This window comes from Lacerta agilis, chromosome 10 (assembly GCF_009819535.1).
Source record: "Lacerta agilis isolate rLacAgi1 chromosome 10, rLacAgi1.pri, whole genome shotgun sequence".
NCBI lineage: Eukaryota > Metazoa > Chordata > Lepidosauria > Squamata > Lacertidae > Lacerta > Lacerta agilis.
Genome location: NC_046321.1, coordinates 56,962,808 through 57,241,405, shown reverse-complemented (window position 1 = coordinate 57,241,405; position 278,598 = coordinate 56,962,808). Strand labels below are relative to the sequence as shown.

At 42.4% G+C, this 278,598-nt stretch overlaps 1 protein-coding gene across 2 annotated transcripts; it reads right to left on the bottom strand.

The window, feature by feature from the left end:
• Nucleotides 1–58,559: 58,559 nt before the first annotated feature.
• On the bottom strand, nucleotides 58,560–223,314 carry PLXNB2 (plexin B2). 2 transcript variants are annotated; one of them, XM_033161665.1, is made up of 36 exons: nucleotides 223,244–223,314; nucleotides 158,168–159,284; nucleotides 155,701–155,883; nucleotides 152,410–152,532; nucleotides 145,525–145,625; nucleotides 140,779–140,905; nucleotides 135,382–135,532; nucleotides 133,294–133,405; nucleotides 131,212–131,314; nucleotides 130,172–130,273; nucleotides 123,849–123,941; nucleotides 121,839–121,917; nucleotides 114,562–114,716; nucleotides 111,740–111,888; nucleotides 110,146–110,254; nucleotides 99,370–99,506; nucleotides 96,761–96,931; nucleotides 96,214–96,349; nucleotides 95,241–95,453; nucleotides 94,191–94,367; nucleotides 92,657–92,793; nucleotides 91,190–91,290; nucleotides 86,357–86,586; nucleotides 84,576–84,757; nucleotides 83,582–83,648; nucleotides 82,260–82,406; nucleotides 78,728–78,884; nucleotides 77,856–77,956; nucleotides 76,944–77,028; nucleotides 72,814–72,968; nucleotides 70,770–70,930; nucleotides 69,413–69,560; nucleotides 67,997–68,061; nucleotides 66,105–66,180; nucleotides 64,624–64,698; nucleotides 58,560–61,074 (listed from the first exon to the last, which is right to left on the bottom strand). In XM_033161665.1, the coding sequence occupies exons 2-36, from the start codon at nucleotides 159,269–159,271 to the stop codon at nucleotides 60,970–60,972; spliced, it is 5,517 nt and encodes a 1,838-aa protein (XP_033017556.1). In that variant the 5' UTR covers nucleotides 159,272–159,284; nucleotides 223,244–223,314; the 3' UTR covers nucleotides 58,560–60,969. The 2 variants fall into 2 exon arrangements, with proteins under 2 accessions (XP_033017556.1, XP_033017557.1); XM_033161666.1 differs by lacking the exon at nucleotides 223,244–223,314 and adding an exon at nucleotides 176,873–176,943.
• Nucleotides 223,315–278,598: the final 55,284 nt, after the last annotated feature.

Sequence of the window (278,598 nt, the reverse complement as noted above, 5' to 3'; positions counted from 1 at the left end):
CCTGTTTCTCCTAAAATAAGACATAGCCATAAAATAAGCCATAGGATTTCTATGCATTTGCGAAATATAAGCCGTTCCCCAAAAATAAGCCATACCCCGAAAATAAGCCATAGTGACGTGGTACCTCCCATTAAAACAGCCTGGAGAGGCGTGGCTATGCAGCGTACCGATGCGGCACGGTTAAAATAAGACATCCCCTGAAAATAAGCCATACTGTGTTTTGTTGAGCGAAAACAAATATAAGACGGTGTCTTATTTTAGGAGAAACACGGTAGCAGTTTGAAAGCATGTCAAAGTGCACGTAGATAAACAGGTAAACGGTGTTTCCGTGTGCTGCTCTGGTTCGCCAGAAGCGGCTTAGTCATGCTGGCCACATGACCCGGAAGCTGTCTGCAGACAAACGCTGGCTCCCTTGGCCTATAGAGCGAGATGAGCGTCGCAACACGAGAGTCGTCCGCGATTGGACCTAACGGTCAGGGGTACCTTTTACCTTTACATATAGCAACAGTGTTTTGTGTTGTGTAGGCTCCTATGATGTAAGTAATGGGCCCCGCCTGCTAGCCTTCTCCCTAAAATATCACTGGTTTGCTCATTTCTATATATAGGGTGCCTACATTCTGCATGTGCAAATGGCTTTAGATACCTATTAGGTCCATAAGTTACCATATAGCATATATTCAACACAAAAAACAGCAACAATTTGTTGTTGACAAAGGGCAGCTGGACATATAAAGGGCCCCATTACCTTCAGTAGCTCAGGGCCTCATCAAACCTAAATCCGGCCCTGCAGCAGGGCCATATAGTTAATTCTTCTTCTTTGGCAATCACTCGTAGCCGAGTAAGAGTGTCTTCCATAAACACGGTTTTAATAGTGAGTCCGTAAGTGATGGAGGCCAGTTCTGGATCCATACGTTCTTCCACAGTGGGGACACAGGTTTCCGGGCGGGAGTTGATCATGTTGAGGGTTTGCCAAGCGTGCCTTCCTCTTTGCACATTTCTCCCTTTCGTCTTCAAAGCCCATGGCACCTTTGGAAAAGGCTGTTCTCCAACTGGAGCACTCGCAGGCCAGTGTTTCCCAGTTATACTACTTTTTTTTAAAGATTTGCCTTGAGAGTGTCTTTCAGCCTCTTTTGTTGACCACCAGCATTACGCTTTCCATTTTTAAGTTCGGGATAGAGTAGTTGCTTTGGAAGACGGTAATCAGGCATCCGCACAACATGACCAGTCCAACAAAGTTGATGTTGAAGAATCATTGCTTCTACACTGGTGATCTTTGCTTCTTCCAGTACCTTGGCATTAGTTGGCCTCTCTTCACAAGTGATGTTTAAAAATTTTTTTGGAGACACCGTTAATGGAATCTTTCAAGGAGTTGGAGATGGTGTTTAAAAGTGGTTCACGTTTCACAGGCATACGGTAAGGTGGGTAGTACAGTAGCTTTGTAAACAAGCATTTTGGTTTCGCTGCTGTGCAGGAATCCTTGCCCAACATGTGGCTCGAACCCATGACTCTGAGATGAAGAGTTTCATGCTATTCCGCAGCGCCCATCATCTGTTAACATCGGCCCCAATGTCTGGGGCTGATGGGAGCTGGAGTCTTTGGCAACACCTGGAAGTCCCCCAGCCCTGTTCTGCAAATCGAATTGTCCTTCAGGGGTGGGGACAACGACACACATAGCAGCAGCCCCCTAAGTATGCCAGGGCACCCCTGTTCTTAATTCCATAATCATGAAGGCATATAGTCTATGAACTAGCACCTATCATTGCCTTTGGCTAATTAAACAATCTATGGCCTTTAACTGGCAGGGGGTATTGTTTTTCTTTCTTACTATGTTATGCATTTTTATGTTTTTTATTGTAAACCGCCCTGTGATGCTTGGATGAAGGGAGGTATAGAAATTTAAATAATAATACTAGAATGAAATAATATACCAGAAAAAACAAGCACCCCCTAGCTGTTCAGATTGTCAATGCCACATAAAAGCAGAGTTGAGGTCCGTCAATTCTGGTTTCCTAGTGACTTCCCTAAAAGTCATACCCTTCTTCGCAGGCCCCTTGGTTTTCAGCAGCAACTATTGCTGTTTTACATATTTTCCTCTAGAGGGGATTAAAATGGCTTGGAATACTAATGAACACAACACCCCAGAGAACATTTCCAAATTAATTACGCCAACATTTTCCACTGTCTTGTTTTATGGTGCCTTGCCCATAATTGTGGATAACAAAGCCAGTGCTGTCAATGCGATGTTCATAGGTAGAATTGTTTTTTGTTTGTTTGTTTGTTTTTGTCCTGTATTTTGGTAAGAATAAGGTATTATATATAAGTTGTTAGATAAGGTTTAAGATAAGTTGTAAAGAAGATTCAAAGTAGTTACAAAGTTACTAAACTATATTTGAAATGAATGCAGAAGAGAGGGCGTGAGGAAGTCCCCCCAATTAAGATTCAAAATAAGATTAAGATAGTTAATTAGGTGTTTTATGTAATTTTTGATGTTTTGTATGAGTTTTTTTGTAGTTTGTATATTTTTTGTAATTTGTATGTCTGTATTGTTTTTATTTGTTTGTTAATTTTCTTGAAAAACCAATAAATTCTTATTAAAAAAAAAGAATTGTTTTTTTTTTGTCTACAATAGCTTCAAGCAAAACCTGAACAGCCACCTTTAATTTATGCGTGTCTGAGGTCAAATTGTAGTCTGGAGAAACAAATGAATTATAAATATGGGAGACCAAAGGCCACCAGTGTTTTCTCCTTGGTGGTGACTGAGTGGAGAAGGACACATCATATTTCTATGACCCTCTTCTGAACATTCTGAATTTACCCAGCTGGGTGGTTTTCGTCTCCATGTTCTGTGCATCAAATAGCCAAATATTTTGAATCTGATAATTCCCAGAAACCCTTAACAAACTAGTGCCCATAATTCTATTCCGTATGTTTAGTCGGAATCTCCTTGCAACTTGAATCCATTAGTTCTGGTCCTAGCCTCTGGAGCTGGAGAAGACAAGGCTCCTCCATCTTCCATGAGATATCCTTTCAGATGTTGGAAGATGGCCATCATATTTTCTTTCAGTCTCCTCTTTACCAGGCTAAACTTACCCAGCTCCTTCAACCATTCCTCATAAGGCTTGATTTGCAGACCCTCCTCTGCACATGTTTCAACTTGTCAGTATCCTCCTTATTGTGGTGCCCAGGACTGACACAGTACTCTAGGTGTGGTCATACCAAGGCAGAATAGAAGAGGATTATTACTTCTCTTGATCCAGAAACTATACTTACCACTTTTTCCCCAGGATGATGAGGAACCATTAGTGAACAGACAGTTGATATACATGCTGAAGGCAGCTGAGGTGAAGATGTACCTAGGGTTTGTATCCCTTGCTTAACAGCCAAAGGTTAGCTGCTTCTAACTTGTCTCCTACAAAAGAAGATGCATATAAATCTAAGAAGCTAGTTGTGTTCTCTCCCCAGCCCTTGTAGGTAGCAATTTTCAGTGTTGCTTGGTGCATGGTGAAGACAAATGCTTTTGGAATTAAAGGAAGCAAGCAAATCTTACCCAGGTTCTTGAAAGATTGTTTGCAAGCACATGTCTTGCAAAGTAGCTGTTGGTGGTTTCCTTTTTGAGGAGGGGACCCATTTCGCTTTTGTGAAGAGAGTTGTGCATTGTTATTCAGCACAAGATAACAGCCTTTTCCTGGGAAACAACTTCGTAGTACTGCAGCTCATGTGTTTATTGCATCAACATATTACTGTATATCCGTTCCAGATAAAGAGTTTTTCAGCCTTGCTTCTATACGTGTACGGTTTCCATTGGATAATTTTTCAGGTGTCAAGTGCACAGACTTGTTGCGCTGAGACCTGAACTTAACCTTGGCTGGATGGTGCTCAGACATAACAGTTGGCCATCTTGCAAGACTATGTTATGTTAATATAGTTTACATGTTGGGAAAATGCTGAAACATGCACAGATGTTCTTTGATTAATCTTTCTCTTTAATGTGGCAAGTCATTGTAGTCCCCATTTAACAGATCATTAAGTTGTAGTGTTCTGATGAGAACAGTGTTCCTTTGCATTTATTTAGTTATCTACCTAATTTATGTTCACACACGACAGATACTGTTCGTAGGTAATGGTGGCATCCCATCTGTTCCAGATATAACTGCACTTTCTTCTAATGCATCAAGATTGTAGCCTGGGGATTCTGTTAAAGATTTGGCCCTTATTGTAGAGGCCCAAGTGGCTTCCATGGCACAAAGTGCCATTCAACAGCTTAGCTTGGTGTGCCAGATGCAACTTCTCCTAAGCAAAGACAGACTTGCAAAAATTATGCATGTCTTGGTAACTGCCAGTCTTGATTGCTGTGATCCATTACATATAACACCGGTCCTGAAATACCTACATTGGCTCCCAACACGTTTCGAAGCACAATCGAAAGTGTTGGTGCTGACCTTTAAAGCCCAAAACGGCCTCGGCCCAGTATACCTGAAGGAGCGTCTCCATCCCCATCATTCTGCCCGGACATTGAGGTTCAACTCCGAGAGCCTTCTGGTGGTTCCCTCACTGTGAGAAGTGAGGTTACAGGGAACGAGGCAGAGGGCCTTCTTGGTAGTGGCAACCGCCCTGTGGAACGCCCTCCCATCAGATGTCAATGAAATAAACAACTATCTGACTCTTAGAAGACATCTGAATACAGCCCTGTTTAGGGAATTTCTTAATGTTTGATGTTTTATCGTGTTTTTAATATTCTGTTGGGAGCTGCCCAGAGTGGTTGGGGAAACCCAGCCAGATGGGTGGGGTATAAACTATTATTATTATTATTATTATTATTATTATTATTATTATTATTATTATTATTATTATTTGATGATATGGGGTGTCTGCCAGGGACTATCAGCAGGTGCACATTCTTCTAAATTTTAGGTGCCAGATTAAAAGTATATTCTCCAAAGTATTTAATTAGATGCCATCGCCTCCACTCTAGAACTCCCTGCCCATTGACATTAGGTAGACACCTTCACTGTGCTGTTTTCCATAGCTGCTCAAAACCTTCATGTTTAGGCAAGCATATCCAGATATGTAAAGCTGAAATGTGTTTTAATATTCTTTTATATAACGTATATTTTTAATTGCTGATTCCCATTGCATGCGCGGCGGTTACCAACTTGCTCCGTAACCGCTGGACCAAATAGCATCAAATTAGGACACAGCATTCCATGACCATCAGGGAATAATATGGGATAATTAAATTTCAAAAAAACCACACCTGACATACCTAAAATAAAGAATAAACGCAAAAAATGGTGCCCCTATTACACGTCACCAGCAAAAGCACTGAAGACTCCAACACCATCCAATAGACGCCCGGCAGCATCACAGAACCTGCGCAACCTGCGCGGACAAAAAAACCTCCGTCGCTGGGCTGGAGGGGTGGGAAGGGGCCGGGGCCGGTGGGGGGCCAGGCTGAGAGGGGATGATAGGCCTAGTGGGCGGCGGAGGCAGAAGCTGCTTCCCCTTCTCCTCCCCACACACCTCCCCTGCGGTGGAGGGAGAGCGCGGTCAGTCTGTGTGCTGGGCTGCAGGGGCGGGAAGGGGCCAGAGCCGGTGGGGATCCGGGCTGAGGGGGCAGGATAGGCCCAATGGGCAGCGGAGGCAGAAGCCGCTTCCCCTTCTCCTCCCCACCCACCTCCCCCTGCGGACTCCAGGCTGAGCTTCCCTCTCTGCCTCCCCTACGGAGCTCTGCCCATTCCCACACAGGGAGGCTGAGGTGTGGCCGCTTCTCATGCAGGAGGAGCCGAGGACGGAGAGCCGACATAACACCTTCCATTACACAAAATCAGCCGCAGCAGGGCGCGGCTGGGTCAGCTAGTTTGTGTGTGTGTGTGTGTGTGTGTGTGTGTGTATGTCTAATTGTTTTTCATGTCTGACTTTTTACAGATAATTTTAATGCATGTTTTATATTTTTTCTGTAAACTGCATAAGCCATTTCCCCCCTTTTAAACAATTAAGCAGTATTCAAATTATGCTAAATAAATGTTAAAAATAAAATGCTGGTGGCGCTGTGGTCTAAACCACTGAGCCTCTTGGGCTTGCCGATTGGAAGGTGGGCGGTTCAAAGCCCTGCAATGGAGTGAGCTCCCGATGCTCTGTCCCAGCTCCTGCCAACCTAGCAGTTCAAAAGCACATCAGAGTGCAAGTAGATAAATAGGTACCGCTCTGGCGGGAAGGTAAACGCCGTTTCCGTGCGCTGCTCTAGTTTCGCCAGAAGCGGCCTTAGTCATGCTGGCCACATGACCCAGAAAAAACTGTCTGCGGACAAACGTCGGTTCCCTCGGTCAGTAAAGCGAGATGAGCGCCGCAACCCCAGAATCTTCCGCAACTGGACTTAACTGTCAGGGGTCCTTTACCTTTTTAAATGTTAAATATATATATCACACTTCCTTCTCTTCCACCATCCAAACAGGCAATCAACCTTGTTGGCTCTAATAGCAGTCATCACCTTCCTAAGATGGTGCAGAGATACCCTACTGCTCATGCCCAGTGCTATTTGTTTTGCATTGGCAGTAGAGTTCTCTCGATCAGAGTTATGGGGTTGCTGAGGCATCACAGACTCTAAACTGGTTTAAGAGGACCTGTGCTTTCGTAATCAATGACCTACTGCGTCAGAGGCACGAAGTGATCTGAGATCATCCAACTGATAAAGCAAAACAGGTCTGCGCAAAAAGCAGCATCATTGCCCTTATTGCAGACACACTTTCCAATACACTGTCTTGCGTCATTATGACATTTCAATATACTTCTGGCGTGTGCCCTGAGATTTGTTTCCTTAGCCGGTCGTTATTTTGATTCCAACAGCACCATGCTGACCTCGCCTTTCCTTTCAGATGCCTACTTGGAAACCTCAGTGCCGCCCCAAGGTCCGCTTGTACTGTTCTCATCTGAAAATTAGCTCGATTATTACAAGGTTGTCACTTCTTAGATACATAAGGAATGTTTTAAACATGACACAGATTCCAGAGATGCACTCTATATCTGACCTGAAAGTTTTATCAGGCAGTTTTACTGCGTAATCCTAAACAGATTTACTCAGAATTAAGTCCCACTGTGTTCGGTGGCTCTCCCTCCTTCACGTATTTAGGTTTGCTGCCCTATTCATGTTTTGGAGGATTCAAAACATCAACGTCACAGGGCAGAGGAGAAGAAATGAGCAAACTGATAATGAGTATACCACGTCATAAATGAGAAGGTGAATTGTCTCTAGCCATGAGAATGGCTGAGGATATTTTTCAGGCATTTTGTTTTAGCTAATTCTTTGCTAAATTATTCAGCAGCGGCCAACTTGTCTGAAAGTACACTCTCAGCTATAAATACCATCGGCAGATTTCTGTAAGGAAATTGAACTGGCATGTTTGTCAATGCTTTGTAATAGCTGAGGAAATGTTTGAGCCATTCTAGCAAACGTTGCTTTGGGAGTCAAATATGTACACCCAGACATGAGGAGAGTTTGGCCAACATTAATGACATAATTGGCAAACCATGAAATTAACGGATGGGTAACTTTTTCCATTTTATCCGCCTCCTTTTACAAAATTTGCAATATGAAGAGGGCATAAATCAAAGAGCACGCAATGATATACTTCAAATTATTTCCCTGATGTATTTGCCAACTGGCACACAGAGAAACTTACCGATACTGACTGCAGAATGCTGCCCATCAGCAGATTTGCTATGTGAAGAGATGCTGAATATTTTGTTTTCCCCAAATTTTGTTGTTCAGTCGTACAGTCGTGTCCGACTCTTCGTGACCCTATGGACCAGAGCACGCCAGGCACCCCTATCCTCCACTGCCTCCCGCAGTTTGGCCAAACTCATGCCAGTCACTCCGAGAACACTGTCCAACCATCTCATCCTCTGTCATCCCCTTCTCCGTGTGCCCTCCATCTTTCCCAACATCAGGGTCTTTTCCAGGGAGTCTTCTCTTCTCATGAGGTGGCCAAAGTATTGGAGCCTCAACTTCAGGATCTGCCCTTCCAGTGAGCACTCAAATACCCCAAATAAATACCCACCCTCAATTTATGCCACAGCTCATTAGGCCTGAGTACCAGAATATATCTTCAGTAAGTGTCTTTAGTGGGCTTTGAAGGCATTGGCATTTCCAGGTGAAAGAAGAACATCTCCAGAAGGTGTCTCCATTTTACAGGGCTATCTTGGTAATATAGAGTAATTTGGCTAATAATAACAACAACAACAACAACAATAATTTGTACCCCATCCATCTGACTGTGTTGCCTCAGCCACTCTGGTTGGCTTCCAACATAATATACAGAAACAACAACAACAACAGAACATCATACATTAAAATCTGCATCAACTCATAGCCAGCAGTTCACAAAGTGGCTAAGAGAAGTTCCTGGTTTGAACCTTGCTTCTACCATGAAACCAGGCAAGAGAAAACAACGCAGATTCTTGTGGCGTCGCAAATGCTACCAAATTTATTAACCATATTCTCTCAGCCTCCGTCTCCACATCTGCAAAATGGAGAATAGAAATTCTGAACTTATATTACGGAGTTGATGTAAAGGTTACAAGTACTTAATGCATAGGCTATGATCTTTTGAACACTCGAAATCACTATACAGGTACAAATGCTTAGTATTAAGATAGGATCACCATATTATGCGTTTGCTGGGCCTCTTTTTCCTCTGACTGAAGGAGCATATGCAAAAGGCCTACTGTTTTCAAAAGACAGCAGCCCAAGCCCCACCCTCGCTGGATAAAGAATAGTGCTCTGTCCCCTCTGGCATGTACTGTATCTCATATTGTTTCATGGGTGTGTTAGCCTAGAAGCCATTTCCTATCTACACACCTGGATTTGGAAGGCAAAACATCTGCGGGAATCCATGGCTTCTAGTACAGTTGTGTTTACAGATCAAGCAGTAGCAGAAGCCCAGAGTTGGGGAGCGGGCGGCGCATTCTCTCTTGCACTTATAGACATTGTGGGTTTGCTACAATGAACCTTGAACTAATCCGCCTGCTTATTTTTGCAACAGAATCGTTGATTTGCTTTTAACGAGCTCCCATAAACTGGTATATATTTATAGAGAGCCAGTGTGGTGCAGTGGTTAAGAGTGGTAGACTCGTAATCTGGTGAACCAGGTTCACGTCTCCGCTCCTCCACATGCAGCTGCTGGGTGACCTTGGGCTAGTCACACTTCTTTGAAGTCTCTCAGCCCCACTCCTCACAGAGTGTTTGTTGTGGGGGAGGAAGGGAAAGGAGAATGTTAGCCGCTTTGAGACTCCTCCGGGTAGTGATAAAGCGGGATATCAAATCCAAACTCTTCTTCTTCAATGGCGGGCATGGAGAGACCTGTCCCCTCCACTTTTGGTGAATATAATATTCACATCTGAGGTCTAAAGTGTAAAAAACGAAAAGCAACAACCAAATAGCTTCCCATCTGTCTCAGTTTCCTTTTTTTGTTCTTAAAAAACACGTACAACATAGGCATACATTGTGCAGTCTCGAGCCAGCTTCAGCCTGTTTCCAAAGCAGCAGCAACACCCACCCACTTTTCTGGGAAACATTAGCAGTGCCAGGGACTCTGTGGAGGAATGCCAGGTCAGACTTCCTTTCCACAGATGGGAAAGCAAATGGGCCCCTTTTGACTTGCCCTCCTCCTCTAGTAATGGGACACTCCCCAGCAGGAGAACATATCCCCAACCCTAGGGCGAGGAGGGAGAGTTCCTCCAGTCACAATTTCTTGAACTCACAAGTCCCATGGCCATTTTGGATCTATAATCTAATCTCGAAGGAAAAGCTTTTTTCAACCCAGACATCAATGTGAAGGAAGAAATCAAAACAGATAAAAGATCTAACAGGCCGAGGGAGTGAAAAGGAATGCCGGGGGGCGGGGGGGGGCAGGATACAAGACTACTGTTCTGGCATCTCTCTGCTATGGCTTCTGTAGGCCAGATTTCCACAGAGATAAATATATTTTGCCCTGTGGTCCCACATCAGTCATTAGCCTAGCTGCGCAATAAAGAGACTAAAAATGTATACAGAGAGTATCTATGATGCTATGGATTTGAAATAAGTAAATGGCAGGATTTTGATTATTTGGGATGTGAAGGGAGAAATACAAGCTGCAGAGGAATTCCTTGGATAGCCTATGCAAAAAAACGACCTGGCTAAGCTAGGGCCATTAAGAGACAATACAGGGCCACCGAGAGCCATTGGCAATGCAAGAGAACTGTCACCCCCTTTCCCCTGAGGGGCGAACAGAAACTAGGGGTTTGGAAAGTTGCCAGGGTAACTAGGTGTGAGGTGACAGGAAAAGAGTGTTTTTAACAGGGTGTTCTGGGAAGGAGGGGGAAGAAGAAAGATTGGGATCCATCTTGGGCAGGCTGGGTGCAGGCTGGCTGGGAGAGATGCCTTGGACTCCAGGGCTGCACTGCTATGGGGTGCAAGCCCCTCTTGAAATGATTATGCTGTAAGATCTGGACTCCCCCCATGCAGACTGAAGGTGTAAATAGGCAAAGGAACCATATTTCTTAAAGCTATGACAGTCTCCGCTGTGTCTCAATTCTCCAAAGGAATTGAGACCTTGGGTGAGTACCTGGAACCCCCTGGAAGTTGGTGGCACCCAACTTTTGTAACAATATTATCCTCACATAAAAGATCAACAACACGACCATTTTCCCAACATATACAAAATCCCAGTACAATGACTAATACGACGCACCATTTACAGATCAGCGGTAAGAAGTCTGTTTCAACTATCAAGTTCATGTAACTCTGTTCTGATATTTCAAATTCTAATGTTGTTGTTGTTGAAATCTGTCTGCCTCAAGAGACAATGGAATCCAGGGATGAAATCAAACTACATAGTGACCTCTCCGGGGTGCAAGCCTGGGTAGTGTATATGGAGGTCCTGGGCTGCCCAGATGACAAGACCCCCTCTCATTATATAGCATATTATCAAGGTGAGAATTATATTTTTGTAAGGAAACAGTTTATTATAAATAACAATACAACGAGTTTGAAGAATCACACCTATTTGGGGAGGTATCGTCATCTTATTGGTGTGAACTGGAATCTGATAAAGAACTTTCTCTTAAGTATTGAACAATTCTTTCCTTCCAATTGACTTCCTTCCTTCCTTCAATATTTGTTCAGTATAAGCTTTGTACATACCACTGACATTGTTTTTTCTTTTCTTTTTGTTAGTGTGTATGTTTGTGTTGGAAAATTATATATCTATAGCTATGTATGTATGTATGTATGTATGTATGTATGTATGTATGTATCTATCTATCTATCTATCTATCTATCTATCTATCTATAGAATAACTTTCTCTAAGTAATTAGAAGACCACAATCAGTTATATAAACTTGAGAGAGACTCATGGTAGAAATGGACTTTTTACCTGTGATCCATAGTTGGGTTTTCTTGGGTTTATTGATACTGTTGGGTGGGGTGGGGAGCAGGTTGCCCACCTACTATTTTGGTATAACATGGTTACTATTTTTATATATAACTGCATGTCTTAATTTATTGTGCAGATTATTGTCCGAGTCCAACAATGATCAACAGCCTATCTACATAGTGGGACAAGGGATGCCAAAGAGCTTGGTGCTGGTGTGGTGCAGTGGTTAGACTAGGGTTTGGGAGACCAGGGTTCAAATCTCTGCTCAGCTCACTGGGTGACCCTGGGCCAGTCACTGTCTCTCAGCCTAGCCTACCTCACAGGGTTGTGGTGAGGATAAAAGGGGGAGGACAAGAAGATCCATGTACACCACCTTGATTTCTGTGAAGGAGAGATTAGATATAAATACAATAAATAGAATTATTATTATTATTATTATTATTATTATTATTATTATTATTATTAGTCAATATGCATCCCATCCTCTCTTCAAGGTCAGGGTGGAAGCAGCCCTTTGGATCACCAAGTGAGCTTTGTGACTGAAAGTGAAACTATGCATTACATTAAGCATGTGCTTCAGAGCACATGCTTACTATTTACTGAGTACCCTTCATTTCCCCCAAAAAAAATTGCATGGGGAGGAAGGGGTTAAGCTACTTTTTAGTAAAGAGAGTAGAAAGATGCAATGTAACATGTAGTTTGACCCTGAGTGGAGATGTGAATCCAGCCCTCTCTGATCCAAGTCCAAAACTCTTATCTGGTGACTTGCATCTGTCTCTCTCTCTCTCATTATAAACTTGCAGGAAGAATTGAAAAAAAAAATATTGTTTGCCCAGGCATTGAATAGTGGAAATATACTGTTCCTGGTAACCTTGAAATTATTAGCTGTGAGGATATGTGTTTGAAAGATATTTTAAATTGTTTGAAAGATGTTTTAACATGTTTTGTTTTAAATATGATTTTAGATGTTTTAAATTGTTTTTTAAAATGCTTTTATTCTATTCTTGTTTTAACACTTTGATGTTGGCCACACCGGGCTCCATTGGGAGGAAGGGTGGGGGTATTAATTAATTAAGTAATTAATTCTACCATGCTCCAGCAGCTGCCCAGTGTAAGGTATCAAGCTCTGCCAATGCAAACATGAAGGATGTGGACAGAGATCAATAATCAATCCTCCCTCCATAATAACGAGTTGATTTTTAACTAGAAAGCTGCTTATTATTAACTTTTCTCCAATGGATCTTCTCTTCTTCTGCCTCCCCCCCAGTTCTTCAGGGGCACCATTTTGGTACGTGTGGGATATCTTCTCCCTGCATGTGTGGAAGGTACCTCCACTCTGATGGGCAAGCAATATCTTTGCATACTCGATTTAACGTAAAGACAGAGTGTCTCCGAGCATGAGCAGTGCTTTTCTCCACTGGGTACAACCATAATTTCAGCTGCCCCAAAGCAAGTCAAAACAAAACAGCACATGCAACTTCTCTCCCCAACTTTTCAGTTTCCTGTTCTGGCAGCTGACCAGGAAGACAAACAACTTTACGAGCAAGTCCCTTGTGTGAGATAGCCAAAGCATATGCATTAGCAAAGCCTCTTGTCCTCTTAACATTTAGCTGCTTGATTTAGAGTTTATGCAGCTTGAAAGACTGCTTATGCACATCCGCCGACAGAAGCTGGTTTGATACAGCTAATCCCTTTGTTGAATTTGCACTGTTTACTGGAACAAGCATGGCGGGAAGAGTCAGTGTGTCATGACTGGTGGCAGAGCTGGTCTAGATAAGTTGGTCAACTCCTGACCACACAAGCAATCCCATGCAGCTGAAGATTTATCTTCTGGATGCCTATAAAATACAGTCATACCTCGGCTTGCGATCGCTGAGGGTTGCGCGTTTTCAGGTTACGGACACGCCGAACCCATGAGGTACCGGAACGGGTTACTTCCAGGTTTCAGAGCTTTGCACATGCGCAGAAGCGCCAAATTGCGCCACGGATGTGCGCACACGCAGCGCTGCGGGTTACGGACGCACGGATCACGTTCACAACCTGAATGTCTACTGTACAATTAAGCTTGTCCTTAAAATTCCATCTCTGACTGCAGTCCTGAAAACAAGCAGCACTTACTTTTTGGGGAAGGGGGGGGATGATCTAGATGAGGCACTAAGGGCTGAATAGGGCAATATGTTAATTGTGTGGATGCAATTAGTATGTTGTAAACAAAACCTGCCCTTTCCCCCTTATGGGGTATCCAAGAGTCCGTATAGAGTCCTTAAGTGGGTTCCCTATCAGCAGGAGAAAATAACAGAGGCCAACCAGAGAATATTGAGCGGGAAAGCAGCTAGTAGATGTGGATTTAGAAATAATTACTTATAGTTTGAATAGAAATACAATACATCTCAGCATAGTGGGGAAGACTGTGTTGGGGCGAACCTATCTGCTGTTCAGGTGCTGAATGTTGATGGGCAACTTCAAGGCATCTGCTCTCTGTTATTATGGTACTTTATCTTTCAAAGAGCCCTTCAAACAGAGGGCTGTTGTCTGTGAATCAGCGGACATGACCACTCGATAAGTGGCACCCAAGCTTTCATGGAACCTTGATCAGTCTTCACACCCTGCCCTGCTCTCTAAACTTTAAAGACTGTGTACATCAATTGCATTTACACAATTCATGTTCTGTCTTGATTAGCTCTTGGTCTTACATATGCATTTGTAGGTGGCAAAGCTAAACACAGTTTGGCTGTTTATTTCATAAAATTAATACACTATTTAAATCCAGTTGGAATCAATGGAGCATAAAGGAGTCTTTGTGCAAGATGCACAAAGTGTCTCCAACTAAGTGAGATCTTCCTTACATGTATGTCTGGATCAGTGGTAGCCAACACAGTTCTCTCCAGATGGTGCATTCCAGTGCCCATTATCCCTTGATAATTAGCAATACCAGCTGGAGCTGACAGAAGTTGGAGTCCAACAGCATTTGGAGGGCATTGATTGTGTGTTGACTATCCCTGGCCTAGATGGACGAGGAATTGTGCATGCCCAAAAGGTGCTATGCATACAGTTTCTGACACTGCCTGGAGTTTGGCCCTGTGTACCTGAAGAAGCTACCAACATGAGTCTGACCAAACTGCAGGAGGCAGTGGAAGACAGGAGTGCCTGGCATGCTCTGGTCCATGGGGTCATGAAGAGTCGGACACGACTAAACAACAAAACAACAACAACCTGAAGAAGCGTCACCACCTTCATCGCTCAGCCCAGACACTGGGGTCCAGCTCTGAGGGCCTTCTGGTGGTTCCCTCACTGTGAGAAGTGACGTTACAGGGAACCAGGAAGAGGGCCTTCTTGGTAGTGGCAACCACCCATTGGAACACCCTCCCATCACATGTCAAAGAGATGAGTAACTATATAACCTTTAGAAGACATCTGAAGGCAGCCCTGTATATGGAAGTTTTTTATGTTTGATGTCTTACTGTGTTTTAATTTGTTGGAAGCCACCCAGACTGGACTCACCACGAACATCTCCCTTGTTATATTATAATGGCAATGGCACCCACCTGAGAGGTGCTGGAACAGAGTTCCAGTGAGTTCTGGCTGAAAAAAGCCATTATTATTATTATTATTATTATTATTATTATTATTATTATTATTATTATTATTTGGCATAGTGGTGAGGAGAATAGGAAGACTGGCTGTGGCCTTCATGCTTATCCAGCCATTACAGGGCCCCAGCATCGAATAAAGACCAACATTGACTGCTATCTGTATATTTTATTGCTACTTGATGTTACCACAACATCAGGCAAGCCCCATATTCAGGCTTCCGCTTTAGCTCCTGTGTGCAACACTGAAACAAATCTATTGAATTGTCAAAGCTTTCTTCTTTGTAACATCTACCATGACAATTAAGCTTTCTGTTTGCTCGCAGCTCATCTTTAGCAACGTACCGTGCACATCAAGATCAGTACAAGATTTGAGTGTACCCAATTAAATACAAAATGAGATGATTGTGCAGAATATGGTTTAGAGGCACAGTTTGCCATATTCAATACAGTACACTATATGGTGGGGAAAACATCCATTAGCAAAGGTTTGCAGCAGTTAAAAGTCACAGAAATCATGCCAGGAAAAGTAATAATTGGTTCCCTTAAGGCAAAATGGCATACTGCTAACTTGAACAGAGGAACAAGTTACAAGCCAAAAGAATTCATGAGAACAAATTAGTGGCTGGGCATGATGGCTGAAGCGGATCGTATATCTGAGGGTTTTTCAAACTGATCTGATCATGTGTCGTTGATTACTGTGAAAGTTGACTTGGAAGGACCACGTTTGTTTATTCAACAAGCCTAGAAGTTAACCTGTACTAGCTTCTAAGTCAATGCAGATTGCTATCAGCTTCAAAACTGCCAGGTAAATTAGCAGCATGATTATACCCTGCCTCTACTCATTAAATACATGATGAGTGTGGGGTTCTGCCACAGTGTAAAGTAGGCTGCATTCAGATATCATAATAGGGTAATCCATAGTTTAGTGTGACATGTTGTTGTTGTTCAGTCGTTCAGTCGTGTCCGACTCTTCGTGACCCCATGGACCAGAGCACGCCAGGCACGCCTATCCTTCACTGCCTCTCGCAGTTTGGCCAAACTCATGTTAGTAGCTTCGAGAACACTGTCCAACCATCTCATCCTCTGTCGTCCCCTTCTCCTTGTGCCCTCCATCTTTCCCAACATCAGGGTCTTTTCTAGGGAGTCTTCTCTTCTCATGAGGTGGCCAAAGTACTGGAGCCTCAACTTCAGGATCTGTCCTTCTAGTGAGCACTCAGGGCTGATTTCTTTAAGAATGGATAGGTTTGATCTTCTTGCAGTCCATGGGACTCTCAAGAGTGTGACATAAACAGGCCTAAATGAGCTTGGAGTTTCATAGCTTCAAGTTGGCTTCTTTCAAAGAAACCACAATTTAGATCCCCCTGTATATACTGTACTTTTATTTATTTCCCCATCTTTATTTATTTATTTATTATTTTATTTTGACAAATAATCATAAATAAATAAGAATAAAAGTGTGCACCCCACCACCGAGACCATTCCATTGTACTGTAACTATCCAGCCTCCCAAAATTTCAACACCCCTCTTACAATGGTTTGACCCCTTTCCATTTTGACAGTACAAATTCTACAAACACCCTCCATATCTCCTCAAAATAATTTCTCCTGCATATTCTCTGTCTTACCTTAACAACACATGTTAATTTATCATTAATAGCTATACCCCACACTTCTTTATACCATTCTTCCATTTTATATTCTGCTTGCCCCTTCCACTTCCTTGCTATTATAATTTGTGCTGCTGTCAATAAATTTGTGAGCAAATCCTTCCTAGCCTGCGAACTTTCCACCCCACCATAAATTGATAATAACACTACCTCAGGATAATAACGCTACCTCAGGATTTCCGGTCAGCTTTAACTCAGTGATTTCTGTTATCTCCTTAAACACACCTTGCCCAAAAAGATTGTACACATTTACACCCCCACCACATGTGAACATGATTCCCTGTTTTACTGGCATCCCCTCCAATATAACACCAAATATTCCTTGTTTAGAAACCACAATTTAGATTTTACACAGTTGTTTGTTTCAAGTGACACGACACAAGAAGGTGCAGCTAAGTAAAAGAGGAAGCAAAAGTTTCCAGAGTTTCCTCACAGCTGTGCAGGAGTAAGAGAAGAGATGGGGGGGGGGGTGCATGCGAGCATGAAGCTCACCAAGGCTTGTTTGTTTGTTACAATTACATACCACCTTTATCTTCCAAGGATTTCAAAGTGGTGTACATGGTTCTGCTCCTCCCCATTTAATCCCTACAACAACCCTGTCAGGTAGGTTAGGCTGAGAAGTAGTGACTGGCCCAAGGTCACCCAGTGAGCTGCATGGCTGAGTGGGGATTTGAACCCTGGTCTCCTAGGTCCTAGTCCAACACTGTAACCATTACGCCACACTGGTTGAGTCAGAAGTGTGCACAAATGGCCTTTCAGATTCTCCGTCTTATTTGTGCGTGGATGAACCATTTAACAAACTTTATTCAGAGAAATTTGCTTCTCAAATGATGGGGCACACTATTAGCAGTAGCAGGAACACAGCTTTCCCCCCACATGCTTACCACTGCAAGTAGCAGCAGCATCAAGAGTGTTGGTCGTCTGGCCCCCATTTTGCATTTTGCCCTAAAATTAGTGCTGTTCCCAGAGTGTTGTGAGGGGGAAATGGCAGCTACCGCACAACCAAGTAACAACAACAACAACAACAACAACAACAGAGACCTCTGAGAGAATTCTGCAAATGGGAAGTGAGGGAGAAAAAGAAACATCTCATACATTTTCTCCAAAAAATGTCTTCTGAAAAATGTCAGCTAACTAATTTCGTATGGTATCCAAACATGTTTCTCACACACTTTACTTCCTTACAATCTGCTCCCAACATTAACCCCTATGATGGGCTCTCATACCAACAATGAGTCCCATGGTTTGAAAAACAACCATCACATTTAGGGATAGGGTTGCAGGGAGGAGAAGGAAGTCGCCAGGGGAGGATTCCACCTAACTCAGGAATGGGTTGGGAAAACTGGGGCCCTCCAGGCATTGCTGAATTGCAACTCCCATCATGCCTGATCATTGGCTATGCTGTCTGGGGTTGATGGGAGCTGGAGTCTGGGGGCCCAACACCTGGAGGGGCCAAAGTTTCCACATTTCTAATTTTCTGTATGTATCTCCCTATATCACACCTTGAATATGTCCCGCATTGAACTTGCATATATCCCACTGTGCCTCAAATACAACACCAATGGAAATCTGTCCATGTATTCAAGAGAACCCCTGAGTTGTAATACTAAGAAAGTAGGTGCTCTACATGCAAGTGTGACTTGGCCTCAAGTATATGTCATAACATTTTTTTGATCCTTCACCATGACTCAACGATGTTGTCATAAACCTAATTGGCTTTCTACTTAGGAGGGTGTAGGAGTGCTTCTTTTGTCTCGTGCAGGATGTTGCTTTAATGCTTTATCTGTACTGGGAGTACGTGACACACACAAAGCCAATGCATATTTTTAGGCTCCAGGTGGCAGGGAGCTAACAAGCTAACCGATTAAATGGATTGTGAAATGTATCATTGATAGTTTCTGTGTTGTTTGTAAAACAATTTCCTGAAGTGAGATTACGATCCCAGACTTCCTCCTTGGCATCTCATCTTCTTCGCCACAGGTTTCACCCGACAACTTTTCACATGATGACACTGAGCATATTATTCTGAAGTCCACATGAAGGAGACCTTTGGCTAAAGCCATTGGATGTGGCTCATGGAGGTTTACCACAAAGAAGCAGAATCTAGGTTACATCATCAATTAGCCAAAAGTGATTTCATTGACATCCTCCCATACTTCTTTCTTTATTGAGAGAACATGACTGGTCATAATATCTTTTGGCCTTTGCTATGACAAGCTAGATGTCACAAGGCTAAATAAACATTGGGCCACATTGGACTAGTCACACTAAGCTCCATTTGCGGACACATTGTTGGCATTAAAGTTGACATTTTAGTGGCTTACCAGCAAGTAGGCTAGCAGAGAGCAAGGGAAACAAATCATCCATCTATATTCATAGAAGGAAAGCCGGACAGGTAGGAGTCTAACTGGTGTTGTGACTAGGGATGAATGAACCTGTTAAAGTCTGGCCCATCCCAATTCTTAGAGAGCACAGCACTAGGTTTGTCCCATCCCATTTCCAGGCAGATTTTTAGTGGGAAACTCTTTAAAATCCACAGACAAACACACATGTAAAATACTTACAAGTTACAAGGTGGTTGGAGGGTTGTGTGTTGCCTCTGCCCTGCTCCATCCTCCCCACTACAAAACTTCAGAAACTATATATCCAGACACTCAAAGTTTGTGGCTTCTCCCTCCCAGGAGTGCTCGGAACCAATGATGTTCCATTGCTCACAGTGGGAACTGTACAGAGAGGCACCCATCTTTTGGCAAGAAGCCCTGCAGGCTAGTTGCTTAGGCTGGATGAAACTTACTTCAGTATCATCCACTGCACCTGAGGGAGCTGCAGGACAGTTTGCATGACATGTGCACCACAAATTTGCCCACTCATAGCCCCTCAGCCCCTACCACCTGAGGTAGCTGCCTTACTCTGCCTACTGGTAGGATCGGCCTTCCTGTCTTTTCCTTCGGCACAAATACAAGGAGACTGGAAGCTTTGACTTCTCATTCACTACAGTGTAGTGTTGCATCTAAACTGCAGTTAACCTTAAAGCTTCATCACACATGGCTTGAAGTTGGTATGTTGCGAACAAACCATAGTTAAGATTAACCATAGATGTCATTTATCATTTAGTCATCTATATTTGTTTAAAAAGTTTTGCTGATATCCCTTGTGTTTTATTGTTAGTTGTTTTATGTACGCCACTGAAAGAGTGAATTTCTGATTAAGTGGCCTATAATTTATCCTAAATAAATAGATTAAAGTAAAGCTGCCAAACTCCTCCCTGCAAGCATGGGGAAACCCAGACAGATGGGCGGGGTATAAATAATAAATTATTATTATAAATTATTATGATAGAGAGGAGAAGGAAGGAGGGAATGCTTAAGTCTGAACCTCACCTAGGTTTGTTCCTGTACCAATGCAGCCACCATGTGAACAAGCAGCCCTGTTGCTCTCATTAGAATAGTGCCCCCTCACACAACTCTGAACAAAATTGTGCAGTTGTAATTGCACAAAAGAATGCCACCCTTCTCAGATCTTTTGTGGTTGTTGTACTTACCAGTCCACAATCTATTTTTAATTTTGAATTGCAACAGGTACCTAACTTTCAAACATCTGTATGCCACTGTTTCTCTCTCCCTTTGCATCCTGTAGTATCTTTTCAAAGGCTAAATAATCCAAGAACATTACTAAATTAGCAAAATCAAGACCCTAGGTTGTGAGTTTTACAAGCCAAATATCTAAAGAATACGGAGCAGATCATTCATCTTCTTGAAAATGAGGACAGCCAAGCCACATTTTTTTTAAAAAAAAACAACAACAAACGTAAGATCTTGTGTATTTTAAAAACTGACAATAGTTACTTCAGTAAAAAAGAAAGTGTAAAACTAAGAGATATGCTTTTGTTTTTAATAATTTAGAGTGAAATTCAGTGGTGTTTTCTGCCACCATGAATACTGTTGGAGGAATGGCTTCCTATTCCTTCCTACTGTCCTCTGCTTGCCCCCAATCTTCTCCAGGAAGCTGAGGGACCCCCCCCCAACAGATTTGGAGAGACCATGAGGGACTGCAGGGGGGGGGGAGAGAAAGGGGAAGTTCCATCTTATCTTATATTGGCCCAGTGGTCCATTCTCTTTCAGAGAGTTTGCAACGCAAATACATCATTACATGTCTTTAGGCACCAGATGAAAACTTTCCTCTTCTTTACCCAGGCCTTTGGCCATTAAATAATCTATGGCCTGTTATTCTTATGCTGTGTGTTCTTATGCTGTGCATTATGTTGTTTGTTTGTTTGTTTGTTGTTGTTGTTGTTATGCTGTGTAAATTATGTTCTTAATGTTGTACACAGCCCTTGGATCTTTGGATAATGGGTGGTATATAAATTGAATGAATGAATGAATGAATCAGTCAATCAATCAATCAATCAATCAAACAATCAATCAGTGCATGACATTCATAATCTTAGCATTCCTGTCAGGAAAACTTGTGAAAGGAATGTCAGTTTCAATGTGACACTGCGTCACTTCATACCTAGAAAGGGTGGTAGCAGCAGCAAAGTGTGACACCACACACTGCAGTTTCTGACAAGGTGTGTGTATTTTGACACCACTCTTGGCCAAATGAATAAGTTTTTTTTTCCCTAACCACACCCATTCCTCTGCAGTCACACCAGCGTCACAGATGACTCATTCTTTTTTTTGCGCAGAACAATTCCAATTACGCACATGTAATTTTGGAATTCACATAATTGCATCCAAGGGAGGATCCTGTAAACAGATTTCCCTACGGAGTTCCTCTGAATCAAAGATGGGGATTATCTGTGGATGAGAATATTGCTTCACATCTGGAGCTTGGAAGAAAGAAATCATAGGAAGCTTTACACTGTGATACTTCACAGCCTTTTCCACCAGAGAATGACAGTATATCCTGTTCCTATGGAAAATATCTCTGGGCTTAGTGTAAACCAAGTAAATCCACAGTTGACTGAAGCAATATGCTTACTTTGGACAGCTATTATTCCCTAACCTGTCCCCAGAATCCCAAACAAAATGGTAATCCAGGTTTTTCATGCTTTTAGGTTATTTCCAATTAAAACACCTTTGGCTGAGGTAGGTAGTCTAAGACCACAACCCTAGTCATGCTTACTCAGTAGTAAGTCCTGTTGAATTCCGTGGAGCTTACTCTCAGGTAACTGGTGTTACCTGATTGGAACGTAAGTTTGTAGATTAACCCCATGTGATCTGACGGCTGCTTTTTCTAATGGGAGTTCTGGTGGTATAGCTTTAAAAAAAAGAGAAAACCTTAGAGAAATTATCTTAAGATATTTGCACTGTGGTTAAGATAATACTATGATAAAATGTCCTTCCTTGACCCAAAATCAATGGTTGATTTTTTTTTTACACTGTATTGTTTTTAACTTTTATTGTAAGCCACCCTGAGGCCTTTCACGATTGGGTGTCATATGACTGTAAATAAATAAGTAAGAATAAATAAATAAATAAATAAATAAATAAATAAGAAGTATTAACATTAATAATAGTTAATATCTGTACAGTGCTTTCAAGTGTTCAACGTGCTTTGTATGCATTAAAACAAGCCCTGTAATGTGGGTCAGTATTATTCTCCACCATATTTAATATTGCTGGTGGGGCGGGGGGCAGGGACCCCTGAAATCAAGGATGAAACTGGAACCAGAGGCTTGCTAACCCAGACCTCAACTGATCCACTGTTTCCATAACTTACCAGGTTCCAAGTTCACAAGAAGATCTGGGCATGAAGAATAAATTTTTATCTGCAGAATCCCCATTTGTCTATGAAACTTGCTGGGTATCCCTGGAACAGTCTCTTGTCTTTCAGCTAACTGAACTCAAAGGGTCCTTGAGAGGGCAAAACTTTAATGCATTATGGTGTGCAGAATCTCAGTTTTAGACAGAGATTTGGTCTAGGTTTAATCTAGAAGTTATATAGTTTTCACAAATGTGAGAGACCGTAATTGCACAATCCAAAACTAGTTCTTGCTTTTTTGTCTTAATCTACACAGACTTCCCAAAAAGGAAAAAAGGCCCCCTTTTCATTATCTTCTTGTGCCTTATTACATCATCATCAGTCTTTTGTCAGGGCTGCCAGCTTTTGATCTAGGCAATTTTCCTTTACAGATATTTCCACACTGTATCCAGCTCCACCCTGGAAGCCCTTGTCCAAACATGTCCATAATAGTTAAGGAAAACTGGATTTTATTTTTCATTAAAAATGTACTGTAGAGCCTGACATCATGCAGAAACATGTGGAAATTATTCTGATACCCCCCCTCCAATCTACACTTCCTAGTACTGTGGCAGGAAGGAAAGAGGCATTATGCTATGTTCTTTAAGAGCAATCTATGGGAATCTGTCTTTTCGCGTGGCTGTCACTGATCCAACACACACACACACACACACACACACACACACACACACACACACACACACCAAGCCTCAGTTGCACTGCATACTAACTCTCAACAGCCCAATGGATTCATGTTTTGGCTTGTACGGCATATGTATTTTAATTATTTTTGTATTTTCATTTTATGAAGACCACCCATTAAGGGTGGTATAGAAATTTATATAAACAAAAAATATATACTATACAATAAATGGAATAAATAGGCATGTTAATATGTAAATTCATGGATACTACCAAGAGTTGTGGTTTGGGTTTCTTCTTCTTCTTCTTCTTCTTTAAACCAAACAAACACATTCTTGTAATAAGGCTATCCTATCTGAATCCCAGTTTAACATCAGGTTTTAGAGTGACGTCTGTCCGTTCTGAAATTTGCACATTATTCGCAAATGCCTCATTTAGGCTGCCTAAAAACTTCACCAAGTGGTCATCAGTACAGGCATCACAGCTGACCAAAGCATGGCACATGTCCACACCTCAAATGACAGTCATCTCTTCCAACAAAAACCCATCAGCCTATGACAGGTGCCTCTACTGCTCACCAAACACTAGGATGAGGGATCTTTGCAAAGTTGCATCACCAGCCCATAGAAAAGTTGAAGTCAAAGAGATAAACAACTACAGAAAAGGTGAATTGCTGGTCCACTGACCCAACATCTTCTCCGCAGCAAGGATGCAAGCAGGAGGAAGGAGTGCTCATAGATGCTCCACCTAGCGCTGTCGGTCTGGCTGTGAAGAGCAGAGCAGGGTCAATGGGACACAGCCTGGGAAGAGTAGATGAGGTCCCAAAAGCCAGAGAGAAAGGCATGGAGGGTTGCATTTGGCCTGCAGACTTGAGGCTCCACGCCGCTGAACTAAACACTTAATAAATGCTGCTGCCAACATTGTGTGTTTGTGGGGGGCGGGGTTCACAGGATTATTGCGGGTTCTGCTTTAAAGGTATGGTATGCAGGGCCAGATTTAGGTTTGATGAGGCCCTAAGCTACTGAAGGTAATGGGGCCCTTTGTCAACTGTCAGCTGTCCTTTGTCAACAACAAATTATCACTGTTTTTTGTGTTGAATATATGCTATATGGTAATTTATGGACCTAATAGGTATCTAAAGCCATTTGCACATAACAAAATATGTATTTTATCAAAGTAATTGTTGAAAAGTCCATGCAGAGTGTAGGCACCCTATATATAGAGATGAGCAAACCAGTGCTATTTTAGGGAGTAGGCTAGCAGGCGGGGCCTATTACTTACATCATAGGAGCCTACACAACACAAAACACTGTTGCTGTATGTAGGTTTTATTTTATTTGTTTTTTATCTTATATTTTGGAAATGTACATCCAGTTTTTCCCCTGTAATTTTTTTTGGGGGCCCCCAAGAGAGTGGGGCCCTAAGCTATAGCTTGCTTAGCTTATACGTAAATCCGGCACTGATGGTGTGTACACAAGCCTCAGAAACCACAAATCGGGTTCAATTCCCAATTCGACTGCTGGGCAAGGAAACCCTCCTCCTGCCCTCCCTTCAGTTGTTCAGCATAATGAACTGATCTGGGTCTCATCCACACCAGACATTTAAAGCCCTCTTATACCACTTTAACAGTCATGGCTCCCCCCCCCCAAAGAATCCTGGGAACTGTAGTTTGTTAAACATGCTAAGCAATGTTAGAAGTTTCCTGGATTCTTGTGTGTGAGGGGGAGAGTCGAGACTTTGAAAGAGAGAGCTTTGAATGGGTGGTGCGATCCTGCACCAGAATGAGGATAAAGTGCTGTGCCAAACATATAAAGCGCTGGAAATCCATCTGCGATGGGTGAAGTTCTACGAGGGCGTGAGTGACGGAAGCACCAGAAATTATGGCCGAAACATGGCTTTGGAATGGCCTGCCATTTTAATGGCCTACCATCCCTCACAGCCTCGTTTGTCACCCTGTGATCATGCCAATTGATCCGGAATGGCCGGCTGCTTTTAACACGCCAAAAATTGTAACTCATTTTCTAAAGCGCTTTCTGGAGGTTGGCAGGCATACTAAGGAGTTTGTGCTTCCTGATTTACTGATTATAATTCCGCTGAACGTACAGATATATTTGTGGCATTTCCTCTGTGGGCCCTGGAGAAATGAGGAACACGCAACGCCCAAGTTTCTTACTAAGGGAAGCGAAAGCTGAAAAATCCACTAATGAAAACATTCTGAAGAATAAATCTTACTTGTTTTGTACTCCATCAAGTGACTGAAATTAGGCTGTGCCAAGAGAGACCAAGGCCTGTGCTACATACTGGCTTTGGACGATTGTCAATAGAGTGAACTCTGGAAAAAATACTGCCTTCAAATGCATTATTGTTTCTTCAGCCCCTCGCAGTGCAAAACCAATGTGCCTTGTATAGATGAACAAATCGGTCAATTTGGATTTCTCCTAGGTTGTAATTTTTTCAGTCTTGGGTTTGGTTCAACCAATTTCCAAGTAAGTTTTCATTAATGGAAAAAGAAAAAGAAAATAGCTTGCATGAAATTCATACACATTTTCAATATACACATATACTCCCAATATACACATTTTTGTGTACATTTTTGCCTAGCATTTTGCAAGTAATTTTCTTTAGAATCTGCTGGAACATAAAGCCTGAATGCACTTGTGGGAAAGGTGCTCTCCAGCATGGGACCCACTCCATCCAGGGTGCGGAAAATGAAGTTCAGCAGCACCAGCTCTTTAAACTAGACTGGGAAACAAATTGGGCTGTTTTTGGACTACAACTCCCACCATCATCCCTAGCTAGCAGGACCAGTTGTCAGGGAAACCCTGCTCTAGGATATAAGTAGGGAACCTATGGCCTTCCAGATGTTGTTGGACTACAGCTCTCATCATCTCTGACTATTGGATTTGCTGGCCGGTGCTGATGGAAGTTGGAGTCCAACAACATCTGGAGAGTCACAGGTTTTCTACCCCTTATCTAGGAAAAGCTCCAAGTCCAAGAGCACCACCCAAAGTAGTTGAATGACGCCACTTTGCAAATTGTAAACCTAGATCGATCAGCTCTTCCGCCAACCAACAGGACGCCTACCACATCTGGATTAAGCCTCGCTTTGTGTGCCCACATCTGGCCTTTCACTGGCCCCAAGCATCATTATGGAACCTTTACTGCCTACTTTGGATTGAATAGTAAGGAGATAAAATGTTGAGAGCACCCAAAATATATGCATAATCTTACCGAACATTCATGTAGATGTTAAGTAATGTGGGAGACAAGACTGAAACTTGTGGATTCCAATCATCATCATCATCATAATTTATACCCCGCCCATCTGGCTGGGTTTCCCCAGCCACTCTGGGCAGCTCCCAACAGAATATTAAAAACACGATAAAACATCAAACATTAAAAACTTCCCTAAACAGGGCTGCCTTCAGGTGTCTTCTAAAAATCAGGTAGCTGTTTATTTCATTGACATCTGGTGGGAGGGCGTTCCACAGGGCGGGTGCCACTACCGAGAAGGCCCTCTGCCTCGTTCCCTGTAACCTCACTTCTCACAGTGAGGGAACCACCAGAAGGCCCTCAGAGCTGCACTTCAGTGTCTGGGCTGAATGATGGGGATATTAAGACCCAACATGATTGGAGCTGGAAGACTCTTCCTCAGGGGCAACTGAACCACTTTCTTCAGAGGAGCTAGGTAAAAAGTCTAACTCTAGCCTCTAAACATGTACAGTGATGATCTCAGATAATAATATAATAATGATGATTTATTATTTATACCCTGCCCATCTGGCTGGGTTTCCCCAGCCACTCTGGGCGGCTCCCAGCAGAATATTAAAAACACGGTAAAATATCAAACATTAAAAACTTCCTTAAACAGGGCTGCCTTCTAAAAGTCAGGTAGCTGTTTATTTCCTTGACATCTGGTGGGAGGGCGTTCCACAGGGCGGGCGCCACTACTGAGAAGGCCCTCTGCTTGGTTCCCTGTAACCTCACTTCTCACAGTGAGGGAACTGCCAGAAGGCCCTCGGAGCTGGACCTCAGTGTCCTGGCTGAATGATGGGGGTGGAGACGCTCCTTCAGGTATACAGGACCAAGGCTGTTTAGGGCTTTAAAGGTCAGCACCCACGTAGAGCACATTGCAGTAGTCCAAGCAGGAGATAACTAGAGCGTGCACCACTCTGGCGAGACAGTCTGCGGGCAGGTAGGGTCTCAGCCTGCGTACCATAGACAGCTGCTCTGGACACAGAATATTTGTCACTGATTCTATCAAAATTTGCTGATAGATACAGGATGATGCATTCCCCCTATTTTTTCCTTGTGACCAGGGTTGACCAAGGCAGTTTCAGCTGCAAAGCTAGGCTGCAACAAAGGATTGAGATAATCAATTTCATCAAGAAATATGGATGTAGTAGTGCAGCAGGAGGGGAACACTTGAAAGGTGAAGGAAGGCATGGGCCATAAGGTGGTGCTAGAAATCACTCATTTATTTAATGTAGAATACCCAGTTTTCCATTCTTTATATGAAGGTCAGGGTTTTTTATTATTACTATTCATTTTTAAATGGAATTTTAATATGTAATTTGTTTTAGTGCCCTGCTGTCAAAGCACCTTGGATGTTTTTCATAAAATTAATTGCTGCCTTTGAGCATCAATTTGAGGTCCAAGTGTTCCTTAGCTGTTCTGCATTAATAGAATACAGATAGGGCTTCTGCTTCCGAGAATCATAGCCATTGCACTATTGGTTTATTCAACCAATGGTCCAGCCTGAGATGATCAAACAACAACCACCATCAAGGATGGAACAAGGTTGCAACTCGGTTACAACTCAGCCACTCATAGCTCAGCTCTTGCTGTTCACTTTCCACAGTGTTGCTGCTAGAGGAGGACTTCAGGGCAGATGTCATGAGACCCACTCAGCAGAAGGAGCTGGAGGACCCCCAAATGCAGCCAGGTTGACCTAGCACATCTTACAAATTTCCTTGATGGATGCCAGCAGACTACCCTTCATTGGCTAATGATCCCAGGTCAGGTCACAGCATAAAATGATAAAACAATACAACCACAGTCCGACAAACAACACTAGCAACAACAGCAAAAGTCACAATTGAAACCAGTATAAAGCACCTCTTGGCTGGTTGGTTTTTGTCACTGACACAATAATAGTGCATTAGTGTGGTTTTATACACAACATTCCACTTTATTGCTTAGAAATGCTTCCCTAGTGGTTATGTCCTCAGGAGCTAGGAGTGCAGGCAGCTGCTGAGCAAGCTGGGTAATGTGCTTACTTCCTCCTCCAGATGTTCTCAAGACCAGTGGCGTAGCAAGGGTGGGGTGTAGGGGGCGGGGTGCCCCGGGTTCCAGGGGAGGGGGTGACACTTGGGCCGGCCCCACCCCACCCTGCCCGCGGGCCCCGAGCAAGCCGTGGAGCGAGGCAGCCTCACTCTTCAGCCTGCTCACAAACCTGCTCAACAGCCTGCGAGCAAGCTGTGGAGCGAGGCCACTCCGCCCTGCGGCCCGCCTGCCAGCGCTGCTATGGGGCTGCCGTGCGCGATCGGCGGCTCGTGGGGCTGCCCCGCCCCTGCTGCTTTTTGCTCACCAGCTCACAAGGTCGCCACGGAAGCAGCAGCCCAGCGATGGAGCATGCATGCGCACTCTGCCCGAATCCGAGTCCCCCAAAATAGGGGGCGTCTTATACAAGGGGGCGTCTTATAGATGGAAAAATATGGTGCCTACTTTCAAGGTGGCTGATGAGTCTTCATGAGTGCTCTTTCTTTCATTCTACAAATAATCTCTGTAGAATAATTAATAGAATAAAGATTTATTCTATTCTAGTCTTCTATTCTATTCTATTCTATTATTATGCTGAATATTACGCTCTTTATTTTTATGATTATTTTATTAATATGCTGTGAATTATTATGCTCTCATTATTTTTATATTATTTTTATTTTGCTGCATAAATTATGTTCTTAATCCCGCCTTGGGATCTTTAGGTGGTACATAAATAGAATTAATAAAAATAATATACGAATGAGCAGTAGCCCAACTGACCACTGTAATTGTATGACAAATATTTCATGCCTGTTCCCAAGACCGAAATGTAACGAGAGACGATAAAGCTGTAATGTGCATTGGTGCCTTGGAATGAAGAGGCTAAAATAGAGCAAGTTCCTACCGCCTTTAAAAATGATCAAGAATGGAAGACTGCCACTAGAGGGCTCTCAGTACTAGCCAAATATATATATATCTGTAAGAGGCTTTTGTGCAAGGGGCATCTGTGTTTTGCTGCTGTATCTTTCCTTGCTGTGGAAAAAAAAATGTTGCAAAAAGTTCAGCAAGCTGCAGGTTCAAGCTGGAGATGCACTAAATTATATATTGCGTGCTACATAATGAATGTGCCGTGCATCCTATCAAAAGACATGTAGGATTAATACACGGAAAGGGAAACAGGATCGCGCCCACTGTCTCCACCTTTAATCCAAATGATATAAGAAAAGAGCATCAGCACTGGCAACCTGGCAAGCTATTAAGAGGAACCCTGAAAAATACAGGATACTTTGGCATGCATACATGTAAAACCACACAATACAGATTGACAAGCTGAAGGCAGAGCAATTTTGCCCTGCAGTGCGAATTGAGCTGGCATGCTTTTGGAAGATCTGAAGAAGGCTGTTACGCTGGACTATCCAGCAGAGTCTGACCTGCTTTCTAAACACTGGAAAAGGTCAAGGCAGAACAAATAATAAACAAAAGATGCCAGAAGAGCTCTTTAAAAAGCCCTGGAACTCTTGGAATGTTAAGTAGAGAAGAGGAATGTGTTAACTTCAGCTCCACTCTCTTCTTTGAAGACCCTTGAGAAGTATGGGGCAGTGGGGAGGGAGATGGGCTGAGTTCGATTTTTTAATCCTTCGGCATCTAACTCGTTTCCTCATGCGGAGAGAAAGCAAAGTTGCAGCACGACGCTGAACAAAACCAGTCTAACAGTTGTTGTTGGCAGGCCCCATCAAATAATGAATGATTTTACTAGGATATATGCATTCATCATAAACAGTCATACATGGCTTATGTGTTTGCGTGTCTGGCACGTATTGGGGACTGGCATTGCTGGGCACCTGCTGAGACCCTTACCCTGGTGTAGGAATGGGAGGAATAGCTCCTCTGAAGAAAGTGGTTCAGTTCCCCCGAGGAAGAGTCTTCCAGCTCCAATCATGTTGGGGCTTAATAAGCCACCTGATTCCTATGTTCCTCCAAGGTTCCTTTCCTCTTTTTCTCTTCATTTCCTTCTGGCGAACGAGTTTCTCTTTGGAGAAAGCAAGAATCTTTGCAGGAAATGAGCAGGGCCGCCCTGTAACCCTGCGAGTGGATGGTTTCTCCATTACTGAAACTGTCAAAAAAGCTTGAAATCTCCCCTCAGGCAGTTTTAAATATTAACTCGCTGGCAAGAGTCCAGTTTGAAAATTTCAAGCTATGGATAGCTTGCACCATGAGGGAAACCTCAGCTAAGGTAGATGGGAGCATTCTGGAATGAAATTGCATATTTTGTCCTTGGGTAAACAGTCCTTTCCTCTCCTCTTTAACTGTCAAAAAGTTTTCCTGTGAAAACCACCCGATTCTTTAAATAAACATACTCGGCAACGAGACATGGGAAAGATTATTCCCCTCGACTTCCCTGTAGGGACTTCAGGCCTCGCTAACAAGGTGAATTAACTAACTGGCACAAGCAGATACCGTGAGATACAGTTACCGCTGCTAATATACACATGGAAATTGCCGCTGTAGGCCCTTTAATGCCAATTTGAATGTTGAGTTTGCAACAGAGTAAAGCTGTCTCAACTAAAGCTGCTTGCATTTTCACCCTCTAGCCACTATCCGGTGCTGTACCACAGCCATCAGCTAACCAATGTTGTTGTTGTTGTTGTTGGTAGCTTTCATACAACCATTTTATGGAGAATTCCTACTGGTTTATTTGCACAAAATTTGCAGGGAATGACACAACCTCTGCCGTTTACGGAGCATTTTTTTTTTTAACGTAAACCGCCCCACCACCCCAAAGCACAAGAACTCCAAATCCAGAATTTGCTGACTTGTGGTTTGTTCGGGAGAGCTAAACCACAAGCCTGGGTTCAGATGACATGCAGTGCAGCACAGTAGCAGAACCATGGAAATTGTCTACTACTATAGGTAAAAATGTGGCTGGCTACCTGCAGCTTGCATGTAGAGGGCAAAGTCTTGCTTACGTCTTTTCCAGCATTTGACACAGAACTGCAACTTCCTCGCGGCCTGATTTATCTTTCTATCTCCATTTCTTCTGCAGCGTTAGGAGGCACTGTGCAGGCTGGTGCTGGCTCACGCAACATTATGTCGGGCCCCCTCAATATGGGATGGGGGGCTGGGCCCCCTTTAAACAAATATTGAGGGGGCCAGGAGATGCCTCCGCCCCCTAGATTTGGCATGCCTGATCCTGTTTTTCTTCTGCCATTGACCCCAACAGCACTATAAATTTAAAGCAGTACCATGCTCATAGCTGTCAACCCTCCCTGGTGCTGCTTTAAACAATCATGGCTCCCCCTCTCACCCAAAAATAGTAATCCTGGAAACTATAGCTTGTTAAAGGTGCTTGAAGCCCTCTTCCCAAGAAATGCTCCCAGGTGATGGGAGGGAGCATGCATCCTTCTTTGTACGGGATAAAAAATTAGGATATATATCAGTGAGAGAGGATTCTTTTAGCTCTTTTCTTTCTTCCTCTCTTTCAAAAATAATTCTTTGTCCAGATTAGTATGTATGTATGCATGTATGTATGTATGTATGTATGTATGTATTTATTTATTTATTTATTATTGCATTGTGAGAATAAAATTTCTCCTTCATGGAGGGAGCTACAGTTCCCAGAGTTAATCCCTCTTCAAAGGGAGCTTTAGGAATTGTAGCTCCATGAGGAGAATAGGGGTCTCTTATCAACTCTCAGCACCCTTAATAAACTACAAATCACATGGTTTCTTGGGGGGGAGCCATGACTATTTAAAGTGGTATGATACTGCTTTAAATCCATAGTGTAGATGGTGGCATGGAACCCAGCCTAAGCAGTATACATGTGGTTTTCCCCTGTCAGCCACCCATGCAGATACTGTTTAGCTTCAGGAAGGTAGCAACCTCATGAGCTTTCAGACCACCAGATATATGCCCTGGGAGTTAAGCCTTCATAAGGATGCTTAGGATAGAATGAGGGAGAGAGGCTGGGAATATAGAATTTCTCTCTTTCCATCAGTTAACTGGAGCCCCTTTATTATTTATGGAAATGGACAGCTTGCTTTGTAAACTATACAAGTAGCAGTAGTTAGTATTTATAAAGCACTTAAAATTTCCAGGTACCGCATGCATTTTAAAAAAAACAACCAATCTAGGCCTCGCCTATAAGTTTATAATCTAATGGGCATGCATGGGCAAAAGGAAAAAAGAACAGGGCAGGAAGAGGAAAACAAGAAAATTCAAGTAGTAGTTCTGACTACATATATCTTCTGACAAAAAAAATAAATGTTGTTTTGATGACCAAGTAGAAAGTAGGGACACTTGCAGGAGGCAAAGAGCCAAATTGCAGTTGAGAGCCGTCTGTGGCATCTCACTTCTCCCTCCGAGGTAGCCAAGAAGTATGGCTGTTAACAGAGACAGTACTGGGAGCTAAATAACAGGGCCATTGTCACACTGATACCCATTATCAAGTACAGGTTTCCATTTCCCTCGGACTCCTGACAGAAGACTGAGAGAGCATTTCAGAACGAAATTGGGCATCCTACTTGCTGTGCGACACATTTAGGTCCGCATTTAGGACACGTTTAGCAGGGTGGGGGTCATTTCCATTTGAAAAAACCGGAGCCCTAAAGAATTTTAGCACGGTTTCCATCTACATTATGCTGGAAGAGGATGATTCTCCTTGTCCTCCATCCCTCCCTCTCTTGCTCCACATAATCCAGATCTCTTCTTCATCCCTTCTGTTTCCAAAGCTCAAAGATGAGCTCTCCCACAAGAGAGAGATGTCAGGAAACACTGAGGAAGTCCATGATCTACTCAAGTAGAAAGAAAGAGAATATTTAGGAGGAGGGCAAAAAAAAAACCCTATGAGTGGGGAGAACTCTGAAATAGCCCGCTGAGGAACTCAGCACGCTTAGAAGCCATGGACTGTTAAGAAAAGCAGGAATGGAAAACAAGTGGGAGGGAGACTGCAATGGAGTGCCATGGAAGAGGGCACCGCGCTGCAAAAATTTGTGGCGGGTTCCATCTGCTTCCTCACCCCTCTGAAATGCCTATCAAAGAAATGGAACTGACAGTAAAGCAGCATCTATTGATTTTGGTATGGAAACACTTGGAGAACACACAGAAAGTTTAAAGCCTCTGCCTGGCTAACCTAGGCAGCTATTTTCTGATATGCTTCTCACAGGCAATAGAGCCGTTTTCATAACCTCATGGAAAATGACAGCTCGCTAAGACGAAATATATCCTTAGGATTGACTGCACTGGATTCAAGAGAATGGTTTTGAGCCCAGGCAGGAACGTTTAAGTCACCTGTGGAATTGAAATGCAAATTAGTTTAGAAAGATAACTGCCCTCACAGGCAATGATGACCACCAATCCTACACCTGAGAGTAATTGCTATTGAACTCATTGGGACTTACTTCTGAGGAGACATACATAGGATTGCACTCTACGTGGACATTGCACATGTTGTACAGCGAAACATCCTCGTGGATTTAGGTCTCTAGTGCATTACAAGCTCATTCATTTCATAGAATCATAGAGGCATAGAACTGTAGAGTTGGAAGGGACCCCGATGGTCATCTAGTCCAACCCCCTGCAATCTGAACCAGGTTGTTGGGAATTGAGGTCACTGTTTATTTTATTAGCCTTTTAAAGAAAAATGTATTCCAACTCTACAGTTCTATGATTCTATGATATATTAACGAAATAATATCATAATCATAAGGAACCTCTCCACAAGGCATGTTTGGAATGTTGAAAACATTCTAAGGGCATCGATCACAAAATGGCTGCCACGGGAATATGGCAACACACAAAATGGCTGCTGGGGAGCGGTGCAGCACAAAATGGCTGCCAGAGCAGAAAGAGGCATGACCACAAAATGGTGGAGGCATGCCATCCCCTATAAATGCTTCAAAAGTGAGGTGGGGAAGGCACCAACTGCCACACACTCTCACAGACAGAAGCTCTTTGCGCCCCTCTCTTTTGACTGGAAAGGAGGGTGGGAGTCTCATCCTGTGGGAATATGGACCTGCACAGAAAGTGCAAACAGTTGTTATAAGGCGGGGGTCTGCAACCTGCGGCTCTGGAGCCGCATGCGGCTCTTTTACACCTTTGCCGCGGCTCCGGGGCTCCAGGGTGGATACGCCTGTCCATTTCTCCAGCTGGCCAGTGGCAGCGGCCGCCCTCCAGCTGGCCGGTGGCCCGCCCTCCGGAGGCTGAGGGTGCTGCTGCTGTGCTGCTCTGCTCATGCGTCGTGCCTCGTTTCTGCCAGCGCAGGCGCAGCAGCAGACAGCAGCAGCTTCCCTCCAGAGGTGTGGCTGCTGCTGCTGGTGTGGAGCTGCTGCTGGCTGCTGCATCAAGGCGACGAGGTAGGCAGCTGTGGGCTGGGCCAGGGGCAGCGGGTGGTGGGCGAGCGTGAGGGGGGAAGCCCTCCTTTTAAAAATGGTCGAGGAAGCTGCGCCTGTTTCCCTGCCGCTGCCTCCTTCACTCCTGGTTCCGCTCGCAGCCTCAGACCGCGCTCTCGTGGGCGTGCGTCTCTCTCCACCCCGGAGCAAGGCCGGGACATGCCCTTGCCCGGGACCCGCGTCTCAGGAGCCAATGGGTGCATGTGTCGCGAGGGGGCTTGGAGGCTCCTAGGAGCCCGAGCACGCACAGCAGGGAAGTGGCTGCTTCAAAAGGCTGCATGGAGGAAAAGGCAGTTGTGCGTTCTTCCGCAGCAGCGCCGAGCGGAGCCGCCGCCGGACCTCACCAGGCAAGGTTAGTCACGTCACCCCCGCCTTCCAGGGCGCAAAGCTGGGCTGGCTGGGCAGAAACCACCGTTGAGCTCTCTGCCTGCCGTGGGCGGGGGGCTTTGCAACCCCCCAACGAGTCCCTTGGGGTGGGGGACTGGGACTGGGGAGGGGGAGTCCTCTGCCGCTGCTTCCTCAGGTGTGTTGCTTAGGCTGCCGGGGGGGGGGCACGGGAGCGCAAGTTGGCCGCCTGCGCCGCGCCCTCCGGCTGTGGCCTCTCCAAAGTGGCCTCTCCAAACGCGCGGCGCAAAGAGTGGCGCCTTGGCTTTGCCCCGGTTTGGTTGGGCAGCCTGTGGCTGGAGGAGATCCGGGGGATTCCTCCTCGGTGGCTGAAAGAGGGGCTTGTTCTCCCGCGCTTTCTTTTCTCCCAGTTCTAGGTCACTCGACCCACAATAGCACTTCTTTAGTCTCCTTGCCGCACGCGCTCTGGCAACTTTTCAGGCTCCGGCTTGCGTAAAAACTGGGAAAGCTTTCTCTCGCTTCCTTCCCCCCTCCCCCTCCGATGCTGCTCTCCAACCACCTACCTGCTTGTCACAAGTTTTGACACACACACCCCCCCCCCGCTCCTTGGAAGGGTTTCATTATTGGAGCTGAGCTTGTCCCCTGCTGAGGTAAATGACTTATTGCTCTGCTTTGACCGGGGTGGGTTGGTAAAGAAAACCAAACCTGAGTAACTTATGCAGAGGCAGAATTTACTAGGTGGGGGAGAAGCCCCTGTCGTGACTTCCAGGTGTTTGGAAGCACGGACAGCCCACCAAAAAGAAAACTTGTGAAAATGCTTCCTTCGCGAGGGCAAGGAGTAATAGGGGTGGAGATGGGCCGAAAGTCCAAAGGAAATGATTTCTTGAAGGGGGAGGATGTACTACGGGAGGCAGAATAAAGGGCTGGTTCTCACAGAGACATGGGTAGGAGAATGACGCCCCAAAAGGTTGCAGTTTTTCCTCTGTCCTGAGTGTGTGTTAGGGGAGCCTTGACAAAGCACTTGTTGGCGTGGAAGAGAGGAGTCCTAACTTGGATCTGTGTTCATGTGCAAAATCTATCGCCATTGTCATTAAGGGGGCAGGGAACTCCCCTAAAAAGGTTTGAACACTATGAACTACTACAGCCACCTGTATGCAAGTCAGCACAAACATCACAGGCTTCTCTGGTGCAATTCTGTGCTTTATTTAGCAAGAGAGGAGGTTGGAAGAGGTGAGCATAGCCTCTGGTCTGGAATATTAAGGGTAAAAGACACTAAGATTATTGTAAAAGCCAGCAGTCTTCAATTAGACATGGGACAAACATTTAACACAAGTGTGCAGTTGAGGACTCATTTTTTAAAAAAACAACAAATCAAAGGTTTGTATGCTGTTGCAACCCACCTTGGATCAGGCTGTGACCTGGTAGTGGTCCCCAGGTTGGATAAAAATGAATGATTAAAAAAAATAAAATAAAAATGGATTTTTTTTATTTAAATCGGATTTTTTTAAATTTAAATCGGATTTTTAAAAAATAAAATGCAGTGTTATATTTGTTTTAAATGTCGCAGTGATTTTGCGGCTCCCAGTTTCTTTTTTTTCCTTCAGAAACGGGTCCAAGTGGCTCTTTTTGTCTTAAAGGTTGCAGACCCCTGTTATAAGGGGAACCCCCCCTGCTCCTTTCCCCTTATGGGGTATCCAAGAGCCATAGCTGTCAAGTTTCGGATTTGAAAATAAGGGATCAGCACCCTCACCTGTCCCGGGGACAGCCTACGGTTCTCAGGGACAGTCCACGCCGTGGTAATCCCCCCAGGCTACAAATTAATTTACACCAGGCTCCACACCATCATCTTTCCCCACCCCACATTCACATGTGGGATTTGACTGGAGTAACACATGATTGGAAAGGTTTGCAGTTCCACAAACATAGGTGTGTACTGCCTCGAAATAAAAAGAAGTGAACAAAAGAAGGCTCACTAGGGGGGGCATTACTAAAAAAATGTCAACTTCGTAACGAGAGGTTCAACTGAATAGAATCTGAACCACATGCACCACAAGGCCTATGCAGCCTCAACTTAAGGTGGCTTTTTACAGGCCCCAGCTGACTGGACAACCTGGCCTTTGGAAAGGCCATATAGACCTTTAGCTTCTGCACCCCTCCTTTGCACACCTGTCAACACAACCACATAGGCATTTCCCACAACAGCTCGGCAGCACAAATCCCTTCAGCAGGCAGGCACCCGTGCGCAAGAATTGCACTCCGCTCCCCACAGCGAACCCATGCTCCCTCGCCCTCTCGAATTTCCCCTCTGCAAGCTGCACCCGTGGATAGAACATGGCACTTAAATATTTCCATTCTGCACAATGCGCAGCATTTGCACGACCCCCTCCTGACAGCACCACAAATGGAGGGATAATTCCCACACACAGCTTGATGGGCACATTTGCAATAACTTGATATTGCTGGATAGTTTTGATCAACTGCAAAAGCATTTTTAGTTTGCTTTCTGTTGCCACACTGGAACGTTTCTTTATTAGTGCCACTTTGTTTTGTATGATTCCTTGCAAATGAAGGAAAACAACTTTTCTGCTTGTATACGTTGATAATATAATTTTGGTTACTGAGGACACACAAGATTCTACAAAAACAAGATTGGGTGCAGGCCATGCTGTAGTGTAGTGCTTATGCGACTGTGAATAAAAGGTGGCTGGGCTCATTGTCTCAGTGTTTGGGGGGAAGAGGTGACAAAACTGATTTCCAATAAGTGCCCCCTTTTATTTCCATAACAAGTCCTTGAATCTGTACTCTGAAGGGTGACATCAGGGACATAGAAGGTGCAGGGCTTGTCAGTCCAACCCCCTACACAGTCTCATCAGGGCTGACCTTAAGGCAATTGGAGCAATTGGGCCAACTTGGGCCCTGCAGGGCGCTCCTAAAGGGGCCCCTGCACCAAGGCAATCTAGATGGATTTTATTTATATCTATAAGATTTTGCAGACTTTGGGTGTGAACTGGGGCCCTACAAAAAAAATAATCAAGGGATATAAAAAATCAGGGATAGCAGCGGGAAACGGCTTGGAATAAGGGAGTTTCCCGCAAAAAAGGAAGACTTGACAGCTATGCCAAGAGCCTGTATAGAGTCCTCAAGTGGGTTTCCTATTGGTAGGAGAAAATAACAGAGGCCAACCAGAGAATATTGAGAAAGCAAAGCGGCTAGTAAGCCTGATCTTTATTAAACTGTTGCAGCAGGGAGCTCACTGCCACACACACACACACACACACACACACAGACAGGAGGGAACCAGAACAATGGTGCGCAAGCCGTTATATAGACTTTCGAAATTGCCCACCCTGTAGCCCAAGACCACCCCCCTAAAACATCATACATTGTTACGGAAATTACCGGGTCGAGAAGGCTCAGCTCCCGGTCCTACGGAGGAAGCCCGTGGTTCGCTGCGGAGGCAATGGAGACCAGCCGGAGATTGGAGCAAAAGCAAAGGAGTTTATTGCGCAACAAGGTTCAGGAGGATCCGAACCCCGAACAAAGGGTGTCCTGGACTTTTAAAAGTTCCCGCGATAGCCCAGAATACACAGCGAAATACATCACAGAAACGTCAGAGATGGGGAGGGGAGAGAGGAGGTTACAGTAAAATTTACATAGGGGAAAAACAAGTTTTGCATATCAGGAAGGATGGCAGGAACCGGTGAATGGATCTAGGGTGGGTGTAATACACATTGAAGGTTTCCTCTGCGTCAGGACAATAGAACGCTCCTAGGAGGATGTCTGCTGCCATGGTAACTGATGGACGGGTGCTTGACTGGATTATCGGGAGGGGTGCATTTCCTCCTGCAGCTGGATGAGGACGTGACTCGCCGCCTAAGGGATTATGAAAGCTGCTGAGTTGAGAGTCCAAAAATAGTGCAATATCGAAATAATATACTTCCGATGATCGGAGGATGGCGGGAACCGAGGGGTTAGAAAGGTTATTTTATAAGGAGCAGATAGACACTTGAACCAGGCAAATCGGACACTGCGTTCAGGAGTTGTGGATTTTTACAATAATAAACATTTCGAGCTGTCAAAAACGGGCCACCCAGCGTCTAAATTGTCCATTTGATACATTGTTGCAAGTTATAATTAATAGTTTCCCCAACTGGTTACATTTTGGTTTCGATTCCATTGTTCTCCCAGCAGGGAGCCTGTCAAAACCCACTTAGCGTTCAGTCAAGCGTGAAGGTGATGATTGAATCATAGTAGCTGAGCTGAACGTTCCATTTTGCAGGCTGAGCTGAATGCATGCTCCTGATTGGTGGGTTTGCCGTTCATTGAGAAAATGGAGCACGTACGGAGCGCTGTTTGACAGGAGCGCTTTTCCAGGGGCTTTTCGGAACGCAGATTTGGGGTTTTGGGGAACCCTTCATCGCGAGGGTTTTATGTGGTGCTTGTGCGACTTATATGTGTGTGTGGGGTACCCGCTCATCGTCGGGGGGGGCAAAGAGAAGAAAGAGGCTTCCAGGTCCCGCATTTGGCAGCGCGGGAGTCCCGCGAGGAGGCTGCGCGGTGGGGAAGGTGGCGGCTGGAATTTTCCTTATCAACATACATCACAGAAGGGGGGGGCACGGTCTACAGCAGAAATCCTGTTTGCCAGGGTATCTGTTAATGGTCACTGATTGCTTTGCCTGGGCAGCCAGCCCATTCTTGTGTGATGGTAAATACGTTAATTCCCGAAACCAGGTCAAAGGCTCACCCTATTCATACACAAATATGCCCTTAAGGCAGGTAAGCAAAAAGGCTTTCCCATTTCCATCCTTGCAGAGAAATATTTGAGATCAATTTGGGAGAGTCAAAATGGCTTCAGGATTGCTCTCCTGTATTATTGCAGACACGTGGCTTATATACTTATACAGTGGTGCCCCGCTAGACGAAAATAATTCGTTCTGCGAGTATTTTCATCTAGCGGTTTTTTTGTCTAGCGAAGCACCAATGCAAACCGCGGTTTTCGCTAGACGAAAAAAAAATTTTTTTTTCATCTTGCGAGGCAGCCCCATAGACAAATTCGTCTTGCGGGGCAGCCTTCCAGTAGACGAATGCCTTCGTCTAACGAGTTTTGCGTCTACCGAGGCATTCGTCTAGCGAGGCACCACTGTACATGTTTTTGCCTCGTACATTTATGAACATTTATTTTATATTTGAGACCCTAGAATTCTTACAACACCATCTATCTGTGCCTGTGAATTTTTGAGGGGATATTTTCCTGAGGCTTTTTGCGGGTGCCGTAGAAGGCAGGCACAGTATCACCACAGCAACCCCTGCAAGTCTCACTGGGTGTCCTGGACCCCTGGCCTACCGGGGAGGGGGGTCAAGTCCCCAGTCCGGGGTCAATGCGCATGTTCAAAGTTCAAACCGAAGCCCAGTCCCGCTGAGATCCTGGTGCATGGACATGGGCAGCTGAGCAGACCCAGCCACTGCAGCCCTGCTGCTCTTTTACACATTGCATGCTGATTGCAGCACCTGGACTTGACGAGGCAGATGAGCCTCACCTGCTGCAAGCTGAGGAGTCACATATTTCCTCCCAGAGATAGCGAGCCCCACCTGGCAAACTTGGGGCCTTGCCTGCCTCTGCCTCCTTGAACACCACTCCCAAATGCCTCAGCCCACCGTGTTTGTGGAGACAGGGGTCCTGCTGCTCTGGTTCCTGTGCAGAGACCCCCATTCCCTCGTCATCCTCTGTCGCCCCGTGAGTATTTTCCACACCAACCTCTCCTTCCTTATCCCCTGCTTGCCCAGGTGTGTCCCAGTCCTGCCAGTTCATGACACTGGGTTTTTTCTCGCAGGATGGCAGGAAAACCCTGTGGGGTGGGTTGAGGGAATAATATTCCAGGCTCTGAAGAACTGTGTTTGTGATCATAAAGAAGGGATATTAGGCGATGCTAAAAAAATAAATGCAGGAGAGAGAGACGGAGAAATACTTGCTTATTTTATATTCCATACCCCCAAAGATCATATATCATAACGAATGAGGTGAGTTCAATCTCCTGTGGGGTCGTTCAAGCTCTTTCCATGAGAGCATATTTTAGGGTGAAATTGGCTGTGTTTGGAATTGGCTCCTAACACACACACACACACACACACACACACAAACCTTTGGTTGGGATGTTTATTCAATTTATCTTCTGAAAACTCTTCTTGCATGACTAGCAGCACGTGATTAAAAAGTGATATAAGCCAGGAAACTGCATTTTCAGGGCGTGTGTATGTTTCAGCTGCTTTACCAGTTGTTTCCTTTGCCAAACAAGGCTAGGAAATAGAATTTCACTTTTGTAATTTAGAATTGCCAGCACCTTTCTCAAACTACAATTCCTAGGATTCTTGGGGTTGTTGAGCTATGTTTGTGGAGGTTGTGGCTGCCTTCAGACTGTCACCATTTTGCAAGAGGGGTTTGAATGCATATTGGAGCTTCACGTTGAGACAACTGAAGTACTCTGTTAACCTGCACAACAAAATTACTTTTGAAAGTAAAAAAATCTGTTTTTTATAGTTTGGAAAGTGACAAGGAACTGCATTTATGGGGAGGCAGGTAAAATACCCTGCAAGCAAACTAGGATGAATGAAGAACGAATGCTCGTTGTCATCTAACTGCCCCATAAATAAAGCAGAATGAATGTTCAATAAAGGCTAGCCATAGTCTAACCACCGTGTAAATTTTGTGCAAAGAAATCAGGATAAATGCTAAATAAACAAGTTGTCTAGCCCTATAACCTGTGATTGTGTAAAACCGATATATGTTTGCATTATCAGACCTTATTGCTTATCAGACAGACACCCCCAGGCTTATGTGAAGATCTATATGCAAGGCTGGAATAGACAAGCAGATGTAGTAGCCATTACTATCCTTTCCCTCCTGTTCTTCCCTTCTTATGAATAATGCAGTATTAAATATACAGTACAAAACAACAAGAGCAGCACAGAAATGTGTTCCTTCTGGAAGAGAAAACAGTAACACCCGGGGCAAAACTAGGCTTTCTGTCACCCGCAGTGCCGGATTTATGTATAAGCTAAACAAGCTACAGCTTATGGCCCCACTCTCTTCGTTGTTGTTGTTTAGTCATGTCCGACTCTTCGTGACCCCATGGACCAGAGCACACAAGGCACTCCTGTCTTCCACTGCCTCCCGCAGTTTCGTCAAATTCATGTTGGTTGCTTCTATAACATTGTCCAACCATTTTGTCCTCTGTCATCCCCTTCTCCTTGTGCCCTCAATCTTACCCAACACCAGAGTTTTTTTCCCCCCCAGAGAGTCTTCTCTTCTCATGAGGTGGCCAAAGTATTGGAGCCTCAGCTTCAGGATCTGTCCTTACAGTGAGCACTCGGGGTTGATTTCCTTCAGAATGGATAGGTTTCATCTTTTTGCAGTCCATGGGACTCTCAAGAGTCTCCTCCAGCACCACAATTCAAAAGCATCAATTCTCCAGCGATCAGCCTTCTTTGTGGTCCAGCTCTCACTTCCATACATCACTACTGGGAAAACCATAGCTTCAACTGTGTGCATCTCTTGGCCCCCCCCCCCAAAAAAAAATTAAAGGGGAAAAAAACAACTGGATGTACATTTCCAAAATATAAGATAAAAAAACAAATAAAATAAAACCTACATACAGCAACAGTGTTTTGTGTTGTGTAGGCTCCTATTTGTTATGTGCAAATGGCTTTAGATACCTATTAGGTCCATAAATTACCATATAGCATATATTCAACACAAAAAACAGCGACAATTTGTTGTTGACAAAGGACACCTGGACATATAAAGGGCCTCATTACCTTCAGTAGCTTAGGGCCTCATCAAACCTAAATCTGGCCCTGGTCACCTGGGTCAAAGAACCAGTTTGGCGCACATACCCCATGCGTGTTTGTGTATATACATACAAACACAAACACACCTCAACACGTTTATTCGCAAAGGACATACAAAGTAGGAAATATATTATTTGAATACAAAGGAATCCTAAGAAGCGTTATGACCGTATGACCACAGGGAAAATGAGCATCCCTTCCAGTGAAAGCAAATTGTTTGTCAAAAGTAGAACTTCCATGTGCAACAATTGTCTATCTGAGGTCTATGCCTCCCCACTTCCAGCCACTCTCTGAAGACTGGAGAAGAGACCCTCTTAAGAATATTAGGGGGGCAGGCAGCGGAAACATGGCTTTGGTTTTGTTTGTTTTTTGCAGTCTTCAAATGAGGACTAGAGTGACTAGACCATTTGAAAAATGAATATAAGATTTTAGCTGCAGTTCATTCATTTTCAGCTTTGTATTCTTGTTATGCAAAAAGTCTGCATAGACAATTCCAGTGTTGTGCCCATAACCTAGGTTAAAGGTGCCATTTAGCTCCTACCTTTCGTATCTCAGCTTCTAACCCTGTTCCCAGGTTATTTGAGGAAGCAATATGCTTTAAATGCATGCTATTTATGCAGACCAGGTTTCCTTTTTTCCAAATTAGTCAAGTAAGGGTCACATGAATTTGGTAAAAAGCAGCTTCGCTGCTGAAAAGTGTTTTGCTGCAGCCTGTATGAAATATACCGGATGCCTCCCCCAGCCCACCCTTGGAATGGGTGCCATTTTCAGAGAACATAAAGGAGTTTCATGGGATATATCGGAAATAGTAAGAATGTCTATCAAGGAAAATGGAAGCAATGAGGATATCAACCCTATTTAGGTAGCATCTGTTTTCAAACACAAGTGTCTTTTCATTATATCACTCCATGGGTAAAGCACTGTCGCTACATTCCTGGGTACTTCCTTACACCGGCAATTCATATGTTGCCTGCTAAGTTAATGTAATAACCGGCTAAAGCTGTTTGTTTCAGGTCCTAGAGTGGATTGAATTCATTTAAGTTCCACAGAAATCTAATTCCCTCCCTCCCATAATAAAATCCATCTATGGCACTTAGGTGGTTTTGGAAATCTCTAGCAGGTGACTGCCGACTTAATATGGTTACTTCGCATTTTGCGCGTGAATTTAATGCTCAGCAAAAGCACCAGACTGATGGCTTGGAAAGCATTTCCACTTTTATTAAAATAAATGGGGCTGAAAGAGCAGCTGTAACTAGCTCCGGTGTGTTTCAGGCTCACAAATCCGTCAGCTCGGAGGATAAGACAATCGCCCAACAGCCCAACACAACAATTTTGAGCTTTCAGCGATGATTGTCCAAAATGCCAATGGTGATGTTTGGAAATGATCCACTTTGGGGTTTTTACATGCGGCCAGCTTAAATTGGCCTATAATGCAAATGTAAAATGCACACTGGTGAAAACGGAACATCAGATTCTCTTCAGGCTTGTGGCCAGAAATTTATTTATATTTATTGCATTTGTATACCACCCTTTTTCTTCCAAAGAACTCAAGGTGGTGTACGTGGTTCTGCTCCCCTTCCTCATTTCATCCCCACAAAAACCCTATGAGGCATGGGCATAGCCAGGATTTAGGCGGGGGGGGGGCAGGACTGAACTACCTGCAATGTGATCGGTCAGTTCGCGGAAGCCACACCTATTGCTCAGTCAGGTTGTGTTGCTAGAATGCGCCACGTCATCCAAGTGCCCTCAGTGAGCATTTAAATTCCAGTGTGAGAGCCAGTGTGGTGTAGTGGTTAAGAGTGGTAGACTCGTAATCTGGTGAACCGGGTTCGTGCCTCCGCTCCTCCACATGCAGCTGCTGGGTGACCTTGGGCTAGTCACACTTCTCTGAAGTCTCTCAGCCCCACTCGCCTCACAGAGTGTTTGTTGTGGGGGAGGAAGGGAAAGGAGAATGTTAGCCGCTTTGAGACTCCTTCGGGTAGTAGGGTAGATAAAGCGGGATATCAAATCCAAACTCTTCTTCTTCTTCTTCTTTTCTGATTATTTACTTGATTTGGGGGGTGGCAGCTGCCCTTCTGCCAGGGCCGTCTTAAGCATATCTGGCACCGTGGTGCAAAGATCCCTCCGGCAGCCCTCCCCCCCCCCGTTTCCCAGAGTTGTTGGCCTTTTTAAGGGGAGTAACCCCAAGTTGTTGACCTTTTTTAGGAAAGGTTCCCCAGAGTTGTTGACCTGAACTTGGAATTCCACAGATTTCACTACAGGGAAGGAGAGGCAAGATCTGGGGGTTGGGGTGGGGAACCTACCCCTTCATTTACTGGATGAAAAGAGAGAGAGAGAAAGTGAGACAGAGGAAAGCAGAAAGGAGAAGGCATTTAACCCACTGATAGAGAGGAGAGGAGGTTGGTAGTCGGGAAGCTGAGCTGGGGTAGAAATAGCATCGCTCCTCCTGCCCACGCAGGCTTCACAGCCAAGAAGGAAGGACAGCAGGAAGGTTGTTGTTGTTTTTTACACAAACACCAACCCTGGTTGCTCCTTGATCCCCTCGAAGTGGGTGGGTGGGTGCGGCGGGACAGCAGCAGATTGTCCTCGCCCACAACCACACACGCAACGTACGTGGTGTGCGTGTGCAGCCCGTTGCATTTCGCAACACTACTTAAAGGGAGAAATAAAAGTGCACTTGGGCACAGCTAAGGACGGGTCTGCTTCCCTTCTGCCTGCTGGGGGTTGGAGATTCATTCCCCGTGTGCAGTCATGGGATTGTTGTCTATCACATGACGGTGTGTGTTTTGATTCCACAGAATGGGAAGTGACGGAAGACAGGATGTTTGTCTTACTGTGTTTTGTGAAGTGGGACTATTGTCCTTTGTTCTTTCTCTTTGCTACCTGATGCTAGAGAAACAGGGAACCATGATGAAGTGCTCCATGTTTGTTGTAAATGCTGAGTTGCTGAGTTCCGTTATGCAACTGTGCAAACCTTTGCGGATCCCTAAGTGTGCTGATGTCTTCTGGCATCAGTCGCTGTGATGTTCAGGCTGAGGAATGCTTTTGAAGCTCCCGAACGATCGTCCAGGAGGAAGGGAACATGTTCTACTTGTGAGTAGGACTTCCGGACACCGGGAAGCCGCTGCACCGAAAAGGGAGAGAGTTGCTGGCGGGGAGCTTTGACAGGGAGCTGCTGGGAGAGGCTCCAGCATCCCCGTCGAAACCGTTCCTACCCGCCTCTTCGGGGCTCCCCTCCCATGCTCCCGCCATGCACAGGAGGCTTGGGATGTAAGCTGCGCGCCCGGGCCATGCAACTGAGCAAAGGAGAGCGCAGCTAAGAAAGAGGGAGGAGCAGGAGGGCAAAAGCAAAAGCAAGCCACCAGCGTGATTGAGAGAGCAAGCGCAGTACAGGGGAAAGGAGGAGGAGGAGCCTCATGTGTGCCTCCTTTTGTTTTGTTCCCATCCCCAAGAAGGCTTCGGCTCCCAAAGAGGGTGCGCAAGGGGAGGGTTGCTGTGCGCTCGCTCAGCCGCCCAGTTTAGAGAAGTACATGCACACACACACACCCAACCTCACAACACCGCCAGTGAGCAACTATTGCATCGCCCAGGATGCAGGAGCACTTTGCATGCAGCAGGCGAGCGGATTCTAGGAAAACAGGAAGCCTCCGGCAAAGCTGCGCAGCTCCCCCACTCGCTGGGGCGCCCCTAAGAGGCCATTGCTGTGGCACAATGTGCCACTAAGCCCTATAGGAAAGATGGCTCTGCCTCCTGCCCCCCTGGCTATGCAGTAGGTTAGGTTGAGAGGCAGTGACTGGCCCAAGCTCACCCAGTGAGCTTCATGGCAGGGGGGGATTCGAACCAGGTCAGTTTCCCAGGAAAGGCTGCAAGATGTGTGCCTTATGCTGCAAATTAACAGAGCACTGAAAAAAACTAAATACAAGTTATTCTTTTATATGCACAGGGCCAGCAAGGGGAAGGAGGTACTGGAACCTCAGCAGAAAGAACAGCTTCCTGGAAAAGGAGGAAGAACAGCTGTAGTGGCAGATACAGCTGGAAGAGCTGTAACATCTGCTTGCCACGGGTCATTCTGCTGCCACGGACAAGGAGCTGGTCAGAAGACACACCACCACCCAGGAGGTTGCTACACAAGGCAAGTCAACTTGCTGCTTGCAGCATTACTTCTGGGTTTGCAATACAATTGTACCTTGGGTCACTGTGCTTAATTGGTTCCGGGTCACTGTACGTAACCCGATACGTACATAACCCGAACAACGCGTTTTGCGCATGCGCGAAGTGCACAGAACGTGCGTGCGGCGGGTTACACTTCCAGGTTTCCGGAGTACGTAACCCGAAAAGTACATAACCCGAAGCATACGTAACCCGAGGTATGACTGTACCGCCTGGGAGGTTTTCACAGTCAGCGGTAAAAATACCGTATTTTCCCGTCTATAAGATGCCCCATGTATTAGACACCCCCTATTTTGGGGGACTCAGATTTAAGAAAATGGGAGGAGACGCCTCCTAATTTTTGACATTATTTTTAAGGAAAAAAACCTAGTCTTATACATGGGAAAATACGGTACATAGACATTCTGCTATGGGGGTGGGAATAGTAGGAAGGAAGGTAAATAACTTTTACGTAACATCATTCTATCGTGCTTCCTATTGCTGCTATGGGTTAAGAGCCAGCCAGAAACACACTCTCTTCAACACTTCTCTGATGAAAATTGGGACATGTTATTCCATAATATTAATAATAATAATATTTTTTATTTGTACCCTGCCCATCTGACTGGGGACCCGGCTACATTAGTAAAGAAACAACTAAATTTGAATGCACTATACAACACCAGATGGCACCAGAGAGCAGGATTTTTAAAATATGCTTTTTTGTTTGTTTGTTATAACAATCTAATTTCTGACTTATTTATAGTGTTTTCCCCCCATATGTAGATCCACCCTGGGTTGCCATTCCGGGCAGCTTTCAGCATATATACAAACATAATAAAACATTAGACATACCTGTATTCTAAAGGTTGTATAGTTACTTATCTCCTTGGCTCAGGTGTCACATAAATTCTCTACCTCTCCAATGAAAATTGGGACATCCTGAGGAAAAGTGGGTCACTGCAGGATCCAATAAAAAAATCAGGACAGCTTCTGTAATTCTAGGACAGTCCCTGGAAAACGGGGATAATTGGAGGGTCTGGAACACCACAGCACACCAACACCCTGAGTGTCACTGGAAGGAAGTCCATCCATAGGTTGAAATGCTATTTCCAGGGTTGGGGTGCTGGGTGGGGGGGCTGGTGCAGGCAGTGGATCAGTCTAGGAGGACTGACACCAAAAGGGCCACGCATCCCTTTGAGGTTCTCACTTCAGCCCGGAGCAAGGGCCAAGATTCGTTTTGTTGGGAGGTTCTCTGGTGGGAAAGGAAGAATAGTTAGATTCTTGACCCTGCGTTTACAGTTCAACAGCTCTTGAATATTAGAAATGTTAGAACTTGAGATTTCCTTAACCCCCAATGTACTTTTTTAAAATTTGTTTTTTTTTGTTTTTTTTTATATAAAATTGTGCTACAAAACAATGAATGGGGGGAAGTACCTTTCTGCACTTTCAATTCATAGAGTCTTTTTCACAGTTTGTTTACATGTAGCGCGATACACTTTTGTCACTGACATCTTGTGATTCAGGGGAAAGAGAGGGGAGAGAGATGCAGAGTGTTATTATTTCGTTCTGTTGCATAGCGTTAGTGTAGGGAATTGTGTCAGATCCACGTGGATAAGTCCTTTGTGCGCGCGCGCGCGCGCGCGCGCACACACACACACACACACACACATTGTGAGAGGTTAGGGGATCCAGAACTTGATTGGTTTCGTTCAGCTGGTTGCAATGTGGCTTGCTTGTATGGGTGTCCAGGGGGTGTAGGTTTTGGGGTCAGGTTAGACATATTGATTTGTTTGCTGTTGGGGCTCACCCCCAGTGTTTTGTGTTGGTTGTGCAGCTGAAGCTGAGGATGTGGGCAAGATGGCTTGCTCCTTAGATTCCTGCCCTTCCTGGTTATTGAAGTAAGCTGGAACTGCCTTCCAGCAAGACAATTTCTTCTACCACTGACCCATGACTTGGATTAAGCCACAGGGTTACATTAGCACAATACTTTCTGGTATTAAAATAGTCACTTCTAAATTAGATTCTGTCAAATAATATTTCAAATTAAAACCTGTGTCCCACATTTCCGTATATCAACATTTCATTAGGAAGCAGATTAAAGCCCTGCCAGAAATGATTTTGTACTTAATAGAACATTCCTACATTTCAATCATCATATTGTAGATTCCTTACAGCTGTACTGCAATAAATACTGTTTGCGGCAAAGAGATCCTAATCACGAGCACTTCAGCTAACATTTGTTGAGAAACCCAGCCGTATCGCTAATTTTTAAAGATTAGCATGTTTCATCTAAGATTAATCTTCTGAAGCTGAAAACAAAAAGAAAACTAAACCGCTTATGGGAAATGATAATGAAAGAGTCCTATATTATTATACACATCGTGAATTGCATTACATAATATGGTCCACTTTCAAACACACAATTTAAGCTCACAGAATTAGGCTAACAAATCACTGACAGGGATTGGTGGACCCGACTTACATATGCAAAGTCTATGCAAGAGGAAGGCCTTAACCCAGCTACTTCTAAGTGTGATGCCTCAAGTTCAAACATGGTGCTTTACCATTTTATAGTGCCCCCCCCACTGATTTCATGTCCATCTGTGTCTGTATTCATTGGCTCACAGAGTTCTGTTTCTTCCACTGAAATTAATGGGAACTGTCATGCGTGCAACAGAGTCACATTAATACCAGGCGTCCACAGAATATCAATCAGGTAGGGGGCACCACATAAAACGGGATAATTACTCAATTAATCCATACAAGACAGAGATACTGTTAGAAGGATCGGCTGTTGATGCTGGGAGAGGTGTCAAACCTGTTTTTGATAGGGCTGCCCTCCCTGAAAGCAGGTTTGCAGCTTGGGTGCCCCAGGTGAGCATGTTCTTAGATTCCCAAGTGGGGGTCAACCCCATCTGGAACCAGTCATGTCCTTACCTGGAGAAACTGGGCCTGGTTCAGGCATATGTGACTGAGTCATCTTCAGCTGGGGTTACTGCAACACACTCTGTATGGGGTTTTCTTGGGAAATATTCTAGAAACTTCAGCCCATCTGGATCACAGCAAAGGCCCACAAGGTGGACCTGAATTGAATGGCACTCTCCTTATTTGTGATCTGCTCAGAGGCATATTGCCTCTTACAGTGAAGAATAACATAATCAGGGGAGGAGGAATATAGAAAAGTAGCTACTGATAGCTTTATCCTCAGTGAATTTGTCTGATCTTCTCTTAAATCCAACCCAAGTTGGTGGCCATCACCAGTGCTTCCCCCCCCCCTTTAAAAAATGTTTAGGCTGTGCTGGTAATAAAGACATATATATATATATATATATATATATATATATATATATATGTTTAGGGGTACTCTCGTTTTGACTCAGGAAAATCACCATTTAATAGTTTGAATCGGGGGAAATAAATACCGACCAATCACCGTGCTCGATTCCAACTCCTACTTCACACATTAAACGCTCGCTTCCATCTGAGACTCAGGAAACACGGTAACAGGAAATGAGGTCGCCAGCAGGGGTGGCAATGGAAATGACGATTCACCGTGCTAGAGAAGAAACTATTTTTTTAAATAAAAAAATAGTTTCTTCTCCGGTTAGATTCACAAAATGTTTAGGGTTATGTGTACCCCTGCGTACCCCCCAGAAAAAAGTACTGGCCATCATTACTACTTGTGGGAGTGAATTCTGTAGTTTATGCATCATACGACTTTGTCTTTTTTTCTGTCCTGAATCTTTCCAACATGCAGTGTCACTTAAATGTCCCTGAATTTTCCTATTAAGAGAAAGGGAGGAAAGCATGGCTTCAAGAATTCTCGTCCAGAATTTGTTTTCTGGAGTTTTCTGACAGTGGCCTGGAGATCAGAGCACATTATTCCAATCTTTTGCTAGCTTTATTGGTTACCAGTTTATTTCTGGACTCTATTCAAGGTACTGGCTTTGACCCTAAATGACCTGGGGCCGGCATATCCTCCGAATTGCCTGTCCCTGAATAAACCCGAGAGAGCTCTGTTCTTCCATGGAACTCTGTCTATTTCCCCTTGCTATCTGAGGTGTGATGGGTGGGAGCGAGAGAGAAAGCGGGGCCTTCTCAGGGGTGGCGCCTAGCACTGGGTGGCATTTGATGCTGTATGATCACAGAGGTAATGAGATTTATGTGGGCAGACATTTCACATAACTGGGGCTGTGGTCACCCCACTCCCCTGAATTTAGCAACAGAAAATATTCCAAGAACTAGCAGTGTATTCTTCTATAGAAAAGCAAAGCAGCGGCATTTGCAAACTTCACTGTCATGGTGCAGTCAGCCCTTGGCCATTCCCACCCCCACCCCACCCCCAGTTTGATGTTAAGGTCAGTAGGTTACAAAGAGCTAATGGCAGAAAATGTTCAGGTCGAGGAGTGCAGCAGCTAGGTGGGTTCGTAAAGAAAGGAAGTACTGTTGGTGGATTCTCCAGGGAAGAAAGTTGGGAACCACCTAATTATCCTTGGTAGACGAAACAAAAATGTACATGTGGTGCCCAGGTCTGACTGAAAACAATTTAAAGTGCTCTGCCGGCAGATTCTAGGCGATTCTAATCTCAGAAGGGCCATTTAAAAAATACTTGTGCTTTTTCCTGTCACTCCCTGCACACACAGATATATCACTCTGTTCAATTATTGTGGCTTTTGTATTCCCCCTGTCCAGACACCGAGGTCGTTTTTAATTAAAACCTCTCCTTTTTCATTTATCTGATGTTGCTTAACGAGAATTCCTTTAGATTCCCTTAAATAACTTTCCCCTCAGCCCTCGTTTGCTTTTGCGGTTGGCTGGCCGGCTGTACTTGTCAGTCAGTCGAATGGAAATGTTGATGACAGACATCAAACGATATTGCAGGAAGCGTGCACTTTGGGACAGGGTGACGTGTTTCAAGGCATGTCCGAACACAAATTGCCGCCCGAAGCTTCACTTGGCAGGGCAGAGTGGGAAGTTTAAAATGCTGAGGACGTGGAGAGCAGTGCCACAATTTCCCAGGCATATACAGGGATTAGCAGGATCCACCATTACATGGCTGCATAGTGTAAGTTGTACAATTTGAAGCAAGGTGCTGTTATAATGACTTTTGCCCCAAGGAAACTGTGTTTCTTGACTTCTTCAAGTTGAGACATTTTTTTTACTAGTCAGTCAATCTAAGTCTGAGGTGGCTTGTCACAGCATAAAACGTGTAATTCAGTTGCTTCAGAAATATTTACACTGGCCTATCTTTGTCCTTACACCTTCTCAATCTCTTGGACTTCTCAGCCAGTCTGTATGATGGTGATTCCATTAAGGTGTGTGTGTGTGTGTGTGTGTGTGTGTGTGTGTGTGTGTTTTAAATCGAGGATATTTGAAAGCTGCAAAGAGGCAGCAGTTGTCAGCCTGATGGCATCTACACAGGGATGCTGTGTGTTGGAGGCTCTCAAATCCCATAACTTAACAAACCGTACTTGCTGAAATCACTTTTCCTGACTCCGCTATTACTAATAGAAGGGTCCTCTGCTCCATTGCGTCTGGTAATTGTACAGCTGAATCAATCAATATTTGAACTGGTGCTTAACTCTGAGTCTGACACAAACTCTGCTAAGTGGCATCTAACTTTACATTTCTGAATCTGGTCCATAACAAAATGTCCTGCAGTGGCTAATTCAAAAAGTGGCAGCCTTGCATAGGCTGCCCACACTTTTTTTTAATGAACTTACCTTTGAGACTGAGCATGTGAGAGATGCCAAATCTAAATATTGAAAGTTGAATTCATATAATAGGTATATCGGAAGTTGCCTTATATTGCATCAGGCATTGGTCTGTCTAGCTTGGCACTGACTGGGAGTGGCAATATGGTGTTGGAGGCAGGAATATTTCCTAGCTCTGCCCAGAGATGCTGAGGGTTTAACTAGTAACCTTTTGCGTACAAGGCTCTGCCACTGAGCTTTGGCCTTTTATAAAACCTGATAGTTAAAGGAAGTAATTAAAGCAGGTGTAATCAAAGCACCTTTTTGTCTGCCAGTGCTGAGACAAATAGAAACAGAGCAATAAACAGGAGGCATTTGGATTCTGCATCATCACCCTAATTTAATTTATTAGAGCAGAAGGTCGAAAAGGCAAACTGCTGCAAGCTTTCTAATCATAACATGCTTGCCTCTCTTTTTAAGAGGCCCTTCTAAAATATGGCACATTCCACATACAGATCACAGTCTTTGTGAATCTGTCTCCCACCAGCCCCACTTAAGTGAATAGGCACATGCATACCTTACTGTGCCCCATTCACTTCAATGGGACTTGAAAATGAGAAATGCTCGTCATGTTCAGTGCACAGCCTTACAAAGGTACTATTGTTTTGCATCCATAAAGCCACAACCTTGGTTAAAGGCTGCAGTGTCACTTACATAATTATTGGATGCTGCTGCAGCTAATCTGCTTGATAGAACAAAGCAGAGGCTTCATGAGAGACAGAGGAAAAATCACAGGCTAATGCACTTCTCTGTTAAATGCAGAAAAGAGGGCAAGCACACAGTCACTTGTCACTATTAAGCAGTCATTTCTGTAACACTGAGATAAAAGCCCTGGAAAGAATGAGGGATTCAGCCACAGCCCTCAATTTGCCAAGTATAACAAAGCAGGATTACTGACTTTTGTAAACGCATGCCAAAAGGCTGGCGATGAAAATCAGGATTCCAAGAAAAGGGGAAAACAAGCAGAATCCCAAAGAATCAGACCTACCCCCCTCTTTTTCACCCTAAGACCAAGCAGAATTTTAAGGGGCAACCTATGGTATCTATGTCCAAGGACCTCATAAACCAGCCGTCAGTTGTCTGCACGAGACAACAATGAAATAAAAGCAGGGACAAAAGAAAAACCAAGGCTCAAATCTCTGTTATAGTTCCTTGTTTTGCAAGATCATCGCTGTAATCCCTGCTCACTAGTGGTGGATACATGTGTACTGAAACCCCTCGTTTGTGTAGTGGCTTGCTAGACTGAAGCCTAGTATAGATTATGGTGTCCTGATGGATAGTGCTTTGCACTAACTCTGCCTGCACTGGCATTGTGCTTTCACAATATTGCCTTTGCTTAAAAAGGTAAAGATAAAGGACCCCCCTGGACATTTAAGTCCAGTCAAAGGTGACGGTGGGGTTCTGGGTCATGTGGCCAGCATGACTAAACCGCTTCTGGTGCAACGGGACACTGTGACGGAAACCGGAGCACACGGAAGCTCCGTTTAGCTTCCCGCCACAGTGGTACCTATTTATCTACTTGTACTGCTGTGCTTTCGAACTGCTAGGTTGGCAGGAGCTGAGACAGAGCAATGGGAGCTCACCCCGTCGAACCGCCGACTTTCCAGTCGGCAAGCCCAGGAGGCTCAGTGGTTTAGACCACAGCACCACCCACATCCCTTTGCTGAAGCACATTTAGACAGACTGTTGGGAAAACAATAGGATCTTCAGGATAAGGACAAGGTTGCCCTTAACTGTGCCATCCAGGGATGTTCGCTGCCCAGGCTTTCAGCTACATAAATTGCTTATGTTTCCTGAAAACATTCATTTCTAGAGCCTTCAGAATACTGCAGCAATGAGAGCAGGAGTGGACAGCATTTTTTCCATCGACAGCTGAATTCTTATGGAAGTATTCTGCCAGCAGTGGGTGTGGGACTAGAGGAACTAGACTGCAGAAAAAAACAACAGATCTTCATCTGATGCTCCACACTTTCTTCCTGTTGCTCAGCTGGTTGGTATGTTGTTGGTCGTGTGAGATTAGGCTGGTAGCCAGAAACAGCCTAGCGGGAACACAGATTATACCTACTTTTGAATTTGCCGAAGAAAAAAAAAGCAGGTTTCTTGGAGATTATCGAAGAATGGGGATGTTTCAAAATGCAGTTGAGATATGCACCCCCCTCCCAAAGCCCACTGGGGATTGTGCAATAATGGCTGGAGAATGTGCAACATTTCCCTGAAATAGGCACAATCCCCAAGACCTACTGCAGATTATGCATAATGTAATGCAGTTGAAATATGCACAAATACCAAATCATGATGGGAATTATGCATCATGGCAGGAGAACACACAAAGTTCAATCAAGACATGCACATTCTCCAGGAAACATGCAATTCCCTCTTCTCCATGAGGCCTGGGGAATGTGCCCAGTGACCAATTGCAATGCAGCTCAGTTTCCATTCCCTTTAACACTCACCTAATCGCTTCCCTTCTGCCCTGGCACCAAGGCTACTTCCCTCCTTTCTGTGTTGTGTGAGGATAGGCCATTGCACCGCCGACACTTATTTCTGCTAGTGCTGCATTAGTAACACCCCCCCCCATCCGCCCTGGTTTATTATTATTATTGCCCATAAAGGTCAAAATTCCCTCTTTTCTCTGGCACCAGGCTACACATATCAGCTTTGATTCGGGAAGAGAATGTTTCTTTGTACAGCAGGTGCTCCAGATTTATAAAGGTGCAAATCAGAGCACAATCTAACAGCAGGAGAGGAGCCAAGAGAACTGGCCAAGACCTATTTACAATGAGATTCCAAGAAAGACCCTTGAGGCAGCTTTGCAACTGGCATTGCCACCGCGGCCACCACAAGCCTAGACGCAGCTGCAGGAAAACACATATTTTTTAATATCCCGGGGACTGGCACTCAGGCCACATAACCGCCGCAAGTGTGATCTTGTGCTGAATAAGGCCAAGCCACAGGAGAGAAAAGATTAAGAGTATCAAAGGAACACTTTTCTCCCTCTTTCACTTCTTTCTTGCTACACGCTAGATTTAAAAAGAAGGGAAAGGAAAAGGCAGCCGGGCGGGGGGGGGGGGGGGAAGAGAACCATTTTGCTCAACATTCAATTTCGAGAAGAATTAAATTAGACCAAAACATTGTTCGGAATTAGAAGAGCGAAAAGGGGATTTTGGAAACGCAGCGTGTGGCTTGGAGGTATTGCCCTCCCCTCATCAAAACCAAGCTATATAAAGGAAGCATTACTGTACTCTTGCCTAACCAACGATTCAACTCTCTCCTTCTTCCGATAAGTACTTTTGAGGTTTATTTTCTTTAAAGAAAAACTTCTGATTCAAGAAGCAATTTCTCCCACAGATTGTATAGAAAGATGTTAGCTGAGCCATTTAATTCTGTTAAGGGCTGCTGGGCTTTCCACCCCACCCCCCCCTCTTTCCCCTTTAAGATTGGCCATTTTGAAGTCAGCAGTGCGTGGTTATGGGTAGGAAGGACAACTGACACACATTCCTTTCATTTGGGAATATATTTGCCCTCTCATTCAAGATCACTGTACGGGTCAAACTTAGCAGTATCCTTATTTCAGAGGATTTCAGGTTCCAATTGCTCTTATTTTTGAATTATTGACTGTCATTTACCTTTAGGAGGGACAGAGGGAAATTAAGGGCACAAAAAACCAAGTAAATGCTGTTATTTATTCCTGTTTCTTTTTTAAAATTGGTAAAGACAGTGAACTTGAGGCAGTGTACTGAATGCATTGTTCATATAAATAAATTCCAATTCACCTTCATATAAAACCCTACCTAATTTCTCACTCTCCTCTCACCCTCCCTCATTTGCCACCTACCAACACCCCGTCCTTACTTTGTTTTGATTCAGGGACGCGGGTGGCGCTGTGGTCTAAACCACTGAGCCTCTTGGGCTTGCCGATCAGAAGGTCGGTGGTTCGAATCTGTGCAACAGGGTGTGCTCCCATTGCTCTGTCCCGGCTCCTGGCAACCTAGCAGTTCGAAAGCACACCAGTTCAAGTAGATAAAAAGGTACCACTGCGGCGGGAAGGTAAATGGCATTTCTGTGCACTCTAGTTTCATCATGGTGTTTCCGTTGTGCCAGAAGAGGTTTAGTCATGCTGGCCGCATGACCCAGAAAGCTGTCTGTGGACAAACGCTGGCTCCCTCGGCCTGAAAGTGAGATGAGCGCCGCAACCCCATAGTCGCCTTTGACTGGACCTAAATGTCCAGGGGGTCCTTTACCTTTTTTTACTTTTACTATCTGATTTAAGAGTTCTGAAGAACTCAAAAGCTTGCACACTATTTGGGGGCATTTCAGCTGGCCTAATATAGGCAGGGTCCTAATATGAATTTTCAGCTATTTGTACTAAAGCCCCAAATCTAGAACTGGGATTTCAGACAGACTAATAAGGACACTCCTTTCTACTGGACTTTATGGATCTTTCCTTGCTGCTACCTCTGTGATGCTGAGCTCCCTCCCCCCCCCCCCATGCTAATCTCACGGCATCAGTTAACTGGTTTTCAGGATCTAATGTACACATAAGGAGCATCGGGATTATAAGATTCATGTTACTTCTGGGATGTGCTTGAGCATGATCAGTCAGTTGCTTGCTCCTGTCAGGCTGTTTGGCCTTCACTGGTCTCCTGCTGTTATTGCAAAGGGGGCTTCCAATCAATAAATACACTGTTTTTCTCTGTGGAACAGCAATGGTTTGTGTATAAGAAAGGGGTCCCATTCTAGTCTACTCAGATCTTCTGCAGCTTCAGAACTGTGAGGATATGTGGATCTTGAAGGAGGACTAGCTATTTTGACCTCCCAAGGCAAGATTGGGAAGTGATTGAGACAGGAGACCCTGGTGAAAGCTGGGAGATCAGGCCACCATACAATGTATGAAAGTTAATTGTGATGAACTTCCTTTGGGAAATTAGTCGTACCTTGTATCCCGAATGCCTTGGTTACTCAGATGTTTGGGCTCCCGAATGCTGCAACGTGAGCGTTCTGGTTTGTGAATGTTCTTTGGAACCTGAACATCTGACGGCCCTTCCGCAGTTTCCTGCAGCCAACCAGAAGCCGCACCTTGGTTTCTGAACATTTTGGAAGTCAGACAAGACTTCCGGAACAGATTCCGTTTGACTTCCAAGGTATGACTATAGTGACAATCCCCTGTCACCCCAAATGTTGTATGTTGCCATTTTATTTCCTCGTTTGGATATTCTTCTCCCTCCTATTTATTTTTAAGCTGTTAAGGCAGGGTAGCTTATTTGCATTGTTTTTATATGGGTTTATTTATTTATTGACATTCCGATTATCTGTCATTACTACTTTTTTTTTTTAATTGTTGCATTTATTATTGTTCATTTGATATGCTGTGAGCTTCTTTGAGCACCATTGTGGAGTAGTGGCAAATAGACAAAATGATGATGGCATGGGGACTGGTTGGGAAATCACTCTTACTCATTTGTAAAGCAAAGAGTTGGCCAGAATTAACCTGTCTTGGGCAGTCCCCTAGGTTTACGTATTTCTTTGCAATTTTTTTCTGCTTTTTAAAAGCAGCTAATTTCCTCAAAGCAGCTAACAGTGCACAACAATATGATAACTGGATCCAAGTAGAATGAGCATACAGGTACCCTTTAACTTTTAAACAAAAGGGGAAGACTTTTGGGGGGAAAACAACAACCCACGATACACTGTACTCCCAGGTCCACTCAGTTCAGTCTTAAAATGCCCGAAGAACATATTTAGACAATTCAGATATTACACTTTGTGGAAAAAAATTGTATTTGATTTACAATTCACAGGATTTACAAATAATGACAAGATAAAACAGATTAGCAAGTTTGGATACCTTTGCTGATCAGACAGAAGGCAAGTATAGAGGCATAATTTGACACAGAATTCTTAGGTAAAACTGATTCAAACTATTCAGAGTTCCTTACATTCCAGGTGTGCTGAGGAAGCGCATACAGATGAAAGCAAATGTTTAACATAAAATGAAATACATGAAAAGTGACACCCTGTTACTGCCTCCCTTTTTTTTTCTTAACTACTTCCACAGTAGCCATGAGAATATCACATTGCTAGTGACTTGCTCCAAAAGATATCGGGAAGAGACTTACCAATACATTTGATGTTGAACATGAAGGCAACAAATTTGGATAACTCCAGTACAGGGAGAGAGGTAGCAAACTGAAAGTCTGTTACTGTGTTAGGAGCCAAGCAGGTTTAAGGTGTCACAGGACAGAAAACACCAGAGCAACACCAAAAGATAATGAACGTTTTGATGGCAGTGCTACAGGAACTGCCCCAGAAGTATGATGAAAAATGAATCTAACCAAGATTGCTTTTTTTTGTGCAACATAGCAATTTAAGAGAACGTACCAAGCTTTATCAAATGGCCCGGAAGCTGGCTAATATGGTAAACACACAATACATCTTTGACGAGTTACTTTATGTTCCATAGCTAAGTTAATGATTATTATTCCATCCATTGCAGCATTCCAAGGCTCAAGTGGTGTTTAGGTTAGACAGGACACAGGATTTCCTTACAATGAGTATTTTACATTAACAACACAGATTCCAACCCACCCACCCACCCCTTTTAAAAACACACACAGACAAAAACCAAATAACAATCTCCCTTGGATAGTGTGAAGATTCGTTTTTTAAAAAATCCTATGAACCATTCCAACAAAAGATATACATATCTGAATCATGTCAAACAGCACACTATTGGCAATAAGCTAATTACAGGCATTCTGCTGGTCAATTTTCTCACAAAAAAGTCATCAAACCACACATAAATATTTTTGATACGATTCTCTTTACAAAACCATTCAGATCCATATAATTAGTACAAGTAAGGCACATTAGCATATGTAATAAAACTATCATTTAAAAAAAGAGAAGAAAAAAAGGCCAATTTTATTTGCCACGATTTCTGAATCAAATTAGAATTTGCCACTGGTACTTTCCATCAGGGATGATAAGAGATAGTTTTGCAACTCCGTAGGGAAGTCTACAAACTTGCCAGATCCAGATGTTTCTGGGTCTTGGATAATCGTGATATGCTACCATTCCCTTGCTCCCCCGCCCCACCCCAAAAGCATCAAATTGCACTTTTATGCAGCCCAAAACCGGCTTTGCTTTGGCTGAACACAGGCTCCTCCCAGGATATTTTCCCTCAGTGTGTGATTCAGAATTCACGTGGCAGCAACAGCGCCAAGAAGTGCGAACAATCACTTAGCTGAAACCTAGACAAAATCATGTTCGATTCCCAGCTGTTGCTTTGCCAGCGGTGCACTGGACCAGTATTAGTTATTTGGAAGTACCTGGCAATCTTGGCGTATTGAAGACGTTACCGGTAGGTACTTTGCATGCTCTGCACACTGAATACCATGCAAAAGTACTCATACATCATGGTTAAGATTTATGCTCTTAGGGGGACATACATGCACCTTCCTAGTTAAAGGATCAGTCCATCCCAAATAATCTACAGTATTGTCCACTTTGACCCTGGCAAAGTGAGTAGGAGGGAAACAGTCACAACCACTGTTTTTAGCACTTGGTTTTCAGATATGTAAAGATGTATAGTACCAAACCCATTGCAATGTCTTAAACAGAAAAAGTCATAGCAAATGTGTCTTTCGTTCTACTCATTATGAGTAGAACGCAGGACAACTGGATTTATTATTTATTTATTTTTTTAAAAAAAAGAATAAGAAGAAAATCTATTTCCAATTACTGAAATTAAAAGAGGGATATTGCATTTATTTTTCCAATATGCTATTACTTTTCTAGTACACATATTGCTTAAAAATATAAAGAATGCTATAGGTAGTGAATTTAACTAGCGTAATGAATTCTAAAAATGCTGATGCTTCAAGATTGTACTATTTGATTAAATGAGCTATAACTTTACCCTCCCCACCCCAGAGGCCTTCCCTCATTTCCCGCTGAAAATTCATTTACACACAACACAGGATTTTAATTAGAAGCATAATTTACAGTAAAAACTCTTTACATTACAGCTTTGCTATAAAAAAACCAAAATCTTTTGTTTTTCATTTAAAGTTGTAATTACACATTAAAAAATAGAACACTATTTCCTTATTAGGAAGAATGAATTTACACATCCAGATCAGTCTTCTTTATTGCAGCTTTCAAATCAAAGGTCAGTTACTTTATTCTCTAAAGCAGCTGCTATCTGTTGTAATCGAAAAGCAAGCTGCATTTTTTGTGCAGCTGGGTCCTCTTCCAGTGCATTTATGATCTAGAAGAAGAAGAAGAAGAAAAATCAGGATTCAGGCGAGACACACAGCTTCAGTTTTAGTTTTCACAGCCATAGGCCTGTTTAGCTATATATTACATGGAAGAGAATCTCATGGATTTTGAAGGGTATTATTTCGAAGTGTACAGTCATGCCTATAGTTACGATTTTCTCATTATATGAGATAGATAGATAAAAGCTTTATTCGCATAGCCAACAGCCTCTAGTTACGATAGCTGCGGGTTGCGTTCATCACGGGATACGAACACGCCAAACCAGGAAGTTCCGGAACGGGTTACTTCTGGGTTCGGCAGTTCGCACATGTGCCGAATTGCGCTACGCACATGCGCAGACGTGCCACTTCATGTTGTGTTCTGCTCATCTTGTGAATGGGGCTCCGGAATGGATCCCGTTCGCAACCAGAGGTACCACTGTAGATCAGAAGCCACATTGCTTCATTAAGACAGAATAGTGGAGAGATTAAAGAGGCAAAAATCACTAGAGAGAGGGAAAGCCTGCCATTGCAGAGTTATCTCCTTGTCCCAAGCATCCTCTGTGGGTGGTGGGGTACTTTGCCTGGGCAGCCTGCATAACCCTGAAATGCTTCCCACTGCCAGGAGAGCTCTGTCCTGGCTGCCTGAAGCTACCATTTAAATGCAAGCAACTCTTGACTGTTGAGTTGCAGGGGCAAACTGTGTGTGTGTGTGTGTGTGTGTGTGTGTGTGTGTTCATTCAGGTTGGTTGGGAAGTGAGCCAAGCCATTTGCTTTTTATTATTTTTAGAAATGCCTTGTGCAATGCAAACCCTTGTCCATCTCTAATTAACTATTCAAAGATGAGCACCATGACTAGCCAATAATTTTTTTTAAAGCGTGGCAGAAATAGGGAATGCTCCTTCATAGCTTGTGGATACTGAACTTTTGTTGTCTGATGGTAGCTAGTTTGTCTTATTGATGATTGCTTTTGTTGTTTCACTGATAGGTGTGGCCCTGCCTATATTTTCTTGGCAGAAGAGGAAGCAGGAAAGCTCTTTAAAGAGGCTCCGAAGGCTGCTACAGGCGTAGTCAATGGTTGCAACATCATGGTGCCCAATATGAAGCTCAGCACAGTAAGCCAGCCTCTCTCTCTTTGACTAATAGTCCCGAGATCAGGGGTAGGCAACCTAAGGCCCGGAAGCCTTCTAAATCACCTTCTAAATCTGGCCCGCGGACGGTCCAGGAATCAGCGTGTTTTTACATGAGTAGAATATGTGCTTTTATTTAAAATGCATCTCTGGGTTATTTGTGGGGCATAGGAATTCGTTCACCCCCCCCCAAAAAAATCTGGTCCGGCCCCCCACAAGGTCTGAGGGACAGTGGTTGCTGACCCCTGCCTGAGATCTTTCAAGAGATAAATAGTTGCTAGTAGTGGGGTAGGCCTGGGTGATTTATCAATATATTGCCCAGGGACCGGTATGAGGGGCAGGCAGCGATGACAGCTTCACTCAGTGGTATATCGCTGGTGAAACCTCTACCGCTCCTGAGTCCCTCTGCCTCCAGTGCCCAGCACGCCAAGGGAGAAACAAACTGCAGCCAGGAGCTGGAGGCAGAGTGACTCAGGAGCGGCAGAGGTTTCACCAGTGATATACCAATGAGTGAAATTGCACTCTGCCCTCATACCACTGCAGAGGGAAAAGGAAACTGCATAGACAAGGCGTGATACAGCTTGTTCCTCCCTCCCGCTTCTTTAAACTGCTTGGCTGAGGAGCGTGCCGTGGCCCTTGCCTCAGCCAAGCAGTTTTGCAGAGCCTCTGACCCCACAAGTAGGCGGCGGGGTGGGGGCTCCGTTAAAGTGCTCCCACTCCCCAGCTGAGCGAGCCCCAGCACCGCTCTTGCTCCATCACACTTTTCCATTGAGGTGGGTGTGGCCAAGCGGCACCCCCGGGGGCAGGGCGTCGCTCTGTGCGCATGACGTTATGACGCATGCGCACGGAGTGTCGCCTCCGCCTGGGCCAGCAAGTAGGAGCGTCACACTTGTGACTGGCATGAGGCCCCTCCTCACTGGCCCGCCAGGCTCTGCCCAGGGAGCCCAGTGGCAAAAAAGGCGCTGAAAAGGGGCTTCCCCCCTTTCAGTGGCTTTTTTCGCCGCTGGGGTCCCTGAATGGAGCCTGGCCATGGAGAGGGGCGGGTGCGGGCCACGAGGAGGGGTGACATCCCTCCTCGCTGGCCCGCCCCTCTCCATACCCTGGCTCTGCCCAGGGAGCCCAGCGGCGAAAAGAGCCGCTGAAAGGGGGGGAAGAAAACAGAGGGAGCTTCGCAAAGGACCAACAGGGACCTCGGGGCTGGCTCAGCTGAGACAGAGCAGCCCTCTTGACCCCCAAAAGGAGCCCCAGGTCACTGTTGCTCACACAAGAGCTTGCTAAGTTGGGGGGCAGGCGCCTTTCTGCCCCCCCCCCAGCTGAGCCGCAGGCTGGGGCCAGCTGCATTGGCCCCAGCCCATGAGGCACTGGGGTGAAAGTGCCTCAGCTCCTGCATTGAGAGTTGAGGCAGTTTCACCCTGAGCATTGCCGGCTGGGGCCAATGCAGCTTCTTTCGACATTGTGGTTTATCACCAAACCACGATGTTTGGCTGGTTATAAGGCTCGGCGATGTTGGGGTTTTCAACATTGGGAAGCCTTAGTAGTGGGGTAGGAGACCTGAAAATAATGCTAATATATTCCACACCTGGCAACCAATGGGCCCCTCTGGTTTCAGATAGTACATGGGTAGAAGAGTCTAAAAACTTGGGGCAATATGTTTCACGGGCCTCTAGCAACTATGGTGGCTCATTTACCAGAAATTACGTGCTTAGCATTATTTCTGGGAGTGTATACTCAATTCTGACCAAACTAAGCCCCCTATGTATATTTTGCTCTAGGAGGCCTAGTTTGGATAGAAATAAGTACAGTACAGACTTCCAGCGATAATGCCAAGTACATTACTTCTGGTAAATGAGCCACCAGAGGGCTGTGAAAAATTGTGCCCCGGGCTTTTTAGCCCACCTAGCAGTTCAAAAGCATGTCAAAGTGCAAGTAGATAAATAGGTACCGCTCTGGTGGGAAGGTAAACGGCATTTCCGTGCGCTGCTCTGGTTCGCCAGAAGCGGCTTGTGTCATGCTGGCCACATGACCCGGAAGCTGTATGCCAGCTCCCTCGATCAGTAACGCAAGATGAGCGCTGCAACCCCAGAGTCGGACACGACTGGACCTAATGGTCAGGGGTCCCTTTACCTTTTACCCAAGTACTATTGGTTGCTAGATGTGACCCCCCCCCCCAGCTCTCCTACCTCACTAATTTGGGTAACCTTTGTTATCAGCACCACCAGTACTTTGGATCCTTCTAAGCAAACCCCAAAGATGTCAGCACCAACCTGCCCCTCCAACCCCCGTGTATCTGAAATACAGCGCCTGTAAAGGTCAAGCACCAGGTAAGCTAGGAAATCATGTGCCCAAAGTCTATTAGCCTGTTGGCTCTTTTCCCTTGCTGTGGTGACCCTTTTACAGCGTAATAAAGCCATTCTGACAGTGGAAACTTACCTCATCATAGTATTTGTTAGTATACTGGTAGAGCTGGTGTAAAGCCACAAGGGTATTTAATGAGTCTGTGTGTGCCTATTAAACAAAACAAGAAGAAAAAGGAATGCGTCAGGGCACCGTTCTGACTGCATAAGAACTCCAATGAAATATATATAGGAACACCAGACACGATGTAAATCCCTTTTCCATATCCCAGCACTGGTACGCAAATCTTTTAATAGCTGTCTGGCTTGGTGAGGAAGTGAAACTGACAATTTTCAGGACGACACCCCCCCCCCCACCGCGACAAGGTCTCCTGCTGGATTTGTTACAGCCAACCATGCTGCTTTCCTCATCATAGAAAGGGGTAAGCAGTAATCTGGAGCAGGTTTGAATCCAGATGTCTATACAGGTCATGCGGGCAAATGCTCCAAAGAACACAAGAGTGCTGTAGAATCAAAAAGCTGACTAGACCAAAAGCTGATCTAGTCCACCAACCAGTGGCCAACATCTGGGAAGCCCACAAGCAAGTGGTGAGGACAATAGCCCTCTCCCTGCTGATTGTCACCAGCAACTGGGCTTTAGAGGCATAGTGCCATCATGATGAATAGCCCCCGACAGCATTATCCCCTGTAAATATGGCTGATATCTAAACCAATAAAAAACACGAGAAGACGTTTAGACATGTTCCTTGTGAGTTTCATCCTTTTGCAATCTCTTACAATGTCTTTTAACCAACTGGAGTGAAGGAGACGATACCGAAGCCTCCGCACGAACTGAATTTTAAATTACAGTGGTACCTTGGGTTACGTACGCTTCAGGTTACAAACTCCGCTAACCCAGAAGTAACGCTTCAGGTTAAGAACAGTTTCAGGTTAAGAACGGACCTCTGGAACAAATTAAGTACTTAACCAGAGGTACCACTGCATTCTTGAGGACGTGCCACATGTAAGTTCCCTTAATGAAGCCAATTTGAAACTATGGTTGTGGCATCTTTCCCCACGAACCTTTTTTCCTTTGAGCCCTTTTATTCAACTAAGCTATTAGAAATCCCATCGCTTTTGTTAACATTGGGGGGCGGGGGGAGAATCACCCTAAAAGAATGTTTGAGCATCCTTTAAAATCAATAATTCACAAGCAACGCAATATAATATATCATAATTGTATGGGGAAAAATAATTCAAAAGATTCCACTGGACAGGCAGAAGTTCTAATTGGGCGGGCACACAAATGCCAGAGCTTCATGCCTCTACAGTCATACCGCATGTTGCGTCTGCTTCAGGTTACATGTTTTTGTGCTGCATCCCGCGACAACCCGGAAGTACCAGAATGGGTTACTTCCGGGTTTTGCTGCTCGCGCAGAAGCACTAAATCAAGCTGCGCAGACGCGTCGCTTTGGCTTGCGTCAGTTCCGTGTTACAGACGGGCCTCCGGAATGGATCCCGTCTGTAACACGAGGTTCTACTGTATTCCCAAAGTAAGATTTCCAATTTGATACTTACCCTAGAAATCTCTGCTAAATGTGTATTCATGTCCTGGTCACTCACTTGTACCATTTGGCGAATACCTTTGTAATAACTAGGAAAAAAATCAACCAAAACAACAATTTTTAGTTGATGCTGTTCATCGTTTTAAAAATGCATTTATGCTTTGCAGCAATTTTATTTTTCTGATAACTACAACATCACCAGAGGTGCTCACGAAGTTGCAAATTTCTGTATGAAACGATCTGATCTGCATCTCTTGTTTCTTCTTTGCTTATACACACAATTGGCTTAATCCATCAAAGCGCTGCTGCCATTGATTTCAACAACCCATGAGCGAAAGGAAGCACACACTGCACAACTTAGCACAAACCAGCAAAATTTTCTGAGGGCACCTGAACAGATTAGATTGTGCTTCAATACACATGGTTGCTTCTGCACTGCTGCCCAACTTCTGTCATGTTCAACAAGTATACTGAACCATGGGGATTACCCGCCTCATTATTGAGAAATGCCAAGGCTGGCAAAAGAGGCAAATGCTCAGTGTTTCTTACAGTCTGATCCCACAAAATGCTTCTACTGAGTTAAATGGAATTTAGTCCTGTGTAGCTGTGCATAACATTGCAGTGTTAGAAGTATTGGGCGAGGAATTAAACTTTATAGTCAGAAATAGTTGGAAGTTAGGAAGTGTTACAACTGGAATAGCGTGTATATTTTCATCTTCCTTTTTAACAGATTTCTAAATGAAGGATCTTGCAAACACCCACCCCCCAAATCTGCTTTCATCATTAATACTGAATTTAAAAATACACCAAAGTATAGCTTTTGCAAGCCGAAGTATAACAGACAGCTCCAATGATCAAGCTTGAAAAATGTCACCAGAGACCTATACTCTAGCCTTTGAAAACCCATGCCACAAAAAAAAAGTTGTTAAGCCTTTAAGGTGCTACAGGACATTTAGCACTTGTGAAATACTTCTCAACATTCTTTCTTCAACTTCTGTAATGCAGTTCACTGGATAGGACATTATAAAAACCACATTTGAAAAAGGGGGGGGGGAGAGACTAGTCTGAAAAATTAAAGGTGAAAAACCACAAAATTAACCCCAGATTGAAAGGTTTAAAAACAATTTAACAAGTTCATTAACTTGGAGAAAGCATTTATGCCTGATTTCATTCAGTCTGATTAAACAGATACCTGTTTTGAAACTGCATATAAAGCTGTTGCAATATCTGATTTGACATCTGGATAGCAGGCAATAATGGGTGGTTATCAAGCCCAATAAGAGTGTGTAGACGCATTTGATTAATCTAGGGCGAACTGGATTCTGTCCATCATTTCACCGATGTGTCTTGAAAAATTCAAGCAGATTTTTATTTCCAGTGTACCATTTTATATGTACATTCTTTGCTGGGGGGTAGGGAAATGCAGTGAATGTGTGAATTATATGTATGTCTTTGCCCTTAGACTTATTCCTCTTGGAACTCTCACTATATAGCAATCTTCCCTCCAGATGTTTTGGACTGCAAGTCCCATTAGTCCCAACCAGCACGGCTTATGAGAGTTCTAGTCATATAGAATCAAGATGGAAGGGACCCTGAGGATCATCTAGTCCAACTCCCTGCAATGCAGGAATATATAGCTGGTCCTGTATGGGGATAGAACCTGCAATAGTCCATAGGAACCAGGTTGGAAAAGGCCATTGTGAAGGATAGCATTATTATTGGCAGAACATGCAGTCCTCCTTTGTCCAATGAGATGTTACCACTATTTTTACCACTTCATTTTCTACTGTGTCGGTTTAATACATGGAGTATTTTTTAATGAACATGTTCTAAAGTGATGATGAAATGGAATTGTTTTCTTGGTGACAAAAGCCCAGGTACAATAACAACCCCCCCTTTACTTACTCTTCCACCATCTTCTTATACGTCGAGATCTCTTTTGCATAGAGTAACTTATTACTCGGAGAATCCTAGGAAAAGATGATAGACACAGAGCTGAGTGTTCAGGTGCAATTGATGTGTTGGATTTTAGAGATTATTTACATGAGTGTATTTTCTACAAATTAAAGTGTGTATGCTACCATAACATTTGGAAAGCAGACTGTGGGCATATGTCGGTTTTGTCACATGTGAAGCAAAAAGGCCAGAGGAACCAGAGTCATGGCAGTCCAGACTGCATCCCGATCTCAGGCCACAGCATGAAAGTTGGTAGGAAGGCCTATACTATTCCCCTCTCCCCCTGAGATCTCATAACTCCAGGCCCATGAAGCTGTTTAGCTTCAAGGGCAGTCTCTATCCCTAGAGCCCACAGAGTAAGCCTTCGGGTAAGTCCAGGACCCTGAAACGTGCCTAAAGGGGGGGGATTCTCCAGGCTGAAATTCTCCAACTGGCCAAAATAATTGAATCAAAGACCAGATGAATCTAGTTAAAATCACAGCAGGCCATCTAGTGCCAAGCTATTCAGCGCAGAGTAGGTGAAAAAGCAACCCAGAAAGTTGAACAGCAAAAAAAAAACCTACACAGGCCTGAAGAAGAGTAGAAGAAGAGTTTGGATTTGATATCCTGCTTTATCACTACCCGAAGGAGTCTCATAAGCAGCTAACATTCTCCTTTCCCTCCCCCCCCCCCAACAAACACTCTGTGAGGTGAGTGGGGCTGAGAGACTTCAAAGAAGTGTGACTAGCCCAAGGTCACCCAGCAGCTGCACGTGGAGGAGCGGAGACGCGAACCCGGTTCACCAGATTACAAGTCTACCGCTCTAAACCACTACACCACACTGAAGTGACCAATAAGTCACAAGTCATTGGGAGGGCAGGGACTGCAAAGAGAATAAGAGGGTGTGGGGAGAAGGCCAACTAGCCTTGGAATAGGGCTCTGACATTGCCTCATCCCTGCGCCAAGTATGAGGATGCAGAGCACTTCAAGGGTCTGCCTCATTGGCCGAACAGGCCACAATGTGCCTCTCTGGCTGGTACCAAGATGGGCAGGCCTTGTGGATACAGTGCTGTGAACAGGATGATAGGAGATACATCCATTAAGTTTCAAAAACCAATTTGCACCTTTAATTGATAAAAAAATAAGTTGCGAACAGTAATCAGCTGTTATTCTAAAAGCAATAGAAAACAACTCTTTTGAATATGTCGCTAGAGATTAAACATTGAACTTTCGCAGAAGCTTCAAAACAATATAATCATCCTTACAAGCAAAAGCAAAATGAACTGATCTATGCACTATCTTCTATGATTACTGCTTTGTCTATCATAATGTACTTAAAACGTTCTCCCTCTCGCGCAGACACAAAGCAGAATGTAAAACACTTACCCTGCTTAATTTGTGCTCTGTTCTTGTGCAAGCATCCATGAAAGTCTGTGCGATGACTGACAAGGAAGCATCCACTACTTCGTGAACATGAACATCGAAGATGAAGTGGGGGTTTTTCAGTATGTTTACCCAGAACCTAAGCGGCAAGCTGTGAAGCAAGCAAAGAAATAATGCAGGCCCTTATTAAGGAGTGAAGTTAAAGTGTAGAAAATGAGGCCCTGGCAAGCAAAATAGATTGCTCTGCTTAAAATTGCTGCAACATTATTTTCAGTTTGATTATATGCTTAAGCCTCTAAGTGAATCAGTATCCACAGTGTGCTTCTGCATGGTACATTAAGAAGAAAAACACAATTTGAGAGGTTTAGTCTAAAAGACACATTGCTACGTGCCCCAGAACCCCAAGAATGAGTATTTAGCAAAGCTGTATTCCTTTGTGGCAAGTCCTATGCAACAATAAGACTGGCACTAAAGGAGATCCTTTAACCTTCATGCTGTTGGGGTATACCACTTCAAATAGGAAAACTCAGATTCGGAAAGAACAGGGAAATCATCCTTGTAAACATCGAAAAGTAAAGCTGCCACATATATCTTCTAAGTTTCCTACATATTCTGTCCTCCCACCTATCTTTTTCAGGGCTGGGAACACCTTACAACTGGCTCTGTTTTAAAGCTTTCGCCCTTCTCCCTCAGCAGCTTTGTTAAGGCATTCTGGTGTTTCCCTTCATTTTAAGGGTCACTGCCCCAGTTTTAGAGGACTGTGGTTGGGGCAATATAAGCATAAAGAGCAGCTGCTTGAAACAGTGGTTATGATCCAGGAACCATCTATTATAGACAGATAGATACAGACAGACAGAGACCCTCCAAGTGTCCCATTTTCCAGGGACAGTCTCATATTTACAGAAGCCGTCCTGGTTTCTGATTTGATCCCGGAATGTCCCACTTTTCCTTAGGACATTCCTATTTTCATCGTAGAAATGTTGGAGGGTATGGAGTTATGTGACCCCTGAGCCAAGGAGATACAGCCTTTAGAAGACACCTAGGCAGCTCTGTATAGGGAAGTTTTTTTTTTTTACTGTTTAACATTTTATTATGTTTCTATATACATTGGAAGCCGCACAGAGTGGCTGGGGCAACCCAGTAAGATGGGCAGGGTATTATTATTATTATTATTATTATTATATTAAAAATAATAGAACAAGATGTTCTTATTCTCACCAGAGAGCTCTGACTGAATTGCAGCACTTTCCCCTTCCACATCTGGTAAAGAGAGAGCCCTGGCTTACAGCAATAAAAAGCAATGTTGCTAGTGAATTGCCTTCTTCAGCCACTTCTCCCCATGAACCCTGAAAGTTCATACCTGTTCGTTTTCCAGATGTGGATAGTATCGTCGTCTTTGATATCATGCTTTTCCGCTTGCTCATCAAGAAAATCAAAGAAATATTTCACAGCTGGTGGCACAACATGCTTTGAGTCAAGTACGCTGTGAAAAAAGTTATCTACAAACTGCTGAAGTGTACCCTGATGGAAAATTAAGGAGGGGGGGGGGAGAGAAAACATACATACATGCATTAAAAATTCAGGTTATAGTGCAAGTGTAGCATTTTCAAGGATATTATTTCAAATTTGCAAGAATGCTTTCTAAACTGATTTATAGTCAACTTTACAGGCCTCTGTCCCAAGTGACCAAGGAATCACAATAGCTTGAAGTGCAGCATTTTTCATCTCTAAATGGGTAGTAAATGCTCTTATGAACAACATGAAATGAACAGCCATAAGAAATGGTCCAGGGAGCTCTGGAAACACAATTCTCTACCCTGTTTTAAAGAGGTGGGGATTTCGGTATTGTTGCTCAGGGAATGCAAAAAAGCCCAACTCTGAAATAGATGGACAAGTATAGGAGGGAACTGATGGCGGAGTAATACACTTATAATTATGCTTCCCAGATACATTCTGGTAATTACTGGCATGGACTTTTGTGATTTAGTAACCTAATTATAATAAAGCCTTGCATTTATAGACTCCTGTTTGTGGCTTAACATGAGGAAACTACTTTTGGATTTTAACTTGATGCAGAGCATCCAAGATCCCAACCTGCTTGCCACAGGATATAAATGTGTTTATGGGAGGGGGTGGGTTATGGGTTTGTTTTGTTCTTGTTTTTAATTATGCATTTTGTTTTTAATTTTGTATTTTAATGCTGTGAACCACCCTGAGGTCTTCAAATGAAGGCAGTATGCAAATAATAATAATAATAATAATAATAATAATAGGAATCTGGCTGGTCCCCATAAGAACAGGTTGTTGGACTAGAGAAGAGTCTGCTCTAATCGATCAGGGCTCTTGTGTTTTTAAAGGTAAAGTTAAAGGTACCCCTGACCGTTAGGTCCAGTCGTGGACGACTCTGGGGTTGCGGCGCTCATCTCGCTCTATAGGCTGAGGGAGCCGGTGTTTGTCCGCAGACAGCTTCTGGCTCATGTGGGTAGCATGACTAAGCTGCTTCTGGTGAACCAGAACAGCGCACGGAAACGCTGTTTACCTTTCCACCGGAGCGGTACCTATTTATCTACTAGCACTTTGATGTGCTTTCGAACTGCTGAGTGGGCAGGAGCTGGGACCGAACAACGGGAGCTCACCCCGTTGCGGGGATTTGAACCGCCGACCTTCTGATTGGCAAGCCATAGGCTCAGTGGTTCAGACCACAGCTTTGCTTTAAGGAAGTTCACGCAATCTGCAGAACACATTTCCCCACCAGCCAGATGTTTTCAGATGATGGCAACAGTGGAAGTCAATATGGACAGCTCACATTTAAGGCCACTAGAGGCAGAAATGCAAATTAAATGTCAAGTTGGCTTCGTTATGCTTTGAGTTTAACAGAGAACAGCACTGAGCTCACCTCACACTTGTATTGCGTTTAACTTCTCTAAGCTTACAAGCTAGCAGGCCACTTAATGTTAGGAGGAGGAGGAGCACAGCCACTGACAGGGGCATGAAAGGGGAGAGGCGTAGTGTCAGTGCAGGCAAATAGAACAGTGGCTGATACGTGTTATGCAAATGTTTATACATCACAGAAACAATTTGGGAAATATCGCGACTTCCTCATTCTGTGAAAAATCAAAGCACAATAAGCTCACTAGCTCTGAGGTGCCTCAGGAATTGTCATGTTTCAACCGTCGTATGTGCTGGCCAATAGCAAGCATCTTTGCGAAGACAATCCTGGGTTTCCACCTCTAATGTCTCTGACAATAAACACAAAGTGTATTATTTATGTAACTAAAAATACAGACTCTTTAAATTAAAGCTGAGCCCTAAAGAAGGATTCCACACACTATTTACACTTAACATCCCAAATTAAGAGTACCCCCCTAGAGATGATGACAATTAACTTGATCTCTCAATCTTACCTTCACAGAGAGGAGTCTCGTCAGGTAGATTTCTGTAATAGCTTTGGTTCTCTCCTTCTCTTTCATGCTTCCTCGTTTTGATTTGCCTTCATCAACTTCATCTGCCGGCCGAACTAGATGCCAGATCTTATTTTCCTCTTCCAACAATGCACGCCCTGAAAACAGCAAAAGCGACACATTTCAAAACAATCACATTTAAACTAAATCCACTGGCCGTTCGCCGATTGCCATGCCATGAATCATGTGCCAGAGGACTGTGGCTAATCTGCATATTTAGTTGCCTGTAATTAATATTATTTGCATTTCGTAAACAGGAAGGTGCCGAACTAACGAATGTGCTGATGCTGTTCTTCAACGCACTTGCTCAGGTCATATTTGCCAAAGCGAAGAAGCTGAGTTAACCTTATAAAAAACAATGCTTTAAAACACAACTGCAGTCTACTAGAGCTCCGGTGCAGAATTGCAACTCCTGTACAGGCTTCTATATGAGCGGGAGCTTCCTATTCCCAGCAACAATAAGGATTTGTCCATTTATCTAATGGGATTTGGAGTGTGGCACATTCAGCGATATCCATGTATATGATGTAGAAACTGTCCCTTCTTGCTTGTCCCATGTGTGCATCAAAATTCTGCATAAGTCTAAATTCTATCTTAGCTTGTCAGAACTTTCCCCACCTGGGCTTGTTTCCCCTCACTCTCTTTTCCTCTCCTAGGCATACTTTCAAATTTTAACCATTTCCAGGGAGGTTGAGATGTTGGCCTGTTGCGGAGAGGCATGGGGAGGGCAGCAATGAGCTGCCCAATGCCGCGATGTATGGAAGCCCCACATAATAAATACTAATAATAATAATAATAATAATAATAATTTTATTTATACCCCGCCCTTCCCGAACATAAGAACATTGATTAAAAACAAGTTTAAAAAAGCATAAATACAACATAAATGTGGCATCACCAGGGCTAACTGGCCAGATTAATCCTGCTAGGGCCAGCAAGGAGACCACGGGAGAAAATGAATGTGGGGTCTCAGTAGGGTTTCTTCATAGAAAAAGGGGAAGGGTAAAGGAAGAAGGATCAGGCTAAGTTGAAGGCCAGGCGGAATAGCTCCGTCTTACAGGCCCTGCGGAAGGAGGTCAAGTCCTGCGGGGCCCTAGTCTCATGGGACAGAGCATTCCACCAGGTCGGAGCCATCACTGAAAAGGCCCTGGCCCTGGTGGAGGATGATCTGGCTTCTTTAAGGCCTGGGACCCTTAAGCTATTATTATTCGTGGACCTTAGGGTCCTCTGTGGGACATACCAGGAGAGGCGGTCCCATGAAGCACTCGGGAGTCAAGCTGTATTTTAAGTAGGGCTTTATTCCAGTTTCAGTCTTGCAACATTATAAAGCAAGCTTCTTAAGTGAGGCATGGCCAAACTCGGCCCTCCAGATATTTTGGGACTACAATTCCCATCATCCCTGACCACTGGTCTTGTTAGCTACGGGTGATGGGAGTTGTAGGCCAACAACATCTGGAGGGCCAAGTTTAGCCATAACCATACCTCTTTATACAAGCTGGCTATAGACCAATGAAACAGCTCCCCACTCTCATGATGCTGACTCATCACATGATGCTGAGTCAGCATTTCCACCTAGCACAGAGTGTTAACTCCTTGATACCCACAACACACCAACAGTAAATGCCATCTGGGCCACCTCACTAACTGCTACTGGATTACGGGGACCTGGTGTGATGGGAGATGCCAGCAAGTTTCCTCTTCAAATATAAGACGGTGTTAGAAAAGCTGCTTTATCTCAGAATCACAGTACACAACATGGTGATAATACCAATCTTCCTTACAAAGATATAGGCTACCAACGTAATGTACGTGAAGCATTCTGAGCACCCTAAAGCGCTACACAAAATACTTGCTTATTACTGCCAATGTAATAAAGAGCATTGACAGGATAAGGAATTTGATGAAAGTCCAGACTAACCAATCTTTAATTGTGAACTGAGATGGGGAAATTTTTTTAGGGGTAAATCAAGCTAATTTCTTTTTAAGTCCCACTGAAAAGAACAGGAATGCCACAGAAGTTGCACATTTGCGAAACTCCCATTCATTCCATCATGTCATTTGGCAATGCAAAATTTTACTGTACTTAATTCTCTAGACTTTATAATCAACTAACACATCACTGTCTAGAAAAAGCAAGCAAGGCAAGCAGAACTATTTCTAAAGGATTTGGACATTGTTCAACATTTTTTGGAAAGAGATGTAAATCCATTCTCTTTGTATATTATTAGTGGAAACCAACTTTAAAAAGTCTAGGTTCATATGAAATGACTTCAATAAAAACAAGCCAAACCTAAGCATAGGTTCAAGTCACTATTATTATTATTTTTTGCAAAATTGGCAGAGGTGGGCTCTGTATTCAGGCCTCATAACAGCATGTTGCTTTTTTTCTGGGGTGGGGGAACATTTCTTCTCTTTTTACGCAACAAAGAACTCCACAAATCATTGTCAGTGCAAGCTCTAGCTCTGCACTGTCTCTCTAACATTTTATAGCTTTCCAAATAAACAAGCTGGCATTGGATAATTCTAAGAGACCTAAGCACTAATGAAAAGAAACATTAGCTAGGAATGAAATATTGCCTTTCCAGAATTCCCCTGAAAGCTATTTCCTGTGCAAGAAAAGGGCACTGAGTGGTTGGAAGCCTTCATCTTTGAAACTCAATAGATCATTTTTGCTACCTGATACAGCTCTCGGCATACATGTTATCAGAATTTCCTGCTTTTAGTCTATCGCTAAGTAGATCCTGGTTCAAAGGGCCTCTTGGTTTCAAGATATATTTTCATCTGTGCATCTATACACCAACCCGAGAAACCTACTTTTTCATTTTCAATTTTATTTATGTAACCCAAAAAGAATAGAAACTTTTTTAAAAAATTGTTTGACAAACTCTGGAAGGCTTTTTATTATCAATTTGCATTTAAGGAACCACATTTAGAAAGCAGTAACACATAAAAAAAACCAGGTAACTACTTTCCACAAAGAACTGAAATTGTATTGACACACCAGCTTCAAAGAACCTTTAGAGAGAGTGTCCTCTCTCCAACTTGTTCCTTGTCATGGTAGGAGCCAGAGGACAAAAAGCCTCATCATATTGGGTCCCAGATAAGGAATGAATGCTAATACCCAATATTCTAGGCTTTGCCCACACAGAAAAAAAAAAAAACAACAGATGTTGAAAATGCAGAAGATTTATCTGACCAACAGGCTTAAAACTCAGCCTGCTTCCCACTGACAGACACCAGGACAAGGAACCTGCTGGGATGCATCACAAAATGCACTGCCTATTTCTGCACAAGTTGTGCATTTAAATTCCATACCACCAGAGGAATCATGTAGTCTCTGGTCTGCATGTAGTTAGAAGCCACACCTACTTCCTGATCCTCAGCCTAGGTTGGCACAAACTTCACTAGAGTGGGTGTGCTTATAATGTCCATCAACACAGAGCTTAGTATAAGACACATTGCAGTCCCCTGGAGTTGACACAGCCCAAGTCTTCATAATGCTGAATATTTCAGTGATATTTTAATAGCTTCAAAAACCAAATGGGAAAAACCAGAGTGCCTGTACATAGGCACAAATTTCTAGCCCATTCTATAATGGGCCTAATGAATGCTAGAAGCATCTGATGCTGAGCACTGATGATGCTAAACTAGAATGACTCTAATTAGTTCCATGAATGAATATCCACTGGAATATCCCTCGAAGAAAATGGTATGAAGTAGTAATAATGGTAAATGTTTAAAAAAACAAAAAACCACAAGGGCAGGACCATTGAACAGCATGCAAATATCTGAATGATGCAGCTGATGTGTTTAGGAAGCACATAGTAAAAAAATGGGCACAACTGGTGCAAAAAGAAAATTTAACTAACTAAAAAAATCAATATCCTTAGGACTTCAGTTATGATCTCTTAACAAGGTACTACTGGCAATCATGAAACCACTCTGTTCCTGCATGGCAAAATAGAGCTTTAGCCATGGGGGCCAAATCAGAACAGGGCAACATTAGCATTACCCACTGGTAATGTGTTGAGTGCTCTTCTGGAGCCTTAAGAGGAGCAACAGATCATACTCACTTTCCTCCGGCATGTCTTGCTGATGGTCCTCTGGCTGTTGGGAGACCCCCATTTTTGATAATATGAGAGTAGCACCATCCCGTACCTTTAAGAAAATACACAAGAGGGAATTGCTATGAACATCCAAAATAAATCTTACTTCTGCAAAACGTCTACTTCCTATTCAACAGTGCTTACAATGTGTGTGTGTATGTGGGGGGGGGGATCAATTCACTCTCCCTCACAAACTCATTTCTTTCCTTACATCGTTTTAAATTGTTCGTTCAGATGTCCACATGGAGCTCTTGCAGACAAAAAGATTTATTCCTTCATTTCATAATGGAAGAGCCACTCCAGATATACATCAATTTGTGTACACGAAGCTGTGCCCAGCTTTGAAGTGAGCTGGGAAAGATGCTGTGTCAGAGAATCAAGAGTTATAATCTAGTGACTTTTTTTTTTTTAATAATAAGAAAAATCCATCGCGCAACTCAAAATTCAATCTTTCAGATTCTTTGACTACGGGAAACTGAAACTCACTAAAGAGCAGAGAAGATGCATTGCATTCGTGAAGTATGAAAGTGTTACTGGAAGCGCATCTTGCCTTGGGCATAATTGACAGTCAGTCTTGAGTACTGGCAATATACAAAGCTGACTTTTATCCCGAGGAAAGAATATGCCTTGGTTTCAAAAGAGGCTGCATCTTGTTCTCCTAACTGATGAGGCACTCCATAATCGCCCAGTTGCAGCAAATGTCAACGTATTTTTGGAACCTTTTAGGATTTATAGTCTGGCCTTTACAAAGGCAACAGAAAAGATCTACTCATAGATTTGATAGGAGAAGGAGTACACATTGTCTCAGCCAGTTTTTTTTTAAAAGAAAAGCTGTTGTGTTACTAAAAAGCAATCAACAGATACTAACAACTTCCTTACATTATAGTGCATCAGGGTATTGATGCGTTTCCACCTGCCGTCTCTTTGGGACGTTAAATCCAAGTCTGAGAGTATCTGTGCAGTAGAGCCTGGACGCCACTCTGAGGAGCAATTACGAGAAAACAACAAACACATTGTATATTGTATTGGTGTGCAACTAAACATAATTCACATCAGAAATGAGTTTCCATTTAGTAAACCACTGAAGCATTGCAAAGGTTCCCAATATCTGCTCTCTACCCTACCCCCAAATTAGCCCTGCTTTAAAAGAAAAACAAATCATCTTCGTCTCCTGAACAAAATATGAAAAATGCGAAACTAGTTTGCATGCAGTAATTTACCCCAGAACACATCTCCCTAAAAACAGTGTTGTAAAAATAGTCAAAATCTTGAACAGTGACTCATAACGTAAATAGCAAAGTGAACAGTTTATTTAAGGGTCCAGCTTTTCAGAACACATGTACAGAATTACTGAGACGAAGTTCCTTTAAGACATTTCTGTTTGTTAGTCATGATGAGTAAGCTTACTTTTGATCACTTAACCGCTTTGAGGTGTTCTTGTTGTTTTTAAACCAAGCAGTATATAATTTGTATGAAACAAAGAAACAAACCTGTTAACAGACCTTTGTTCCATTAACAACTAAACTGAATTATAGACTGTTAGGTTGGATTACTCATTTGTGAATAGGTCCAAAATATTCTAAACCGAAGGTTTTCCATATAGGTCAATATTTAAAATAATTAATTAATACAAATATAAAAGAACAAGAGTACAAGAGCTTGCTAAATCTAGGTCCTTCCTGTTAGTACCCTCTTTGACACCAATGTATTTATTAAATGGCATTAATAAAACAAACAGAACTGAAACATACCAAGAACGACACTATCAGGCTTTGGCCAATGCGAATGAGGCAGATTTCGATAGACTTGGTCAATGATCTTTTCTTTCACTTGTGAAATAGTATCACAGTTGAGCACTTTTACAGGTACGGATTCTGTGCCTTCATCTTGTACAATCACATTCACAGTCTGAAGGGTAGGAAATAACATGGGTTATACAAATTAGACAAGGGGGGAAAATCAATGCTTGTCTTGTACTTGCTTATTAATTCTAAAAGATCAAAATTTAGACACCTGTACAAAACCTTGTATGTTCTCATCTCCATAAAAAAAAGACAAGGTGAGAAAAAGAGAGAGTCAATAAGCCATTTTAGTCTCCACACCATTTTCCCTATTCTGAGTATACAGAAAAGGGCCTTCAGTGGATATTCTTCTTCAATACAGTGCATTTCTATACTACTGGTACTGGATCTTGGGGACTTATTAAAAGCAGGTTTCAAACAGATACAAGTTATTAGAACTATCTACCATCTGTGGCTGCTTAAATAATGAATGTCTCAAACAGAAGAAATCCACAATTTTAAAATTTATTGCACTTTCAAAACAAAAGAGAAAGTGCTTGTCAGGACAGTGAAGTTGTTGGAAATATTTTTTTTTCTGGTTCCGGAGACATTCCTGTTCTTATAGGACTACAGAATCTTCAAGCATGTAGCACCTATCAATTTTAAATAATAGGTATTTAAGCCTGTAATTACATGTGGCACATTTAGTCTAGAGAGTCATATATTGGGTGGTTATGTGTTGGCCTTTTGATATTATTTGATCTCACTGCAGCTTTAATTGTATTGTGTTTTTATGTGCTATAACCTGCCCTGATACCTCATAGTGAAGGGCGGGCAAGAAAACTGGCATCATATCACATTAGAAAGCTATCTTGATCAACCCTTTTCTGCTCGCATATGTATCAGTATGAGTTTCATTCCAAATTACAGTTTTGGATTAACCAAGCAGTATTTCCTATATTTCCCTATCCCTATACAGTATTTAAGGGTTCTGGCTGCACTGAACTAGCATAGGGAATGTTCCCAAATACTGACCTTGGACCCACAAGACTGCGACTTATCATATTGGCAAGAAAGGAAGAATTTATACATACCCGATTAAATGGTATGGTAGATTAATGTTGGTAATTAACTTTGCTAGCAATTACTTTTCCTGCTATTAGGGTCCTCTGGTTTTCAGACCGAAAGGATTGGGAAAGCACGCAATTCTAATAACCAAGAAAATAGATGTGGCAATGTTCCCCGCCCCCCGTCTTCCACCCATAGACACAATGCTGAATGGTTATTCAGCACAAGCAGAACAGAACTGGTGGGGTAGAAGAACAGATTGAGAGAATAGAGTGGGTCATTTAAAAATAAAAGAGGGGGAGGCAGAAAGAGAAAGAGAGAGAGAGAGAGAGAGAAAGAAACCCCAAAAGGGACTTGATGGGTCCCTAAGTAAACTTTTGGAGTTAGACAGTATGTGGGCCAACCCACGAATGTTAGTAACCAATCAAATAGTGAAATGAAAAACCCAGCCTCTTTATTTTTTATTGATTTATATAATTATTTATATACTACCAATTCAAGAAAAAATATTAAGGGGGTATACAATATAGTCAATAAAATGCTGTTTTAAAAAAATCCAAAAAAATCCAAATAATCATTAACATGCCTAATCAAGAAAACGTAAACAGCTTCAAGTGATGCCTGGAAGTCCTTCGTGGGTTTTCCTACTAAATCTTGGCTAGAAAAGTATTCCATGGCACAGGATGGTGACATTAAACGCCCAACTTCTAGTTGAGGTCGGCTGGGCTTCTGTAACATGGTGGACAACATCCTTCTGGATGTTCTCAGCTATCAAGCTGGGATATAAGGGCTCAGGGGAGTCCTTAAGGCATTCTGGACCAAAGATGTTCAGGGCTCCATATATCTATTAATACATGCCATATATTTATAACAGCATAAAGAGACTGAGGTATGGGGTGAGTTTTGGTTGCACTCTTCTGTTCACTCAAAACAGCAGTGCTGACTGTTTTCCCATGCTGTTTTATTTTTCTTTTATTAAAATATATCCCTCCCCTTTCCCCTTGAAACTGTCAAGATTTGAACAGTTATATACTATGTCTAAAAGTCTTACACACTCCTTGCTCTTCCCATACTCCCCCCCCAACATTCTCTTTCCTGAAAAATATATTAAATGTGCTTTCAAACAGCACTTTAAGAGTTTTTTTTTATTAACTTTCTTCTGATGCCACAGTTGTGCCATTGCACAACTCGCTGCCAAACAAAATGAAATCGTTTCTAGTAATGCCAATAAACTTGGGGAGAATTTCCCCAGCAGTGTGATTTTTCTAGATGAAGAATATGACAGCACAGTTCTGCAAAGCCCAGCCCCATGGTCTGTTCATATCCACTACGTTTTTAAATCTTTCATAAGCAAGTCAGAGCCGAACGAGATGCGATGCAGCATGTGCCTTTGTACAGAATCACAGAACTGTAGAGCTGAAAGGCACCCCAAGGGTCATCCAATCCAACCCCCTGCAGTGCAGGAATCTCAACTAAATCATGCAGGCATGGTGGGGGGAATTTAACCCTTTCCTCCCATGCTTCAGGCCTAAAGAATTTTAATCCCTCCTCTGAAGCGAATACTTGAATCCAGAGGAAAACTCCCCATTGCAGCCAATGGGGGAATTCTCACCAAAACCAACTTCTCAAGAGGGATTTAAAAAAAAAACCAACCAAACCTAACCATGCCAGTATGAACAGCACAACTCCTGCCGTGTCATCTGGGCCTTCTGCTTGGAAGCAGAGGGGAAGGCAGTAAAGGAGTTGAGCAGAACATGCTGGCTACTTATGGAATGTGGGTTAGAAGAATCTGGGCGGAAATGCAATTTATAATGGGTGAAGAGAGACCGCAAAGCTAGGACATTATTAAATTCACAGCAGATTAAGGAGCAGCTTAAACACAACTCTCCTGGATCAGATCAATGGGTCCGTCTGTGATCGGTACTCCCCAGAATTTCACAGCTCCAAAATGAAGGCATCAACCCTTTTGTTCCACCCAGTGGCATACCGTATCTGAACATGGAGATTCGATTCAATCAGGCCATTATGGCTAACAGCCATTGAGGGACCTACTATGTCTCATTTATCTGGCCCCCTTTTTAAAAAAACTGTCTATGTCAATGGCCACCACAACTCTTCTGAGTTGTTAATTTGTGTTTATTCTTTTGGAAGAGAGACTTCACATTTGAAAATGCCATTACCTTTTCTTCTTTGGGTTAATCCACTAAAATACCAAAGGCTTCAGGTCAAATTATTGTGTTCAAGTCAGGGCAACAAAATTAATTACTTTACCGTTATTTTTCAGCCCTATGGCACTTCTCCATTATCTATGTTTTACAAAAAACAAAACAAAACAAAAAAAACCCCACACCAGCTGGGTAATAGGGAATGATGCATTTCAGAAGGATTCCATTTTACCAGTTTCCTGAAAGAAATGCCTATAAAAGTTACGCACCAGTTGTGAATATTCTACATCATCTCCCAGCAATCCGGTGTCATTCAGTGTGTATTTGGCCTTCATTTGCACAGCATCCACAGGGCCTTTTTCCACTTGATGTTTGATAGCCTTGAATAACTTATAAAGAGGTTCTCCTGCGTTGTCCTGAAAAAAAAATGGTGAGGTAAGACAATGTCAATATTAGCTATGTTTTGACAGATAAACAGTGGCAGTGTTTGAGCAAACACAGAACCCTAGCCTGACATTATGAGAACAAACAGGCGCACACCTCCCATCCTTCCTCTTGCAGGCGGGGATTAGCAACTTCTGATCCCATTTTGCTGCAAACCATAAGCCATATTAATGCAGTTTGAGGCATGTGGGCTGAAAGTGAGGAGCTGGCAAATCAGGCATGCAACTCAACTTACATTTATGCATGTCCTGGCTGCTTCTGACCCTCATGGGTTGAGTATGATGGTCTGAAGGCACATTAATCTGAATGCACTTAGAAGCCTCGCCACAATTGGGTTTTGTATCGTAGGGAGGCTTCCAAGCCTGTTCCCCTAAATGCACTTGTGGTCTGTCCTTTAGATCATTATACTGCAAGAAGGCTGGAAGTGGACCTGTAATGTGTGGGCAGGGTTTGGTAGCCTGCCACTTGAAGTTCACATATTCTCACCCTGGAAGCTATAGTTTTCAGTTTTATCTAAAAATAAGTAAGCTATGGTTTGCACTTGCCTGAAAACAACCGATGACCTGTGCCACAAACTAGATTTACTGAAGACTCACATCAGAGTGCTCTCTAAATTGATAGTTATAGTCTTTTATATACTAACCTTTTATGCTCTCCCACATCCATTTAATGCTCCTAACCCTTCTTTTAGATTCTTTTAGATTCTTATACTCCTTTAGATATACCTTATGTTTTAAAACCTTTTAGATTTCCAAAATGTTTTACAGATTCTAAATCAGGCATAGGAAACTCGGCCCTCCAGATGTTTTGAGACTACAATTCCCATCATCCCTGACCACTGGTCCCGTTAGCTAGGGATGATGGGAGTTGTAGTCCCAAAACATCTGGAGGGCTGAGTTTGCCTATGCCTGTTCTAAATGATTGTACTCCACCCTACTTATGCTGGTCTATGACCGCAATAAAGATTTGATGATGGATGCCTGAAAACAAGGGTTGCAGGCCAAACTATGGTTTGCTGGGACTCATCCTTGCCCACGAGGGAGGTGGAAGTACATGAGTCTGAGGCCTATTTGTAACACCAAACGGTGGTTTGGTTATTATGACAAAACACAGCAAGTGTAAAGTGTGCATGCATTTCAGACTTTACCTTGAGGTACTGATATAGACATATTGACATCCAATTAGAAAGCATCCTCTCCACCACAGTTTCTGATCTGAAACAAGTGAACAAATAAATGTTGAACTACATGGCTAGTGCAGCCTGAATTCATGTATTTGTCAAGAGCTAAAATCCAGAATCTTTCCTATATTCCTTACCCAACACAAATAATGTCATGTAGATTTGTCATAGGCACGTTTTGTGAGGTGCACTGCCACTGACTTTGTGAGCAAACATGGTAGTAGTAGGTACTTAGGATGTTGTATTCTTTTTTCCCCTTAGCCATTTAAGTGTTAATTTGTTGGTGTCTTCCTGGCGCATGGCCAAATCAGTAGATTAAGACATGCAGTCCTCAATGTGAAGTTCTACTTTCTAATATAATGTTGAAAATAGATGAATGTATTTTGATACCAGTAACGATAGGGAAGCACCCTAAGAATATTGTTCAATCAGTACTAAATTAACTGCTCTAACAAATATGCCACAGAAAAAACCTCTGGGGTCTTCACTGTAATGTAGCTATCTGAGAGAAATGTCCAGAGGAAGATACTTTTCCTGCTGAAGAAACCATAGGTCACAACTCTGGTTGTCTCTCTATCATATGACAGGAGAACATGCATCACATTCCTCACTGGAAGGATGTTACTACAGGGCAGGATAAAATATGTATGGTTCTTCTCTTCCCATGGTATTCTCAGAACTGCACTGTAAGGTAGATTAGGCAAAGACATGTAATGATTGGCCCCAAGGTCACCAAAATGAGCTTCATAGCTGAGTAGGGATTTGAACCCAGACCTCCCCAGCCCTACTCTTACATTCTCAAACATATACTAAAGTTCTTAGAATCCCAATGCACAAATAGTAACAGATGTATTTGAGAAGGGAGGCAACAGGCACAATAAGTTGTGCTCTGTTAAAAATGACGGGAGTTTGATTTCATTTACTTCAATGGAAACTGGGCAACTGAAGAAACCTTCCTTACCTTCTGAGCATCAGTTTGGGATTTTTGGCCACAACATACTGCTCCATCAGCTCCAAAAACAAGGTTCTCATGATGTCTGTATAGTATTCTAGCTTCCCGTGCAAAGCCACAGTCAAGAGAGATGCAAAATACACTTTTGCACGGGCAGAGAATTCTCTTTGGTTTTCTAATGTGTGGATGAACTAAACAAACAAAACACAAAAACATCTGGTATGTGATTCAGCAACTGAATTTTGTTCCATTCATTCATTCATTCATTCATTCATTCTGTAAGCAATTCCAAAAAGACAAATCACTGGGTCCATATTTATATGTTTCCTCATGTACAGAAACAGAAACAGGGATACACTTCTGGCGTAGTGTCCCTATTGCTGCACCACCCTCAACCTTTGTAGGGTGAACATGGATGTGCAAAAAGGGAACCCTTTGCATGAACAGCTGCTTCCATAGAAGGGCTTCCAATGAGCAGGAAATCCACCATATTGGGTTTTCCACTTGTGTGAAGGTTCCCCTCTCAGATTTAACCAATGAAGATTTGAGACGGCACAGTAGTGGGATGCAAAGAATTAGGATCAGAAGTGTGGCTCTGATCCTGTTGCTACAAGTAAGTAACTTAAAAGGTAAAACAAAATAAAATAAAAAATTCCTTCCAGGTGCACCTTAGAGACCAACTAAGTTTGTTCTTGGTATGAGCTTTCGTGTGCATGCACACTTCTGAAGAAGTGTTTTGACTATGGCAGACCAACACGGCTACCTACCTGTAATTAAAAAGTAAAGGTACCCCTGACCGTTAGGTCCAGTCGCGGACGACTCTGGGGTTGTGCGCTCATCTCGCTTTCAGGCCAAGGGAGCTGGCATTTGTCCGCAGACAGTTTCCAGGTCATGTGGCCAGCATGACAAAGCCTCTTCTGGCGAACCAGAGCAGTGCACAGAAACGCTGTTTACCTTCCCACCAGAGCGGTACCAATTTATCTACTTGCACTTGATGTGCTTTCGAACTGCTAGGTGGGAAGGAGCTGGGACTGAACAATGGGAGCTCACCACGTCACGGGGATTTGAACCGCCGACCTTCTGATCGGCAAGCCCTAGGCTCTGTGGTTTAGAACACAGCGCCATCCACGTCCCAGTAAGTAACTTATATGTGAGTAAATGTAGGAATAGGGCTTTTGGGCAAAATATACCACAACAGCACTAACTGGAGCTTGGCATTTTTATTTTTATTTTTCCAAATGAAGTGATGCCTTTATTTAACTACGCCATTCAGCATTGTGTTGGTCATTTGCAATACGATAAAACTACATTGAAAAATGAGCTATCACAGTGCCATTTGGTGCATATGTTTGGGACATCATTTGTTAAAGGGAAAAGGCAGAAATGGATTTCTAAAGCATTTCTCAGTTAAGTCTCAAAGAGGATACAAATGATCTATATAAGATATATAACCTTTTACTTTTTCTCAGATTGAAATTTTATTTTAAATAACTTTTTAGATCTAGGCATTTTAAAACACTGCTTTTATTTATTGTCACGCCGAATGGCTAGTGCAGTGATCAAAATGGATATGAGTAGTTCATGGAAGGAGCTAATAATATTGCAGCTGAATATCATATGGGGAATGACAGGAGCAGTGTCAAACAACTTGAGATATTATTTACATCATTCATACAGCCTTTTGCAAAATATACATGGCAAAAATATGCAGACTAATTTTGTTGTTGTAAATATATATCAGGCAAAAATGCATTTCAAGGACACAAAGGGACCTTTCACTTTTTACTTACATTAATGAGAAATGATTTACTATTGAGCAGATTGGAGAATTGATTCAGTGCCTGTTCTACGGTTTGCCGCCGAGCTTCAGGAATATCCAGCCTCCCAGTGATCATGACATCCTTTTCTCCATCTTTGGATGGCAGGAAGAAGACTCTGTCCGTATAGGTTTTGTAGTCCAGCACAGGAATTCCTGCTTCGTTAACATCATTTGTCTGATCTTCCATTTCTATCATCAAATCTACAAGAGGCAACATTTTACGGATTTAAGTGGAAAATATAATATTGATTCAGCCTCTGCTACTTTGAAGGGGGAAACATCAATACCCTGATTTTTTAACTGAAGCACACTTTCAACTTTCCATTTCCATTTCGGTCTCATTTAGCAAGATTTGCACCTTACAGTAAAACTTGTTTTCCCAGTGGAAGCTCGCTTAACAGAATTAGTTGCATGGAGAAATAATCTTGACAGGAGTTTCAATTTAGAACACAGTGGTGAGAAAATTACTTTATTTACTGGAGAGTAAATGCATTTTGCATTCTAGTTTGAGATATAAACTATCTGGAGCCAATGGTCCTGTTAATTGGGACAGCATAAGAATGCTGTATGATACTTATCCTATGTACATTTCAAAGTATAATATGGATTGCTGTAGTCTCCCATACAAAACCTACTGAGACGAAGAGACTGCCATGTTGCCAGGCCCTTGAACCTATGTTAAACTCTATATCCATTAGACCTCACTGGCCCAATGTTCAGGCTGGACACTGAGGGCCTTCTGGTAGTTCCCTCACTGCGAGAAGTGAAGCTACAGGGAACCAGGCAAAGGACCTCCTTGGCAGTCGTGCCCTCCCTGTGGAACGCCCTCCCACCAGATGTCAAGGAGATAAAGAACCACACAACTTTTAGAAGACATATGAAGGCAGCGCTGTATCAGGAAGTTTTTAATGCCTGATGTTTTATTATGTTTCTATTTGTGTTGGAAGCCACCCACCCAGATGGGTGGGGTATAAATAGCAAAAATTATTATTATTATTATTATTATTATTATTATTATTATTATTATTAATCATCTACCACCAAAGGACCTGTCAAGTTTGTATGCTTATTTCAGAAGGCAATTACTATGAGAGCAAGGCATGGGGACTAGTTCAGTTTTTCATGCTCTGTCCCTGCCCTGTTACCTCAAACCTAAACCTCAAGGCCTAAAGGAAATGCTTCCCCCTCTGGACACAAGAGGAGCACCACATCTTCCTCATCCCAAATCATGCTTTGGAAAGTGGAGGAGAGGAATGAAGCCCAGTACACAGCAAAGCTGAACTGTTTCCAGAAGGGAAATTTGCTCAGTACAACCAGTGGATGTGAAACCATCTTCTGTCAGGAGATCTTGCCCCCCATGTATATGTCTCATTGCAGCAGTGACCCCCCCCCCCAGCCACTAAAAATCAAGCTTCCCACTATCTGTAGAGCATCACCCTGTCTCTTATTTCCACCTCGAGCTAGAGTGTGACAGCATGCTGGGAACTGGGATGAGTGGAAATGAATTGGTTGAGTTGCTTCTGTTCACCTCAGAGAAAGCTTGCTTTGAGGGATTTGGCTCTGAGGAATTTAGCAACCTCCAATGTGATCGCTACAGGGAGCTTTACTTTTTAAGTTGGTTTGGAAGCCGCAACTAATGCAGAATCCACAGATTGCCTCTTTATGGGGGAAAGTCACAGGAAGAACATAACTAATATCTCAACTCACTTAGACTGACTGACTGCTTCAGAGCCCGGTTCAAATCATTTGTGATGACTATTGAAGATCCAAATGGTCTTGGGCCCTGCGTATCTTAAGGAGCTTATGTCATTAGATCTATGGAAAAAAGCCGTGTTCTGCATCCTATTCTATGCAGCAGGCATGAGGGAACCTCATGCCTGTGGGCCCAATGTCGCCCTTCAAGCGAGGCCTCATCTCTCATTGGGTTGTTGCTCGGTTAGAATGTGTCCTTGCACTCGGATTATGCCTCTCGTGTGTGAGGATGGAGGGCAGAGAGGAGTTTGACAGAATGTGTAGACTCTAGCCCACTGTACAAAGATAACATTTGTGTTTGTTGCTCTACCCGTTTTGCCTCTGGCCCCATCCATCACTGCCATGTGGCTCTCAGAAGGTTGCCCAGAAGGAAATGTGGCCCCCAACTTTACAGAGTTGATGGCAGTAAGGGCACAGGACAAACCTTCCTTCATAGGTTCCCTCAGTGGATATAAAAACACTGCACTTTCACAAAGCTATTCCTGCAGGCTGTTCTGTGTTGTTTTTAACTAATGCATCATTTTAAACTGTGGAATTTCTAGCAGGCTGAAAATTCATTCCAGGGCTGTTACAATTTCATTTTTATTGCAAACTACGTTGCATGCTACAACATGAATATCGGAGAACCGAGCACAAGGATATGTAAAGAAACAGAACACTGACAATTTATAACCACAAAACATATTTTATCGGGAATTCGTGGGTCAGCATTCAATGAATTTGTTGCTGTGCGCACACAGGAATATCGTGCATACCGAGGTAAACTGCTTCATGGGATTTTTACTGTCCAAGACTGAGCAGAAGTTAAAAAGAGAAGATGAAAGTTATCTTAGCATGAACAGCAATGTTAAGGAGTTTGGCAAGATTACAAAAGATGGTTTCACCCAAAACTGTTCACGTATGAAGATATGGCAGGAATGCATAATGCTCGGAAATGAGAGGGCAATGAAAAGCTCTTGTTTTTCTTTCAATATGAAGAAGGTCTAAGAACGAACAGTGGATTTTTGTGCAGCTGGTATGATTTTTTAAACCAAGGTCCTATCTTCTAAGAACTGTAGCATGTGAGTCAAATTGCATCTGTAAGAAATGTTCGTTAAGGGAAGCAGATGGGAAAAACAGTCAGATTCCAAAGCTTGAAATTCATTAAAAAAATCTGTCCCTAATAGAGCAACTGAGAGAACAGATCAGAGGCCAGTCTGTTTATTTGGGGTTGGGAACATAGCTGCTATTCCAGTCAAGTCTGAAGTTTCTCCTTTTATCATTTTAAAATATAAATGGCAGATAGAACAGTGCATGAAGGTGTAAAGATCAATATGCAAGTACAAGTAGGCTATTGGCAGGAAGGTAGGAGGCTAAATAGTTAATCCGTTATCACTGACAACACATCAGGTTGATCAAAGAGCTTTTAAGTTTTGACACAGGAGAGAATGAATCGCTTTGTCACCTTACAAAGCCACAAAACAGAGGGCTTCTGGTTTCTTGACTGACCAGTACTCAGAGTCAATCAACTTGTTGTCTCAGCAATATTTTTCATTTACCACTGTTTTCTTTGTTTTGTAAACATTCCCTATGGTCAGAGAGCAGACTGTCACTGGTACTTTTTGGCGTGCAGAAGTCCTCAACAAGCTACAAGTCAATGTCTGAGCAAACTCAGTCTGGTGAAACAGTCAGAACTGAAGGAAAAGGACAGAGCTGGAGAAACAGGATCAATTTTTAGGGCAGGGAGCAGGCCAAAAACTAGACAGAAGCTGGCAGATGATGCAAAGCAGTGTTAGCTGTACTGGTCCATAAGGGGGGGGGGAAACCCCTCCAAAATCCACAGCTGGAAAATACCTTTACTGGGACTAACCAAAATGTCTCAAAAGTTTGACATCTGGTAAATTGTTATACAAAGAAGGGGTGAGAGGAGGGAGAAGGAAAAAACAAAGTACAAAAACTAGGCTGCTGTTAGCCACCAGTTGATGGGATTGGAATGAAGAAGAAGAAGAGTTCGGATTTGATATCCCACTTTATCACTACCTGAAGGAGTCTCAAAGTGGCTAACATTCTCCTTTCCCTTCCTCCCCCACAACAAACACTCTGTGAGGTGAGTGGGGCCGAGAGACTTCAGAGAAGTGTCACTAGCCCAAGGTCACCCAACAGCTGCATGTGGAGGAGCAGGGAAGCGAACCCGGTTCACCAGATTACGAGTCTACCACTCTTAACCACTACACCACACTGACACCAGAAGGCATTTTACTCATATCTGTGTGCCTTATCTGAGCAATGCAGGATTTCTGTCTTCCTCGCAGCAATCTTGTTAAGTCTATGGCTTAACTACATTGGTCCGTATTTCTGGCACAACTTTTCGCTGAGGGCAATTGGAGGCCTCCCGCAGGAGTAAGAAGAGATGGACTCCCTTGCTCCCCACTGGTATAAGGGTGACAATTCAAGGCCCCATCCCAGTTTGACAGCTGGCACATCTGCCGCACCCCCAAATTAGAGGACGGGACCATGGTATCAGTTTGTGAAGTGGCGAGCCCAAGATTCCTATTACTCCCAACAATGTTTTTCTTGTGTGTTAGCGTGGTTGTGCCAGTTCAGTAGTTATAGACTGCCTGAGGACTGGAACCTTGCCTAACGCCTAGGCAAATGCTGTGAGCAGTAGCCAATAAAATGCTGCGGCCATTTGTACCCCGTTTCAGCATATTGCTCCTTCACCTGCCCCCCCCACTCCACACTGGTGCCGCAAACTGCGTAATCGTAGGAACATCTTCAGGGCGAAAGAGGCCTGACTATTTCTCCCTGTTGCCCATTTAGTTCCAGGTACTTCTTTTCCTTTTACATTAAAAAAACAAACCCTGCCGGTTCCTTTTGTGTGCATTCTCTTTTTGACGGCCTTTGCATTTAATTGCCACATGACTATGCAATGTGCATGTCAACAGGCTGTAATCTAGAACGGCTGCGCCTCCTGCATATCCTCAGAAGGCAGTTTAAGACAGACAGTGGTAGCATTTCGACACATCTTGTGATTTCTCCAGAGGCCCCACAAGAAATTAGGTATAAGTCATACCTGTAAATTCCTTTTTGCACCGGTCTCTGACACTTTCCTCCAAGCCTTCAAGTTGTGATTTAATTTTTTCGTATTCTCGTTCTGCTTGTTCGCTTTGCCGTCTATAAGGAATAGAAACAGAGAGTACAGAAAAGTTACAGGCTGTAAAAATAAATCATTTTGCAACACAGCCATGCAAAAGGCCAGAGGGATCTTCTGAAGCTCAGTCTTTTTCTTCCTGATCTTTTAAAACTGGGAAGGCAGAGGGGTGGGCGGAAAAGAAAACAAAACAATAGGCTGGAATTTAAGCTGGAACAAAATTAACAAGGCTTTATTGATTTTACTGCAACCAGGATTGTTTAAAAATTTACCTCAAAGAATGGATTTTATTCAAAAGAAAACTATTAACTGTTGAATGAAGTTGAGTAATAATGGCTGCTGGCCTATTCCACAGTTGTTTATGAACTTGGACTAATGGCTTTGTGCTTTATCAATAACATTCTTAATGCTCAGGTTAGTTGCAGCCTTTCAACATTAGTCATGTGCAAGTCTCAATTTAAATCTCATTGCCGTAACAAGCACTCAGATTCCCCCGCCCCCCCAATATGTTTTTCTAACACGTATTCATTCAGAAGGGAAACACACAATTTTGAGTGTGAGGGACTTGTTGTGAACAAGAAACACTTGGGAGTATCCTGTAGGGTGCAAATGTGTTCAGACACTGCACAGAAACACAGAACCTGTGGAGTTTTCAGTTGTGTGACTCATATTCTGGTTTTCTGCAATCGAAACAGATTTGATTACCTCCACTCATTTTTCTGGTCTTTCGTAAGATAACTCAGATATAAAACGACGCCTCTCCTTGCAAAAATATACATTATAAATATCTCAGACCGCAAGTTCAGCATAGATTTCCCGCCTCCAGGAACGATTCCTGAATACAGGTGGTAGGAACCTAAACACCCTAAGCCTTTCCTACAAAAATACACCTGTATTTTGCATTCCAAAGTCACCCATTTTCTTCCACGAAGTTGTTCTCTGAAGACAGATATAATGACCCTTTGTTGTTTTTTAATACCATCTTAGAAAGAATCATCTGCCTTTGCTTTGACTAAAGATATACCATACATACCCACCTCCACCATGAAATGTACAGAAAATGCATGGTAAGCCAAGCACTTTAATATTTAGAAACCTTCTAAAACCGGCAGAAAGAAATGCTAGCCACATCCATCTTCCCCACATTCTGCTTAAAATATATCTTTGATTGCACATATGTACAGCTCCAAGACATAGGATGATTAGCATCAGTGATGGTTGAAAAAAAAAAGCCCTGAAGCAATGTGATATTCTATTTCACAAAGAACCGCATGTGTGAATCATCACAAATAATTTTCTGCATATTTCTCTGCAGACCCATTTCCCTTCACCACCAGCTTTTGCCTCCGGCATTTCAATAATATCTGACGACTGATAACCACATCTTACCTGTAGCAGAAGATTGAGATGATGATAATAGCCACCATGGGAATTAATACCAATGGCAGGATCAAGCCTAGTGGTATGTCACTCACTTGGGTATACTCAACTCTTCCTAGGATCCATTCTTTGAAGCCAAATTTCACCTAGATAAATAAGTGCACTTTGTAAGTTAATAATCAGGCAGCATGGTTTTTATTATGCATCATGATGTTTTAGATCTATGCCCCCTTTGTGTCCCCCACCCGGAACAACTGCACTTACGTTCTCAGATATATCCAAAGTGTATAATATATTCAAACGTAGGACAGATAAAGTCCAACCTTAAACAGTATTATGAGTGCCAAGTTAACTTGCTTACAGCATTATCCTAACCACCTCTACTCAGAAGTAAGTTCTACTGAATACAATGGGGCGTTTACCCCCAGGTAAATGGGGTGAGGTTTGCAGCCTAACTAATTTATCCTTGCTATATGCTAACAATTCAAAATAATCAAAATGGGAGAGGATGAAGGCAGGCCAGCGGGTAAGGATAGCAGCACAAACACAAACCACAGTGAAGGGATTGCCCAGCATAAAATATCAGGTTTAATTAGAAATTTCTACCCCACCTTTCAGGCTTAAAGGGACACCCAAAGTGGCTTCTAAATTATAACGCAGAAATAAAATAACAGTCACACCAATACAACCAAAACCAGGAGCATAACGTTGATGAAAACGGCAGCAAGGGGAGAGAGAATGATAAGAGGTCAAAATAAAATAAGACAAAACTATAGTAGGAGATTATAAACATAGGAAAGATTAAAAGCATGGAAATAATAAAAGAGTGTCTTTCTACTCTCCCCCAAAAGAGGAAGCTAGCTGGACCTCTCTAGGGAAGGGGGTTCTGTAAGTGGCCGACTGCCTTTAAGAGGGCCTGCTCCTGCGTGGCAGCCAACTGGACCTCAGAAAGCGGAGCAAGGCCTCAGGTGGGTGTGCAGGTTTAGTTAGGAGGTGGTAGTCCTTCACTTAGTTCTAACCCTATCTACATCTGACTGCTGCCTACAAAGCTTTCAACTCTATAAAGTTGCAAAACTTAACCCAGACTTAAACACTAAATACACAATCAAAAATCAAACACAAAACCAGCAACAAAATTATTAGATCAATCCAAACGTTTAAAAAACAACCAAATGTATGTTGACTAGACATCTAAAAGACAATAGCAAGGGGATCTGGTCACTCCTGTACACCAGGAGTAAAAGGTAAGGCAACTATGGGGCTGCTGCGCTCATCTAGCTTTCAGGCCGAGGGAGCTGGCATTTTTCCACATTCCAGTACCAATACAGTCCAGGCCCTACCAAAAGAAAGCTAACACTTGTCACACATTCTGTTTCTGAGTAAGGAGTGGCAAACATGAGAATGGTTTTCTTCTGCCCGTGCTCTTTGGAAGTACAAATCATGCGTAAAAGAAGGCTCTTTATTATTGCCACTTCAAAACAAGATGCCCTCTGTGCTGCACACCACATATGTGTTGTTAAAAAGACAGATAAATGTGACCTACGCTGAATTCTGGCAGGTTATTAACCGTATCTCTCTTCTGCCTTCTCTTGGGTGGGGGCTGCACTTCAGGTGGCTCACAGTACAAATCATTCTCCGTCAGGGTTTTGATGATGCAGGGCTCCTCTCCCACAAATGCTCGCGCCTCTTCCATCGTCATAGCTTTGTTGAGATTACTGCCCTAGACAGAAACACAGAAACACTAAGCCATCTTAGCTATCGGCTCGCTTCCTGGTGTCTGGGAGCGGAGGGCAGGAGGGGGAAGGAAAAGGATAGAAGTTTTCATGATTAATACATTCATGTTTCGCACAGTTCCATCTTAAAACCAAACAGCTGGATTTGATATGTGTGTGGAAGAGGAAATACCCTCAGGGTAGCTGACGTTCTGAGGCAAATCTATTAAGTCTTGTTCATGGAAGCTGTTCCTGCAGGGCAACAAGAGTGCCAGCCTAGATTTACAATATCCAATATCATCCCCTGGTGGCAACAGGAGGTATAAATAAGGTCAAAGAATGTCAGGAGAAAGTGCTGATAAGGACTCAATTCTTGATTTCAGCAAGAGGAAACCCCACTGACAGGAAACCTTTAGAGCAGTGTTTTTCAACCACTGTTCCGCGGCACACTAGTGTGCCGCGAGATGTTGCCTGGTGTGCCGTGGGAAAAATTTGTTTATTTGATTCCTATTCAAGAGAATTACTTTATATATAGTCAATATAGGCACAGAGTTAAATTTTTTAACATTTTCTAATGGTGGTGTGCCTCGTGATTTTTTTCATGAAACAAGTGTGCCTTTGCCCAAAAAAGGTTGAAAAACACTGCTTTAGAGGCCTATGTCAGCAGGCAAAGACAGGTCTCCCCCACCCCTAAATAGCACAAAAAGGGAATGTATGCTCCCCACATTCAGACAATACTAGTCTTTGAAAACAGTGTTTGGAATTATTCCAGTCAACCGTTTGCATCGGGTTACGGTAAACACAATTAGGAAAGAAAGCGCCAAATGCAAATATGAAATGGCAAAGCACACTGAGGGAGGTCATTTTCCTGACACACTTACCTTTGCATGAATAAGTTTATTGACTTGTTTTTTGACACCATCAGTGAAGTTTTCAAAGGTTGGATCAGCAACATACTGAAAGTCTTTCCCCACCTGATGACCATCCATTTGGAGAACCACAGTAATTCTGTAATTTTCTGGGTCCTCCAGCACTGGTGGTGATAAGAAGACTAGAGTGGTGTCATTGATCTTTGAGATGGTTTTTCCTTCAAACTAAACAAACAAACAAACAAACAGTATTGGTGATCACTGGTAGGTAAATTGTTACAATTTTTCTTTATCCTTGCCTCCCTTTGTCTCACACGTATGCAAACAAATTCAATGTGCAAGCTGTCACCTCTCTCTTGCAATCTCATATACTTTAGTCTTTTTTTTTGAAAGTTGGTATTTTTGCTACTGCAGCACTGGTAATTCATCTCTGTGTCTATCCAATTGGTAAAAAGCATGCACTACTTCATATGAATTGTTTTAGGGTGGATGATCAGCACAAAGATCCAAAATCCCCTTGGTTCCTTTAACACATTTCCAGCCTTGGAGCAGGCACAACAAATTTCCTTCTTATAGGAATTAATAGGAGGGAAATGGAGGGGAAATCTGCAAGAGCACCACATAAACATTTTCCCTAGCTTCCTCCCTGATTGGTGTGAGCCCTGCAAGGCGTGGGCATGGCAATTTGTCCCCCACAGACTCACCCTCTTCCAATTATGCCACTCAAAACCTATTAATTAAATCCTAAAGTTCTTGACCAGCTACTGAATCCACTAAAACTAACGGGAAATTTCAAGGGTTTTTGGATTAGGTACGGTTTCAGTATGAACCGACTCGGACCCTGTGTCTCTTCCACGAGAGGCTTGGAGGGCAGCAACATGAGAATGAGCCTGTGATCTTTGGATGAAGGGTGGTATAGAAATTTAATAAATGAGTAAAATACTGCCCAGGCTGTATTTCTGTACAAAGAAACAACGATGGTTACCTTTTGTACCTCCTCTGTCTGCCTCCTCCTCCTCTTCCTTGATGATCTCTCAACAAAAGGCTTAAATATAACTTTCACAGAGAAATTCTGGATAATATCAAAACCAGCTCCAACGACAGTAATATTTCGGCCTCCGCTAAAATATAAAAGCACAAATAAAATCATGTATCCCATTTTTCTCCTTCTAATGTCTACTCAGAGTAGACTCAGTGAACTTAAAAGACATTTCAAATGGGTTCATTAACGGGTCTATCCTGGAGTAGGATTAAGTTGACTGTAACCCTTAATCTGTTTCAAGTGGAGTAGTAAGTCGTGAACATTTTATTAATCTGACACATTATTCTTAAATGGAAGAGAGCTCTGCCTTTCTTGAAGGTGATGACTTCTGTTTTAGAAGAAATATACAATTATGCTACATTTATTGTGATTGCTTAGACCCAGGAGAGTTGTTATCTAATAACTACATTGAAAGCGGAGAGGGGGAAACCTTATAATTTCAGCTCATTAAGGCTGAACACTTTTTCTTACAAAAGAAATATTTCATTACCTGCAAATGCTGACTTCAGGTGTGATCTTGCTAACTGTAGGGTTTTCACTGTAGGTAAACGGTTCATTTTCTATCCTTCTTTCATTGCTTCCATGCCATACTGTTACAGGAACAGGCCCTTCCTTGCTATTTGGTCCAGTAACGCAAACTATTTCTTGCCCAAATTCGATACTAAATTAAGAAAAAAGGAGAGAGAAAAATCACATCAAGACTGACTTCTACAACCTCCCGAACCCCAGCCCACAGGAAAATGATGTCTTCATTTCCTCAAGTTAGACAGAGAATACCAGCATTATTTAGTCTTACATTTAGAATATAAAAATGGGGTTCCATTCAATATAAAGGCCACATAAGAGAAACAGTGAATGTGAATAAGCATGAACACCTGAGAAACAAAGTTCGCTAACATCCAATGCAAGTACCCCTTTGTGCTGGGTATTTGGGAAGCGGGAGAAGGGGGACGTCAAGAGAGCAAAGGAGTGATGTGACCATGATTAATTGTCTCTGGGCTTATGGCCCAGCCAAGCCCCTCCTTTAGATAGCTTTGCTCAGGGTAGTACTTTTGTTTTATTTTCAATGTCACAAGCGGCTGGGGCACTGGGAAGAGACCAGAGTCAGGGTTGGTCTCTCCCCAAACGAACCCATGGGGGAATCTCCTTAAGGGGCCTGGTGCATGAGTTAACAGCCCAACCCATCATGAGATAGGTTGAGCTGCCAGAGTGGTGCTTCAAGCCTGTCTTCTTCCAAAGACCCTCAACATGTGGGCTGCGGGTTCTGCTGCCAGCACACAGACATTCAACAATATTGGAGTGTCCCTGCCCAGATAAGCACAAATTTGTGGAAGTTAGCTTTGGACTGTTTCGACCTAATGCTTCGTATGACTTTCATCTTTCCCTAATGTCCCATTCAGATGTTTGAGGACTGCCCTCACTTTAAGGTTCTAAAACAAAATGCTATGGAAGCTTGCCTATTTTAAGTGAGATCTCTAGCCAAGGGGACCTGGTGGTCCTTTCTGAGTGCTGACGTATTTTACCAAGTAAGTGCAAAAAGCAAAGGAAGTCCTGCTTTCACTCTTCTATATACTTCTTTATGGCTCAATTAGTTTTATTTCTCTCCAATAATTTAATGTCAATTGTAGACAACCCTGACCTCCACAGCTGAAACAAACATAAGGAAAGTGCAATAGTAAAGCCCTATTTAAGTCATCAGAGTAACAGAATGAACACGACACTTGCAAACAACACTATATGCAGCTTCTGTACAAATTACCCATTTCCCTTGTCTTTTGACTGTAACATTTAAGGTGATCTTCACAATTTAAAAGCACTTTCCTAGCTCTGTTGCTCACAGCACTGCAATCTGGTACATGTTTTCAGTGTTAGGTGCTGACTTGTCTGCATCTGTTAACATGCTTCCTGAAATGCTATTTGGCACTCTAATGGCAATGCAACAATAATACTGCATTAGAAGTCATACAGAGAACCTAAACACAACAATTGCGCTTCACATTTTACTGTGCTAACCGTGTACTAGTCATTGATGGTTCAGACCATGCCATACTGTATGACCCCTTTTCAAGAAGGGTCACAATCCACGCTACATAAAAAGGAATAATCTAATGTATGCTGCTCAGGTCTTCTTGAAAGTTTGGTGATGAATAATAGCTGGTGCGGGTGGTGCTGTGGGTTAAACCACAGAGCCTAGGTCAGCAGTTCGAATCCCCGCAATGGGGTGAGCTCCCATTGCTCAGTCCCTGGCTCCTGCCAACCTAGCAGTTCAAAAGCACGTCCAAGTGCAAGTAGATAAATAGGTACTGCTCCGACGGAAAGGTAAATGGCATTTCCGTGTGCTGCTCTAGTTCGCCAGAAGTGGCTTAGTCATGGGGCCACATGACCCGGAAGCTGTACGCCGGCTCCCTCGGCCAATAAAGCGAGATGAGCGCCACAACCCCAGTGTCATCCGCGACTGGACCTAACGGTCAGGGGTCCCTTTACCTTTACCTTTAAGACCGAAATCACAACACTGTGGCAGCTTTTAGCTCAGTTGGTTAGAGTGTGGTGCTGATAACACCAAGGTTGCAGGTTTGATTCCCATATGGGACAGCTGAATATTCCTGCAATGTTTGGGTTTCTTCATATGTACGTTGTCCAGGATATTATCACTCTAAGAATCGTTAGTAATGTTTTGTGGAACAATACCCACATGGCGAATCAAGTATGAGTTATGAACCTTAGCTGAGTGTGCCCCTACTAAAATATATTCATGGGAAAGGAAGATAATGTGAGAATGACCCCTCTGAGGATTGATCTTCTGAGAGCTGTTCATCTACCGGTAAGTGGCTGCTTGATTCTAAAGTCATATACTGTGGACAAAATCAGTGTGAACTCACACTAGATTTAGATAAAGAGAGAGAAAATGTTAAGTTTCCAATGCGTCATCAGGATCTGCGGAAAACAGTCCATGGGGAAAACAATTTAGGTGGGGCTAGGGTAATTCAGAAGGACGTTAAGTTGGCTGAAAGTTCTACTGACGGAGGTTAGAAATCCACAATACAGATGGCATGACCACACTAAGAGAGGAAAGGCAGCTTTATAAGTCCTTATACTTACACACGACAGGGTACATTATCGAGGTAAACTTGAACATCTTGAATAGAGCCAGTGTCCAGGTTTGTGCCACTGATAGTTAACAATGTCCCTCCAGCTTTGGTACCAACTTGAGGACTTATTCCTGTAGGTTCAGGATCCTGTCATGAAGAAGTAAAGAACTGGTTAAATTCAGTTTTTACTCTCACAAAGGCACTTTTCTAGGTTTGGAAATACTACCATGAGGGGAAAAAATGGACCAGGGAAGAAGAAATGAAAGAGATTATGAACCGACTTCTATTTAAAGCTTACACTACTCTAAGCTGCTATTGATTTCAAGGCCTAAGCTACAACATAATGGATTAGCTGCCTGTTCATTTTTTGAGGATTTCATTTTGGGCTTACTGTTTTCAGTCATGGTTTCGGTGCTTCTTCCTCACACTTTCCTGGAATATAACTGTTATCAATGACAGGAGCAACAAAGCAAGGCCTGCAGCGTTGTGAGGCAATGTAGAATCATAGAATCATAGAGTTGGAAGAGACCACAAGGGCCATTCAGTCCAACCCCCTGCCAAGCAGGAAACACCATCAAAGCATTCCTGACAGATGGCTGTCAAGCCTCTGCTTAAAGACCTCCAAAGAAGGAGACTCCACCACACTCCTTTGTAGCAAATTCCACTGCCTAATAGCTCTCACTGTCAGGAAGTTCTTCCTAATGTTTAGGTGGAATCTTTTTTCTTGTAGTTTGAATCCATTGCTCCGTGTCCACTTCTCTGGAGCAGCAGCAAACAACCTTTCTCCCTCCTCTATATGACATCCTTTTATATATTTGAACATGGCTATCATATCACCCCTTAACCTTCTCTTCTCCAGGCTAAACATACCCAGCTCCCTAAGCCGTTCCTCATAAGGCATTGTTTCCAGGCCTTTGACCATTTTGGTTGCCCTCCTCTGGACACGTTCCAGCTTGTCAGTATCCTTCTTGAACTGTGGTGCCCAGAACTGGACACAGTATTCCAGGTGAGGTCTGACCAGAGCGGAATACAATGGTACTATTACTTCCTTTGATCTAGATGCTATACTCCTATTGATGCAGCCCAGAATTGCATTGGCTTTTTTAGCTGCTGCATCACACTGTTGACTCATGTCAAGTTTATGGTCTACCAAGACTCCTAGATCCTTTTCAGATGTACTGCTCTCAAGCCAGGTGTCACCCATCCTGTATTTGTGCCTTTCATTTTTTTTGCCCAAGTGTAGTATTTTACATTTTTCCCTGTTAAAATTCATCTTGTTTGCTTTGGCCCAGTTCTCTAATCTGTTAAGGTCATTTTGAAGTGTGATCCTGTCCTCTGGGGTATTAGCCACCCCTCCCAATTTGGTGTCATCTGCAAACTTGATCAGGGTGCCCTCAAACCCATCATCCAAGTCATTGATAAAGATGTTGAATAAGACTGGGCCCAAGACAGAACCCTGTGGCACCCCACTAGTCACTTCTCTCCAGGATGAAGAGAAGTCATTCATGAGACCCTTTGGGTTCGGTCAGTCAGTCAGTTACAAATCCACTGAATGGTAGCATTGTCTAGCCCGGATTTTACCAGCTTCTTTACAAGAATATCATGGGGCACCTAGTCAAAGGCCTTGCTGAAATCAAGATAGGCTACATCCACAGCATTCCCTTCATCTACCAGGCTTGTAATTCTGTCAAAAAATGAGATCAGATTGGTCTGACATGACTTATTTTTCAGAAACCCATGCTGACTTTTAGTGATCACAGCGTTCCTTTCTAGGTGCTCACAGACCGTTTGCTTAATGATCTGCTCTAGAATCTTTCAGGCTGACTGGGCGGTAATTGTTTGGGAAATGTGAAAGCAACCGGTTTTGATATTTGCACAGAAGGCAATTCTCCCCTCCTATTATCTGTGTGAAGGTGGCTAATTTGGAAAGTATCACTTAAAGAAGGTCTGCAAAACTTGTGATAGTCTTGAGTCAAATATAGCCCAGCACAAGCTTGATAAACTTCCTGCCTGGCACTGCAAATGTGGGAAGTTGGAAGTGGCTGGCAACATTAAATAGGTGGCAGTCCGCATCCAACTCGATGACATGTTGTGTAGGAGACCTGATTTAACAAGGGGCTTAGCAATGCTGTGAAAATGTACCGTTCTATGGTTCTGGGACCACCCAAAATTTGCTGCAAGCTCACCTACTATCAAGGCTTAAAAATTGTAACCTAAATGTACCTTGTGCCTGATTGCACAGGGCCAAATCACAAAGGCCAAATCCAGGGGTGTCTTACTCATAGAGGCTAGTGGTACAGGGTGGCAAGTTCTGGAGGGCACCAGGGAAGAGGCGGAGGCTGGACACGGCGCCTCCCGGCATCAGCTCGCCACCCTCACCATGCCGCCTGCACCGAAGCAGCACCGCACCCGGAGCCTCTGTCTGTCGTGGCCACCGTGGCACGAAGCAACCAGCTAAGCTGGGAGGCGCCGCGTCCAGCCTCCGCCTCTTCCCCACCGGAGGAGCCGCCCTCCAGCCACTGCCCGCTTCCTCCAGCCCTGCCAGCAGAGCTGTCCTCCCTAAAAAAAGGTTGACAACTCTGGGAAACGGGAGGGGGGGAAGGAGCTTTGCACCACAGCACCGGATATGCTTAAGATGGCGCTGGCCAAATCACATTGCAAAGGCCAAATCACACCAACGGTTTTTTAGAAGTGCAAAAGCCTTTAGTAAAATTAACATCTCCCATATTTTGCAATGTATCTTAGCAGAGTATTAATTGGTTCTATAGCTCATCCTCTGAAAATACGATGCAATTAAGCATAATGCCATCTCACTTTATCTGGTTTACACTTTCACAAGCCAGTTTAATCAACTTCAATCAATTAATTCAAAACTTATTCCTCTTCTGTTGTTGTTTTATATACCCCTTTCCCAAATTTGCAATATATTTTGAATAATTGGAACTAACTTCAGCCTTGCCCACAACCCTATCTTCTGTTGTCAGTTCCTTCATGCCTTTTATTCACCAAATTTATCAAAACTTTTATTTAATAGCTGGAATACCATGCGCACCACAATCCTGTGTATGTTTACTTAGAAGTAAGCTCCAGGGCAGCCTTAATGTCTCAGTGTTTAAGAACTGTCAAAGTCTTTTCATGTGGAAATGGAATTATGTATGCAGCCTTCAGAATTCAGAGCACCTAATTTAAGAAGAGGCAGACAGCTGCATAAGATTAAAATCCTTGCTCACTTTTACAAAAATGTCAACACCAGGCATCCCACAATACTGTATTGGTTTAGGGGTAAAGATAGTCTATGTATGTAGAAATGTGTAACTTTTGGGAGATGTTTTAGATGCTCTTGCAGGAGACACAAGCTTTACATAATAAAAACTTGCGGAAAACTGGAATGCAATACCACGGAACCACAAACAACATCCTTAACGCAAATGCAAGGGAAAGGTGTCTACCAATGTCTCTGTAAGCCCTTATCAATAGCTTACAACCAGCAATACATCTTGGGGGTAAAGAACTGAATTGGCACAAGGGAAACCAGATTCAAACCCTGACGTCATCATGATGCTCACCAAGAGACCTTAGATCAGTCCTACTCGCTTTCAGTCAAACTACCTCCTCACAGGGGTGGGGTGAGGATAACATCGGATAACTCCTCAAGTATGCAGTTTTGAGGTCTGGGAAGGAAGGAAGGGATGGGAGCAGCACTAGCGTTGCCATATTTCAAAAAGTAAAAACCAAGACACCCCCATAATTGTTGAGCTTTTTAGGAAAACCCGAAAGATCCAGGACAAAGCACCACCTTTCGGAAATTCCCCCCAGATGTCAATTCCGATCCTATAAACTATAAGGATCATATGGATTACAAGTTGACCCAAGCAAGAAAAAACAGGGGAGGGCACCTTCATTACATATCTTTAGGCGCCAGGCAGAAATGTTTCTCTATAATCTTTGGCTGATTAACATCCTATTAACATCCTATGGCCTTTTAAATGTGCTTGTGGGAGGGGGGTTATTGTTTTGTTTTTGTTTTATGTTCTTGTTTTGTATTTTTATGTTGTGAACTGCCTTGAGGTCTTCAGATGAAGGGTGGTACACAAATTTAAGAAATAATAAGAATAATAATGATAACAACAAAAACAACAACAACTGGAACACACATTGAAAAGCACTCATAAAAGCACTAATTTTTCAGAAGCCCAGGGAAGCAGCACTCTCTGCAGAATACATTTAATGTTCAGTTGGATTGCCCTAGAATGGAACTCAAAGCACTGCAGTGCAAGTCGTAATGATTAACATTTTGCTTTGATATTCAAGAGTACAGCACTCTTATATAAAGCCTAAGGAGCTCTTTTCAATTTTTAATTGTATGTCAGATGGTATTTACTCCCACACTAGAAGCCTGCATTGTCTGTGTGTGTCTTCAAAAACCATGTTTTCAAAAAACTATCGCATGTTGTTGCTGTCTGGTTTTTCCTTACAGCTCCCAGAAAGGAGGCAGCAGCCCTTGAAAAGTGAACTGATCCGCATGAGCTTCTCTTGCACCAGTCCAACTGAAATGAACAAAAATACTCATAACTGAGAGTGGGAAACATAGATCTAATGCAAAGTCTAGAGGGAGCCCCGTGGAATACAGGGTTACATGTATATACCAGCTTCCCAAAAACAGCTGTTAATCAGAAGGTTGGTGGTTCGAGCCCCACCCCCCAGGGATGTCTGTGGACAGGATTCCTGCATTGCAGGGAGTTGGACTAGTTGACCCTCGGGGTCCTTTCAAACTCTAAAATAATCTACGATTCTATGAATTCAGCGGTGAGAGCAGGTGCATGGACACAATGACGAAAGAGTCATGAGCTGCCCTTACTACTGAACTGGAAGTGCATACCCCATGCACACATGTTGTGTGTGCATTAGAACCAGGGTGTGTACCCATACCTGCTGAGTTAGGTAGAATAGTTGTAGTCACTTGGATATAAATCCAGAAACTAATTATACAAGATTCCCCTTTCTGAAATCCTGGAAAACCAATGGACCAATGTTCTGATTCCATATAGCGCAACTTCTTGTGACCCTAACCATGCACATACTAACAATGCTGGTTACAAAAATTATGCGCATGAAAGAGCCCTTTTGCAACATAAAAAGAAGCGCACACATCCTTGTCCTTTTAATATAATCATCTGGTGCTCAGCAAAGCTGCCTCAGCACACCTAATGTTTTCCTTAATGGGCCAATAAAGCAGGCCAATAAAGCAAGTGCTATAAATTTAATGAACGGCGCTTTTTGGAATGAAACTGCACATTGGGGTTGCATGTGAGGCTTTAAATTTCTTGCTGTTTGGTTAGATAGTGCTGATCTCACAATGAACTAGTGACATCGAGCTGGATTACCAGTATCAAACAGTTTCATATCATTATAGCTAATCAGATGGTGCAAATCTCTTCTTAAAAATGGAACAGCAATGTTTCTTGCTTGGGTCAACTTGAGCTGTTCTCAGTGATTTGTTCAGTTGAGCCAACACTGAATATGTAGTTCAGGAAAAAAATACTGTCCATAATTTGGCATTAAAGGCTGCTGCACATAATCTTACTACTTGCGGTGGCTACTCAAGAGCTACAGGACATGTGTTTATGCATGATCAGCTGCAACATCTGATAGAAAGGTTGCATTCAAAGATGAACATGCTGGAATGATCTGCTGTGAACCTCAGGACTGCGCACTATCCCTTCTTCCTCCCACAAAGCAGCAAAGGAAAAGTTTAGAAGCTCTTCTGCCCACAAACAATGCCCACAGGTGATCTCAGAAACAAAGACTGTTAAGACAACATAATACACACTAGATTGCCTGGTTTAAACTTCAGCTGCTGTGACAAAGCTGTAAAAGATCATGTCATGCTTCTGGAGATTTGAGCACCTAGCACTCATATGAATCTTAATCCCTCTAGTGTGAAGTGGTCTGTCTCCTCATGTAATAAAAAAAGCAAACCAAGTGAGAGGATGGCAGTATTAGCAAAACTACATGTAATGGCTTCACTCACACGGCATTTTTAAGAACCTTTTAATGAGGGTGAAAGAGGAGAGCGGAAAATATGGTTTGAAGCTCAACATCAAAAAAAATTATGATCATGGCCACTGATCCCATCACCTCCTGGCAAATAGAAGGGGAAGAAATGGAGGCAGTGAGAGATTTTACTTTCTTGGGCTCCATGATCACTGCAGATGGTGACAGGAGTCACGAAATTAAAAGACGCCTGCTTCTTGGGAGGAAAGCAATGACAAACTTAGACAGCATCTTAAAAAGCAGAGACATCACCTTGTCGACAAAGGTCCGTATAGTTAAAGCTATGGTTTTCCCAGTAGTAATGTATGGAAGTGAGAGCTGGACCATAAAGAAGGCTGATCACCGAAGAATTGATGCTTTTGAATTATGGTGCTGGAGGAGACTCTTGAGAGTCCCATGGACTGCAAAAAGATCAAACTTATCCATCCTTAAAGAAATCAGCCCTGAGTGCTCACTGGAAGGACAGATCCTGAAGTTGAGGCTCCAGTACTTTGGCCACCTCATGAGAAGAGAAGACTCCCTAGAAAAGACACTGATATTGGGAAAGATGGAGGGCACAAGGAGAAGGGGACGACAGAGGATGAGATGGCGGGACAGTGTTCTTGAAGCGACTAGCATGAGTTTGGCCAAACTGTGGGAGGCAGTGAAAGATAGACGTGCCTGGCGTGCTCTGGTCCATGGGGTCACGAAGAGTCGGACACGACTGAACGACTGAAAAACAACAAATGTGCTGGTGCCTGATGCTGAAATTGCAGGCACTTTGCTCTTTCCCTGCTCCTGCTGTGCTGCTGTGAAGTAAGCTATGGTCTGGGTTAGTGTTGCAGACAAATTTCAGGAGCTTGCTTCCCCCAAACAAACCATGAGTGGTAAGCCAAGAATAAACCTTGGTTACTGTTTACGGTTTGTTCGGTGAGAATCAAAGCATGACCCAAAGTTCAGAGGTAACACTAAGTTTGTTTGCAAGTGAACAGTGGGTGGCCTGTGATTTCAGAAGCAGGCAGTAGCACACTACCTGTTCCTATAGTTTATTTTAAGTATGGTTTAATGTGACATGCAAACCAGGCCAGAGACTGATTGATGATACTTGACGTTCTTGTATACTGGGTGTGTAAAACCAATGGGGAAATTATGGCAGAGAGGGGAAAAATATCTCTTCTTTCTGCCCAGTAAAAGAACAGCAGAGTTTTCTGTAAAATTTATTTAGTTGTGTCTTATCCTAATTCTATGGACCAAATGAAATGTTAGTTATGGCATGATGACCCTACAGATTTCAGACACGAATTGTTAGCCTGGTGTCCATTTACAGACACACCTCCAAGGCAAAAGTGGAGGCGGTCAAAGAATGTCTATCTCCTTTTAGAATAAATTTATCTACAGTGGTACCTCGGGTTACATACTTAATTGGTTCTGGGGTGCTGTTCGTTACCCGAAAAGTACGTAACCTGAATGGCGATATTGCGCATGCGTGAACCGGAGTACGTAACCCGAAAAAACGTAACCCGAAGCGGACGTAACCCGAGGTACAGCTGTATTTCTCTTTTAGCTGGGTGAGAGCAGGGGGAAAGAAAATATAATTAGCTGAGAATTGGTGTGAAAAGTCACAAGGAAGGAAAAGAAACTACCCACAGCATGGTGACCTCATTAAATTAACAGTTCAATTCTTTCTTTTCCTCTTGCACTGAATCTTCCCAGTAACTGTAAGGGAAATTTTCAGCTAAAATGCAAGTTATGCTTTTCAAGCCAAAAACCTTTAACAGCTGTCATTTTGGAATGATAAAAGAATGGAGATCCTGGAAGAAGAAAGAGTCACATGTAACTCCGCAGTAATGAAAATTAGAAATGCAATGCTGCTATTATTATTAATAGCAAGAGCTAGAATTACACAGTGGAAGTCTCACATGCTGCAAGCTGCCCACTCCTGCCATGGACCGACAATACAGATTTGGCATGCATGCCCCTCGTTTTCCAATTCTTGCCTCGCATTCTACAAATACCCAACTCCTTCCTTCTTGTGACTTGACCACATCTACTTCCTCTATGTGGTTATTCAGCGTGAAAGCTGAAATAGCCCAGGCAGAAAAATGAATCCTCAAGAGAATAACCTAACCTTGACTTCCCATATGACACATTTCACTAGTTTTGTTTTAAATACCAAAAGTGACAGCTGAATTTAAAAATAACCCCGTACGTTGTATCTATCCATGTACACTTACCTATGCCTTATAAACACTATAAGGTCCTGAGAGTTTTAGGGCTGTATCTGCAGCAAGGCAATTAAAGGCCTATCCTTTGGCATGGTGACAAGGGGGCTAACTGTATCTCTCACATGACTTACATCATGCTGTCTGTGCCAGAGACTCTATTTATGGAATTAAGCAACCCAACTGAATTTTTTAAAAGGATTTCTACTATCATTAGGTACCGTTCAGTGACTATGCACCCATTCTCCCCATTAAGATTACCGGTTCAGCAGGAAGCTATGAGCGGTTTCTTGAAGTATGGCCCATTTCAAAGCCAAATATGTTTTTCTGAGGGTTGGCTGAGGATTCAAGCAGGGGTCATAGAATCGTAGAGTTGGAAGAGACTACAAGGGCCATCCAGTCCAACCCCCTGCCAAGCAGGAAACACCATCAAAGCATTCCTGACAGATGGCTGTCAAGCCTCTGCTTAAAGACCTCCAAAGAAGGAGACTCCACCACACTCCTTGGTAGCAAATTCCACTGCCGAACAGCTCTCACTGTCAGGAAGTTCTTCCTAATGTTTAGGTGGAATCTTCTTTCTTGTAGTTTGAACCCATTGCTCTGTGTCTGGAGCAGCAGAAAACAACCTTTCACCCTCCTCTATATGATATCCTTTTATATATTTGAACATGAACGTTTGGATTGCTGTAAGCTGAACCGAAATAAATATAATGAAGAACTCTGGCCGGAAGTTTCAACCAAAAAGATGCATTTACTCGTGAGTAAATACAAATGTAGTATCAATCCTGTTAAGAATTACAGTCTTAAATGAAGAAATAGTTTCACATTGAAAAATCCCTTGAAAGTCTTTTAGAAGTTGATGTAAGGGCTTCAGCTGGCAATATTAAGGAAGGCGTCTACGCCGAAACGGGGCCCTGTCCTGGTCTCCAGTTGTCTCATTATACATCTGACACGCATCGTAGAAGCCCTTACATCAACTTCTAAAAGACTTTCAAGGGATTTTTCAATGTGAAACTATTTCTTCATTTAAGACTGTAATTATTAACAGGATTGATACTACATTTGTATTTACTCACGAGTAAACAGCATCTTTTTGGTTGAAACTTCCGGCCAGAGTTCTTAATTATATTTATTTCAGTGTAAGCTGAACCGAGGCAGGCACAACCCACCCTCCTCCAATCTTGTCCCTTGCGTCTCACTGCACCTTTAGCTGTCCACTGGATGCTACTCCTCTCTCAAGGCAAAACCCAAACCTCACTTTGGGTTAGGAGGGCAGTTTCAGCCAGTGCATGGCTTCCAATGAAGACTCTAGCAGGCTGTCTATCCAGTGGAAAGTGATGCGCAGAGCATCTTCTTCTATTGTGCAATTTGTGGATTACAAACTCCAAAGCCCTGGCAGTAAATGATGCTCTGTGCTCTTACCTGGGCAGTCCCCCAGGACCCTCCAGTCTTCCCTGGCTATCTATACAAGCTACTAACATATCCTCCTTCCCCAAGGTGGGACTTTTTTTTGCCTTCGAAGAAGTGGGTGAAGTAGCAGGCAGAGGATGGCTTGAAGCTGCGTCCCTTGAGCGTAAAGTCAAATGCCCTAAGAGTCCCTTTGTGACTGGATGAGTGTGGGAATACGTTTTAAGGTGCTCCTACACCTGTTTGCTTTAAGGTAACCTTCCGCGCTTTGCACGGAAGGCAAGGAGATCCGGCAGAGGTTGCTGCCCGGATCCCTCCGCGCTTGGGGCAAAGCGCGCCAAGACAAGCTTCATTAACGGTCAGTTAAGAGTTTCCCGCCCAGAAACTCACCTAGATACAACATTGTGATTGGTTATTGACAATGTTATGACGATGTTTAACTTCCTAATAAATAGCCCCTGCTCTCTGTAGCGGTGTGGAGTGCGCGCGAGACAAGCCAAGCGAGAACATCCGTGCGAGACAAGCTAGAGAGAAACCGAAAGAGAAACCAAGCCGCACAGAGCAGTAGAGCGCAACTTCACCATTGACTGCAGTCTCTTAGTCTTTATCTCATTTTATTTTGAAAGTTTATTTGGCCTTCTTAGTTTTGGCTGCTTCTTTAGCTTTGCCTATCTTTCCTATCCGGAAACCTCCGGAACCTTCAGAAACCTTCAGAACTCCCAACAACAATCTCACGACCTTCAGGTTCATAACCAGCAGACCCTTTCATGGCCAGTGGGAGCAGGAACTCCGGGAATTACTGGTCGTCCCAGATGCTGGTTATCCCCACAGATGAGCAATAGACCTTTAAGGGATGGAAGCATGTTTGGATGAGCACAAGGCTGCCCATCCATCTCTTTTCTGTCTTCTGTAGTACAGGTGCTGTATCCACATTATTTATAACAGGCTGTCTCTCTATTATATTTAGTAGACTTAGGCATTCTGTTTCAGCAGAATCTCCAAGGTTCCAAAGGAAGGAATAAAAACCAATGCACTGTTTATACACTTATGTTTGACCCAGTGAAAAATGGAAAACAAGATACTATGTGTTAAATAAGGTAAGCTATTGACAAGGACAGACTCACCTGATATGTAAACTGCACTTCGTTTGTTGATCTGCCTTGTTGTCCATTTACATCAACTTCAATTTCACCTTCTTTTGCTTCTGGCACGCTTCCAACCTCACATACAATCCTAGTTGGAAACAAGGCAAGCTTGTACATAAAAGATCTAAATTGATATATATATATTTCCTGCAGTCCATTCTTAAATAAAATAAAATCTAACAATTAAATAAGACACCATTATAGAAGCCTCAAAAGTAATACAAGGTGAAATAAACTAGAATCAAATGATTTTAAATCTCTGGGAGAAGAGAAGGTAAAGGGACCCCTGACCATTAGGTCCAGTCGTGTCTGACTCTGGGGTTGTGGCGCTCATCTTGTGTTACTGGCCGAGGGAGCCGGCGTACAGCTTCTGGGTCATGCGGCCAGCATGACAAAGTCACTTCTGGCGAACTAGAGCAGCGCACAGGAACACCATTTACCTTCCCGCCGGAGCGGTACCTATTTATCTGCTTGCACTTTTGACGTGCTTTCGAACTGCTAGGTTGGCAGGAGCTGGGACCGAGCAACGGGAGCTCACTCCATCGCGAGGATTCAAACCTCTGACCTTCTGATCAGCAAGCCCTAGGTTCTGTGGTTTAACCCACAGCACCACCCGCGTGTAGAAACCATTAAAAAATGGCACACCATTCCTTTTTACAAGATGAATTTACAGGCTTATTTCTCAAAGAAATAGAAAAACCCAGACTCACACCTTGATTTCCCCATTGGAGGTGCATTCTCCCCCCCCCCACCAGATGGGTTGTTTTTTGTTTGTTTTTGGCAGATGTATTCTGCAACATGTCATGATGCAATACGAGTGCATCAATGATGGATTTATATGGAACCGTTCGCACATCTTTTTACTTTACTAGTTGTTCTGCAATACTTCCTCAATACTACTGCATTATTGCCATCTGGGGGACAATCATATGCTGCAGCGCAACAATAGAACACCCCACCCCCCTGAATGTTTGCATTGTGTAACAGGGTTGTAGTAGGAAGCTATGGGACAAGAACTGATGGGAAACAAAGAAAGTCTGACCAACGCAAAATGTTTTGCAGGTGCAAACAGTATTGAAAGCATATAACCGCCCCAATACAACCCAATACAACCACTGTTGTTTTAAAAAAAATGTGTGCAAGGTTGTAAATGTTTAATATATGAGACTTTCCTGAAGTGACGCCATTGGAAATGTAAGCTGCATGAGATTACTTACAAATGCCTCCAGTTCAAAATAAATTAGTGCATAATCGAGTCCGGATAAGCAACAAACAAGTTAGAGCTTTAAGATCATAAATATAAAGGTGGCTGTTATTACAAGTCTCTTACATAATTACATGCATAAAGTACAACAGAATAAGCATAAACATTGCAGTTGTCTCTAGAATTACAGCTAAACACATTAAATAGCGACAACTCATTACCATACAGAAATGCTGAAGAAGTTATATATTTAAAGCAACCAACTGCCATTTTTGTCAGGACAGTTGTTTTATATCACATTTCTATGAACCTGCAGTAAATAGATAAAAACAAACAAACTGGCATCCAAAACATTAGAGAATTACTTACTTGGTAGAAACAGAGTAGAATTGTTCTCTAAAGATACATTCAGTGCCTGCCACTGTTATACTTTTGACATCTTCAGCGTTTATGCCCAAATTAGATCCCATTATTGTCAACAAAATTCCACCGCTCAGTGGTCCATTATTTGGTTTAATCTGAGCATAAAGAAAACATGCTTTAAAAGTCGCAATATTATTTTAATAACCAACCAGCAGCTTAAACAATAAGTTCACAGACTCAAAGGAGGAATACAAGTGGTTTGGGGTTTAAGATTTCAGTTTTGGCCAGAAATCTGGAAAATTTCCATTTTTTATTCTGGTTGTAGTGGATGGGCATGCAAACTCTGAGATTATGTATCAGTTGAACCCTACAACTAGTGGCAAGGGTGGTTAGGAAATCTTGACATTTTTACCCTATTTGTGCAGTTTTTAGAATAAGGAGTCCTTGCCCTTTGTGGTATAGCTAACAAAACCTGTCTAGCCTTAGAAGTAATTCAAGCTTAGTCTGCCACAGTATAACAGCTATAGTTCAATGGTTTTTCAGAACACTTTTGTTGCTCTAACACCCTCCTAAGACCCACAGGCATATATCCATGCACAAATGGTTTGTCTTTGTTCTCCACATAACTTTATATCTCCTGTGTTAAAAACGTACAGTGAGAGCTCAACACATTCCTCTGCACCAAAAGGGGCATTTATCACTCTGGCAAGTTTTCAGAACCACCCCATTTGACTCTAGAACAATAGTTTTTGTACTGTTGTCAATGTGGACACCTTGGAGCATTTACCGGTAGGTACTTCCTGAGAGCGATGATATTTTATATCCTACGGAGTACCACAAAGTACTCAACTGAAATATCAAATTGGTTTTTCTAAGAATTGAAAGGTAGGGAGCTACAAGCCTTTGTGTCTAGGCAGGGAAAAAAAAAAACCATCTGCTTTACAAGAGTTTCATGTCCTAGGGGTATATTGAAGACTCCCGTTGATATTTATTTTTCCCCTTTAAGGAGAATGATGCACGGTTTCTTAAATATAAGATTTTACTATGAGGATGTATTGCAACAGAGTTATACCTGTTAAGGGACTGTGGTAAAAGAAGGGCAGTGCAGAGTGCCAAGGGATGTAGATCAGGAATGGCCAACTGTGATACAGAAATAGTGGAGATGCCCAGGCCAAAGATAGGCCAAACAGATTTTCACAGGGCTTCTGATCTCCCTTCTCTAACTGGCATCCCTCCCTGCTCTGAGGATGAACTTCAGAGGACTCTGAGGCCTGCCTTACTGCCTCTGCCCTGAGAACCTGAATTTTCCGACCTATTGGGCTCTAGATGCAAAAAGTATGTGAAAGAAGGCAGGAAATGATAAAAATGCTGGCAGTCGGAGATCAGCAACACTGGTGGACTTTCTGTGGCCTCTTCTGTTATGTGGCTGCCTACTCCTTAGAAATCCTAATTGCCGTTTTGAAAAACAACAACTGAGAGCCAACAAATTTTTACTGTAAAATGTCGAGTCTAACGCTCTTCCCAATATTATAAAATCAATAACAAGCCGCATCATTTCAAATACCTGACGGAAAATGGAATTCTACTATACTTCATTACAACACCGGGTTATAACTATTATATATAGCATTCCTGCCTAGAGTAACATTTCATCCAGTTTATAACTGTGTTGTGGTTGATTAAAGAACCCGATGGTGTCTCCTTTTAATAGAAAAAAATACTGAAACATTTATTTAGTTGAGTGAACTACCTCTGAAGCAGGTTCCTAACAGGCAGAGATACCTTTTGATGTACCACTCTGCTTACAAATGTTCTTTTTAATGTTCTGCTACAAATTTAGAACTGTGGAACTAGTTAGAGAAGCTGAAGGCCGCAGGATTGCCACGTGTCCTCTTTTCCCAGGACACGTCCTCTTTCTTATGATGAGAGAGTTGTCATAGAGATCCATAGTTAAAAGTAGAAGTCGGCAAATGTGTCCTCTTTTTTTCTCTTCAAAAAAATGGCAACCTTAAGGGGGACTAGACTTGTTGAACTAAAGCTCTTTGGAAAGCCAGAAAATGTAAAAAGCTATCTGGGCAGAGCAAGGTATTTAAGGGTTGAAGCTGCAGACTCTCCTAATCATAACTGTTTTAACACAATGCCTGAATAATGTAATTGTATTAGTCTGCCTTTCTACCTTATCGTCACTAGCTGCTAGCAATGTACAGTGATGATTATATCATCTCACACACTGTGCTGTTCAGCTGCAACATTCTTGGCTTTGTTAAACGGAGATTGTTATGTCTGAACCAGCTTATTGGGTTAAGTCAGATGCTATGAGGAAGTAAGGAGAGCAAAGATGGACCAGCAGTATGTCCACACATCTCGTAAAGTTCAGCCCCTTAGTGGTACAAGAAATGTAATGGCATGCCTCCTTCCTTAGCTGCTCTGGTGACATAGCTACTCTCTCGTGCCAGTAATACCCCTTCCTGGGATATGAGACAAGGCAGGCAAGGCAGGCAACTATGCTATGCTATGCTATGCTATGCTATGCTATGCTATGCACCCCTCCCATGTTACCTAGGAGCAGCCTGCCACTGCAGCACTACTGGAAGACTCTCCTAGGATATAGGTATGTAACCTTTTCCTTTTGGTTTGTTTAGTCAAAAAGCCAGTTCTAATGCCCCACTAGCACAGTGATTATTCACCACCTGGATCCTAAAGAAACTGACAGAGTCTCTTTACTATGGGACTTCACAAGTTTGCAACAGTTCTTCAGAATTCCATAAATGCTTTGCAAGCTGACTCGGGTTGACTTCATGCTATGTTATGAACGATGCAGAAATTACCATAGTAATGACTGGAGGAGGGCAGGTGCTAGTGGCAGCAGCACACCGGCTAGCGTAAACACAGCTGTCGTCACACCAGACACACTGATACGCAGGATTAGCCGCGAGACACAAGCTGCAGTCATCACGACCATAGGAACAGCTGTATAGAGTCACTGTAAAAATGGAAAACAAATCATATACATGTTTCTAGCGCCAGTTACTATTACACCACTCAGAGAAATTCAAAGTCACATAAATCTTGATGTGTATCCAACAGGGCAGCATCGTTAAGGTACAATCATGGCTCTCACAAATACCACAATCTGTGACTAACTACCAACTCAGCTGCTTGAGGAAATAACTGTGACAGGAGCACTGGCGGAGGAACAGGAGTGCGGGGGGAGCGGACTGCCTCGGCAACACTATTCCGGTAGGGTGCCATCACGGTGGCCCCCTGGACAGGCCCCCCCTGCATGCCACCCCCCACAGGCAGCATGCCACGCCCCCAGAATGCGTGCCACGCCCTCGTGGGCGGCATACCATGCCCCCGCAGGTGGCATGTCACAACCCGGGGGGCTCCAGCCACGCCCCTGCCTCCTCTCCGCCCCTGGTAGCGGAGCATGCAGCTTCACCACTGGGCAGGAGCAGCCCTGTTCTCCTAGCCTGGGCATTGTCATCTGCTCTCTGAGTGCAGGAGGAAGGTGCTTCCAGGTGAGTGTTGCTTTTTGCAAAAATGTGAGAACTGCCATGGACGGAGGAATGCAACTCATCAAGCCTCCTCCCGAGGGTATTCCAACTGCTACCAGATCAGCTCTCCAAGGAAAGAACTGTGCAGCAGGAGCAATTTTTTCCTCTTCCTTCCTGCCTAACCTGTCCGCCTGCCCCCCCCCAAAGTGTGTTATGCATTTTAGAATGTAGACTTGAGGGCATGGGACTCCCTCTCTACTGCTTTCTGTAAGCTGCTCTGGGAGGGCCCCCCCTTTTTGCAAAAGGCATAGAAAGGAGCATAAATGCTGCAAATAAATAACGAATGAGCGACTCAATCAATCTTCGCGTCTTATCACCTTTCTGACTTTCAGTAATGTGGTTAAGTGTCCTAGCCACACAGCTTCATCAAATTATTGATACATTAATGCACTCTTAATGATTACTGTAACTTGCAAAGGAAAGTAAGATAATGGGGGGGGGGGGGAGAGAGAGACAGAAAGCAAAATAATGGGGCCCTTCAGTTTTGGTTTTATTGCATTCAGTGGCCTGACCAGGCTCATGTACAGACAGACCACCAGTTCTGGGGTTGGAAAGAAATTTCGTGCAGATCAAAGTGGGAGGAGACCATGGAAGCTTTGTTGTTGTGTTGCCTTCCTGTGCAGCACAAGTGTGAGCTCCTATGCTTAAGCCATCTAGTGATACTTGTTTAGCAGATTAGCCTTTCCGCAGATTAGCACATTTTTTTCCCTGAACTGTCAGGACGGCAAATAGTCAGACGGTTCTACCTTTGGGCAGGGGAACTGAAAAACAAGTGACCAGAAGAAGTTCCTTTGTTAGCAGTAGATTTAGATTCAGCTGAGATGTTATTTCAAATGAAATGCACTTGGGTTGACGGGCAATGAGAGTTGTAGGGGTGCTATGTTTAGAGGTTTTCAATATGCAAGTTCATTCTTGTCTGGAGAGCTTTCTCATCAATCTCAGATGTCTGGAGCAAAAAAAGATAGCTATTCATAGTTAGCTTTAAGATAAACAGACCACACTAAAGCTTCCAAAAATTCTACAACTTATTGTTGCGTCGTGAAAAGCAGAATTCAGACAGCGTAGTGCAATAATATATATTCATATACACGCCAAGATGGTTCAACTTATGCCTCCACCCAAGGACCATGTAGCAAGGACCAAAGGTTGATGAATGGGGTCACAGACCAGGATCGAGAGGGCACTGGGGAGCACTGGAACCATGATAAAGGATGCCCTGCCACTTCTGGTTATCATGGCCATGAATCACAGAGGAAAACATAGCACCTCTTATGCCTGTAACGGCTGTGTGTTCACTGAGGGGTAAAGTTAAGAACAGAATTTGTAATATGTGGAGTCCTTCTGAGATCCAAGCCATACACCAAACTTGACTGAAGAGCATCATGGCCTAATTCCAGAACATGCACAGTAAATCCAGAGTGCTGTATAATTAGGACCATGAACCAAGTTGGAAGTAACGACTCTCAAGCCTTTGCGTTTGAGCACGTTTTGATGGGCACTCAGATCACTAACTTAACTGGAAACAATTAGCGCTCAAGTTTACTAACTATAACATTTTGGTTCTAACAAAATAAAAAGTAGAAAAAAATTCCTTCCAGTAGCACATTAGAGACCAACTAAGCTCATACCAAGAACAAACTTAGTTGGTCTCTAAGGTGCTACTGGAAGGAATTTTTTTATTTTTTTATTTTGTTTTGACTATGGCACTGGCAGACCAACATGCCTACCTACCTGTATTTTAGTTCTAAGTAGCTAAAAAAGAAAAAGCTGAATATAAGGGGGGGCTCCCTTCTGATTATTTGGCTCAACAAAGCTATAATTAACCTTCCTGACTAGCACGGGAGGAATGGGAAGAAGTCCTCAGAGCTGACAATTTCAGAATAACTCACATTACACTAAAAAACAGTTATAGTGCATTACTGTGTTCTGAAACCAGTCTTCTTTAAAAACAGCTCCCACTTGCTCAGCATGAGCCACTGTGTTTATTCAAAGTAGTTAAACTTGCTAGCTGAGCAGAAGCTTGCTTATTTATTAACTGTGAATCAGAAACTTGGGTTCCGTTTCCTTCTCGGTTGCAAGACATAATCCGCTTGCCAACCTATTCAAGGTAATATGCTTGCACACATGATGCTGAGCAGCAAGACTTCAATGCTTGTCCTGCAATCAGTGACTAACTGGATGGAAAACTGAACAAGGCTGACCAGGGCTGGTCAAGGCACTGACCGCCAGAGACTAAGCACAAGATGGCAACCCTTCCTGTCATGTACAAAAGCTTACCAGATTGGTAGCTGAATCTTCTGGAAACAGGACTGAGGGTTGTCCTACTCAGAGCAGACCCACTGAAAATAATGGGCATAACTAAATTAAGTCCATTAATTGAAATGGGTCTAGTCCGAGTATAACTTAGTGGGATACAACCATGTATCCTTTGCTACCGTAGGCTGGCTTAGGTGGTTCCGTCAGGCTGTGTGGCACACACAGGTTTGTCCTCAGACACCCTGCTGTCACAACCTCAGTATATCCAGCCCTGACTGTAACAACTTATGCTGAGCTTATAAGGCTGGCATATTGGGGCTGGAAAAGAGAACTCATGGCTTAACTGTTAACCAAGGCGATATGGCAATCAAACTGCAAATCCCACATTCCCCAAATTATTTTCCACAAAGTTACCAACTTCAACAGATAGGAAATATTTTTTTAAAAAAAAGAGCAAGAAAAGGAAGAATAAATGTTCTCTCTCTCTCTCTCCTGATTTATCAGCTAAAATAAGAAACAGGCTTTGCCTTTCTTAGCCTTACACTAATAAAGATTATTAACTGAATACTTGAAATTAAGATTCTATAACATTTAAAGAGGCTCTTTATTTAAATGCATGTTAGAAGGTCCCCCCCCCCGAAGTGGTATACCACTATATATAGAGAAAGGGGTGTGTGTGTGATTTTTCAAATACATCTATGGGACAGTGCCCCAAATCATTTAAGTGCCTAGGAATATAGGGTCAGCCTGGATTCCAGAAGAGTGAATTTGTTAATAACCGCTCAAGCCATTGTCATGCCCTGATCTCCTTTTATAGATGGTGTTAGCGTTGCCATATTCCAAAAAGTGAAACTCCAGACACAGAAGTTGAGCTTTTTTTTAGTCCCCCCCCTCCCAAAAAAGTTTTTAATGAAATTTGCCAAAATCTACACTTCTAACATGGGCTCCCATATGTCCGGATTTTCCCAGGCATTTCAGCGATTTCCACCCAGACGCTGTTTACAAGGGACAAAAACCGTGCACCGTATTTTTCGCTCCATAAGACGCACCTGAACATAAGATGCACCTAGTTTTTAGAGGAGGAAAGCCCTGTTTTTTTGAGGATCAGCTCAAAGTGGTGCAGATTTTTTTTTGCAAAGGGAAAAGCCCTGTTTTGTTGAGGATCAGCTGAAAGTGGTGCAGCTTCTTTTTCAAAGAGGAAAAGCCCAGTTTTTATGGGCTTCAACTAACAGTTCTGCAGCTTCTAGTCCTACAGCCATTTCTACAGTTTCCAGACAGATAATCTAATCAGCCAGTCACATGTCCCTGGAGAAACAAACAGCCTCCCTCTGCATTAAACAATGGAGGCCTGGGCAAGGGGGCGGGGCTAGAAAGGGAGCCTTATCTCTCTCCCCAATCACTTGCTGAACAGCTGTTCAGTGGCTTCCTTTCAACACCCCCTTCTCTCTTTGTAAAAAAAAAGAGCATGATCTGCTTTTGGCTCCTAGGCAATTCGGCTCCAGGGACCATGCATTCGCTCCATAAGACGCAAAGACATTTCCCCTTACTTTTTAGGAGGAAAAAAGTGCATCTTATGGAGTGAAAAATACGGTAAGTCTGGAAAATTACAGGCATATGGCAACCCTAGATGGTGTGAATATGTATAAGCCAAAGACCGGCGGTGGATACATGCTTTTGAGGGAAGTTATTTGTTGTATTTTGATTCTGGCTAAAGAAATTGCATTCACACATTCCACATCTGAAGTGAGCACTGAGGTACTATTGGTTTGACTCAGAAAACAGACTGATGGAATTCAATTTCGGAATTCTGGATCTTTTAAAGTATATCAGCAGCTAACCAGTGAGACTGCCATGTCTGACTAACTGATTCAATATATATTTTCATCTATATGTGGAGAACTGAAAACGTCTGCGTCTGCAAAAACCAGCACTCAAACTGCCTCCAAATTAGATTTGTAATGTATTGAAAGGCAAGCTCTCCCAGTCACACACAATACAATGGCGGAGCTCAAAGTGTTAATCAGTTTCGTTACTGATCAGGTTGTTAAATGTACCAGCAGCAAGCCAGCCATTAGATTCCAACCCTTATCCATCATCTTTAGATACTAGCTGTGAAACCATTGATAGAACAGGACAAAGGATAAAAGGGATATATTGGATTTCATACTGCTCTAAGTCTCCAGTGGCTATAAAAATACATTAAATGCCAATGCTACTTGGTATTCTCTAAACGTGTTATAGAAAGAAAGGATTCATTTATATTTGGAAATTCAATAATTGCTCACCTTCTCTGTAGTAGCGACCAGAGCAACCAAAGTAACTATCTTTCAAGTGTGATGCACCTAAATCCAGCTCTATTAAGGACCCACAAATGGCAAAAAAGTGAGAAGGGGAACTGGGATACCACTAGTACAAAAAGGTGCTTCTTCCCCAGTTCTTTTCTGCTTCTGCTTTTCACAGTAAAGCATAGAGATGAATGTGGGCAGAATGGACATAAAATTAAGCTGCGCCCTGCTGATACCAACCAAAATATGAACATTAATCAATTAAAGAGAGGGAGGGGGAAAGTGTATATATAACATATGGATGGATGACTTTCGGAATATAACAGAGCATCACTCATTTGTTAAGATGGGAAGTGTTTTAAACAGGTAAAAAATATTGTCTAGTCTAGACTAGGGTGGGATGACAGTCAATTTCTGGTCCATGCCAATTTTGTATGTGCTCATTCATAGCTTCGTTCCATCTCATTTCTGCAATCTTTTTTTTAAAAGTTTTTTTAAAAAACTGCAATATTCCTATTGCACTTTTCCCATATGGTATTCATTTGAGTAAACAACCCTAAAATGCACATTATGCTACACTTTTTGAGCTATGTCACAAAATTTGGAGAGATGCAAAAACTCAAGGATAATGGCAATCCAATCGAATCCACATATTAGTTTGGGAACTGCAAATCAGGTTGGTTTGCTTAAAATGAAAGACTGGACAAAATCCTCAAGCATCCCTAGTCTTGACCTATGAAGTTTAGAATCCTTTCTGTAATTCTTTCCATTTTTTTCCAGGTTACTCCTGCTTGAATATGGCTGACCAAAAATGGATGAAGGGTAAGGTTGCCAGTGCGCTATTGAAATGTAGAAACACTCTGCAGTCTTTACTGGAAATGCCATATCAAATGCATTCTAGAATATCATTTGTCTTTTATGTGGCCACAATACATTAGAGGTTTGCAGTAATTCTATACGGGAAGATGATGTATATTGTTTGGGTGGGAGATATTAGCGTTATAGGAAAAGAGGAGAGGTCTTGAACAATGATTTTCATTTGCAACATCCATTAAAAAGTGAATCTATTAAATACAATACCTAAAGATTGATTTGCAGCTGTGCAAGATTGATCAGCACAGGCAACATTAGTTATAAGTGTCATTGAGTCACAGTAATAAGCAAAAGGATTACTAAAAAGCATTTGGAAGGTCATGCCTGGTTTCTTTCTAGCATAATTAGTCACTGTGCATGGACCTCTCTGCCTGCCAGGAAACACACTGGTCGCACTGGGCCTCTGCCTGGACAAAAAATAGTTGCAACATTGGGACTGTAATTGGAAAAAAGGCATAAAGTTAACTAACTGATATGAAGCAGAGAAGGGGCAGAAGCAACAGCAGCAGCACAGAAGAGCAAGTCTTGGCTGACTCTAAATAGAGTGACAGCATTTGACTCTAGAGAAAAAAGTGTGGCCTTTTATTGGCATGCTTGACGCAAAGCTTTTGATTAAAACTACACTGTGGTCTCGAGATCTGGCCACTTTTGCAGAGATGCAGCAGTGTTGCAGAGATGCTTCCGAACTTGGGATAAGTTGTCATAAAACTTGAAGGATGGATTATTGGGTGGGGAAGCTTTTTCATACCCAGCAAGCAAGCCAAGACAACGTTTATATATTTAAGCTCACAACAGTAATATTCATTGCCTATTTAAGGCAACATTATTTAGAATTTTTTTAGCTGATGGATTGCTAATTACAGTCAAACCTTGGTTCCCGAATGGCTCTGTTGCTGAACAAATCGGCTCCCGAATGCCGCAAACCCGGAAGTAAGTGTTCCGGTTTGTGAACATTTTTTGGAAGCTCCTGCAGCTAATCAGAAGCCACATCTTGGTCTTCGATTGGTTTCAGGAGTCTAATGGACTTCAAGAACAGATTAAGTTTGAGAACCACTGTATGCAATCATTAGAACAGTGAAATGCTTTAAAAGATTTTGGTACTTTTAATTTCCCTTTCCTGTACTATGTACTTACCAATCAGTTTGCTATCAATCTTGCCTTGATCCGTCTTAATGAATAAGCTAAGTGGTAGTGTTTCGTTTTCAACATGACTCTGAAGGGAGGGGAAAAGACAATGGTTATCTCCATTAGAAATAATCTTCTCTCTTAACTCACTCATCCCAAATCAAGTAGCTACCTACTACCAAGGCCGTATTGTGATTGCTGTATCTTCAAAATAATGGCACAACAACCACATACTTCTACTAGGAGATGCATTCATACGATTATAAATAACACTTGTCAGATCAAAGATAGTTGTAACCTTTCCGAAAGAATAGGAAACAGATGAATTTAACAGAAAATGATTATATATGTGTGTGTGTGTGGATATATAATATAATATCTCATTTTCAAAAGGCACATAAAGGGGAAGTGCAATGTTTAGTCACGTTTGTAAGACGCAAAAGCAGTGGGTGTTAAACAAATGCATCTTTCAAAGAACTGAGAAAAATGTGAACACAAACACACATAAATGGCTTTCATTCTAAAAGTACAGGATGTATTAGTGGTGACCACAGCAAATCGCCCTCTCCCCGTGAGCAACTGAGCAAATTTTAACAATCCTGTTGTGTCACTTATGCATTTGTCCATAGTATAGATATTTTTTTTGACCGCCTCAATAAAAGTGAATGACAAAAAATGGAAAATCTCATCAACATTCACCAGCAAAGGCCAACAATCTCAACAGCACAGATCTTATCATTTTTTTTTTATCTTAGATCTATCACCAACATCAAGTCATAGCCAGCTTGTTTCATCTCCATCCTCATAGTACCGTATATTGGGCAGGCCAACAAAATGGGACAATGGCTTATGCTCCTGATAATCAACATTAAGCCAGTATTCCAGAGTTTAGATATAATGGAAAACTTTGGCTTAAAGAAGCCGATATCTCTGTGTCAAAGCTGGCAGTGGAGGGAAGGAAGGAAGGAAGAAGTCTGAATACAACCAACATGTTGACTGTAGGTGGAAAGGTGAACTCATTGCTAGTGAGCTACTTCGGAGAAGAAATTCGCTTTCTGGGGGTGGCAGCCCCAAGGCGACGTCAAGATTTTTTATATCCAGTCCCCGAGGTGTGAGCTCGGGGGCCAGGGACAGAGAATTAAGGTATTTACAAGAAGAAAAGGAATGTTACAAAGAACCGAAGAAGCTGAGAGATGATGAGATGGATACCTCTGAACTCGTGGCAAGGAGAGGTTTGGACTGTGCCTGGATCTGTGGACGTTTGGAGAGGGAAGCTACATGGAAGTTTAGTGTTGAAACCACCAGGAGAAGAATAATGGACAGAGGGGGTGTGGGGTGAAGCATTAAGTAATACTTAAGGTAGCCTGATATGGTAAACTGAAATCGGAGGGTGAATACTGTCAACAATTTTCTGTTATATTTTTTATTTGAACATGAAAGGAGATATTTCAAGTTATTATGTTATTAGTAGCAATCTTAAGGATAGAAGAGATAGATTTGATCGAATAAGCTGTGAAGATCAGTGAGGTGGAATATAAGTAAAGTAAATCTAAGTGGATTATGTTTATGGAATAAGAGGATTGAGATCAAGATGTAGTGATGTATTTTTAGTAAAATGTTGAAGATATAATTGATTGTAATTATACAACTGAATTTAACTTCTTTTTTTTTTTTGTTAGGAGAAATGGTTATAAAATAGACTTAGGATATAAACTCGAAGGTGAAAAGGCAGGGGAAGTCAATAGTCAAGATACGGAAATAGAAATTTTTTTTTTTTTTTTTAGAAAGATGCAATAAGAAAACTTGACATTGTTTGTATTTGTTTTATGTGTTCTGCATTTGTTTAATTGTAGGTGTGGGTGTGGGTATATGTTGTTATAGAAAAATGCCAATAAATTCTTATTAAAAAAAAAAAAAAGGAAAGGTGAACTCATTGCTGAATGTGCTCAGCCTTGAAGAAAGCAAGAGAGAAAGTAATTTGTAAGCACCCTAGCCCACTCCAAAATTTCTGATATTTACCGGTTGGATTTGAAAAAAGAAAGTTCCATCAGATGCTTTTTCCACTTTGGTCTCAAACTGAATGTGGTTATTTCCAATTCTGAAATCGCTACCCTGTAAGAGAAAGATATACTGGACTTAGAATACCAGCACTAGGCAAACAGTAGTTTCAATGAGCAGTTTAGCTTCCAGCTCTTTAAACAACTAGATCAAATAGAGAGCCTTCATCATTAAACTGTGGCAATCACAACTATAACACAGATTGCGTAGGCACTTTAGGCAGGATTTTACAACATTTTCTGATGCTCCAAATAGATTACTCCAAACAATTTTTAATCAAAAAGAGATAGAAAGCATGCAAAACATTTCCTCTAAGTACTTTTCCAAAGGCAGGGAAAAGGCAATATTAAGGCCTGTGGCCCCCAAATCTCATCCTTACTTCTCAGAAAAATCAGTCTACAGGGAGCTCACAACTTTGGGGAACAGCCTTGGTGGACTGTGGCTTGATCTCTCCAACCCATCTTAAGGGCCTCTCTGTACCGACGTCCTGAATATATTTTTCCCCCTCCTGCACTTGTCATCACAGGAGGATTTTAAGCCCAACCCAGTGACTCCATGATGCCAGAAGGAAATCACTGTGACAGGGCACAAGCAAACTTTGTGACTGACGGGACTCACTCTGTGTGCAAAGTATTAAAATTACTACCATAGGAGCAGTACTTAAAGCAGGAAGAATTTTGCTTGATGCATTTTCAATCTCACCTTTCTATTTATCTTCACAGCCCGGTGAGGTAGATTAGACTGAGAGACAGTGACCAGCTAAGTGAGCTTTATGGCTATGCAAGGATTTGAACCCAGGTTTCCCTAGTCTAAGGCCTATGCACTAGCTATTACACCACACCCAGGAAGTGTAATATAAGCAAAGGGAACTCAGGTGCATCTTAGTGCCGGTATAGGGTTCCAGGCTCCAATCCCATCGCTATTCCACTTGGATCTGAAGCTCAGTGAAGTTCACTCTCTCTCAAACTTAGCTAACAGGAGAGCTCTCAGGAAAATGAGAAACAATATGATAGCTACAAAAATAAATGATTTTAAAATATTTTGTTGTAAACTGATTTTAATGTTGTCTTTTTAAAATGGATATAACCCATGCTGGGACCTTATGGTGAAGCACAGGTAAGAAATCGAAATCATAATCATCACCGCCATGGGGCCACAACCAACTCTGTACTACCAGTTTGTTCAAAATGATAATTCCAGCTCTTAAAGGTAAAAGTACCCCTGACCGTTAGGTCCAGTCGCGGACAACTCTTGTGTTGTGGCGCTCATCTCGCTTTACTGGCCGAGGGAGCAGGCGTACAGCTTCCGGGTCATGTGCCAGCATGACTAAGCCCCTTCTGGTGAACCAGAGCAGCGCACAGAAACGCCATTTACCTTCCCGCCGGAGCGGTACCTATTTGTCTACTTGCACTTTTACGTGCTTTCGAACTGCTAGGTGGGCAGGAGCTGGGAACGAACAACGGGAGCTCACCCTGTTACGGGGATTCGAACCGCCGACCTTCTGATCGGCAAGCCCTAGGCTCAGTGGTTTAGACCACAGCGCCACCTGCGTCCCTAATTTCAGCTCTTACCAAGATCTAAAAATCAATCAATCAAGCTTCTATAGATTTACAAACACAATTTGGAAATTAGAAAGAGCTGACAGTAGCATTTGTAAATACAGCAGGAATTCTCTCATAGCTGTCAACTTTTCCCCTTTTCTTGCGAGGTATCCTATTCGGAATAAGGGAATTTCCCTTTAAAAAAGGGAAAAAGTTGACAGCTATGAATTCTCTCCTTTCCGAGAAAGTGGCAGAATCCCCAAACCATAGCCAATTATGAAACAAGAATGAACTAAGAAGAAGCTTGGGAAATGGCCCACAAGATCCAACTGGTGGAGAAAGTGAAAGCGTAGTCACAAAATCTGCATAGTATGTGCTCTTAATGCTATTTCCCCAGCCAAAATAACCAACTTATGAACTGCCAAATGAGGAATTCCTACATTTCAGCCATGTCACAATGCTAAAAGGGGTGTTCTCGAACACACAGCAGAAAGAATTTGAGAAAGTCATTAAAAAGGCAGCTTGCTGAGAGGTTGCCGCAGAAAGACCTGAGGTGTCCCAACCCAATAATCTTTTTTTTGAGGGAAGAGTTTGATTCTCTGCCTTTTCTTCCTCTCCTTGCCTTACTCATTAGTGTGGGAAACAGGGAAGGCAGACTACAGAGAGGGGTGGCAAGAAATGTCCCAGCACTCTTTTACTTTCATTCCCTATCTTTTCATATTGCCCTTCTCAGAGGCTGGATACTTCTCCACAATATGACTAGGATGTATTTGGAAAGGAATTCAAAGGGTAAGTTGGATTACTGAAGAGAAAAAAAATATTTTAATTAAAGAAATTTCGAACAAGCAGCAGATTCAGGAAGCAAGGAGGTACAAAGGCTCTGACAGGCTCTCAGGCGAGACAAATGTTGATGTAGTTCAAAATCTACAGTTCAAGAGAAACTTTACACCCCCAAATAGGAATGTTGCAGTTATTTTAAAGGGGTGGTGCTCTGTCCTGGAACCATGATGGTGCCACTGAATAGTTTTGATAGGGAGATTAGATTGTAAAGTGTAACCGTGTCTAGGTTAGGTAGCATGCTAAATTTTAGATTGCTTGGCATTCAGGACCAACTCTCTCTACATTCCGTGAATGCAGAAAGGTTTCTTCCATTAGCAGATCCTGTTAAAACAAAATAGAAAATTCTTTCCAGTAGCACCTTAGAGACCAACTGAGTTTGTTCTTGGTATGAGCTTTCGTGTGCATGCACACTTCTTCAGATACCAATGCATGCACACGAAAGCTCATACCAAGAACAAACTCAGTTGGTCTCTAAGGTGCTACTGGAAAGAATATTCTATTTTGTTTCGACTATGGCAGACCAACACGGCTACCCACCTGTAACCAGATCCTGTTAGTTAGATAGGATGTATAGAGGAGAAGACCTGAAAGCATGCAAATTAACATCCCCAAAGCAAAGGCTACCATCGTAGAGATCCCACAGCTGAGTACACAGAAAAGTCTGGTAAGCCGTTGTAAAAGTGTGGGTACCTGAACAATAGATGCTTTAATAGTAAGGGGAATACTGAAAGTCACCCACACAATGATAACTCCTCCTTCAAGTAGTTACTTGTGAATTGGACTCCCACGTTCAATTTGTAGCCAAGTTTCTGTCTGCTAAATCTTAAGGGACGTGTATGGCCAAAATTGCAGTAGAGGTATGGACTGAAACATATTTTTTTGTTGATCTGATCTTCCTACAACAATTGCCATTTTTGCCACCCATCTAAGACGTCGAAATTGGAGGGGGTGCGACTCAGCAGATGAGATTCCTGATGCCCAATAGAAAGTTTGGTTACCATAAAGCTGGAACTGTAATTAATTACGGTAGGTAAAATAACACGATACTCATACAATAGAATATCTCCTACTGAGTTTAAAAGTTTTTACAAATATATTTTTTATTTTTTAAAAAAGAGGAACAGGTGCGTGCAATTTGAAGCTGAATGAATCTAGAATTATTTGTCAACTACAAAAGTATATCTCTCTTTCACACACACACACCCCAAGCCCAGGAATTCAATGTAATTCAGGGATAGAGAGATTGTAAAGATGTCTGCAGTAATCTATGCATGGGAGTGACCAGTGAAAATTGAAACCTGATTGTTGCAGAACGAACAATGTTCATAATAACATTCGGGGGGGGGGAAGCTGAGGGCTTTAGATTGTGCTTTTTGTCTTCTCCAAAGGAACCCAAGAGAGTAAAAAGCCTAGGGTAGAGTAGACAGGGTCTCCTTGCCAAGAGGTCCAAGTTTCCAGCTATAGGTATTCATGTCTGGTAACCTCCTGAGGGATATCTGACAGTAGTAGTAGACTGGAAACTGCGAACTAAAGCACTAAGGCAGCTCCTGGTTCAAAGTGAACTGTATCAGAGGAACCATGGAGCGGTGTCACAAATACAAAGGACACAATAAATTTGTGGTGTGGTGTCAGTCATGAGGATATACAATAGGTGAATTGTGTCCTTCATTACTCAACATTTTGTAAATGTTTTTCAGAGAGCTTTTGGGACACGAGCGCTACGCGGGGCTACCTTTGAAGCTGACTCGGAAACTACAGCTGATCCAGAATGTGGCAGCTAACTGGTGACTGGGAGCAGCCACCGGGACCATACAACACCGGTCCTAAAGGATCTACAATGGCTCCCAGTACACTTCCGAGCACAATTCAAAGTGTTGAAGGAACACTTCCAACTCCATCATCCAGCCCAGACAACCGAGGTCCAGTTCTGAGGGCCTCAATGGAAGACATGAAGCTACAGAGAGCCAGGCTGAGGGCCTTCTTCATAGTGGCGCCCACCCTGTGGAATGCCCTCCCATCAGATGTCAAACAGATGAATAACTATTTGACTTTTAAAAGACATCTGAAGGCAGCCATGTTTAGGGATGTCTTTAATGGTTGATGTTTTACTGTTTTTTTAATATTTTGTTGGGAGCTGCCCAGAGTGGCTGGCCAACCCAGTCAGATAGACAGCATATAACAGGCATTCCCAACCTGCGGCCCTCCAGATGTTTTGGCCTACAACTCCCATGATCCCTAGCTAACAGGACCAGTGGTCAGGGATGATGGGAATTGTAGTCCAAAACATTTCGAAGGCCGAAGGTTGGGGATGCCTGGCATATAACTCCTCCTCCTCCTCCTCCTCTATATTGCTTTCTACAACATGTAGCCACAGTTGAATGGATGACTGTAGTTGTTCCATGCTGCTGCTAAATGCACTTCTTCTGGCGCAACAGACAAACCACCAACAGAAGAGGACACATTAAGGAATAACAATTTTTCACAGAGCATCCTTGCACATCACTTCAAGGGTATGTGTGGGCACAGAGGGAACAGGATTACATATGTATTCCTGTTTATAGCTCAACACAGCTGCACTGCACTGCACCCACACCTAACCTTTTTTATTTTTTCCTGCTGCAGCCATATCCATATCCTGTAATTAAAACCGCACAAATATTGATTGCTACATCCAAGATGAGGCATAGGAAGCCCCAAACTACACTTAGAGCAGCTGTCCATTAAATGCGAAACACTAACCTCTCAAGGGCCTTTACGCCAGAGACCGTTAGGGAATGAGCAAAACCTCGTTTAATGGACTATTTCACAATAATCTGCATTTCACATAAAAGTATCACGCTGTCCCTAGGCTATAAACATAGACCAACAAAGCTCCAGGAACTGTTACATTTGAGATGCAACTTCTCAGATACGGCTCTTCTGATGCAGCCACTGAGGCAGAGGTACAGAGCCAAAGAAGGTGTGGTGGAATTTTCTAGAAGGAATGGAGGAGATGTCTGAAGGAGGTACAAGATTGAGAAAAAGCAGATGGGGCAGACTTGGTTGCATTTCTGGACATCTGGGAACACCCTCTAATTATTCTTCACGACTGCAGACTATCCTATACACTTTTAAAATGTGGTTCTTTTCTGGGAGGATGTTATTGGGTTGTTTTTATTCTGATTATATATGTTGTGATCTTTTCTGTGAACCACCCAGAGACCTCTGGGTATACGGCAGTATATTAAATAAATAAACAAACAAATAAATAATATTGTTTCTCCCCCAAGTAAACGGTTTCTAATCAGGAGACCCAGTACCCCTTTATCCTGAAGAAAAATGGGGCAACTATGACAGCGACAGCTAAAGAGCAGTTTAAGAACCACTGATTTAAGAGACACACATATAATTCGCTTACATTAAACATGAGAGATGTTTCGCAACACCAAAACGTTTCAGCTTAGCATGGGGAAGGGAGGAAAAGCAAAAACAGTTTTATCATCCCTGATAAATGTTGGGGGGGGGGATGTTTGGCCACAGAGTGAAGCTATAAAATACGGCAGACACTTCAACAAAAGATATAAACTAGACAAATACGTTTCTCTGCTCATTATAACGTTAAGTCAAATGCAACAAACACGACAAGTAAATCAAAGAACAAAAAGCATACATGTTCTTAATTATTTACCCACATCAGGTGTATAATATTGAAGACTATTGTTATATTTGTGAAATATTTATGAAAGCAAGCTTAAAGAAACCATCAGTCATGTATGCAAGGAATTGTTCAATGTCTACTTGCAACTGTGTAACGTTTTTTGCACAAGGAGTTTGCAAACAGCAGAATTCAGAAGAGGACACTGTTCAATAAATGCTGAGGTGTATATAATATTAAAGTATATTTAAGCACTTTGTGAAAATTACCTCATAATAATCCAGATTCTTTCCTTCAAAAGATACTGTCGTTTGGACTTCCATGGGTATTATTTTAGGGTTGGGATCTAGAAAGTGTGGGCATTTTTCTGCCTAGGAGGGGAAAAAACATTTTCATATGTAATTAAAACTAGAAATATATCGCAAAACATCTGCACCTACTTTGCACAATTGAATTTTTGTTGTTCTGAAGATCTTAGTGCTTAGTGACAGATTTGATTACGGTTTTTCAGATTAGACATGCTAAAAATGACTGCAGCATATGCTGAACTTTCATTCCCATTCTTGAAATTCCTTTCAAGCCACTTAAGTAAAACAGCAAAATGGACTGAAAAGAAAACATGGAACGGCTTCCCAGTCACTTCACTCCAATATTTATGTCCATTCCCCACCAAGGAGTTAGAAAACCCCCAGAATGTTTTCCTCCTGAAGTTACTTTCAGAAGGTTGCTATTCCTTTCCAATCTATTTACAATTTTTTTAAAAAATAAAATAAAATAGAAACCACCACTTAAATACAGTGGTGCCTCTGGTTACAAACTTAATTCGTTCTGGAGGTCCATTCTCAACTCGAAACCGTTCTTAACCTGAGGCGCGCTTTCGCTAATGGGGCCTCCGGTGCGCGATTTCTGCTCGCATCCCGGGGCAAAGTTCGCAACCAGGAGCATCTACTTCCGGGTTAGCAGAGCTCGTAACCCGAAGCATTCACAAGGAGGACGGTTCATAACCAGAGGCACTGCTGTATTTATTTATTTATTTATTTATTTTATTAAATTTATTTATTTACTTTATTACATCTATACAAAAGAAAAAAGAACATTGAATAAAAAAACCAATAACCAAAGAATAGCAATGTTAAAAGATTACATGTTAAATTCTTCCTAAAAAACAACAAAATGCATTCAATTAATGCCTTCCTATATTCCCAATAATTCAGTTGTAAATAGTACAAAGCAAAACATAACATCCAATTCCATATTCATATAAATCAAATAAATAAGATCTGTTGATTCTACTTAAAAAAGTTTTTACCATGTTTTGCTGAATCACATCTGTTTCTGAAGAAGAGTCCTCACAGATATGGGTCTTCCAGGCCCACTGGCAATTCCATCTACTGCTTGCACAGGAATAACACCTGTATGGATAAACCAAAAGGTTAAGATTTGTTGTTCCTTTCTTCCCTTCTCCTCCTTTACAAGGCTTCCTTAGAATTTCATTTCATATAGCAATAAATAACTTCACATTTTCGGAGAACCAACTTGTATTGGGGATTGTCAGCTGCCACACAAGCAGTCCAGGGATTGTCTCCCAGGATTCCAGGTGAAACAGAGCCATGTGTTTTGCAAAAATGACTTAAAAGCCACAACCACCACAAAGTAAATGGGAAATTCAGAAATCTGAAAGGAGCCACGTCCCTGAGATGGCCATGTCTATCATTTAATTTATATATTTTATTTAAGACACCACTTAATCATTAACATTTCTAATCATGGGAAGTGATATTGAAAGTTGGTCAGCTGTAGCCACACTTTCTCCACCATGGTAGACCTAAGAAGCATGGAAAGCTCAAAGGAAGTGGTCTGAAACCAAGATACAGAAAGTCCTCTGGATATAAGAACATATTTATTACTAATACAATCCAGGGACTCATAAGTTTCATTTTTGGGTGAGTGTTCCTTAGTAAGTGAAAAAAACCCAGTATGTTTGTGCCCCAAAGTGTCCAATTGACAAAACAATGATGGACAGAAGAAAACATCTTAGATCAGGCATGTCCAAATTCAAGTAGGCTGTGTTCCACTATCCAGTATCAAAAACTGACAGCAATCTACCCAACTGTCCCATTGTCATTCTTCAGCAAGCGTTCCCTTCTCCCACCTCTCCAAAATCATTTAAGTTTATGAAATAAATAAATAAAGGGGTCTTGATTTCACACATACAGTAGTTATGTTTGGATATCATCATGGCAGATCCAAATAGTTACTAGATGGACAAGTAACAAAATAAGTGAGAAAAGTCAAACTATATTTATATATTAGGTTACACAGATAATATGAGTCAGTCGGAGCATGCCGACCTTCTCTCTCTCTGTTAACTCTTTCCCTTCCTTGCTTGCTGGAAGAGCCAGTGTGGTGTAGTGGTTAAGAGTGGTAGACCCGTAATCTGGGGAACCGGATTCGCTTCCCCGCTCCTCCACATGCAGCTGCTCGGTGACCTAGGGCTAGTCACACTTCTGTGAAGGCTCTCAGCCCCACTCACCTCACAGAGTGTTTGTTGTGGGGGAGGAAGGGAAAGGAGAATGTTAGCTGCTTTGTGACTCCTTTGGGTAGTGATAAAGCGGGATATCAAATCCAAACTCTTCTTCTTCTTCTTCTTCTTGCTCCGCGATTCTCCTCCCTGCTTTTCTCTCCCCCACCCCAAACCAGCCCCTTTTTACTCTGAGGAGCCAGTCAGAGAACGCCAGGCTTCTCTCTCTCTCAGTCTACCAAAACCATGGGTAGGCAAACAAAGGCCCATGGGCCGGATCTGGCCCAATCACCTTCTAAATCTGGCCCGTGGATGGTCCACAAATCATCGTGTTTTTACATGAGTAGAATGTGTGCTTTTATTTAAAATGCATCTCTGGGTTATTTGTGGGGCTGCCTGGTGTTTTTACATGAGTAGAATGTGTGCTTTAAAAAAAAATCATCTCTGGGTTATTTGTGGGGCATAGGAATTCGTTCACCCCCCCCAAAAAAAATATAGTCCGGCCCCCCACAAGGTCTGAGGGACAGCGGGCCGGCCCCCTGCTGAAAAAGTTTGCTGACCCCTGACCAAAACGAATCCCGCGATTGATCGACGTGTTGGACATGCCTGTCTTAGATATATTATATCACCCAAGATCAAATGCAGAATTAAGTCCTGATGAACGAACAACATGGAAAGATGAAGTAGGGCAGCATGTTTTTCATAATATACTTTGTGGAGCCTGATGAAAGGGTCTAGGGAAGCAAAAGTATTGTGCAATAAAAAAGGAACACTTCAGTTCACTTAAGGGACTTAACTATTATAATATTTGAATGCACGTAGGGTTTGCGGGATAGGATGGAGAATGAAGTTAGGCAGCTAGATACTTACGGTTCATTTTCAATATGGTTTATAGCTTCTCCACAGTCATAAAAAGGATATGTACCCGATGCAAGAAATATATTATCACCAAAGGTCAGACGCAGTAGAACCAAGACATAATCTACCCAAAAAAAATATTAGAGATTAATTTGCATGGGGGTGCTTTATAATGAATACTTCTTGGCACAATGTTAATGCCTGTCCAAGACATTTATTGAACTTGTGTGGGTTAGTGTGAATACCTTCTGTTCACCCTAAATGAAATTGCATTAAGCGTTCAGGAACTAAATGGAAGAAAGAAAAAGAAAACTTGATAGAAGTATGATAAAAAATTTAAAAGTCCCCGGCTATTAGATCAGGAAAATGCCTATTCGAAAGGGACAATGTATTCTTCTACTGAAAAATGCAAGTCAGAAAAACCAAGAAAAATAAGGCACGTGAATTCAGAAGATTGTGCTTTTTATTTTACCAGTATTTTTATTTTTTTTACACTGACAGGGTGTGCAATTTATGAATCACACACTATGAATAAAACAAAAGGAGTTTCTGAAATAACCAGTATGTGCTCAAAATAATAAGCAAAACTTAGCATTTTGGAAAGCTGGTCGACTTCCTCCATATACAGGCACTTCCTCCATTAATGGCTTTCTAATCTGGATTATTGCTGAACTAAGGATCAAGAGGTACATATAAAAATGGGGACTTCCTCAATGAGGCTTCCAGCTATTCCTTTTCCGGAAATCATTAAACCCTTCTGACAAGTTATTTCACAAGCTATTGAGCAATTTCAAACTCAGCTTTCTTCTAACAGCTTTTTGAAAGAGTGGTGACAGCTCAGATTTAAACCCACTTTCTGAAGAATTCTATTGAAAATTCCAGGTTGTTTTTCACTTTATCTCATATACTGGGGTCAGCTGAAAATTGCTGTTGTTGTTTTTTAAGTGCCAGTTAATTGTATGTATGTATGTATGTATGCATGTAAAATGCTATTTACAAGTATTCTTATTTGCATTTGCTAAACCTTCTCAGGAGAAAAGGCTGAGATTTCTTACAGTCCACTGGGAACTACTGACTCTCACATGCAACAATCTGTAAAAGATGGCATCATTTGGCATAAAGTGTGTGCTTGCTACCTGTCAATAAAAATTTTTGGATTACCAACAAGCACAAAATGTGTATATAAGGCCAGAAATGAACAAATTTTCACAGTAATTATGTATCATCAACAGAGATCGCCGCTGTAAAGGTTCTCGTCTTTGGAACTCGGGTACACTGTGTGAGCGTTTTAAGAGATCGTTTTCCCCTGATCTTGGGAATGTGATGGGGCACATAGCTACCAGGACTAACATGGGAACAACATCAAAATTTCCAACAGGGGCCAACAGGGCTGCTTCTGCCACCACCCAGCCCTGATAGGGACCACGGGTTAGGTGACACAATACTTGCCTTGCCCCGGGCACTACCAACCCATGCTATGCCACAGCTTGTCCTTCACTCTTTACAGGTTTAGTGCAGGCGGTATTGGGGGAAGTGTGGCTATTGCATGTAGCAGCTGCCAATCTTTCTAATTCTAAAGGATGACTGGTTACACGTCTTGAGCCAATACGAAGAGCAATGGATTAGGTGGGAACGTATGTGTGCTTCCAAAGCAATTACGATAAGTAGACACCTTCAAGTGGGGACGCGGGTGGCACTATGGGTTAAACCACAGAGCCTAGGGCTTGCTGATCAGAAGGTCGGCGGTTCGAATCCCCATGATTGGGTGAGCTCCCGTTGCTCGGTCCCAGCTCCTGCCCACCTAGCAGTTCGAAAGCACGTCAAAAGTGCAAGCAGATAAATAGGTACCGCTCCGGCGGGAAGGTAAACGCCGTTTCCGTGCGCTGCTCTGGTTCGCCAGAAGCGGCTTAGTCATGCTGGCCATATGACCCGGAAGCTGTATGCCGGCTCCCTCGGCTAGTAACATGAGATGAGCGCTGCAACCCCAGAGTTGGACACGACTGGACCTAATGGTCAGGGGTCCCTTTACCTTTTTGTCACCTTCAAAGTTGGAAAGCATCGGCATATATATTAAATGTGAAGACTTGCTCCTTTATTTACCTTGGCCTTTGGTTGTTGGAGGGATTTCATCAGGAGGGTTGCAGGTAATAACCCCTTCTTGTAACTCCGCCTCATGGCTCGTTTCCCCAAAATGACACCAAAGCTGGTCATCTTCATTTAAAACTGGGAAAGGGCTGAGAGTCAATCCGACCTGGAAATGCAAGCAAAAAGAGGTTGTCAAAAAGCAACAAGTTAAGAACAAACCGTGGATTCCCTCGTGGAGGAGGCAGAGAGGAAGGGTAACAGGGACGGTAGCAGAGAGGAAGAGGAAAAAGGAATGGAAGCAAATGTGTTGCACTGGTGGGAAAAAAACAAACAAAGAATGTTTACTAGTGCCACATGCTTTAATATTACAATAATGTCCTCTTCGCTGATAACTAGGTTTCTTAACAATCTTATTGTAATTAAGGGGCCACTGTTCAAGGGTAGTGCTCAGCACCTCAAGTTGAAAAAAGTAGCATCATTGCAAAAGACCCAGGAGAGCTCCCACCAGAAGAGACGGTACCAGAAAGGTTAGCAGTCTGACTGTGAAACACAGCTTTTTATGTTCAAGCCTCAAGCCAGAGGATGGAAACACAGAAATCAGGGTTACATTTGAAAGGAGTGACAAAATGGCTTTAGGCAAGGACTATGTACATTGCCTGATGCAACTATGCACTATAGATCACTTTAGAACACACACAAACACACACACACACACACACACACACACACTCAGAATAGTATTTTAAAGTAATCTATTTTTTATAATTTTTATTCAGTTTTTAGCAATATAACCATTTAACAATGCACAACACTTGTACATCCTCGATCTGGATAACACAGAAACAAACAAAAAAATAAATATTTCTAATTGAGATAAGTCATTTATTTAAAGTATAGTTATGAAATCAAATTACTTTCCTTATTAGGTTATAAAAAAATTGTACCAGAACTAACATTCTTTAAGACTATATATGAGTATTTCTTCTGATATTCTTAAACTCTACCTCGCCAAGATCAGTATTTTGAGAGGCACCTGTTCCCAACAATAAAGCCAAGGTAAAATAATTCCAGGGCACGCGGGTGGCGCTGTGGTCTAAACCACAGAGCCTAGGGCTTGCCGATCAGAAGGTCGGCGGTTCGAATCCCCGCGACGGGGTGAGCTCCCGTTGCTCGGTCCCTGCTCTTGCCAACCTAGCAATTCGAAAGCACGTCAAAGTGCAAGTAGACAAATAGGTACCGCTCCAGCGGGAAGGTAAACGGCGTTTCCGTGTGGTGCTCTGGTTCACCAGAAGCGGCTTAGTCATGCTGGCCACATGACCTGGAAGCTGTCTGCTGACAAACGCCGGCTCCCTCGGCCTATAGAGCGAGATGAGCACCGCAACCCCAGAGTCATCTGCGACTGGACCTTTAGCTTTAAAATAATTCAATATATTGGGAGATTTGTGGCACCTCATTTGCTGGTCTCTTCTGTAGTCCTCAGAGTGCCATTCCTCAAAATGCAGAATGCAACATAGATCAGAACATAGAATATAGATCTGTCCTTCCGGTACCTCCAAAGGGGATTGCTCATAAAAATAAGACCAAAGCTGGTTTAAAATGCATAATGATAGTGGCTCCAAACACCCTCTCTGTTGGGCTGGGTATGTGTATGATGGTTTGGGCAGAGGCGCCACTCCACCCAGCTCTGCCAGCTTCCACCCTCAGCCTCACACCACTGTCACTCCATTGGTGCAGAACCCCTTGGGTCATCTGCTGAATTTACAACTGTGAAAGCCTGATTCAAGTCATTTCAGGACCAGGGAGGATGGGTTGAACTGGTCTCGGGTCTGCTACATGACATCCCAAGCTGGCACCACTGATATCACATGACAATTTGCCTGCACCCTGCACCTAGCCGGCAAATGGTGGGCTTGCAGGTGTGGCTGTGCTGCTGCTGCTACCTAACCAGAAATTTGGACCTGCAGGGTGACATTTGCACAAAACTATCTTTGAAGGAGAAAAGCAATGACAAACCTAGACAGCATCTTAAAAAGCAGAGACATCACCTTGCCGACAAAGGTCCGTATAGCTAAAGCTATGGTTTTCCCAGTAGTAATGTACGGAAGTGAGAGCTGGACCATAAAGAAGGCTGATCGCCGAAGAATTGGTGCTTTTGAATTATGGTGCTGGAGGAGACTCTTGAGAGTCCCATGGACTGCAAGAAGATCAAACCTATCCATTCTTAAGGAAATCAGCCCTGAGTGCTCACTAGAAGGACAGATCCTGAAGTTGAGACTCCAGTACTTTGGCCACCTCATGAGAAGAGAAGACTCCCTAGAAAAGACCCTGATGTTGGGAAAGATGGAGGGCACAAGGAGAAGGGGACGACAGAGGATGAGATGGTTGGACAGTGTTCTCGAAGCTACTAACATGAGTTTGGCCAAACTGCGAGAGGCAGTGAAGGATAGGCGTGCCTGGCGTGCTCTGGTCCATGGGGTCACAAAGAGTCGGACACGACTGAATGACTGAACAACATCTTTGAAGGAGGTCACTTTTTAAAATAAAAAATAAAAATCTGAACACTATTATGGTTTGGGGAAGCAAACTGTGCTGTGCTGTTCTTTGTAAGCTGGATTGAAAAGCACACCATTTAAATTTTGTGGCACAGCACTCTTGATTGGTGCAGACTTCCATAAGAACCTACAGCGTGCTTTGGTCATTCTGTCCCATTCCACCAGGAAGAAAGCCTGGGGGATTCATTGAAGTAGAAATAGAAATATCCCCAGTAAGTATTACATCCTTAACTGAAAACCCTTCTTTTCCCCTTGGCAAAAAGCTTGGCAGAGATGGAATTACACTCTGTCATCTTGTCCTAAAATGTGCTAGGAAAAAAAAGAGTGTGTTCTGCAGGGTTTGTTTTGTTTTGGCTTTTGGAAAGCACAAATGCAACATCTATTGAGCACAGAAGTTATTCAAACTTTTCCAACATAATTAAAGCACGTTAACCACACTGCAACAATAGCCGGAGGACACAGCAGGAGTCACAAGTCAGGCTGGAAAGAACCAAGGCGCTTGTTTTGAAAGGGCAACAAAGACAAACTTTCCTCCAAAACCCTCATTCACAATTGGAGAGATGAAGTAGAGCTTTGGGCTGCTGTGGGACAGAAATAAAAAGCTTCCTGACAAAGAGGGATGTCTGGTGGCTTCATGAGCCTCAGGGAAAATAGCCAACTGAGCATTGAAGTGTTTGATTATTTCTGTTATATAAGGAAACAAGCAGCTGGAATGAAGGTGTGAAAACAGGATGGGTTAAAAATTTGCTTGAATTGACCGGATGCTTGAAGACACACCGAGCTATCTGCATGCTCTCTCTTTTTTATATTTCATTCTGCTTTTGTCTGCTGTTGTGTGACTTTAGCAATTGTACGGCCTATTCCCCCCCCAACTGAGACAGTTTTCCCTTTGGGAAATGTAACATACCTGTAGCGAATCAATGAACCATACGAAAAAGGAAGTCTAGCTGTATAGACAGAGCGTATGAAAGTGAGAAAGTGCTGTGTGGGTCCTCTTGTTGTAAAATAAATCATTAAAAAAAAACAACCTTTGCCCCCCCCCCCCCAGCAGAACATTTTCTTTATTCTATAAAGCAGTGCAATTGTTCTGTCATTTACATGAACACATAACATTTAGCTGGTCTGAAACTTCCATTACTTCTTTTAAATTGGGGCGTAGAAACTCCGGCTCACAGATAAGAAGTGGACTGCGGGGCCATTCTGCCCAAACCATGCCCACTGGTCCATCGGTTGATGCTACTTAAAAGAAAAGGGGGGGAATGCTTCAAACAGCAATTTACAAAGGCCTTAAGACAGCTGTTACACTTCCATTTTAGGCTGAAATGGGAGCATGCAGTGCTTTTTATCAGGGGGTATTCAAAGGTACGCAGTGCCAGTGCCTCTTTTGTTGTTGTTGTTGTTGTTGTTGTTGTTAAAAAGTGTGGCACTTTCTGTAACAACTTCTTGGGTGAGTACCAGCACCTATTTTTCTTGGGGGGGGGAGCACTTGGAGCATGGGGGATGTTTTGCTGCCTTTGAGAGTCTGCTTGCATCCCCCTCCAGGACTGGGAGTTTGAAAGGGGACAGCCACGAATCTCTGACAGGTAGGCGATGTCATTATCATGCCATTATTTGGACATGAGATGCCATCATGATGTTATGTAGTTGACAGGTGTGTGGCCCTGGCCAGCTGTCAAAATTTGGAGCACGAGGTCGATCCTGAGAAAGGATCTGGCCCATGTAGCTGTAAAAGTTTCCTAGCCCTGTGTTAAGTTGTTCAATGTTTACCTTGGGAATCTTGTGGGCCAGGAGAATAACAACTTTTACCGTGTTAGGAGCAAATGGAGCAACATCCTGCCGAATCAGACCATTTAGCTGGGGGGCAGGATGCCTTCTAAGGCATCGGAGCTGTTCAGCTGGGGGGCAGGAGGCCTCTTCCACCCCCCAGCTGAGCAGTTCTGCGAAGCCCCGATGCTCCTCAAGCTCGCCCTTGAGCCAGAGAGGCATCGGGACTCGCTTTCTGTGTAGGGCTGGGCCATGTAATCTCGGAAGAAGCAGCTGAGATAAATTCCATATACTGTACCCACATTTAGCTGCTGATATATCACAGTGCTGAAAACAAAGTACCGCCCAGCCCTAGCACTAAACTAAATCACCAGAGGGTGAGCTGTTCTGCTAATCCTAGTGACAATCTGCTTAGCTATTTACCCTGTTGCACTTCCAATATGAGACATGAATCCCAAACTCATAAGGCAAGGTTCACTGAAACCCTACCTACAAGCAGTGGGAGAGTCCTCTAAACTTGATAGTCCTTGAAAACAATTAGAAATTCTTCTCAGTTAAAAAGTAGACGGCAAGGGGAAGGGATCCCTTACATTTTTTCCCTTAATGATAAGCATGTGAGTTGTTTGCACTCTTTCCCACCCCCCTTTCCCCTCCAATCGCGAGAGCCCTAATAAACTGTGCCAGAGGTTTGTGCCCAATCCCAGCTCACTTGCAACCCAGCAACTCTTTCACAAGTTTCCCCCTTGCTTGCTTGCAAGCTAGCGTTGGTTGTGAGCAGAGGCTGGATGATCCATGGAAGGCTTTCACCGTGCAATTAACAAGATGAGTAAGTCCCTGGCAGGGGGTGGTGCCGCGGACCCCCTGGGTGTGCTCTGCAGACCCCCAGGGGTTCCCAGACCCCTAATTGTGAACCACTGCTTTAGAACATTGCAAAACAATTGCACACATAATTATATGCAAGGACAATTCCCCCACCCCACACACAATGCATTATGATTTGGATTCTCTCTCTCTCTCTCTCTCTCTCTCTCTCTCTCTCTCTCTCTCTCACACACACACACACACACACACACACACACGATTCTGTTGCAATTACCTTGCCTGGGGCTCTCCGGCTCATATTTTGAGGGTAAGCACTCGTAATATTCAGGCAAATGCCATCTGGGCTCCAGAGCCAGTGGTTTTCCTGAACTGATCTTGCACAGTCTTTTTTCCTTGTGCATCTGGAATAAATTACAAAAAATTAAAGTTGTCCAAAGTAATTACGTTTCAAAAATCCGCACTCATTAACCAAAACACAAAATCATTCAAATGCATAAGCACTGATGGTGGAAAGGTGGCACAGGAATGTGTGCTTAATATTTCTTTTCTTTTCTTCTGTTTACTTATTATTCTTTATGACAGGATAATTACCTGTTAGCATTTTCAAATTACAACAACAAACGTTAAAATATTTATCTCAAATTCAATGAACTGTACATAAAGTGTGTGAGTGTGGGGGGGAAACCTAACCTAGTATTCAAGTAACATGTTAACAGAAAAGTAGTTTAGCTGTGAAGGAACAATATTGTGCCTACAGAGTGCGGAAATTTGGAGTGTTTTGCTTATTCCTTAACACACTGCAAATATGTCACCAGGTCTTTAGTCTCAGCCTGAGGCTTAGCTCTGTCACCTCATGCTTGAGCCACAAATGAAAACATACATCCTGTCCTACAAGATTGACTATTCCTCACTGCTGATGTGAAAGTGAACTCAAGGAAAATTCTTGAAATATGAAACTACTTTCAGGTTCTCTCAGCCATTGCACTGAATCCAGTAGATGCAGAGGTGCCAAGCAGAATTGTAGAGAGAGCAACGCAAGGAAACCTATTGCGGCCTCTGGATGGCTAAACATTTTACTGACATGCCTTCCTGAAATGTAAAATATCATTTGCGTGCCGAGGTCCCCAAGCCACCCCTCAAATAACACACACTTCACACAGAAATTTAAGTTTAAGGTTTTTTGCATAATTTTGGCCACAACTTTATTAAAATACAAAATGTGAGCGGTTGCTTAGGCATTGGTTCAGACTATCTGTCGCCGCCTGGGGACAGACTGATATCCACCCGCTTTGCGGAAGTCAGTAAAGGGGAAACACTTTGGGGAGAGAATGGGAGATGGTGGGTCGAGCCCTCGCCTCTCCCCTAATGTTCCCAGGGGCTCTTGCGTGGCACTAGCCCCTGACCAGGGGGTACGGACAAAAGCATGGAGAGCCCCTGGATTCCTTTAATGGAATTCCTCTGTGCAGCAGCAGCATTGGAGGGGCAGCCACAGCCAACCACTTCCCCTCCACCAACCAATTTAATAACCAATGCCTAGGCGAAAACCAAATGGCACCAGCCAATCAGCCAAATGGAAAAATTCCTACCAGGCCCCTGCCCCAAAAGCAGACGACCCCATGACAGGCATAGCAAGGTCAACGCAGAAGCCTAAATTATAGGGAGGGAGGGCGGGTGATCCGTTGCACGCAGCGAAGAGGGGCTCACGCTGCGTGCCAGAAACATATACAGCCTCTGGGCTGTCCATCAAAACATGCAACATTAAATTCTCCCCAACAACCCGCAGAACCCAATCACAGTCCTTGGCCATCTAAACGATCCCATTCCCATGACTTAAGAGACTCTCATTCTGACATTTGGACCTGCAACAAATTGCTGCAGTATGGCATGTACCTGTTCAGGATTCCAATCACGCCCTATTCTAGGACACTCTATTCCATTTCCTAAAGATTTCTAGTCTCTATTCACCCCCACCCCACCCAAAGCCAGCCAGCATTTCATTGCTCCCCCCCCCCCCAGCGTATAATGCTCCCTGGGCTCTTTTGTGGGGAGGGGGTCCTCTTTAGACATTTGGAGACTTAATTGTCTGTAAGTGTATGTGATCAAAACTGGCTGTTTGCTGACAAAGACCTTTGAAAGTCTTTAATAATGAGGTCAGGAGTCACCATGAGAAGTCTCAGAGAAAAGCTGAGACCCCCCCCCCCAACCCGGCAATATGCAAATATGCCTTTGCATTCAGTGGTAGCTAGACTCTCATTCAAATTAAACTGTGTGGTTTCCACTGCATTTCAAGTATGTATATATAGAGGGGTATTCTTCGTTTGGCTTCATGATAAGCTTTGAGGCAATTTTACTGCTGCAGTTAAGATGTTTGCAGTGGAAGCAGGATTCCTGAAACCTATCTCCTTTTTCCTATAATTAAGTAAACCTTGTAGCATGCACTTCGTATCACAAAATCCCACATGGTTCTGCCATGGGGTTAATTAACCTGGAAGTTTGAAGCAGAGGAGACTGACTTAGAGCCATATCACCGCCTCTTACTTATTTAAAAATAAGCCTCCAGCCATGCAGAAGCTTTACACCAGTGTGTTCAATAATAGGCCCAGGTGAGGGCCTATACTTTAATTTCAGAACAAAAAGAACTCACTTTCAATTTCAATTTCTCAATTTCGTAACAAAAAGAACAAGTCGCAGATCGTGTTTGTGTTGTATGGTTTGCATTTTTCCTTGTTGTATATTTGTGTGTGAGTGTATTTTTAAAAAAATATATATTTTGAAATAAAGATTATTTATATTCTAAAAAAAAAGAACAGCCACAGGTGGAGATGTCCCCCCCCAAATAATACCTTGCAAAAGATTTCAAGTTCAATCAGCCGTCTGTGTTCTCACCTCTTAAGAGGTATGAAAAGTTGTGTCGCTCAAAATAAGCAATTAAAAGCAGTAGTAAAAGGAAGAGGAAAGGCACAAATTTGGAAATCCATGTACCGAGCTTGCTAAATTCAAACTCTCAGGACATTTTCTTCAAATTAGGGGGAGAGCTTGCTCTCTTTTCATCTCATCAGCATCTTTTATTTGCATGATGATGCCTTTGCATAGTGTAAGGACGTTCAGTGGTTGCTCATGAAGAATCAGCCAAACGCAGAACTTCTAATCTAAGTTCTTTATTGTGCAAAACTATATACAGTGGAGCAAAAGTTCAACATCCGTCTCCTCACTCCGCAGAGTCCAGGAATGACCCCTTCTGGTTCTTTCTCCAGCAAAAAAGGCGCGGGATCCTGAACCCCCGCCTGCCCCTTCCACGTCCTTCCTGCCTGCCCCTTCGGAGCGTGGGAACCTGACCCCGTTCCCCGCTATCCCCTCGACGCTGAGGCTCTGTGATCCTGTCAGAGCCCCTGCACCGCCTTCCTGCTTCCGACTCCCCCTCCCCACTGGAGGAATGGTAGCTTCTGGCGGAGGAGGGGGAGGAGGAGCTGGTGAAATGCACAGGGGGTTCCCTATACTGCAAACGCTCCCGCGATCCCACTGAGTGCGGGGAGGGGGGTTTCCTGACACATAGTTTAAGTCACCGTCAAGGTGGCTGACAACATCGAATTATTTACGTAAGTCGCTCTTCCAGTTGCAGAAAATGTAAATAGTTATAAATAATAAGCTAATTAAAACACCTCAATAAATAGGGAATAAAATTCCCCGTGTAATTCACAAGAAGGTCTAACAATAAAAATACCAAAACATACTCCCAAAAACAACAAGAATAATGTATCACTGAGTTGCATCCAATCTCAGCCCAACCTGGAGTAGACAATGATGACAATGGATGTAAAAGGCAAAAGAGTTATACCAATCTGAAGAGAAGCCAGAGTATGTGGAATTGTAATTGTTAATCTTTATAGTGATTTGGAAAACATTTATTTCCCCTGGTTTTTTCCCCACGTTCTCACTTTTTATTTTAAGTTGTTTATTTTTGGTGTGGTTTTTTAAAAAAACTAATAATAATAATAATAATAATAATAATAATAATAATAATAATAATAATGTAAATGGATGTGACTTAACTTAAGTTCATAAATGGCTCCTGTTGAAAATGCAGGAGCACCCACAGCCAATCTGAGCAACATGGAACAATGGTTCGATTTGGACCATTCCTGTGTGTTGTGGTTGTGAAGAAAAGCTATGACAGACCAAGACAATTTAATTTTGCTATTTAGGTGTGTTACAGCAGCAGAAAGTGTTTTAGAGAAATCTTCAATGTTATGAGGAGATTTCCTCTTAAAACACCAAAGATCTCGGCTTTTATCTCGGTTTATTTTGATTTCTCATAGCTTCAAGCTTGGGAGCACGGAGGGCTAAGTGAACTAATAAGCAAACAAGAGTGCTTTTTTTTTGTTCTTTTCTTTTTATCTGTCTTAAAATTTGTATGATTAGCGTGTCAATGAAGTTCTGACACCCTGGTAGGAAATAATCACTACCAGGAATCTCAACTGACTCAAAGGTGATTGGAAAACTAGCACCCACCTCATCCATAGTCAATGTGTGTTTCGTAGAAATGGAAGGAAACTTTTTGCCACAACACCCTGAATATAATAAATTTCAGCATGTGTCTCGGTAGCAGACAAAAAACTTTGTACCTTTAAAACATCAGAGACCTAAAAGCAAAATTGAAATTCAGTATGGTTCTCTTCCCTCCACCGCCCAAAGATTTCCAAGTGCTAGAGGGATTGTATTAAGGAATGTTTAGAGTTAAAATACTAGAATAAGACCATCACCAGATAAATGCTAGATATTCACCAGCTGTGGCTTGGCAACCACCATTTTCATGCAAATTATATACAAGCTATACAGACAAAATATGCAAATTAGCTTCCTCCCTGCTGCTCATTATATGTTTACACTGTGGTAATTTGTGATGAAGAGTTTTTCCCCAGTTCTGGTACAAATGCTTTGAAGAAATCATTCAGCATACATGATATTCTGAAAAGAAACAACATGCATAATAGAATATATCCCTGTATCTTGGAATACTTACTTTCCCTCTGTCACACACCAGCCGCAATACGGATCCCGGGCTTGAATGCACAGGTCACAGGTTGAGTAACTCGTACATTCTTGGACAGGCAAACGAAACACCTAATAAGAGTAGATACATCCAATAATAAATTGTGGGGAAGTGCTTTGGTTATGAATAGATTATACATCTCTAATACACTTTTCATATTTTTGCCAATTCACCATTTGTCCTAAGCTCAAAGAGATTTGTTTGCATCATCAATATTTGCAGTAAACTTTAAGGTCATGTTTGTGGACAAACCACTTGAGGCTACTGAGCAGCTCTCCTAAAAAGTAGAGCACTAAAAAACCCCAAAACAAATAAATTAAAAGCAGCTGTGTGTGCACTCTTTAAGAGTGATGCTGTGAGGTGATTTATTAAAAAGAGAGAGAGAGAGAGTGATGTTGAGGGATTGTGAATTAATCCTTTTCCCTCTGCTGTTTTCCGGATATAAACCCCCCCCCCGACTCCAAAGCTAAAATTTGCCAAGCTAAGCACACCCACCCCTAAATGCACACTACTCATTATTACCAGTGTTCGAAGCTCCCGTTGTTCTAGGCGCATCTTGCAACAGGGAATTTCATTAGCATGAGCAGTTTCTGAGCCCTGGACGCAGTACTGCGCCTAAGATTTCAGATTAAAACTGCGAGTGGAAGGAAAGGAGGACCATTTTCTGCCTCCCCACTCCCAGCTACTCTCTGAAGACCGGAGAAGAGACCCTCTTAAGAATATTAGCGGGGTGGCCAGTGGGGGGGACGATGACTAGACCATGTGAAAAGTGAACATAATACTTTAGCTGCAGTTTATTCATTCTCAGCTTTGTATTCTTGTTATTAAAAAGGGTGCCTAGACATTCCATCGTTGCACCTATAACCTAGGTTTAAGGTGCCACTTAGCTCCTAGCTTTCACATCTCAGTTTCTAACACGGATTATTACTCTGGTTTCTGTCACGGTGTTCCGCTGCACCAGAAGCGGGTTAGTCCTGCTGGCCACATGACCCGGAAAGCTGTCTGTGGACAAACGCCGACTCCCTTGGCCTGAAAGTGAGATGAGCACCGCAACCCCATAGTCACCTTTGACTACACTGTCCAGGGGTCCTTTACCTTTTTACTTTTTTTCATCACCAAAAATGTCTCAAAAGTTACTATGATTCCATGTCTGCATATTCCCCAAGGAATAGTATTTCTAACTATACCAAACAGTTATCTAAAAGCAGAGAAATATTTAAAATAGGACATTCAAAGCATGTTATACATTCTCGGATTCAGATCTACCTGTTGATATTGGATGTGGTCTGTGATGCTAAACACCAGGAAGTTTCAGAGCAATTTTATCCCCAAGGGATTGCGTTTAGAATTTCATTTGTTTTGCTTCATTGGGGAAACATGCATAAGCAATTTAATATCAAGGAGATGGCTTTCTGTTACCAAGGTGGTCAGTTCATATGTCTCAAAGCCTTTTGGCTCCTTAGGTTCACTCTACAGGTTACAGTCCAATGAGTGTGGGATTTTTCCAAGTGTACAGATGAAGGAAACTTTAGCATTGGTTGCCTGCTGTTATTGAAAGCCTCATAGGATTGAGAGGTGCAAGAACTCTGGATTTATGCCAGTGCCTAATTTAAGATAGAAGCCAGTTGCCAACTGCTAACACAAGCAAATGTCTCTATTCAGTCATTAATTAGCCCTGACGAGGTAGATGCTTCCTTTTCTTGTAATTGGCATTGTTCCACCGATAACTTAAAAAAAAACAAGCAACAACAAAACTGGGGTAGTACTGCTAGCAGGCCAAAAGAGAGAGGATGGAGGCAAATCCTGGTGCCTCAAAACAGTGTTTAGACTCTAATGGGATTTTGGCAAAAAATACCTCTCTCAAGGGCAGTGTAAGAGCTCAAAAACATAAATAAGAAAAGGATAACTGGTAGAAATGAAAATGGAACCAACTCCAAACTCCACTCCCCCAACACCACAAATGATTGGGGGGTTGTTTCATTTTCAGGGGTTTGTTTCTAACTTGGTTTTGTTCAAACAAACAAGTTTTGTTGTAGCAGTATTGCTTTGAATGCTTGTAATATACTTACACAAAGAAACTTTTAATTTATCTCACTCTGTATTGATTCTGTACCAATCATTCTTTCTGTTCTATGTGGCATTCGCTACTTTATAGTATCCTTGTGAAAATATTTTATCTGAAACACATTGGGCACTAAATAAACCTTGTTTTGTAGCACCTGGAGTTTCTTTCCTCTGCCTGTTTGGACTGTTCTCTCTCTTACCAAATTAAAAGGTTAAGCTCATCTATCTCTGCTCTTCATGAGGGACATTCCTGTTAGACCTATGTTCCAGATACAGTATGGCTTTTATTGGGTCACAATTCTCACGTATATTCCCAAACGCCGCTTGTATTGTCATTTATCATCCAAAAAAAATCTACTTTGGCCTGTGGCATCAGCCTCACTCTAGCATTCGCTTCTGCTGAACATAAGTCACTTTTTGTCTTCCTTTGCCTTCCTCTTTCCCCTAGAGGGACGCTTATTCCAACCATTGCATGTCTTTAATCTTCCTCAATCTGGTTGTTCCACAGTTGTTGGTTTGATCCCTGTGGGACATCCATGGCAACAGATTGCTCCAACACCAAAGAGCTCCTTTCCTTTACTGTCACTTCCCCTTGCCTTTTCTCTGCTATTTTCTTTGGGGCAGCAAGGAGCCTTTGACTACTTTTGAACCATTTGGGGGATGTTACTAAAAAACTCGGGTTGCTTCCTTGGAAACTAAACAAGACAGGGCTCTAAAGTGATCTATGGAGGCTTGCTTACCTCCCTCCCTCTGTCATTACTACAATGTTCCACAACCTACCTCTCAATATTTGAAGCACACAGCCACAAGACTCATATCTAGCTCATGTTTCAAGCATGTCCACACAGCTTCAGGTCATGGTGAAACTCAGGGAACTTGTTCCTTCTCCTCTTGTTTGCCCCAGTGGAGCAGGTAGTTATTCATAAAATCACAGAATTGTAGAGTTGGAAGGGATCCCAAGGGCCATTTAGTCCAACCCCATGCAACGCAGGAATCTCAACAAACTCATACATGACAGATGACCATCCAACCTCTGCTTAAAAGCCTCAAATGAAGGAGACCCCACCATCTTCTGAGGGAGTCTGTTTCACTGTCGAACAGCTCTTCCAGTCAGAAAGTTATCCCTGATGTCTCATTGGAATCTGCTTTCTTGTAACTTGAATCCATTGGTTTGGGTCCTAGCTCCTGGAGCAGGAGAAAGCAAGTTTGCTCCATCCTCCATGTGGCAGCCCTTTAGATATTTGAAGATGGCTTTCATATCTCCTCTTAGTCTTCTCTTTTCACACTAAACATACCCCAGCTCCTTCAACCGTTCCTCATAAGGTTTGGTTTCCAGACCCTTTATCATCTTAATCACCCTCCTCTGCACACGTTTCAGCTTGTCAACATCCTTCTTAAAGTGTGGTGCCCAGAACTGGACACAGGACTCCAGGAGTGCTCTGGCCAATGCACAATAGAGTAGGACTTTTCTTTTATGCTGGCTAAACATTTGCTTCTCAGCAGATAAAGACACTTTACTTAGCAAAGTTCTGTCAGACTCCTTCCCCTCCCCAGGGTTACAACTGTTTTGCACAAAGATACGACAACTTAGGCTTTCAGAGGATCTTCTAGGTGCTGTGGCTTTCCCAATTGCCAAAGCCATGTTAAAAGCTAGGTTATGGGACATAGAGCGTCAGGAACTAATTTTAGCTGCGGAAAAAACATGTTCCCCTCTTTATTTTCAACTCTCTTGGGCGCAGGAATCTAATCCCAATTATCTACAATCTCTGTTTAAGATGTAAGAAAGAAGGGCTAGGTTCAACTCCAATCCCTCTAACCTCCTCTGGGGTAGGTTCGCAGGGATGGCAGAAGGAGATAGGATCTGCCCATGTGATGCCCACCTGGTGGAAACGCTAGCTCACATGGTCCTCAAATGCAAAATGTATGATGATCTCCACCAGCAATACCTAGACCAACTATGTGTCCCAAAATGGAAACCGGAGATAGAGGTTACATGCTTCCTATTATAGGGGAGAGACCAGGAGCTCACCAAGACAGTAGCTAAGTTCCTCTATTTGATCTTTTGCCGCCGAAGTACATTACAGGACCCTGCCCTTGTTGGAGACCCACAGAGGTGAAATAGATTGCTGGCCTCCTCTTCCCTTTGGCAAGTGACTGTACTGATGATATGGTGACGGGATCGTACTGGTCTATTTATTTTGAATGTTTGTAAGTGATGCCAATGAAGGTTTTGGTACTGATACTATTACTTCCCTTGATTGGGACAGTATACTTCTGTCGATGCAACCTAGAATAGCATTCCCTTTTTTTGCTGCTGCATCACACTGTTTACTCAAGTCAAGCTTGTGGTCCACAAAGACCCTTATATCTCTTTAACATGTACTACTGGTAAGCCAGGTGTCCCCCATCTTATATTCATGCAGCTGGTTCTAAGTGTAGAACCTTACACTTGTCCCTACTGAAATTCATTCTGCTAGTTTGGGTCCAGTTCTCCAATCTGTTAAGATCTTATTGAAACCCAATTCTGCCTTTGAACCCAATGTGGGTTCATTGGTTCCCCCAAGTGGTTACAGTTAAAGGGACACTGCAATTTCCCATAGTATACAATGAACTCTGGATAAAAGGGATTCCAAATATCACACCTCATGGACTACAAGGGCCAGCGAAACACGTGAACAGGTCCAGATGCAGGCTGGCAAAACACTCACAGTCATGTGATAAAATCACTCAATAATCCTAGCACTAAATTGTAAGTCATTAGAAAACTACAAATTAAATTTAAATATCTTCTTGCTTAAAAAAAATCAAAGAGAATCCTTTCGCAGTGTTGATTATACTAACCATGCCTATTGCCCAAACAAGCACCTGTTGATGATTCTTAATGATGCTTTGAATTTGCTGAGCAGAAGATGGAGGAACAGACCCTGAGCCACAAAGCTAGCATGAATAATAACTACTTTCTGCTAATCTATTTTTGAAAGGGAATACTACTAAGCCTGAGAGCCTCTGCATCTGCTTATGTGGCACATAAAACAAAAGAGACTATGCAGGGGAGGAATTTCCCAATCTCTACATAATACTATTTTTGTCTGGTGTATTTGGGGCTGTCTTTAAAACACCCTGGAAACCTTAGTTGCTATATAACTGGGATGCAAAATTATTAAAAGGCACTGGATGGTTTGACCATATTACAACAATGCTTCTGTCAGTTGTACTGGCTCGCAGCCCATTTCAGGGACAAATTAAAATGATTGTTTTTAACCTTTAAAGCTCTAAATAGTTTGGAACAAGGTTACCTGAAAGACTACCTTCTGTCATTTGTTCCTACTTAAACCCCAGTCCCCAGTGCCTCCACTGAATGAACTGAGGCAGGCCACCATCAGAGTCTTTTCAGTGGTGGCGCCTCAGTTATGGAACAGCCTTCCTAACAAGGTTTGCCTGGCACCCTCTTTGTGATCTTTTTGGTGTCAGGCCTTTGTTCACCCAGGCCTTTTAAATAAACTGAGGTAAATTTCATCCTTTGTTGTTGTTGTTGTTGTTGTTGTTGTTGTTGTTGTTTTAAAAAAACCCTCTCTTAATTTTGGGGATGCAGCAAATTCTGTTCTGTTTTAAAAATATTTTTAAATGGTTCTGTGTTTCAATTTGTATTGCCATTGCTTTGAGCTATTTACTGTAAGCTGCCTGGAGAACATGCTATGCTATGGGGTGGCATACAAATGTCATAAACGCACATACGATATTGAGGGAAGAACAGTGGTGCCTCGCAAGATGAAAATAATTCGTTCTGTGAGTGTCTTCGTATAGCGATTTTTTCGTCTTGCGAAGCACCAATGCAAAGTAGCGGTTTTCGCGAAAAAAATTCCCCCCCCCCGTCTTGCGAGGCAAGCCCATTGACTTTTTCGTCTTGCGGGGCAGCCTTCCGCTAGCGAATGCCTTTCGTCTAGCGAGTTTTTCGTCTAGCGAGGCATTTGTCTAGCGGGGCACCACTGAAATTTAAAAGAGAGTTGCTACAAGCTACCCTCCGTGCTTATTTAGCAAAACATAAATTGAAGAGATAGAAAAGGAACCAGGGAGCATATAACAGTTTCTCTGTGTGATACCTACTTGCTTTCCATTTCCCTATTTGTCCCTGAAAAAGCTGCATCAAATCCTCTTCATGTACACATTACTTGCTTGTTTTTGTTTTTGTTTTAAAAAATATTATATACTGTGGAGTTCTTGGTGCCATAACTCTGGTCCCAGGAAGCACACAACAGCCAGCTTTCAGATCACCAGAATTACCAATGATAGGTCATGTGGTCCTACAGTATGCATGCTGGACTTGGGCTAAGGCTAAGCCGAACTACACATTACACCAGGAGATCTACTGGGGCGTTTTGCTTTGGTCCAAGTGCATAATTAGCTGCTGCTCTACACCCAGAGTTCCTTCACCTCTCAATCTAATGAGGACGAGCCATTTCCTTTCCATGAGGGAAGCTATGCTAAGGGTTGCTTTCTCTGTGCACTTGCAATGGGTCTGCACAGTTGCCTGCTGATTGAAAATAAAGCAATTGCATTGTCTTGGGGCATGTGCAGAGTGCCAGCTCTGGGAACACTTGTTAACTTCCGGTTTTGTGTGTGTGTGGCAAAAATAAGCCTCCCTATTCAAGGGACTATGCCTGTGTATTTCTTGTGATTTCTGTTTAGCAACACAGCTATAGGTCCAGCTCACCCTGCAGATATGCCCTGAGAAACATGTTCAAGTTGAACACAATCTTTAAAGTTTCATTGCCGTTTCCAAGCATTTTGTACCTCTTTTGCAGTCATCGCATACAAGTTCTCTTGGAGAGCATCTAGGGCGAGATCTTTCTGGATAGGCTTGTTTTTTTCAACAAGGACTCCAGCATATTCCTTTTCAGGATTCGACAGAAACACCTGGAATACAGATTAACTACGTTATCTTAGCTATTTCAGTAAAAAAAAAAAAAAAAGTATTTAAGTTGAAACACATTTAGACATTTTCATTTTAAAACAAAGCCACTCCAAGAAATAATTGTTGAGCTGCAAGAAAGGAGAACTGGTCTTCCAACATCATTGCCTTTTTCAAAATCTTGCTCTATTCTGGTGAGAATTATCAGTTTCTATCTGGGCAAAGCTCTTTGCCATTCCCCCCTCCCCCCATGTGTTATGATTTCAGATCATGGAATCATACAACTGTACAGCTGGAAGGGCCCACAAGAGTCAAACAAGTTTCAAAATTACACTCAATATTATTACAAAGTTCATTCATAATTTCTGGGACTTCCGGCGGCGACGCCATCGCCGGGTGGTCGAAGGCTGCTTCGGGTCTGAAGCGCCTTGTCCATCCCGGGGGTTAGGAGCCGCGCTACCGCAGCGCGCGGCTCCGGTTGGGGTGCGGGAAGAGCGTCCCGCACCCTGGGCTCCCCGGCTGCGCCCGCGGAGGCTCCGAACCCTTCCCCTGCCCCCCTGTAAAGGGGGAGTGGGGGTGAAGGGACAACGGAGCCGGGCTTACGGGGATATGCCCCAACCGGGATGCAAATGCGGCGGCAAAGCCCGCGGTGAGCGTCTAAGTTCTACCTGTGAAGAATGGAGCTAAAGGAACCCGGTGGTCGTGAGTAAATAATCTTGGCAGAAATCGTGTTTTTGGAACGATCCGGGGGGAAGGAGAAAGGCAGCCTGCCTCCCTCCCTTCGAGCCTAAGAAATTAACCAATTTGAGGGATTGCTGCCACAGAACTGGTTATAAAGTATCTAAAATCGATACATGAGACTGGCAAACTTTTTTCTTGGGAAGCTAACTAGCGGAAAATATCTCTATTTAAAGTTGCGGTGTTTGCGCTCCAGCTTAGGAAAATGGCGACGAACAAAGAGACAGGAGAAGAAATATGATACCCACTTCCTCCTCCTCTGCCAGTATGCTGGGTTTCGTCCTTGAACTGGTATTGAACTCTGGACTAACAGATGAACAAAGGCTCACTGCCTTGAAGGTGGAACTAATTTACAGAAAAGTTAAAGTCTTGTGTGGGGGTCTGAAATGGAACCAACTGCCCACAGAGGAGGCTAACAAAACTTTTGACACTTTGGAAGAAAATCTTGTCAAAGAGCTGAGAGGATGGATGGAAAGATGGGAAGAAATGAATGAGCTACTTCGGAGAAGAAATTCGCTTGTTGGGGGTGGCAGTCCCAAGGCGATGTCAAGATTTGCTATATCCAGTCCCCGAGGTGTGAGCTCGGGGGCCAGGGACAGAGAATTAAGGTATTTACAAGAAGAAAAGGAATGCTACAAAGAACCGGAGAAGCTGAGAGAGGGAGAGTTGGATACCTCGGAGCTCGTGGCAAGGAGAGCTTTGGACTGTGCCTGGATCTGTGGACGTTGGGAGAGGGAAGTTGCATGGAAGTTCAGTGCTGATGCCATCAGGAGAAGAAGAATGGACAGAGGGGGTGTGGGGTGAAGTATTAAGTAAAATCTAAAGCAATCTGTTATGGTATTTTGAAATTGGAGGGTGAACACTGTCAACAATAGTTTGTTTTATTATTTGTTTGAACATGAAAAGAGATATTTCAAGTTTTTATGTTATTAGCAGCAGTTCAAAGGATAGAAGAGATAGATTTGATGAGGACGATTTGTGAGGATTGATGAGGATGTAGTATAAATAAAGTCAATTTAAGTGGTTTAAGTTTATAGATTAAGACGATTAAGATTAAGATGAAGATTAAGATGAATGTTTTACTTTATATATATAATTAAGTTTAATTTTTTAAATGAAGAGGTTAAAAAGTAGATTATGGATATAAACTCGAAGGTGAAAAGGCAGGGGAAGTCAACTGTCAAGATTGGAAAAAGAAATTTTTTTTTTTTGAGATGTCTAATTAAGAAGAAAAATCATGGCAATTTTTGTAATAGATGTGTAATTGTATTTGTTTTGTATGTGTATAAATGTAGGTGTGGTTAAGGTTGTATGTTGTTATAAGTAAAAATGTCAATAAATTCTTATAAAAAAAAAAAAAACAAAGTTCATTCATAATTTCTGATCCATATTCTGTATTAGGGATATCTATTAAGGTTTTATACTCGAGAGACCTTGCTATTAGCCTGGACATATTCTAACCCCTCTAACTTTTTCATTTGGTAATGAAATTAACTTGCTTTGCCACTGGGTCTGAGCGCTCTGCTCATGCGCTCCTTTTCTTGCAAGTGCTCCAATATGCTCCTTGACTTCCTTGCTCCTGGCAAGCTAGTAAGAGTTTGCTGTTCTATCAAGCTCTGGTATGCACAAATCATTTTCCTGCAAGTCGTAATTGGAAACATCATTCAAAGTGGGTTCCCAGTTTTAGTCCGTAGGCCAAATGTAGTTTGCGCAAACCATAGCTTTCCCATTTCAAACACAGCAGTGAACTGGTCACACAAGGAGACAAGGAAGAGCAGTAATATAGCTCATCGTCAATGGCTGAACATAGTACTGGCTCAGAACCATATTCTCTCTACAAATCTGCAGCGCTATATTTCTAGTTATCTGTTGAGAATGGGACAAAAAAGATACATTAGTATGAGGGAGAACTCTATCAGGCTTGGATTAAATGAAGTTGGTTGCCCTAACTCTACTAAATAACAACTGCAACAAACGGGAGGCGTTCCAGGTTTCTGCCAGGCTAATGGGTTGATATTTATTTGAATTTGAATGCACACACAGGTACAGCTTTGAGAAGGACATATTTGAACATGGTTTTATTGATTTTGGGCTGAAATATGTTCACAGATTTTGATTTCATGGTGTTTAGGAATGGTTATGATTTTTTTTTTAATGATTACTTTTAATTCTGGGGTTCAATATGTCACTATTGCCACAATACATATAAACAAGTTGTTTGAATATGCTTATCGGATTCACTTCATGAAATGCTTTATTGAAAGTTTGTTCTGTTTAAAAGTCAAGCAACATACCGGATAAACCTTATATCTATGGCAGATTCATTCTGACCATAGCTTTCTTATATTGCAAAAATAGGCCATGCTTCTTTTTTAAAAATGACAACAACAAGAACAAGAATAAGAACAAGAAAGCATTTAAGACATTGAGGTTACCTTCAGGATTCTGCCGTCCGATGTCCCAACAAATGCTACTGTATGCGTGTTCTCTACTGCAAAGGTCACTGCAGTTAAGTCTATACCCTTCTTCTTCAATAAAGGTTCTGTAGTAATTCCCTCTCTGCTTCCCAGAGGGTATGGTAGATGTTCAGAACCACACGGAAAGGCTTGGCTTGAATTCTAATAAATGAAGCAAGAAACAGAAACACAACAGTCAGACGGGTGATAAACTCTGAACTTGGAAACTAGGGCTGAAACCCAACCCCCCCCCCCTTATGCCACACTATGTGTGGAGGGGCTTCGATTGAATGGAGGTACCCCTCTGCTCAGCTTACATCACTGCTGGTGCAGATCTCCCCCATCCTTGCTAGTTGAAGGTCCCACAGGTGGGGATAACACCTCAGGGTAGCTTATGATCCATCCCTGACCTAAGGTGGTTGCAGAAACATCTCAAGTGTCCCCAGGACAAAGATTCTGTGGACTGGATATATGGTACGGATGGCACCCAAATTCAGCCCAAACTGATGCATGTTGTGATGTGGAAACACCTCTCTGCATATTTTGAGCAGGGCATCCATATGAAGTTGTTTGGATGTGGGGGTCCTTAGTTAGTAGGAAAGCCCTTCCTTGAAGATGCTGTATCAAGGGATCATGGCCCCTGCTTGTGTTAGAGGCACTGTGGTTGGTCTTAGACATAGGAAGGCACAGAAAACTGCTACACTGGAAATCCTTTTTATTTTCTCTATGGAAGATTTTCCCCCACCACCATCACCACATACAGTTTTTCAAATTGAAAAATGGGATATTTGGGGGATACTTAAAAAAGTCTCCTGTGTAATATTTCCCCCTTTTAGAATGAGGGAAATCATTTTATAGCTTTTTATTTTTTTTAAAAGAAATACAAGATAGAAAATATTAAAATCTGGCCACACTCAAATCTAAGGTGAATTTCTGGATGTAAAGGACACTAATGTACAGGATAGGAAGCGTTTTATTTTATTTTTTAAAAGAGTCATCCATAATTTCGCTGAGTTTCAGATACAAGCCATAAAAGCTAGTACAGTGGTACCTTGGTTTACGAACTTAATCCGTTCTGGAAGTCTGTTCTTAAACCAAAACCGTTCTTAAACCGAGGCACGCTTTTCCTAATGAGGCCTCCTGCCGCCGGTGCCCTTCCACCATTCGGATTCTGTTCTTAGGCCGAGGTAGACTTCTCAAACCATGACACTATTTCCGGTTTTGCAGAGTTGGTAAACCAAATCGTTCTTAAAACAGACTGTTCTTAAACCGAGGTACCACTGTAATGATGTTGTGGAAAATGGGGCAATATTTTTGAGTGACGCTATGAAATTATGTCACCATAGGTCCTGAGAGCCATCTTCATACCTCATGATGCCTGGTCAGTTTTATCCTAAAGTATCTCCTACTATGTTTTGTAACTGCGCTGTGTTCTGATCCATGTATACGATGCACTTTTTATACCAATAAAGGCGACTGATTGATAAAAAAGTTATAGACATAAGCTTGTCATAATTAACATTGTTCTGCCCACATTATTGTCTCTAGGAATGAGAAAAACTGATGTCTCGTTTTTAGCTTTTTCAAAAGGATTAGAAGCCAAACTGATAACAAATGCCACCTTAAATATAGAAAACCAGCTCTGTGCCCCCAAACTGCATCAATGAAGGCCTGTTCAGTGGGGTCCATAGAGCAAAATTCTGGTGCTGGTTTCTGCTATGAATGATAGTGATGAGGGGGGGAGGGGGCAATGGGCACCATCCATTTCAAATGAAGCAATTTAAAAGTGGACTTATCTCAACGTAGGACATACAAAGCAAACGCTAAATCTGTCTCACTGAGACAATGGCACCTTTTGACTGGATTTAGCCCACTTAAAACACCTGAATGGTCAAATTTACACTTTGCTTCCAAAAGTGAACACTAGGAGCATAACTATTTTTGTCAGTTGAATATTAACCTAAGTACAACTTAGTATAAAGCAGTGATACAATATTGCCAGGGAAGAAGAAGAAAAATTTAAAAGTGGACTTATCTCAACGTAGGACATACAAAGCAAACGCTAAATCTGTCTCACTGAGACAATGGCACCTTTTGACTGGATTTAGCCCACTTAAAACACCTGAATGGTCAAATTTACACTTTGCTTCCAAAAGTGAACACTAGGAGCATAACTATTTTTGTCAGTTGAATATTAACCTAAGTACAACTTAGTATAAAGCAGTGATACAATATTGCCAGGGAAGAAGAAGAAAAAAGATTTTACATGTTGTGCAAAAAAATATCTGGAGCCGAAAAGACCTGCGCTGAAACATTTTAGATTCCAGCTCCCAGGCCTCACACTTTTGCTTCACAGATTTAAAATGTGTTTCTAAAACACAGGGTTTTCAACCTTTCTTCCCTTCCCTTTTTAACTTTTTTTTTTTTTTAAGCGCTTTCATATTACCGGGTGAGACTGAGAAGTGCACGGAGCAGTTTCTGTTCGGAATGGTTTGTAAAACACGTTCCGTTTATCCTTCATATAGCATTGCTCCCGTTTTTCCTCCATTTTTTGGTTGATCTCCTCCAAGGAAAACACACACATGGCAGATTCCACAGAGTTATTGTCTTTGTTGATCCTCCTGAAAAGTGCAATTAGCATTTTGTCCTCTGACAAGGCACCATCGTCTTGCTCCGATGATGCTGGATCCTGCCCAGGCACAGAGGCATAGACAGCATTACACTGGTTGTAAGGACCACTGGCATCTTTACATTCCAAGTCCATTTCAAAGTAGGAATGGTACTGTTCATCTTCCTTGCAGAGCCGCCCAATGACTGTCCGGTTTTTAAGGGGCTGCTTTTCATACTGATTGAAAATAAAATACACATATTTGCTGTCTTCAAAGATGTACAGAAACTGTTGCGTGCTCGAGGAAGGGTACGTCGATTTGATAACAGCAGGCTCTGCATACAGTTCAAAAATGTCTTTCCCATCCCCGTCGAAAAGCTGCCGAGTGCTGATTATTATCCCATTGTCACTTGGTCCATTTCCCTTTCCCACAAACATCATTCGGCCTTTTTTCAAAGAGGTGATCAGCCCCACTGTGGCTACCTCCTCGTCGTTACTTGCAACAAATGATTTCTCTCCGCTGCCGTTCTCATAGTAAACTATCTTTGAAATGTTCTCGAGCTCTCTTATGCAACAGATGCCCTTAAACAGGCTCCCGCAAACCACAATCTGTCCCTCTTGTGTGTCCAGCAAAAATATCTTGTTGTAATTGTCAGTATCTTTTGCTTCAGTACACTGGTTTGCATCAATGGGAGGTGTGCACATTTTGTTATCAAGTTGTGGCCCAGTGGATACCTCACCCACGGACGGATAGGGTTTCAAGTCTTTCGTAAGCTGATGAAGGGCATTTACTGCTCCTAAATAGACTGTCCCTGTATTGTGATTCACCGTCAGGTGGTTCAGTTCTGTGTTGGTCAGAAACGAATCCCATTTCTTAGGCCTTAATGCGCAGGTCAAGCAAGAGAAGCTCAGAATGCTCAGGGTCCAAATCCAAACAGCCATTTCTGGGCGATACCTGAGAAATAAAGATATAAAATATATTACTTCTAGCTAAAAATAAGATTTGTTGCCGTATGATCTTGCTAATGAATTAAGATATTTGGCAAAAAAAAATCACTATCAACGGAGAAGATTCAGTTGGCTTTGTTATTAATAAGAGGAACTAAACAGAGCTGCCCTCTATTGCTGCTACTTTTTTGTGGTAGCAATAGAGGTTCTGGCAATAAATTTGAGATTCCAAAGCGGTATTGAGGGTATCATGGTTGAAGGAACGAGGCACAAATCGAATCTTTTTGCAGATGATGTGCTTTGAATGCTTCCGAATGCAAGCATTAAAATAAAGAGTTCAAATTCCTTCTAAAAAATAACAGGCTTAAAAAATAAATTATAATAAATAAGTTATACTGCCCATCAGTGTCCCTCACCAGGAGCATGCTTGGTTATATAATAATTAAGGCTTCAACTCATCATATGGTGGGTTTAAATTCTCGCGTCTAATTGCTACTGCCAAAATTAATCAGCAGTGCCGAATAAATTGCGGCTGGTTATTGTGTGAAAATGGTACCGGTAGGAATTCTTGGGGGGGGGGGGGGCTGGCATAGCACTGACATTTTCAACAGCAGCTATATTTCTTATAATCCACAGTTCTACCATTTATTTATTTATTTTGCTTGTCGTCGTCGTCGTCCCCAAAGTGTATAACCTCCTCCCCCACCTTCCCCTTCTAGGAGTTGTTCGAAGTGGCTTACAAATAGAAACAAAAAAGCACAAACCCCTCCAATGATTAAAACACAAATTACTGAACTAAAACGGCAGCCAACATCCCTCGCCCCTGCAAACCACGATTCACAGTCAATTTTGCTGCACTCCCTGGTGGGCAGGAAACATTGACATTGCAATGGCGGCCTGGTTCACACAACGCAACACACCAAACCAAACTTCGGCTTTGCACAAGGGTACATATGGGCTCTTGGGGGGAGGAACTCGTAGCTGCCTTGCTCAAGGTTTGGCTTAGTTGGGGTTTGCGGTTAAACTCTCTCCTCATTAACCATAAACGGTAACCAAGAGCAAAGGTTACAGCTTGTGGTTAGGGAGGCCATCTGTTAACCTCGGTTTAGCACTCAGTGCAGCATGGTAGAAGAAGAAGAGTTTGGATTTGATATCCCGCTTTTCACTACCCGAAGGAGTCTCAAAGCGGCTAACATTCTCCTTTCCCTTCCTCCCCCACAACAAACACTCTGTGAGGTGAGTGGGGCTGAGATACTTCAAAGAAGTGTGACTAGCCCAAGGTCACCCAGCTGCTGCATGTGGAGGAGCGGAGACGCGAACCCGGTTCACCAGATTACGAGTCTACCGCTCTTAACCACTACACCACACTGGAAGTACATGCCAAGCTCCTCTCCAGGAGCTCAGGAATCAACGCTTGTGCTTAATGTGTTGCCCTAATAAAGCCAAAGAGTATGCTATGCTTTGACTTTAGAGCAGCAAACGTCTTACGTTTCTAAAAACCAGTCAAATGACAGCTAGCGTTGCTTATGAGAATACGTGACTCTCTTGTTTACTACCACCTTAGCAGTGTGTTTACAAAATAGTTTTAAGGCAAGCCAGCTTTCTTAGTTTAGCTTCCAGCTGTAATCTACGGATAACCATACTGGCCTATCTTAAACGTATGTCTCAAGAACTAACAAGAGGCGGTACACAGAACGATATGATCATTCATGAAAAAGTAGCCTACTACCTAGTACAGTAGTGCTATTTTCTCAGTGCTGATTCAGTTCAAGTCCAGACATGGGAGAGTGTCGGTGCCCACACTCAGTCGGCACATCTAACACAGCTATGTGGCTTTCCTTGGTTGCACCAAACCAATGCAAGAAGCCATTGGGTAATCACTTAAGTAGTTTGCTAGACAACCTCCTTCTCTCTGCAGTCACATGCAGGCAGCCAAAGCAGGATGTTCACTGAGCTACTTGGTTGGCTGCCCTACATGGATTATGTACGACAGGACTACTGTCTCTGTTGCTTTACTAACGCAAGCATTTCTCAATCATGTTCTCTGCTTCCAAAAGGCACTGAAGTAGTATGTAATGCAAGACTCGTGGATGCCAAAAATCTCGGTTAAAATTAGCTTCATACGCAAACATACACTCATGCATTAGCAAACCCGGTCTTCTTGCAGACCGCCAGGGTGGATAAAAATCAATTAGTTAAAATAAATAAATAAATAAAATTGGATTTTTAAAATATATATATATATATAATTTAAATCAGATTTTTTTTTATTTAAGTCAGATTTCTTAAAATTTAAATTGGATTTTTAAAATAAAACGCTTTTGGAGGAAAAATCTTTCTAAAGATAGTATTCTATTTAAGTTACATTATATTCCAAAGGCTATTCATCAGGAAATAAGGATTTGTTTTTAAGTTTTTCATGTGTGCTAAAACTCACTCTAAGTTTTTTTTAACCATTTAACCACATCAGTTAACGAACATGGATACATATGCTATAATGTTATTGTTTTAATTAAATAAATTGTTTAAATTGTTATTAAATAAAATTATCTGTCTATGTATTTCTAATAGTATAACCAAATCAGTAATTTTTGATATAACTGTAAAAATTACTCTTAAAATTTATTACTGTATTCCAAAATTGAAACCTTCATCTGGTTGTAAATATTAAGATTATACCAGCAAGAATGAGTTTTTCTGTTAAAAAAAAAATATTTAGATCAAGTCTTACTGACTAGTGATTTAAATCGATTTGATTTATATCAAATCCACCCTGCAGACTGCATACTCCCCAAATCCCAGTTTTCTCCTTCTTTTGATGCCTGCTTCTGCTGTTCTGATGCCTTTCTGCATCAACAATTGCTTGAGACCCAGCTGGTTTTTTTTTTTTTTTTTTTTACTAAGCTCTAATATACAATCAATAAAGCCCGATTAATGAACTCACAAGCAACATCATACAGTGGGAGTACATGCACCTTCAGGAACAACCAATACTCCACCAGCTATTACAGAACAGTAATTCAATATGCATGCAAGTCTGGCAGGCTGGTGTGCTAGCAGCTGTGCCTGTGCCCATATTTAAAGCAGAAGAAAGCAAGCAAGGAGAGTTGGAGGTGTGGGGGAGTCCAGGCTGGGTGGAAATTAGAATAAGTTAGAGAAACCTGCAATGGGATTCCATGAACTTGGCTAGATGTGGCGATTCCTGAGCACACATTCTGTGATAAGCCACAGAAACGCCTTTCGGAAATGATCCCCATACAAAAATAAAAATAACGACAGAAATGGCAAAATCTGCATTTTTAGGCAAAATCTGCAATCAGGCAAGCTGGCAGAAATCTAGCGTCCTCTTCACAGATACCTCCCCCCCCCCAATGCATATTCAGTTCTAATGTAATGGTTTGCATGTGTAACTGCTTGGCAGACATGGTTCTGAATGATCTTCGGTAAAACGTTACGCTGTGGCCAGCTCCGTGGTGACTGAATTTCGAGAACATTTACAGGTGAAACACGGAAAATTAGAATATCGTGGAAAGGTTCATTTCTTTCAGCAATTCAACTTAAAAGGTAAACTAATATATGAGATAGACTCATGACATGCAAAGCGAGATATGTCAAGCCTTTATTTGTTATAATTGTGATGATTATGGCGTACAGCTGATGAGAACCCCAAATTAACAATTTCAACTTTGGGGTTTTCATTAGCTGTACACCATAATCATCACAATTATAACAAGCAAAGGCTTGACATATCTCGCTTTGCATGTCATGAGTCTATCTCATATATTAAACTCCAGTAGCTAATGAAAACAATTGCTTACATAAATGGACTTTTCCACAATATTCTAATTTTTTGAGTTTCACCTGTGTATTAGCTTTGAGGATTTCTCCAGTGTTTAAAGTGTTCCCTCCCACCCACCCACCTTTACCTTCCATAATACTAATGATGTTTCCTCTCTTCCATCACTTTAAATGATTTTGCTCCATCCTGAGGAGGAGGAGGAGTTTATCTGGCGAACTAGAATATGCAGGGGAAGGCTCTTCCTATCTGTGTCAGTAACCTCAGCGGTTTCCAAACCACAGATATCCCACCCCTTGCAAATAATGACAGGCCTGCAAAGCACAAAACTATTATTCAGAGGAGGGGAAATCAGGGAAAGACTATGTGATCCAGCAGTCTCAATTCCAATCATTAATCACGCAAGCATTCACAGCTGACATGCTGAGGAGAGGATTTGGAAAGCTCAAAGGAAGCTCAAGCCAGATCCAAAAGCTCTAGACCGGCAAAGACAAATGCCAGGCCTCAGAGAAAGCAATTTAAAACAAGGAAACCTAACCTAGAAGAGCAGGGGCTAACACAAGGGTGGGTGTAAACAGCACGGGGCACCAAAGGAATAAAAACATGGGGGGGGGGAGAGAAAATCTGGTTGTCTGTGCCAAAACAGAAGTCTAAGTTGGCAGAAAAGTGAACTGCTTGCTGGAGCTGCCTGACTCATCAGTTCCACTGGCTAATGAGACCAAAAAAAGTCAATATCCAATCTGCAAGAAAGTTTCAGGCAGGAGAGGAAAGAGTCATATGCCTGTGCCCATACTGAAATTTCTAACCACCCACTAATTCTGCTCCTTCCTGGCAGCGATCACTGTATTTTTATGACTAGATACATAAACGGGGGTGAATGATAGTGCACATAACTTCCCTTGGGGTCTTAAACCCAGCAGCTGGAAGATAAAAAACTATGAAGGCTTTAAGTTAAGGAGAGCAACTAGTAAAGCAGGCAGAGGTGACACACAACTGCAGCACACTTTATTATTAACTTCGACAAAGGTCTGCCTAGGAGACTTCTGAGCAACTTTGACAGCGGTCTCATCTGATCAAGCATTTGTTTACTGTAAACATTTGTCAGTCGCATTTCCTAAGGTACAGGGAACATAAAAGCAAAAATACCACAAAATAAAAAAAAGGAAGCAAGCCAGCATCGGAAAGCAAGTGAGACTTAGAAGCTATGCCAGAAGCTAAGCAACAGAGGTGCAGTGAACATCCCCTTCAAAAAGGCCACAGAAACAGGGTATTATGCACTGTAAGAATAAGAACGCTCTGGAACAAACAGAGAGTTTGTCTTTCTAACTGCAGTAGCAGGGTCATAAAGGTCTTCTCTGGCAATGTGGAGGTTGGATGGTTTCCAGAGGCATGCTGGGCAATGAAACAGGCCAGATGATGGAGGCGAAATTATGACCACAGGTGAGAGCTCACAATTATGCCTTACCATGCAGAAGAAATCTTATTGCCAAAGTGAGGTCATGCACCACCAAGCTGCACTGGGTGCCTAATCGCTACCAGGCCCCATTTAAGATGCCGATTTTGGTGACCCAAGTATCTGAAAATGCATCCCCCCCCCATTTCCTACGTCTTAAGAAGAAGCCCTGCTTGTAGCTCAATCAACAGTTGCCATTCACTATGTGACAATGCAGAGCAGGGCCTTCTTTGCTATGGCACCCTGGATAAGGAGCTCCCTCCTACTGGATACACTGTTGCCCCCATTGTTAACAGTTTGATATCAAGCTAAGATGTGTCTTTTCCTTCAGGTCTACAGAGACGACCAATTTAAATGTGGTTTTTCTGCTGCTGGATTAATGTTTTGCTACATCTATTGGTTTAATCTGGCTATGTTCTATTTGCCGTGTAGCATTTTAACTAAATGCTGTGTGCCCTGAGGGCCTCTGGCTTGAAAGATGGAAGGTGAGGAAAGCAAAAAGCATGCACTGCAGCCCTCCGTATGCTGCCAGACTATATTCCCACCATTCCTGACCACGGGGCATACTGACTGGGGCTGATGGGTGCAACATAATCTGGAAGGCCACAGATTCCCCACCTTTGTTCTAAACAGTTGTAAAAAAAAAATTGTGCAGAAAAAGTATAAGTGTAGGATTATTAAGCCTTTGGTGACTTCCTTCCTCACCGTCTGCACACTTAGCTGCAACACCACACAGACTCACAGTATCTACAATTTCATCAATTTCTTAAATAGAGCCTAATCCATGAAAACCTGTGGAAAATTTCAAGTCTAGAAAGTACGTATATGTAGAGATGTGAAGACCCGGAAAAAATGCAGAAAAATTCGGAAAATTGAAAAAATGGTTTCAATCTGAGCAAACCTTCAGTTTTTAGAAGTCCATAATAACTGTGATAATGACAGACACAACAGAGTAGATGCAGAAGCAGAGACTGAAACTGATAGTGATCATTACAGCTCAGAAAATGATTCTGATTAAATTTCATGCCCATTCATTGAAATTTAGTCCCACTTCCTTCTTCAGTTCTTTTGATGAGAATGTTTTTTTAAAAAAATACTATGGAGAGGAAATATGAATAATTGTTACTTCTGTGTTTTTAAAAATTGTTTTGTGGAGGTTTGTTTTTTGTTCCACATAAACTAGTAAATAGTTCAGGAGATTGTTGCTCCATTTGTTACAAATACAAATAAATATTATTTTAAAAGTAAATTCTGTTTGTAATAATTGTTTGGATACACTATATTTTTAATATGCTAGTTGTGTTAATTTTATGCCCACTAAAATTGTCCATAGTTATATTTTATGTTTCTAAAGCAACAGAATGACTTTCAATCTGGAAAGAAAAAAGAAGTGGTAATGTAGCATTTTTTCCAAAAATTTCCATCCCCCCCCCCGAAAAAAACCTGGGTTTTTTCCCCCCCAAGCTTCAAAATTTCCAGAAATTTTACATCTCTATGTATATGTGGCAGGCGAAGGAGTGCCCAGACCCTCCTTGTTGTCCAGTATATGATTAACAAGTGATATGGGCTGTACACAATTCCCTCCAATTTCTATAATTCTTCCCACTTCACAAACGGCATCATGCAAGAGATTCAGTGTTGTCCAGTGCTACCCAGTGAGCTCAGCAGCTGAATGAGAATGTGAATCTGGTTTTCCCACAGCCAAGCTCAGCTACTGCATCTCAGGGTTTATCTACTTTTACCTTTGGCTCCTCTCTTTCCAGGTACAGTTCCATACTTAAAAGCTCAGTGTCCAAGAATTTCTTTGTTGCCCCAGAGTCCCGTCCCCCCGCAAAATTCCACTCTTTGGTGCTTAACTAGAGCAAACATCAGTTTGGGTTTTCTGTGGATTGACGGTTGCTCCGATTAAGCTTTAAAGAGCGGGTTTTCCCAGGGAAAGCTCTGGAGGGGAAAAAAAGGTTGCAATGACACAGATCTTTAAAGCCCCTGTGTCTAAAAAGAGCAGAGGAAAAGTGTGGATAAGCCCTCACTGATTCTTAAACTGCACCTTTGTCTGGGATTATGTGTGAAAGGGCTGTGCAAATGACAACATATCCTTCCGTTTTCAAGAGATAGCCCAGTTAAGAAGTCTTCGCAAAGGTCCTCCTTTGGACATGGGCATGCATACCATAACTGTCACACTGGTTTTCATGCATCTTTAGAAGTCATGAGATGGCACCCCATATGTTTAAGATGAAATGTGGGAAGTAGACCTGTGAGATTTGTCCAAGGGCACAGAGGCAACCTTCTCTGGAATCTGACACTGAAACCAATCTTTTGTTATGCTTTGGCCCTAATGCCCTAAACCAATCTTTTCCTTCCACCCATATTTAAATCCCCAGTTCCACAGCAGTGGAAGTTCAGGGTCACTCTGAGAAATCTCACAGAACTGTGAACTATAAAGAGCCTTTGACATAGCACCTGATTAGCTATGCAGTCCTTTTCAGCACCAAACTCAAGCTGTGCACAGTTCTTTCCTCCTCCCTCCAAAACTATCAAGGCCCCTTCACTTGCCCAGGACATCTGCTGGGATTAATTGAATTGCAAAACGCACTTTCCTGAAAAACCTGTTCCTTTCTTGCCCCCTTTCACACCCTGCAAGGGTAGACTGTTACTCATTTAAAATTCCGTTTTAAGTTCATTCCTTTTTGCAGGAGGAAACCCTTCAGAGTTATTTCCAAGGGTCGCCAGTACAGGAATGGCAGCATCAAGTTATAGAATAAAAATATGCATTAATATGTTATGTACACCCTAAAAAGACCAAGGTTTCAAAGTACAGCAACATTTTGGTGGTGCTTCCCCCTCAACAAAAGTCAGAAATGCCCTGCTTTTAAGGATGGCCTAGTAATTTTTGCATGCAAACCATTGCAGATGGCATGGTAGTTTTATCCCAAACCCTTAATCTTCACCTTTAGGAATGAAGGATGCAAGTGAAACAAAAGGAACAGCGAAATAATTTGAAATAGTTATTAAGATGAGGCAATTGTTTTCAATACAATGCAGCAATAATATTTATTCCCCCCCCAACCAGGCCAGTTTTAAGACTCAATAACATAATTACATGTTTCTACTAAGTCCTATAGCTTAGCAGAATTCACAGAAGTGAACATGAAGGAAACGGGGAATGCAGAAAATGCCTCCAGAGAGCCAAGATCAGCTGGATATCCGAGCTTCAAAAAGTGCCATAACAAGCATTTTCCAGCTGCTGGGATCAAAATAATTTATAGCATTTTCTTCCTTAGGTGGGTTGCACTGATTCAAAAGGAAAGCAGTGTTCTTTAAGGGGTGGGGTCAGGGCTGCCTGGGAGGGGGTCCCGGCCAACAAAATGGCTGGGGCAGGTTCCACAGGGTGGGATGCACTGGGACAACCGATCTCAGTGATCACGGGCAGGAGGAGGAGTTACGCTAAGACCAGACCATGTCATTGCCGAGGAGGCAGGTTTAGTCGTTGTCTGAGGACTATTCCTGCCTCCGGGTCTGGTCCTGACCGGACGGATACTGGATTCAGCAAGGGATACCCACATGACCTGAAGATGCTGCTGTGCAATGCCAGGTCAATGTTGAATAAAACCACTGCCATCCACGACTTGATTGTGGATGGTGGACTTGACCTGGCATGTGTAACAGAGACTTGGTTGGATGAAGCGGATGGGCCTGTCCTTGCCGCTGCTTGTCCACCAGGTTTCTCTTACGCACAGCAACCCAGGCCATCTGGGCGGGGAGGGGGGGTTGCAGTGATTTTTAGGAAGTCATTAGTTTGCACCAGGCGTCCTATTGGGAAGACCCAGTTCTCTGAGTGCATGTTCTGGAAGTTGGGCAATAGGGGCAGTACAGGATTCCTTCTGGTGTACCGACCTCCCCGCTGCACCAAGGATTCCCTGCCCGAGCTGCTTCAGGTCGTGGCGGATGTTCTCCTGGAGTCACCTAGTTTGGTCGTCCTAGGGGATTTTAACATCCATGCCGACACGACCTTACAAGGGGCCGCTCGGGACTTCGTGGAAAGCATGGCCTCCATGGGGCTGTCCCTGAATAAGTCTGGTCCAACTCATAGCCGAGGACATGCCTTAGACCTGGTATTCACCTCTATGGATGTTGGTGATCTGACATTAAAAAAAAGTGAAACTAAAGAAGTGCCATGGTCAGATCACTTCCTGGTACAACTGGACTTCTCCGCAACCCTTCCCCTCTGCAGGGAGGTGGGACCAATTCGGATGGTCCGCCCCCGCCACTTAATGGATCCAAATGGTTTCCAGAGAGTGGTAGGGGATACTTTATCCCATGTTGATGGCCTTTCAGCCGATTCCCTGGTGGCCCGCTGGAATGTGGAGCTAACCAGGGCTATTGACTGTTTGGCTCCGAAGCGCCCTCTCCGGTTGCATGGAGCCCGGACAGCCCCGTGGTTTTCCCCGGAGCTGAGGGCGATGAAACAATCGTTGAGACGGCTAGAGCGCCGGTGGCAGAAAACCCATTCTGAATCCGACCGAACACAGGTTAGAGCTCAACGTCGAGCCTACCAAGTGGCGATAGCGACGGCGAAGAAGACTTTCTTCACCGCCTCTATTGCATCTGCGGAAAATAGCAGCAGGAGACTCTTTCAGGTGGTTCGGAATCTATCGGAGCCACCTTCGTCATCGGGGCCTGGTAGGGACCCCAAGATCTCCTGCAATGCGTTTGCAAAGTTTTTTGCAGATAAAATCGCTCAGATTCGGAAAGAGATAGACTCCACCGTGGGAGCAGGGCCAGGGCGGGAGAGTGCCAGAGTCCTGTCTAGTCCAGTTGCGTGGGATCAATTTCAGTCTGTTACCTCCGAGGATGTGGACAGGCTGCTTGGACGAGTGAAACCAACCACCTGTCTCCTTGATCCTTGCCCATCCTGGCTTATAAAAGCTAGCCGGGAGGGGCTGGGCGATGGGCTGCGCGGGGTGGTGAATGCTTCCCTCTGTGAGGGAGCCTTCCCAGCCCCGCTGAAAGAGGCGGTCATTAAACCGCTTCTTAAAAAAACATCTTTAGACCCGGCCAATATGGCCAACTATCGCCCAGTCTCAAATCTACCATTCTTGGGCAAGGTGATTGAGAGGGTGGTTGCTGAACAACTCCAGGCACGCCTGGAAGAAGCGGACCATTTGGATCCCTTCCAATCGGGATTCAGGCCTCACCATGGGACTGAAACCGCCTTGGTCGCGCTGGTCGATGATCTCCGGCGGGCTAGGGACAAAGGTGAGAGCTGTTTCCTAGTTCTGCTGGATCTCTCAGCGGCCTTTGACACCATCGACCATAACATCCTTCTAGACCGGCTAGAGGGGTTGGGAGCTGGAGGCACTGTTATACAGTGGTTCCGCTCCTTCCTCCTGGGCCGTGTTCAGAAAGTGGTGGTGGGGGATGAGTGTTCAGACCCCTGGGCTCTCACTTGTGGGGTGCCTCAGGGTTCTGTCCTCTCCCCCATGCTTTTTAATATCTATATGAAGCCGCTGGGAGAGATCATCAGGGGGTTTGGGCTGGGTGTTCATCAGTATGCGGATGATACCCAGCTCTACCTCTCTTTCAAATCAGAACCAGTGAAGGCCGTGAAGGTCCTGTGTGAGTGCCTGGAGGCGGTTGGAGGATGGATGGCGGCTAACAGATTGAGGTTGAATCCTGACAAGACAGAAGTACTGTTCTTGGGGGACAGGAGGAGGGCAGGTGTGGAGGATTCCCTGGTCCTGAATGGGGTAACTGTGCCCCTGAAGGACCAGGTGCGCAGCCTGGGAGTCATTTTGGACTCACAGCTGTCCATGGAAGCGCAGGTTAATTCTGTATCCAGGGCAGCTGTCTACCAGCTCCACCTGGTACGCAGGCTGAGACCCTACCTGCCCGCGGACTGTCTCACCAAAGTGGTGCATGCTCTGGTTATCTCCCGCTTGGACTACTGCAATGCGCTCTATGTGGGGCTGCCTTTGAAGGTGACCCGGAAACTGCAATTAATCCAAAATGCGGCAGCTAGACTGGTGACTGGGAGTGGCCGCCGAGACCACATAACACCGGTCCTGAGAGATCTGCATTGGCTCCCAGTACGTTTCCGAGCACAATTCAAAGTGTTGGTGCTGACCTTTAAAGCCCTAAACGGCCTCGGTCCTGTATACCTGAAGGAGCGTCTCCACCCCCATCATTCAGCCCGGACACTGAGATCCAGCGCCGAGGGCCTTCTGTCTGTTCCCTCACTGCGAGAAGCAAAACTACAGGGAACCAGGCAGAGGGCCTTCTCGGTAGTGGCGCCCGCCCTGTGGAACGCCCTCCCATCACAGGTCAGGGAAATAAACAACTACCTGACATTCAGAAAAAACCTGAAGGCAGCCCTTTTTAGGGAAGTTTTTAATGTTTGATATTGTTGTATTTGGTTTCTGTTGGAAGCCGCCCAGAGTGGCTGGGGAAATCCAGCCAGATGGGCGGGGTACAAATAATAAATATTATTATTATTATTATTCTTTTAAGGAATGTGCCAGCAAGTACGGGCAAGGCAGGACGAGGGCATTCCCCAGGATTTTCTTTTTTTACTCTTTAGTTGGAGGAAACTACTATTCTAGGTCTACCGCTCCGTAGTCCAGGCAGTGACATTCCACTCACCATCTGAAACGTTCAGTCCTTTCCCTGGCTCCCTTCAGTGTTCCATTAACCTTGCTGCCGCAAACAACTTCATATCCCAGTCCCACCCCACTCTACTTACCGAAAAAGCAAAACAAAAACAAATAATGAGGCAGAAACACTGGACTACACTCCAGCATTAGTATACCATTGCAGAGGGTTGGACTAGATCAGTGTTTCCCAAACTTGGGTCTCCAGTTTTTTTTGGATTACAATTTCCATCATCCCTAGCTAGCAAGACCGGTGGCCAGGGATGGTGGAGATTGTAGTCTGAAAAACAGCTGGAGAGCAGGCCCAAGTTTGACAAACACTTGGCTATATGACCCTTAGAGTCCCTCCCAACTCTACAATTCTATGATTCCTCTAACTCTCCCTTTTCCACCCTACCAAAAAGATCAGTAGATCTGGGCTACTTTAAAGGGTTGGTGCAACACCCATGTTGTCACAGTCCTGCAATATGGGTATAATGATGGTGGATTTGTGCCAGCAATGGATGGGTAATTTTTAAAATGTTCACAAACTTTGGGTGAATATCTTTTTAAAAAAATGAAATAGGACCTGTCAGTCATAACAAAAATGAACTCCCACTTCGTTTTGGGGATACCTTTTACCTAATCACAACCAAAGGACGATGGCATTTGCAACCTTTTCAGGTAAGCTGAGTTTGAAGTTTCTTCTGAAAGGCAGTAAAGAGGGAGGCCGACCGCACCAGGGGGGGGGCATTCCACAGATGGGCAACTGCCACTGAAAAGGCCCTCTTACAGGTGAGTGCCAACTGGGCAACCCTGGGTGGCAGCACCAACAAGGCCTTGCCTGCCAGTTGTAGACACATGGAGCCTTGGCGACGGAAACTATCATGTAACTGATTCTGCCATTCCCCATTACAGGTACGGTAATTCTGGTCACAGCTGTTATCCCAGTATACAATTTAGGTTGTTCCTAAGGTAAGGTTAATGCAATGTTACCAACATGCTGGGCAAACGTGATATTGTCTCAGACCTATGGCTGAGCCTCTTTACTCTAGAAATCCCAAGGGACAGATTACTTGCACTTAAAAGTCATCGTGTGAATTCTAGAGCATTCTACACGAACCCATTTTGGTATGGCTCATTTCACAGTCTGTTCTCATAGTTTGTCCTGTTACCAGAGCCCTGACAGGAATCAGCATTAGCTCCCCCCTTCCCCCCCCCCTTTTAGGTAATAAATTATTCAGATCCATTATGCACTATTTATTATAGAAATCAATCTGGATAAAAATCTGAAGAAAATGGCCAGGCTACTTCCTTTATTGTATCAAGTATCAACATAAGTAATCAAATCTAGTCAGCCTGAATTTATTTCAAAGGGGAAATGTGGGTATCAGAAAAGGAATACTAGATAATCTGAAGACAATTATCTCCATGTATAATTCTGACAGTTAGCGGAGGAACACATATGCATACAAAAAGGAAGGACCCCCCCGTCCCCAAAATATTATTTTTCAAAATAGGCGCCCTTATCCAGAGAAGAAATTCTGACATCAGTTTCTAGACGAGGAGCTGCAGGAGGAAAGAAAATATGCACCCAAATTATTACCCACCATGTGAATTTTGTTTATCTGTATTGTAATTGGATGCACATACCCAGGCCATCTCAATATCGCATGTAAATATACATAAACAGAACCAGATGAGGGCAAGAGCATTTCTAAGTTTGGAACTTCACGTCAACTTATGGAAATAATGTGTCACATCCATTAATACTACTTTATTATCAACCACATCTTCCCAGGAGACTTGGCATTCCATTTTGATAGCGGAAAAGAGCTCTGTGTTTTACGATGTTCCAGAAGAGCCATTAATGCACTGCTTCGTAAGACTAAGTGCCCTGCCAAAAATATGCTTTGTAAGTCACTGCATTACCAAAAATACGGTTTCTGAACTAATATTTTGTTTAGAATAGTTGTTCCACAAGTGTATAAACTGAACTGTCAGTGGCGGTAAGTGAAAATTAGTAATGCTTTGTTGAATATACCTGAGCTCTTACGTGGTTAATTGAGTTTGATTAATATCGCTGTGAGTCAGATCCTAGGGAACCACTGTTTGGACTACCAATGCTCTATTCCAGCCACTGGAAAAGGGCAGAAACTATGCTTTTCAACAGAAGCAGAATATTCATGTTAGTTCTCTGCATGCACAGGATCTGTTTTCTTCACTAAAATCAACAGAGTGGCCTATCTGTACAGTACGCCCATATCAGAGCACACAAAAGGATTTGGCAATGGTGTCCCATCTAAGAAACACTATTTCTTAATATTTCCATATAATAGACATGTACACCCACCATGGTAGATGTTTTGAATCAATGGAAAACTGGTTTTAGTTATATCTTCTCTATCTGCTACTCACCGCCTAGTAAGTTGGTACTGGAAGTGACCTCTCAACACTTACCAGCCAATTGTGGGCTCCTAGAAGACAAAGCGGGTGGCGCTGTGGTCTAAATCACAGAGCCTAGGGTTTGCTGATCAGAAGGTCGGTGGTTCGAATCCCCGCGACGGGGTGAGCTCCCGTTGCTCGGTCCCTACTCCTGCCAACCTAGCAGTTCGAAAACACATCAAATAGATAAATAGGTACCGTTCTGGCGGGAAGGTAAACAGCGTTTCCATGCGCTGCTTTGGTTTGCCAGAAGTGGCTTAGTCATGCTGGCCACATGACCTGGAAGCTGTATGCCGGCTCCCTCGACCAATAAAGCAAGATGAGCGCTGCAACCCCAGAGTCGTCTGCGACTGGACCTAACGGTCAGGGGTCCCTTTACCTTTACCTTAGAATACAAAACAGGAGCCCTGCCCACATCAAAAGGCAACATCTTAAAGAGCACCTAGAATGGTGATGTGGGTTAAGTTTTCTACTTCCTCCAAGACATATATATATAGACCCCTTTTAACAGTCTACAGAGGGGAAAACAGGAAAATGATGACACGGGCTTCAAGTTATTTTAATGCTATGTAGAAAAAAAGCCGTGTTTTTAAAACCCTGAAATAAATCTCCCACAGCTCAAGCAACTGCTGCAAAATTCTTGTGGTAGGATGTAAATTGGGGGGAAAGAGAGTTAAAGACACATTGTGGACTGCATATTTACTACACTTATGCTCTAGACTTGAGTTGACATTACCTCCGCAAGTAACACATGCTCTTAACATACCAGCTATAAGCCATAGGCGTTTTGGTGCAAACAGTTTAGTTTCGCCTCTGCTTCAAAAAGACACTAGAACCAAGCAGCTATGAATCTCATCTAGGAGACGTCTGAATAATAGTTAAGTGCATGCCCCGACATGTTCTGGGTGCACAGAGCAGAGACCGTCATGCAGACCCAGGTCAGTGGACAAGTTCATATGGGGACAGTCTGCTTCTGAGAAAGATTCAGCCTACGTAACAAATGAAATTGATAAAAGGTGCTCCCAGCTAACACTAACACCGAGTTAACCCTGATGACAGATGGAAGCTACCATCCATCTATCCCGGAAATGACCACCCCTGCCAGATAATTGGTATTGCCCCTTCTTTCTTATCTGGATTCATTACAGCTTGTTCAAACTCAGCCTCAACGCAGCTGCTCCTGGATACTTATTTAGCAGAATATATAGTGTCATTACACCAGCCCACTAAAGCTCTAGTCTCCCAGCAGATTCACATTTATGTTAAATAAGTGTTTCCCAAGCTCAGGTCTCCAGCTGTTTTAAAACTACAGTTCCCATCATCCCCGACCACTGGTCTTGCTAGGTAGGGATGATGGGAGTTGTAGTCCAAAAATAGCTGGAGACCTGAGCATGGGAAACACTGTCAGTTAAATAACTACTACTACTACTACTACTACTATTACTACTACTAATAGTAGTAGTTACTCACCCCTCACTGTGAGATCTAAAAAAGGTAATACTTTAGGACACCCTCTGTTTCTATATTACCACTGTTATCGTCTAAACTGGCTGACAGCCTCTCACCATGATTTCTGGTGCATTTCTATTCCAGTTCTATGTGGAGATACCAGGGATTGAACATGGGATTTTCTGTATGCAGAGCAGATGCTCTACCACTGAGCTATGGTAAAACCTTGCCAACTTCGAGGAAGCTGAGCTAGCATCACAGATGATGACCTCTGGGACAAGAAAAAGGACCCAACTACTCAAGAGCCAGACCCCAAACCCATAATTTCCTGAGCTGGTTTAGTTGAAAATGTGACTCATCGTATCCAAAGCTGCTGCTCAAGAGGTTCTAAACTATAAAGAGGGGAGAATTTCTTTTGTCAACTTCTGTACACAGTGCCAGTGAAGCCATTTTGGCCTGGCTTAGGAACAGTGTGTCATCCAGATGTGTGCTCTACTATACATTCAATTATCTTCCCTAGTAAGGGAAGCTCTGAGATGGTTGCAGGGATGGTGAAATTATCCCAGTCTAAATGTGGCTTGAGGAAGTCTGCTTATTTAGAATATAGTGTTCCCTGCCACTCTTGGAGATTCTGTTCAGCTACAACCCATCAGCTCCAGATAGATAGGTCAGGATGCGGGTGGCGCTGTGGTCTAAACCACTGAGCCTCTTGGGCTTGCCGATTGGCGGTTCGAATCCCTGTTATGCAGTGAGCTCCCGTTGCTCTGTCCCAGCTCCTGCCAACCTAGCAGTTCGAAAGCACGGCAGTACAAGTAGGCAGGAAGGTAAACAGCATTTCCGTGCACTCTGGTTTCCGTCACGGTGTCCCGTTGCGCCAGAAGCGGTTTAGTCATGCTGGCCACATGACCCAGAAAGCTGTCTATAGACAAACACCGGCTCCCTCGGCCTGAAGCGAGATGAGCGCCGCAACCCCATAGTCGCCTTTGACTGCACTTAACCATCCAGGGATCCTTTACCCTTTTTTTACCTAGATAGGTAAATGGTCAGGGTAGGTGAAAGTTGTAGTATAGCAACATTGGTATGGCTATAGGTTCTTCTCCCTTGTTTTAGAGAATCTTGTTTTCTCCTCTCTGAAAATAACCCACCTTTTGAGTTAACACAACAAATTTTAGGCAACGACAACAAAAAAGGAATCACCAGCTCCCTCCTTATCCATATTTATATATTCTGAAATAGGACAATAATAAGGATTAGAATGTTTCCAAAATACCAAAGACAGCGTATTGGACAGCTAAAGAAATACAGGGAAGTACTTCTATTTATATTTACTGCTATGCAACAAAAATTCCTAACATTTTGCTGAATTTGCACCATCAGCAGCTAAGCAGCGAACAGCAATGTTTAGTGGTTTAATCTGTCACAACTCCAGAGCTAAAAACTAAGCTCTAATGAATTTCCTGCAGCTGAAACAGTGAATTTATTCAAATACTCTCTTTACTATGAATTGCAAAACTATAAAACAAACAGACAACATTTGTGCTTTCAACAGAGTCAGTCAGTCAAAATAAGAAAGGGGGTCATTTTTCATTTGTGCGAAAAGTTTGTCAGATCAGTTAAATTATGTGAAACAGCCACACCTGATTCTATAGTAACAGATCCTCGTGATTACTATTAGTATGCTATTTGCTAAGCAAAAACAACTGTTTTGTCTAATGAAAAAGAAAATTCTGCAAAAACATTAGTGAATCACATTCCATGCCTTCTTTTCCTTCCTTCTGAGAAACAGGGATTTCTGTCAAACAGTAGCCCCAGACCAGCTTCGGTACCTGAAAATATGAAGTCATAGATCCACATTTGTTGATAACACAAGTCTTATCAAAGCAGTCAAAGCCAGGGATTGTGGTTGCTCCTGGCTCATGCTAACGGAGGAGAGAAGCAGGTGCCATTGGCTTGTTCACAGTAAACCATTAACTATACTTCAGCCTTCTGAAGTATTAAGTCCAACTGAAACGTGCCACTGGGCAGGGGCACAGCAGGTGTCTACATCAGGTTTATTGTTTAACGTTCTAACCGTCATTTTTCCAGCAGTGTTAGCATACCAGCACATCTGCCCAGGCCAAAGTTGTTTCCTTGGGTTAAGGAGGAAATCTGGCGTGCTTTGGCTACAACTAAAGTTACATCATCTCATGCCCTCTTCTACATTTCACAGATGACATTCGACAAAGCTACCTGAACAACCTCTCCACAATGCATTGCTGAAAGCTGTTCCATGTCTGTTGCACAATGTATTAATGTTTTCTTCAACAGTCCACTGGCTTCTGAAGTGGGCTGTATTAGTAAAACTGGCTGTGGCACTTTTCCTTCTCTACAAAGCAGCTTGTGCTTAAAAAGGAATTGCGACTCAAAGCACGTTCAGCAATAATTTACTATGTGGCTAGGTAGTTATGGTGACATGGGAAACAAATGGCGCAAGAGCATTTTATGTTCAGGTGCATTCACTGTCATGCAAAGTTTTCCTGGAACAGATGTTAAGCTAAGTGGGAAACAGTTCAATAGTTCCACCCTGGATCCTTGCTTTATTGCTACCATTTCAGTAGTGGATGATTTAAAAGGAAATCAGAAGCAATGGATTGTGGGATAGATAACTGAGTATTGCCGTATCAGATTGTGGTGGAAATGAATCTATTGGTGTGACAGTATCGCCCCCCAAAAAACACACCCCCAACCTTCTATTTTGTCCATTGTGAAACATGCTGGTAGCATTTGCTCTTGCTTTCTGATGGACTTCCTGGTTTTGTTTTTAAATGCGCATGTGAACAGGTATCTATCTGCATGCATGACGGGAATGGAAAAAAGACGCTGTGTATAGCGTGTGTGTGTGTGTGTATGATTCCCAGGCAGGACCAAACATTTACATATATAGAAGTGTGCATGCACACGAAAGCTGATACCAAGAACAAACTTAGTTGGTCTTTAAGGTGTTACTGGAAGGATTTTTTTTTTTTACTATGGCAGACCAACACAGCTACCTACCTGTAACTGATACATACATTCTGTCATGCTCCCACCCCCTGATATAGGGGGCAAGCGGCAGAGTAGCAATGAATATGAAGAATTAAAAACAAAACAAAACAGGAATGTGCGGAAGCTAATGTGGTAATTTCACACACAGAAAATTGAATCTGCATGATCCATCTGCAGTATAAAGCCCCTTGTCTGGAAGCACACTTATAGAAGAGAAGTTTAAAGCCATCTAAATTCTTCAGGTTGGGTGCCACTAGCTCCATATTTCACCGATGACTTTCTTGTTTACAGTACAAAGGTCAACTTTTAAAGACTACATTTGGACTTCCCCTGGATTAAACAAATAAGGAGCAGCTTTCCATAATATGCATATGGATCTGTCTATAAGCACGAGTACACAAATAGGAAACTGCGGCAAACTGTACAACACTCCCGACTGGGCTAGATTTGCCTTTCTTCTTCTAAATTAGGAATCACAATAAACCAAACAATTCCTCTGGTTTTTACCTTTTTTATTGCATTAATGAAAGCCACTGTTTAAGAGATCACAAGTACAGTAATTCTTTAAACCTAGCAGTCCATTTGCAAAACTTAAGAGAACGTTTGAAACTAGAACAGAATTTAGAACATAGATGCACCCAGTGGAGTAGCAGTTCATAAGCTGACAAATGTCCTGATCCTAACCATATTTAGACAGTAGTAATTTTTACTGATTTCATTTTAATACACTTGTTACAAGTTGGTGTGTTTAACACTGCAGCCTTCTTTAGGATGAGAGCACACATTTAAAACGGGGTGTTTTGTGTGTGTGTGTGTGTGTGTGTGTGTGACTCCCTTTGCCACAGCTGTGTAAAATTGCAGTTCAACTTTCCATGTTAAGTAGCAATTTGGCACCATACAAACCTGTAATTTCAGTCTCTCCGTTAATCTTTAATGAAAGGAAACGTACATTTATTAACTCACAAGTCAAGGTGAATTTAACAAATTTTACCATCCATTCTAGCATCTCTGTAAGCAGATGGATCTCGAGTCAGAAATTTAAAACTCTGCTCTCACAGTTTACATCTCCTATAATTCCATTTCCTTATCTGGGGAAAGCATTTTCACTTCAGACCTGAACTGTTGTAAAAGGTAAAAGGTAAAGGACCCCTGGAGGGTTAAGTCCAGTCAAAAGCGACTATGGGGTTGCAGCGCTCATCTCACTTTCAGGCCGAGGGAGCCGGAATTTGTCCACAGACGGCTTTCTGGGTCATGTGGCCAGCATGACTAAACTGCTTCTGGTGCAACAGAACACCGTGACGGAAACCAGAGTGTACGGAAATGCCATTTAGCTTCCCGCCGCAGCAGTACCTATTTATCTACTTGCACTAGCATGCTTTCGAACTGCTAGGTTGGCAGCAGCTGGGGCAGAACAACAGGAGCTCATCTCGTTGTGGAGATTCGAACCGCCGACCTTCTGATCGGCAAGCCCAAGAGGCTCAGTGGTTTAGACCACACCACCACCCGTGTCCCTCATCTTCCTCATAAATTCTTTAAAAAAATCACTGTAAAGTTGCACCAGCACAGGCAGAATGTAAGCTTGGAAGGAAAGCTTAGCTCTTTATTTATTATGCAAGAAGTTGCAGAACTGGCATATTTATTGCATTTTTAAATAAACACGCTGCTTTTGCTTTTTCACTGCATGCATCAGTTGGATTTCTACAGGCAGGGCAAAAGGGGAAACACAGGAAATATATGTGCGGGTTGCAGTAGGCCTGACACTTCCTGGTTTAAAATCTCAGCCAGCCATGAACTCACTGGGTGGCCTCAGTCATTGCTTTTCCTGACCCAGCTTGCAGATACACAGTAGCTACAATATGGGGAAAGTACTGGTCTTGTTTTCCAAGACAGTTGCAAGGGTTACTTATGTATAATATTATGTAACAATATTAAAGTCAAAGAGGATATAGTGTTATGATGTACTGGATGTCATCGACTTAATTGAACACTGCTCATATATGCGTGGTGGAGAAAATATACTTTCAGGCTTAGAAGCTAGCAAACGTTTACTGCCAAGAAACACATTGTTGTGGAATTGGGTTTTGGTTTTTTTTGCCCCTGTTTCCCTCTTCTATAAATAACTCACATATTTTTGTCTGGCTTGCAGCTTATTAGGTCTTTTGGTTTGCAGTTTGTGTCTACTTATGTTAATCTAATAGCTTTTGGTCCGTCTAATTTCCTTTTTGAGAAGTGCACCTTATTTTCCACTTCTCTAGCTTTTCTTTCTAAGCCTTAACTGCACAATATACAGATACATTCAAAACACTACCAAATCCTTTGTCGCGTAAATACAAAACTGACAACAACACAAACAACGCAACAGACTGTTTGTAACTATATACCAGTAAATTCTTTTTAAATGCGATTCAACACATCATATCAAAATATATGGTTCTATAAACCAACTTATCACATAAACGAAACGTATCAATCTTGTAGTGTTCCACGTGAATATGCTTTTAAGATGTATGCCTGCTAGAATTCTTAAAAGCATCTTTACACGGAACACTACAAGATCGATGTAAGAATTCCACACCGTAGATATTGCCAATATAAGAAATGAATAGATTGTATTTCCTGATCAATCTGCTGGACTTTAATTTCTCATATGTTTCGTTTATATGATAAGTTGGTCTATAGAACCATATATTTTGACATATGTTGAATCGCATTTAAAAAGAATTTATCAATATACAGACACAGCAATTATGCAGCACCTTTCCCAGGTGACAGTGTTATTTCAGCTGGGGAAGTTGAAGTAAGGTAAAGTCTCCCTGCACTTCAACCCTGCTCTGGCTTTATCAGTACAATCTGATTCAGCTAAGATGCTCAGCAACGCCCATCAGCCCACTAGCACAGACACTGCATCTAGACCAGCGTTTCCCAAAGTTGGGTCTCCAGCTGGTTTTGGACTACAATTCCCATCATCCCTGACCACTAGTCCTGCTAGTTAGGGACGATGGGAGTTGTAGTCCAACAACAGCTGGAGACCCAACTCTGGGAAACCTTAATCTAGACTTTAGTTACCAACGCACCTTAAACATTACCATATGTATTGTATGGGTATAGGTTTTTGTGGGCTAGGATGTACTGCAGCAGAGACATTCAAGGGTTGTCATCAACAGGAGTGGGTGTGTACAAGAAGAAGAAGAAGAAGAGTTTGGATTTGATATCCCGCTTTTCACTACCCGAAGGAGTCTCAAAGCGGCTAACATTCTCCTTTCCCTTCCTCCCCCACAACAAACACTCTGTGAGGTGAGTGGGGCTGAGAGACTTCAGAGAAGTGTGACTAGCCCAAGGTCACCCAGCAGCTGCATGTGGAGGAGCGGAGATGCGAACCCGGTTCCCCAGATAATGAGTCTACCGCTCTTAACCACTACACCACACTGGCTCACAAGCACACATGCATGCATGCATGAGCCAGGGTTCCCCTCCCCCCAGCCGGCACAGAGTTCCATCACCTCTTTGTTGCGTTCTGGCACTTTTGCAGTGCCGCCTGCTACACAAGCGCTTTGGGTGGGTGCTCCCCCCCCCCAAAAAGTCAACTGGTTCTGGCACCTCTTTTTCTAGAAAAACCCTGGCATATGCACACACAAACACACAGAGGGAGGGAGAGAAGAAAGAAAGAAAGAAAGAAAGAAAGAAAGAAAGAAAGAAAGAAAGAAAGAAACTGAATAAATAAAAAATACAAAAGCTCTGGAATACAAAAGCATCACACAAGATTTTTCTAGGCAAAGCTCAGGCACGTACAAGGCAAGCACAGTGGCTATACAGAGTATCAGTCATTGGCAAATAACACAGTGTCATAATTCAACCCCTGTGGCGCTGTGGTCTAAACCACAGAGCCTAGGGCTTGCGGATCAGAAGGTCAGCGGTTCAGATCCCCACGACGGGGTGAGCTCCCGTTGCTCGGTCCCTGCTCCTGCCAACCTAGCAGTTCGAAAGCACGTCAAAGTGCAAGTAGATAAATAGGTGGGAAGGTAAATGGCGTTTCCGTGCGCTGCTCTGGTTCGCCAGAAGCGGCTTAGTCATGCTGGTCACATGACCCAGAAGCTGTACATCGGCTCCCTCGGCCAGTAAAGCGAGATGAGCGCCGCAACCCCAGAGTCGTCCGCGACTGGACCTAACGGTCAGGGGTACCTTTTCTCTACCTAATAAATGCAGTAACTGCTTTCTGGGTCTAAAGGTCATTTCAGGATCCTATCACGATGCCCACCGTCCTTATCCTCTTTTGACTATTTCTAATACAAGAACAAAGGAGAGCTGATGTGTCTTTCTGACCTTCACTTCTGTTTCAAAATAGAAGGAAGGGAATGTTCTTGGGTTTAACCAGCTGGCAGTGGCTTGTACTGATCTAAATCTGCCTGTGTAGAGAGCTGGGAGCACTTACTCTCTTATTTCCATTCATCACCTTTCACTCGAAATTTACACAGCCAGTTAAACAATAACTAGCAAAAATCTGACAGTAGCACCTACCATGCCCAACTGCTTAATGGCCTGTCATTATACTTTTTTGTGGTTGGGCAGTGTGACCATAAAATAAATTCCCCCTCCCCCTAAAAATGTTTTTTTTAAAAAAGATGTCCAACAGGATTTTAGGTCTAGGAACATTTTCCTACTTTTTTCCCTTCTCTTGGAGGCAATGAATTGTGCAAAACTGCTGATCTAGGGAAATTTTCTTGGATGGCTCTCCTGGATAAACTAAATTCCAAACACTACATTTTCCTTTCTTTCTTTGCAACTCACTTAAGAGGCATCAAACATGCGCAGCAGAACGGCAACAAATACGCTCAGTTCCCCTTAGCTGTTCAACAGGTTCTCTTTTGCCTGTGGCTTGTGTGTGTGTGTAAGCAAATGAGACCGGGGGAAAGTGTCAGATTTGTATTTATTTGTGTTGCAAAAATTAACTCACATTGCTGGAGCCCACATTCAAAGTGAATGTGCGAATTATTACCTTAGCTCAGTGTTTTTCAACCTTTTTTGGGCAAAGGCACACTTGTTTCATGAAAATAATCACGAGGCACACCACCATTAGAAAATGTTAAAAAAATTAACTCTGTGCCTATATTGACTATATATAAAGTAATTTTCCCACGGCACACCAGGCAACATCTCACGGCACACTAGTGTGCCGCGGAACAGTGGTTGAAAAACACTGCCTTAGCTCATACTGAAAACCCGACCTCTGTCTAACGAAGTTTAAGCGGAAAAATACTTGCTGAATGATGGTGAAGTGTTAAGATGGTGGCTGGCATACAAAGCTTCTCAAGGGTTTAGACTGGGTGGCAGTGGTTTGCTAAGTGATATTTTAATACAGTAAATATTAAATGTATTTTAATACAGTAAACATATTTTATCACTTGCTTGTTAGTTAGCATTGGGTTGCTTTTCGTTTCGTTTTCATTTTGAGGTTGCCACCTACCTCAAGGCTCAGGTTATGAATAAAATAAACCAAATAAATTGCCTTGATCCTTACCCATTTCATTAAAGAAAACGAACTCTGGATCAATACAGAGTATTACTGCCAGATGACCAATCTGTGCTTGTCAATCATTCGGGGAAGCTGGAACAGGATTTATTTAATTTTATTTTTTAATATCAACACAGGGAAGAATATTTTGATAGCCTTTGACCCAAATTCACCTTGCAAATCTGTTGCCTGCAAACCCTGCCCACATTTCTGTTTGGAGCGCACTTCCCCAACCCGGTGCTCTCCCAGGAGTGATGGATTACAAACCCCATCATCCCTAACCACTGGTTATGCTGGTTGAGCATGCTGGATGTTGTAGTTGAACATCTGAAGGGCACTAGATTAGGAAAAGCTAGTTTGGAGGATAGAGTTAAATGTTTCAGAAATGTTTCAGAAATTCAATCTGTCCCTGGATGATGATGATGATGTTTTTTGTTTTTTGCAATGAACTCTACATCAGAGAGCACAGGCTGACCGACCTAAAATCTCACGCCATTTCTTAACTAACCCACTGTGTGAATGCCAATTTAGGAAATAACTGGTGTGTCATTGGAGTACTTATTCATAAACCTACAATGCAAAATATAGTAGCTCAGAGGCAAAACTAGCTAGAGAAATCCTCGGTGGCTTCACATCAGAGTTGCACAGGACAGCTTTCTCGTTTGATCTTCCGTTTCCAACCACCCTGAGGTGTACTTTGATTTCTTAAACTAAAGAGTGCAAGAACAGAAACTGAAATCCCGCTGATGCCAATAAGCCGAACAAGGCCTTATTTATGCCAGAAATGCACAAAACGAGAGATTCGGCGTTTTGATTTAAAGCCATATGGGCTTCCGTTCAATATCTCTTTCTTCCCAGCCTTAAGCTGTTTCCTTAAGCAAAGTCCCCAATGAAGCAAGCAGAAAATTATACGTATGTGATATCATCAAATACGGACATGGGGGGTCCATATTTCTAGGCAGAAAACCCTCATGTGCAGTTAAAAGCCCTGCCTTCATGCACACTTTGTGTACTTAATTTGCAGATAGATGAGCTCCCTTCTCTTTCAAAATCTTGAATTTCTGTTTCAACGCAGTGCTCACGGATCAGAAAAGGAGACCTGGATTTCAATACTAATATTACTACTGCTAATAGCAGAGAACGAGGGGGCAGGGCCTGATCACAGGCATGAACAGAGAGCCTGTTGCCCACCAGATGTTGATGCACTACAACATCTGTAGGGAGGGGGGCAACATGTTGACTATCTGCCATAGATGCTTTAGCTGAGATTCCTGCATTGCAGGGGGTTGGACTATATGACCCTTGGGGTCCAACTCTATGATTCTATGTTCCCCATCTTTGCCGCATATACCGAGCAAAGGGGTAACAACTGCTTTACTACCAGGTGTATTAGAACTCCCCTGGCTGCAAAAAGTGCACATATTCAAGCCTTCTTTCTTTGCAATCAAGAGAGCTAAACATTTCGCTTAAATGTAAAACTATTAAGATAGTGTGGTAAGATAGCAAGACAGAATATACTATGCTTATCCTCCCCCCCCCCCACCAGAGCAGTAGCTGTGTTTGCCTGCCACAGCAAAAACAACAGAGAGCCCCGCAAACACATAAAAGGCGAGCAAATTTATTATTATGGCATGAGATTAATCGGAGGTTTCACTTGATGCCTCTGGGGGAAAAAAAAGGAGTTTAATCCATAAGAGCTCACATCATAATAAACCGACGAATTAGAAAATTCATCAGGACTTGTAGTCACATTTTTGTTGCTCGTGTACCAGTGCAGAGTTTCCAGACCGTTGCATCAGTGAAGACTACTCATAAGGCAACTGGTATGCCAGCTGGTTGCTTCCCTTTCTCTTCGGCAGTTTTCATGGGAGTGGAGAAAATTAAAATAAAACCCTTTGGGGTTGCTAGGCAACTGCAGGGTGGGATATTAACCACTCCTGTGCCAACTGTTGATAATTTTTTAAAATATATAATTCCTTAGTTTATTATTTTTTTGCTACTATTCAAATAGTCATCAATGACCCAAGTACATTAATAATAATAATAATAATAATAATAATAATAATAATAATAATATAATGGGTCCTATTGAAGTACATGGGTCGAATGATGGGTGGGTTCCAACCACAATGAATTTTATTCTCCATCAATGTCAGGCATCGCTATATTGACTTTGATGGTACAGATGATCACACTCCCCATTACATGGGTATAATTAGATTAGGGGGCAGGGGAGGGGAGAAAGAGGAGGAATTGTGACTTGGCAGGACAGTCCTAGGTGCCTAAACCAGCTGCTGCAAAGCTCTGAAAATGGACAGGCATTTACATATTTTTTTTGTAAGAAATTGGGAGCCCACAGCTTGAGTTGATCAGCAGCTGCAGGCCATATCATTTTGTGTGTGTGTGTGTGTGTGTGTGTGTGTGTTGCAATACTAATTTAGCACAACCAAGCGGGAGAAACCCTAGGCACAATGTAAAAGGCTACAAAATAAATAAATAAAAAATAAGCAAATGGAGCTATTTGCATGAACAGTTCCACCCTGCATGCCTAATTAGCAAGGCAATCTTCAAAAGATTTCTGGTAGGCAGTTTTAATCACAAACAACCCTATTCCCCCTTGCATGCTTCTCTTATGAGTCTCATGGTAGAGGAAAAACTAATCCTTTAAAAAAAAGTGTGTGGGGGGGGGGGAGCAACATTTGCCCAGCATATCTAGTCCTACAATAACAAAACCCGTTTCTGCTTACTTTGGAGCGGGACATTCTGTACTGTTTTGGCAAAACAAGCGTTTTAGGAAATATTCATAATGTAATCCAACATGAGCAGATATATTATCAGAGTGATTAAAACGTATTCAGCACAGTGCATGTACAGTTGCCGCTGTCTACAAAGTTGAGTCGTCCATGCGCATTTCAGCACACACACACACACAAAATCCTGCAATTCGCCGCAATTGCTTTAAGCGATTATTATGTTACATGTTTTCGTTTGAGCAAGGCTGATTTTTTTACACTGTCAAAAATTAACAGAAACTCCTGAACTAACGTATAATTATGCAGATTGCATAACACCAGATTAAGTACTGTACTGCTAACGTTTCCCCAAGCTTTGCAATGAAGACTTATCAATGCTGCTACAGCCTCTAGCTTTTTAAACACTACTCATTTTGACATTTTCACATGTCAAACCCTTTTGGTCTAGTGGCGACTTCTCAAATTTTGAGAGAGTGCTGTAGGTGTGATAGGACACAAAATCAGAGAGCGCACAGCCACTGCTGTTTCCCACCCAACCACCCCGGAACAACCTAAAGTCAGCTATGTCTGCTTTGGGAGACAAAAAGAGAAGGAAACTGGTTTAAAGCACCTGTAACAAGACTTAAGATGCTTGAAACTTACACCCTCTCAACAGGGTGCTTTGACTTATGGCAAAGAACTTCCTTGTTACGGCAGGTGGTTTTGTTTTTAATCTGATGCTGCTCTTGTAATATGTTACACTTGTATGCTTCTATGATGCTGCATTTTTTTGGGAACTGTATTCTATTTTTTTCCTTGGTTTTACTTGTTAGCCACCCTGAGTGGTGGGCAGGCACCAAGGGGGCAGATTGTACATTCACAATATGTGCGCATGCATGTACATATTAACAAACACACACAAATTCATTATGGTTCAAAATGTTTGCCAACCAGAAATCTCAAATGTTTAGCAATCGGGAGCAAGTTGAACCTGGCCTGTAGCATGGCACCAGAAATGCAGTAATTCTTAAGCATTTACCGTATTTTTCGCTCCATAGGGCGCACCTCGTTTTTAGAGGAGGAAACAAGAAAAAAAAAATTTCTGGTTTTCCTCCTCTAAAAGCCCTGTTTTTTTGAGGATCAGCTAAAAGTTTTGCAGCTTTTTTTTTGCAAGGGAAAAGCCCTGTTTTTTTGAGGATCAGCTAAAAGTTTTGCAGCTTTTTTTGCAAAGGGGGAAAAGCAAAGAGGAAAAGCCCCATTTTTATGGGGTTCAACTCACATTTCTGCAGCTTCTATAGGAAAGGGAGCCTTTTCTACAGTTTCCAGACAGATAATCTAATCAGCCAGTCACATGTCACTGGGGAAACCAACAACCTCCCTCTGCAGCACATTCAACAAAGGAGGGCAGGGCTGAAAAGGAGCCGGGACTCTTATCTCTCTCCCGATCTCTTGCTGCTCAACTGCTCAGCGGGGTCCTTTCAACACCCCCCTTTCTCTTTGTAAAATAAAAAGCATGATCCTCTTTTGGCCAGTGGGCAATTCAGCTCCAGGGACCACCATTCGCTCCATAAGACGCACAGATATTTCCCCTTACCTTTTCAGGAGGAAAAACGTGTGTCTTATGGAGCGAAAAATATGGTAGCTGCCATATCTTAGGCTCAATGGGAGTCATGGAGAAGAGCTGTATGTATATAATAATAAAAACACCTAGAGACTAGAAACAGGACAGATCCTGAAGTTGAGGCTCCAGTACTTTGGCCACCTCGTAAGAAGAGAAGACTCCCTAGAAAAGACCCTGATGTTGGGAAAGATGGAGGGCACAAGGAGAAGGGGACGACAGAGGATGAGATGGTTGGGCAGTGTTCTTGAAGCTACCAACATGAGTCTGACCAAACTGTGGGAGGCAGTGGAGGATAGGGGTGCCTGGCGCGCTCTGGTCCATGGGGTCACGAAGAGTCGGACACGACTGAAAGACTGAACAACAACAAAGAGACTGTGGACATTGCAAAGCAGCATTGCCAGTGTCCTGTAAGATCAGTTGCCAGAGTGAACCTGCTCATGCCATGTTTGAAGTATAGATTGTGCAACTATTCCATGTAATTTTTTGCTGGATGATTCAGGCAAGGCCCACCACTTGACTGCAGAGAAGAGGCTGTGGATGTAATTGGAAACATTCATTGGCAGTGTCTGAATCTGCTCAGAGATATTTTATTTGGAAGGCCTTGCTAGTGCTGTGCTGAAAATTTCTACAGCTTAAAAGAAAAACCAACGATTCTCAATTAATTAATAGAAAGAAAGAAAGAATTGCATTTGAAAACTATCAAAGGCACTCTTTCATACTACAAATCTCCTCTCCAATGTTCTCTACTCTTGCAGCCTTCTTGGGTGCCTGTGTTTCCTTAACTCACCCAAGACATCATTGGTTGGGCATTCTTGTAAGCATTGAAAGCTGAGGAAGGTGCCAAAATGTGCCTGACAGCTGTTTGGCATTTCTTAAAAAAATTAAATAAATAAAAAAAACTTTTAAAGAAATCAGCCTGGGAAGGATTTTTAAAAAGCTAACAGGAAGGATTTCCCTAAAAACAAAAAAAATCGGCTCATACACTCCAGCCTTCAAAATTTCCCATGTTTCAATTTAAGCTCAGGAGAAGGCACCATGCGGTCACTTCTTCCATGTGGCTTTTCCAGATGAGAAAGCGCAAGCACCCCAGGAGGTTGCAGAGTGCTGGAGAAATGTTCAATTGAAAGAAAACTGCCGACACCACCCACATCTCAGACAATAAGATAAGCTCAACCCCACACCCAGCAGAATTATAAAGAAAATCTAAAGTACCCTGAGAAAGAGGCAGCCTTTTTTTTCCACAATAGAAGAAAAGTTGTGTGAAATTGGTTTCAGCACAACGTTAGGCCTCACTGTACTGATGCTTTTTATGATCATCTGGATGTGGCGTGATTTTGGAAGATGACTTCTAACTCTGCCATTTTATGTTAGGCAGTTGTTATTTTATTGGTTTTCCAGATCATGTATTTTTTAATTGATTCTGAATTCTGTCAGCTGCTTTGAAAGGAGTTAGCCAAGGTATGCACAGATGCATAAACAAACAAGACAAACACGCCTAGCTCTGTAAGAATTTCATGCCACTCAAAAGTAGAAGACCATTAGTATTAAACCTCTTGCAATGAGTTATGGCTGGGTTCTGGAGAGTATTTTTCATACATCCCCCCAACCCCCCAGCTCCCCCTCAAAAGCCCAAGGTTATATGAAAGGCTGCAAAGCGGAGCTTTGAACAAGCCTTCTCAATGTCCATATTCAGCTGAGAAGCTTGCATTCATAATCCTAGTTTGGCCAGAGCGACACTGGCAAGGAGCAACTCGGGGATATGGGAAGAATCGGGCTGGTGGATAAAGCTGGTGGCAAAATGGTGCCCACACCACAAAGCGTTATCAAAGCAGCTCCGTGGCTTCACACCAGAGCCTTGAAACTGACATAAATTGGATGGCTTGCATGCTTCACTTTTTGTGGATCAATGAACTTATCTCTTACAAACAGAAAGCAAAAGATACACAGATGTGAAGAGCGGTATTTGAATTAGCTGTGGCTCCTGCCAAATCGATCTGGAGTACTTAATTGGGACCCAAACCTAGCTTTGGATGAGCTTCAAACCTCTCAGAACATGATGCAACCTTTTTGTGCTTCCTACACCATTATTCTGCTTTAAAAAATCAAGAGAAAACGAGTGAAATGGGCACTTAGCTGGTATACAGTACCTACCCCCCCCCAAAGATCAGTACTTCTTAATATAAATATAATTGTATCATCCTAGCATAGAATGATGCTCCGAAGACAAGTCTGAATTTCTTCTGAGTGGCTGTGAATAGTTATATGAACCGATGCAAGATTTTTATTCCTCATTTTTTTCTGTGGAAGATTAGCCCTATCTTGGATTGGCCCAATGTGCATGGTAATCTGATACTTTGAGAGGAAATGAATTCAAAGAATTAATATAGTTAATTTCATTTGTGTAAGTAAATATAAAAGTAGGCATCAAGAACACTCACACATTGTGCTGTTCGCAGTACATTGCTGAAAATTTATAAACTGCATTAAAAGCAAGGATATTTATACTCTCTATTTAAAAAGGTGTGTGTGTGTGAATCCATGACATGCAAAGCAACTTATACACATATAAGCAAAATTAAGTATATCTGCTGACTCTGCCTAAAGCCCTAAACGGCATTGGTCCTGTATACCTGAAGGAGCGTCTCCACCCCCATCGTTCAGCCCGGACACTGAGATCCAGCGCCGAGGGCCTTCTGGCGGTTCCCTCACTGCAAGAAGCAAAGCTACAGGGAATCAGGCAGAGGGCCTTCTCAGTAGTGGCACCCGCCCTGTGGAACGCCCTCCCATCTCATGTCAAAGAGATAAACAACTACCTTACATTCAGAAGACATCTGAAGGCAGGGAAGTTTTTAATCTGTGACATTTTAATGTATCCTTATATCTGTTGGAAGCCACCCAGAGTGGCTGGAGAAACCCAGCCAGATGGGCGGGGTACAAATAAAGTATTATTATTATTATTATTATTATTATTATTATTATTATTATTAAGTTCTGTTTCTGCTTGTTATGGGGAAAGGTTAGCAGAGCCCCACCCCCAACAGCAACGGCAAATTCTACACTCCCCAGTTTACACCTAATATTTCACCAGGCATGCTCATATACTTGCAAGCCTATCCCCACAGACCAAAAGCACTAAAAGGTTTTAAAAGTCAGCACAGAACATCCTGGTATAGGATGTTGAGTTCTGAAGCCAACGCAAATTATGCACTCAACCCCCATTAAACATTATGGATTATATGCAGGATAAATAAGATGAATAACTGTGACACCACACAGCAACCGAATTCCTAGGCAGGTAGGTGAAAAAAAAAACTTGTTTTGCATTACTAAATGAGGAACATGAGTCATAACTGCACTTATTAGGATGGGTGAATTAAAAAAACAAAAACAAACACAAATATTATTTTGGTGTATAAGCAATTAGCAATTAGCAGTTTACTTTTCCTCAAGCTGTTAAAAGCTGACACCATGCAAGTTGACAACTGCGTTAGGGTCCTAATGAACGGGAGAAAGCTGGAATATCTCCCTAGACAGGAAGCGCCTTGCATGAAGAAGCTGGAAACTAGGCTGCAGTCCAGGCAAGAGCTGGATTTACATTTTAGCAACTTGCACCAGTTTCTCGGTGCAGCAAGCATCTTGACACAAGACAGATTGCTGTTGTCAACTCTGGTAGCCAAGTCAGGAGAGATCTACACCCTGTGAGCTAGAAACTGACGTGCCCACCTCTGGCGCTGTACATATTTTATTTAAATTGCACCACCCCCTACTGATGTGGGAGATGCATGTCTACATCCAAGGACAGGGCCAGGTCCAGATCTGGATGCTAATAAAGAGCAAGACGGGAAACTTTTATAGTAAATCGGGGGGGGGGGGACTTATTCTATCTCGAACATGTGGCAGAAGGGGGGAAAAACAGGGGAGGGCATGACCCCGATTCTGACCCACAGAAATGTCTGGAGACTAGAACCAGCTGCCTATGCTCTGCACATGCATGCCATGGTAAAGATCATTCTTCCTGAGAATCTGAAATATTTGCTACCAAATAGCTATGTCAAGAATTCCATGCCATGTAACTGCTGTTTACCTGTGGCTTGATGTACAAGAGCATCTATAATCCAAGCAGGATTTTATTCAGCGATACAGTGGTACCTTGGTTCTCAAACAGCTTGGTACTCAAACAACTTGGAACCCAAACCCTGCAAACTCGGAAGTAAGTGTTCCGGGTTGTGAACTTTTTTTGGAAGCCGAACGTGCTCCATTTTGAGTGTTACACTTCCGATTTGAGTGCCACACTTCTGGTTTGAGTGTTATGCTGATGATTTGAATGCCACACTTCCGTTTAGAGTGTTACGCTGAGGTCTGTCTGTTTTTGCTATTGATTTTGCATTTTTGTGGCTCTTGTGTGTGTGTGTGTGTGTGTGTGGAACCCAGTTCAGCTACTGATTGACTGATTGATCGTGTGACTGCAGCACATTGTTTATTGCTTCCATTTCATGGATCAATGGTGTCTTTAGATGGTAAAATTCATGTTAAATTGCTGTTTTAGGGGTTGTTTTTAAAAGTCTGGAACGGATTAATCCATGTTGCATTAATTTCTATGGAAAAGTGCGCCTTGGTTTTGGAACGCTTTGGTTTTGGAACGGACTTCCTGAACGGATTAAGTATCACAAAAGGACTGAAACACTAAGCAGGAAGAAAATGCTGGTGTAGCACTTTGGGGCACTCTGTGAGAAAAGTAAACAACAAATATAAGAAATAAATAACACTACACTAACATCCTAATATCCTTGAGATATTTGAAGATGGCCACCATATCTCATCTCAGCTCCTTTTTTTCCAGGCTAAACATAACCAGCTCTTTGACCTCATAAGGCTTAGTTTCTAGACCCTTGATCATCTTGGTTGCTCTCCTCTGCACACATTCCAGCTTGTCAACATCCTTCTTAAATTGTGCTTCCCGCAATTACTATAGATCTTACTATAGATCTCCATATGATGCTATAAAGATGATCACCCATACCACACTGCAAAGTCGTACCTTCCATTTCATTGCCACAGGCCAAAATTTCAAAACTTTATTTAATCCTGAAGAATTTTCATTACTATCGAAATGGACAGATTCAACTACCACTATCTAATTTCTGTGTTTGGAAAGTGAAAATGACAAGAGTCACAGCTGAATTGTCTGGAGTCCAAACCTCCTTGTTATTTTAGGCACTTCTGGGGCAGAAGCGAGAGCTTTCCCTTGGAAACAATAAAGGCGATTGGACAGAATTTCAGCATAGACTTGAGAGCGGCATGTCTGCCCAGAAAAAAAAGGCAGCAATAGAATGGGCTCTCGTTTCAGATATGATTTCATGCAGAAAACATTTTTAAAGCTTCAAATGTTGAAAAAATGCTCTGCCAATGTTAATACAGCTCATTACTCCCACACTGTAGGTCTGGAGTGAATGGATTATTGCTGCCCTAAAATGTAGCAGACAGTTAATATTGCGAGTTAGAGGTGGGACTGAGGCTGATTCGGATTCCCAGCCAAACGTCCCTCATTCAAGACACCCCTCATGTTGCAGCCAAGGTCAGCTAGATGTAGCCAAAGTCAATCTATTTAAAATTCCCCCCTCTGGCTCCCAGGGAGCCCAAATCCAGGATCCAGTTGCATGGAGGAAGACTTGTAGTCCACTAACTCCCACAAAGGCACATTGTACTTTTCAACAGTCTGAAGACTCCCAAGGAAGTATCACATTTTCACATGAAGTAAAGCTTTACTTAGAAGGATCTCAAACTCCTGTCTTTGCTGCTCCTTGTATTTGCCCAAGTATGTGCGTGTTGTTCATTGTTTAATAATAATAATAATAATAATAATAATAATAATAATAATAGGAGGAGGAGGAGGAGTTTGGATTTGATAACCCGCTTTATCACTACCCGAAGGAGTCTCAAAGCGGCTAACATTCTCCTTTCCCTTCCTCCCGCACAACAAACACTCTGTGAGGTGAGTGGGGCTGAGAGACTTCAAAGGAGCGTGACTAGCCCAAGGTCACCCAGCAGCTGCATGTGGAGGAGCGGGGAAGCGAACCCGGTTCACCAGATTACGAGCCTACCGCTCTTAACCACTACACCACACTGGCTCAGGAATGTTTTTATAGGTCTTATATTGCATTTTGGCACTGTTTCTTGGTTGTAGCTTGCTGCTTTTAAACATATTTTCCTAAAAAGCAGGATGCAGAGTGAGTAAACAACCAACCAACAGTAAAATGCAGGTTTTTTCAACAGCTGTCACTTCTGCCCTGGGGCTGGGATCAGAAAACGGTGCCCAAAGTGAACCTGGAAGATCAGACTCCTTGTGATAGTGTTACTTTTTAAAGCTGAGGAAGACATGTGCCACTGGTGCAATAAGGCTGCATTCAGGCATGCTGATTGTTGTGTTAGTTTTCCTGGTTATAATTCTAGACTACTGGTTTTCCCAGTAGAGCTGGACCATCAAGAAGGCTGATCGCCGAAGAATTGATGCTTTTGAATTATGGTGCTGGAGGAGACTCTTGAGAGTCCCATGGACTGCAAGAAGATCAAACCTATCCATTCTCAAAGAAATCAGCCCTGAGTGCTCACTAGAAGGACAGATCCTGAAGTTGAGGCTCCAGTACTTTGGCCACCTCATGAGAAGAGAAGACTCCCTGGAAAAGACCCTGATGTTGGGAAAGATGGAGGGCACAAGGAGAAGGGGACGACAGAGGATGAGATGGTTGGACAGTGTTCTCGAAGCTACTAACATGAGTTTGGCCAAACTACGAGAGGCAGTGAAGGATAGGCGTGCCTGGCGTGCTCTGGTCCATGGGGTCACGAAGAGTCGGACACGACTGAACGACTGAACAACAACAACAATTCTAGAACTTCTGTCCTGGTTTCTAACAACTCTTTTACACTGCATTACCTGGTGTTATTGGACTGTGGCTTTTTGATCAATATACTGCCATGTTGTCCTGAACTTCGTTCACACCAGTGGGCATGCTATGATAACAACAGCAGGTGCCATTGGACACTTTGCTACCCTAAATGCACACCTGCAATTCTGCAATCCACATGACTCACCCATTAAAACAGCAGGAAAGAACCATATGCCAAAATACCACCCCAAATTCCATCACATGAAAATGGCTATAATAAACTTACAGTGCAAAACGCCCATGATTTCCCAAGTTAAGAGGGCCACACACACACACACACACACACACACACACACACACATTCCCCTACCCTGGAAGTAATTAACATGGAAATTGAATGCTAAATTTCCACTAGACTTCCAGAAGTGGATTTTAGGTCATGTGAAAATCACATAAAATGCGGAACTCATCAGGTAAGGAAATGCCAAGGAATCAAGTGCTGTCTGAATGCAGCCTTGGTGTCTCTCTCCAGAGCATGAGAGGAGAGTTGGGGCTTGTTATGTTGCTGGTCTGGTGAGATGTTAAAGTCTGTGGGCAACCAGCACAAACTCAGGAAGCCTCAGTCCCCACTAGCTAGGGATGATGGGAGTTGTAGTCCAACAATAGCTGGGGACCCAAGTTTTGAGAAACACTGCTGTAGCACCATAGATGCTGTTCCAACCTGTGGTCCTTTGTGTCTTGATACCACTCTCTGCTTTTCTCTCTATGCTATTCCTAGCTGCTATTGCAGCACAGTAGCTTTGCTGAGATATGCCTGAAAATATTTCCCACGCTTTCTTCCTGTAACTTTGAAGTGAAGGCTTGCAACCGAACAGGAAACAACTAACTGTGTGTATAGGGCAACAATGTACTTTTCCCTATATACTAATAGCTTGACTGAATAAGCTATATTACTCTTCACAGCATGGCCCTATCCTACCTGTAAACTGTTACTCAAGACTGGATAACACAGAACAAAGAAAGGTGTATCACCAGTTCACAGAGCTTGGTGTAGGAAGAAAAACATAATTAACACTCAGTTGGCTTTCAAGTGTTTCTAGTCTCCGAGATAAAATACAAGGAAATTATGTCTAACCAGGAACAGCCTGTCAGACAGAAGAAGCATGGGGAACTGTCTGCATGTTGCTGTTATGGCTTTTTAAAACCTTGCAATAATTAGATCCCAATAAATACAGCAACACTAATGAGGACTGCAGTGAGCCTAGGCTGTAATCAAGTGTGTTTTTGAGAAGGGATTTCAAAACTGCATTTCTATTACACAATGCACTGGGTTAAACAGTGTACGGTGTGTAGTTTAATATTAAATACTGTTCGCCTTGTGATTAAATGCGTTATCACACAAGCCAAAACAAGGTCACCTTGCTCAGTCTTCTCAATTTGGTAAAGCGGAGTTGCTTGACAGCAGAAAAGCCAGCAGAAGAAAAAGGTTTGATTTGTTTGTCCACTTAGAAACAAGAGAAAAGGAAATCTAGAGATATTAAGCTGAGAAGGCAGTGTTTTCACCACAGGCCATTATTAGATATGAACACAGTCGGGGGCAACAGGAATGTAAGTGAACAGCTAAGTAATTAAACAAACGTTTTATCCAGATTAAAAATAGCTCTGATTAGCCGGAATGCGGCTGCTCTCAAATTGTTCCTTGGCCAGAAAGCCCGAATGTTGCCTTACCAAGCCAAGTGACAGCTATGCAAGTTCTGTAGCTTCCAAAAAAACAAGGCAGGTTTTTTTCCCCCTCCTCTAAAAGTAATTGGGTTGGAGTGCATATTTATAATACATGATAGTTCAGTATAGACTATAAGGTCTTCCCTCTGCAACACGTTCAACCACCAAACCAAGCATAAGAATAGAGACTGTCAAAGAATGCATTGGAGCCCAGTGCTGAAAAGCCATGATTTATTTTTGAATCTCTCCCTCTCCACCACCCCATTAAATCATACTTGCCTCAGTTCTGCTCTCACCTTTCAGTCTTACCAGCAAACTGAAAGTCATCCATCAGTTAGACCAATATGCTGTGCTGCCTCTAACACCAAAAGCTGGCGGCCTTGTGCTATGCCCATTAAACTCCTGTGGGGAGACTGGTTAGTTTCCATCACTGGCTCATCCTGCTTACCATCAAAGGGAAAGGGCAACATTTTACAGGAATATATATATATTTCCATCCCACCTTGACCAAAGCTACTAAGAGGGATTTTCTACCTAAGGCTGAACCTTAGCCTTGCATCCTAAGGGTCCGCCTCTCCTGGTATGTCCCGTGTAGGACCTTAAGGTCCTCAAATAATAATCTTTTGGAGGTCCTGAGCAACAAAGATGCTAGGTTGGCCTCAACTAGGGCCAGGGCCTTCTCAGTATTGGCCCCGACTTGGTGGAACAGTCTATTACAAGAGACCAGGGCCCTGCGGGATTTGGCATCTTTCTGCAGGGCCTGCAAGATGGAGCTGTTCCACCTGGCCTTTGGGTTGGTTTCTGCGTGATACTTATGCTTCATTCTTTTATTGGTGGGTTATTTGAAAATTGAGACTGCAGTTTTAATATTGAATTTTTAAATTTGTATTTTAATCTGTTATTTTAAATTGATTGTGATTATGTTTTTGCTGTGATTTTAATTAGTGTTAGCCGCCCTGAGCCCGGTTTTTGACTGGGAAGGGCGGGGTATAAATAAAATTTATTATTATTATTATTATTATTATTATTATTATTATTATTATTATTATCACCTTTCGGTCAAACATTCTATCAAACATACCATACTATTTTCCGCCAACTTCTTCTTCTTAAGGATTTGGGACAGAGGATCATAGAATCATAGAATTGTAGATGATGATGATGATCATTATTCATCCTGCACCAACAGGTCCCAGGGCAGTTTACAACAATTGAAAATTCAGAAATAGAAACAGATTGAAGTCACAGGAATAGGGTAGGTCCTGGAAACAAACATCTCAGGTGTCAAAGGCTTGGGGCACAGAGGTGCATATGCTGAAAGCTGTACTGTGAAAAACCCAGATGCACCTCTGTGGGGAGGAAATTACACAACTTAGGGGCTACCAGAAAATGCCCTCTATTGCCCTTCTCCCCAAACCACTGAAGAAGGTGGAACTACTAAGAAGGCCCTCTCTGCAGACCTTAACACTCGGGAGGGTCTGTAAGGAAGGAGGTATTTGGGACCTACTTCATTTAGGGCTTTAAACATCTGTGCCTCCATTATTAGAATATGCAGAATTGGCGAAATTAACTGGAAAAATAAGAGAGCAAAGAGATCAGAGGTTTCAAATGGAGTGGAGTAAATTTATAAACTATATGAAAGAATATAAAATCTGAAGGCATTTACAGGTATGAAAGAAATCTTGCAGCAGAGGGAAAATATGGTAAGAGATATAACTACAACAAGAAAACAAAACATGTATAAAAGAAGGTAAAGCGAGTGAAAGATGAAAAATTAGAAAACCAGAGTAAAGAAGGAAGGAAGTCCAAAAAACTCGGCGGAGTTTATGTAACATTGTGAACATTTGTATGATGACTTGTGAGTGTTTATTTCTTTTGATGAAAATAAAAAGAATTTGCAAAAAAAAAAAAAAAATAAACATCTGTGCCTCCAGTGACCATGGTGGATCCAGAAGTACCCCCAGGCTACGAATCTCTTCCTTCAAAGGGAATGCAATCCTGTCCTCAACATGCTGTCTTCCTATCTCCTGAACAAGGAACTTGGAACATGTGGCATGCTCATCTCCTTGCCTGCATACCAGTAATAAGGTGGCTTCCACAGTGGCTTTTGTTAGTTTGCTAAATATCTGCGCTTTATTAGTCAACTTTTGTTTAAGGGCACTGTTCCCCCAGTGCAACTAGTGTGTTTTGATACCAGAGTTGTAAACTGTGATGCACTATATACAGAAATAATTTCGCTCTTCTCAGAGAATGCATGGTGGAAAACACCAGTCCTCCTGCCCCTCCCACATGCTAGTTGCTCCAGACAACACTTTTGGGACACAGCCTTATCCAATTAAGTAAAAGGAGAGTTTTTGATAGGCAGCAGTAATTACCACAGCTGGCAGCTGGCCCAGTCATTGAAGTACACACACACACACACACACACAGAGAGAGACATTTTCAGGAAGCTAAATGGGTTCTTTGCTTTTCTGTTGTTGTTTTTTGGGGGGAGACAAGAGTGTAATTTTAGCTGTAGGTCTCCTTGAATACATGAATAATTAGTTGGTATGTTAAATTAAAATGCTTTGGTGTATATGTGTGTTTGTGTGTCACACCAGCCATGACATCACCTTTGTACCACTTAGCAGTCTGTTAACTTGGAAGACTATTGATGTGCTCATCAGAAACTGAATTGTACAGGTACGCCACCTAGAAATGGGATGCCCAGAGCAATGTTATTATCGCTCTTATGGCTGGCCCTAACATCTTTTCAAAAATAAAAATATGCTAAAAAGTTGCATTATGAAAGTCTTTTTTCTTTTGTATTGCATCTACTAAACTGTAAGCCATTATTTTAAATAGTAAAGTGACTTGATTGCATTGGCAATCAAGGTGGTACACAAGATAAACAAATTATAAAGGCAGGGGGCGGGGGAGGAACCCTTCCATTTTCAAGATGACCCTAAAGAGGATGAATGTTTTTGGTACTTCTCAGACCAATGATTCATCTGATGACAGCCAGATGTTGCTGTGCTGAGCTACAATATCCAGCAGCTCCAGTACACATGGCCAATGGTCAGGAATGATGGAAGTCGTAGTCTAACATCTTCACGATACTACCTTGGCTCTCCTGAATTAGACCATTGCCATCCTCTCCAAAATAACATAGAAGAAGAAGAAGAAGAAGAAGAAGAAGAAGAAGAAGAAGAAGAAGAAGAAGAAGAAGAAGAAGAAGAAGTAGTAGTCTGGATTTGATGTCCCGCTTTTCACTACCCTAAGGAGTCTCAAAGCGGCTAACATTCTCCTTTCCCTTCCTCCCCCACAACAAACACTCTGTGAGGTGAGTGGGGCTGAGAGTCTACCACTCTTAACCACTACACCACACTGGCTCTCCACACTGGTTAGGAGGAGATTAATGTCAGCAGTCCCCTCTAGAAGGTGAGAAGTAGGATGGAGATGGCTAGCCTTTTCCTGCCAGTGCCAGAGTCAAAGGGGGAGTCAAAGGGATGCCAGCTTGGATACATGATTGGCAGGATATAATAATATAGAACCTGTTATACCAGCCAACTCTACGGAAGATTTAAAGTGTCAGTCTGGGTATTTTTAGGAATCCATGACAGCATGTACTAAAAATATGACAGCATCCTCAACTGATTTAGTTACCACCCCTAGGTAAAGCATCATCTAAACCTCACTTGCATTCATTTCGTTGGACAGCACCGCTAAATCTTTCCAACAATGTGGAGCTGTCAAAAGGTGTTCTGCTTTAAGACTGCAATCAAGTGCATGGATTTAATGATAATTCTAATTTGAAGTGAAGTGAGGGAGGAAGAGAGAGAGAGAGAGGTGGAGGAAGTACGAACAGGCTTGGAACCAGGCAGACTTATCATTTCCCGGTTCTGTAGAGTTTCCGAGACGGGAGTCCCAGACAAACCCACACGAGTGAAAAGAGCACTATGCCATTTGATGAGGGGCCAAAGTTCAGTGACAGAGCACATGCTACGCATGCCAAAGGTCCCAGTTTTGATTCCCAAAGGTAAGGTGGGGGTTTACTTCCCAAAACCCATTGTGGCGACCGTAACCTAGGTCTAAGGTGCCATTTGGCTATTAGCTTATATATCTGAGCTTCTAACACTGCTTCCTTATCGCTTGTCATAAGCCTAAAGTTCTTCTCACTACCTGTGACTAACAAGTTACATTTGGGGGGTGAGGGATTTCTTTCCCCCACAAAATACAGTGATAACCAGCAATGTGGGTAGCTTAAAAAGAGGATTAGACGCATTCATGGAGAATATTGGCTACCAGTCAGGATGGCTGTGTTCTGCTACCACTGTCAAGAGGCAGTATTCCTCTGACTACAGCTGCTGGAAATCACAAGTGAGGAGGTTGCCATTGGATGGACCAATGGCCTGAACAGCAGGCCACTTCTTATACTCTTGTTGCTTAATTTCTTCACACCATTACTTAGCAGCTGATGGACAGAAAACAATGAAATCAGGAACCCATTGGGTTATTTTCTTGTTCCTTTCACACACACAGTTGCATTACCAAAGGATCCTTTCTGAACTTAACCCCCTCTCCCCACAAGACTCTATATTGCTTTAAACTTTTAAGCTTGAGAAACGTCTGCTTCCTCTCCCTTCCCCCCTCTAATTCGTGAAATTGTCCAATCACTATTTTCCTCTACGGAGGGAAATATCACTTTTAGTAGTTTACTAACAGTACATTGGCTTTTGCTTCTCACTCAGGAGGTTGGGAATTGATTTGCTGTGCCGAGTTTGACATTTCATGCCGCTGAAATAAGGCACAATTATGGAACAATTATTTTTAAATGTGCGATTGTGGTGCTATAAAAGCTCCGCAAATAAGGCCAATTTTAGGTGAAATTTATTTTTTGCCGTCCCGACTTTTTCTCGTGTGCACAGTTGGATAGCTAGTTACTTTTCATTGTGTTTAAAAATGTTGCCTACTGGCCTATTCTTTCCAGGCTCTATATTGCTGGTGCCTTGGCAGCAGAAAAAAACTAAATGGGGGTACAACAAACAGCTAGCTAGAATTGTACAGTCATACTAGAGCCTGGAAAGGAAAAGTGCATTTTGCAGAATAAAACAGGTTCTTTACAGTACTAGTCTGAGGGTCAATTAATATCTTTATTTCAGACATAGTAATATCCACACGCGCTGATTTTACCAGCAAACTAGGCAAACTACTTGGTTGTTTTTTGGGGGGTGGGGGAGAAGGTTAGAAGGGGATAATTATTTACAACATTCCCATTTTAACACATCCAAGCAAACCATTCAAAGCCGTGCTTTGTTGCTGTTTTTTATATGGTAACTGTCAGGTGATTTTCAGGTAGATTTTAGGGAAATGCCTCTCCTTATGAATACGAGGCGCTGCAGTTACCATGTAGAGACTTTACCTTTCCCAAAAGAGATGTATTTAATCATTCCGTGGACGATCATGTAGGCCCACAATTTTAGTAGCCTACTAAAGATTGTTTGCTATAACAGCTTCCTCATACGGAGAAAAACATCTGCCTTCTTTATTCAGAGACGCAAGAGATGCATATAAGATGATGACGGGGTTTATTTCTAGACAGACCTTTGCTCGTATAAACCCCCCACAAAATAATTAAAAAACTTATCATCTTGAAGCATCGTTAAGATGCATTATACAGCAGACCAACTTACGTATAGCCTTAACTGTCTCAGTTCCTGCCATAAGATTGAATTAATAGGTTTTCCTTCAGAAAGCACCAGAAATACAATATTGAGGAATATCTGTGTTGTTCTATTGTTACTAATAATGTGGTGAAATTAATATTATTTATAACCCCACATCATTAATATGCTGCTTGGCTGATGCCATGACAGGGCCTTCTCGGTGGTAATAACCCATTTGTGGAATGCCATCCTGGAGAGGAGAGCTGCATCTGTCTCAATCATTACTGTATTGACTTTCAGGAAGAACTTAAAAAACATCCCTGTTTACCCAGGAATTTGATAGTGGAAAGATACTGGGCATAGAAACCTTGAAACTGAACTGTGAGAGTACTGTGTACGTGATTGCTTTTGAATGTTTTTACATGTTCTAAACGCTTTGAAACATTTTGAAGCTGGTTTTAGAATTGTTTACAAATGCTTTAAATATTTATTTAATTCGGAATTGTATTGTTTTACCTTTTGGATGTTTGCAGCTCTAGGCTCTTTTAGGAAGGAGGACTGGATAGAAATTAATTGAATGACTAGGCTAGACTAGACCAGAATGGACCATACTTAAGGAGGAGAAACCCTCCGTGTTTGTGACCAAGGGATTAGTGCTTTCATCACCTGAGATACTTGCTTTTTCAAGTTCTGCAGTAACTATATTTCTGCCTTTTAAAAAAACATTTCAATGGTATCAGGATTTGACCTGGACACTTTGGTATTTGGGTCCTTTGTTGCCTCTCAAAAATGTTGAGCCACAAACAACTCTCAGGGTCTGGGCCTAGAAACATCTGGAAACTCTGGTAAATAAATTATTTCTTACAAGTCTATTTCCTATCTGGGAAGAAATCCAGTGGTAACGTGTTGTCTTCCTTTAAATTACAGAGAACGGTCTATGAAGTATTCACTGGCTCTCAAGCAGGGAAGTGGGTAATTAAATCAGTGTTCCTTAACCACTTCTTGCTTCTGAAGATGATTCCTTCGATTTCAAGTCCTTTACTAGTTACTGGTAGAAAGCACACAGAAACACAAATGTCTTTCGTAGCTTTCAACATAGTTTTCACAATCGAGACTGTATACCTGAAGGAGTGTCTCTGTCGCATCGTTCAGCACTGAGGGCTCTAGCTCTGAGGGCCTTCTGGCGGTTCCCTCCCTGAGAGAAGTGAAGTTACAGGGAACCAGGCAGAGGGCCTTCTCAGTAGTGGCGCCCGCCCTATGGAACCCCCTCCCATCAGATGTCAAGGAAATAAACAACTATCTGACTTTAAGAAGACATCTTAAGGCAGCCCTGCTTAGGGAAGTTTTTTATGGTTGATGTTTTATTGTGTTTTTGATATTTCGTTGGGAGCCGTTGGGGTTTCCCCAGCCGCTCTGGGCAGCTCCCAACAAAATATTAAAAACACCCCCATAAATAATAAATTCTTCTTCTTCTTCTTCTTCTTCTTCTTCTTCTTCTTCTTCTTCTTCTTCTTCTTCTTCTTCTTCTTCGTCCTCTCCTGCTTCCATATTCCTCTGTGTCCGCGCAACTTACAATTGCAATGACACACCAGAAACCATGTAAATGGGCAGTGCAGACAATTAGAAACAGCATGCCAATTTGTAGGAACTTTCCAAGGGTAGAAGAAGAAGGAGAAGAAGAAGAGGAGGAGGAGGAGGAGTTTGGATTTGATATCCCGCTTTATCACTACCTGAGGGAGTCTCAAAGCTGCTAACATTCTCCTTTCCCTTCCTCCCCCACAACAAACACTCTGTGAGGTGAGTGGGGCTGAGAGACTTCAAAGAAGTGTGACTAGCCCAAAGTCATCCAGCAGCTGCATGTGGGGGAGCGGAGACACGAACCCAGTTCCCCAGATTACGAGTCCACCGCTCTTAACCACGACACCACACTGGTAGCAAGCAACAAGCCATTCTCGATCCACCACAGCAGTTCAACTATGTGTTGATTGCCATTATGCATTCATCCACAACTCCCATAACCTTACATCAGTAAACCAAGCTTAAATTATAGGTGTGATAAAAATATTTCACCAGCTCTTTCCACCCATTGCTTCTTGCACTGTGGTCCTGTGGGTTGCCCTCCACAGTCCTAGAATCAAAGCCAGTTCACCCATGATACAGGGCGAGGCAGCTGCCTCAGGCGATGGAAACAAAAAAAGCAGTGTTCCCGCGAGGGCCTTGCCCAAACCACCACCACCACAACAACAGAAGCAATGCGGACAAGTGGTGGTGCAGTAGCACAGCACAACTTTGCTGCTGGTCTCCTTTGCGCCTAGGGTATTAAGCAAAGCTCTGTGGACTGCCTTCATACATCACTGAGTTGGCGAGAAGGGAGGAGGTTCCACTGCCCAGCTTTGCTTCTGAGCAGGGAGCTCCGGAAAGCACTTATCACGGGCTGGCAAGGTTAGGTGAGGGCTTCTCCCATCGTGGGGGCAGAGGGGGGCATTGTGCCTCAGGTGCCTAAACATCTCAGAGTCCCCCTGCTTAGAAAGTCTCAAGCCCCACTGTGCTTTCTCCACGTGTGTGTGTGTGTGTGTGTGTGTGTGTGTGATGAGAAAAGGTTTCAAGAGCTCAGATTGGAATGAATATTGCAACCCAAATAAAGCAAGGCCAGAGATGCTTGTGCAAAGTTGCCAGACCTGCGTGATTTATACAATTGCACAATTTAGAATTTTCAACGCAGTAATAAAATCAATGAGACTTGTGGACACTTAAGTGCATGTAGAACTGCAGTCTACATTATTTTCTTGACATACCCACTAAGGCCTTTATTGAACTCTTTCTTCCTTCCATTTCGGGAGCATAACTCAGCTCGACATACTAGTGTAACTATATTTTGCTCAGCTGTCACAACTTTAATTTTTCAGCATTTGACTTCATATATATATTCATTCATTCATTCACTGGGTGTATTATTAAAAATACATTTCGCTGAGGATATTTTGAAAATGAATGGATTATTTTAAAAGCCTTCCCCCCTCCTTTTTTTTTCTTTTTTAACTAAGTACTTTGGGAGAGACATTGTTATTTAAAGTCCCGCCATACATTTATAGGATGCTGACTGAGTTCCTATACCAGGAGTCAGCAACCTTTTCCAGCCATGGGCTAGTCCACCGTCCCTCAGACCATGTGGTGGGCTGGGCTATATATATATTTTTTTGGGGGGATGAACAAATTCCTATGCCCCACAAATAACCCAGAGATGCATTTTAAATAAAAGGACACATTCTACTCATGTAAAAACACGCTGGTTCCCAGACCGTCTGCGGGCTGGATTTAGAAGGCGATTGGGCTGCATCTGGCCCACGGGCCTTAGGTTGCCTACCTTTGTCCTAGACCCAAAGTTCTAGACCACCCTACCCATAGCTCATCATGTCTATGCTGATCTTTGGCTTGCAGCTGCAGCAGCAGCAGCAGCTGCAGCAGCCTTCCAAATCTGCATGCAAATCTGCAAGGCACACTTAGCTTACCTTTAACCCCCTCTTCCTCCTTCCCACCTCCATTAGCCCACAGATAATCAAGAACTCTCACAGGGATAACAGCAAGGAAGCTTCAAGTCTGCAGCATACATTTTTCTAAATGTTGCCATGGTGATCTCCAGAATGTTGATCCCCTGAGAAATCAACTCAAAACTCAGAGCAAACTGGGGCAGGACAGATAAATGACACCAATGGAGAAAAAAAAGCAATTTGGGGAGAGGTTGTTTCTGAAAATGCATGGCTAAGAAATAGAGTGGATGGCAGCTGCATGAAGTAAAGAGAACTATTAACGAAAGAAAGAAACATTACAGACGTACATACATCACTGGTCAAGTAGATTAAATTGTGGAGCCAATGACAAGATGAAAACCTAGTATCTCTCACATAAATTTTGGAATCAGCCACTTCCTCCATTTTCCCAGTCATGGAATTGTAATTTTACTTGTTTGCTTACGGCATTTGTTTTCCTGCTCTTCTGTCAAGCAGATTATGGAATTAATATACAAGGTTTCTCCACTTAACCATCATTTCAACCCATTAAAGCTTCGTTCGGCTAGGAGACTTGACATTAAACTTACGCTGATTGTCCTCGACAAGTGTGGATTTGAACTTAGGCACCCCTCCACATTTCAACAGCCAAGCCCTCTTCTCCATTTCTCTCCATGCATTTAGTCAGGGAGCAACAGGAGACACACATTGGTTTTGCTTCTGAAGTTTATGCATTTATCTGAAGCTATGCAAGGGCATGCACAAATGGGAATCCAGGGCCACCAAAGGTTTGTAACAGCTGTATGCATGAAATGGGCACAGAGACCCTTTTCATGCCTTCCTCTGCATGGAGGTTGGGGGTGGGGTCAGAGGAAGCAATGCCTTCAGTCCATGAACAATTGTAGGCGAGAAAAGGATTATACTGCGCTCCATTTCAACAGAATGTCTGGGGAATACACCTCTGCTATTTGGACACAGTGCTATCAATATGATTATTCAACTTACATCGAATAATTCCATTTTTTTTTATACAGCTGAAATTCAGTTCAAGTGACTGCAGAAAGTCTGCTTTGCCCTTTGCAACCATGTTCCTCTTAATCTGTGAATTAAAAACGTTTATTCAAACACCAAGCCATCTATGCTGACAAGTTAACATTTGCAAATTAATTTAGAGGTGAGAAATAAATGTTTTACATACCCTCCAAATATTTATAGAAAGCCATGTAAAACAAGGGGGTTTACAAAAGAACCCTAGAATTGAAATGACACCCACAAACTAGAAGGAACACAGATTCTCTCCAGCCTCCTCAGGCGTTCCTTCCAGGCTTTCAAGTGAAGAAACAGAGGCATCTGCTAAACCCAGCCCTGTAATCCACACTTCAGTATACTCCCTGAAAGGAAACTCTATGTATGTGAACCTGTACACATGAAGGGCATGGCTGGTGGATACAATCCCTTTCTGCTCACTACACATACAATGGGCAAATGCAGAAAAAGGGCTTTGGGCATACAAAATGACCCAAGATTTCCCACTGCAAGAGCTCAAAGGATATGGCAGAGTTCAACAAACCCTCTGTCTAAAGCATTGGCACCAAAATATGCTGTTGGGTGGAACAATGATTTTGAGGAACTTGTCTCACATGATACAATTCTGTGCACAGAAACGGCCCACTTCTTACACTTCTTCAGATCCTGCATCATGCTGGTCACTGAATTATCTTGCTTCTTTTTGAGTGTTTTCCCAAACTTAGAGTGCTTGGAATTCACAAACAGAGCTGAGCTGTTTTCAGGTGCTTGGAGCAATTCTAAAGTTAGCAGGAGATGACAGACCCTTATCCTCAGCCTACATTTCTGAAGTTCACCATGGTCTCAGTTAAGAGGACTTATATCTTTCCCTGGGGTTTGAAAAGGAAGCAAGACCAAGCTGGCCAAACCAAGTGGACCCCGTTTTCACTCAAAATTTGCAGATGCAAATATCCCATGGAATCCTGAACTCAATGCAAGTCCACATTCAGTTACAAGCCACCTCTCAAATGTCCAGTTTCATATAATACATTCTCAATGCCCAGATCACAGACACGAAAGCAACAATTCAATCTCTGATTTCTTTTCTTTTTTCAAAACAAAACGCTCTGGTTACAATTTAAGCATTATGGCAACATGTATTTCATTTATATAGAAAGGGTTGCTTTTAAAAAAAAAAAGGGGACCATACCTGTTTGATTCCTTTTATATAACTTTTTACCTTTCACCCCAATTATTCACCACATAACTACATACTTATAGTAAAGTTCATTTTAAGTTCATCACCATTCTCTGATGGAGCATTCATCTTATTGCTCCTTTGAAAACAACCCGATGTTTCTTGCAAATGGACCAATTATTTTTGCAAGCTTCCCGATAGCCAGCATTTCTGTGGGTATCTTCCAGGAGATCCACCAACAGCATTTTGTCTCTTTCAAAACCATCCTACTCTGCAATGTGAAAGACAGCTTTTCAACAGTCACAGTGCTCTAAACTTTGGTGATAAGCACCTCTCCAAGAAGCATGCTCAAACAGCATTCCCAGATGTTTTGTCAACCACCATGTAAAAAACAAACAAACCCCTGACATATCTCGTACATGGTTGGCTTGTTTGAAATTACTCCTGCTTACAAAACAAGAGAGCTGCCATTCAAGGGCCCCCTTATTTCCAGCTCTTTCTACACATGTAGTCATTCCTGTCTTTATCACGGACCAGCCACACATTTATTATTGAAAGCCCTACTAGGGCTAGCATTGACAAGGATGGAGAGAGACAGGGATAATATTGTGGCACTTGGTCTCCTGTATCCTTCAGAAATGGTGTTTTATTTATGAAGCAATGTTCAGCAGCCTTCAAGATGATGCACAAGTTGGGTAGGGTATGATCACTCTTGGCAGCTGCACTTAAAAGCCGTGGCGTAGTCTTCAGCAAGGGACATAAAATAACTACTCCATCAGATATAAAAGTGAGAGGAACCCCTACCCTACCCCCAGTGAAATTACACGGTAATCTAATTTACAGGATTTACTCTCAGAAATACACTTTAACGATACCTGCACTTACTGTAAGCAGTTTGCAATTTAGACCAATCTGCACCTCATGCAGATATATTCATTTTTCCAGGGTAAGGTATGTTTGGCAAGGCAGGAGCACAAATTTAACAAGGCCCAGTGGGCTCAGCCACTTCATTTCAGGTTCACCCCGAGGATTTCAGTTCTAGCAACAACAGCCCTAATCCACAATCTTCTTTAGAAACACCGTGCCAGAGTGCAATAGTGTTAACAAAGATGGATTGTTGCCAACAACGACGGATCGTGCCAACTGCCCAATACACCTGCGTGTTGGCACGGTTGGAAAGGCTTCATTTTATGCAGGGGCAGTGAAGTGCAAGTAAGCTAGGGGAGAAAAGAAGTTATTAAAATAAATGCAATAAACTAATGAGTGATGGGTGGAACCCTATGTATCCTTTTAAGGTTTTCAGTGGTTGCTCATGGGGAATCAGGTGGACGCAGAACTTCTAAAAACTAAGTTCTTTATTGTGCAGCTATTTACAGTGGAGCTAAAATAAAGACATCCAGCTCATCCCTCTGCAGAGTCCGGGAAAGTCTGTTTCCGGTTCTTTGCCCAACATAAGAGGCGCGGGATCCTGAACCCCCGCCTCCCCCCTCTACGTCCTTCCTCTCTGCCCAAACAGGGCGACGGAAAGGGTTCCTCTCCCCCTCTTCCAGCTTGGTGCAGAGGCTCTCCATCCCTGCCACAGCCCCTGCTCTGACTTCCTGTCTCCATCTCCCCCTCCCCACTGGAAGAGCGGTCGCTTCCTCCACTCGATGAGGAAGACAAACTGTTCAGTGAAGCCAGGGGCTCCCGGTACTGCAACCTCTCCGGGATCGCTTCCCGCTGTGGCAGGGGCGGTTTCCTGACAATACTTTTTAGGATCTTGCTGCAAGGGGTGGGCTTTTGTGTACTTTTAGGGAACATAGCATTACAATGAGAGATATGATTGTCTTGGCACGTGGTGGTGTAGCATCCATCGCTCAGCCAGCCCCAGAGCAGCCATTTAAAGGGTGTTTAGAGGGTGCTCTCCGCTTACATGATTTTCACTTATTCGTGGGGCTCTTCCACAGAAGGCTGCAGGTTACCAAAGCACAGATTTTTTTCTATCCTGCCCTTTTCAGCCTGCACTGATAAAGCAGCTCTGGTGGAGAAGGCAAACAAACAGAACCATGAGGCATTGTCACAGACTATAGTTTGTCCTGAAAGCAACTTATGGTGTTGCTGTTGTTTTTAATAATAGTTCTATGAAACCCGGGAATAAAGAACATTAAACGGGACACTGATTTGTGTCAAGTCATTTGGTTTTAACATACATACACTAATTTTTGAAATGTTCATCAAATAAAAAACAGGACGCGTCTTTTTAAAAATGTGCCCATGCGAACAGCGCAGAAGTGACAGTTTTAAGCTCCAGGCATTGTTTCATATTCAATAGCAAGCAGAAGCAAATGAAGATGGCATACTCAAAACAATCTTGTCATGTTACTATAATCTGTTCTGATCTATAATTACAATCTTTTGGGTCCACACCTGTTCACATCAAACAAGAGATTAAACAGCAGTGGTAGAAGAGGAAAAGGAAAGGCGAATGGCCCATACCGCAGCCAGAAAAAAATGGGACTTCAAGGCAGTCTGGCCCAATGGCTAATGCTGATCCTTTTAGCTGTGGAAGAACACTGTTTTGAGTTTCCCATTCCTATGGGGCCATTCCGTGAAAAATGAGCCTGATAAGAATGCTAGATGAGCACTGGACTTTGGTGAGGAAGATTCCAAACGTGCAGTCTAACCATTTTTTTAAAAGCTAAAGACAAAAGAAGTTTATTTTATGGACCTTCTTTTCAAAAGTCCACCCACGTAGTCTTCACAGAAGTGTTCAAATTAAAAGTTTTCTGATGATTGTCCGACCCGTGACAGCATTTTTCCCTTAATTTTGTATCATTAAATTTCTTAAACTTAATTCCTGATTGCATAGTTGTAACCAATAAACATTGATTTAAACAGATATGCTGAGTTTATCATTGAGTCACCTCCCAACTCACAGAGTTTTTCCATAAATCAAACTTATCTCAAGCTCCATGTCCTTTTTTTGTCCCACCCGTGACAACACTTTTAACATTTAATAAAATTGTCAAAAATATCCATAAAAATAATAAAACATTAGTAAAATGTTCAGTATCTTATTAAGAACATAGTTTAAATTTTGGTTGTTAATTTTTATGTATATTTACATTGTTACACATGTGTGAATACCAAAAAACATGGTCAAAGTGTCCCACCCGTGACAATGCAATGGCCCTATGGTGGTGGTTCATAAGCTGGAAACTGAAGGGGCCAACAGATAACCCAAAGTGCTGACAAGTAAAGGACGAAATATATTTAATAAAGTTACTTTTAAAGGAGTAATCCCATATAATTTCCCTTCTTTTTTTAGAAAAATTATATTTTATTACGTTTTAACATATAAAATCAAAACACAATTTTGTTCTTTTCTGTTATTTTATTATTATTACTTCCCACCCCTTTTTTCCACGCAGTTGCTTCTACCCTTATGCTGTACCCTATCTTCTAGGTATCAAATCATAACCACAATATTACAATCTAATTACTTCTGTTGCTCATGGCTCAAAATCCTGCTTGAGAGTTCATCATAATGTAATATTTCTTATAACTCTTATAATTCTGCTGTTAATTTTGCCAGTTCCGCATAGTCCATTATCTTACTTATGCATTCTTTTGTTGGAACTACTTCTTCCTTCCATTTCTGCGCATACAGAATCCTAGCTGCTGTTGTTACATAGAATCATAGAGTTGGAAGAGACCACAAGGGCCATCCAGTCCAACCCCCTGCCAAGCAGGAAACACCATCAAAGCATTCCTGACAGATGGCTGTCAAGCATCCGCTTAAAGACCTCCAAAGAAGGAGACTCCACCACACTCCTTGGTAGCAAATTCCACTGTCGAACAGCTCTTAACGTCAGGAAGTTCTTCCTAATGTTTAGGTGGAATCTTCTTTCTTGTAGTTTGAATCCATACATAAACCAACTTCAACATGTTTGTGGGGATTTCTGCCAGAGAATTTTCTGACTTGAGTGATTGTGTAAAGCAACTGGACTACACGAAAGGAGAACACACTATATGATTCCGTATTTCCGGGTCTGGAAAACACATTTTACAAACATCCATTATTTTAGCATGTTTGGGGGAGTGCCGGGGGGAGGGGGGTTGGGGAGAGCAAGATCAACAAGCTTTGCCATCTCACTATCCCCTACTGAAATTCTCACAGGATGCCAAATTACTCCAGAGCTAAATTTCATCAAGCATGCAAACAGGGCAAAGGTGCAATACTAAAACATTTGCATTTGAAAAACCACTCTTTGCTCCTTGTGCACTAGCAAGTTGAACACATCCTGTTTATCTTGGTTGTCATCCAGAGAAAAGGCAAATACATCTGAGCCTGTCTTAGTGCAAGTGTACATTGGCAACATACCCCCCCCCCCTTCTAAAAGGTCTCATGATGAATCCCTGGGCTGCTTTAACTTAAGAGTTTAAAGAGCAGAGCTTCTGTGGAGCCAACTTTTGAAAAAAAAACTCTGAGAAACATCCCAAGTACACATAGGAAGTATGTGCTCGCTTCTGAAGCACAATTCTCACATGGACTGGGGGGGGGGATAAAGAGCTGGGGTGTTGCCAAAATTTAATAATAGCAACAAATTCTGGATATGGCCTTGGATAGAACTTTTCTATGTTGAAAATCTAACTGTTTTGAAGAATGGGGGGCAGATTTCATTCAAAAGGTGTGTTAGAGATTCTGCGTATTCAAATATCACAAATGAGACACCACCCTCCAAAATTGCACAAAGCATAACCATGCAGTTTTATCAATTCTTATAATTCCCATGACAATAAATAATAAGTAACATGCACAGTGCATGTGATCATGACATGTCTTGAAAGTGGCCATTCTAAACAAGCTTAAAATGGTGAGGATTACTGACCAAGAACAGCCGACCATCTGCAGATACAGGGGTACAGTTTGCACGTGACAGAAAACCAAGGTGAAAAACTATGGTTTAATGTCAATGAGTGGGGTCGTGGTGCATGCTGCTCAAAACGTTCCCACTCATCTCTTTCCCTTGGAAACCACCAAGAAACAAACCACAGTCACATTCAAACTCAGGTCTAAGCTTTGTATCTCTCCAAGCCAACCACAAGCATTTACTGTATTTTCCCATGTATTAGATGAGGTTTTTTACTCAAAAATCATCAAAAAACTGGGGTCGTCCTATACACGGATAGTGGTGTGGGGAGGAAGCTGCGCGCCACCAGCCAGCTGATTGGCAGGCGCGCAACTCCCCTCCATGCCACTGCGGGAGGGGAGCATTTCCTGCAGCGACGAGGGAGGGAAGCAGTGCGCCCGCCAGCCAGCTGGTTGGCGGCCCATGCTCTAGGGAGTTTCCCACCCGCAGTGGCATGGGGGGAGTGGCTGCCCACTTTGCCAACACCCAGCAACCACCCTGCTGGAGTTATGGGGTGTGTGCAATTCCCCCTTAAAAAGCTCATTTTCTTTAAATTTAGTTCCCCAAAATAGGTGTTGTCTTATACATGGGGGCGTCTTATACACGGAAAAATACTAACTTACTTGTTTGTTTGGAGGAAACAAACTACAAGTCTGGGTTGAGACATCATGGCAAGCCATACTTGGGTTTGATTCCTGGTGGTGCGGCAGGTGAGGAGGTGACTGAGGACTTTTCAGCAGCATGCAGTAGCAAGCTGCATGTTCACATAAAACCACCGTTGGTTTGTTTTTAACTATAATTTTATGTGATGTGAGAACCAGGCCAGAAGGTGCTACACAAATGGGATCCACTGGAAACAACAGCAAGTGAACAAGGCAAACTGGATGTAAACAGTCAGATAATACAATAGACCATGTCTATAAATTTGAGAGATAACGTTCAACAACACAGACTCATCACACACATATGCAATGCCTACTTTTATTTCATTCACAAAAGTTTGAATCCCAAGAAACAATAGAAGTATGTATCGAAAATATTTTGTAACAAGCCTAATTATTTTAATTTTGTCTGTATTATTTCGACATCACCTCCAGCCACCTTAATGACAAGTGGTTTGCACCATTATGCATCTTATAGATCCTACCGAAATAAAATCAACAACACAGCCCTATCTAGTTGAAGAGTAAGTTAGCTGCCAATAGTCTAATTACACAACCATTGAAATGATGGCGAAAGAACTCTCAATAACTCATGCTTCCAACACAACATGAGGCCTAACTCACAACGTTAATCGAGTTGCACTGAAGAACGTCCATGTGCTATATTTTTCATGGCTGGCTTTCTGTTTACATTAAGCTTCTAGAAAGATGAACAGTAGGTTGGCATACTGATGTTGTGTCTCTGGAGGATAGAAACTCAACTGAAACTGGAAACTGAGCATGTGAAATATAACAACAATCAAGTGGTCGCCACTTGACTACCTTCATGTTTAAATTAGACCTCGCCTAGGATTCTTTCTGGAGTTCGCATTTTCACTGCCAAGTAAGATCCATGAACTTCTGTTACTTCAAAACTGGGCCTTGCAATTTTAACATGCTAAGCAATTCTTTGGAAAGCACACATTTAGGAAGTTCCAAGTTTAAGACTAGAGGCAAGTAGATGTAAGGGTAATACAAGATACAGAACACAGTTCATGTTGAAAATCCAACTGTTTTGAAGAATGGAGGGCAGATTCAATTCAAAATGTGTGTTAAGAGATTCTGTGCGCTCAAATTCTGTACATTCAGTCCCATGGATATTAAATAATAAATAACATGCACAGTGCATGTGATCACGACATGCCTTGAAAGTGGCATTCTAAACAAGCTTGAAATGGTGAGGATTACTTACACAGGTCATTAAAAAGCCAAGAAAACCACTTTCTGCCTTTCCTATAACTTGTAATTGGCCAGCTGCTCTCTTTCACAGAATCTGAATTTTTTAAATTGTGTTTACTCCCACTTGATTATTCTCACAAATGGCATATTTGCCTGGCCAGAAATATAGCGTATTTTTATATGCTGCTTTGTTTTATTTTTCTTTCTTCCATTATCTACTTTGCTTATGATTTGTGTTTTTTTATGTCCTCTGCTCTGGGTTAATGAGGGTATGCCTGGGAAGGTAATGGTTGGTTGGTGAAAGACCCTGTGTGAGAGGCAGGGAAGGGAAAATCTCCCAGGGTAGAAGGATGGGAGAAGAAAGGGAATTTCCCAGGTGAGAGCTGGAGGGGTGCACCCCCCTTTTGTGTGAGACAAGGGTTAAGATCCACCTTTGAGAGAGGGCTTTGTATTTCCTCCCCCTTCTTTCTCTTTGATTTGCTTCATTTTAAAAATGTTTTTATTTAATTTGTTCAGATTAATTTGTTTTTTTATTGTATTATATGATGAAAAGTTTCAATAAAACATTTATGCAAAAGATAAAATGCTGCTTCAGAGCTTGTGCCTACAGATTCTACCAATACAGTGGTACCTCGGGTTACAAACACCTCGGGTTACAAACACTTCAGACTCGGTTAACCCGGAAGTAGTACCTCAGGTTAAGAACTTTACCTCACGATGAGAACAGAAATCACACCGCGGTGGCGCTGTGGCAGCGGGAGGCCCCATTAACTAAAGTGGTACCTCAGGTTAAGAATGGTTTCAGGTTAAGAACAGACCTCCAGAACGAATTAAGTTCGTAACCAGAGGTACCACTGTACAGTGTTGTTGTTCAGTCGTTCAGTCGTGTCCGACTCTTCGTGACCCCGTGGACCAGAGCACGCCAGGCACGCCTATCCTTCACTGCCTCTTGCAGTTTGGCCAAACTCATGCCAGTCGCTTCGAGAACACTGTCCAACCATCTCATCCTCTGTCGTCCCCTTCTCCTTGTGCCCTCCATCTTTCCCAACATCAGGGTCTTTTCTAGGGAGTCTTCTCTTCTCATGAGGTGGCCAAAGTACTGGAACCACTGTACAGTACCACTATACAATACAGTGAACCCACAACTTATGTACATTTAACTTGTGCACATTCAGCCTTATGTGCTTGGCAAAATAAGTTTAAAAAGAGGCAGAAAAAAGGTGGGCTTCTGGGAAAAAAGACTTTGGCAATCCCACCTGCCTTTGAACCCATGATGTGCTTTTGACTATAAATTGAGGGCTTACTGTAATATGCTCTGCAGAGCTACTGCCAATCAGAATACACCAGAGAGAGAAGTAGTGTTACCTGGTGTAAGGCAGTTTTTTCTTAATCACCTGTAGGATTGAAAGAAAATACCCTAGTTAATTAAGGACGAGTTCACAAGCCCTTCTGGCTCATGGCTTTGTTACCAGCTGGAACAGATCCATTCCAAGTTGGGCCAGAGGCAAACAGCATTTAATTCCTCTAAATCTGAAATCTAGACAACAATGTCAGCCAGTGTACCGGTCAATTAAGTTGACATGCCTTTATGTCCCAAGTTTTTCCTTGCTTATGTGGCAAGTCCTCTCAGCTGACATACCTATTTTTGCTGTGGTTTTGTTTCCCACCTTCATTGCAAACGAAAAGCAAAAAAGGAGGGGCGGGGGGGGAGGGAGAAAATGCAGCAGTAAGCACAGTCCGAAGAAAGGGCGGGGGCCGCAGTGGAAACCAATGCTACAATTTTACACTGGAAAGCAAACAAGCTACAATTCCTGTTTACAAGGCACCCGAGTACTTTTTGAGACACACATTTAATGTGTTACTACAGGCCATTTGAGGAAACTGCATATTCAACACGTCCGATTGCCTAATAAATATCACAACTCATTAAATTTGCCAAAAGCAGTGCAGCAAAAGAAAGAAGTCACCTACACCCAGCCTGACTGTGCAACTTACCACTGTGCTAAGAAACTGGGAGCAGGGTGCAAGTTAGCAGCCAGAATTTGCAACTCCTGCCAGCAGTGAGAGGTAGATAAATTTACCTGTCAGTGCATCTGGTTTTGTCTCCTGGCTTCAAGCACCTTTCTGTATATCCTTGCCTAAAAAACCTTCAAAGGAAGGTCTTCCCCGAACCGGCCTATTGTTGTGGAAATCTCTTTTTGTGGAGCCAACCAGAAGTCATTTTATGCCCGCACGTATTTAAAAGGGTTCTGAACTCCAGCACAGGGAGAGAGAAAACGCCTTCCAAGGTTTCTAGCTGTGATCCTTTATGGCTTGTCTCGTGATTCTGAGCAAACAGCTTCATTTCGACACCTGAAGCGGTATAGTTCCTGTGGCTGAGTTTGGAACAAGGCTCATCATCATAACGTATTCGGTACTACAGCTCTATAATAAGGTTAGTTGAAAAGGTCCATTCTAAAACCCTTTATTTGCAAGTGCTGGGGCACACATGAGCAGCCCCGTACCCCTGCAGGCAGGAGCTGAATGCATGCAATGGGTTGCATAGGCAGAAATTGCTTCCTCACTGAAGTAACAGCGTAGTATCTGCAGGGGCTCAACTCTGTGCATCAGAGTTGAGCCCCTGCAGATACCCCCTCCCCCAAATGAAGTTAACCATGGTTTTATTTGCGTGTCGAGACCCTGTGGCCGCCCCCTCGAGGATGAAATAAAACACAGGGACACAGGATATAAGCTTAATGTTATTGGGCAAAATTTGGCCACAACTTTATTGGTTACAGAATGTGAGCGGTATTGGCTTAGGCACTGAGTAGACCTGACTATATCTGACTCCTGCCCGCAGAGCAGGAAGTCAAGTAAGGGTAAACCACTGGTAGGGGGAGCTCCGTCGATTCAGACCAACTCAAGCTCCCCCTGGGTTCCCAAGGGGTCGTGGCATGGCCCTAGCCCTGCCCCGGGCTTCAGACGAAATCCACCCGCCCCCGGATTCCTTTAACAGAATATCCTTAAGCTTGGAGGGGCAGGCGATGGCCAGGCCTCCCCTCCCCCATCAGAAGGTCACCCAATGCCTAACCGCAACACCTTACAAAGTTGTGACAGTTGCTAAGTGGTAGGCAAAAACCAAATGGCCAAGCCAATCTGCCAAGTAGAAAAATTCCTACCAGGCCCCTGACAAGGGCAGGCGACCAACTGAAGTCCAGAGCAAGGCCACTGAAGGAAAACCTGAAAGTAGGGAGGGAGGGTGGGAGATTGAGGAAGCGAGCCGAAAGGACGCCCTCCGGCTCGCGCCTCACTTTTAAAGGTTGCTCCCGGCCACGCCCCCCAGCAGGCCGATTGGCCAGCTGCTTGCTGAAGTGGCTGGGGTTCCTCCGGGCGGCGAGGGACAAAATCCCGCAGCCACCCGGAAGTGAGAGGGCAGCCATGCGGTCCACCGCAATTCCTCCCCACAGGTAAGTGGAGCGGATTTCCACTAAATTGGTGGAAACAATATTGGAGTCAGTGGAACAAACTCTTTGTTATTTGATCAGGGAGAATAGCAAGGTATACAGACCATCACACGAACCTTAGGGTAAGCAGCGTTAAGCTTTCCCGCCAGTTCATGAAGCCCACGGGGGGGGGGACCACACTTATTTTGAGGAAATGTATTTTGTTGGAGGGCTTGAGGGAGGGGGAATTGCCACAATTGTTTTGCACACACACACACACACAAAAAACAACGAAATGAAGGGATAGAGTTCTACAGTACATTTAAATGGATATTTAAAAAAATGAATAAATAAAATAAGCACACATACATTTCTCTGGACTCAAACTGGAATCCAGTCTGACTGTTTTCACATTTCACTCTTTTTGCCTCTAAATATTTTATATGTTTGCTATTTCTCACATTCCTGGAATTAGTTCACTGTGAATGAGAGATAGGATTGAACAGATTGCACGGCCCCCCCATATTGCTGATTTTGAATATTTCAAAGTAATTCAAACACTTACATGGTGGCAGCAGCTTATCACTTGTGAGTAGAAAGAATATGGTGCTGGATATATTTGGGAAACTCTCTGAATGATTAACCACTACTTTTTCACGCTCACACTTTCCCGCATGCAACCTATAGTTTGTCCTTCTCAGTCAACAAGAGCCCGCTGCTCTGTTTATTCACAATCCTTGACAGAAAATCTACAACATGCGTGTACAATTACTGCATTATTTTCTACTACAGCTGTTCCACTCACGCTGATTTGGTCAATAACTCCCAAGATATGTGTCAGGACATTCAGTGGTTGCTCATGAGAAAACAGCCGAACGCAGAACTTCTAAAAACTAAGTTCTTTATTGTGCAGATATTTACAGTGGAGCAAAAGTTCAAACATCCATCTCATCCCTCCGCAGAGTCCGGGAATGAACCCTTCCGGTTCTTGGTCCAGCAAAAAAGGCGCAGGATTCTAAACCCCCCGCCTCCCCCTTCCACGTCTTTCCTGTCTGCGAACTCGGGGTGCGGGAAGCTGTCCCTGTTCCCCGCTTTCCCCTTGGTGCTCAGGCTCTGCGATCCCTTCACAGCCAATGCGCCGACTTCCTGCCTCCAACTCCCCCTCCCCACTGGAGGAATGATCACTTCCTCCTGAGGAGGGGGATGACGAACTGGTGAACAACGGGGGTGGTTCCCTGTACTGCAAACAGTCCTGGGATGCTACCAGCCGTGGGGAGGGGGGTTTCCTGACAATATGTGAAAATTCCTGTGTGTGTGTGTGTTTAAAAAGCTTCCTTCATGTACTCTCCTCTTACAATGGATGCAATGCTGAGAACCATTTTTGTCTGTCATGAGAGTTGGGTAATAGAAGAAGAAACATTAGTTATGCAAATGGTTAGCTGTTCAGAGAACGCAGAGCACGTGTGGAAGACCCTTATCTAATGAACTGTACAGAGCACTATTTGAATTCTAGTGGAAATTGCCACTGTTACTATTTCTTATTTTGATAAACTGCTCAGATGTTACATGTCAGAATTTATGGAATTCACCAGTGTTACAAGCAGGCCCAAGAAACAGGCCAAAGTTGCACTGAAACTATGCAGCTTCCGATTAGATTATTTTTCCCCTGTTGCAAAGGCAGACTCTTTTGTCTATTTGTCTGAATAATGCTAAACAATGGGTTAGAATAATGGCTGAATCAGGTCGCTGTGAGTAAAATGAGAATTACAGAAGTGAGGTTTAAAAATTATTTTCTGGGTCATACCTGAAGAATATATATATGACAAACGTATTTTTTCAACATGGTAATCTTCAAACTAGTCTCAAATTGAAGATCAATCCATCCAATTCTCTTCCTTTAAACATTCAATTTGTGTGAATATGTCAGAAACAATTTACAGGTTCAAACAAGGTGTTATGGTTCAAAACCTTTTTCATTGTTACATAAAAAACAGTGCAGCAGTATGTCAAACACGATTAAAAATTCAGCCACTCATGCATAATTTTGCTTGAAATGGGATCAAAATCTGTGTGCTTAGAGATTCTTCCTTTCCCGTGTCTCAGAAGACTTTGTAAAGAACACACCACTGACAAATTTATGCAATGTTAACTTCGTTGAATCTTTCCGATTCACAAGATGTCTGCAAGCAGAACCTACAAGCTAATGTTCCATTACTCTACATATCTACATATATGATCTGCATATATTATTTCTTTGGCTGAAGGAAAGATTCCTGCATTCCAAGAGGTTGGACCAAATGACCCTTGTGGTCCCTTCTATGATTCTGTGTCTATGGTTCTATCTCTGCAGGCAACAGCAATAGAAGCAACTTCTACACAAATGCCTACAATAATGGAATCATTATACAACATTTCACAACCCTGTATGGTGATCTCAACGTGCTTCAGAATTGGGTGGGCAAAATATGGTAGCAAGTCACTTTCATGCACCATGAACTCCAGAGAAAGCCAGCTTCGCATATATGTGACATGACCTCATGGTGGCTGAAACATGTTTGAAGATGTAATGGTGATAAGTAACCATAACTACATAAGGAAACAAAAAAGAAAGCAGTTCATCTTCCCATGGTATATCAAAACATATTCATTAAAGGCCAATTCAGTCCTTTTCCCCCTTCCCCCAACATCTGATGTTACCAATCACTGAAGCAGAATTTTCCTGTAGTTTTCTGTTACTGGGTATAGAAGCAATACAAAATGGGGGGGGGGAGATGGATGCAAGCAACACGGATATCAATTGGACTGTGCCCTCAAACAAATCTGTCTCCTATTGTGCCACGTGCACAAATAGGGAACAGGTGCCTTAAGGCTTGCAGAAAACCCTATGCAGATATCAAATATTTAAAGTGTGCTGGCTGCATCATGAATAACCTGATCAGCTTTATTGTTAAGACAGCCATGCCAATAACGCTCAATAAACACGATCTGCAAGTGAGCTGTGGCCCTCTAGCTGAAGGTACGTTCTCAGTGAAGTTCTCAGTGTAAAGACAACTTCTCCTGTGCTTAAAGCTATGAGCTTGCATAATTAAATTAACAAAAAGACACGCATAAGCAGAAGACTGAACAGATATTTTTTTTTGGAAGAGGGGTGGGATGACAGAAAATGGGAACTGAACAGCAGACAGCAGGGAGTAATGACAAATGAATGAGAACCAAGACTATGTGGACACTGTGACTGATAGATATTATAACATATTGCAATGGACAATGGAGTATTGGGATCCATGTTGTGACCTGTATCTCTGACCTAAAAACAGGAGGGTTGCTTTCTGAGAGGATGGGGGAAAGACTACTATCTGGGAGCAGGTCTGTGATGGCTCACGTCAAATAGAGCAGGCATGTCCAACAGGTAGATTGTGATCTACTGGTCGATCACTGGCTCTCCTCCTCCCTAGAAAAAGCTCAACAACTTTGACCTGAACCCCCCAATAGGGGGTAGATCACTGCTGGTTTTTAACTCTGTGAGTAGATCACAGTCTCTCGGGAGTTGGCCACCCCTGAAATAGAGTATCTGTGGTCTCGACTATCTGTGGTTGAACAATACCCTTGTGAAACATGCCCATCCTCTTCCCAGGGACTGAATATATTTTAGATCTGCTTGCTAATGCCTATTGGTTCTCTACCTTGGATCTGACCAGCAGCTACTGACAAGAGGAGGTATATCCTGAAGACCAAATCACAACAGTAATGTTCTGGGACATCTCAAAAGTTGATAGAAGTGGTGCTGGCAGATCTAAAGGGGCCCCTCTTGCCTGGTGGACTTGGTGATATGATTGTAAATAGAAGGTAATTTGAAGAACAACTGCAAAAAATGAAGGCTGTACTAGAGAGGCAAATCAGCAAAATGCAATTTGTGCCATGGCAAGGTAAAGTACCTAAGCCATACAGGATAGGAGATAGGGACAGACCCATCCAACACTGCACTCAGGGGCTGGGGTATGGACGTTCGCTAGCTTAGATTGTGTAAAAACATGTGGGCAGTAACTGGATAAAATTGTGGCAGCCACAGGAAGGAAGGAACTGAGGATTTTTAGTGGTTGGGTGGCAATGACTTCATAGCTCTTTATCCTTAGTCTAACCAGCACAAGCAGAAATATTCAAGTTAAGCATATATAGCATACTCACTTAGCCTGCATAATTCATTCAGGCCTCAGAAGGCAGCTTATTTTAACACAGTATTCAAACATTTCTTGGTTGTTGTTGTTGTTTTAAAGCACAGAGAACGCACGGCCCTGTCTTACATCAAGCCATGTAAGTACACACTGAGGGCCCCTAAAATAAGGAAAAAGCAACTTTCCTTCCTTCTTCTGAATTAAATTGTAATTACATTTATAAAAAAATCACATAGCCAATAAATAAATAAATAACAAAATACCAATAAATTGCTCCAAATAGAGCCCTATAGGTAGTACTTTGCTTCAAGTTCTATTCAGATGTTTCTTTAAACTGCTCTGAACTGGAAAGCCAGAGATCAAGATACCCAATTTTTTTTTGTCTTCAACTGGAAAGTTAATGCTGGAAGCGTGCTATTCCAGCAATGTGAAAATACTGACAGAAGGCTAGAGTTTTGTGCTGGTATTAAACACTAGCTAACGTCATCCATACAGATGTTGACAAACACCCCATCAACTCGCACTATTACGTTCCATGTTTTGAACATCTCTAATCTTTATGCTCCAAATTCTTGTTACTTAGCTTTTTTTTTTTTGCAGAGATTATGACACAGTGCAGATAAAAACACTGGCACATGCCCCAATACTCCCACAGCCAGCAATAAAAGTCACAAAGCAAAAGAAAACATGGTAATCAGTGTAATAATGTTTTTAGATAATTAAACTGGGCTTGTTCATAGGCTATTTGTAAAACCCCGAAGATGCCTCTTTAATTGTCTTCCAAATGACTGTGCAAAGGAAATTAATATTTTTTATAATCTGCAGTCCACACATGCACAGTTAAACATACTACTGTACACTTTACATAACTTATCTTTAAAATGTCTATCATTCTGAACCCAGTGTTTTCTGTTTTTAAAAGAATTAATATTCCCTGGCAGGTCTGAAATACTATCAAGCTTTTTCAACAGGGAGAAGTACTTACGTTCTTCTCTGGTTCTTCTTTCACTTCACTTAATTTTCCGCAAGTAGCTTCTGCTTTTATTTTATTTTTACCTAAAAAAGAGGGGAAAGGAACAATTTCTTTTTAAAAGTGCACTGCTATAAGCACTTCTTTCTTTTTCCAGCCCTTGCCAATTCCATTTTTCAGAACAGAAAACATTTTTTCACATTAAAGATCCCAGTGAATAACTATTTGTCAGGGTCAGAAGCTGTTTCAATCTCCAACAGTTCTGGTTAAAATATCTTAGGAGCAAGGCTTTGAACCACAGCTGCCAGTCAGGTCAGACAGAAGGGTTGCATGGACCAGCAGCAGTCTGTCTCATTTCATTGTTACAGGTACTTGAGATTTTCTTCCACAGCTTGCCCAGTTAAGAACTCAAACCTAAGGTAAATGATGCACTTCCTTTTGGAGAAAGGTTAAATAGTTGTAGAAATTAAAATCACATTTATATCACTTGACCTTTTGCACAGATTTAGGTGCTCTCAAATCAAGCTGGAGAATACTTTTCAATATTCAAAGAAGTCAGACTCAGAAACGACCTACTAAAATGAAGTCCAAGCGCTTAAGTCCATTGATTCCTTCTATCTGTGGTCTGTGTGTTCCCTAGATTTAAACCCATGCTACAAGATTCTTTTTTAAATATGAGTCACAAGAGTTTTTTGAGTGTTTTATACCAAGCAACCAGCAAGATATTGGATGCTCATTTGTTTTTGTTTTGTTTTGCCGCCAGCTAATGAAGCAATTGTACAGGAAACATTCACAGCAGGGCTTGCACAGAATTCCCTTTTGGCATTCCAAGTGTAGCAAGGATCTTGGGACACAGAACAACTCAATGCAAGCTGGAAGGTTACTTTAGCATAAAACCTGGGCTTCAGTCAAGTGTGCTAACCTAACTCTGACATATGCAAGCATCCCCAAGACAGTTTTTCACTCTCCTGCCATATTCTTTACATTACAGATTCCTTGAGGGCAAAGAATTAAGAACACAGATGGCACAGCAATCACGACTATTTAAATACCTAAGCAGTCCAGCAATTCTCAGGACTGTGGTAACTGGAAGGCTTACTTTTGACTAATGACTTGGGCGTTCTTCTTCTTCTCCCTTTGGAGAACTGCTGCCGCTCCACACAATAGTGCCAAGAGCATTTTATTCTGGCACTGAGAAAATCAAGTAGCATATGGCTTCTCCAAAAGGCATTTCCACAGGACTAGCCTGTATTATTTGATTTCCAAACTAAACTCCCCCCTAAAAGTTTATTTTTTGGGGGAGGGGGATCAAACAAGGTGGCATAGAGGTATGAAGTGATATTTTCTAGAGCACAATGGCGTTTTGGAAGGATCAAGTATCTAGAACCTGTTGAAGAGGAGTCAACTTGCTGCAGAGTCAATTCATACTTTCAAGCAACAATTCTGCTTTGCTGCCTCTAGATAGACCTATGTAAAGCAACAGCCGTATGAGGATGTAACACACAGAAAGAATGGGTCTTTCAGCAATAGCAGAAAAAAAGTTCTATGTTCATTTACTGTTCAGGTGCATTTTGTGGTCATATACAGGTAGAAGGGAAATTAGTTTTACAACTTGGCTCTTTTTTGCAGCAATGCTCCAATCATTAAAATGCACGTATTGGGTTAGGATATTGTTTAGGTTTTTTGGGGGGGGGGGTGTTGCCGTTATTGGTATTATTTTTGTAACTTTATTTTTAGATTCTCTGTTTTATGTGGAAATTGTTTGGTTGTATATATGTTGGTGTACTTTATTTATTGTTCATGATTTTTGGTGCATGTTTTAACTATGGAGAAGTGGCATGCAAGCAAAACAATGTATTTATGCATTTATTTATGTAGAAGTCAAATGTGAAGAGAGACATGGGCATCTGTATTCCACACTCATTATACATATGGGTGTTACCCTATGTTAGTCACACTTGCAACAGATCCCTGAACGTCAGCGAACTTGTGGATTGATTTCAGTGGGCATACCCTGAAAATCACTAGTCTGTACATGCAGCCAAAAACTGCCCTATAAAGAGTTAATTGACCCTCAATCACTCAGAGTAAAACTGAATAAACACAGTAGAGTGGAATCATAACAGTAACAGCAACAGCAGCAACAGCAACAGCAGCAGCAGCAACAACAGGAATAGTATCTTTAGTGATTCTCTGTTGTTGGACAAAAGATCTACGACCTAACACTGGGGAAATAAGAAAGACCTTATCAAAATACAGTGGCTGTCTGCTGCTTATTAGAGGGTGTGGGGAGAAGGTGAGTGACAAAAACTTCGATAAGGCATAGCTAAGAGCCCTTTATCCTCTTAGGACTTACATACCTGCCTGCACAGCAATGATAGCCTGGAAGTCGCAGCATTTTATCAGAATAATTTCCAACCTACTGGGTAATTCTAAAGGTAAAAGCAAAGCCCTTTATTGCTTCTTCTTTTTTTTTGGTAATCTGTTGCTCCTGTGACTTCCAGTGAGGTTTACATTATTATTATAGTTCACAGTCTCAGATGACTACGTTCAGTCTGCTTTCAATTTGGGAAAAGTCATGTAAAGAACATTCTCTTAATTTGATTTATTTATTTATTTAAAAACCGTGAAGCGCGCGAAGAGAAACTAGTAGTGAATAAAATTTAAATTGCGAATGTGAACTCAAAAGAAAACTCAAGCGAATCTTGATGCAGTCTAGATGTTTTCATTGCCAACTGGTCATTTTTTTAAAAAAGTAAATGAATACCGTACACGGTATGGTATGCCTACGGTTGTTGACAAATCCTAAGGAAACAAGGCGTAAACCCAGAGTTGATTGAGAATCAGCCTAAGGTGCATATGGTGGAGCTTGCAAGAATATTCTTGCCCTCTTGTGGAAAAAACGGAACTTCTTCCCGCATTAGAGGTTTTGACATAAAGGGGCTTGCAAACCTTCCAAGTGTCCCTATTTTCCAGGGACAGTCCCGGATTTACAGAAGCCGATCTGGGTTCCGATTTGATCCTGCAATCTCCCATTTTTCTTTAGGATGTCCCTATTTTCATTGGATAAATATTGGAGGCTATGGAGTTGTATCACCCTCAAGCCAAGGAGATAAGTAAAACTATACAACCTTTAGAAGACATCTGATAGCAGTCCTGTACAGGGAAGTTGTTTTTTTTAGTGTTTAATGTTTTATTATGTTTTTATATATGTTGGAAGATGCCCAGAGTGGCTAGGGCAACACAGTAAGATGGGTGGGGTATAAATAAAATAAAATACTCCTTCTTCTTCTTCTTCTTCTTCTTCTTCTTCTTCTTCTTCTTCTTCTTCTTCTTCTTCTTCTTCTTGAATAGGATGTCCCTATTTTCATCAGAGAAATGTTGTAGGGTATGGGATTGGACTTGCATTTCGCAGGAGTATGTGCATGTGTTTTACATGACTCAATAAACTTCTCAGATAATTTTGCTTGACACAGGAAAGACAACAGTACCTCCATGGCATCTTGCTCCAACTTTGGGTCCCTGTATGTTACTGGACAACAACTCCCCCCTTACATGACCAATTACTGCGTTAAGAATCCTGCATATAATATTGGCAGGAATACAAATGATTAACCTGAATCAAGAGGAAACCCAACATCCAGCTCTCCAGGCTTGAAGAGAAAAAGCAACTCTCTGTTGTTCTTTTGCCCCATCCCCTGCTGTAATTTTTTGCAGTCTTAAAAAAATGAAGAATAAAAACATAAGGGATGGACAAGACCAAGATGAACATGGAAAGCCACTGTTGCCAAATAACTTGGTGGAGGGTCATAAGGAACTGTTTCTGCCTATTAATATCAAAATGTGGGAAAGTTTACGTGAAGTGTTTACATCAACCTATACAAACACTTGATGTAGTCAGGGAAGACATCACAGAACTCAGCAGGAACAATTCTCTCTTGGGTTTGTGTATGTGTTTGTTAGAGGGCTGTGTTCAGACTTAATCGCATCTTTCCTTTTCTTTTTTTACACAATATTTTCCAGTTGTTACTATATATCTAAAGTACAGCCATTAACTACTACCTCGGGGGCAGAACATATACTGAAAATTGTGCTATCATCATTATTTTCGTATTACGGGTCGTGTGTCTGAGAGCTTTTCTCCCTCAAAAATACACTGGCATTTGCTCTATTACATTCATCTCCATCTCCCTGTAGGTGAAGGGGTTATCGCAAACATGGTATTAGCTCAAAATCCCCACCCCACCTCAGCTCAGATAATCAATCTGCAGGAACTGGGATTTTTTTGGGGGGGGAGAGAAGGATCCCATGCAAAACTGGAACCTTGCAGTTCCAGATATGTTCAGGCTCCAATGGAAGCTGAACAATAAGTGATTTCTAAAATACTTACCGTATATTGCGGCGTATAAGACGACTGGGCGTATAAGACGACCCCCGTCTTTTCCAGTTAAAATATAGAGTTTGAGATATACTCAAGTACAGATTTTCCACCCGGCGTATAAGACGACCCCCGACTTTTGAGAAGATTTTCCTGGATTAAAAAGTAGTCTTATACGCCAGAATATACTGTAGTATAGCTGGAAGATACTATTTTATGAAGCATTTTAAATGGCCTGTGTCAACCTCCCAAAGCATTTTTATCGCAGAAGTGCACAGAGAGCCTTAGAAATGGCATGTGACTATTTTTGAAATGTTTATTATTATTATTATTATTATTATTATTATTATTATTATTATTATTATTATTATAAAATTTTATTTGTATCCCGCCCTCCCCGGCCAAGGCCGGGATCAGAGTGGCTAACATCATAAAAACAACACAATATGTATACAAACAGACATCAATTAATTAAAATACATCTTAAAATTAATTCAGACAAGTCAAAATCTGCGCAGGTGGAAAGTATCAGGTTGGAACTGAGAGTGGTTAATACTTGCCGGGACCAACTTTTCCCCACTGATCATACGAGGACCTGTGAGCGGGTCGGGGGCCTCCTTCAGGCTTGTTTTACACAAAGGAAAGTAAGTCAAACTGCATCCTGCCCAAAGGCCTGGAGGAACAGCTCCATCTTGCAGGCCCTGCGGAAAGATGTCAAATCCCGCAGGGGCTTGGTGTCTTGTGGGAGAGCATTCCACCAGGCCAGGGCCACGGCCAAAAAGGCCCTGGCTCTAGTCGAGGCCTTTGTTCAAGCAATGTTGCACGAAACAATGTTACTAACTCCTCTTGTCCAGTGCCACTTTTGATTTAGGGGTGACTACCTTACGCGGGTGGCGCTGTGGGTTAAACCAGAGTCTAGGGCTTGCTGATCAGAAGGTTGGCAGTTTGAATCCCCGCAACGGGGTGAGCTCCCATTGCTCGGTCCCAGCTCCTGCCCACCTAGAAGTTCGAAAGCACCTCAAAGTGCAAATAGATAAATAAGTACCGCTCTGGTGGGAAGGTAAATGGCGTTTTCGTGCGCTGCTCTGGTTTGCCAGAAGTGGCTTTGTCATGCTGGCCACATGACCCGGAAGCTGTACGCCGGCTCCCTTGGCCAGTAACCCCAGAGTTGGACACGACTGGACCTAATGGTCAGGGGTCCCTTTACCTTTATTCATCTGACTGTAAGGCAACCTTCCTAATGTTTACCCAGGTTGGGGATAGAATGGAGATAGTAAAAAAGGACCCCTGGATGGTTAAGTCCAGTCAAAGGCGACTATGGGGTTGCAGTGCTCATCTCGCTTTCAGGCTGAGGGAACCGGCATTTGTCCACAGACAGCTTTTCTGGGTCATATGACCAGCATGACTAAACCGCTTCTGGCACAACAGGACACTGTGATGACTGCCAGAGCGCACAGAAACGCCGTTTACCTTCCCGCCAGAGCAGTGCCTATTTATCTACTTGCACTTTGACGTGCTTTCGAAGTGCTAGGTTGGCAGGAGCTGGGACAGAGCAAAAGGAGCTCACTCCATCACAGGGATTCGAACCGCCAACCTTCTGATTGTCAAGCCCAAGAGGCTCAGTGGTTTAGACCACAGCGCCACCCGCTCCTCCCAATGGAGATAGTAGCCAGGTTTCTGCAACGCACAATGAGGATTTTCTGAATGTTACGCAATAGTATTTTAACCATTAGATGCAGATTTTGCTGTGTGATTTTATTGTACTGAACCTTATAGAATTTTGTCTATATGGCAATAAAGGTTTGAGATTGATTGATTTAGGGGTGGTTTTCATAGGCAACCACTTCCACGTGAGTCCTACAAATGGCCATGCACTTGGCTTTGTTCTAGAGTAGTGTTCTTCAACCTTAGGTCCCCAGATGGACTACAACTCCCATTGCTCCAACCCAGCTGGCTAGGGATGATGAGAGTTCTAGTTCATTAACACGAGGTTGAAGAACATTGCCCTAGCAGATGTGGGATTTTCCTATTTTTTTGAACAGTAGCTTTTGTCTTTTGAAAACATTCTTGAGTGGCTTCCCACCTGGGATGGGAGGGGCTGTTGGATATGAACGGGGACCAGTTCTCACAACAGAGTTTCAAAACTAGCTGCAAAGCAGCACCCATAAGCAAAAAGGCGTTGAAAAATGTGCTATACGTTATATAACTCATTTTTTTAAAATAAAAAAACCCTTTCAAAACAGAAAATTATACATCATAAAAAGGTCAGGTATTTAATATGCTGAGCACTGTGCTGTGCTCCTAAGCTGTTCTAGAACTGCTTTTAGCAGTGAAGAAAAATTAAAAACTAGATAATACTACCTAGATAATAAGGACACGGTATTAAACCTATAATCAGTCCACTGGGTAGAGAGCCTTCATAGGTGAACACAAGAAAGAGGAAGGTCAACATTTAGTTTTAAATTCAGGTTTCTTTTTCTTATACTGCTATTTGTTGGTAGTTAGAATACATTGACATTTACTAAATCTGCTGGTTCATGCTGGTGTGCATGAACACACATCTTACACATGTACTAAAGAGAGAGAGAGAGAGAGAGAGAGAGAGAGAGAGAGAGAGAGAGAGGTAATTTTGGGAAATCAGCAATGCTACTCTTTGGATCTTTACTGGAGACAACTTGTGCATACAAAAAGAATTGCAGTGGCTACAAATACCTTGTTTGCTTTGATCAATAAGATACCAGTATTAATGTGCTTGCTTCAGAGAACCAGGAATAGCCACACTGTGTTAGATCTGTATTTATAAATATTTTATATTTATAAATCATAGAAACATAAGAGTTTGAAGGAATGCAGGAATCTCAACTAATGCATCCATGACAGATGACCATCCAACCTCTGCTTAGAAACCTCCAAGGAAGGAGAGACCACAACCTTCTGAGGGAGTCTGTTCAAGAAAACCCAAAACAGTTTCATAAAAAGAGATAAAAACAGAAATTCAGTAATAGCCGGGTCAGATCTTATGGATCATGGAAATCCTGGAAAAAGTCATGTTTTTAGAAGATGTCTGAAGCAACTGATGGACAATGCTTCACATTTCTAAGGGAAAGGTATTCCAGAGCGCAAGGGCAATGGTGGGAAATGCAATTTTTCAGGTCCTCACTATGTGATCTTCTGTAGAGCTCGGCACCATGAGTAAAATTTCCCCATGAATAAATTTTCTTACAGTGTTGTATACAGTGGCTGCTAATCCTTCGGTTAACCTGGACCCAAGTTGTACTTGCCAGGTTGGGGACCATTTACTCACAATGGGACTTTATGGGCTGGATAAGATACTGGATTCTGTTAGGTAAGGTACTCTGTTGCTTGTTTTAATTGCTTTTTATTTCCTAAAGGAACAGAAAAAAGGAGCTAGTTCCGTATTGTACAAGAAATCTATAAATTTTTCCATTTCTGCCGCGGAATCGGAGTCACTCCATAAAACTGAGGCTGCTGACTAATTAGAATGCTGTTTTAAAGCCCATCTGCGGTGAAGCTAAAGTGCTTTTGCCAAGCGTATCCGCTGGTTGGTGTGTGTATGTGTGGAAGTGGGGTTGATTGAAGGAGTATGACCTTGCCCATTGCCAGCCTTGGCCTATTCAGTACTGGTATGTAGCCTTCCATAAAGAAGACTGATCGCCAAAGAATTGATGCTTTTGAATTATGGTGCTGGAGGAGACTCTTGAGAGTCCCATGGACTGCAAAAAGATCAAACGTATCCACCCATAAACAAATCAGCCCTGAGTGCTCACTGGAAGGACAGATCCTGAAGCTGAGGTTCCAGTACTTTGGCCACCTCATGAGAAGAGAAGACTCCCTGGAAAAGACCCTGATGTTGGGAAAGATGGAGGGCACAAGGAGAAGGGGACGGCAGAGGATGAGATGGTTGGACAGTGTTCTCGAAGCGACTAGCATAAGTTTGGCCAAAATGCAGGAGGCAGTGAAAGATAGGCGTGCCTGGCGTGCTCTGGTCCATGGGGTCACGAAGAGTCGGACACGACTGAACAACAACAAATGTAGCCTTTCGAAGGTGGGCAACAACAAGGGAACACGGACCTCAGAGTTCAATAGGTTCTGCACCCCTGCTATAAATCAATTTTTGAGAATAGTGTGTTTGCAAGTTAGTGGCAACAGTGCTACATATTATTAGTGCTTTCCCATAATCTGGTAATTTGGGAGTTTTAAGATGACTTCCACAAGATTGAGCAACACCAGCACATCCATACTTAAGTCTTCCTACCACCAATTCAATTCCTGTACCAAATCGAAGAACAGGCCCATATGCTTGAAAGCCCCACAACATCTATTGTACCTTTTTACCTCCACATCTCAAAGCTTATCTATATTATAGTGAATCTCATACAGAAACTTGCATTGTACACTGCAGCGTATTTTTCAACACACATTGCAAATTTCTGCATCTAGCCTTTTAGTTTTATTCATTCGGCGTAATTTAGCTTAGTATTATTCAGCACTGTAATTAGGATACCGTAAAATTTATGCCTCTAAAAGGCTCCCCAATTGCAATCATATATTATCAAGGAAAGCATCTGCATGTTATTGCACCATCTTTCTACCGCAGACAATACAGGAGAGAAATAAGTAGTGAGGAAGGAACATTTCAGGACAGGGTCTGTTGACGGGGCAGGGGGAGGAGGAGAATTTGATTTATAGGGAAGAACACAGTGAGGGAAGTACGCAGCGAAAAGGGCGATAAAGTACAAATAATGGGCAAAACGACAGTAAGTGACAGACAAATCAGGAACCACCTCAGTGATGGGAGAAAGTGGCTGATGGGGGAACACAGAGAAGTGGCAGCTTGCTAAAAAGCTGCAGACAGCTGCGATCTTGTACTGTGCATTTTTTGGAAGATGGGAAAAATTGGTTCACTTCAAATGTCATTCTATTTGAAGCATGTTGGGAGAGGTTGTAGGAAGATCCAGGGCCAAATTAACAAAATTATACCATCCAAATCTGAATGTTAACAAGTTATTTTTTTTCCCTCTCACACTGGTTGAGACTGTTGAAAGTGGAAGCTTAAAGGATGGTTCTGTTGCGGTGGGGTGTGTGTGTGTGTGTGTGTGTGTGTGTGCATGTGTTATTGTCAAGAGGCTCTGTAGTGTGCAAAATCCTCCCCCATGGAAGCCAGCAACAATTCAGCAAGAATGTTTAATCACACCTATCTCCATATAGCACATATATAGCCATCAAGCAGTTTATAGGATTCCCATGTAATCTCCCATCCAGGCACTCTACTGGATCAAAACTGCTATAGGTTGTATCTTCAGACTACATGGCTTAAATTCTTTACTCTCTCTTCAGAATTTCAGCCATTTTAAAACCCCAAGTCACCTGCTACCTACATGTGAAATAAAATGAAACTGGCTGTAAGACCCCGGGGTGAAAACCCTTGTTCCTCTTTGAACCAGCAAAAAGTACTCACCTCAAAACATCCATGCAGTTTGACTACATTTATGGGTCTACAAGTTACACTCTGGGGTGGGGAGAAAGTAATTGGCATCTTATTGGTGGAACTCTGGATGACTAGTTTTAGGTTGACAAGGATTTCTGACTTAAATTTTTAGCAATACCAAAAAATAAAATGGCTCCCCCGCATGCACACACACAGAAAAACTCAAGTTATACAGGGTTACAAACACCTCGGGTTATAAACACTTTGGGTTACAGACTCTGCTAACCCGGAAGTAGTACCTTGGGTTAAGAAGTTTACCTCAGGATGAGAACAGAAATTGTGTGGCGGCAGCGAGAGGCCCCATTAGCTAAAGTGGTACCTCAGGTTAAGAACGGTTTCAGGTTAAGAAAGGACCTCCGGAACGAATTAAGTACGTAACCAGAGGTACCACTGTACTAATGCAAAATCCAAGAGTAGATTTTGTGTGGAAAGACTCTGAGTTCTGCTCAGTTTTGTTACTAAAAAGCAACAGGAAATTCCCAGCCTGAAATTTCTTTAATGCTAAGAGTATGTGCCTTTTGCACCTTGTGCTGCATCTCTAGTGTCTAGCAAAAATAATAATAATAAAAAATCAAAAGTAGATCGCACAAGACTAAAGTCTATGTACCACTGAGCTACGTGCCTATGTACCACTGAGCTAAGTGGTAACAAAACACTTCATTTCAGGTCCTTGTCACTTAGGTAGGCTGCCAGTATTACTATGAAGTAAACACAAACCTCCTGCCCTGGCAACAATTATTTTCTTAAGCACAACTTACATACCATTTAGGCAAGAAACAGTTAACCAAACCAATTTTGCCATCAGCATCTGGTAGGACTTCCCATATATGCAGTGCTATTTTTCTAGAAAGAGAGGGGACAGAACTCACCATGAACACCTCCCTTGTTCTCTTATAATGGCAATAAAGGCCACTTAAAAGGTGCCAGAACTGAGTTCCGGCAAGTTCCTGCTGGGTAAAAAACAACCCTGCCTACATGTATTACTTATTGGAAGGATTTCCTCTCATTCCAGGTTACAGGCTCAAAATAAATGTTCCTCGTTTACCACATCAAAAATGGAAATGAACATATTAACAAATTTTACCTTGGCAAAAATCAGATTACCCTCTGTAAGAGAGTATGTCCCATTCAAGTGGTGAGTCTGGCTGGCAAGAATACAGAAGTGACCCAGGTTATTAAAGAGAACACCTGTTTTAATATTGTGATTCCTTGTTTCCCTAGAGAACATGTACTCCAAAGTATCATCTGAATAAACACAAGCTTTTTATTGGTGCTTGTCAAATGAAGCTGTGAAATGCTGACCATTTTCTACAAATAATCAACCCGAAAGAAACGAAAGGAAATGTTATCATAGGGGGGGGGGGGAAATCTCCCTTGAACAGCAAAAAATAATTTCCCCTTTCATGTGAAAGCTAAACAAATATGATTTTTTTTGCCTGCCTCCCTTTGTATGAGGAGCTTCTCATAAAAGGAAAATGATACTTTGTGCAGTTTCCTAATAATAATAATAATAATAATAATAATAATAATAATAATAATAATAATAATAATATGAAAGCTGAAAAGAAGGGGTTAACTCACCAGGGACAGTCTGTCAAATTCTCGTAACTAATTTACTCTTCCTGTAGGCATGGAAGAAATCCACAGTGGCCACAGACATTCATTCCTCAGTGCTTTCAATGGTGCTCTTTGTGAAATGAATGTTAATGGCTAACCAAAGTGATCCAAACCACAAACAATAAAAACAGTTTTAAAAGTGGCTCTACTGAAATGCAGAGAGCTCTTCTTCCTTGCAGGCTCCCCAGCCCCTTTCCCAATTTTCTACTTTTGGTTCTCAGTACTTTTTTTTTTTTTTGTACAGTCAGAATTTGTTCTCTGCATAATGTTTATCACTTAACAAAGAACACACGAGTCATCAGTTTACGACCAAAGAAAATCAACCGGAACAGCAATACTTGCAATCCACAGAGTCTGCAAGTTATCTGAATTGAAGATTTGGGAGATGAACTTTCTTTAAAAAGGGGGGGGGGCGCTTTAAACTCTTAAAAATATAGAGACTGGGGGTTTGGAAGGTGGTCATGTTAAGGGTAAGAAAACAGGGAAAGAGATTCTTGAGAAAGCATTGCTGGCGGAAGAAGAAGAAGAAGAAGAAGAAGAAGAAGAAGAAGAAGAAGAAGAAAGGAAGGAAGGAAGGAAGGAAGACTGGGATCCATCTTGGGCAGGCTGGCTGCAAGCTGGCTGGGAGAGATGCCTCAGACTTTAGAGCTGCACTGCTGTGGGGTACAAGCCCCTCTTGAAATGACTATGCTGTAGGATCTGGACTCCCTCCTTGCAGACTGAAGGTGTAAATCGGCGAATAAACCATATTTCTTAAAGCTATGACAGATTCCACAATGTCTCAATTCTCCAAGGGAACACAGACACTGGGTGCGTGCCTGGAACCCCTTGGAATCTTGATGCAGCTCAGCAGAGAGTTGGGGGTGGCACCCAATTTTTTAAACTACTGCATTGTTTGTCACAAGACTACAAACTTTGCAACACCCCTGCCCAACAAATAGGGGTGAGGGGATGAGGGGTGAAGTGGAGAATTGAAAACCATATATGAATTGAATGGGATACACGATATAAACCTGTCTACTTCCTGTTTGTCTGTACATATACAGTATGCACTTTCTATACAAAGTTGTCAATTTTGCCTTTAAGGGAAAAGAATTCCCTGGGGATGATAAGTAATTATAGTACAATTACTCAAAAGCAGATGAAGCGGTAAACTACTGTATATCACTCCAAACCTTATGTGGGAGCTCATGCAATTGGATGTTTCGCTATACAAATCCCACCCCCCGCTATATATAATCAATCAAATGACAAGGACAAAAAGAGTTGCTAGTCTAGGCTCCTCAGGAATGGTTTGCAGTTCTATATGCCTTGGAGGAACACTCAGTTATGTCACCTGTAAAGTGGATTGATATAATCCTGAGTCAGGCAAATCTCTGAAAATAAGGCGAACTAGAAGCGTGGGACATGACTGTCCTCTGTTGGATGTCATTACTCAGTTACTACCGGCGCTGTGGGTTAAACCACAGAGCCTAGGGCTTGCCGATCAGGTCGGTGGTTCAAATCCCCGCGACGGGGTGAGCTCCCATTGCTCGGTCCCTGCTCCTGCCCACCTAGCAGTTCGAAAGCACGAAGTGAAAGTAGATAAATAGGTACCGCTCCGGCGGGAAGGTAAACGGCGTTTCCGTGCGCTGCTCTGGTTCACCAGAAGCGGCTTAGTCATGCTGGCCACATGACCCAGAAGCTGTACGCCGGCTCCCTCGGCCAGTAAAGCGAGATGAGTGCTGCAACCCCAAAGTCATCCACAACTGGACCTAATGGTCAGGGGTCCCTTTACCTTTACCACTTTTGCCCAGTCACTTTGGGACAGGTCTGCTTACTATGGAGGTTAACAGTGCTGGAAACATCATTAGTCGCCACAATGTCCCATATAAAACAAGCATTTTGGATTGCCCCTTAGCATAATGTAGAAACCAGGAGGTTTGGTGGATCCTTTCAGTAAGACCTTGAGCAAACTTTGATCACATAATAGTACACCTCATTAATCCCACATCTTCTAGTGCCTTAAGGGTTTCTAGCTACAAGATGAGCAATGCCTAAACATTTGCAGTTCACACTTCTGCTTTTGTGTCTTGCTATCAACACACCTTTGGCACAACTGGTATACAGCTTAAGCAGGAGTTACATTCTGGAGATCATACCTAAACCCAAAATCCTGTATACATTGAGTTCAGTGGTGGGTGGAATTGCCAAAGCATTTCCCACTGAATGCCCGCCCCCCTTTTAGTTTATTTTTTACCATGTTTATAAAGCTGAATGCACACAAGTTAAATGTCCGTAAGTTGTTATAGAGGAAACAAAGAAAAGACCATGGAAAAATCAACTAGCCCAGAGGCCACATTCCATTGTGGTTCCCAATTGGTGGTCCATAGACCCGCCCAAGGGGGTCCGTGGTACCATTCACATAACAAAAAACTACCACAGAGATATCAACATTTTCAAAAGTAGAGGGTCCATGGCTGGGCTTTTGAAAAACAGGGGGTCTGCAGTATTTAGCTAACTGCAATTCATTGCCTTGTGTTCAACCTTCCAAGGGCCACATGCCAATGGATGGAACCAAAAGCAACAGTGAATGGGGCAACGAATGCACATCAAACCTTCGCACACACCCACTCACAGCTCTCTCTATCCTACAATCCTACATCTGGTCAGGCAAGAGGAATCTTCAGAGTTCAAGGACGCAGTCTATCCAGACAAAATGGTGCACAGCCAGGAAGGGGTGCGGCCTAGTGACAGTTCTGCGGGCCAAATACTAAACCCTGGAGGGTCACATCTCGTGCTGCGCTAGGGAAAAAATTCCACAGAAAAGCTTCAGGTCTGTTTGCCCTATCATTTCTTGTCACCTTTTAGCTACTTCAGGGTTAGCACACCTGAAGCAGCTCTTTCCATAGATGACTCCTTGGACATTTGAGACCTTATACAAGGTGAGACGGTTGGCGCTGTGGGTTAAACCACAGAGCCTAGGGCTTGCCGATCAGAAGGTCGGCAGTTCGAATCCCCACGACAGGGTGAGCTCCTGTTGCTCGGTCCCTGCTCCTGCCCACCTAGCAGTTCGAAAGCACGTCAAAGTGCAAGTAGATAATTAGGTACCGCTCCAGCAGGAAGGTAAACGGTGTTTCCGTGCGCTGCTCTGGTTCTCCAGAAGCAGCTTAGTCATGCTGCCCACATGACCCAGAAGCTGTACGCTGTCTCCCTCGGCCAGTAAAACGAGATGAGCGCCGCAACCCCAGAGTCGGACATGACTTGTCAGGGGTCCCTTTACCTTTTACAAGGTGAGGCACACCTTGGTTTGAATCTTCGTTTTTTGGTTTTGCTTTTTAAAATCAATCAATCAATCAATCAATCAATCTATTCTACCAATTTCCTACGCATAAGCTGGGACACATGCAAACATGGCATTCAATCAAGGATGACACAAAACTTTTCAGTAAGTATTAAGAGTGTGGTATAATGAAGCACAGATTTTTGGACATATTTAGGCAGGCATTTTTGCAGACTTTCCAAGGTGGCAACGAGGACCTAATTAGCGCAGGAGGTCAAATCGCTGACATCATTTTTGAAGGCAGAGTTATGCTTTAAGAAGCTTAGATGAAATATGCAAAGCTAATGAAAGACATCCTATCAGACTTCTCACATTAAAGATTTTTGCCTGCAGTCACATAAAGGCCTGTTCTGGCATGTGGAGGAAGGCAAGTGTTACGCTGCTTCATAATTCCCTTTACTAGACTGGGAGGGCTAATCTGAACATGCCCTGTACTGTCATGGAAGAGGAACAAAACTTGGAATAATCCTGTAACATCTACTACTCCTTCATCCATCTTCATAGCAATACCTAGTACCATTTTACTACATGCATACTATTTTACAACTCCTACTCCACCTTCGGAGTTGCTCCCTCATTCTACCAGACTAGTACTAGAAAACAGGAATGGGTGAATCTGTCAGTTCAGGTTTTTCTGTTTCTAATTTTTCAAATATTTTTCGGTTCTCCACATTTCCATCAGTTCGCAATTAAAAACAAAAACAACAACAAATCCCCATGAAAATTCCATCAGAATATTTCTGCTAACAATATCTGCAAACATACAAATTTTTGTATGCAATTTCCTCTAATATACAAACTTCTGCAAAAAAAATTTTTTACCTTAATATGATGCACTTTCTGTTATGTTACTTTCAGCAATCTATATATATTCATGCACATTTTACCCCTGGTATCTGCATTTCCGTACACATTACTTGACTGGGTTGCAAAATTCAGAGAAGTGTGAATTTCAAAGGATGGCTGTGTTTTGGTTCACATGTTGTTTCTGTGTAGCTTAGGTAGGTAGGTAGTTTTGCTTTTAAATGTGAACTAAACTGATTCCCCCCTCCCCATCCATACTAGCCAGGAGTGGGCAGTAGTAAGAATAACCTATGTGCAGGCAGGACACTCTAGGGATGAACCACCTTTGTCAAAAACCATCCATCAGCTCTAGGATTAGCAGCCTAAATCTTCAACATGAATTGCTAAGGCCCTGATATCAAAGAGCAGCATGTAGAAACAACACATTCTATTTCTCTCCTCCCACTCAAAGAGTTCATAGTAAGCCTACTAGGACTGACGCATGGAGAATTCCTTGGCTGCTGTCTCTCTTGCTTACCTGGAAGGTAAATGCTATCTTAGCAATGGTCCTAAGCCAGCATTTCCTCTCCCCTTTGCTTTTGATCAAGTCAATTCCGTGGCAATTCAACTACTGCTGCTTCTGCAGGTGCATCGGGAGAGGGTGGGGACTCGCTCCTCTTTAGACCGTGTCTCAGGATTGGCCCCCTTCCAAAATCATCAGGAATACAAGTGAAAGGAGGGGGGGGGAGGCATATTTCACCCCAGGGCTTTTTTCTCTGCTGAAAGAGCAGCTGCAAACAACAGATGTGAGGAACCTTCACAAACAATGGCCAGAAGAATGGCTTACAATGGAAAGTAGTCGGCATATCCTAAATATATGAAACACACCATTTCTCCTGTTCTGACATCCAGTCCTGAACCCCTTTGTTAAAAAAATGAATCGCCACTACTCCTATGGCCTAACCGCTTACCCTCTCTTTGCTGCCACCCATACTGTTTATAGAGTGAGAGTCACATATAAATTGTGTGTGCGTTTCTACGGTGCATGTGTTTCATATGGCCAAGCTTCTACAGTAGATCAATCCATTTGCTGTATTTCCCCCCACATTGTAATATTCAACAATGCCATATCCCAAGCTGCTTTCTACCATTGCCTGCTGATTTGTGTAGCATAAAGTACATGTCCACATGGCACTGTGTTGCAAAGAGAAAACCTTTCACTTTCCAAACAAAAAGAGAGACATTGCCAATGGCGAAAAGGGTGGAGTGAAGGAGTCTGTAAGGGAAGTTAAATCAACGTATAATCCTGCTACAGAACTGAGACAAGTCCCTAGAACTACACCAGGGTAAAATGACCATTAGGAATGAATTCTTCTAATAAAACATGTCTAACCAAGGCAATCTTGGAAAATAATAAGTCTGGTCTAAGGAGTCTATAACTAGCATCATTCTAATGCAAACTTAAATCTGGTAAGGAGGGTTTTCTTCCATATGTACATGCTTTACTCTAATACTGTATTAAAATGTGACCGAATGAACATTTTTCTAGTAATCGAAACATATTAATTGCTCTTAAAATGATGCACTTAATTTCTCTCCATAATTTAAGGATAATTGTCGATCTCTTCTTAATCAAGCCATAAACTTTATGTAAGAAGGGATAAAAAAATACAGAGTTTTCACAGCATATCTTATTCCCATAATACCCTCTCAACTTCAACTTCTACATTCTTGTAGTTTTTTCAGACTGTGAAGTGATACTTGCTTGAATTTTAGCTGCTACTCAAAGATTCCTGTCCCCCCCCCCCAATTTTTAATTTTTTTATTGCCATGGACTACTATAAAAACAAAGCAAATATAAACCAAGAAGCGTTTTGGCTAAAATTACCAATAAAGGAAATTATTCTCCAGAGAAGGTAAAGTAGGTTCTAAATTTGAAACCCACTTGCAATCTATGGTTAGAATCAATTCATTTGCATAAGGAGATCTATGAATCTTGAGTAAGGAAAAAAAATTAATCCAGTGGCAGCCGTATAATTAATATACCACATTTTTCTGTGTATAAGACATTAATTTTAGTTAAAAAACAACACCTAGTCTTATACATGGAAAAGTACAGTATCTTCTGTTTGTTTCACTTTTACATTAGCTATGCACCAGAACCCCACTGATGCAAATAAGCCTACAGTCTATCAGAGATAGAGATGTATACAATTATAAATTAATACTAAGAACTGTTTGTAGGAAGTTCAGGGCCTGTGGTTGCTCTGTGAAAACTAATTTGAAAATCTTATAAATAGCAACTTAAGTCCATTGCTGCCACCTTGCACAGAACTCAGATTTCACAACACAACAGAAACCACAAATTGTGTATGCAACAGCATGGCCCTGTGAGAAAAAGAAATGTTTGCATCACTGTAGTGGGTATACACTGGAGTCTAGTGCAGAGTCTACACTAATCAGGCCTAGAAGGTAGAAAGGGGAAACAGAAGCATTATGCTGGGAACTGAAGGACATTTGAGCAACAATGTTTGAGGCTGACAGGACAGTACAGAGGAAAGGCTAACGAGTTATTTATGGCCATTGAACAGTTTACCATGGAGGAATTCTCACCTTTCTTTCCCCCACAAGATTCTGAGACTAGGGAAGATTTTACCCACACATCTTTTACCCCACACTCTTGCAAAGAAAAAGCTGTAAGCAGGAAACCCATTTGCAGTTTTTAATCCAAACTATGGAGACACAAGAGCATCAGGATGGGAAGCCTTCACTTAACACAACTGGCAAACATTCCTTCCAACCATTAATCTCTGTTTATATGTTCTCTCTCTCTCTCTCTCTCTCACACACACACACACACACACGCAAACACACAAAAACCTGTCCCTGAAAGGTGGTTTTTAAAACACTTTAATAATAATAATAATAATAATAATAATAATAATAATAATCTGCTTTAGTTGATTTCCCCCATATTAACTATTGATGAAGGCTCTCTTGACTTGTTTGCAAGTTATTCCAACAGCAAAGTTTGGGAATTTAGTATCAGAAGTGTATAATAAAGTTGGGTAATTTGGGGAGTGTTTGTCAGACAGCCACGTGCATTATTTGTGGTCAGTGAAGCAATCTGCAGTGCAAACGAGTTGATTTGATTCATCAGCCCCACTATTTTAGTGAAGAAAGAGGATATTAAGTTGCTGAGTCATGTAAATAATGGGTGCAAGATTTCACATCACATTCTCCTTGTTGCAAAAGATGAACACCAACGACTGCATACAGGCAAGAAGGAAGACATACAGGCAAGAAGGAAGCTTCTGCTGTGCGCATCTGAGTCTGAACTGGTTTCTACTGTTGGTGCAGTTCAAGACAACTGTTAAAAAAACACGAAGCAAAGAAGAGCACATAAAATAGTAGTTACAAAATCTGAAAATGATTTCCTCAAATCACCATAACACTTACATTCTGTGGGATCTGTAGCATCCTAGTATATGAAGAAAGATATAGTTGGGAACATCAACAAGTTTCACAATCTTAGATGGTCACTCAAAATGCTTTGGATGAAGTGCATCTAAGTTGTTGAGCAAGGTCTGCTTGTGCAATGGGACTCCCCCGTCCCGTCCCCCCGCACCCTCCACCAACACACAGATCTGCTCTGGATGGTTGAGAGAACCCCCTGAACTGATTGCATGACTATGCAGGGTGCTCATGGGGGGGGGGCAGGGGAAAAGTCCCATTGCACAAATAGACCTAGTCATTTCAAAAGAGCTCAGTCGGTAAAGCATGAGACTCTTAATCTCAGGGTCGCGGTTTCGAGCCCCACACTGGGCAAAAAAGATTCCTGCATCGCAGGGCATTGGGCCAGATGGCTGTTGCAGTCCCTTCCAACTCTACATTTCTATGGTTCTACAGGTGAAACTTGAAAAATTAGAATATCGTGGAAAAGTCCATTTATGTAAGCAATTGTTTTCCTTAGCTACTGGAGTTTAATATATGAGATAGACTCATGACATGCAAAGCAAGATATGTCAAGCCTTTATTTGTTATAATTGTCATGATTATGGCGTACAGCTGATGAAAACCCCAAAGTTGAAATTGTTAATTTGGGGTTCTCATCAGCTGTATGCCATAATCATCACAATTATAACAAATAAAGGCTTGACATATCTCGCTTTGCATGTCATGAGTCTATTTCATATATTAGTTTCACCTTTTAAGTTGAATTACTGAAAGAAACGAACCTTTTCACGACATTCTAATTTTTCGAGTTTCACCTGTATGTATTTTGCCCTATGACTTCAGTATCCAGATACTGGGCAAACTCTTGCTAATTGCCCTGCATGAATATAAATTGGGAGGATTTAATAGTTCTGGGATTAGATGAAAACCCAAACTGCAAATTGCATTTACATTGTTTTGACTTGAATTCCCGTTCTGAAATAAGAGCAGAGTTGGGTGACGGGGGACTATACACAATCACACTTTCTGTCATTTAGTGCTTCGGCCAATGGAAAGCTTTTATACTATTTGAAATCCTCTGTTTGTTATTTAGTGTCCACTTCCTCTTTATGTGGACACAAAAAAATGTTATCTATGGACAGGATTGGTTATGTAAACCAAACTGGCCAGCACCTTAAACCTGAACAGCAAAAGCAATCGTCTCCCTTCAGCTATCCAGTCTGTAACTCCAGTGTGACTCAAAGCCTGGCATACAGCATTTTAAGTACTGCTTGGTTTCAGAGGAGAGTATAACTTGATTTGGTCCTTAACTTGATTTGAGAACTAGAGAGGAAACATGTAAAATCTCTCAATCCAACTTCCCAAAATGCTAATTTTACCACAGCACATAAATGCCTGCTCATGACAGATGGAGAGACATTGTGCACAAGAATGATATGGGTAAATTGACATAAAGGTTAACTCTCGTGATTTAGTTTCTCTCTCTCTCTCTCTCTCTCTCTCTCTCTCTCTCTCTCTCTCTCTCTCTCCACATCAGATTGCAACGCATGGAGAGAAATCCTCTTGCCCAAAAGGAAAATGGAAAGCTGGGTACTTTGTGTATCTTTGTGGAAAAAGTAGCATATTTGAAAGCACTGAATGTGACTTGCGAGAAAAGTCAAACAGTCACTTTACCTCTAGAAAGAAGATCTGATACTGTTTCATACTGGCCACTAGCTCAGATTCAACATTTACACATTTTGACTGATAGCATCATGTTTCTCTAGGCAATGTAACAGGAGCTCTTGCATGGGAATTACAAGATTGCAAGTGGGAAAGCAAAACCGTGCATTCCTCCAGTCCATTTACAGGGTAGACATGAGGCGAGTAATGTTCTTTGCAAAAAGCTCTACAAAAATGCTGAGATGCCCCACTGCACTGGGCATTCTTTGTCAATAAGCCAAATGGGATTCCTAACAGGCAGACCGAAAGCACCAAAGACCTGCCTCATTACTTCACCAACTCGCTTCCCAACATGTTGTAACAAGCAACACACTTTTGTATCCTGCAACGGTGAATGCAAGGCCTTTTTCTATGGGGCTGTACACACAATCCTTTTCTTTGGACAGGGAAAACACACAACATGGGGCATATTAGAAATGGCCAAATGCACAAAGCCCTCGCTTTACATTACAGGGAGAGCACGGTGGGGAAAAAGAGGCAGCAAGCGATTTCAACCGGCTCCACATTTCCACAACACCATGAGGAGCCCCAAAACGTTATTTCAGTTGCTGGAATTTCTGCTGTTCCAGACTGAGACAGCAGATTAAATTCGTGAGAAACTCTTCTCTGCACATACAAAAACAACAAGTCAAGGAGAATGCTAGCCTAGGCCTTTTTACCAGACATGTCTAAAATAATTTACATGACTGAACACTCAAAGAAAGAAGAAGAAGAAGAAGAAGAAGAAGAGGAGGAGGAGGAGGAGGAGGAGGAGGAGGAGGAGGAGGAGGAGGAGGAGTTTGGATTTGATATCCCGCTTTATCACTACCCGAAGGAGTCTCAAAGCGGCTAACATTCTCCTTTCCCTTCCTCCCCCACAACAAACACTCTGTGAGGTGAGTGGGGCTGAGAGACTTCCAAGAAGTGTGACTAGCCCAAGGTCATCCAGCAGCTGCATGTGGAGGAGCGGAGACGCGAACCCGGTTCCCCAGATTACGAGTCTACCGCTCTTAACCACTACACCACACTGGCTCTCACTATCTGCAAGTTAATATGGTACAATACAGCAAGAACTTTCTCTGTGTGCTTATTCACTAACACCTAGTTTTCAAACACAATACACAAGACTGTACTACCAGACATGCAACAGGAGCTCCACTGATGGAATGACAGTCCGTTTTAACTCCCCACAATAGACTGGCAAATCAGGGAGGAGGCTAGCCTAACCTTTCCCTATAAATGCTACTTTTCTGTATTAACTTACATACACAAATATATACAGTGGTGCCCCGCTAGACGAATGCCTCGCTAGACGAAAAATTCGCTAGACGAACGGCATTCGTCTAGCGGAAGCTGCCCCACAAGACGAAAAAGTCAATGGGGCTGCTTCGCAAGACGAAAAATGTTCGTCTTTTTTTTTTCGTTTAGCGGAGCGCGGCTGTTACTGCCAGTTCGCTAGACGAAAATACCGCTAGACGAAAAAAATTCGTTGAACGAATTATTTTCGTCTAGCGGGGCACCACTGTAGTTGAACCACAATCTCCAGTGGTAACGTTTTCCACCTTAACTGCTGTTTTGCACAACCTAGGCTTAGGACTCTTTCTGTCCAGTCATATCTGCACAAAAAAAGATGTTTGCAGAGAGAACCTCTCCACAAGAGAGCCCCTGTTAACCATTTCTCCAAAACACACTGCTGTGAGGAACTAATACCTTTTCATGCACTCTTTCCCACTCTGCTCCTCTTTTTCTCTCTTGTCCCATGAAAAGGAGAAGTAAAAGACAGAACGGCAAATTGAATTCCATTAACTCAGCTCTTTTTATTATGAAAATGAAGCAATAGGTACAAGACTTGACAAATGAGCACATTTGAAGAGTTAGCAATAAGAAGCACCACGACATTTAACAGGCATCTCTGAAATATGTTTATTTAAGGGTGTATGTGGGTGGAAAGAGTGTAGTTCTTTCTGACTGTTTGAAATTATTTTAAAGTATCCACAGTGCAGGTGGCGCTGTGGTCTAAACCACAGAGCCTAGGGCTTGCCGATCAGAAGGTTGGCGGTTCGAATCCACGCGACGGGGTGCGCTCCCATTGTCCCAGATCCCGCCCACCTAACAGTTTGAAAGCACGTCAAAGTGCAAGTAGATAAATAGGTACCACTCCGGCGGGAAGGTAAACGGCGTTTTGGTGCGCTGCTCTGGTTCACCAGAAGCGGCTTAGTCATGCTGGCCACATGAGCCGGAAGCTGTCTGCGGACAAACGCCGGCTCCCTCGGCCTATAGAGTGAGATGAGTGCCGCAACCCCAGAGTGGTCCGTGACTGGACCGAATGGTCAGGGGGACCTATACTTTTACCTTTATCCATAATTCATAGCAATGACTATTCTATTGGTTCACCCCTCTGATCAGCAATTAGTTTTTTGTATTTTTTTTTACTGTTGCGATACTTGGATGGGGTGGGCAGACCTCCCCCACCATTCCCCAAAATGGTGCAACTCACAAGTCTCCTGGCCACAGCAACCACCTTTCCATACATTTTTATTACATTCATCAAACTCCCTAAGTTAGGTAGCCGAGTGGGGGAGCAGGCAGACTGAGCCAGCTCAGTCCCTGAGAAAAAACAAAGCCAGCCAGCTACTGATCTCTAGTCTAGACAGCATACATAGGAACAATACACAGTATTTCCATAAACTTTCAAAAGCAGTGAAAGTACAGAGGGGAGAAAAATCCAAGAACACAGACAATATATGGCAGGAATATGGAACTAAATATATATATATGTGTCTGTTTAGAAAGCACATTCCAAACTCTGTTTCTTTGGAATAAGCCTTCTAAAGCTGGCACATTTTTCCCTACACAGATCATAAGCCACGTGATCTGCCCAAGGGATTATATTAACTACAGATGTTTTTGTGTAATAAAATAATCCATTCGGCTACAGTATTTTGACACCAAATAGTGCTCAAGCTAAACTACCCTTGTCTAATGGCTATATGAACATAATTCACTAAGTCAGCTCATTCCCAGGGTTTCCATTTCTCTAATATAAGACTGAGTGACTTTGAAGCTATCAGAAACATGTCACAAGGTAAGGACAATAGGACTACAATTTAAATGTCAGTTGTACTGACAAGCTTTGGGCATTTCAAGAATTTAGAATTGATTCTTCTCCCTTTAGGAACCAGCTGTCTTGGCAATTCACTGTTCTTCAGTGCAAATAAGATTTGCATTTTATACCTGGATCTGCCCCTCTCTCTGTCACACACATATACATACACAATAACCCCAAGTTAATATTTATCCTGATCCCCGGCATTTTCTTTCCAAGACAGATTATTTATAGCAAAACTTAAAAGCTTTAAACACAAGCACAAATGTTTTAACCCTGCCTTGTCTCCTCTGGAATATCTGGGCAACTCTGGCCCAAATTATCTACACAATGGCTGTTTTGTTCAAATCAACCTCCCTCGTATGAAAATAAATTCCTGTGGTTTCACCATTGCTGGAAACCAGTCAGCCTGATGTACAATTGAGGGATCATCAAAATACACGTGCAGGATCAAGAATGCTTTTCGAGAGGACAATGAAACAAGTAGAACAAGTTACTGACACTAAGTAAGGAAGACATTAAATTCCTGCACAAGTCTGCCTGTTCCGTGCAACTAGACAATTAAAGTGGATGCGTTGCAGCTTCATTTTCTTTAAACACCCTTTTATGCATGTTACATGTCAGTATAATACCTTTTACTGTCAGAAGCCATATGAATTAATCGTTACCATTTTGCAATGAATTAGTTCTTCTGCGGCTGTCAGAAGTTAAAATCTTGGGTGTCCCTTATGTAAGAATTAAAACAATTTCCCATACAGCTCCACTGCTCTTTGGAGTTTCACCTGCCAGAGAAACACGTCAAGCTGTTTACCTTTTGCAGAAAGTCTCCCAATGCCCCAAACGTGAAGAGAAACTCAAAGTGATTTGGCATTTGTAGCATCTTCGAGTCGTGTGGATCCCTCTGCCCCAGGCCCGCTGCCATTGGAGTGGAAGCCATTTATCTTCCTCTGCTGCAAAGTAGCTCCAGCCATGGACCAAAGTATTTGATGCAGCTTTCTTGATGATAAGAACTGTTTCATATGCCACGTTCTCTGAAGGCATCAGCAATCCCACGAGGAGTTTCCAACCACTTGGCTGCATTGCTTAGCAGGATTCATTGGAGATGAACTCGCCATATAAGTCACATCCACATCATACATTTTAAAAGCACATGGCTGCCCATCAAAGAACCCTGGGAACTATAGTTTAGCCCCATGGCTACTATTCCAAGCATCCTCAACAAACGACAAATCCCACAATTCTTTGGGGGGGGGGAAGGAATCTTATTTATATGTATGGACCAGACCATAGACAGTTTCCCCACCTATGTTCAGCAGAAGGGCTTGTATACATTATGTGAAGCCCTTGACTCACATGGTGAGCTATTCTAAATCAGGCATAGGCAAACTCCCCCCTCCAGATGTTTTGCGACTACAACTCCCATCATCCTTAGCTAACAGGACCAGTGGTCAGGGGTGATGGGAATTGTAGTCGCAAAACATCTGGAGGGCCGAGTTTGCCTATGCATGTACTAAATTATATACCAGTAGGGGCACACGATAGGCATCCTGTTCCTTACAGAATGAGCAATGTATAAAACAGCTCTTTTGTGTGCCAGCCATGCACAAAAGTAATCAGGAATACAAGGATTTCCAAGCATGCAGATATATACTTTTGATAATAGCAAGTACTCTTGCTCCAGCACATGTAAGCTGATACTTCTGCCACTACAGCATTAGAATTCAGGGTTTCTGAGCTTGAGGTTCCCAATTCAGCCTAGTTGCATGATGATGGGAGCTGAAGTCCAACAACTATCTGAAAGGGACTATGGAAAGGAAGATCTCTCTCTCTCTCTCTCTCTCTCTCTCTCTCTCACACACACACACACACACACACCATCCTTTAGCATTTTTCTCAGGGCAGCTTAGAATGCTTATAAAAGAGTAAAACCAACCATTCAAGCACATTTAAATACAGCACAACAATACAAATGGTATCAATAGTAGGATTAAGACCAATTTAAGTTCCGTTTTGTTTTTTTTAACCATCTTTGCCCAACGCAGAAAGATGAGAATGGCTGCCAGGGAACACCTCACTGAGGAGAGAATTCTATAGGTCATACTACTACAACAAAGCTGTGTCATAATGGCTCGCACCAAAGATTAGAGAAGGACAAACTTGCCCCACTTGCCTAACACATGCATACTTAAATGATTGGCAAGTCCAAGTTTGAGGCAGAGAATATCATACTTGTTTGGTGGCAATATAAGTATTTGCAGGATCTTTTGTTCCTCTCTCTTAGCAATGCACGGGCATCTTATTAATGGATGAATTTTTAAAGAAGCAGCTATGTTCTCATATTTTTTAATGTATCAGATTTATAAATAATATTCCTGATTCATGAGTAAGAAGGCACAGACGTATTAATCTTTACTCATGCAATGGCTCTTTTCAACTAGAATGGCATGCTACATCACTGCCTAACAAACTTTCTAAAATGTTTCTCTTGTGCATTAAATTCCATTGCAAAAGAAACTGTTACTCTTCAAAACAGTCTTCCTTCCAGGTAAGGGGTAGGAGGATAAAACGATTTATGCTTATAGTGGCCGTGTTTCCTTTTGTATTAACAATGTAAGATATAAACTTGCATATGGAGAGTAAAACCTTGCCCAAGGATTTCTGTCTCACATGCATAAGCTTTCCAAATCTCCACATTACGCGAGAGTGATGAGTGATCTAACAAGAATGTTGGCCTTGGACTAGGGAGACCTTGGTTTCAAACCATGCTCAGCCAATGAGGATCATTTGAGCCAGTCACACACAGAGAGAGACTAACCTATCTCAGATGGCTGTTATGATAATAAAATGGGAGATTCTGCACACTATGCTGAGATCTTTGTGAGAATGACAACCAATTTTTTTTAAAAAAAACAAGCAATGTGTATACTCTACATTCTCACACATGGCTTAAGTCTCTTGCACAATTTTGTGCATGAGTATTTCCCTGACGCTCATGGATTTTGCATCCTGGTGGAGAACATTTTTTTTTCCTTTTTTGAAAAAAGATTTTCTGATCTTAATTATGCAAGCACAAAAACCGAGACATGACACTTAAGTATTTCCTAAATGTTGAAGAGCAATGAAGATTTAGCCTTCAAATTATCATGCCTTCATGCCAACTGCATAACTTTGAAAAAAAGAAAACCTCTTAACTTTGAAATCATGGGTATTATTAAATACCCTTGAGTGCCTAACTCCAGCTGTCTACCAACCTCAGATGGTGAACAGCAGAGTTCTCACATTTTCTAACATGCCAGGAATATTTTCCTAAACATGTAAAAAGCACACAAATCTTAACAGTTAAAAGATGCATGGATTAACTGGAGATCAGGAGAAATTTAAGAATTTCCTGTGCTGGTAATTCCACAAGTCTTTTAAAATAAGTTAGTATTTGTGAACTGCATAAAAACAAGCACAGAAACTAAAATTTCCCCCTTGGAGACTTCAGTTACATGCAAATATAACATGGAATTTAAACTGCAGATTATGTAGAAAGCATCTTAAGAAATGTCAGCCTAATTTAGAAGCAGTTTTCCACAAACACTCTGAAATTCAACCTAATTTCATATCCATTAGCGAGGCCCCTAAGAACCCAGTGTTTATGCGTCATGTTGCATATAAATCAAGGAGACCATACTCCCAACATCATCCTGTACAATAATCGCCAGCAAGCATCTTAAGACTTAGCTACTTCTTGCATGGCCAACTTCACAGGTAACAACACTAAGCCAAGCCATAACTTAGCATGAAGAAGCACATCCCAGAGAAAAGGGAAAAGAGCCTTACTCCTCCCAGGGCCCTACTGCTGCTGTCTTGCTAGTGTAAGCTAAGCCATGCTTTAGCTCATAGATTATCTCCCCAGACAAACTACTTGAGTAGGCCACTAAACAAACCCTGGGTACAGTTTATGGTTTGTTTAGAGCAAGGCAAATGGTGAGCCTGGGTTCGGAAACAGGGCTGAACAAAGCAATGGCTTAGATCCTAGCAGCGTGCAGGCAGCAGGCCTGGAGCAGAAACAAAGATATTCTCTCCAGAAGCCCACATTTGCTTGTTTGTGCTGAGCCATTGTTTGATTTAGACTGGCTTGCTGTGGTGCATATGCTACCTTAGTGTCACTATGTTCCTTCCTTTCTAGTCTACTGTTGACCAGGGTTCGAAATTAGCAGGGGGCCAGGTGCATTTTGCGCCTAAAGATTCTCCATTTGCAAGCACCTGAAAAAGTCTAGGTGCCATTTTTCGTGCCTGGCTGACGTTCAAGGATTACTGAAATGTATGTGGCTTTGAAGCCTCGGAGTATATGTTAAGGATGGGCAATGTGTTAAGGGGTTTAATAATAAAGATTAGAGCGTTTTGAAAGCAAAAGTATGGTACCAATATGTTTATTGTCAACACCGGATTAAACATGCATTAACAATTTTTGCCAAAAATGTGATATTAACAATGTGTCACTTATGTGAATTGTGTCTTAATTCATGCTTATCAAAAGAATAAATAAAAAGTGTTGCCAACACACGCACACAGCCCGCAATCTGTGGCAACTAGACACTTTGCTTTGGTGCCCACAACCCAGGTCCCAGAACCCATTTGGCTCCTAGCTTTTCTATCCCAGATTCTAACACTGACTGTAAGACTACTGTGAGTCAGCATGGTGTAGTGATTGGAGTGTTGGACTAGGACCTGGGAGACCAGGGTTCAAATCCCCACTCAGTCATGAAGTTCACTGGGTGACCTTGGATCAGTCACTGCCTCTCAGCCTAACCTATCGTGCAAGGTTGTAAAGGTAAAGGTAAATGGATCCATTAGGTCCAGTTGCGGATGACTCGGGTTGCGGCGCTCAGCTCGCTTTACTGGCCGAGTGAGCCAGCGTACAGCTTCTGGGTCATGTGGCCAGCATGACAAAGCCGCTTCTGGCGAACCAGAGCAGCGCACGGAAACGCCGTTTACCTTCCCGCCGGAGCGGTACCTATTTATTTACTTGCACTTTGACGTGCTTTCGAACTGCTAGGTTGGCAGGAACAGGGACCGATCAATGGGAGCTCACCCCGTCGTGGGGATTCGAACCACTGACCTTCTGATTGGTAAGCCCTAGGCTCAGTGGTTTAACCCACATCGCCACCCGCATCCCCAACCACGCAGGGTTGTAGGAGGGATTAAATGAGGAAGGGGAGAACCATATATGCTACCTTGAGTACCTTGGAGAAAAAAGGTACAAAATCAATGCAATAAATGAATGAATAGTGAGGAATTGCAGCAGCTTATAAGAAGCAGGTGGGCAGTCGTACATGCCTGGTAAAGGATGCCACAAGTCCTTGTTTGGCATCCATGCTGAAAACTGGCTTTTTAAAAACCCAGTGCTATTCCCCCTCTGCTTGAAAGGGCCTTATTCCTGTATCTCCACCATATAAATTAGAACGTAAAATAATTAGTATTGTTATTAAACATTCAATGGTATAGACAACAATTATAAATGCACAGTGACAGCAGTCATAACTTTCGACGCCTGTTGTATCAAATTATTTTAGACCACTTTTTAAAAATTGTCATTTTAATTTTACATTGTCTTAAAATGTTGACAACGATTTGTGTTCTCATTGTCTGCTGTGACATTGTGGCACAAGAGTCTTTTCAGCAGGGAAGGTGTGAAAGAAAGGGCAGCATTTTTTTAAAAAGCGAGTCCTTCCCACTCTTCATTTTTATCAGATTACAAAATCAAAATGAAAATTATAGAGGAAATGTCAAGAAATTTAAACTAAGCGTTTTGGGAAAGAACAGGTATTGCAAAAGCAGAAGGAAGGAGTATTGTGAGTCATTATTTTTAATGAATGGGTTGGAAATATTTGGACTGGATTTACATATTTGCAGTCAACCTCTGTCGCTGCACACGCTGGCGAAAAAGCTATTCCAGGATGGATTCAGCTTCAGTCTACTTTTACAAATCTCTGAAATAGGTTCGACACTGCAGCAATAGATGTAAATGCATTTTTAGTTGCCTGGTGCCCCAGCGAGTCCCCAACCCCCTTACCATGCAGCTCTAGCTAGGAGTCCTCTGTGCACCTTCTCATTACTGCAGCTCCATGTGGATATAAATAAGTTCTCCTCCTTTGTCACCTTCTCTTTCATTTTTTCCCCAGTGGTTGTTCCTGTGATTGCTGGGCAGAGAAAGGCCTTGGACCCAATCTCTTTTCCTCCTCCTCGATGCATGGAGAAGAAGCTGCTTGCAGAAACTTTGCTCATTTAACTAAGGAATAAGTCCCAATGCAAAGTCTTGCCTCCTTCCCAAAAGCCTAGCTATCAATTTCTGAGCTTTGAAAAGGAGGTGGAAGGGTTCTAGGATCCTGCCAGAGCCTTGTGTTTTGTTCCCAAAGCCTGGTGCTGCTTAGTGGGCTTTGGGAAGGCAGCATGAGGGCTGGGAGGGGGGCTCAAGTTTGGGCCTTGCTCCTTCCCTTCCCCGCTGCACGACAAAGTAGCGTAGCCCATCGGTTCCATATCAAAGTACTCTCACGGCCCACTTGGTATGAAAAGTTGGACCACGCTGCTCTAAACCATGGTTTGAAAATACTGCAAATTATTGTTATGCAAACCAGGGAAGGGAGAAGGAATTGGTGAGCAGGGCCTTTATGGTTTGGAGATTTTCTAACAAGATGCCTGGTGGGACATAACATAGTACTTATATGCCCTTCACCTTGAGAAATTCGTTTTGTTTTGTAACCCAATTACTATGGGCTGCCTGTCTCTCTTACCTTGCTGCTTCCACCTCGCCATTCTCTTGTGCTGTTCATCTAATATAATTTTATCAGCCAGTTACAATGCCATGTAATGGCAATAAAATTTGATAGAGCAAACTGTCCTAATTCAATTGAAAAGTATAATATGTTATTGCTTTAACTTTGTATGAAGCATAATAAAAAGAAAGAAATATGAATTGTTCCTTTTATAGCAGATGTACTCCCACAAACTCACTTTGTCAGACATAAAAGGCATATCATAAAAAAAGATTCATTTCGTTCGGGGTGCACTGCAGGCAAAGTTTGCACACAATCACATACAGGTACGTCCAATTTATGAAATCCTACCCAAACTTTTTAAAGGGCAAAATATCATGCAAAACAAGGATTTGTGCATGGAAAACTTAAATCACTTGTTAGCATATATGCACATTATTTTTCAACAACATCAAAGCACATGTTACTTCATTCTGAAAGTGAATTTGGGGGCACCTGTGCAAGAATCCTATGTACACTTACCTGAAACTAAGCCTCACTTACCAAAGTGGGACTTATTTCTGATTAAACTAGTATTTGGTTAAGGATAATCCTATATATTTTAGTAAACACAAGGTAATGAAAGCAGCTTGCAAGTTGAGCAACAATAGTGGCTTCTATTGAAGGTGGCACCCAGAATTTAAAAGAGAAAGACATATTGAAGCATCCTGGCTTCTCTTCTATAGGTGCTTTACTAGGTATGCGGGTGGCGCTGTGGTCTAAACCACCGAGCCTCTTGGGCTTGCTGATCAGAAGGTTGGTGGTTCGAATCCCCACGACGGGGCGATCTCCCATTGCTCTATCCCAGCTCCTGCCTACCTAGCAGTTCGAAAGCATACCAGCACAAACAGATAAATAGGTACCACTGTGTTGGGAAGGTAAACAGTGTTTCTGTGCACTCTGGTTTCTGTCACGGTGTTCTGTTGCACCAGAAGAGGTTTAGTCATGCTGGCCACATGACCTGGAAAGCTGTCTGTGGAGAAACGCCAGCTCCTTTGAGCGCAAGATGAGTGCCCCAACCCTATAAACCATCCAGGGGTCCTTTACCTTTTACAGTGGTACCTCAAGTTAAGAACTTAATTCGTTCCGGAGGTCTGTTCTTAACCTGAAACTGCTCTTTTTCTTTTTTCTTTTTTTAATTATCAAAAAAAAACCTTTGTTGATTAAAACACAATACATCCAATACATTCTCACATTAACATACAATATCATTTTTATCATACATTTCCCATTTTTTCATCCTCACACCCACCACCAAACACCCCTCTGACTTCCCTCCATCACTCTTTCGACTTCCATTATAAGCTATTTGTTCACTATTTGTACAATCTTAATTTCTATATATTTCTATAATCATCTTTAATTCTTTATATTAATTTATTATTCTACAATTCCTTCATACCTCTTACTCCAAGCATATTAGCACTTCTTTCTTTGAGCAATGTTTCTCCATATACTCTTCATAACATTTCCATTGTTCCTTCAAATTTTGATTTGTTTGGTTTCTTATTGCTGCTGTCAGTTTTGCCATTAACAAATACTCGTTTAGCTTGCCTATCCACTCATCCTTTGTTGGGACCTGTTGTGTTTTCCATTTAGCTGCTATCACCATTCTGGCGGCTGTGCTAGCATACAAAAATACACTTTTCTTTCCACTAGGTATTTGCTCATCTAATAAACCTAGCAAATATGCCTCCGGTTTCTTTACTATTGATTTTTTCATCATTTCTGTCATTTCTGTATGTACCATTAACCAAAAAAAATTTATATCCTCGCTGTTCTTAACCTGAGGTACCACTTTAGCTAATGGGGCATTCTGCTGCTGCCGCGCGATTTCTGTTCTCATCCTGAAGCAAAGTTCTTAATCCGAGGTACTATTTCTGGGTTAGCGGAGTCTGTAACCTGAAGCGTCTGTAACCCGAGGTACCACTGTACCTGCATAGGTGCTTTAGTTATCTACACTTTTGTGCAAGTTGAATGTTTCTCATCCTACTCATTGGAATTACTAACTCCACTACAATGTTCCAAACAAAATAGGCCACTGAATGTTTCTATGAATTTGTTGCACTCAGCCAAAAATTATTGAAGCGTGCGGCATCATTTATCAATAAAGTAGAAATGCTGCTACAAATGTTTTAAGTTAGTGTGAATAAGTATTTATATATATATTTTTTAAAAAACACAAAACTTACTTACCCCATTCACCCTGCATGGTAACTTTTATTTCTCAGGATTTCTACAAAGATTTTCATTTATTTTCACCACTGGTGGCAAAATGATGATTAAGGCTAAGTGAAATTTAACTCTCCACAGCTATTCCACACAGCAAAAGATTTCTTTTAAAAAATCATTACAACCCACAGAGTTCAGAAAACTGAATCTTCAGCAAAAGCTTGCAGGTTTTTTGTTGCTGATGCAGTGAATGGAAAGAAAATAGATTTAACAGGTTGTGCTATTACAACCAGTTGTTATCCTCATATAGAACAATGCATACTACGTATTAGAAACATCTGCTTTGGAGTACCTAGTTAAAAGTAAACAAAATTATCAGATAAAGTAATTAGGAGTGAATAGCATGAGAAAGCTTCCTTCCAATAGTGGTTTTGTGTTCCTGTATTACTGATGCTTAGGGGAAGGCAGCAGTAGATGAACAAGGCAGGTTTTTAAACATCTACATGAATATTCAGTGGTCTTAATTATCTATTCAACAAGGCAAAAAGTGCAACAAGCATCCACTCATTAAATCTAGAAGAGTCATTCCCTCGAAAGCAATTAAAAATGACGGAATGGTAAACTCTTCAATTAACTGCACTCTTGTCATGAAAGCTCATTGATAAAAGGCTGCAGTCTTTGTAGAGTTGGACACACACAAGCTCCAGTCAGGCCCCTGTCTTCAGGACTGCAAACCAGAAGAAAGCATCTCACACAAGTCCACAAAAGTTGCTAGCCCCTCTGCATTGTAACTAATGTGTGGTGTGTTGAAGGGGGAAATGCCAGCCTCTACAATTAAAAAAAAAAATGCCTTCCCTGTCACCTAAGGACAGACCTTTGCTCCAATAGATAGGCAAACAGCACCCTTGCCTGGTCAACTATAGGTAATTATTATTATTCCAGCAGGGATGGTCAATGTCTGTAAACCTAGAAGCTGCCAACCAAAATTTACTTGGACCTACCCCATTTTCCCTTACTCAGCTTCCACAGTCATTTTACCCTCCCACTTCCAACTCTACTGTGGTTCCTCAAAAGAAATGCTTATAGAGAGCAACTACCTTTTGGACGAGAGAAGGTCAAAAGATGTGGGTGTAGGGAGATTGACATTACCTAATCACCCTTCCCTGTATGAAGTGTACTAGTGGGGTGTTTGGGGTTGCAGCAAAAGGCCTCCAAGATTTAATCACTGTCACAATAGACCCCAACAATGTACCCAAGTTTAAGATGACCCACCCAATTCTGCTCATTCCCAAATCAATCTGAAATTTAAGGACCATTCCAGGCAAGCCTATTCTGAACTGAACTGAACCTTGGAAAGTTCACTCATTAAGAAACACACAGAGAGAATATAATTTCTGCATGCATGTCTGAGGCTGTGGCTTTTCCTAGCAACGGAAACGCCCATGTGCATACACAACATCTGGGAAGGCTCAGTCTATTGTGAATGTGTAGCAAGGAAATAAAAGATGTGAATGGCTTAAGCCATTCAGAAATGGCTCTATGAATCTCTATTTTGGAATTGAATAACATCTAGTGAATTGACAATGCAAATATTATATTATTATATGTTCAGTAGTGACCCTCAGTCATAAAAGCCTATGAATGTATTTACTTTCTACTAATGTAAGCAAGCATGGTAATTTGAATGAAGTCTTGTTTGAAATTTCCAAGGAGTTTGAACCTTGGTACTATTATACATGGAACTGTACACACACTTCAGTACCTCTTACATAAAACGCAAAATATTGCTTGTAATTATCTGGTCTGAAAATTGCAAGCTGTATTTTAGAATAAACCCCCTACAAGAAGTTTCCCACATTATCTCCTGGGTTCATTCATTCATTCTGCAAATGATGGGCAGAGAAAGGGAACAGAGCCATTTTTATTTGATCAAAGATTTGTGGGAAAGATACAGTAAACATCTCCCACTATTCCTCTTTCACTGATACAAAGCCATTATTGTTGCTGATATATTAGACTCATATGTACAAATGCAGCAAGACTCACAGTATAGTTAATAGGATCTAGTCTGAGGGCCAGGCTGTATACTCCTTAAAAGGGTGGTGCATTTGGAAATTTAGCACTTTCTACTAAATCTATACTACCTTGATGGCAGAAAGTGAGGAAGAATTGAAGAACCTTTTAATGAGGGTGAAAGAAGAGAGCGCAAAATATGGTCTGAAGCTCAACATCAAAAAAACTAAGATCATGGCCACTGGTCCCATCACCTCCTGGCAAATAGAAGGGGAAGAAATGGAGGCAGTGAGAGATTTCACTTTCTTGGGTTCCATGATCACTGCAGATGGTGACAGCAGTCACGAAATCAGAAGACGCCTGCTTCTTGGGAGAAAAGCAATGACAAACCTAGACAGCATCTTAAAAAGCAAAGACATCACCTTGCCGACAAAGGTCCGTATAGTTAAAGCTATGGTTTTCCCAGTAGTAATGTACGGAAGTGAGAGCTGGACCATAAAGAAGGCTGATCGCCGTAGAATTGATGCTTTTGAATTATGGTGCTGGAGGAGACTCTTGAGAGTCCCGTGGACTGCAAGAAGATCAAACCTATCCATTCTCAAAGAAATCAGCCCTGAGTACTCACTACAAGGACAGATCCTGAAGTTGAGGCTCCAGTACTTTGGCCACCTCATGAGAAGAGAAGAATCCCTAGAAAAGACCCTGATGTTGGGAAAGATGGAGGGCACAAGGAGAAGGGGACGACAGAGGATGAGATGGTTGGACAGTGTTCTTGAAGCTACTAACATGAGTTTGGCCAAACTGCGAGAGGCAGTGAAGGATAGGCGTGCCTGGCGTACTCTGGTCCATGGGGTCACGAAGAGTCGGACACGACTGAACGACTGAACAACAACAACAACTAAATCTATTTTCCATTAAATCACTCCAGCCCCAAAACATGTCATGATTTGTCTAACGTGCAATTGCACAGGACTAAAATGCTTCCAGCTTATTAGAGAGAAGGCCACTATGCCACGCTTATTTTCCCCTTAGCTATTTAAGCCTTCTTTACTAACTTGTTTGAAAAATAAACTGAGAAGTATTTCTCTTTAAAAACGAAGTCATTATTTCAAGTTCATCCTCTTATTAGGATTACAGATTCACTCCAGTTTGCTCAGATTCACTTAGAAATCTGCTTTAAAGTGCAACAGATGTCAACTTTCCGTGCAAGACCAAGGAAAGCCTTCCTATTCTATTCCCATCTGGATAACATAGATATAAATAAGAAATAATACCTTCTGAGAGCTAGGAATAAGCTCAAGTGGAAAAAGTAAGTAGGGAGGTTGGGCAGTTCAGCTAAATTTCCAAAAATCGGTACACCCCTTTTCCAGTTATGTTACACTGCTGCACATTTTCCTTTGAACGTAATGGCAGCATGAGCCAATACAATAGCATCCTATGAAACGGAGAAACTCATTTAATTTGTTCTCTGACAGGACTAAGCAGAAAATCTCATTCTTAGAACCGCAATCTGAAAACACACTTGCTCACTGATAGCTGACTGCACACTTCCAAGCAGATGGGATCAGGGTGCATAAATATGAACTCTCCAACATAGCAGCCAAGGAGTTTAAAAACAAAGGCGATCAACTCTCCAATTCTGACAGTTTTGCAAGACCTTAGAATAACACTGATTTGTATCCAATATACTGTAAGCGTAGAATAATGAATTTAACATTGTAATGACTGCTTCTCTCAGAATAAACTTGCATATTCCCATTTTTTTAAATGTGTACTGGCAGAAACAGAGTTATCAGACACCATCTAAACCAGTGTTTTTCAACCTTTTTTGGGCAAAGGCACACTTGTTTCATGAAAAAAATCACGAGGCACACCACCATTAGAAAATGTTAAAAAATTTAACTCTGTGCCTATATTGACTATATATAAAGTAATTCTCTTGAATTTTTCAATTTTCCCCACGGCACACCAGGCAACATCTCGCGGCACACTAGTGTGCCGTGGAACAGTGGTTGAAAAACACTGATCTAAACTGTGCTTGATCAATAACATCAGGTAAGATTTTTTTTTTGAGAAGCATGAAAATTAACATCTAAAGCCTACATATTTATAAACTTAAGAACGTGCATGTTCTATGCCTCCTATCAAAATGCCTTGCGCAAAACTCAGACCTATGCTCACAATAAGTAGGCATACTGCACTCAGGGTACATCAAATGTACTTACAACTTGTCCGCAGCTACTGGTGAAAACTGTGGTTTCACATAGACAAAGCAATCTGTTCTGGTATTCACAGAGATGTAAAAATATACACAGACTCAAAGAGGAGACAATTCTAACTTCTTTTTTTAAAAATAAGACAACCACTGACCATGCATAGAAACATGCTTCCCAATTTAAACTGAAACGGGCTTTGGCTGCGGTCAATAAAAACACTTTACATAAAGGCAAACATGCTTAACAAAGACCTGATCATTCTAGTTTACGAACACTGAAAAAGATCACTGCTCCACATGAGGTGAATCAATCATGTTTCTTGCTACATTTTTAAATTCTGGGTGCTAATGTTATCAACCTCAAACAAGGAAAAGAACTAACATTTATTCATGCATTTGTTATTCTGCTCCTCTCCTCACTTACATTTAAAACCTGCCTTTCTTCTCTCTGTGGTGCAATGGGTCAGTATAGCTGGCTGTTAACCAGAAGGTTGGTGGTGTGAACCCACCCAGGGGCAGCTGTGGGCAGGATTCCTGCACTGCCGCAGGTTTGGCTAAATGACCCTTGGGATCCCTAAGAACTGTACAATTGAATGTATGGAACCCAAGGTGGCATACATATTGTGACCAAGTGGTCCTCTATCCAGGCACACTGTGGTACAGTGCCAGACTAAGAACTGGGAGAACAGGGTTCAAATGCCCGCTGGGTCACTGGCCTGACATTACACAGCACCACATTAAGTTCTTGTGAAGCACTCTTGTTGATGATACCTTCTGGTCAGGACCAGACTTGGAGGCAGGGATATACCTGTCTCTGTGAAACAGGGATTATTTTTTTTAAGACATAACTGATGTCACAGAGATAAAATTATGACCACCTTGGAAAAATTTAGAACACAACACAGATTAATGCTTTTTTCAACTTATTTATCATGACTAAGGGGACTTATAAAATAATAATAATAATAATAATAATAATAATAATAATAATAATAATAATAATAATAATTTGTACCCCGCCCATCTGGGTGGATTTCCCCAACCACTCTGGGCGGCTTCCAACAAAAATCAAATAAATTAAAATACAAAGGAATAAATGCAGGATTGCAATCTACTAGCAACTGTAAAGGTAGCAAAGCATCCCTCAAACAGGTGATTAGTAAGTATTCTCTCTAAATATCAGTCTGCTGTTATTTAAAATGACCAGGAAACACAAAGTTAACTATTTCACAAGGTCCTTTCATCATTCCTTTGTTTGTTTGTTTGTTTGTTTTGGGGGAAGAAACCAACAGAATTTATTGGTCATTTGTCAATATAAAAAACAAAATGAAACAAACAGACGAAAACAAGCCTCCATGGCAAAGGTGTGTGATTGCAAAGGAGATGCTGGTTAAATTCATATACATTATATTAATGCCATTTCTAAATACAATTATGTAAACAGCCATACAACAGCCAAAACAAACAACATAAATCTGAGCTTGGTTAGCAAAAAAAATAAGGCGGCAGTGGGGCCAATGACATAACGGAGAAAATTTTAGTTTGTGTTTTGGTTTATTGAAGCTTAAAGGAAATAAAATAATTTATTAATTTTTAGTAAAGCATGGATTTGAAACTCGTTTTCCGTAGCAAAAATGGCAGGGGAAAGTAACTGGGCTAACCAAAGCCGAGCTACTTTAAAACACTGCATAGCAAATACATTTGTTTCAGAAAATTAAGAACACATTTGCTCCCCCATGTGATATTTACACAAGTAGGTTTTTCTTTATAAAAGAATTTACATTTCCCTTAACTGAATTTTGCTTCAGAGTTTTCAAATCAGGGCCCCAAATAACATGTTCTCAGATAACACGACGGTTGATTCTAGCTTTACCATTCTAGTGCTTGGAAGCTAAGCAACAGCCATGAGTGTTATGAGTGGGGAGATCTCCTTCCACTGCAGTATCGACCACCGCTTCAGTTACTAAGATGGCAATTTATTTTCACAGAGAAGTAAGCTTGTGGTATACCTTACAAATACATCTTCATTTGTTTGCATATGATTTATGAAGAACAATGAGCAGGGCTAATCAATGCAAGCTTTCATTTTTTTAAAAAAAAATTACACTTGCACAGAGCTAGAGCTGTGCATTTGAAAGCAAAGTATGTAATCATCAATCATCTATATATATAAAAATGTTCAAGATAGGTGCACGGATGCGAAGGCCTTGCTCCGTAACCGCTTGACCGGTTGCCTTCAAATTTGGACAAAACATTCCTTGGCCATATGGGAAGGTTCTTGGGTACCTATATTGCAAAAATATCACACCTTTCCCAGGTAAATCTGTGAACTTGTGCAAAAAAATCAGCGCCCTCCAGTGGACGTCAAAGCAACACGGAGCGGAACTTGAGGTCGCCTCAACCAATAGGCTGTTGGTGGGGGAGGGGCCGAATCAACCTTTAGCTACCACCGCCATAACAACTCCTTGCCTCAGGCTCGGCCAATTCCCATTTTAAAACAGTGAGCAACAGGCATGAGAGTGCAGAGGTGACGGAACAAATCACAGCACAGGAGTTCAACAAAACAAGCTGTGGAGAGCCAGGCGAAACCGGAGGGAAAACCGGAGAGAAGGGAGGAAGGATATCAACACAGTTTCGGAGTGACCACGGGGAGTGCAGGGGAGGGGAACAAATCACGCTGCGTGAGTGGGAGGAAGACGAAAACGGGGGGGGGGGACTGAGAGGAGGCACGCAGAAGTTCATCAGGATAAGCTGTGGGAAACCAGGCGAAAACGGGAGGGAAAGACTGAGAGGAGGCAGGCTTAAGTTCATCGGAATAACGTGTAGGAAACCAGGTGAAAACGGGAGGGTGTGTGTGTGGGAAGACTGAAAATGGGCCACACGGAAGTTCGTGGGCATAAGCTGTGGGAAAGCAGGTGAGAACGGGGGGGGGGGGAGAAAGAGCCACAGCAAGGCGTGGCCGGGCCAGCTAGTTATCATATAAAATATTAAACACACACACACACAAAACCCCCGCCACTATTGCAGACAAAGACTTTAACCTCCAAAGTCTGCGCTCAGTTAGCCAACTACAATCAATATGAAGCCTACAGCCGAAAGAGCATTTTGAGAACCTTTGGAAACTTCGTATTGATCTACTGCCATGTATTGCATCCACTTTCTAACGGCTTTCATAGGTGTAGTGGCACACAGTAAGCTCAAGTGTGCTCCCTAGAATCAGCTTTCAAATGCTCCCAGCACTAAATGGAATGCTCCACTCATTTCTCCTAGCAAATAACTTTGCTCTGGAATGCAGAATAAATGATTCAGAGAGCGGAAAGCAGAGACTACTTTAGGCTTGAGGGTTTAAGCAAACAAAACCTGGCATGCACAATGTAAAACAGATGTGTTGCAACAAGCTTAGGGGTTCACTCATAGTATGAGAATGCTCAGTAGGTGAATACCTAATACAAGGCATTTGGTATAATTTAAAGAAAGGTAATAAACTGGTTCCATCAGTATACAGTACATGACTGAACCTGTCATTCAGTCTGGAGGTACGGAGCAGTTTTTAAAAACTTGCTTACACAACCAAGGTTACCTGAAGTGGTTTGACAGGTAGTCTGTTCATAGTTACGTATTCTGAAGTTAACAATTCCTGCCTTCATGGCTAGCAAAGCCCAGTATATTTCAGCAATTTGTCACTGATCCCTATCTCCTGAGTACTTGAAGTGAATTAAAAATCCAGCCACATGTGGAAAGCTAGAAGGTGAATAGAATGGGTTAGTCTTTACTGTGTTAACCTGTAATATCTCTCTCTCTCTCTCTCTCTCTCTCTCTCTCTCTCCCCAAAATTACAGTTAAAGCTCCATTTATGTAACCCTCTGGTTACGTAAACTTCGGGATGCACGAGCAGCAAACCCAGAAGTATTTTACTGGGTTTTGACGTGCGCACATGTGCAGAAGCGGTCCTCAGGTTGCGGGAACCTCGGGATCCGATTGGACCTCCGGAATGGATCCCGTCCGCAACTGGAGGTACCACTGTATTTGCATTTTCATTAGTCCAAAGCAGAGAGAGGAGTGAATCAAGAAACCATAATAACCCATGCACTCTTTCCCTAATTTTCAGCTCGTTTCAGCTTTGTGTACGCTGAGCAAAGAACTCTTTCCACCATTTTGGGATAGGATCAGCATTCAAAATTCCCATTATTCTAGGCACATTTTGCAACAGGGGATTTCATTAATGTGAGCTCTGGGAACAGTACTGTGCCTGAGATTTCAGATTTAAACTGCTACTGCTGGAACAAAAGAAGGACCTTTTTCTGCCTCCCCGCTTCCCACTAAATTATATTAGGGGGACGGGCAGGGGAAGTATGGCTTTGTTTTTTTTGCAGTCTTAAGATGAGGACTAGACCATGTGAAAAATGAATACAGTGGTACCTCGGGTTACATACGCTTCAGGTTACATAATCCGCTAAGCCAGAAATAATGCTTCAGGTTAAGAACTTTGCTTCAGGATAAGAACAGAAATAGTGCTCTGGCGGCGCAGTGGCAGTGGGAGGTCCCATTAGCTAAAGTGGTGCTTCAGGTTAAGAACAGTTTCAGGTTAAGAACGGACCTCCGGAACGAATTAAGTACGTAACCAGAGGTACCACTGTATAAGATTTTCAGCTTCGTATTCTTGTTACAAAAAAGCGTGCTTAGATATTCCATTGTGGCGCCTATAACCTATGTTTAAGGTGCCATTTAGCTCCTAGCTTTCATATCTCAGTTTCTAACACTGGGCTAGGATTTGTTTTAAGCAAATGCCTATATGTAAATTTTAGCACCTTACTTTCTGTTGTGATTTAGAACACACAACCAATACTGGGGGTGGCCTATAGCCAGATTTATCCAGGAAACTTGACTGGTGTCCCATCATTTGGTAAATGCTAAAGTCACCAACAACTGGAAAAGATGTAAGATGATATACCGGTACAATGCTAGTCATACACTGATAAAGGCCCAGAGAGGCTCACCTGGTGCCTTCATTAAGTTTCTTTAGGAGGAAAGCAAAAACATTCGTCTTCTCCCAGGCCTTTGGCTAATTAAACAATCTATGTGGCCTTTTAAACCGTTTTTGTTTGTTATTATGGTATGCATTTTTGTGTTTTAATCTTGTAAGGTGCCATGTTATCTTCAGATGAAGGGCAGTAAAGAACTTTAATAAACAACAACAACAATTGACTTAGGTTAACTATGGTTCTGTACAAATAAGCCCTGGAATTTCTGCTACTAACTCTTGAGATTTTGTTACTATGAGTACTTCCAATTATCCCATTTGCTATTATGAGGCAACTACAGAGATACCCTCACGTACTGCAGCCAGATGTGCTCACATATTACTTGCCATTCAGTGCAGGGAGGTTTATATCTAACGGCATTACTGAATGCATACTCAAAAGCCACAATTGTGGAAAATAGATATATTTCATCTGTTATGTAGTCACCACAAACAAGTTTCAAACAACAACAAGATGTAACCGTGAGCAAAAAGTGGAAATATGCAGGAAGCAGCACAAGAGGTATTATAAATCAATATTATTGACTTACCTTTTCTTATTATTAAATCTACCAGTCCTCACAGGACAAAGAAATATCGCTGAAGACAGCTTCTCTGTTGAGAAATGAACCGCTCAGAGAATTTACATGTTGCTTTTTCAAGAAGGGAAGTTGAAGCAGTTTCTGGAGCAAACCATTTTATTCAGGGTTTGTAGAAAACTGTCAGATTTGTGCTACTTTCTCTTTGGCCAGATAAAACTGCTCACTATTCTAATCCTGAGCCCAGATCACACTCTTTCAAATCCTCTATGTTCATTTAAAGCTTTCTTGACATATGCTTCAAAAAAGAATATAGCTTCCTCCTATAACTGTTACGGATGGACAGATCATTCAACTTCTGGTCCACGTCAGTTTCACATGTCTTTATTCGTAAGTCCATTCTGACTCATATTTGCTTTAAAATGCAATGCGGGGGGGGGGGGGGAATATGCAAAGAAATTCACATTCCATTACCTATTTCCTATCAAAGTTTGTATTCTGCAAACTTCGTTTACAATCAAGCTGTATACAAATTACGTTAACTTACTAAATAAATTTGAATATGCACTTTGGGATTTGTGTAAGCCCAGCTCAGTTGGTTAGAACATGGTGTTGATAATGGCAAGGCTGGAAGTTCAATCCCACTCAATAAACACCAGTTTAAAATGTGAGATTTATACATATAAAATGATACTTTATGGTAGTTACATAGAGGTGACTGGGGAAGAAGACTCTTCATCATGATTCTCATCTGCTACTTCTATTGCTAATTGCTTTTAATTAATGTGTGAGCTTGCCCTTTTTAAACTTGTTCTTTTCCTGCTATTTACTCAAACTCGCAGATCAAAAATGGCACAGTAGTATCCACAACATCTACCACCATGGATGCACTTGTAATCTATGTTGCAAGACCCACAGGGAACAGTGGGTCTTGATAGCGTGCTGTAACCCCTCAAGGATTTTTTTAAAAAACATATTTCGAGTTGTAGCCAACTAAGATTTGCTGAGAGTAAACTCACTAAAATTAATGAACCTAAGTTAGCCATGTCCATTAATGTCAATCGATATTATTATTATTATTATTATTATTATTATTATTATTGGGTTGCGATGCTCATCTCACTTTCAGGCCGAGGGAGCCGGCGTTTGTCCACAGACAGCTTTCCGGGTCATGTGGCCAGCATGACTAAACCACTTCTGGTGCAACAGGACACCATGACGAATGCCAGTCAACTTTGACTTCAATGCATGTAGCAACAGGGAGTCCCATGTCCTAGCTAGCTACTCATAGGAGTCTGAAGTTACCCTGGCCCTCCCATCCTGGTAAGCAGCAGCAAAAGCTACTGTCCACTCCTGAAGAGAGAGGTGACAAGCAGGTTAGCCATGATGAACACTGATGGACACTAGTAGTAGTAGTAGTAGTAGTAAAATTTATTACGGCCATTGGCCCATATCAAGAACAAATCAGACAAGCGAACGAAACATAGAATTTAAAACAACTTGACGTAAGACAATTAAAAAAACACACGAGGCAACAATGCTGCAATTTAAACAATATCAAATCTAGCAACCCATCAAGAACAACATTTTACCTCAATTTAGTTAATACATATACAGCATAGGGATTCAGCTAAAACTTAATTTAAGAGTTGATTAATAACTTAATTTCCTCTTAATGATACTTAGTATTAGTTAAAGTATCGAAACTATGCAGTGACCCATTTCTCTTTTTCTGGGATAGGACATTTATCAAAAATCTAGCGACTGTAAGAGATCTACTTGGTTCCTCATCATTCAATAAATGAATTAATTAATTAATGATGGACACTACAAACTCACTCAACTTGGTTTGAATTAAGAGCATATTAGAATTCTCTAATGTGTGCGCAATGCTCAGTGCACATCCAATCCTTTCTGAACACAACCTGGTCAATTAGAAGTTTGGGTGGCATAAAGGTAAAGGTAAAGGTACCCCTGACCATTATGTCCAGCCGTGGACGACTCTGGGGTTGCGGTGCTCATCTCACTTTACTGGCCGAGGGAGCTCGCGTTAGTCCTCAGACAGCTTCCAGGTCATGTGGCCAGCAGGGCTAAACCACTTCTGGCGCAACGGAACTCCGTGACAGAAACCAGAGTGCACGGAAACGCCGTTTACCTTCCCACCACAACAGTACCTATTTATCTACTTGCAGTTTGATGTGCTTTCGAACTGCTAGGTTGGCAGGAGCTGGGACCGAACAATAGGAGTTCACCCTGTCGAGGGGATTCGAACTGCCGACCTTCTGATCGGCAAGCTCTGGGCTCAGTGGTTTAGACCTAGTTTTGCTTGGCTCCACTCTTTAAAATCAGGAGCAATGCTGGTTAAGTGTTGCCTCATCAATCCCTAATATAAGCCTATGCAGCATGTTATAATCCTTCTTCCTTTCTGAAAAATATTGGGCAGATTATTATTATTTTTTAAAAGAGTGTACTATGTTTCCTCCTTTTCTGAACTCATTTCCTGCCAAAGCAGATGTTTTCAGTAATAAGTTTCTTAATTGCTAGCTGCAGCATAAAATATAAATATGAAGTAATAGAGCTGGGACTAATCTCCCAATCACACATTTCATCTGCATTCCATTATGAACATAGGACCTACACAAATACTCTTCAGTGACAGATAATTAACCACCCTGCATGTCTGTGCCACAGACCTTGATGGATACTTGGTAAATAACAAAGCAAGGCAAGAGTTACACTGCTAATCAACACAAGGCTCAATCCAGTCTAGCCCTCTGCCCAGATATCCCTGGGAAGCAGAGCATGCAGGGACAACTACAGATAGAACCTCTCTGTTCAGATACAATATACATACAGATACATACAGGCGATTTCCCACATATGTGCATTCGACTTGCGCATGACTGCATATGTGCGCAGCACAAGGAAATAATTACGATTTGAACTGCAAAAATGGCAAATGCGGCCTTATAAGAGTGTAGAATGTGCAAAAATGACACACAAAAAAAGAATGGGGGAAATTGCTAGCAACAGAAATCCCAGGAGCCTTTGCACCAACCTTTGAGGCTTGGAGTTTGGAGTTTGAGAAAGAGGGTTTGGAGAGAGTGATTGTGGTGGGGTTGTTTTTTTTTTTTTGCAGAGTTTGGCTTTTTAGATGGTGCTCGCAACTATACACGATTTCACGTATATGCATGCGGTACCCGGAAATGTAACCCCTGCGTAACTGGGGAGTCACCTGTATTCATACAGAGGCAGAAGCCAGGGGAAAAAAAGCAGTCAGTTGCTATCACAGTAAACTACCACCCATTATTATTAAGTAATATCGAATTATTTTTATAATTCAGCTACTTGGACCAGGGCATGGCCTGAGAGGACATGATGTCGTTACCTTTCTGAACCTATGCTAGGCTGAATCTGACCATAAGAACAGTCTGTTGGATTAGGTCAGTGACCCATCTAGTCCACATCCTTTACTCTGGCAAGCCTACAAGCAGGATCTGAGTGCAACAGCACTTAGGGATGAGAGACCACACCATTCAAAGTCTTATAAGCACATGGTGATTACTTCTGCATCTGACTCAAAAGTCGCTGCAGTTGTACCTCGGGTTACGTACGCTTCGGGTTGTGTACTTTTCGGGTTACGAACTCCCGTAACCCGGAAGCGCAACCCGAAGCACGCGCGATTCGCTCATGCGCAGAAGCGGTTTTTTCGACGAATTATTCGGGTTGCGTCCTTTTCGGGTTACGTACTGTAACCCAGAATGAATTAAGGATGTAACCCGGGGTACCACTGTATTGATTTTATACCTGTTTAAGAGCAACACCTTCACACACACAAAAAGTCAAAATTACAATTCCCCATTTTCTTCCTATGACTATGGTGTATATACAACGGATTAACTTGGTGCTTTTTGAAGTAAAACTTTTGCTGGTGTTGGATAAAGACAAGTATGCACCTTTGAAATAAGCACAACAGTTGGACCTGTTGTCTCATAATAAATCATAATTAGATACACAGAGGTCTATGTTCACTTGGCTTAAAAGTATTCATTCTATTCAGGTATAATAGCTTCACACCCTCCTCCCTCTTCTTCTTCTTCTTCTTCTTCTTCTTCTTCTTCTTCTTCTTCTTCTTCTTCTTCTTCTTCTTTAAAAAAAGGAAAGTTAAAAACTACTTTGAAGCACATCCGTGCTATTCTCACCTCTTTTATTCCACTCTCTTCCACTCAGTAAACAAGCGAACATACCATGAAATTGCTTGGTTCCAAATTAACCCATCCATTTAGCTACTTCATAGTCACCCAAGCTTATTATGCTGCAACAGCAATAAAGCAAGGACTTAACTGTGGAATTCTAAAAATACATTCATTTGTTTACTCAAACTAAGCCATATGCTTGATCATTACCAAAGGCAATATCATTAAAAACAAATCTGCACTTCTCCTTTTCATAGTTAAACCTAAAAAGGGGGGGGGGGACCTTTTAAAAATGGACCTGAACTTGAGATGTTAGTTAGGTGACTATTTGATTAAATGGTCCGTTATCCATCATCAAGAGTACAGCAGTAAGTGTCCCACTATTAATTTCACAGTCTTTTTAGAAGACAAGTTCCCTATTCCATCCATTATACACGCTGCATTAAATGAATCTACCATAGATTGCATTAAGAGCTGAAGCGATGCTGACACACCAAGAAGTAAATGAAAGACTTGTGTTATGATATAGCGCAAAAAGATAAATAAATCAGAAGCAGGGAGGACTGAAAGTTGAGAAAATTGTGTTTGTGGGGAAAGTAGGATAAAGAGAGTAGGTAGCACCATGCATAGAGTTGTGTAACCATAAATATGCAGTTAGAATTGGCACAGAACACTACATATAAACACATGCCCACATGCCCCACACCAGGCAACAAATGTGAAACCAGGAGGCAGGTTGATCAGCTGAATGATCAAGATTCTCCAATTCAAGCAAAAAGCAGGCTTCAAGTCACCACCTATCAGCTGATGGGGAGTGGCTTCAAGCTGGCTGAAGCCACACAACCAAATTCCCCATGAAGAGCTTGACTGCTCAACCAACCCCTGCAGAAAGGAAGCATGAAGCTATCACCCATCAGCTGATAGGTGGTGACTTCAAGCCTGCTGAACACCATGCATGCAGGGCTCTGCAGGCTCTGTGGAGTGTTTTGAAGTCCCAGTGATCACAACCTAATGTCATTGTTATGTCAGGTGGTTGACAGGTGGCTGGCCCTGCCTACCCACCAAATTGGGCGCAGGAGGGAGGGGTAGGGGAGATCAGAACCTGGCCCACTAGCCAGATCAGGTTTCCCACCTCTATGCTAATGGTGGCGCTGTGGTCTAAACCACTGAGCCACTTCAGCCTGCCAATCAGAAGGTCGGTGGTTCGAATCCCCCGCGACACGGTGAGCTCCCGTTTCTTTGTCCCAGCTCCTGCCAACTTAGCAGTTCAAAAGCATGCCAGCGCAAGTAGATAAATAGGTACCACTGTGGCGGGAAGGTAAACAGTGTTTCCGTGTGTTCTGGTTTCCGTCACGGTGTTCCATTGCGCCAGAAATGGTTTAGTCCTGCTGGCCACATGACCTAGAAAGCTGTCTATGGATAAATTCCAGCTCCCTTGGCCTGAAAGCGAGATGAGCACTACAACCCCATAGTTGCCTTTGACTGGACTTAACCATCCAGGGGTCTTTTATCTTTTACCTTTAATGGAAAACAGGTATCAGCATCATTAGTCCAATGGATGACCAGTAGTTAACTATACAAGTTACAGGTATGAAGAAAAAACTATTGTGGTCTCTTCTGATGTATAAGCGGGTAACTGTAACTGAAGCTACCTGTCTCTTCTGCAAATATCCATTTCTCATTTATTGATTCAAAACCAAGCAGTGTTAACATTTGCTCATTGCTTAACAACTCTTAGGGTGAAGGAAAACACAAGTCTCAGGGCTGGGCAGGTAAATCCACTTAAGTCTAGGATGTGAGTGCTAATATCAGCCTTACTGATACTCACCAACTCACAGTTCAATCCAGATAAGCATTGCTAAAAACATTGCTTAGGCAGGTTGCCCATATAGGTGGGCTGGAAACAATACTGATAAACATTTTGTATTTATCTGCAAGCCTGACTTGTATCCAAGGAAATAAAAATTTAAAAAATGTCAGGCAAATGTTAGCCTTACTTTGTTATTTAAAATAACAATTTGGGAATACATTTACTTTACTTTATTTATATTATACTGTGAGGGAATTGGATTGTTTATATAGGGGAAAATTTGGAGATTATGGGGTTAATTTGCTTCCTGGAGCTAATTTTGCCTGGCAGGTAAGCTCCTCAGGAGGTGTTAAAAATAATGAGGTAAAAAGCAGATTGTGGGCAGCCTGGGCTGTAGAGAAGATTAAGACAAAAGCAACCTTTATGTTGTTTGGTTTGCGGTTTGAGCTATTTTAAAAATGTACTTCAGGATACAGGCATAGCTCAAACCATGGGTTGTGAAGATGGCTTCTTTGAACAGGCAGTAGTTAATGTTAATCTCTGTTTGGGGTTTGAACATGGGTCATAGGTCATGGGACATAGGTCGCTATGTTTTTCGTTCAAAGCACTGTAAGAGCCCAGAGGCATAGTTTCAGTATTTCTGGGTGGGGTTCTTTGTTGTATTTTTGTACCACATACAGACTTTTTTTGCTAATGTATTTATGGTTGTACTTTCTGTGAACTTCTTAAGAGATTTTGTTGTATAAGTTATTAAAATGTAATATTAAAATTAAAATAACTAAAATTAAATTAAAATATTAAAATATCATAGAATTGTAGAGTTGGAAGGGACCCTGAGGATCACCTAAGTCCAACCCTCCATACAGGGAATAAAACCTGCCACCTTGGCGTTATCAACACCACACTCTAACCAACTGAGCCACGCAATCTAATGACTGAATGAATGGATACAGAGCTGCTTATTATGGGGATCGGACACATGGGAAGACACACAAGAAAATGGGAATAACTCAGGCTTGGGGAAGGAGGGAAGGTAGGCCGCTAACTGATTGACGTTAAGAGCCTATGAACTCTGACAGAACAGAGTCAACTCAAAATGGCATTGCTAAACTCGTCGTTCTGCCCCTGTTGCAATCTTCACTATTTCCACTGCATGCAGTATGGCTAGTTATATCATCGATTTGTACATGTACATATTTGTGCATACATGCATTTCGTTAGAGGCTCCCACTAGTATTTGTATATACTTATATGCTCAGTTGCAGAGCACATAGCTTGCAGGCAAGAGGTCCCATCCAGGAAAAATGGTCAAAAAAGCAGGTCAAATACTCTGGGGAGCTGCTTCCAGCACACTCTGGGCTTGATGGACCAAGGATGTGATTAGATATAAGCCCCCAAGTCCCTGCTGGTTTTAACAAAGGACTGAGAGCAAGGGCAAGTTCAGGGTGAAAAGTATCTTTCCAGTATAATGATTGGTGTAAGATCTTAGGCAGTAAACTTTCCGGCGAGTTTTAGTTAACATTTTGCTCATTCTTGCTATAAAGAGGTGGGCAAAAATGCCATTTAGCAGACTGCTTTTATAAACTCTGAAATCTCCTGCAAATGGTTCCCTCTTCCTTGTTTGAGTCTCTGAGAGACTCATCTTTTCTAGCTACACCAGCTGTTAATGAGACCATGGGTCAATCTACCTCCCCAGCACTGTTATCGATGAAACTTGGTTTGACATTTATCATAAAAACGCTGGACATTTTAAACACCATAATGAACTGGCACAGTAGGGCAGACGATTTCATTTAAGTTAAAAGAACTTGCAATTTAATGCACCACAATGTTGCAGGAAAAATTAGTGCTCCGGGTTTCTTTTTTCTCTCACAGCTAGGCCACTGAAAGCAGCACGCGAGAAAACAAAATAAGGAGGCTGGGAAATGGAATAAAAAGGAAAGTCCTTTTCAGAATCCCGCAGCGGGGAGATCACTCCACTTGCTGACAGAACTTACTTGAATAATATTTTTTTTCCCACATGCTTGTTTTGACTGCTTATTTCACACGAGGGAACCTATTAGTAGGATATGACTAAGCAAGAAAGTAAGCTAATTCTCCACTATGCATATTTCATCAAACACAATTGTCCACATTTTGAATATATGAAAGTTGCATAACTGCTAAGTATTGTTATTAATAATGTTGATTTGGATAAGTGCACCCACTTTAAGTTTAATCAGGGTAACTAGCAAATCGCTACGAAAATGGGCTCATACTCCACTAGAGAACATAATGCAGAGAGGTCTATAAGTAAATACTGCATTAACATCATGGCTGTACTCAGAGGTTTCAGTTGGTATGGCGCTTGAACACCACTGGAGTTTAAAGAACAGGGAGTTTCAACACCACCTTTTTAATTACAATTTTCGAGCTAATGTAAATCAACAAGCAATCAAACAATTTTTTTTAAGGGATAAGTTTGATACGGAAGGGAGTTTAAACTGCTTTAGCCATCTGAACAGGGAACACAAACTGGGCTGCCAACTACGATGCAGAATCTCCAGGAAAAGCTTCGATTAACCAGGGTCAAGAATTATGTTACCATGCGGAAGACGAAGATGAACCATTAATGACGCAGAATATATTCATAAGTGGTTTGAAGGTCACTTTCTTCCCATACAGGAATAACTCATCGTAGTACTTTCCACAAAGAGGTCTGGATATCACTCTCATGATGAAGTTTTGAATGCTGGTAGTATGCACGTCTTAGGACTACAAATAACGCTGTCTATCATACAAAGAAAGAAGAGCTCTTCCACGTCAGAAAATGGAAGTTCGGCTAAAAAAAAATAGCATTTCCCCCCCCCCTTGGGCCAAGAAAGCCTTGCCCCCTAACCTCCACATCTAACAGTGGCAGACCATGAGAACAGGCTTGCATGTGTGGCAGGAAATCTTAACGAGACCATAATTAAATATATGTCCAGTTAGTTGTATTTGTCTTAGACAGTGTTATGGGTGGGCTGACATGGCTGCCCCAAATGATCTGTTGATTTCAGTTCTATCCCATCTCACCTCCAGAGAGCTCAAAGGTGGCAGGCATGGTTCCTTTCCCTCACAGCACATCGATTTTTGAAATAAATGTTTATTAAGGTTCATAGAGAAAAAATACAAAACTTAGTATCTCCCCCCCTTTTTTTTAACCAAACCAAGACTTTTATATACAGGTAGATATAATAAAAACACAAAGGGGAGGGTGAGAGAAATAAAGAATGGAAAAATAAATTTTCAAAAAGAATAGGACAGAGGTTAATAACGAAAGATAGAAAAATAAGATCCGGAAAGTAAAGAAATTCTGATTCTTCATCTGTCGGCTATATAAAAACAATATTCACTTAGTCCAATCCAATACAACACCCCACAAAGCCACTTTCTATAAACAAACATTATCTTCAATTCTCAAATCCAGGTGTCATTATTTATTTTCCAGGCAATATATATATATATATATTCTCATAGCATACGGTAAGGCAGGTCAGGCTGAGAGATCATGAGTAGCTCAAAGGCAGCAAAGGTTTAGTGAGGATTTGAACCCTGGTCTTTGAGGCTCTTGACTGACACCTCACCAGACTCATTTCTGTTTCAATAATCAATAACCATTTTATCTTTTCTTTTCACTCTCTAGGTTTTCTTCCTTAAAAAAACCAACCCCTGCAGAAACGTTTATCACGTTGAATGCTAACTAGGATGAGAGAATAACCCCACTGATTAAAAACCAAACCTTGTCTGTCCCCAAACTCAGATTGCTACAGGTGTCTCCTCCCCGCTCTTTATTATGGCTGCATTGGAGTTTCCAGCATCCCTGCAGCTTCAGCAAACATCTTTTGAGCAACCAGAGGGAACAAAGGAATCCCTTCATCTATCTCAAACAGAACACCTCATGACAACAAACTGCATTAGCTCAGGAGGGGAAATTAATCCTATGAAAGGGGGCTCCTAGTTTTGAGCAACCTTAATTAGAGCCTTCCCGGTCTGTAAAAAGAAGCAATTTTGCAAGATCAATACCATTTTCAGTTCACTATAATGAGTGCAACACAAACAACAAATGTGGCACACACACCACTTTGTGCATGTCAGGGGCCATGTTGAGTCAAGTAATTTCAAGGTTAAATTAGGCTGACTTTGGAAGACATATTCGTCTGCTTTTATGTGATCCCTAATGTAAAGAAACAACCAAAAAAAACCTATTGAATCTTCCCTGCTGATAGGCAAATTGGTTGGCGGAATAATCTGTCTCCCAACTGTTCAGTATTCTTCTTGTGAGGACAGTAAAGGAACTTCGGTTCACAATGAAGAAGCAGAACCCTGTGCAGTCCTCTATTAAATCTATCAAGCTTTCCCATGCAATGTGGGCCAAGCTACCCCAACTATCACAATGGGTTTATTATATAACCAGAGGTGCCCCACATGAAATTGCAGCAGAATTACCATATATACTTGAGTATAAGCCTAGTTTTTCAGCACATTTTTTGTGCTGAAAAAGCTGCCCTCGGCTTATACTTGAGTGAGGCGGGCGGTGGGGGCGGCGAGAAAGAAGCCCTTTCTCTCCGCTTGTGCTGCCACCCGCTCTCCCCAGTCAACCATTCCTTAAGAAGCATACAAGAACAGCGGTTCTTTACTCTCCCCAGGCAGCTTGTTCCATTCCTGAACTGCTCGCATAAATGCAAACTTGCCAAAGGAGGAAGAGGATGGAGCAGCCCAAAGGGCTGCTTTCGGGCTGCTCGTTCCTCCTCCTCCTCCACAACGGCAAAGGTGAACCAGCTTATACTCGTGTCAATAAGCTTTCCCAGGTTTTTGTGGGAAAATTAGGTGCCTCGGTTTATATTCGGGTCGGCTTATATTCAGATATATACGGTAGAAGCAATTTTCAGAGTTTATCATATTTTTAAAAATAGTGCTCGTGTAAGGTCACATGTGAGTGTGTTTGAATGATTGCATCTCAGCTTAAGGAGATGAAATATAAACTTTTTGGGCATGTGCATAAATTCTTTACCTGAGCCAGCAAACAAAACAGGAAGGCTTCCATTAACTACAGTTTCCCATTTTGTCTAAACTGTGGCTAGCAGATTGGGGACAAGCCAGGATATTAACCCAACCACAAATTGATGGTTTAATATCTTGGATTCTTCTAAAACTGTTAACTCATTTATCTGAACTGGGAAACTATAGTTAACACAATACTTCCTGATTTGTTTGCACGCTTGCACAGGGATGCCAGATATCTGCTTATTTAGCTAAGATATGACTTGGACCAGGCTTTCTCAACCTCAGCCCTCCCAATGTTTTGAGACTACAGTTCCCATCATCCCTGACCACTGGTCCTGCTAGCTGGGGATCATGGGAGTTGTAGGCCAAAAACATCTGGAGGGCCGAGGTTGAGGAAGCCTGGCTCGGACAGTTAATATGGATAAGCTTTAGGCCATATGACTCAACACCAATGTCATGTGACATGTACTGTAAGTTTGAATGCAGATGTTTGTTTTTGTAAAAGTAATTGCAATTCATCATGATCATGAAACTTAAAATTTTTCATCATGTTGCTTTAAGGAGAACAAAATGCATCCCGATTGATTCACATGAAACAAAATGTCCAAACTACTAACTGAATTAAAGCACAACTGGTTTGCTGGAGCTAGTTAAAGTTCAGGTCAATAGTTTTATTCAGGGACTTCTGAATCAGATTCTCTTTCTACTGTGTGCTAATTAAGCAAAAAATAACTTACTCTTTAAAAAGAAAAAGGATTTGAATAAAGGGGACGAAAGATTAAAAGTAAGGCTTAAAAATATTCACACTCTGGGCAAATGTGCATTAAGAGAGACCAGCAATTATTCCAGAATATTATTTAGGGGGACAGGGAATTTGAGAATCAATATATTTTTGTACTGTGTTGTGAAACAAAACGCCTGAATTAATGTTTCAAGGATAGTAGTCTACAGAGAAGTCTCAGATTTCAATGACTTTTTGAAGTTAGGTCTCTATAATCACCACTGTGTATAAATATTTGATAGCACCACTTAATACATATGTGGTTTTCAGCTTACTGCAATTTAGAGAATAATGTGTTTAGGAAGTAACCTTGGATTTTCAACAAAGCAGAGATAACTTTGGCATGGACTGTCTTGAGCAACATGCCTCAGAAAGCTTTCCCTTTCCCTTTTCCATTTAAGAAAGATCAGCTTGGGAATGTTATGGGTCTACAAACACGCGGTCGAACTGGAAAAACACCTATCATGACCCCTCTCTCTCTCCATTTAGCAGATACTAGCATATAGCTAGTAAAAACATAAATAAATCAAAAGAAAGAACAGAGGATCTTGCAAAATGCTATAACCCATTCTGGGACATCTGGGACAAGCTGAACATTGGGAGATTCTTCCTTTTCACATAGCACATAGCTGCTCCGATGTTCGCGTCCAGCTTTTCACTTTCTTCCTGTGTGACTTAGGGCAAGGCTTGCCCATCACCTATCTCCTTGGCCTCTTAATTTACAGAATTCCTTGTCACCAGTGTAAGCTTGCATTTCTGAATAGAAATCAAAAACAGCATTATAAGAACCTGGTGCCTTTGTGATACTTGGCTCCCAGCAGGGGTGTAGCAAGGTAAATTGGTACCCGGGGGCAAAAAAAAAAAAAATGTCACACACACACACCCCAGACATGGGAAGGTCAGGTGGTACCCAGTGCGGAAAATTTC

Bases quoted from the DNA above. Each gene is read 5' to 3' on its own strand.
- PLXNB2 (XM_033161665.1), bottom strand. From the start codon at position 159,271: ATGGCTGTTTGGATTTGGACCCTGAGCATTCTGAGCTTCTCTTGCTTG. The intron at 145,626-152,409 runs GTACAAAATGCT...TACTCTTATTAG, and splicing joins ATGCGATGACTGCAAAAGAG to GTGTTTCGTTTGCCTGTCCA. The intron at 86,587-91,189 runs GTATGACTTATA...TGCCTCTTGTAG, and splicing joins GTGCAAAAAGGAATTTACAG to ATTTGATGATAGAAATGGAA.